A 243,793-nucleotide genomic window follows, 5' to 3' on the forward strand; every position below is an offset into this window, starting at 1 on the left:
GAGCTACTGCGCTTGCCACGATTCGTGGGTTTCCCTGCCCCTGGCTAAGTCCAAGATCCCTGCGCGGTGTAACTGAGCTCATCTCACCCTGCTGTATGGGTCCCTAGTGATCATACTCTGCTTTAAAGATGCCTTGGCAAAGGGCGAAGGGAGCGTGCAGAGGAGAGTTAGCCTAGTAGTTCTAGAAAGGCCTGCTTCTAAGTTTGGCCCTTGGCTAACGTCTGAACATGTGGATTGGGGGAAAGTTCCAGTGTTTCTCTGGATGGCTATGGCAGGGCTTGTTAAGACTTCTTAGGAACATCGGTAATCAGCCTGTTGACAAATCAAAGTGGGAGTCTTGGTTGGGAGACAGAATATGAAGGTAAATTCCTGGAGAACAGGAGCTGGGAGGCATACCCTTCCGTCTTACCAAGAGGAGAGTTATACCCTGGTCTCTAAAGGTGATACCTCAAGCAACAGAAGTTGCAGAATTGTGTTTAAGTGACGAAGAAAAGGAATTGCAACCTAACCAAAATGTGTTTTGTGGAAGCAGGGAGTGGAAGGGGGCAATGGCACCGTGAGGTGTCAGCGGATAGGTGAGCTTGGAAAACAAACCAGGAGCCCCCAATAGGTGTGGCCTCTAAGAAGAGAGAGGAAGTTCATAGGAGCCCCGAGGGAGACGAGTTTTGTTTTGTTTTTTAAGATTTTTATTCATTTATTTGAGAGAGAGCACGAGCCAGAGGGAGATCATGAGCACGGGGAAGAGCGCAGAGGGAGAAGCAGGCTCCCAGCTGAGCCGGGACTCAGTACCAGGACTCTGGGATCATGACCTGAGCCAAAGGCAGATGCTTAATTGATGAGGGACCCAGGTGTCCCGACACCAGTTTATTTCTTTTTTTTTTTTTTTTAAGATTTTATTTATTTATTTGACAGACAGAGATCACAAGTAGGCAGAGAGGCAGACAGAGAGAGAGGAGGAAGCAGGCTCCCTGTTGAGCAGAGAGCCCGATGCAGGACTCGATCCCAGGACCCTGAGATCATGACCTGAGCCGAAGGCAGAGGCTTAACCCACTGAGCCACCCAGGTGCCCACCAGTTTATTTCTTAAAGCCGTTTTAGAGGACAGTGATTGTAGGAGTCACAGTGAGAGTTTCTGGGGCACTGGCAATGTTCTGGATTTGGGTGCTTGTTACCAAGCGTGTTCACTTTGTCAGAATTCATTGAGGTGTGTGTAGTTTCAGAATGTACTTTTAATTTCAATTAAAAACTATTTATTTTGGGGGGTGCCTGGGTGGCTCAAGTCAGCTGAGCGTCCAACTCTTGATTTTGGCTTGGGTCATGATCTCATGGGTGGTGGGGTTGAGCCCCATGTTGGGCTCCGTGATCAGTGGGGAGTCTGCTTGAAGATTCTCTCTCTTCCTCTGCCCCTCCCCACTCATACGCATGTGCTCCCTTTCTTCTCTCTCTCAACTAAATAAATAAATCTGTTTTTAAAGAGATTTATTCTTTTATTGTGGTACACACTACACACAACATAAAATTTACCACTAGGGACTTTTAGTGCATTCACAGTGTTGCACAATCTGTATCTGCTTCCAGAACATTCCTATCACCCTCCAAAAAAATCCCACAACCCTTAGCTGTCACTCTTCCGTTCTCCTGTCCTCCTCCTAGCCTTGGCAACCACTAATCTGCTTTCTGTCTCTGTAGATGTGCCTATTCTGGACCTTTCATGGAAACAGAGTCATGCCCCAGGTGGTTGAGCGTCTGGCTTCCGTCACTTAGCACGATGTCAAAGTTCATCCTTGTTGAAGCAGGTGTCATTTCTCTTCATGGCTCCATATTCCATCAAACACATATACCACATGTTACTTATCTGTCACTCTAAGTTGCTGGGCCGTTTCCCACTTTGTGGCTATTACGAAGAAGGCTGCCGTGGATGATGGTGCACATCTTTCCCTTGGGTGGACACCTCGGAGTGGAATTACTAGGTCATAGTGTAACTCTCATTAACATTTAGGGGCACTGCAAACTGGTTTTCACAGTGGCGGTGCCATTTACATTCCTACCAGAAAGCAGGAGGGCTGCTTTCTTATCCTTCCCAATCTCACCAACGGCTGTTGGCTTCCGTTTTGACTCAAGCCGTTCCAGCTCTCCCGGAACCGATGCTTCATCGTGGTTTTGATTTGCATTTGCCTAATGGCTAAGGACTTTGATTTTTATGTGCTTATTGCCAATTTACATATCTTCTTTGGTGAAATCTCTACGCATATCCTTTGCCTATTTTTAAATTGTATTACTTATCTTTTTATTCTTTATTATTTTATTTATTTATTTATTTAAAAAATTTTATTTATTTATTTGACAGACAGAGATCACAAGTAGGCAGAGAGACAGGCAGAGAGAGAGGAGGAAGCAGGTTCCCCGACGAGCAAAGAGCCCAACGCAGGGCTCGATCCCAAGACCCTGGGATCATGACCCAAGACGAAAGCAGAGGCTTCAACCCACTGAGCTACTCAGGTGCCCCTATTCTTTTTTTTTAAATTCTATTTAATTATGAGAGAGAGAGAGAGAGAAAGCATGAGTGGGGGGAGGGGCAGAGGGAGAGGGTGCGAGAGAAGCAGACCCCCCACTGAGCAAGGATCCTGATGTGGAGCTTGATCCCAGGACCCTGAGATCATGACCTGAGCCGAAGGCAGAGGCTTAACCCACTGAGCCACCCAGGCACCCCGGAAGATTTACTTCTGTGTTCTAGAATCAAGTCCCTTGTCAGATAGATGATTGGGAGTATTTGTTACCATTCTGTGGGTTGTCATTCCACTTTCTTGATGGTGTCATTTGCAGCACAAAAGTTGTAATTTATTTTCCTTTTTAAAAATTTAAATGCAATTAATTAGTATATAACAATTATTGGTGTCAGAGGTAGAAGTCAGTGATTCATCAGTCTTATGTAATACCTAGTGCTTGTGCCCTCCTTAATGTCCATCACCCACTTACCCCATCACCCCACCCCCCTCCTCTTCAGCAACCCTCAGTTTGTTTCCTATGGTTCAGGGTCTCTTACGGTTTGTCTCCCTGTCTGATTTCATCTTGTTTTATTTTTTCTTCTCCTCCCCTATGGTCCTCTGTTTTGTGTCTCAAATTCCCCATATGAGTGAGATCGTATCATTGTCTTTCTCTGACTAACTTATTTCGCTCAGCATAATACCCTCTAGTTCCATCCACATTGTTGCAAATGGCAAGATTTCATTTTTTTTTGATGGCTCAGTGGTATTCCGTGGTGTATATGGACTACATCTTTTTTTTTAAATTTTGTTTATTTGACACACAGAGAGAGAGAGAGATCACAAGTAGGCAGAGAGACAGGCAGAGAGAGAGGAGGAAGCAGGCTCCCTGCCGAGCAGAGAGCCCGATGCGGGGCTCCATCCCAGGACCCTGGGATCATGACCCGAGCCGAAGGCAGAGGCTTAAACCACCGAGCCACCCAGGCGCCCCTGGACTACATCTTCTTTATCCATTCATCTGTCAATGGACATCTGGACTCTTTCCATAGTTTGGCTATCATGGACATTGCTGCTATAAACATTGGGGTGCACGTGCCCCTTCAGATCACTACATTTGTATCTTTGTATCTACCCAGTAGTGCGATTGCTGGGTCATAGGGTAGCTGTATTTTTAACTCTTTGAGGAACCTCCATGCTGTTTTCCAGAGTGGCTGCACCAGCTTGCATTCCCACCAACAGTGTTAGAGGGTTCCCCTTTCTCTGAATCTTCGCCAACATCTGTCGTTTCCTTGTTAACTTTAAAGTTAACTTTTAAGTTAAAGTTAACTTGTTAACTTTAGCCATTTTGACTGGTGTGAGATGGTATCTCATTGTGGTTTTGATTTGTATTTCCCTGATGCCAACCAATTTTAAGCATTTTTTTCATGTATCTGTTGCCATTTGTATGTCTTCTTTGGAGAAATGTCTGTTCATGTCCTCTTCCCATTTCTTGATTGGATTATTTGTTTTTCAGCTGTTGAGTTTGGCAAGTTCTTTATAGACTTTGGATACTAGCCCTTGGTCTGGTATGTCATTTGCAAATATCTTCTCTTATTCTGTTGGTTGTCTTTTACTTTTGACAACTGTCTCCTTTGCTGTGCAAAAGCATTTTATCTTGATGAAGTCCCAATAGTTCATTTTTGCATTTGTTTCCCTTGCCTTTGGAGACGTTTCTAGCAAGAAGTTGCTGTGGCTGAGGTCACAGAGTTTGCTACTTGTGTTCTCTTCTTGGCTTTTTTTTTTTAAAAAGATTTTATTTAAAGAGCACAAGGAGGGGGAGTGGCAGGCAGAGAAGGCAGAGGAAGAAGCAGGCTCTCCACTGGGCAAGGAACTCAATGTGGGACTTGATCCCAGGACCTGGGATCAGGACCTGAGCCGAAGGCAGACGCTTAACCAACTGAGCCACCCAGGTGTCCCTCCTCTAGGATTTTGGTAGATTCCTATTTCACATTTAGGTCTTTCATCCATTTTGAGTCTATTTTTGCATATGGTATAAGGAAATTGTCCATTATCCTTCTTCTGCATGTGGCTGTCCAATTTTCCCAACACCATTTATTGAAGAGACTTTTTTCCATTGGCTAATCTTTCCTGCTTTGTCAAAGATTAGTTGATCATAGAACTGAGGGTCCATTTCTGGGTTCTATATTCCGTTCCACTGATCTATGTGCCTGTTTTTGTGCCAGTGCCATATTGTCTTGATGATTACAGCTTTGCAGTAGAACTTGAAGTCTGGAATTGTGATGCGTCCAGCTTTTTCTTTTTCAACATTCCTTTGGCTATTTGAGGTCTTTTGTGGTTCCATACAATTTTAGGATTATTTGTTCCAGCTCTGTGAAAAAAGTTGATGGTATTTTTATAGGGATTGCATTAACCATATAGATTGCTCTAGGTAGCGTAGACATTTTCACAATTATTTGTTCTTCCAATCCATGAACATGGAATGATTTTCTTTTTTTAATTTTTAATTTTTTATTAACATATAATGTATTATTAGCCCCAGGGGTACAGGTATGTGAATCACCAAGTTTACACACTTCACAGCGCTCACCATAGTACATACCCTCCCCAGCGTCCATAACCCAACCACCCTCTCCCTACCCCCTCTCCCCAGCAACCCTCAGTTTGTTTTGTGAGATTAAGAGTCTCTTGTGGTTTGTCTCTCTCCCGATCCCATCTTGTTTCATTTTTTCCTTCCCTAACCCCCAAGCCCCCCCACATTGCCTCTTAAATTCCTCCCATCAGGGAGATCATATGATAATTGTCTTTCTCTGATTGACTTATTTCACTCAGCATAATACCCTCTAGTTCCATCCATGTCATTGCAAATGGCAAGATTTCATTTCTTTTTATGTCTACATAGTATTCCATTGTATATATATACTACATCTTCTTTATCCATTCATCTGTTGATGGACATCTGGGCTCTTTCCACAGTTTGGCTATCATGGACATTGCGGCTATAAACATTGGGGTGCATGTGCCCCTTCAGATCACTACATTTGTATCTTTAGGGTAAAGACCTAGTAGTGCGATTGCTGGGTTGTAGGGTAGGTCTATTTTCAACTTTTTGAGGAACCTCTGTGCTGTTTTCCAGAGTGGCTACATCAGTTTGCATTCCCACCAACAGAGTAGGAGAGATAGAACAATTTTCTATTTATTGGTGTCTGCTTCAGTTTCTTTCATGAATGTTCTATAGTTCTGAGTACAGATCCTTTGCCTCTTTGGTTAGGTTTATTCCTGGGTGTCTTACAGTTTTGGAGGCAATTGTAAATGGGATCAACTCCTTAATTTCTCTTTCTTCTGTCTCATTGTTAATGTATAGAAATGCAGCTGATTTTTGTGTATTGATTTTATATCCTGACACTTTGCTGAATTCCTGTATGAGTTCTACTGGATGGAGTCTTTTGGGTTTTCCACGTAAAGCATCATGTGATCGGCAAAGAATGAGTCTGACTTCTTCTTTAACTGATTCAGATGTCTTTTATTTCTTGTTGTTGTCTGATTGTTGAAGCTAGGACTTCCAGTACTGTGCTGAACAGCAGTGGTGACAGTGGACATCCCTGTCATATTCCTGACCTTAGGGGAAAAGCTCTCAGTTCTTCCCACTGAAAATGATATTTGCTATGGACGTTTTGTATATGGCTTTTATGATATTGAGGTATGTTCCCTCTATCCCTACACTGTGAAGAGTTTTAATCAAGAAAGGGTGTTGTACTTTGTCAAATGCTTTTTCTGCATCTATTGAGTGGATCATATGGTTCTTGTTCTTTCTTTTATTAATGTAGTGTATCAAATTGATTGAGTTGCGGATGTTGACTCACCCTTGTAGCCCAGGAATAAATCCCACTTGGTCTTGGTGAATAATCCTTTTAATTTACTGCTGGATCCTATTGGCTAGTATTTTGGTGAGAATTTTGGCATCCAGGTTTGTCAGGGATATTGGTCTGTAATTCTCCTTTTTGGTGGGGTCTTTGTCTGTTTTGGGGATCAAAGTAATGCTGACCTCATAGAAAGAGTTTGGAAGTTTTCCTTCCATTTCTGTTTTTGGAAACAGCTTCAGAAGAATAGGTAATAATTTTCTCTAAATATTTGGTAGAATTCCCCTGAGAAGCCATCCAGCCCTGGACTTTTGTTTGTTGGGAGATTTTTGAATACTGCTTCAATTTCCTTGCTGGTTATGGGTCTGTTCAGGTTTTGTATATCTTCCTGTTTTAGTTTTGGTAGTTTATATGTCTCTAGGAATGCATCCATTTCTTCCAGATTGCCTAATTTGTTAGCAGATAGTTGCTCAGAATATGTTCTTATAATTATTTGTATTTCCTCAGTGTTGGTTGCGATATCTCCTCTTTCATTCATGATTCATTTGGGTCCTTTCTCTTCTCTTTTTGATAAGTCTGGCCAGGGGTTTATCAATCTTATTAATTCTTTCAAAGACCTAGCTCCTAGCTTCATTGATCTGTTCTACTGTTGTTTTGGTTTCTATTTCATTGATTTCTGCTCTGATTTTAATATTTCTCTTTTCCTGCTGGGTTTAGGTTTTATTTGCTGTTCTTTCTCCAGTTCCTTTAGCTGTAAGGTTAGGTTGTGTTTTTGAGACCTTTCTCGTTTCTGGAGAAAGGCTTGTATTGCTAATACTTCCCTCTTAGGACCGCCTTTGCTGTATCCCAAAGGCTTTGAACAGTTGTGTTTTCATTCATTTCCATGAATTTAATTCTTTAATTTCCTGGTTGATCCATTCATTCTTTAGTAGGCTGCTCTTTAGTCTCCACATATTTGAATTCTTTCCAAATTTCCTCTTGGGATTGAGTTCCAGTTTCAAAGCATTGTTGTCCAAAAATATGCAGGGGTTGATCCCAGTCCTTTGGTACTAGTTGAGACCTGATTTGTGACCCAGTATGTGATCTATTCTGGAGGATGTTCCATGTGCACTCAAGAAGAATCTGTATTCTCTTACTTTGGGATGGAATACTCTGAATATATCTCTGAAGTCCATCTGGTCTGGTGTGTCATTCAAAGCCCTTGTTTCCTTGTTGAGCTTCTACTTAGATGACTGTCCACTGCAGCAAATGGGGTATTGAAATTATCCTTTACTATTATTGTATTGTTATCAATGTATTTCTTTAATTTTTTTATTAATTGACTTATATAATTGGCTGCTCCCATGTGAGGGGCATAAAATTTACAATTGTTAGATCTTCTTGTTGACTAATTATTTTATAGTGTCCTTCCTCATCTCTTATTACCGTCTTTGGTTTAGAATCTAATTTGCCTGTTATAAGGATTGCTACCCCAGCTGTCTTTTGATGTCCATTAGCATGATTAGTGGTTTTCCACCCCCTCACTTTCAATCTGGAGGTGACTTTGGGTCTCAAATGAGTCTTTTGCAGACAGCATATTGTTGGGTCTTGTTTTTTAATCCACTCTGATATCCTGTGTCTTTTGATTGGGACATTTAACCCACTTACATTCAGAGTAACTACTGAAAGATACAAATTTACTGCCATCGTATTACCTGTAAAATACTTGTTTCTGTATATTGTCTCTGTTGCTTTCTGGTCTTTGTTACTTTTGTCTCTCTTTCTGCTCAATGGGTCCCCTTTTAATATTTCCTTTTTTTCTTTTTTTAAAGATTTTATTTATTTATTTGACAGAGAGAGATCACAAGTAGGCAGAGAGGGAGGCAGAGAGAGAGGAGGAAGCAGGCTCCCCGCGGAGCAGAGAGCCCAATGCAGGGCTCGATCCCAGAACGCTGAGATCATGACCTGAGCCGAAGGTGAAGACTTAACCCACTGAGCCACCCAGGCACCCCTGGATAAATAAAATCTTAAAAAATATCTGCTTTGCTGGAACTTTTCATAAGGAATCTCTAGATCGAACTTTAATTTTTTTAGAAAGATTTTATTTATTTATTAGACGCAGAGAGACACAGCAAGAGAAGGAACACAAGCAGGGGGAGTGGGAGGGGGAGGAGCAGGCTTCCCGCTGAGCAGGGAGCCCGATGCGGAGCTCGATCCCAGGACGCTGGGATCGTGACCTGAGCCGAAGGCAGAGGCTTAACCCACTGAGCCACCCAGGTGCCCCTCTTTTAATATTTCTTATAGGGCTGGTTTGGTGATCACAAATTCTTTTAGTTTCTGTTTGTCCTGGAAGCTTTTTATCTCTCCTTCTATTTTGAATAACATCCTAGCTGGATAAAAGTATTCTTGGCTGCATATTTTTCTCATTTAGCATTCTGAGTATATCATGGCAGTCCTTTCTGGACTGCCAGGTTTCTGTGGATGGGTCTGCTGCTAGTCTGGTTTTCTACCCTTGTAGGTTACAGATCTCATCCCAAGCTGCTTTCAGAATATTCTCTTTGTCTGAGATTTGCTAGTTTCACTATTATATGTTGGGGTGTTGACCTATTTTTATTGATTGTTGGGCAGGGTTCTCTGTGCCTCCTGGACTTGGATGCCTGTTTTCTTCCCCAGAATAGGGAAGTTCTCTGCAATAATTTGCTCCAGTATACTTTCTCCCCATCTATCTCTTTTTCTTCTGGTATCCCAATTATTCTAATACTGTTTCGCTATATAGTTCACTTATCTCTCCAGTTCTCTCCTCGTGATCCAGTAGTTGCTTATCTCTCTTTTTCTCAGCTTCTTTATTCTCCATCATTTGGTTTTCTATACCACTAATTCTCTCTTCTGCCTCATTTATCCTAGCAGTTAGAGCCTCCATTTTTTATTGCATCTCATTAATAGCCTTTTTGGTTTTGACTTGATTAGATTTTAGTTCTTTTATTCTCCAGAAAAGGATTCTCTAGTGTCTTCAATGCTTTTTTCAAGTCCAGCTAATATCTTTATAATCATTATTTTGAATTCTAGTTCTGACATCTTACTTATGTCCATACTGATTGGGTCCCTGGCAGTGAGTACTCCCTCTTGTTCTCTTTTTGGAGGTGAGTTTTTCTGTCTTGTCATTCTGTCCAGAGAAGACTAGATGAATGAGAGAACAAAATACTAAAATGGCAACAATGTCTCCAGAACAATGTACACTAAACAAAGTAGAAGAGACCTGAAACCAAAAAATAAAAATAAAAAGAAATAATAACATAAAAACTAAAATAAAGAAGAGAGAGAGAATATAATCAGACAGGTGAACAGAAAAATAGAGCAATACACTGGATCCTTTGTATATTTTGGCCCGTTTGTTGAAAAACTGGATCCCAAAGTTGTAAAGAAAGAGAAACATACATGTACAAAAATAAAATACAGTGAAAGGATAGAATGTAATTGTAAAAATGAGAATTAAAAGGCAAAATAAAAGAGAAAAAAAGAAAAAAAAAAGAGGAATATAAATAGACAGTTGAACCGAACAGAGCAATACATTATACCCTGAGTGTATTTTGGTTGGTTTGTTAGAAGAAACTACATCTCAGAATTGTAAAGTGAGAATGCACACTTGTATGCATGTGTGTGTGTGTGTGTGTGTGTGTGTATACACACAAAAATGAAATTAAATACAATGAAAGGATAGAATGTAACTGTGAAAATGACAATTAAAAATTTTTTTTAAAAGTTGATGAAATAAGAAATTAGTTGAAAAAGGGAAGAGGGAAAAAAATTAAAATTGAAAGTCCAAAGAATCACGGGGGAGAACCTATGAATTCTATGTGCTGTATTCCCCTAGGGCTGGAGTTTTGCAGTTCTTATTGATCGATGAACTTGGCCTTGGCTGGATATTCTTGCTGATCTTCTGTGGGAGGGGCCTGTTGCACTGGTTCTCAGTTTTGGAGGGCTACCTTTTGAATTTGTGGGTGACTGTGTGTTGGGCTTGACTAAAGATGGGCGCTGTATGATGCTTGGCCAAAGCCTCTAATTGCAAGTTTATATCAATAGCGATAGCTCTTGAGAGAAATACGGCTAAGGAATAAAACCATCAAGAAGCCTTCTTTGTTTAGTGTCTAGCCTTTTTTTTCTTTTTTTTAAAAGATTTTATTTATTTATTTGACAGAGATCACAAGTAGGCAGAGAGGCAGGCAGAGAGAGAGGAGGAAGCAGGCTCCCTGCTGAGCAGAGAGCCCGATGTGGGGCTCGATCCCAGGGCCCTGGGATCATGACCTGAGCCGAAGGCAGAGGCTTTAACCCACTGAGCCACCCAGGCACCCTAGTGTCTAACCTTAACAATATCCTAATTATGAAGAATTGCTGGCAAGTGGGAGAAGACTTGTCTGGGGAATAAGGGTGACCCCAAGTGTGCCCTCTATCCAGTCCTAAGGAAAGCAGAGTCATCCCTTATCTCCGCAAGTCTGCAGTTGACCCCATGGAGTGGGGTACGCTCCGGATTTTACAGAGCAACTTTGTCATCCCAGCCACACGGAATCAGTCAAGGTGATAGCTGAGTTATACAATTGTTGGGGACTCCATCCAGTTTTCCAGCTGTTCAAATAATCATATGCCCATGGGGTCCTGTTGTTATCTCCACAGAGTAACAAGCACAAAGATTGTCCATACATGAGCCATTGTAGCAATTTTCCTGAAGTTTCCCTCAAGCTGTCTAGCTTACGCTAACAACAAACATTCAAAGACAGTCAGAACTAGAATTTGACTTCTGCAAAGCTGTGTTGTTGGAACATAATTTTTCTCAAAATTCACCCTTATTTCCAGAGATAGCCAAATCAAGACTAATTCATTTGTAAAACAAGTCTGGCTTTTAAGGTTTTTTTTTTTTTTTTAAGATTTTATTTATTTATTTGACAGACAAATCACAAGTAGGCAGAGAGGCAGGCAGAGAGAGAAGGAAGCAGGCTCCCCACTGAGCAGAGAGCCCGATATGGGGCTCGATCCCAGGGCCCTGAGTTCATGACCCGAGCTGAAAGCAGAGACTTAACCTGCTGAGCCACCCAGGCACCCCGGCCTAATTATTTAAATAAGCTCAGCAAGAATAGTGATTGGCCACATAGATCCTTTTTTTTTTTTTAAACTAAAATTTTTTCTTAGAGAGAAAGCAGGGGTGGGGGTGGAGGAGCAGAGAGGGAGAGAGAGAATCCCAAGCAGGCTCCATGCCTGGCTCCATCTCACAACTCTGAGATCACGACCTGAGCCAAAATCAAGAGTCTAACATTAAACGGACTGAGCCACCCTAGTGCCCCGACCATACAGGTCCTTTAAACTCTGTTTTTCTGGGGTTGCCTGGGAGGCTCAGTCGGTTAAGCATCTGCCTTCAGCTCTGGTCATGATCCCAGGGTCCTGGGATCGAGCCCCGCATCGGGCTCTCTGCTCAGCGGGGAGCCTGCTTCCCCCTCTGCCCTTCGCCTCTTGCCCCTATTGGGTTCATGCTCTCTCTTTTCTCTCAAATAGATAAATAAAATATATTTTTTTAAGATTTTATTTATTTATTTGACAGACAGAGATCACAAGTAGGCAGAGAGGCAGGCAGAGAGAGAGGAGGAAGCAGGCTCCCCGCGGAGCAGAGAGCCCAATGCAGGGCTCGATCCCAGAACGCTGAGATCATGACCTGAGCCGAAGGTGAAGACTTAACCCACTGAGCCACCCAGGCACCCCTGGATAAATAAAATCTTAAAAAATATCTGCTTTGCTGGAACTTTTCATAAGGAATCTCTAGCTCGAACTTTAATTTTTTTAGAAAGATTTTATTTATTTATTAGACGCAGAGAGACACAGCAAGAGAAGGAACACAAGCAGGGGGAGTGGGAGGGGGAGGAGCAGGCTTCCCGCTGAGCAGGGAGCCCGATGCGGAGCTCGATCCCAGGACGCTGGGATCGTGACCTGAGCCGAAGGCAGATGCTTAATGACCAAGCCACCCAGGCGCCCCTAGATTGAACTTTTAATAGCCTCTTGAGTCTAAAAGTTACTGTACTTATAGATTTGGGCAAATGCCTCTTTTCTAGGTGCCCCAGATGTCCTGAGGTTCCTGCACCGGCCAGGAACTGATGTTCTGTGCTCATCTGGTACAGCTCCTGGGAACTCTATAACCAAAGTTTCAGACCAACATTTCCAATGGGTTTCACTGGCTCCATAAAGTCAACCTTAGTTCCTTAGAGCTGTCTGGCCGTATCTGAGTCTATGCTTGTCTGTCTCAAATATGACATTTCCGTCAAAGCCTTGGCAAAAGAACTAGTGTTTCCAATGGTGTCCTGTTACAAGAACAGATTCTTATTGAACTTATGCAAATAATTGTAACTACCGTGGAAGGAAGAGGAAGAGTACTCACGGAGAGTTTCTGAATTTTTAGAGGGTTCGAATGGGAAGAAAAGTTAAATGTTTCAATTTGTTCACAAAGGGATATTTTATCATGATATTTCTATGTATCATGGATATCTTAAAAGAAAGTTTCCTTCGGGGGCGCCTGGGTGGCTCAGTTGGTTAAGCAGCTGCCTTCATTTGGCTCAGGTCATGATCCTGCAGTCCTGGGATTGAGTCCCACATCGGGCTCCCTGCTTGGCAGGGAGTCTGCTTCTCCCTCTGACCTCTCCCCTCTCTCAAATAAATAAATACAATCTTTAAAAAAAAAAAAAAAGGAAGTTTCCTTAATCTGAAAGAGCAAACATGAGAGAACCAGCAGTGGTTCAAACAAGAGTCATAAAAACTATAATCATCTTCTCTAGTTCATTCGGTCCTACATTTTTTATTTTTGTCCTGTTTGAATGCAGCTTTCCCATAAGTTCTGGAGATTCTTACCCAGTTCAGTTTTATGATCTTAAAGATAGCAAATACCTGTATTTGTCACACACACACAAAAAAGTCCTTTTCATGAATCTCTTTAAAGACAGAACTCATTTTGCGGGAGCCTCAGAACAAGAACTCAGAAACAGGGGCACCTGGGTGGCTCAGTGGGTTAAGCCTCTGCCTTCGGCTCAGGTCATGATCTCAGGGTCCTGGGATTGAGTCCCGCATCGGGTTCTCTGCTCGGCAGGGAGCCTGCTTCCTCCTCTCTCTCTGCCTGCCTCTCTGCCTACTTGTGATCTCTCTCTGTCAAATAAATAAATAAAATCTTTAAAAAAAATCCATTCATTTCAATCTTAATCTGTCCTAACCACTCATAAAATTTTTTTTCTAAAGCTTTTCCTTCACAAACCTTCTACAACTTTCTTTTGGATTCAGATTTTGTCCTATGCCTTTTCAGTCTAACTCACCAGTCTCAATTTAGGACAAACTTACTTTCTTTTTCCCTCAAGAAAACGTATGCTCACTTCTTATACCTTTCTTACATGTCTCCTACTTTCTTACATAAAGAGTTGCTTTCCTTATCATTTCCATCAGTCTTAATTACATTCAGCAGAATTTTAACTCCTAGAAACCTTAGTCTCTACTGAAAATGAAGTAGTATATCAATCGTGAACTATTAGCGCAGGATTCTTAATAATTAATGCTTCTGTATTTTATCTTATTTGGAAGAGACTTAGATATCCAATGAATTCAACCCAATTTATAATTTAACTTAGCAAAACCTCCAAGTTTCAGGTTACCGAAGGTTTTGAAAGCTAACTTAGCAATGACCCATGAGAACTTTAGGAGACAGGCAAAATTAACCATCATTTTTTTAAAGCTTACTTATTTTTAGTATTCTCGACACCCAACGTGGGGTTTGAACTCACAACCCTGAGATCAACAGTCACATGCTCTTCCAAACTGAGCCAGCCAGGTGCACCCCCTCACCCCCATAGAGCATCTTTTTAAAAGAAGTTTTATTTATTTATTTATAAAATGAACCATCATTTTAAGCCATCTTTTTGCTGACAAATTGCGACGGAGATAAGGCGAGGTTATTGGACTTTAGTAAAGCTTGGTTGAATGAAAAGTTTTATAGTTAATGCTGATAACTCTAAAGACATATCTATTTTAGTTACATCAACAAACTTAAATTAGCCTTCATACTCAGTATGTTGCATTAGAGGTCGATCAGTTTGTTCCCCATTGTCAGTTTTTACCTGGGGTACCCGTGGGAAAGTCTAAAGTGGGCGGTGTAAGTGCAGGAGAGCTGCTGGGCCTTCAGGGGGGAGGGAAAGACGATGGGATGGCATAAAAGAGGGATCATCTGGAATGTTCGCAGGACCAGATGGGCCATGAAACCCAGCAAGACACATTCTGCAGTTTTTTTTTGGGGGGGGGGTTGGAGATTTGGGAGACGATGCCATGAAGGCTTGCGTTTGAGACCTCTGACCATTTGAAGTTCTGGCAAAAGAGGTCAACCGGGAAAAAAAAGTATTATAAGCAAGTTCCCTAGAGGGGCCATACCTCTTGATCTGGGATTTTGTAATGAAGCCAGGAAACACGACATAAATAGATGGGACATTTTTCCTCAGGCCTTGGGAGCCAAATTTGTCCCAGTTTTTATTTTTATTTATTTTATTTTATTATTATTTTTAAAAAGATTTTATTTATTTGTCAGAGAAAGAGAGCACAAGCAGGGGGAGCGGCAAACAGAGGGAGAAGCAGACTCCTTGCTGAGCAGGGAGCCCGATGCGGGACTCAATCCCAGGATCCTGGGATCATGATCTGAGCCCAAGGCAGATGCTTAACCATCTGAGCCACCCAGATGTCTCTGTTCCAGTTTTTATTAAAAACACATCCCCGGGGCTCCAGGGTGGCTCTGTGGATTAAGTGTCTGCCTTCTGCTCAGGTCATGATCTCAGGGTCCTGGGATCAAGCCTTGCATGGGGCTCTCTGCTCAGCGGGGAACCTGCTTCCCCCTCTCCCTCTGCCTGCCTCTCTGCCTACTTGTGATCTCTCTCTGTCAAATAAATAAATAAAATCTTGAAAACAAACAAACAAACAAACAAACACATCCCCAGGGCAAGTTCAAAGGAATAGAAGGGAATTGTAGAGACCGGCTGCGGATTCCCAAAGGGGCGTCCCACCAAGGGGAATGGAGCTCGGACCATCAAGATTTCAGGCAGTGTGCCCCTCTCGGTGGAAGGAAGAGAAGTTTGCTGGGACTCCCGGCAGCATTCCGGAGGCATGCCTGTTGTAACACTCCTACAGCTCTCTTAAGAACTTCCTTTAATGTTTTACCTCTAGAGATTTGCTCCTGTCGGTGTTCCCTCCCTCCGGTAACCCGCCCTCCTCTCCCGCCTCCCCCCCCACAACAAAAGATACATGTTAGCTATCGCCTTTCAAACATGCAGCCCACTGATAGACATTTGAAGGGTCTCACGACTAATGCTTTACTAAACTACAAAAGCAACCTTATCTTAACAACAGCTAGCCCTCCAAGGTCTTGGAGACCTTGCTTTTAACATGCATAAATTCCTAAGAGACTTACACTGTCCCCTAACCCCCACTAACTAACAAGTCTATGATCGGTCACTCCTCACAATCCCAGTGCGGCTCTTACTGCCCGCGGGTCCTGTCCCCGTACTGTAACAAAAGCACCTTTCTGCAACCGAAACGTCTCAAGAATTCATTCTTGACCACTTGCTCCTGGCCCTGCATGGCCACTGACCTGAAAAAGAGCCAGATGTTATATGGGGCGACTGGCTCTACTAGGGTGTCCCACCAAGGAGAGGGTCCTGGCGAATGACAGTAGCATTCCTTGTTGGGGCAACAGGGGACGTGTTTTGCCTATAGATCAAGATGGTGGCTGGATCTTCGGGAATAAAGGGAAAGTCGCGGGGGGGGGGTGTTGCCTAGAAGAAGCAAGGAGCAAGGAGGCTGACAGTCCTTCAGCATCGGGAAGGGGGCCCAAAAGACCACACCAGGGAGCCTCCCTAGCCCCAGAGACTTTCAGTTTCTGAGGAATACTAGGGTTAGGCCACCGAAGGGCCAGAAAGAGAAAGGAGAGGGAGGGAAGGATCCCTCTGAAAGGCAGGAGGGGGAATCCCTCCCCCTTTCAGACAAGGGCCATCCGAGGGCTTCCCCTACTGACTTCGGATCCTCGCCGAGGACTAACCAGTTCTCGAAGCAACTGGAGAGATCATCAGTTCTCCAAGGAATCCTAGAAGCCATGCACTGAGGGAAAGTCCTGAGAAATTCCTAGAGAATCTGGGGAGAGTCTTAGGCCAGCAGAGGTTCCCCCAGATGAGCCACCACATTGTGGGGCATCCCAGCTGGGGAAGGCAGAGCAAAGGACACGGAAGTTTATTGGATACACTGCAAGGAGGCGGCGGGCACCAGGGCGAAGGAGACACGGTCTGCCACGAGGTGGTGGTGAGGACCACAGTTAGTTCCGGGGGTGCTGAGGACATATGGGAACGTATGGAATTATCCCTTTTTTGCTACCTGTGCCTGGTTGTAAGTAGCCCAGTGGTTATTAAGGCCTGTGGCTATTTCGAGGCGGGTGGCTTAGTGAGCCTGCTTGCATTCTGGCCCCTGGTGTGATCACTGGGGGCCCTTGTGCCTTGTGCTTTGCTCCCGGTTCCATTGCTCGAGCCTATCGCCTGAACGTGCCCTCGCCAGTTTCCTCCTCTGTAAAGTAGGAATTAAACGAGTACTCCTTCCTAGCGTTGTTATGAGGATCGTCTGATCTGATGTGTGCAGAGTGCCTTGCTGGCTACCTGGCCCACAGTGAGACTCAGTTAACGATTACCGATTATGTTGACTAGTATAAGGAATGTGGGAGGGTCTCAAATGTTAGATTATGGTATTTGGGTTTTATCTCTGAGGCAGCAGGGGAGGGGGGCTTTTTCGAGTTTTATAGCGGCAACATCATTAGGACTTGAAAGGCTCCTCTCTTCAAGGTCAACATAGGGAGGAGGGCTGAGCAGAAAACCCAGCTGTTCCTGGCTGCTGTGCTTGGACTGGATCGGCCCAGTGGCCTATTTGTGAATCTTTATTATATTCAGAGAACATAAATAAACCAAAAGGCTTTAGTTGCATTTTAAAATTGGACCTAAAAACAGCCAAACGGCCCTGTGCTCTGCTTCCTAGAATCAACACAGCTACAGAGCCCCCAAAAGAGAGAATGAGGATTCAAAGGCGCATGGATAGAACTTTTCCTTTCTGCCTCAGGCCCCACAGCCCTGCCAACAAGGGCAGACAGCATTCTGGGAGCAGGTGAGGGCTGGGCAGGGGGCTTGTCTGTTATCCGGTAGCGCAGTGCAGTGGGGTGCTGGGTGTGGCTAGTCATTATCTCTTAGGGCACAGAGCCCACATGCCTGAACTTTGGGGGACAGGGAGCTGTATCACCAATTATCAGTGATGGCCCAGAGTGTCCAAGAGAGTTGCTGGCATGGAATACAGTATCCCTGGGCTCTGGACACCGTGAACTTGGGCCGCTCCCAGATCCTCTCTGATTCTCAGTGTTCCAAGCAGTGCAAATGATGTGGGATGAAGGATGTCTTCTGGGCTTGGCTCTGGGAGCGCTGAGGAATATCCTGGATATTTGCTGCCAGCGTCCATTCCTGCTCTGTGGTTGGAGCATCTCACTTTTCCTCTCAGGAATCATTCCTTCCTCTTCCTGTCCATGCGGTCTGGGGCTAGGCGAGCCGGGACCAGCCAGGGAGAATCCCTGTGATTGCTTCGGGGATTCAGAGAATCCCTGTGATTGCTGGCCAATGATGCCGCTTTGGCGTGGGATCTCTGCTTGAGAAGGAGCCTCTCTCTGAGCTCTGTGTGGTTTAAGCTTATGGAATAGAGCTCTGGGAGCCGACTGCTTCCATGGAGGGAAGAACGTGCCAGTGTATGAAGCCAGCCCAGGGAAGCAGGGAGGGGAAAGAAATAGATTCCTAATATCTGAGCACCTTGTTCCGGGCATGCGTCTGGGTGAGCTAGAATCTTCCCTCTAAAGCTTCAGCTAGTCTGAGTGGCGTTTCCAGCCCAGCAAGAACACCATCCATGAGCACTTACCCAACATCAGCTACCAAGGTGGTGGGGAGCGGGAGCTGTCTGCTCCAGCAACTGCCACTGACATTGTTTCGAGTTTCTGGCACAAGATGATAAAACAAAGTGGCAGACTTTATCAGTTATTATTCTTTAAAAAAATTCTCTACACAGTGCACTGCTGTGGTAAGCACATAGATACCCTGTCCCAGCTCCCCTTGAGGAAGGAAATTTCTGCCCAGGTGCAGGGCAGCCGGCGGCCACGTCGGAGCCGTCAGTGCAGCTGCCGTCATTCTCAAGTCTCGGGTGACAGGTTTTCTGGGCTCCTCTCTGACTTGAGGTTGGGAATGTCGGTTTGGTAAAGACTCAGAACTCCTCTCGGCACAGATCACGGGATGTGAGGGACCTAGGGAAAACTGAGTAGCAACTTAGGGGCCAACCAGGCTACCCTTTGGACAACCAAAGGCTCTTGGAGGGACCTGGTTCCTTACGCGCCCACCCAGGTATCCGAAGAGAAAACCTTCTCCTACTATTTTCTTGGTGGATTCCTCCCCCAGGAGAACGAGTGGGGAAGCCCAGGAGGGTCCCCTGGGCAAGGGACCCCACTCACAGTTCCCTGTTACCGTGAGGAACGGTCTCCTGTTTCTGACTCCTCCTATCCTGGGCACGACTCGGACACCCATCAGACTGGCCACAGCAGCTGTGTGCAGGAATGGCCAAGCAGCGCAAAAGAACTGTAATCTAGGGGATGCCCCCCGACTTTTCGGTCCCATTGGGGCTTATCCCAGGTGGATTTCCCCTCCCTGGGTGTCCCATCTTGTCCCTCCATGTGGCTCTGCCAGACAGAGCAGTTCTACTAAAAGATGATTCGGTGGCTATGCCAGACAGAACGCTTAAAGAAGTCCAGTGTATGCATTGACTTCTAAGGGAGTCTTCGGGGTGGGGAAACCAGGGTCACTCTCTGGAGGTAGAACCAAGCCTGGGTTAAAAGTCAGCTCTCCCAGCACCTCACAGAGAGGACAAGGGCTCTGGCTGTCAGTCGCACGAGTCGCTAGGGCCACACATCAGGAAAAGGTGAGGAGGAACTGAGGTGGGGGGTGCCTTTTCCTCTCTTCCCAAGTCTCCCTGATCAATTATAAGAAATTGAGGTAAGGGACGCCATTCCTTCTCTTCTTGTAGATGGGTAATTCCCCTTCCTGGCATTATAGGCTACAGGAAAAGTATCAGCCCCATAAATCGCCCAATCTTGTTTACTTGGATGCCTTCCTGGTTTTAACTGGACGAAGGCAACTCATTTTCTTTTGTTCTGGGGCATGGCCACTGTACAAGTTGGAGGATGAGATTGGCCACCTGAAGGACTTTGCCTTCCTGGTTTTAACTGGGAAAAAGGTGGCTCATTTTCTTTTGTTCTGATCTCAGCTTTGTAGGATCAATCCCAGCCTCCTGGTGGCTTTCTTCTGGAAACCTCCCCGCCCCGACTCTGGGAGGAACAAAGGAATACCAGATCCACATCAAAACTTGGTAGGCTGGGCTCCTGGGTGGCTCCGTGGGTTAAGGCTCTGCCTTCAGCTCAGGTCATGATCTTAAGATCCTGGGATCGAGCCCCGCATCGGGCTCTCCACTCAGTGGGGAGCCTGCTTCCCCATCTTTCTCTGCCTGCCTACTTGTGATCTCTCTCTCTCTGTCAAATAAATAAATAAAATCTTAAAAAAAAAACTTGATAGGCAAATGGAGTCTGCAGGGGAAATCTCCACTCCTGCCTCTATCCTTCCTAGCATAAGATCTGGTCCCCCTACCGGTCCCACCCTATCTGGGAACCCCTGCTGGTGCTCGAGGGTTTCTCCGTCTCTAAGAACAGGTACAGGTAGTGCTCCAAGGGGGACCAAGGGGAGGGGCTGCTACAAGACCTGAGACAAAGGGGGAACCTCAAAGTTTTCCAAACTTGAGCATAATCGTTCTGTTAAATCAGATCCTCTCTGAAGCAGGAAAATGTGGGATTCTGGCCACTGTTGAAAGATACAGGTGCCAAGGGATGGATGAGCCCATGGGTGGCTTCAGTTTCCAACAGGAGTCCCAGCTGTACTTCCTTAAGACCCCAGTTAGGATCCTAAGGATCTCCTTGGAAATCGGTATCGCCGTCACTCCCAAGCTCGTATCCTAGAGGGACTGAGCGGTCTATGGGGGTTTCTCCCTCATTCATTTCCTGGTTTAATGGGTACAGTTGGAGCCAAATGTGGCTAGTCTCCCTCAGGACGGAGACTTGAAGGATATTCCCAAGCAGCTGCCAAAACTCCCTTTGTTTCAGGGAAATTCCCTGTCTTCTCTGGCCTGACATGGACTGCCTCTTTCCACTTTGGTGGGAAAAAAACCACGGCATCTACTCACCTGTCCTGCGCTCATGAGGTTTAGAGCTGGGAGTGATCCTGTCTTGGTTTGCTGAAGGTCAAAAAGCTCACCTTAAAATGACAGTTAATCTTGTCTGTCTCAAAAGCTTTCATGGGTAATAATGTTAAGAAAGTTTTGTTTGAATGATAAATGGGATTACATCTAGGTCTTTTCCAAAGTGCTAAAGCATTGATAACCGGATATCGGTTTATGCTTTCAAAGGCTGTTTGGGTCTGTCGATAAAATATGGTTAATCTTGTGTGTCTCAAAGTTTTCAAGGTCAATCGTTAAGGTAGCTTTTGAAGTCTCTGGTAGAGGATGTCTGGGTCAGTTGGCAAATAAAACTGTCAACCCAAACTCAGGAACAAAACCCAACAATTTTTCTTTTCTTTTCTTTGCTTTTTTTTAAAAGATTTTATTTATTTATTTGACAGAGAGAGATCACAAGTAGGCAGAGAGGCAGGCAGAGCGAGAGAGGGGGAAGCAGGCTCCCCGCCGAGCAGAGAGCCCGACGCGGGGCTCGATCCCAGGACCCTGAGATCATGACCTGAGCCGAAAGGCAGAGGCTTTAACTCATGGAGCCACCCAGGCACCCCCCAACAATTTTTCTTAAGCGTGAGAGAATCTCATTAAATACACCTCTGTCTCCCCCGCCTGGTTGTCCCTGAGGCCAAGATCATTCTTATTTGGAAAAAAGCTGCAAAAGTTGACGGCTGGCCCTGAGGGGACCCTAGAAGAGCTCTAACGAACTGCTAGTGGGTCTTTCAGTCGGGAGCAAGAGGAGAGAGTGAGGAAGAGAAGCTGAAGTCTGAGGAAGGAAGTCTGAGGCTTGGTTGTGACCTCCCAAGACTCTGGCACAGATGCCATTTCTGTGGCTGCCTGGAGCACTGACGTGAGAAGGCCCCCAGTGGCAAAAACCGAGGCCCTGTAACCCTTGTTGCACGTATGGAGGGAGACACTGGAAATCTGAATGCCCTCGGGGACCTCAGTCTTCGAGGGCTCCGATGGCCAGCGCCCCTGACTGGGACTGCTGGGGCCCAGGAGCCACAGCTAACCCTAGGGAACCCAGCGCCTCCGGTAATTCTGGAAACAGAAGGAAAACCAATTGATTTCCTTCTTGATACCACCTTTTCCGTTCTGCTCTCCGCTCCAGGCCAACTTTTTAACTGGAGTGTTGTCATTAAGGGCGTCACTGGGTGGCCCGTAAGCCAAATTTTCTTCTCGCTTTCTGGGATGCACCTGGGGAGATCTAATTTCTTGGGAAAGAAATTTCTTGGGAGCCCCACACTTCTCTTAATTCCCAGGTCTGGACAACTCAGGCTGAAGTGGGCCGGGCCTTAACAGTGCCCGTTCCCAAACACCTTAAGGGCCCCACAACTTTCTCTGGCTGGAGAAGGTTTTTTGGGTGTAACAGGACACTCGTGGATACTGGGACGTGGAGAAATAGCACGCCCCCTCTGTCGGCTGATGAAGGACACCCAGGCGGCCCGTGTCCATCTGTTCATATGGGATCCAGAGTCAGAAAAAGCTTTTAAAAATCTCAAGAGGAGGGTCGCCTGGGTGGCTCAGTGGGTTAAGCCTCTGCCTTCGGCTCAGGTCATGATCTCAGGGTCCTAGGATCGAGCCCCGTATCAGGTTCTCTGCTTGGCAGGGAGCCTTCTTCCCCCTCTCTTTCTCTGCCTACTTGTGATCTCTGTCTGTCAAATAAATAAATAAAATCTTTTAAAAAAAGAAAAAGAAAGAAAGAAAGAAACCCCAGCGGAAAATCCAGAATGGACTTTATTTTCTGATGGGAGCTCCTTTGTTGAACAGGACACCCGAGAGGCTGGAAGTTTCTTTGAAACAATAGAGAGGAACCCTCTCCCACCTGGGCCAGGCACCCAGTGGGCTGAGCTGAGGGCCCTCGCCGCAGCTGTGGAGTGCAGGAAGGGCGAAACAGTCAATGCTGACTCCGGGTACGCCGTCCTGCCCGTCCATTGTGCCGCGGTACAGTGTGGAGAGAGACGTGTTCTAACTGCTTCAGGTTCTCCTAAAGTATCATCAGGAATCCACACGTTCTATAAGCCGTACACAAACCCCAGAAGTAGCAGGTGTACACTACAAAGGGCACAAAAAAGGAACCAAGGGTTATAGATTGGCTGAGGCTGTAGCAAAATAGTCTGTCGGGTCAGAGAAACCTCTGGTTGCCACCTCCCCTCCCCCCCATCAGGGATGGCTCTGTAACCCAGGAAAGACCCTGCTGTTCAGTTGAGAAAACACAACTGGCCACAGAACAGGGTTATACCCCCGCAGTCAACAGGCAGAGCCGTTAACCCATGAAAGATCCTAAAACCCTACACCAAACCCGCTGTTTAGGTCAAAGATAAAACCCTACAAATGACCCCCAAGCTCTTTACAGGGAGAAATTTAGATAGGACTATTAAAAACATGTTAAAGATGTGTGGAGTTTGCCCAAAGAAGAACCCATTCCCCCATTCACAATTCCCCGGAGGCACACAGCAAATGGGAACTTTCCCCGGGGAAGATCAGCGAATGAACGTCACGCAGGTCTAAAATGCATGGCTACGGTACCTCCTGGTGTGGGTAGATGGTCCCTTCATGCCCTGGACTGAGGCCTTTCCCTGTAAAACCGGAAAAGCTTCGGCAGTGGTAAAGACACTGGTAAATGCCTTGGTCTGGACTCCTCCGGTCCCTGCAGAGTGATAACGGAATCACTATCCCTCTTGGACGGAGCTTCCTAACTCCCAGCCCCCAAATAACCAGCCTGTCCCCTTTCACCCCGGGGGGACCAAGTGCTTGTTCGAGCCAGGCTGGGAAGGCCTGCATACAGCGATTTTAGCCACTCCAGCAGAGTGAAGCCTGGATCCACTGTTCCAGCGTCAAACCCTGGTCCCCAACAGGGCCCAACAGCAAGGAACCCGACTCCCTCTGTAAACCCAGAGAGGACCTTCAACTAGTCTGGAAGCAACAGGACACAGATAAATGTTACTTCCTCTCTTCAAATCATCATCCTTATTGCATTCCTTTCGCCCACCCTGTCCTCACAGTGGGGGAGTTCACTGAAAAATGTTTTATATCTCACAGGACTCCGGGCTATCCTCGGTCTTGTACTCTGCTCTGGGCCTTGCCTCCTAAGTAACCCGCTGTGTATTTTCCAGAATAAAGATCAAACTCCAAATGGTATTTCAGATGGAGCCTTACTTGAAGGTCAAAACCAAACATCTACCGAGGACCCCCTGATAGATTGGGAGGAGAGGACCCCTGACTGTCGCCCCTTCCAAGGCTCCTGACCAGGAGGAGATAGCTGTCATCGGTTGTCGCCCTTTTCCCCTAATAGCAGTTAGGGTTACCTCTTCAGAGGGGGGAATGATGAAGGAGAGTTGGAAAGCAGGCAGGCAGGGACAAGGGGCCCCGCCCTAAGAGGAAACCCCCCTTAGAAGGGTTTTATACTACCTGGAAGGAGCCCTCCTCCCTTTCCCATGATAGATAGGTGACAAAAATCTGATTGGATGACAGGTGCCCGAGGGTTAGTCAGATTAAAACACCCTGCCAACAAGCCCATAAACCCCGCTAGACATAAAAACCCCAGTGGCAACCCCCTTGGGTCCCCGACCTCTCTCTTTGGGTGCTTTGGTGCTATCACTTTGCTATTGCTGACTTTCCTCGGCTGCCCACCGATCTGTCTGGTCTGCCTCTTCACTCCTCAGTGTTCTGGAAGACACTGGCATGACCAAGCACTGTGGGCACTGACGGAGAAGAAATCTTGTAAGAATTTCCAGTGGGGAAGACTGACCGGCAAGTGTGTCTCGAACCACTGGTGGGGCTGGCCAAGGTGGTCTTCTGCCAACCTGCCACTCCTTCTCAGTCTGGTTCCCCCACTTCCTTTCACTGAGGTGAAGCCCTAAAATCTTCTCCTACCCCTGCTTTGTCTCAGCGTCTGCTTCCGGAGAACCTGTCCCGTGATCATGCCCTTGCTGCCTGCACCTCTCCCCCATTGGATTTGCCACTGTCGAGCCCTCCGACCGTGTTATCCTCTCAACTTAATATTATTGCTCATGTTTTACAGATAAGGAAATGGGAACTCAAAAACTTGCCCAAATAATTTATTTTGGTCAGAAAATGCCAAGCCAGGGGGCCCCTAGCTGGCTCCGTCAGTAAAGTACGTGTCAATCCCGGGGTCGTGAGTTTGAGCCCCACGTGGGACATGGAGCCTGCTTAAAAAAAAAAAAAAAAATAAGGTAAGAACAAAGGCAGTAAATGCTCACCTTTCACCACCTCCTAGTTATTTTACCACTTTTTCATTTTACTTGTGATTTTGAGGCGGCTTCTATCATATCTGTGTGATATGTTGGTGCACATGTTGTTCTCAACTCCAAGTTTCAGGGAATGACCTCATAGTGGTAGCTCGAAATTGGCCATGGGGAGTATTTACAGCACAGAATTCAGCAAACGCTGCAGACCAAGGCTGGGTTTGTTTTATTGATTGTCAGGGCAGGAGTGGACAATCTACAGTCCCTGGTCCAAACCTGGCCCACGGTCTATTTTTTTCCCCCTCACTGCCTGTTTTTGTAATAAAGTTTTATTGGCACACAGCGGTACCAGTCCATTTACAAACTGTGTATGGCTGCTTTCACGTTACAACAGCAGAGTTAAATAGCTACAGATACTTTTTTTTAAAGATTTTATTTATTTATTTGACAGAGATCACAAGTAGGCGGAGAGGCAGGCAGAGAGAGAGGAGGAAGCAGGCTCCCTGCTGAGCAGAGAGCCCGATGCGGGGCTTGATCCCAGGACCCCGGGATCACAACCTGAGCCGAAGGCAACGGTTTAACAAAACTCAGCCACCCAGGCGCCCCTAAATTTTTGCAGTTTTAACGTTTTATTTTTAGTAGAATTTAATTTTAGGTGATGCTGGTGTGAAAAAAAAAATCAGTTTGCAAACTTCCGGAAGAATCCATAATGGGCTTTCCTGAGCCCATAGGAGTGGCTCGAGGGCTCTGGTTGCTTGAGGTTAGGGAGTGGGAGGCCTTCATGACTGGGGAGTGGGCAGAGGAGAGCAGTGGCTGGGAGGCCAAGCAAGTGCTCTGGCTTGAGGCCCCGGGACACATCAAAGGGGTTTTCTCTTTCCTTTCAGGTGAAACCATTATTATCACGTCAGTGGCTCCATCATTGCGTAAGCCAGGGGCGAGGTTACTCAAGATTAAACACTGATGCCTTCCAGACTGAACCTGTGTCCTCATCATCCAAAGTCCCCAAGCTTTGAAACATCATCCACCCATCAGGTCAGACGACTGACTCCTTCTCCACAAGGGCATAGGGGAGTTAGCTTTGGCCTATGAGTTGCTGTCAATGCACTGCTTAACCTCTTTGAACCCTCTTTTCCCATTTCTGAATACTGGGGAGAGCTTTGAGTCTCTACTACCTATAGAGATGGGAGTGACTCTGTGTCTAATACTATGCATTTAACTTGACCCTGTAAGGTGGGTATTATTATTATTATACCCATTTTACAGTTCAGGAAACTGAGGCTCAGAGAAGCTAAGCGGTTCATACTAGTAAATGGTAGAGTTGAGATTCATTCCCTTTATTCTCAGTCCCATTTTCTCATTTTTCCTGGCGTGTCCCACAGTTTCTGGAGAACCTTAGGAATTTTACAAATGAAAAGGTTCGGAGAGGTTATTAATCTCCGGATGTCCGGAGAGTGTCATGAAAGAGAGAAGAGCTGCTTGGGGTTGTGGAGTTTTACACTCATGCTTTGTCCAAAAGGACAGTGATTGCTCAGCTCTAGCAGTCGTTACCTGTGGGGACGTGCGCCTAATTTGGCCAGATTTTGTTCAAATGAAGCTAGAAATTTGAATTTGTATGTGAAATCCATTGATGTAAAATTTGTACTTTTTATTAAGATTTTATTTGAGAGAGAGGGGGATTGCATGCATGCAGAGGAGGGCGGGGAGGGGAGAGGGAGAGGGAGAAGCAGGCTCCCTGAGGCCCATGTGAGGCTCGATCCTGGCAGCCTGGGGTCATGACCTGAGCCAAAGGCAGACGCTTAACTGACTGAACCACTAGGTGCCCTGAAAGGCAGTATTCTTATTGAAGATTCCTATAGATAGAAAGATGCAGGGGTGCCTGTGTGGCTCAGATGGTTAAGACTCTGCTTTCGGCTCAGGTCATGATCCCAGAGTCCTGGGATTGAGTCCCGAATCAGGCTTCTTGCTCAGCGGGGAGCCTGCTTCTCCCTCTCCTTCTGCTGCTCCCCCTGCTTGTGCTCTCTCTCTCTCTCTCTCTCTGTCAAATAAACAAATAAAATCTTTTTAAAAAAAGAAAAGGGCAAAAAGCATACAGCTCTCTGAATTTTTATAAACTGAACACACATGTTTAACTAGCCCAGATACATGTTTTATTTTATTCTTTATCACAGAGTTAATGAAAGTTAATTTAGGGGAAAAAAGAGAAGGTTCTCCTAATTAAAAGTAGAAAAAAACAGGGATGCCTGGGTGACTCAGTTGGTTGGGTGCCTGCCTTCGGCTCGGGTCATGATTCCGGGGTCCTGGGATCGAGCCCCAAATCGGGCACCCTGCTTAGCGGAGAGCCTGCTTCTCTCTCTCCCTCTGCGTGCCGCTCTGCTTACTTGTGCTCTCTCTCTATCCCTCTGTCAAATAAATCAATAAATAAATCTTAAAAAAGTAGAAAAAAACAAGGAGAAAAAATAAAATACAGAAGACAAACCCACCCAGTATCCTTTCTCCACAGACTATAAACAACCACCATGACTGATGTGGGCATAACCACTAAGCTACACATTGATGCATTAGATATGTATGGATATGGGTATAGATGGTTATGAGTATAGATATACTTTCCTGTAACAACTTCTTAGACGTGTGCTTTGTAAACACTTTTCATAGCAATAAACACCTCTGTTCATTGTGTATCTATGTGTGTTTCACTGAATGGCTATATCATAATTACTTTAACCAACCCCTAGAAGCAAAATCTTGTCATTCATTAGAAACAGCATTACAGGGACGCCTGGGTGGCTCAGTTGGTTAAGCCGCTGCCTTCGGCTCGGGTCATGATCCCGGGGTCCTGGGATCGAGTCCCACATCAGGCTCCTTGCTCAGCGGGGAGCCTGCTTCTCTCGCTGCCTCTGCCTGCCTCTCTGCCTACTTGTGTGTACTCTCTCTCTGACAAATAAATAAATAAAATCTTTAAAAAAAAAAAAAAAAAGAAACAGCATTACAATAATCTATCTTCCTTAGGTGTGCCGTTTCTTTAATAATTATTTTCTTTGTTAAATTACTTGGAATTCCTATTCATAAATATCCTGTTTTTTTTTCAGTTGTCTTCTCTCCTGCCCCACACTCTGCCCGGTTACTAAATATTAACAATCTCATGTATAGGGCACCCAGGTGGCTCAGTGGGTTAAAGCCTCTGCTTTCAGCTCAGGTCATGATCCCAGGGTCCTGGGATTGAGCCCCGAATCGGGCTCTCTGCTCAGCAGGGAGCCTGCTTCCCCCTCTCTCTCTGCCTGCCTCTCTGCCTACTTGTGATCTCTGTCAAATAAATAAATAAAATCTTTAAAAAAAAAATCTCATGTATAAAATCCCCTGCCTTTCTCCTTCCTTATGCAATCAGTTTTAGTTTCTGGGCTGCCGAAGTGAATATAGAGTTTTTTTTCTCTTAAGTTATGTCTACACCCAACACAGCGCTCAAACTCACACCCCGAGATAAGTCTCGTGCTGTACCGACTGAGCCAGCCAGGGGCCCCTCACCTCTTCCTGCAGTCATATACAAGCAATTACATAGGCATATATGGGAGAATTGACTTCGCTGTATAAAAATAGGACCAGGGGTGCCTGGGTGGCTCAATGGGTTAAGCCTCTGCCTTCGGCTCAGGTCATGATCTCAGGGTCCTGGGATCGAGCCCCGCATCGGGCTCTCCGCTCCGCGGGGAGCCTGTTTCTCCCTCTCTCTCTGCCTGCCTCTCTGCCTACTTGTGATCTCTCTGTCAAATAAATAAATAAAATCTTTTAAAAAAATTTAAAAAAAATAGGACCATACGCTCTGTGGGGTTCTGCGTCTTACTTCCCAAGTGTTTAAATATTGACGACTGTGCTGGATATTCCTTTGCCTCTCCAAGTCTCTTCCCTCCCTGCCCTTCTCTGTATCCCATACTTTCTTGCCCTCAGCTTATCAGAGGCTCTGGCAGGAGGGGAGCGGAGGCAAAGGAAGGGTATTTACTCCAGATGTTTGAGCAGCAGCTGTGTTCCACTGAACACCACACTCCTGCTGGGTGGCTGCACTCTCTCTGGGTCCTGAAACTCTTGTCTCCCCAGACTGGGGGTGGTAACTGACCTCCAGGATTGCCAGTCACAGAAGGTTTCATTATCCCTGATTTGCTCCCTTAAGTTTGCCCATTACTCTAAACAGGCCTTTCATTAAATGTCCCTTAAATAGCCTTCTGAGTGTGCCAGCTGTATCAGTAACTAATTTAAAATTCTTCTTTTTTAAAGGTTTTATTTATTTATTTGACAGACAGAGATCACAAGTAGGCAGAGAGGCAGGCAGAGAGAGAGGGGGAAGCAGGATCCCTGCCCAGCAGAGAGCCCGATGCGGGGCTCGATCCCAGGACTCTGGGATCGTGACCTGAGCCGAAGGCAGAGGCTTTAACCCACTGAACCACCCAGGTGCCCCTAATTTTTAAAATTCTTTAGAACTCTTAGTGAATTGGTGTGTTTGGCTGACTCAGTCAGAAGAGCATGTGACTCTTGATCTCAGGGTCATGAGTTCAAGCCCCATGTTGGGTGTGGAGCCTGCTTTATTTTATTTTGATTAAAAAAAACACCTTTTCTAAAGATTTATTTATTCATCTATTTTAAAGATTTTATTTATTTATTTGACAGAGAGTGAGACGAGTGGGGTGGGGAGGGGCAGAGGGAGAGGGAGAAGCAGGCTCCCCACTGAGTGAGGAGCCCGATTCAGGACTCGATCCCAGGACCCTGGCTGGGATCATCACCTGAGCCGAGGGGGAATGCTCAACTGACTGAGCCTCCCAGGCATCCCAGATTTATTTGTTTATTTTAGAGAGAGAGAAAGAGAGAGAACAAGTCGGGGGAGGGGCAGAGGGAGAGGATGAGAGAGAATCTCAAGCAGACTCCCACTAAGTGGGGAGCCTGACTCAGAGCCTGATCCCATGACCCCGAGATCATGACCCGAGCCGAAAATCAAGAGTCCGATGCCCAACCGACTGAGCCACTTAGGTGCCCCTGGAGCCTCCTTTAAGAAATATATAAAAACTCCTAGTGAACCGTCTCATAACAAACACAACTCACACGATTTGGACCCTGAAGTCCCTCCCCTTGGTTTATCGCTGCAGGACTGAAGGTAATTGACTCGCTCGTTTGTCTGACTCCCAGGAACGGGAGGGGAAAATAATGAAAATGTGCCGTGTCCTGAGGGCAGGCGGGACGAAGTATGACCGACTATGTCTTCCTGAGGCAGATCTAAGCTTCCTGGCGCTATTTCCCAATTCTTTATCTCTTGGTCTTCTTGCCCTGGCGAGCCCAGTGTGGATGTTTGGAAGAGACAAACAATTTAGATTCTGCTTGATTGTGGCAGCTTTCTAGAACAGAGGCTTTGTTGGCTGTCTGTGGCCACTGCAAATAAGATGAACCAGAACAACAGGAATGGGGAAAGAGCACTTTGTTCCCTCAGCATCCTCTGTTAAACACTCACAAACATTTGAAGATAAGCTTCAGCCCACGTACTCTAAGAGTCCTTAGTGCATGGGACATCGGGAAAACATGCATTTACAAAGCCAGGTGGGAAGTGCAGTAAACAGCACCCCTAGCTTTGGGGTGGGTCCGAGAATGATATCCAGGGGAGGACATGTTTGAGCTGGATCTTTGTTTTTAAAGATTTTATATATTTATTTATTTGACAGAGAAAGAGAGAGGTCACAAGTAGGCAGAGAGACAGGCAGAGAGAGAGAGAGGAGGAAGCAGGCTCCCTGCTGAGCAGAGAGCCCGATGCGGGGCTCGATCCCAGGACCCTGAGATCATGACCTGAGCTGAAGGCAGAGGCTTTAACCCACTGAGCCACTCAGGTGCCCCTGAGCTGGATCTTTGAAAGAGGAGCTAGAATCAGCCTGGCTTGAGATGGTGTTTTTGTTTTTATATTTTTATAGATTTATTTATTTACCTAATTGTTACTTTTTTTAAAAGATTTAACTAACTTATGTATTTAAGAGAGAGAGAGAGAGTGCAAGTGTGGGGAGGAGCAGAGAGAGAGAGATAAGCAGACTCTCACACTGACCGTGGAGCCCGACTTGGGGCTCAAACCCAGAATCCTGAGATCATGACCTGAGCTGAAATCAAAAGTGGGTTGCTTAACCCACTGACCCACCCAGATGTTCCCTGAGATGGTGTTCTAGAGAAGGGATGAGCAGGTGCTAAGACCCAGTACTGAGAGAGACTGAACAATAAATGTGCCAGAAACTGCTAGAAGTTCAGTGTGATTAGAAAATAAATTTGTGTATGTGCTTGTGTGTGTGTGGGAGTGTGTGTGTGTGTGTGTTTCCAAAGGCAAGCAGGGATTAGAAGGATCATGAAAGCCAAGAGAAGCACACTGGAAAGCCCTTGAAACCTTTTAAGCAGCAGAGTGACCATGTTACTTTTCGGGGACGTTGTTCTGGCTGTTAATGTGGCGAATGGATGAACCGGGTGACCTGGAAGCTAAGACCACGTCAGAGGCTGCTGCAATCTGGAAAAAGATTGGGGTGTTAGGATGAGAGTGGAGGAGCAGGCAGTGGATCTAGGTTTATAATAATGACAAGATGGACAGAAACATCATATAGTGACTTAAACGATAGCTCTGGCTTCAGGTCAGTGGAAATCTTCCCATACATGCAGCACAAGAGGTATGGGTAGGAATCTTCACTCTACCTCTTTTATTTGGAGAAATTTCAAACCTCAAGAATTGCAACATAGTTTACACAAACATCTATATATCCTTCCCTTACCTGTTGTTACATTTTGGCTTTCCCTCAATGTATCTCTCCCCCTCTCTATCCCCCCACCTCCACCACCTTTATATTTAGGCATGTGTATGGATAGCTTTTTTCCTGAGCCACTTGCAAGTTAGTTGCAGAAATTATGATACTGCATCTCTAAATACTTCAGCATTCATTGCTTTGAATAAGGAGATTCTCTTATATAATTACAATACCATCATTTTACGGAGGAAATTTAACATGCAATACTATAAAGTTCATATTAAACATTAAAACAGTTGTCCCGATAATGTCTTTTATTTATTTTATTTAATTTTTAAAAAAAGATTTTATTTATTTATTTGACAGACAGAGATCACAAGTAGGCAGAGAGGCAGGCAGAGAGAGAGAGAGGAGGAAGCAGGCTCCCCGCTGAGCAGAGAGACCAATGCGGGGCTCAATCCCAGGACCCTGGGATCATAACCTGAGCCAAAGGCAGAGGCTTTGACCCACTGAGCCACCCAGGTGCCCCTTATTTTATTTTATTTTATTTTATTTATTTTTTAAAAGACTTTATTTATTTGACAGAGAGAGATCACAAGTAGGCAGAGAGGCAGGCAGAGAGAGAGATGGGGAAGCAGGCTCCCTGCCGAGCAGAGAGCCCACCTCGGGGCTTGATCCCAGGACCCTGGGAACATGACCCGAGCCGAAGGCAGAGGCTTTAACCCACTGAGCCACCCAGGTGCCCCTATTTAAAAAAAAAAAAAACTTTATTTATTTATGACAGAGAGAGATAGAGAGGGAACACAAGCAGGGGTAGCTGGAGAGGGAGAAGCAGGCTTCCCGTAGAGCAGGGAGACTGATGCGGTGCTCGATCTCAGGACACTGGGATCGTGACCTGAGCCAAAGGCAGATGCTCAATGATTGAGCCACTCAGGCGCCCCTCAATAATGTCCTTTAAAGCTGCTGCTTTTGATTTTTAAAAATTTAAAAATTTCAATTTTTAAAAAAATAATCTCTACACCCAGTGTGGGGCTAGAGCTTACAGCCCCAGGATCAAGAGTCGTATGGTTCTCCAACTGAGCCAGCCAGGCCCCCTGCTGCTTTTTATTTTTAAAAAAATCAAATAACCAATTAGGGATTGTGCGCTGTGTTTAGTTATCATGTCTCTCTCTTTTCTTCCTTTTTTTAAAGGGAGGGTGTCTGTGTTAGAAATGTTAGTTTATTATAAAAAGAAAATTGAGGGGTTAAGCATCTGCATTTGTCTCTGGTCATGCTCTCAGGGTCCTGGGATTGAGCCCCACATTGGGCTCCTTGCTCAGTGGGGAGTCTGGTTCTACCTATCTCTCTGCCTCTCCCCTTGCTTCAGCTCTCTCTCTCAAATAAATAAATAAAATATCTAAAAAAATTAAAAAATAATTGAACAAAATATAGGAGGCCTAATGTAATCAATTTTACTTTTTTTTCTGTGTAAAGATTACTTTTGTAAGTTTTTATTTTGAAAGAATTTCAAGGTTACAGGAAAGTAGCAAAGATAGTAAGGAAGAATGTTAGTATATGTTTCACTCAGAATCAGCAGTCATTTACACTTTATCACATTTACCTTATCATTCTCTTGTCTACAAATATATATTTGTCCTTTTTTCTGAAACATTTGAAAGTAAGTTGCCTCTCTTGCCCCTAAATACCACAGGTGCATTTGCTAAGGACATCGTCTTATCTAACCACTGTACAAAGTATCAAACTTAGGAATTCCCATCACTACTACCCTATCCATATTCAATTTCCCCCAGTTGTCCCAAGAATGTCCTTTATAGTGTTTTTTCTCTTCTTTCTTTCTTTCTTTCTTTCTTTCTTTCTTTCTTTCTTTCTTTTTTTTGAGGAGAACTGGGATTTGATCAAGGATCACACGTTACATTTTTTTTTTTTTTTTAAAGATTTTATTTATTTATTTGACAGACAGAGGTCACAAGTAGGCAGAGAGGCAGGCAGAGAGAGAGGAGAAAGCAGGCTCTCCACGGAGCAGAGAGCCTGATGTGGGGCTCGATCCCAGGACCCTGGGATCATGACCTGAGCCGAAGGCAGAGGCTTTAACCTGCTGAGCCACCCAGGCGCCCCTCACACGTTACATTTAATTGTTGTGTCTGTTTAGTCTTTAAGCTAGGCAATTGCCTAGCTTGTATATGTGTATTTCACAACACTGACCTTTTTTGAGAGTTCAAGCCTGTTGTTTTGAAGAGTGTTCTTTAATTTGGATTTGTGTTTACTTACCGTGATTAGATTTAGGACAAACATGTTTGAATACTCCATAGGTGATGGTGTGTCCTTTTCAGTGCAAAATATTAGTGGGCACATGTTTAGATGTCAAGTTTCATCATTTGGTTAAGCTGGGTTGAAAATTTGGAAGCTTATTCTGTTTAGATGTCAAGTTTCATCATTTCGTTAAGCTGGACTGAAAATTTGGAAGCTTATTCTTCTGTTTGAGCAAGTTGGTTACTGAAAGGGTTTTCTCAGTTGTCAGATGAGGACAATAATAATCCTGGTTTCACAAGGTTGTTGGACTGGTACATGTAAGGCACTTAGAACAGTGTCTGGTGCATTGTAAGTATTTGATAAATTATTATCACTATATATTTTTTAAAGATTTTATTTACTTATTTGACAGACAGAGATCACAAGTAGGCAGAAAGGCAGGCGGGGTGGGGGGGGAAGCAGGCTCCCTGCTGAGCAGAGAGCCCAATGCAGGACTCGATTCTAGGACCCTGAGATCATGACCTGAGCCGAAGGCAGAGGCTTTAGCCCACTGAGCCCACCCAGGCGCCCCTATCATCATTATATTTGGAAAAATTTATAGAGGCCTTCATATGTAAGAGGCACTGAGTCATAACTCAATTCTTTACCTTTTCAGCTCCTGGGGCAGCATATGACATATAGGAGACATTCGATAAATATTTGTTGGCAAAATGATAGTGCTGAGACATATTGCAGCCATTTTATAGGTGAGGAAACAGGCTCAGAGCAGCGAAGTAATTTACCTAAGGTCATGTACGTTGCAGTAAGTGGCAAGAACCAGACTTGAACCTAAGCTTGTAGGGTCTGTAAAATGGGGGATAAAGCGGGGAACCTGGCTGGCTTGGCCAGTGGAGCGTGTGCCTCTTGATCTGGGGGGTTCCAAGTTCCAGCCCCACATTAGGTTTGGAAAGTACTTAAAAACAATAAAATCTTGGAGTGCCTGGGTGGCTCAGTGGGTTGAGCATCTAACTCTTGATATCCGCTCAGGTCCTGACCTCAGGATCCTGAGATAGAGCTCCTCCCCCCCCCCCCAGCCACCACCGCTCCTGGCATGGAGCGTGCTTAGGATTCTCTCTCTCCCCCTCCATCTGCTTCTCCCTACCTCCATAATAATTTTAAAAATACAATCTTTTTTTTTTTTTTTTAATGGGGGGGGGGGTAAGGCATCTGAATGTGTTTTGTTAACTCTGAAAGGCTGGGTAGATGTGAACAGGGGAGCTGGAGCGCCCGGCACGGCGCTCTGGCACAAGCATATGGTGGGCACTCAGTAGATGTCTGCTGAAGGAACGCGGAAAGCAAATGAGTCACAGAGGGACAGATCATCCTGTTCTGGCTGATGAGGGACCTGGAACCCCTGCCTCCCCTGCCTCCCCATCCTGTTCTTCCCTCGTCACCAAAGGATTTGCTCCAGCAGGGTGTGGCTTCCGGCGACCCCGCCCCCCCCCGAAGCCACACCCCTCCCTTCAACGCCGGCTCGCGGGTGGCGAGGAATTTTGGCCCGCGGGCGGAGCCGTAGCCGCAGTCTCCTCGTGCGTCCGCATCCAGGAAGCCGGGAAGCCCGGCGTTCGGGATCCCGCGCGGAGGTACGCAATGTCGGAGGGGGAAAATAGGCAGAGCGAAGGCTCCCCGCAGGCCGGCGTGGTGACTGTCAGCGACGTCCAGGAGCTGATACGGCGCAAGGAGGAGATCGAGGCGCAGATCAAAGCCAATTATGAAGTGCTGGAGAGCGTGAGTGTGGGCTCGGGGCTCCCGGGCGGCCTGCGTCTGAGCTCTCCGCGGTGGATCGCTCCCTGCCTGGGAGGCTCATAGCGGGACAACTGCGGCCCCTGTCGGCAGCAGGCAGGAGGAACTAACGGGATTAACTAAGCAATGGGTGTTGGTATTACCGCGAGCGTTTATGGAGCCCTTACCGCGTGCTGGGCGCTGTTTTAATTGCTTTACATCGGTTAGCTCATTTAACCCTCGCAGCAGCCTTTTGGGGCTGAGGTCTGTCATTCCCTCCATTTTAGGGGTGAGGAAACAGGCGTTACTTAACTTAAACCTGCCTCAGGCCACAGAGCTAATACATTTGCATTGGTAGGGTGATAATCACCACCAGCTTCGGTGTTGAACGTGTACCAAGAAGATCTGTGCTTTGCTAACCCACTTTACGTCAGAACGTCTTAAACTTTCATGTGTTTGGCAAGCACCTGGGGATCTTGTTAAAATTCAGTTTCTGATGAGGACGGGGCGTGCAGGTGCAGATGCTGTGTTTCTAGCAAATTCCCAGCGATGCTGCTGCTGCTGCTCTAAAGACCGAGCTCTGAGTGACAGGTAAGGCTCATTATCGTTACTGCGTAGGGAGGGAACTGAGGCCCAGGGTGAGGCTAACCCCTGTGTAGGGCTGTGGTGGGCCTAGTTCCCAGGTCTGTCTGACTCCAAAACTGGTAGTTTTTCCTAAGCCAATGAGTGTAAAGCCACAAATCAGTTTGCAGAGGGAAAATGGGTAGGTTGGATGAAATGCATTTTAGGTGATGGGAGTAAAATGGAAGCATCAGATGAAGGCCGGGGTACCATTTTACTGGGTGCTGGTTAAATGCCTGAGGGGCGCTGGTTTGCGTGTTATATCATGAAATCCACACAACCACCTGTGAAGTTGGTGTGTTACCCTGAGGCTCAGAAAGGGGAGGTCACTTGCTTGGAGTCACAAAATGAGATTCAGATCTCAGGCCTATTGAATCCAGAACTTGTGTTTTCAAGCATTATGCTAACAATTTTCCGAACTTTATTTTATACCTCAAATAGGATGCTGTATCCATAATACATCCTGTACTGCCGTTCCCTTGGTATTTTTCTTCATGTTGATCCACTTTTTTACTTAAATCAGTTTATCTTTTTTTTTTTTTTAAGATTTTATTTATTTATTTGACAGACAGAAATCACAGGTAGGCAGAGAGGCAGGCATCGAGAGAGGGAGAAGCTGGCTCCTTGCCAAGCAGAGAGCCCAATGTGGGGCTTGATCCCAGGACCCTGAGATCATGACCTGAACCAAAGGCAGAGGCTTAACCTACTGAGCCACCCAGGTGTCCCTAAATAAGTTTATCTTAAATGAAAATTTTATAACTCTACAGCATATGAAAAAACTGGGAATTTTTTCCCCTTAAATATAAGATTAAAAATGCATATCACATTGATATAATATATTCGTTCCTTTTAACTGTTTACCACTGTTGGCTGAAAGCTTTAAGCCTGAAGCCCTGCTCTGTGATTTTTTTTTTTAAAAAGGAGGTAGAGCTAGAACTATAAATCTCTTAGGAAAAAGCCTAGAAGTAAATTTTTGTTACCTTGGATCAGGCAAAACCTTCTTAGATGTGATGACAAAATCACAAGCAACGAAAGAAAAAATAGATCAACAGACTGCAATAGAATTTAAAATGTGTGTCTCAAAAGACACAGTCAAGAGAGGGAAAAGACAGCTCGCCATGTGGGATAGGATATTTGCAGATACCTAACAAGGGATGCAGAAAATACCAAGAGTTCTTCCATCTCCATCCTAAAAAGGCAGATCGCTTGATTTTAAAAATTGGCCAAAGACCTTAACAGACGCCTCGCCAAAGAAGATCTGTAGATGGCAAGTAAGCATATGGAAAGATGCTGCAGGTCACACGTCATCAGAGAAATGCAAATTAAAACAACCGCGAGGTACTACTACATAGGTGTCAGAATGGCCAGTATTCACAATTCCGACTCCAGATGTTGGTGAGAATGTAGAGGAGCTTTTGATTCAGTGCTGGTGGGAACGCAAAAGCAAGGCAGTTTCTGGCCAAGTTAAACACACTCTTACCATACCACCCACAATTGGGTTCCGTGGTATTTACCCAGAGGAGCTGAAAACGTGTCCATACAAAAACCTTCGTGATGGTCACAGCAGCTCTTTTCACAGCTGCCAAAACTTGAAGCCACCGAGATGTCTTTAAGTCGGTGAGCAGATGAGTAAACTGGGGTACCTCTAAACAATAGAATATTATTTCATGCTAAAAATAAATGAGATGTCAGCATGGTTGGTTTCTTCTGGGGCTCTGATGGAGAATCTGTTCATGCCTCCGTCCTAGGTCATCCCTGGCTTACAGTTGGGTAACTCCAGTCTCTGCCCCTGATCACACCGTCTTCTCTGTGTCGTGGATCTCCCTCTCTTCTTCCTTTTTTTTTTTTTTAAGATTTTATTTATTTATTTGATAGGCAGAGATCACAAGTAGGCAGAGAGGCAGGCAGAGAGAGAAGGGGAAGCAGGCTCCCCACTTAAGCAGAGAGCCCGATGCGGGGCTCGATCCCAGGACTCTGGGATCATGACCTGAGCCAAAGGCAGAGGCTTTAACCCACTGAGACACCCAGGCACCCCTCTCCCTCTCTTCTTTGCAAGGGTACCTGTCATTGCATTAAGAGTCCACCCTAGGGGCGCCTGGGTGGTTCAGTGGGTTAAAGCCTCTGCCTTCGGCTCGGGTCATGATCCCAGGGTCCTGGGATCGAGCCCCGCGTCGGGCTCTCTGCTCAGCAGGGAGCCTGCTTCCTCCTCTCTCTGCCTGTCTCTCTGCCTACTTGTGATCTCTGTCTGTCAAATAAATAAATAAAAATCTTTAAAAAAAAAAAAAAGTCCACCCTAAATCCAAGATGATTTTTTTTTTTTTTTAGGATTTTATTTATTTATCACAAGTAGGCAGAGATGCAGGCAGAGAGAGAGGTGAAAGCAGCTCCCCGCTGAGCAGAGAGCCCAACGCGGGGCTCTATCTCACGACCCTGGGATCATGACCCGAGCTGAAGGCAGAGGCCCCAACCCACTGAGCCACCCAGGCGCCCCTAAATCCAAGATGATTTTATCTTGAGAGCCTGAATTACATCTTCAAAGATCCTTTTGTCCCCCCCAAATAAGGTCATATTTACAGGTTCCGGAGGGTTAGGACTTGGGACACATCTTTTGGGGGCCACTATTCACCCCACTCTTGGTGTGCCTTGCACTGTGCTAAGCACTCCACAGGTCAATTCATAATTCTCATGACAGGTGGAGAGGGAGGCGAGTGCCATTATTCCCATTTTATAATTGAGGAAGCTGAGGCTTGGGGAGGGGAAGTCTTAACCAAGGGCACCCAGATGGCACATGGCAGAACAGATTCACATCAAAGTCTGACCGACTGGAAACTCTCTGCCCTCCATCACACGATGCGTTTCATTGCCTTTGTGCACCCTGCTCTGACTTACTTAGGAAAAGACTTTAAAATGTTAAATGCATTGTTTTGAATAGGGAATACACGTCCATGGTCAAAATTCAAAAAGTCTACAAAGGGATAGAAAATGAAAAGTCCCTCTTCCTTCCCTGTCCCTTAGCCACCCAGTTCCTTTCCCCGGAGGCAATTGATATCAGTGTGTCCTTCAAGGGATAAAAACCTCTTTGAAATCCCTTTTAGGTCCCTTTTTACTTTCCGAAAGAACCAAAGTCCTGCCACAGCTGGATGCTCTTTGGGGTTTTCACTCCCCTCCAACTTCCAAGGCCACCAGCCAGGTATCAGCTGCTGTAGGAAGGAGGGTTTGGAGGAGTCCAGGAGGCTGGCCTTGGGGACAGAGCTCCAAAGAGTCTTCAGTTTTATCTGCCCTGTTCTAACTTCAGAAGAGGCAAATGGATTCTTGCATTACTTGTGTCATTAAAAGTCAATAAAAAGCAATAGTGCCCTGCCCAGAGGGTGTTTGCGGGAGCATGTGGGGAAAGTATGTGTCCTGTGCTGTGTGTGTCACATGTGACAGCTTTCGTTCCTGTCCCCCTGATGATGCTGCAAAGAGAAAAAGGTCTTGAGGACTTCGTACCTTTGAAATCTGAAGCATGTTTCTTCCCTCCAGCAAAAAGACGTGGGGATGAACGAGCCGCTGGTGGACTGCGAGGGCTACCCGCGGTCAGACGTGGACCTGTACCAAGTCCGAACCGCGAGGCACAACATCGCCTGTGAGTCGTGGGCGCACACAGCCGAGCCCCTGGCTGGTGGCAAGGGAGACTGAGGCACACGAGTGAAATCTCACTCGTCCATATTCTCTGCTTCCCTCTCTTTCTTCTTCATGGGATGAGCTCACTGTCCCTATCCAGGGATTGAGACCTGAGGAAATGTAGTTGCCTTTGGGGTTCGAAATTGTTGGTTTCAGTGTTCATTTTGTTTTTAAGGACTTGACTTCACTGTGGAAACTTTCCTGAAATGATGATAGAAACCCAAGTCACAAATTGCTTACAGTCCTAATCAATAATCAGTTATGTGTTAGGAAAGACGTTCACCTGGGAAGGTTAGTGACCTGACTGCGGTCACTCACACAGGAGTGTTCCGTTCCTCAGTGCAGACATGTGGAGGTCACCAGTGGGGGGCTGACCATCACATCCCAGGCTCTGCCATCCATGGGACATGTCGTCCATCTTTAGGGTCACCATGTCCATGTGCCAAGCAGGAAGGAAGGGAAGGAAGAAGGTAGAAAGGGCAAAAGGTCCTTTGCCAGCCAGTACCCTCCCTTTAAGGATCTGTCCTGCAGGTCCCACCTCCGCCTTGTGGCACTGATTTCTGCTTTCCCCTCCTAGGCCCCTCTGCCTGCAAGACACACTGGGGAATGTACCCCGTGGTGGGCACATCACTGTCCTAAATAAAGTCATTTATTTGTTTGTAGTTGAGGAACAGGTTGAGAGTAGTGGTGGGGCAGTACATGAGTTTTCTGTTTCTGCTGTCACAAATACCCACAGACTCAGTGGCTTCAGAGATCACAAATTTATTGTCTTAAAATAATCAGATATCCGAATGGGTATCACTGGGCGAAGATGGAAGTGTTGGCAGGTCTGTGTTCCTTCTGGAGGCTCCAGGGAAGAGCCCATGCCTTATCCTCCCCAGCCTCTTGGAGGTGCCCATGTTCCATGGCTCGGAGCCCCTCCCTTCTCCAAAGCTGTACCTCCCGACCTCTGGTCCCCCCCAGCCCTCCTCCTTCTCTCACTCTCTGCCTCCCGCTTTCACTTACGAAGACCCTTGTGATCACAGAGGACCCCCCCACCTCGGTAATCCAGGGTGATCTCGCCAGTCAGGGTCCTGAACTTAACCACATCTGTAAAGCCCCGTGTTGCCCTTGCTAACATACTGGCAGGTTCTGGGGACTAGCACGAGAACACGCGTGGGGCCGTTTTTCACCCCTGCCACGGGTGGGCAAGCGGCAGCCTCTCCCACAGAGTCCTAGTAGAGGGGAATTTATCAGGCACATTTTTCATTTAATGACCCTGGTTTATGTGTCTGAATCTTGATTCCATCCGTAGCCTGTTTTGGTATAAGGCTGAGCTTCTAGAAACACAAGTGACCATAGGAGTGAGGTACCTCTCAAGCTGTCGAACGTTCCTCAGAGCTGCCCTGTGATCCTAGAACAGCTTTTTAAAGCATCACCTTTCCTTGGAAGTTTTGGGAAAAGAAGCAACCTTTTTTTGTATTGAAACAAGTGGAAGATACATAGTAGGGAAAAACCGTGTTAAGACTGGAGGGAAATTTGGGGCTTTTGGCTCAACCCTCAGACTCCCCAGGGCTGTGGCCTGCTTTCCTTGGCATTTAGGATTCTGAGGGAAATTCGAGAAGCAGAGCCTACCATGTGAGAGAGAGTGCTGACTTATTTTTCTTTCCAGATGGTTCCCCTGATGTTCTGGTACCATTTATTAAATAGCCTGTTCTTTTTCCATTAATGTGAAATGCTAGCAGTATTACATAGGAAATTTGCAGACATACTTAGGTTTCTTAGTTTTTTCTATTTTTCTGTTGATCTATCTCTTTGCTAATATCACACTTTAAAAAGACGCTTAACTGACTGAGCTATCCAGGCACCTGTGAGCAATTCTTACTGGTCCTCTTTGAAAAACTATTCTCAGAAGTTGTTTTTGTTTTGTTTTTTAAAAGATTTTATTTATTCATGAGAGAGAGAGAGAGAGAGGCAGAGGGAGAAGCAAGCTCCCCATTGAGCGGGGAACCTGAAGTGGGACTGGATCCTGGGACCCTGGGATCATGACCTGAGCTGAAGGCAGAGGCTTAACCCACTGAGCCACCCAGGCGCCCCTCTTTGTTTTGTTTTTAACTAAGCTCTACACCCAACATGGGGCTCGAACTCACAACCCTAGAGATCAAGAGTCTCGTGCTTTTCCAACAGGGCCAGCCAGGCACCCCAGTTTGCCACATTTTGGATTAGCCATCAGTACTGCAAAAGAGGATTTTACCCCCAAATTTTCTAATTTCCAGCTTTTCTCCTATTACTTCTCCCAGACGGAACATCCCCTGCCGCGTATTAGTGGATTTAGGCATCCATTTTTCCTTCCGGGGCATTAGGAGAAAGGTGAAGTCCTTCTTACACGCAGCTCATGTCACTTGTTTGCGTGGCCAGCGCACTTGCCCCATGTATGCATTTGAGGTGCTGGCTCTGGATTCACTGGGGCGATTTCTTGTTTCTGCGCACCTTTCCGGTCTCAGGTGAGACAGTGCTGCCTTTGGGAAGTCTCCCGTGATCTAGATTGGTGAGGTTGGTCCTGGCTGGCTCGCCCTCAGCGGCAGTCATCGGCAGGTCCAGTAATGACTTGTTCCTGAGTGGCTTCCCTTGCTGGACTGTGAGCGTCGTGGGGGTGGCCCCCTGTCCTGGCCACAGGTTTGTCCTCAGCCTCTAGTCCATTGGCCCGGAGTAAGTGCTTGTTAACTATTCAGCGAACGGATGTGGGAGTCTGGCGTCCTCGGCTGTCTTCCTCGTCCCCTGATGTGGCATTCTCCTCCCAGGCTTGCAGAACGATCACAAGGCCATCATGAAGCAGGTAGAAGAGGCCCTGCACCAGCTGCACGCTCGCGACAAGGAGAAGCAGGCCCGGGACATGGCTGAGGCCCACAAGGAGGCCATGAGCCGAAGCCTGGGCCAGAGCGAGGGCCTCAGCCCCCCGCAGGCCTTCGCCAAAGTGAACAGCGTCAGCCCGGGCTCCCCCGCCAGTACCGCGGTAAGCCAGAACCCCATCCCCTAAATCCATACCTGGAGGGTACGGTGGGTCAGGTAGCCTCGGGTGGGGGTGTGGGGGCCAGACCGTGGACAGACAGACAATGCTGTAGCTGGACTTCACCCACTTATTTAGCAAACACTGACCGAGGCCTGGGGGCGCAGCCCTGTGCTGGGGCCGGGGCTCTGGAGGGGAGTCAGCCCCTGCTGCCCACTAACCTGCTCAGGGAGAGACCCGAGACATGAGGAAGAAGGTGATAAGTATTCCGAGAGAGGGAAAGAGGCTCTCTTCTTGGGCTTACTTCAGCTGGACCCCGTGTCGTACGCATGAGAAGGACAGGAGTATTGCCGCTTACTGAGTCCTTGCTTTGCACCAGCTGTCCTGCCAAGTGAGTTCCAGATCTTACCTGGCATATTTTTAAAAAGTTTTAAACAGCTTTATTGAGAAACCGTTCACATACCATACAGTTTACCCACTTGGAGCGTACAGTTCCGTGGCTGTTAGTGTAGTCCCAGAGCTGGGCAGCCATCACTGCCAACAGTTGAACATTTTCATGATTCTGGAAGGAAACCCTATGCTGGTTAGCCATCAGCCCCCAGTCCTACCTCCCCCCAGTTCATGGCAACCACCAGTCTGCTTTCTGTCTCTGAATTTGCCTATTTTGGATACTTGATCTAAATGGAATCATATATGGCCCTTTATGACTGGCGGTTCCCACTTAGTATCATGCGTTCAGGGTTCATCTGTGAGAGAACATGTATCTCTGTTTCTTTCCTTTTCGTGGCTGAATACTATTCCATCATGTGGATAGATGCCATTGATTTTATCCACGCATCAGTCCATGAACATTTGGTTTCTGTCTTTTGGATCTGATGAGTAATGCGAGTCTGAACATCATGTTCAAGTTTTTATGTGCCTGTGTAGTTAATATTTAATCCCACAGCCACCTCCTGGGGTAAGCACTGATCTTAACCCCATCTTACCCATGAAAAAATCCTCTAAGACCAGAAGTAACTGGGGCCAAGACACGTAGTTCCTCAGCTATGGAACTGGGTCCTAAATCCAGGTCCTGCCCACTGTCTGTAGTGATCACAGGATGGTAAGTTATACTCGAGCTTCATTTTACTTGCTGCTCTGTCTACAGCATCTAGCACAGGGCTGTAGTTGGCCCATGACAGATATTTGTTGAAGGAGTGAGTGAATCCTGATCAGTGTGTTCTTAGAGTGAAAGGGTCACACTAGTCCTAGGTCAGCTTTGTGCCTGTGGCTGCTTGTCTGGGGACCTCTAGGGCGAACTTTTCTAAAGTCCTTTTTTTTTTTTTTTTTTTTAGATTTTATGTATTTTTTAACAGAGAGAGAGAGACAGCGAGAGAGGGAACACAAAAGGGGGAGTGGGGGAGGGAGAAGCAGGCTTCCCGCTGAGCAGGGAACCAGAAGTGGGGCTCGATCCCAGGATCTTGGGATCATGACCTGAGCCAAAGGCAGGCGCCCAGTGACTGAGCCACCCAGGTGCCCCAGATGTGTCTAAATTCTGACCTCTGGGGGTGCCTGGGTGGTTCAGTCATTAAGCTTCTTGAGTTGGCTCAGGTCATGATCCCAGGGTCCTGGGATCAAGGCCCACATGAGGCTCCCTGCTCAGTGGGGAGTCTGCCTCTGCCTCTGCCCTCTGCTCATGCTCTCTCTCTGGCTCACTCTCTTTCAAATAAAAATCTTAAAATTAATTAACTAATTAATTAATTTTGACCCCTGAACAAAAGAGGCTGAAGTGGGGCACCTGGGTGGCTCAGTGGGTTAAAGCTGCTGCCTTCGGCTCAGGTCATGATCCCAGCATCCTGGGATCGAGTCCCGCATCGGGCTCTCTGCTCAGCAGGGAGCCTGCTTCCTCCCTTCTCTCTCTGCCTGCCTCTCTGCCTACTTGTAATCTGTCTGTCAAGTAAATAAATAAAATCTTTAAAAAAAAAAAAAAAAAAGAGGCTGAAGTTGGCCTGCCTCTTTTCGCCCCTGACCCCAGAAAACACCATTTGGCTTTTACTCTGCATTCTTTTTTTTTTTTTTTTTAATTTTATTTATTTATTTGACAGAGATCACAGGTAGGCAGAGAGGCAGGCAGAGACGGAGAGAGGGGGAAGCAGGCTCCCCGCCGAGCAGAAGGCCCGATGCGGGGCTCGATCCCAGGGCCCCAGGATCATGACCTGAGCTGAAGGCAGAGGCTTTAACCTAGAGCCACCCAGGTGCCCCTACCCCACATTCTTTACAGCCTGTACCGCCACCAGCTTTTATCAGACATTGAGCAGATCTGGCCCGCTTTTACTAGATCTGTCCTAGAAGGAACCCGCAGGAGGAGGTGGCCCAGTTACCCGTTGCCGCCTCCCGTGTGAGATAGCTAAATGCCTGACCTCTTTGCTTTGCACCTGCCACTCTTCCTGGTGGAAAACAAGCTCTTGGCCTGGACGTTAAATTGGACATGGAAGGGTAAAGAACACCAGAAGCACATTTAACCTCTACCCTGGTTTTCTATTTTCTCTTTCTTTAGGGTCTGCAAGTGGATGACGAGATTGTGGAGTTTGGCTCTGTGAACACCCAAAACTTCCAGTCTCTGCATAACGTTGGCAGTGTGGTGCAGCACAGTGAGGGGGTGAGTTGGAGGTCACATCTGCTTAGTAACCCTAGAATGGCCCGGGTCCAGGAATTGCCACCGGGGTCTTTGCTGCCTTCAGAGAGAGGTTGCTCAGGCACAGGGCCTTTGCACTTGCTGTTCTCTCTGCCTGGAGAGCTTTTTCTCCCTTCTGTCCATCCCTCATTTTGTACAAATGACACATGGGAGAGGCCTTTGCAGCCACCCTGTATCAATACTCCCACCCTACTTCCCATCCTGCTTTCAGTGTTTCTTGGAGAGCTTTGCATTTTCACATACCTTGCTCTATTGTATTGCTCATAGCACTCTGTTGTAGGAACGGACCCCATCTTGTCCATCCCCTCCCTTGTCAGGGGACGTTTTGGTTATTTTTGATTTTATACTAACACGAACAGTCGTATATCCTTGTTCACATACTACTTCTTGATGTAAATACCAGAAAATAGAATTATAGGCTCTCAGTGTATTAAACACACATATAGTAGGTAATCCAAAAAAGTTTCACTAATTTGTACCCCGACCAACAGTATGTGAGTGCATTATATCATCCATAGTACTCTGTATTGCTGATCTTTTAGCATTTTTGCTGAAATGTCATCTTATTTTAATTTGTATTTTCCTGATTACCAGTGAGATGGAGTATCTTTATTTTATATGTGCATTAATGTTCCTATTTTCATTTCTGTGGATTGTCTGTTTACCTTTTTTCCCATCCTTTTTTCTCTTGGGTTATTTGTCTTTAAAAAAAAAATGCTTTGTAGGAATTTTTTGCATACTCCAGATACGAAACGTTTGCCTGTTTTCATGCTATATATGTTTCTCCCATTAGCTCCTTGTTTTTTAACTTCGTTTATGGCGACTTTGATTACTTGGAAGTGTTGTTGTTGTTGTTGTTGTTGTTGTTTTTAAAGTTACTTAGATAACCATTTTGTTAAATTTGTTAAGATCACAAGGTCTTCCCTGCCGAAACCATGCCTGAGAATTTAAGGAAATACGGGACAGGGATGAGTACGTTAGAATGTGATTCATGTGCAGATGGACAGTTTCTGTCCTTGAAAATACAGTAAGGCTTGGGATTCAAAATGAGTTGCGGTCAGTAGGCTTTTACACAGCATTTCCACCTGATGACCTCCACACATGGCCCAGTAATGTAACTTTAACAGAAGTTATCTTGATCCACATTTTGTCTTTTTGGTTTTTGGGTTTTTTTTTTAGATTTTATTTATTTATTTGACAGAGAGTGAGAGAAAGAACACAAGTAGGGAGAGTGAGAGAGGGAGAAGCAGGCTTCCTGCAGAGATCAGGGAGCCCGATGCAGGACTCGATCCCAGGACCCTGGGATCATGACCTGAGCCGAAGGAAGACGCTTAACTGTCTTGAGCCACCCAGGTGTCCCTATTATTATTATTATTATTATTATTATTTTTAAGATTTTATTTATTTATTTGACAGACAGAGATCACAAGTAGGCAGAGAGGCAGGCAGAGAGAGAGGAGGAAGCAGGCTCCCTGCTGAGCAGAGAGCCCGATGCGGGGCTCGATCCCAGGACTCTGGGACCATGACCTGAGCCAAAGGCAGAGGCTTTAACCCACTGAGCCACCCAGGTGCCCCTGTTATTTTTTTTTTTTTTTTAGAGAGAGAGAGAGAGGCGGTAGAGGGAGAAGGAGAGGAGAGAATCTTTGGCAGGCTCCATGCCCAGTTTGGAACCCAATGTGGGGCTCGATTGCACAACCCTGAGATCATAACTTGAATCAAAATCAAGAGTCGGCTGCTTAACCAACTGAGATAGCCAGGTGCCCCAATCTTTTATTATTTTTTATAACAGTTTCAAGGTATAATTCACGTACTATATAGTTCCCCCATTTAAAGTGCATAGCTTGGCGCACCTGGCTGGCTCATTCGGTGGAGTATGTGACTTTTGATCTCGGGGTTTTGAGTTTGAGCTTCACATTGGGTGTAGAGATTACTACAAAAAAAAAAGTGCATAACTCTGTGGTTTTTAGTATATGCATAGAGCTGTGCATCCATCACCACAATCAATCTTAGAGCATCTTAACACCTTGAAAATCAGCTCCATACCCATTAGCAGTCACTCCCCCTTCCCCCTACCCACCAACCCCTGAAGCACTAGGTTCACCCGTGTTGTAGCAGGCGTGAGTACTTCATCCCTTTCTGTGGCCGAGGAATACCCTGTTGTGTGGACATACATTACTTACCCATTTCATTTATCCATTTGTCAGTTGATGAGTATTGGGTTTGGTTTCACTTTTTGGCTGTTGAGTAATACCCCGTGAACATTCATGTAGAAGACATTGTGCGGATATTTGTTACATATACAGCAACTTAGTAATACCTCATCCGAATTAATTCTGTGAATGGTGTGAGGTAGGGTACCAAAATATTTTTTTCCCCCAGATGGATAGGTGTTGTCCCCAAACCCTTAGTGAATAGTTAATACTTTACCCACTCATTTATATTGCCACCTCTGTTATATAACAAATTTTTATGAGTGGGATTCTTTATTCTTTATGATCCATTGGTCTGTTTGTTCTAAACCTTTCTGGGGTTGCCTAGAACAAATTCATTTGTTCTTTATCAGCTTCTTTTTTTTAAAGAATTTTTTGTTTATTTGAGAGAGAGAGAGTGAGCGAGCATGAGCAGGAGGAGGGAACAGAGGGAGAGGGAGAAGCAGGTTCCCCGGTGAGTGTGGAGCTCAACATGAGGCTTGACCCAGGACCCCGAGATCATGACCTGAGCCGAAGGCAGAGGCTTAAACCCACTGAGCCACCTAGGCACACGTATCAGCATCTTTTAAACCTGTTTCCATGAAGGGTTTAATAGTTGTTCATTGGTGATTAAAAAAAAAAGTCACTGTAAACTTAGAAGCTTAAATTTATTATCTCTCACAGTGCCTGAGGGTTGGATGTCCAGGCATGTTTTAGCTGGGTGGTTCTGGCCTACAGTCGCTTGAGGTTGTAGTCAAGATGTTGGCAGCAGCTGCGGTCATCTGAGGGCTTGACCGAGGTTAGAAAATCTGTTTCCAAGAGCCTCACTCACATGGCTGATGGCACATCAGTTCCTCGTTGCTCGGGCCTCTCTGTAGTGCTCCTGGAGTGTCCCCACAGCATGGCGGCTGCTTCCCCCAGAGTGAGGGTCCCGAAGAGCACAGAGAGGAGGCAGCGGAGCCACCTCTGACCCAGTGTCTGAAGACACACGTTATCACTTCCTCATGCTTCTATTCATTAGAAGTGACTCACCAAGTCCAGCCCACACTCAAAGGTAGGGGAATTAGCCTTTACCTCTTGAAGGAATATCAGAGAATTTATGGGCACTTTCTAGAACCCACCACACAGGGTTTCTGTTTTCTCTCCTTGCTCAGTTACCACTTGCCGGTTTCTGTTGGCTTTTTTCATTCTGGTGCCTTCTCTCATCTTTGCAGTCTCCTTTCACGTGATTTATCTGTCCTGTGGTGGTGTTCCTTCCTTACTGTCGGCTGTCCTGTCATGTTAGTGAGGGTTCTAGATGTAGCTTTCATCTGTTACGTTTACCCAGAGTCTCTCCTGCTTTCTCACTCCTTTTCCCCAGACTTTCCTAGGGTTATGGTTTTCTCAGGTGTCCTGTGCACCTTGCTGCACACGCTTCTAAAGTTTGCAGTTGCCTGGGCTCATTGTTACTGGTTTGTTTTGTAAATATGTCTGTTTTTCTGGAAGAGGTAATACATACACATGTTGAAGACCGAATCAAAGAACGTGTGATGAAAAATCTCTCCTCCAGAGGTAGCCACTTTGCAGCTGTGTGTTGTTCTGGGGTCTGTCTGTTCATATAGCAGCCTATAGGGCTATTGGCTATTTTTATTAGAGTAATTTACCTACAGCAAATTTCACCCTGTATGGCGCACGGTACTGGGAATTTTGACACATGTACATAGTCTGGTAACTGCCACTGTAATGAAGATACAGAACAATTCCATCATCCTCCTCCCCAAAATGGCCTCATATCTGTGGTTCACCCCTCCCCCAGCCCCCACCCCACAATCTGTGCCCTACAGTTGTTTCTTTTCAAGAGTGTCCTATAAATGGAACCACACAGTACGCGTTGCCTTTTAACTCTGGTTTCTTGCACTTGGTGGCGTACATCTGAGATCTCTTCCGTACTGTTGTGTGTGTCTGTTGTTCATGCGTTTTTACTGCTCAGTCGTGCCCCGCTGCGTAGATGAGTGCCAGATGGTTTGCCCATTTACCAGCGCAGGACAGTTAGGTTGTTTCCAGTTTTTGGTGATTAGCGATAACAGTTACTGGTTTGTAGTCTGTCTTTTCTAGTTAAATATATTCTTAAACTTTTCATAGAAGTGTGAGTCCTTTTTTTTTTCTTATTGAGGTATAATTGACATATAACATTATGTTAGTTATGGGTGTACAGCGTAATGATTCAGTATCTGTATATGTTACAAAAACGATCATAGCAATAAGTCTAGTTAACATCCATCATCGTAGTTAAAATTTTTTCTTGTGATGAGAACGTTTAAGGTTTACTCTCTTAGCAACTTTCAAATAGGTAATACAATATTATTAGCTATCACACAGGGCATGGCGACTATGAATCCTTTTTTACAAAAGTAGTTATTGAACATTTTTAAGTAATAGCACCTTTTCTTTTTTTTTCTTTTTAAAGATTTTATTTATTTATTTGACAGACAGAGATCACAAGTAGGCAGAGAGGCAGGCAGAGAGAGGGGGGAGGCAGGCTCCCTGCTAAGCAGAGAGCCTGATGCGGGGCTCGATCCCACGACCCTGAGACCATGACCTGAGCTGAAGGCAGAGGCTTAACCCGCTGAGCCACCCAGGCGCCCCATTAGCACCTTTTCTCAAATGAAATTCCTTGGGGAATTCCAATATATCAAACTGCTGGGGTGGGGAGACCTCACCCCCTCAGGGCCCTAGATCCTCCTGGAACCAGAGTCCAACTTGAGAATCAAGAGTCTGCTTTGTGACTTTAGAAAAATGATACAAAAAACCCCTACCACATTTCTGTTTTTAGATATTTAGGTAGTTTCCAATTTTATGGAAACCTGGACATCAGTCCTCTTGTAGATAAATCTCTATCTTTTGGTAACTTCCCAAAGCTCAGTTTCTGCATCAAATGCGTGTGTTTTCAAAGGAAAAAAGATCTTAAATTTTGAAAAAAGTCATCTTTATTATAAACAACGCATGTTGTATTGAACTGTAGAAAAGAACAGAGGGGGCGCCTGGGTGGCTCAGTGGGTTAAAACCTCTGCCTTTGGCTCAGGTCATGATCCCAGAGTCCTGGGATCAAGCCCCGCATCGGGCTCTCTGCTCAGCGGGAAGCCTGCTTCCTCCTCTCTCTCTCTGCCTGCCTCTCTGCCTACTTGTGATCTCTGTCTGTTAAATAAATAAATAAAATCTTTAAGAGAAAAAAAAAAGAAAAAGAACGGAGTGCGACATGTTATAACATGGATGAGCCTTGAAAGGATTTGTGCCGAGTGAAAGAAGCCAGACCCAAAGGGCTGCGTGTTTTAGAATTTGGTTAATGTGAAGCGTCCAGAACCGTGCAGATCCGTGGAGACGGAACGCAGGTTGGTGGTTGCCCCGGGCTGAGTGGAGGATGGAATGGGGAGTGACTGCTTTTGGCACAGGGGTCTTCTGAAAATGTTCTTCGGTCAGGTGGTGGTTGGTTGTACAAATGTCTGAATATACTAAGCCCCCCTGAATTGTATACTTTAAAATGGATTGGGTTGTATATTGATTATATCTCACATAAATAAAAATCATGCGTTTTTAGTATAAAAGCAGCAGGTAGGGCAATCGTTTTTGAAGAAAGAGGGTCTGTCCCTCCTCTAAGTCCCTTCCCTGCTCTGCTTGAGTACTGGACAACGTGTGGGCACTAGAGTGGGAGCAACACAGAAAAACAGAAGGCCCTTGCCTCGGGAACCCTTTCGTGGGGGAGACAAACATAAATCAAACGTAATTATACACACTCATGAGTGTCATGAAGGGAAAGTTCGAGAAGGCTAGGAGAGCAATGATGAGGCTTAGGATCACCTTCCTGAGGACGTGACCTGTGAGGGTTAGAAGTTGATCAAGGCCTGGGGTTGCCTGGCTGGCTCAGTCGGTAGATCTTGTGACTCTTGATCTTGGGGTTGTGGGTTCGAAACCCATGTTGGGTGTGGAGTTTACTTAAAAAGATAAAATCTTAAAAGAAGTTGATCAAGGCCAGAGACTGGCAGGGAAATGGCAAGAGGAGCCTTCCAGCAGGGTCATGTCCCTGAGGTGGGAGGGCCAGAGAAGATGGTTGGAGCCCAGAGCAAGGAGGAAGGGAGTAGGGAGAGAGGAGGTAGATCTGGGAAGCTGGCAGGGGCCAGACTGCATGAGGCCTTGTGGTCCTATCAAGATTTCATTCTCTTTTCCTGAAGAGCAGGAGAGAGCCATGCACACTTCCAAACTGAGGGTAACAAATGTGGGCGGCTTTGTGTCTCGGAAGGATTTCTCCAGATGTTGGGTAGAGGTAGAGAGCTGATGGAGGGCTGACAGTTTTGGCAGCCTGGTCAAGGGGTGATGGTGGTTTTGGTGTATGGGCTGGAGGTAGAAGGAAGTGGGTAAATTAGACCTTTAGGGTGAAAGTATATGGGCTTTAATATGACTCCTAGCTCATGTCAAGGATGACCTCTGCGTTTCTAGCTTGTCTAGGGATATCATTTCTAGAACCAGAAGCACATCACCGTATCTCTCACACATTTCTTAAGTATGAATGAATATGCCTATAGTGATTTCTCTTTGAAAAGGGAGACAAAGGGGCGCCTGGGTGGCTCAGTGGGTTAAAGCCTCTGCCTTCGGCTCGGGTCGTGATCCCAGGGTCCTGGGATCGAGCCCCGCATCGGGCTTTCTGCTCAGCAGGGAGCCTGCTTCCCTTCCTCTCTCTCTCTCTGCCTGCCTCTCTGCCTACTTGTAATCTCTGTCAAATAAATTAAAAAAAAAAAAAAAAAGAAAAAAAGAAAAGGGAGACAAACAAGACCTACTATCCATAGTGTTCTGGGTCCTCCCCCTAAGATTCCCATGTGGGTATATTTCCATATTCCATTTGTTGGTCCGCCATCTTTTATGTCACCAGCCCTCCGTAGCAGACATTTGGGTTGTGTCCGATTTTTGGCCATCTCCAACAATGGGGTAGTAAATATTCTTGTTTTGTGTGAGGGTTTCTGTCGGAGAGATTTCTGGAAGTGGAATTACTGGATCAGAGGCAATGCACATTTACAGATTTGATAGATGTTGTCAGGTGCCCCCCAGAAAGCTCGGATCAGTTCGTATTTTCTCGAGCAGTGTATGTGAGGGCTTGCTTCTCGACACCTCTCACCTGTGCTCTTGGTCTTCTTCTTTGACCATCTAGGTGAAAAATGGCGTCTTTGTTTTTCTCTCCACACCTTATTTTGTCCAATTTCAGAGATTCCATCGCTAGATGTGCCATAATTTTAAAAATTCTGGTAAAATATACATATCATAAAATTTAACACTCTGTTTCTAAGTGTGCAGTTCTCTGGCATTAAGTACGTTCCTATCCTGCAGCCATCTCCTCCATCCATCGGCAGAACTTTCTCAACTTTCTACACTGAAACTCGGTACCTGTGAAACACTAACTTCCCATTCTCCTCTCCCCAAGCCTCTGGAGATCACTCATCTGTCTTCTGTCTCTGTGAATTTGCTCTCAGTGGGATTTGCACCTACCAGTGGAATCAGACTCTATTTCTCCTTCTGTGGCTGGTGGATTTACGTAGCATACTGTCTTCATGGTCCATCCACATCGTCGTGCGTGTCCGCGTTTCTTAAGGGTGAATGATCTGTCGTCGTGTGAATAGACCACATTTTGTTAATCTGTTCGCCCATTGATGGACGCTTGGTTGGGTTCCATCTCTTGACGATTATGAATAATGCTGCTGTGAACAGGGCTACACAAATACCTGTTCAAGTCCCAGCTTTCAGTTCTTGGGGTGTTTACCAGAAGGTTCAATTGCAGGATTATGTGGGGGCTTCTGGGTGGCACTGTCAGTTAGGCATCTGACTTTTGGTTTTGGCTCAGGTTGTGATCTTCGGGGTCGTGAGATCAGGCCCCGCTTGGGGCTCTGCGCTCAGAGCAGAGTCTGCTTGGGACCTCCTCTGCCCCTCCCCTTGCACGCTCACTCTCTCTCTCAAATAAGTAAGTAAATCTTTGAAAAAAAAATTGCAGGATTATGTGGTCCTTCTATCATCAGTTGTTTTTTTTTTTTTTTTAAGATTTATTTATTTATTTATTTGACAGAGAGAGAGAGAGAGATCACAAGTAGGCAGAGAGGCAGGCAGAGAAAGAGGAGAAGGCAGGCTCCCTGCTGAGCGGAGAGCCCGATGCGGGGCTTGATCCCAGGACCCCGAGATCATGACCCAAGCCGAAGGCAGACGCCCAACCGACTGAGCCACCCAGACGCCCCTATCATCAGTTTTTTGAGGAACAGCCATACCGTTCTCCACAGTGACTGGCTATTTTTCGTTCCCCCCAGCGGGGCGCAAGGGTTCCAGTTTCTCTACATCCTCGCCAACTCTTGTCATTTTCTGTTTTTGGACGGTAGTCATCCTAGTGGGTGTGTAGTGATACCTCGTTGTGGTTTGGATTTGTATTTCTTCAGTGATTAGTGATGTGAAACCTTGTTTCATGTGCTTTTGGCCATTTGTTTATCTTTTTTGGAGAAATGTCTACTTGAGTTTTTTGCTTATTTTTTAATTGGATGGTTTGCTATTGTGAGTTTTAGGAGTTCTTTACATATTCTGGATTTTTTTTTCTTTTAATTTGAGAGAGAGAGACATATCAAGAGAGGGAACACAAGCAGGGGGAGTGGGAGAGGGAGAAACAGGCTTCCCGCTGAGCAAGGAGCCAGATGTGGGGCTCGATCCCAGGATTCCAGGATCATGACCGGAGCCAAAGGCAGCCACTTAAAGACTGAACCACCCAGGTACCCCACATATTCTGGATATTAATCCCTTATTGGATATATGATTTGCCAATATTTTCTCCCATCCTGTGAGCTACTTTTCATTCTGCTGATAGTGGCCTTTGATGCACAGAAGTTCTAGACTTTGATGCACCTTGTTGTAGTTTGTTAAGTTTCCTTCATATGTATTCTGTTTTAATTTTTTTTTTTTTAAGATTTTATTTATTTGACAGATCACAAGTAGGCAGAGAGGCAGGCAGAGAGAGAAGGGAGGAAGCAGGCTCCCTGCTGAGCAGAGAGCCCGATGTGGGGCTCGATCTCAGGATGCTGGGATCATGACCTGAGCCGAAGGCAGCGGCTTTAACCCACTGAGCCACCCAGGCGCCCCTCTGTTTTAATTTTTTACATCAAAGTAATACATACACACGATAAAAATAAAGTAATGGTACAGAAAGACATAAAAGTGTGGTGCCTGGGTGGCTCATTTGGTTAAGCGTCTGCCTTCAGCTCAGGTCATGATCCCAGGGTCCTGGGATTGAGCCCCACGTCAGGCTCCCTGCCCAACTGGGAGTCTGCTTCTCCCTCTCCCTCTGCCGTTTCCTCTGCTGTTCCCCCTGCTTGTACTCTCTCACTTGCTCTCTCTCAAATAAATAAAATCTTCAAAGAAAAAGAGAGAGAGAAAAAAAAAAGATACACATGTCATCCTCTTTCACTCCACAAACTCCCAGTGCTTCTCTCTGCAAGTAACCATTGTTAACAGTTTTTTTGTATTTCTTCCAGAAAGCTTTGTATGCATGAAGCAATTTATATCCCCTTTTAGAAGGTATATTCAGGGGTGCCTGGCTGGGTCAGTTGGTAGAGCATGCACTTCTTGATCTCAGGGTCGAGAGTTCGAGCCCCCCATTGGGCATGGAGCCTTCTTAAAAAAGAATTTTAAAAAAAAATAAAGAAATAAAAAACAAAAAGCAAACAAAAAAGCGTATATTCAAAGGGGTTCATACTTTGCTCGTTTTGTTTTTACTAAAACTGCTTCATTCACTATGGTATATTTGAATAATACCTTATCAAGGGATATTTTGAGTGTTTTCAGGTTTTGAATTTATAAACAGTCCTAGAAGGAACACTTTGTTCATATATCATCTTGTATTTCTGCAAAATGTATCTCATGTTCACCTTTTTAAAGATTTTTTTTGGTGGGGAGACACGTTTGTTCAGGAAGACCCTACCAATTTGTGACCCATCGGCTGCCCCAAGAGTGTTACATCCCCCACACTCTTGACAACTCGGGACTATGTTTAATACAAGCATCCTTACCACTCTGGTGTGAAAAGTCAGTATTTCGGCTTGTTAGTCTGAATCTCTTTGCATACTAAACAGGTGGGCTATAAAATGAGCCTCTTTCCCTTTCAGAAACCCTTGAATGTGACAGTGATCCGCAGAGGGGAGAAACACCAGCTTAGACTTGTCCCGACCCGCTGGGCGGGAAAAGGACTGCTGGGGTAAAGTATCATTTCTGCTCGCTGACAACACCCTGTCAGCTGTCACTTGAGTGCATGTCACCCCTAAAGCTCCGGGGAGGAGGTGGGGCGCCACTGGGAAATAAGGATTTTCCCCAGATCGCCTGATAAGCACCTGCAGTAGCAGTGAGAGCACAGGTATGGAGGCAGAGGGTGCCCTGTTCACTCTGGTTCTCGCCTTACCTGGGCATTTGCTCTAAAAGAATTAAAGAGCACAGGCGAGGGGCGCCTGGGTGGCTCAGTGGGTTAAAGCCTCTGCCTTCGGCTCAGGTGGTGATCTCAGGGTCCTGGGATCGAACCCCGAATTGGGCTCTCTGCTCAGCAGGGAGCCTGCTTCCTCCTCTCTCCCTCTGCCTGCCTCTCTGCCTGCTTGTGATCTCTGTCTGTCAAATAAATAAATAAAATTAAAAAAAAAAAAGCACAGGTGAAACACTTAGGGGGCTCACTGTCTGGTCTTCTGAATGGAGCCACCAAACTTACGTTGTTCCTTTTCTTTTTTTCTTCCAGCTGCAACATTATTCCTTTGCAAAGATGATTGTCCCTGGGGAACGGTAGTAGGAAAAATCTTCCCTTGCCCTGGACATGGGTCTGGTTGGGAATTTCTTCCTTCTCTTCTCTCCCCGAAGCTTAAGGATCTGGAAGAGGCTGGAAGCCTGAACTTCTGGGTGATGGAAACGCCGTGGCCTCCCAGTGTAATCTCTTGGGATTAAGGCATTGTTAACTTGATTTGTGCTTGGCATCTTTTGCAAATTGGGCCATGGCTCTAAACGGGAGTCCTGTGGATTGTGGGCAAGTGGGCGGGAGTTATTCTGGCAAGAGCTGATAGGACTTTATTCTTGTAGGAATTTTTGTCCCCCAAATAAAAGTTTTCAGTGTTGATATGACCATGTTATCACCCCAACTGAATTTCTTTTTTTTTTTTTTTAATTTTTATTTAAACTAAATTCAGTTAACATTTAGTGCCAACTGAATTTCTTTTGAACCTCTCAAACCAAAGCTCAGACAGGAATTAGAACATTCTTATAGGAAGTTGGACAGGGGTGCCTAGCCGGCTCAGTCAGTGGAGCATACAACTCTTGATTTTGGGAGTTGTAGGTTCAGGCCCCAGGTTGGGTGTAGAGTTGACTTAAGAAAAATAAAATCTTGAAAAAAGAAAGAAAGTTAAACAGAACAGGGTCACCTGGCTGGCTCAGTTGGTAGAGCATGCAACTTGGGGCTCTGAATTCAAGCCCCACATAGGGTGTAGAGCTTATTTAAAAAAAAAAAAAAAAAAAAGTTGGGACAGAACAAATGAACAGTGGTGCTGCAGTTAAAGATTTGACCAACAACAACGCTTCAAGAACATCAGCCTTTAATGAATGGGGTTTGCACCACCTGCATTTGCAGTGTGGCATTGCTGCTTGGATACAGAAATTACATCCTCTGGGACCACAACTGCTCCCTTGAAGAGCGGGGGAAAAGGAGGCTCCCCAGGTAACCCACTGTGGTGTCTGCTTCCTCTCCTGTAACCCACCAGAGGGCAGCAAGCTCCCTTTGTTTCTGGAATTTAAAAAAACAACAACCTGATAATTACCCCTTTTTTTTTTTTTCAAATTACCTTCTAAATTGACTTTTTATAATTGAACCTCCTGGTCATCCCCTCAGATCAACAGTAGTTTGTAAACTGCCAAGGTGTGCGTGATCGCTGATGGGAACCAGCAGTGCGTGCAGATCTGACTTCTTGGAAATATGGATTCTTTCTTCCTTCCTTTTATTTTCTTTCACATGGCAACATGGGTTTCAGTGATTCTTAGTGACCCTGTGTTCTACTTTCTCTCTTCACCTTATCACAATGTTTATTCCCCGTTTCTTGCCCACCACTTTTCTGTTTCAGAGGCGGTGTGGCCCATTCTGATGAGCCAGGCCTGGGTTCCTTGGGAATGGATTTGCTTGGGTTGGATACAGAAGCCAGCTTGCCGGACAGGAGTCAGCACTGGGGGGTGCTTCCAGCCCTGGATTCTCGTGCTCAATGGGAAAACCTTCCTGTTGGGTGTGTTCCTCAAAACTACATCCACAGGCATTCCCCCTTGTAGCCCTATATGCTGTGCTTACCAGCATTTGCTGTTTAAATTGTGTGTTCTCTTTCCAAGTGTTTCCCAATCTCTTATAAGCCCTGGATTGTAATAAATACAGCTTGTACCATCCAGTTTGTTCCTTTTTATTTTTCTTTTTTGCGATGTATGGTTATTAATCAACCAGCGTTGGGGCTTGGGGTGGGTGTGGGGGCGGGGAGAGTCATTCACATTCTCCTAAAATGAGAGCACCGGAGTTTTCTGCGACAGTGCCGTTGGCTGGTTTCCCGCAGATCTCCCTTTAGAAACCTCAGGATGGCGGTGTGAGCCGGCTTCTGTGAGATCGCAGCTGAAAGTCACTTTGAAATGATCCTCATAGGTTGAACCCAGCTGGTTTTGCAGACACACGTTGTGATGGGAACAGTAAGATAACTTAGCCTACATGGTGTGTCCTCCCAGCTAGCTGAAATCCTGCGCGGGACAGGTAGTGCCCCGTGAGAAAGTGGGGAGGGTGGATCTGTGCTGTGTCCAGGAGGCGGGGAAATTTAGTTTGCTTTTGATAAAGAGGATTTTACCAAACAGCTCATACTTAGCCTTCAGAAAGTCAGAACTGCAGGGAGCCACCAATGCCGCTTCTCAGACGTCGGCGCCTTGGGAAAAAGTTGGGGCAGGGCGCTGAAGACCGTGGTTGGGACCGGCAAGGCTAATTTCGCCACGGGGGCCCCGGCGGCGCCTCTCCCCCGCGGACCGCCAGGGGGCGCGCCGGCCCGCGCGCGGCAGAGCCTTGGACACGTGACCACCAGCCGGCCCTCCCGCTTTACGGCCGCCGGCCGTGGCGGCGGTTACCTTGGGGACAGGGCTTGGGTGGCAACCGTAGCTAGGGAGCGCGTGGAGGAGAAAGCAGTGGCCGCTGGAGGCTGGGGAGGTGACCGAGGGGTCCAGGCGGCGGGAGGGCCGGGCCTTTGAGGCCGTCGGAGGGCGCACTCTGTGAGTCGGGGGCGGGGGTCCTGGTGTGGGAGGGCCTGGTGCCCCGCGGGGGTGGGGGACGCTCGCCCCACCTGGGAAGGGCCCGGGGCGGCCTCAGAGAGACCAGAGCTGGAGGAAGGAGCCGCGCCCGGGTGTTGTGTCCCCGTCCCCTCCCCCACAGACCCCCACACTTCCCTCCCCTCCCCTGGGCCCCCCGCATCAAGATGCGCCGGCAAAGTTTGCAGTCGGAGCAGGCCCCAGTGCTCAGGGCCCCGGGCTTGCAGTCTTAGCACTGCTTTTTCCACCTGGAGGAACCAAGCATTAGGGAGGTCTGCCTCTTTCTAGCGGTGTGAGCTGATTAAGTCATTTCAACTCGCAGAGCCTCAGACTCCAGTTTGTCGGAAGAAATAAGTGAGAGGCTATGGTAGAAGGCCGTTAAACTTTGCAAACGATTGCTGCCTTTCTCAAGCCCTCTGCGGCAGCTGCACTGAACATTTTACCTAGGTCATCTCAACCCCAGAATGTAGGGTTCTCACTTTTATTCTGCCTGTGAGCGAATATGCACTCTAAGGGTACAGTGACTTGCCCAAGGTCTCAGAGCAAGTGAGTGGTGGAACCAGGATTGGGTGCTAGGAGAGGCTGAGTGCAAAGCCCATGCTTTTAACCGCTAAGCCGCTGCTTCTGCCCTTATTTACATTATTAGAATTGTTGTTGATGCCTGGGTTATCATTTTGCTTGCCTGTGGGAATAGGAATATGTACAAAATGAATTACAGGGCTCTAAAGTTATTCCTGGGAAGATGAGAGGCCCTGGCATCCGTATGCTTCCGATTTGGTACAGGCTTTCCCAGAAGTATGAAATTCTTTTTATTCCTGTGGAAAGGAACCAGAGCTGGTATTGTACCGTCCATTCATATAGGTTCATGCACTGGGAAATTAAAATGGGAAACAGAGTGAATTGCTGATGGTTATGGTCAAAATTTCTCTAAAGGAAACTCCACAAAGAAGAATGTCAGATGCAGGGGAGTTCCCGCGAGAAGAAGCAGAAAAAGATGAAGAAACAGAAGTGGAAGAAGAATATAATCAATATGATAGAGAGGTGGAAAGTATGCAACAGGAATTAAAAGAAGATGACATGTTAGTGCAGAGAAAGCCTCAGCAGGAGGAGGAGGCAGAGGAAGGAGAAGAGAAGGAAGGAGTGGAGGAGAAAGGGGAGGAGGGGGAGGAAGGGGGAAAGGAGGCGGGGGATGAAGAAAGGGAGGAGGAAGAAGGGGAAGAGGGGGAGGAAGTGGAGGAGGAAGAGGAAGGGGAGGAGGAAGGGGAGGAGGGAGGAGTAGAGGAGAAAGGGGAAGAGGGGGAGGAAGGGGGAAAGGAGGCAGGGGATGAAGAAAGGGAGGAGAAAGAAGGGGAAGAGGGGGAGGAAGAGGAAGGGGAGGAGGGAGGAGTAGAGGAGAAAGGGGAGGAGGGGGAGGAAGGGGGAAAGGAGGCAGGGGTTGAAGAAAGGGAGGAGGGGGAGGAGGAAGAAGGGGAAGAGGGGGAGAAAGTGGAGGAGGAAGAGGAAGGGGAGGAGGGAGGAGTAGAGGAGAAAGGGGAAGAGGGGGAGGAAGGGGGAAAGGAGGCAGGGGTTGAAGAAAGGGAGGAGGGGGAGGAGGAAGAAGGGGAAGAGGGGGAGGAAGTGAAGGAGGAAGAGGAAGGAGTGGAGGAGGAGGGGGAGGAAGGGGGAAAGGAGGCGGGGGACGAAGAAAGGGAGGAGGGGGAGGAGGAAGAAAGGGAAGAGGGGGAGGAAGTGGAGGAGGAGGAGGAAGGGGAGGAGGAAGAGGAAGGGGGGGAGGAAGAAGGGGAGGAATGGGAAGAGGAGGAAGAAGAGGAGGAGGAGGAAGAGGGGGAAGAATATGGCCGAGAGGAGGAGGCTGTCAGAGAAGAAACAGAGGAAAAGGCTGGAGAAGGACTGGGGGAGGAGGCTGCCGTTCAGGAAGAAACCACAGCGAAGCCTCAACAAATCACCAAGTCCGCGACCAGTTTGGAGATCGTTACACTGACCGATTCCCAGTCAGGCATGTCAGGAACTTCCCTAGTAAGTAGTAATGTTAAGTCATTCATCTATTCTTTCATTCATTCATTCATTCAGAATCATGGAACGCTTACCATTTGCCAGGCTACGGGGAAAATACAAATAAGATACAGTCCATTCTCTTAAGGAGCTCTAGGGTGTGTAGGGAGGCAGACTGGTACCCGAACACCATGAAACAAGATGCTAAGTGCAGTGATTGAGAGATGCATGGGAGATATTTAAGAAATAAAAATCAAGGACACTTAGCCCAGCTAGGAGGATGGTCAGGGAAGGCCTCCTGGAGGAGGTGTGCAGGGGAGCTGACAGAAAGAGTCCCTAGGGGTTAGTTGGAATGCGCTTGTCTTAGAACAGAGTCAGTGAGATCATAGTAATGTAGGCTGTCCCCCCGAAGGAGAACTCAGCTGTGGTCCAAGGAGAAGTGACTGTGACTCGCCCATCCTTGGAGATGACCAGGGCCACTTAGAAGAATGGTTTTGCTGTGTGGTTCTGCTCGTAGGCCAAGAATAAACCTGGCAGAAACATGATTTGTGTTATTTAAGTACAAAATGTCCCAGGCTCCTTTTTATTTTTTTAAATTATTATTATTTTTTAAGATTTTATTTATTTGACAGAGCGAGAGGGGGCACAAGCAGGGGGAGAGCAGGAGAGGGAGAAGCAGACTCCCCACTGAGGAGGCAGCCCAATGTGGGGCTCACTCCTAGATCCCAGGATCATGACCTGAACCAAAGGCAAACACTTAACCAACTGAGCCCCCCAGGTACCCCCCAGGTGCCCCCCAGGCACCTTTTTGAAACAGTTCATAGTTCCAGTGTGAGGCAAACACTAAGGCTGGCTGAGTAGGGACAGAAAGGAAGGTAAATGAGGGAACCAAGCAGCTCGCGCTGTATTTGGAATCACAATCTTCTTTTATTTCTTTTTTTAAGAGAACCCTTAGTGAGGCAAAGGATGCATTAGAATCAGAGCATTTGGAAACAAATGAGCCTTTAAGAGACTTGAGCTCAAAACTAAAATTTCTTGATTTGGATCAAACCGGTTCTGAGGAGCCAGAGATTAGTTTCCCCGAAACACAGCCCTCAAGCGAGCTTGGGGAGAAAATCGACCGGATGCCCCAGGATGAACCGGGATGGGAAAGGAGAGAGGAAAAAAGATCATCAGACTTAAGTGAGCAACGAGAGGAAGAATTCCAGTCCAAAGCAGAAATGCTGGAGAAATCACTGGTGTCTACCAGCGAGGACATATTGTTTCAAAAGGATGACCGTGCCAACGTGTATCCTTTGGTAAGTGAATGTAACGTGCTTTTTAATTTCCTCTAGTGCTTTAAAAGCATTGTGAAATAAGGGAATTTTATGCATATGGAAGAAAAAATACCACCAGAAATATCCTTTTTGAACTAATAATAGACTCGTATGCTTTAAAGTTCAGTTCAGCGCTCTGGCAGGACATGTGTGACAGGAGCGCCGCATCTGGGCCTGACATCTGGGTCCGACAGTGACAGCGTTGCTCCCCAGACAGGAAATTCCGGACGGGGTTTGTCTGTTGCATACGGTGCCGTTTCTTGTGGGAGGCTCAAGGTCAAAATCTGTCCTCCCCTTCCCCTTCTCTCTCACTTCCTCCTCCTCCTCCTCCATTCCTTTCCCCGTTCCCTCCTCTCCTTGCCTCTTCTGCCTTAGCTGGCTCGATACCTCTTTACAAGCTCCTAAAACTGCACGTTCGGAGATGGACCCGAAAGCAAAAGGTATGGAAAAAGCGAAAGCCACTGAGAAAGGCACCAGGTTGTCCACAGGCATCTGCCTCTGCCGCACAAATATTACCATTTACCAAGAGAAGGACGAGGAGGAGAGTTGTTCCCTTCTTCCTCCATCAGCCACTGAAAATTGCTTCCTGGGATTCACCTCCCTTTTCCCCCGTAGCTTCTGCCTTTGGGAGATTTGTAAGTGATCGAAGGCACGTGAAGTGTTGAATGTCGTTCCTGACACACAGTGAGCACCGGACGGCTGTTCACATCTAGGTGATGGTAGTGGTGGTGATAGCAGGGATGGCAATGATGACGAGGATGATGGCAAACGCCTAGTGGGAGATGCAGACAACTGACAGCCTCCTTTCTGTAGACTGGGTTTCCTTTGAGCAGTGGAGTTCAAGGTCAAAGCTTGGGCTTGCCCAGTCTGAAAGATAGAAAAAGTTTTGGAGCCCCTGTAGGCTTTTGGCTTGTTTAGCCAGCTAATACGACATCTGGTGATATCGCTAATGAGAGCAAGTGTCCTGCGTGCCGGGGGTTTGGGGTCCCCTGTTAGCCTTGGGCTCACGGCAGAACTCAACTCTTCTAGACCACCTCCCTCTGCAAATTTATTTAGCTCCTTGAGGACACCTCCTTTCTGTTCCCGTTCCTGTATTGTTTTTCTTTTCCTTTTTTTTTTTAAGATTTTATTTATTTATTTGACAGAGAGAGATCACAAGTAGGCAGGCAGAGAGAGAGAAAGGAGGAAGCAGGCTCCCCGCTGAGCAGAGAGCCCGATGCGGGGCTCGATCCCAGGACCCTAGGGTCATGACCAGAGCCGAAGGCAGAGGCTTTAACCCACTGAGCCACCCAGGTACCCCAGGCCAAGGGGAGTCTTAAGCAGACTATTCGTGGAGCCCAATGTTGGGCTGGATCCCACAACCCTGAGATCACAACCTGAGCTAAAGCCAAGAGTCAGTTGCTGATCCAACTGTGCCACCCAGGCACCCCTAAAATTTACCATCTTAGCCATTTGGAAGTGTACAGCATCGTAGTAGGTACATTCACACTGTGGTGCAACCAACGCCTGGAACTCATCTCGCGAAACGGAAACTCCCTACCCACTGAACAACTCCCCATTCCCCAGCCCTGCCCCTGGCAACCACCATTCTACTTTCTGTCTCTATGGATCTGACTCCTCTCGGGACCATGTCAGTAGAATCCTACAGTATTTGTCTTTTTCTGACTGGTGGATTTCACTTATGTGATGTCCTCAAGGCCCATCCGCCTTGTAGAATGGCGGATCTCCTTCCTGTGGGAGCCCGAACAACACTCATTTTGCTTATCCATTCATCCGTCATTGGACACTTGGTTTCTGCGAAGTATGCTGCTCTATACATGGGCGTGTGGATGTCTCTTTGAGACCCGGCTTCCTGGTCTTTGAGCTAGGTACCCAGAAGTGTCATTGCCGCATGATACGCTAATTCTGCTTTCAGTGTTTGGGGAGCTCTCCCTGGGGTTTTCCACAGCCGCTGCTCCGTTTCACATTCCCACCGAGAGTGCCCAGTGGTTCCAATTTCTCCACATCCTCGTAAAATTGACCCCTTTAAAGCGTACCATTTATTCCTTTTTAGCATGTCCACAAAGTTGTGCAGCCATCACCACTATCTAATTCCAGAACATTTTCATCCCGCACAAAAGAAATCCGTATCCCAGAGCCGTCACTCCCCACCCACCTTCCCCAGGCCCCCGGCAGCCACTGAGCTCCTTTCCGTCTCTATGGATCGGACTGACCCTGCACTGTGTGTGGCCCCTTTCACTCAGCGTCATGGATTTGAGGGTCCTCTGCACCCTAGCATGCAGATGAGGACGTTCTTAAAGTGATCCCCTTTACTTTGGCCTGATGATGTGAAATCCTTCCCCACCAGAGGCTGTGCCAGGGGTGCCTGGCGTCACAGTTCCGGGCTCGGCGCACTCAGTGTCTTGCTGGTCTTGCCTTTGTCTTCCAGACCATGACTTGGTCTTTCGGATGGAACAGTTCTCTTCCTGTTTACTACATTCGAGATGAAAACCAGCGAGTTCTTCTCTACGTCTGTGCTCACACTGCGGTCATCTACGATGTCTTCAAGAATACTCAGCACCATCTTCAGGTATGCAAGTTTTCGTTGTTGCTTTTTAAGATTTTATTTTTTTATTTGAGAGAGCAAGCGAGAGAGAGCATGAGGGAGAAGCAGACTCCCCTGCTGAGCAGGGAACCTGACGTGGGGCTCGATCCCAGGACCCTGAGATCAAAGCCTTAGCCGAAGGCAAATGCTTAACTGACTGAGCCACCCAGGAGCCCCTGGACATATATTTTAATAAGGACCTTCCTTAAGTCAATGCCTATGTCAAAAACATCACAGAGGGGTTCCCAAAGGCCCAGTCGGTACTCAGGGATCCACACCAAGTGGGTGCAAAATTTGCATCTAGATGTCCAGAGACACACACAAGCCCAGCAAGCAGCCCTTCCTGGAGCTCCGTTGAATGTGCAGCACTGAGCACAGTGCTGATGGGAGGGAGAGGGGGTAGTTTGTGTCTGCACAGCGAGGAAGGAGCAGCAGGCAGAGGGGATGAGAAATAGGGACCATGCCAGGCAGGTGTCCGGACTCCTACAGAGTCAGGTGGCTGGAAGTGGCCTTGACCATTCATCCATCCATCCATTCATTCATTCATTCATTTATTCCATAGGTATTTATCAGAACCTCTTTGTTTCAGATTCTGGGTCTGTAGTCATGAACAAAACAGATCTAGCCCCCCCCCCCATCCATGGAGCTTATAGTCTCATAAATACACAATTACGAATTACAACAAGCACTCCAAAGGAAATGTGGGCTGCTTCAGGAGAGAGATCAGGAGTGAGAGATGGCCCTCCAGTTGGGTGGGCTGGCAAACGTACCCTTTGTGCTGAGATCTGACTGAGGAGAATGAACCAACCAGGGGCAGTTTGGGGAGGAGCAGTCCAGACCCAGGGAGCTCCAGGTTTGCAGGCCTGCCCACGGGGCCCAGAAAGAAGGCTGGTATGACTGACACAGAGTGAGCAAGGGGAGAGAAAGGAGGGAGGAAATGGGCTATTTCCTAGCAGGGAGCACTAGCATCTTGTTTGTTTCCAGAAGGTTCCTGAGTTACTGGGAAAGGATTGGTGGGGGGGGGGGGGGCGGGATGGGAACGAAAGCAGAGAGACCAGCGAAGAGGCTTTTGCTCCAGATCTGCTCAGTGGCCTGAGTGGACACTGTTTAAGGGAGATGAGGCCAGCAGGGCTTCAAGGGGCTGGAGGTGGGGCAGAGCCCCAACATTTATTCCCCACCTGGGTTCAGAGTTGGGCACATGCCTAGATCTGTAGGGAGCCCCTGTCCTTGTGGGGAGTGTGGCTTACCCTTCAGCAGTTTTGAGGGAGAGAAAATCGGAAAACCACCGGCTATGGAGAAATGCCAGGGAAAGGCCGTCGGAGTGGAATTGTCAGCCCGATGAACCTGGAAGGGGAGCTCAGTTCTCTCCGTGGGGCCCCAGCCTCTCCGGCCGTCCTGAATGTTTCAGAGCATTTTCTCTGCATTTCTGCAGGGCCATGCTAACGTGATCTCCTGCCTCTGCATCAGTGAAGACAGGCGGTGGATTGCCACGGCCGACAAAGGGCCCGACTGCCTGATAATCATCTGGGACTCCTTCACAGGGTAGGCGTGGCGCAGGCCTGTTTTTTCCTACTCAGTGTAGCGTATCTGCAACAAATGAGAAATGCCGGTCTGGGCGTGCAGAAGCCGGCGATGGGATGCAGTGAGGGTGAAGCGGGCTGGGGAGGCTGGCCGTCCTGTTGCCTTGAGGCCCGGTCGAGTGACATTACCTTCATGAATTTCCCATTTACAATTCTTGGCTCTTTAGGCCCAGAAACTTGGTTTGGCGGTGTCCCAGAGTAGATGAGGGAGGTTGACGCTAACCCAGAGAACTGAAGTGATTTTCCCCATCTGAAAAAAAAGAGGCTGATTATACCCACTGTTTTAGTTTCCTTGGGCTGCTCTAAGAAATTACCACGCACAGAGGGGCTTCAAATAACAGAAAGTTATTCCCTCACAGTTCACGAGGCTGGAAGTCTGAAATCAGGGTGCCCAAAGGGGTGGTTCCTTCTGGGGCTCTGAGGGAGAACCTGCTCCAGGCCTCTCTCTCAGGCGCTGGTGGTGGCTGGCAGCCCTTGTGTTCCTTGGCTGGTAGACCAACCACTCTAGTCTCTGCCTCTGTCTTCACATGGCGCCGTCCCCTGTGTGTCTCTTTGTGTCTGCTCTTCTATGAGCTCAGCAGTCATTGGTTTTAGGATCCATCCTAACCCGTCCTCCTCTGAGATAACACATGTGCAAGGACCCTATTCCCATATAATGCTCACATCCTGAGGCTCTGGATGGACGTGACTTCTGAGGGGGCCCTCAACACACTGCTCTTACCTTACAGGACTGTCGTGAAGACCCGTAGTGCAGAGCACGTGGCCCACGATAGATGTTCATGTGTGTTTCTTTCTTCATTGCTAGTCCCAGAGGCAGAGTGCAGTGCTAGATTAATGGATAAGATTATAAGGCCCTGGTTGGGTTGTGGGGGGTGGTGACGCGGGGGGTGGATGAGTCCAGTTGGGGACGATTAGGAAGAAGTTGTGTTTAATGCTCTCGGGTGTTCTGGAAAGTTAGGTTGGATGTCCTAAGATATAGGTCCCCCAGGTGACTGGTGACCTCCTAGGGCCCTGTTACTTAATCCTGGTCCTCATCTCACTAGACGTCCCAGTGGCATTTGACACTCTTCATTCCCTTGGCTTCTCTGATACCATGTCCCCTTGGTTTTCACCCGCCTTCTGAGACTCTGCCTCCTCTGGCCCAAGATGGTGAGGCTGCGGTTGGTCCTGTTCTCCAGCCGGGAGGGAGCAGACCTGGGGTTGATGCCACACCGTCTTCATCTCCATAACCACCTCAGAATTCCTCTTTTCATGGATGAGGAAGCTGCTGGAGAGCATTCTACCTGGATGTCCCGGGGATATCTCCTGCTGAAATGTCCCCAAGCCCTGTTGCATCTCCTCCCAGAGGCCTTCTAAGCCCACCTCTGCTGCCCCTGCCCACCCCCCCCCCACTCCCGCCTGGCCAGCCTCTTCCTCTGCAGTTTCACTCTGCAACCCAGCCTCCAGCTTGGTGACTTAGAATACACACATAAAATTGACCATCCCCACAATTTTTAGAAAAGATTTAGTTTTTATTTATTTAAGAGCAAGAGAGTGTGAGTGGGGGATGGGCAGAGGGCAAGGGAGGGAGAATCCTCAAGCAGACTCCTTGCTGTGCAGAGCCCGATGTGTGGCTCGATCCCAGGACCCTGAGATCATGACCTGTGCCGAAGTCAAGAGCCAGACGCTTTACCGACTGAGCCACCCCGGCACCCCATCGTAAAAATAGGATTTTTTTAAAAAAATTTAAAGATTTTATTTATTTATTTGACAGACAGAGATCACAAGTAGGCAGAGAGGCGGGCAGAGAGAGAGAGAAGGAAGCAGGCTCCCCGCTGAGCAGAGAGCCCGATGCAGGGCTCGATCCCAGGACCCTGAGATCACGACCTGAGCCGAAGGCAGAGGCTTAACCCACTGAGCCACCCAAGTCCCCCAAAATATGATTTTTAAATGTCTAATTTGGTGGCATTGATTACATTCACAATGTTGTGCGACCATCGGCACGATTTCCGGAATGTTTTCATCACCCCAAACAGAAACTCTGTGACAGTGAGCTCCCATTCTCCTTCCTCTCGGCCCCTCATCAACTTTCTGTCTCTATAGGTTTGCCTCTCATCATTTTATGTCCGTGAATCGCATGTGGCTTTTTATGTCTGGTTTTTCTCTCAGCATAATGTTTTCGGAGTTCTCCCGTCCTGTAGCATGAGTCAGTGCTTCCTTTGTTTTCAAGATTCTATCGGATGGATGTACCGATTCTGCTTATCTACTCATCTGTTGGTTTTTAATAATTTTTTGTTGTTGTTGTTTTTAATAATCTTTTAATTGAAAGCTAACGTCTCCTCTGGCCACCATCTCCAATCTTCATCCTCTTCCTGGAGGTAGTCAATTTGGTGTGTTTCCTTCCAGAACATTTGCTGTTGTCTTAAATACAGATACACGGACATCAGCATGTAGCATCGCGTGGTTCTTTTTTTTTTTTTTAAGATTTTATTTATTTATTTGACAGAGATCACAAGTAGGCAGAGAGGCAGGCAGAGAGCGGGGGGGAAGCAGGCCCCCTGCCGAGCAGAGAGCCCAATGTGGGGCTCGATCCCAGGACCCTGGGATCATGACCTGAGCCGAAGACAGAGGCTCAGCCCACTGACCACCCAGGTGCCCCCGCGTGGTTCTTCTCCACAGCATTTTGAGTGTGATCTTTTCCCAAAGGCAAAATCTGTTTGTGATACTCCCCTGCTGAACACCCTTCAGAGGCTGCCTCTTGCTGACCCAGCCTGAGTTAGAGGGAAAAACGCATCTTGCATCCTAGTTGCGGGAACTCGTCCCCCAAAAAGTGGAATTCCCCCTCCCCGTGCCCAGCTGTGACCTGTGGCTGTCACATGCTTCTAGCTGCAAGTAGTGGGATATCCGACTTACACATGAGGGAAAGTTGTTCTATCCTGTGACAGAGTCCACAGGCAGGAAGGGTGGGCCCCTCATGGGTGTCTCTTCTCTGAAACTGTTGCCAATATCTCCCCTTCCCCAGGCGCGGCTGGCCCCCTAAAAAGGCTTTATTCTTTGCTTTTTTCTTTTCTTTTTTCTAAGATTTTATTTATTTATTTAACAAAGTAGAGAGCACAAGTAGGCAGAGAGGCAGGCGGGGGGCGGGGGGGGAAACATTCCCCACCGAGCAGAGAGCCTGATGCGGGACTCGATCCCAGGACGCTGGGATCATGACCCGAGCTGAAGGCTTAACTGACTGAGCCACCCAGGCCCCCTCTTTGCTTTTCTCTTGCTCCTAAATCTGTCTCCCCAACTAGACTAGGGGTGACTCTGGCAGTGATTTTTTTTCTTTTTAATTGCAAAGTAAAGTGCATCTGTGGTTAACAATTCAATATGTCAATACGAGTTTTATGATATAGTAAATGATGACTTTGGGACCCAGAAAAGATTACTTGGTTTAAGAATTAATATTCACTTTATTAAAGTTATAAACTAAGAACCATAGTTTTTCCTTAAGCTTTTTATTCAACTTATAAATCTTACTCCTTTTACAAATCTAGCATATTTTTACAATTGCCTTTAAGGGGGTTTTGATTAATGTTAGGCCCCACTCACAAATTTGATTATTAATTCCTTTTAAACATTTTAAAACTGCACTTAGAAATTGAATATATTTGGTTTTATCTCTAAGTTCTTTAGTAGTCTGATTAAAAAATAAACCCTTCACCCATACTTAAGGAATTCTTGTAAATCTAATAAATTAGACATAACTATGGCAAATCTTAAGTTCTCATAAGTATTCTAATATTGTTTATAAACCAGTGTGATTTGAATGTAAAATCACAAGTCTGAATCAACCACGGGCTTTAAATTAGAATCACAAATTTAATCCATCAGAGGCTCTGATATGTTAAATTCTCTTAAGCATCACCCATTCCTAAGAAAAATAAACAGATTCTCTTCCCACCATTATGTTTACAGAACAGGCCCAGCTGACATCACTGGCTCTCTGTTTAAGTCTGGAAAGCCACAGGGATAAGATGCTTTCCCCCACTAAGGACCTCACCGTGTCATTCACAGCAATGGTAGTTTGGGCTGCCTTCTCTCAAATGATTTTGGGGGCTACTTCCCAGGGGGATGAAGTCCTCTCCGGTGACAGAGAACCAGCCAGGTCCTCAGCTGGAGCACAGACTTGGTCCCAGCCATTTGGGGCACTGGAGTGACCTACGAGGCCTGCTGATATTTCCTGTAACAAGGGCTGTGTAATGAAAAACAATGGGGAACCACCAGCCCACGGTCCTGGATTAGGACGTCCTACCACCCAGCTTTTCCTCCCCCATGCACGCACTCACGATCACCCACATCCTTGCTTCTGTTGTGTTTCTCTGGCTCACTTAGATATTTAAATATCTCATTTAATTCTGCATGTGACAAGGTTTTTCCTGCTTCTTAGGGTTCTACAGTCTTGCGAGTGACATGGTATAGAAGTGAATGAGGGAAAAAAAGTGAGTCCTTCTTCACCCAGACACATCTCCAGAGTCATCCTTGTTTAGTTTAGAATCTGTTCCTCTAGACTCTTCCATGCACAGAAATGTGTGCACTCTCTCTCCCTTGTGCAGGATGAAGCTACCCACACTGGTCGGCAATTTGCTTTTTTCTCAAAATTTTGGTCCCCTTCCCACATCGGCCTCATTCTTTTTTTTTTTTTTTTTAAGATTTTATTTATTTATTTGGCAAAGAGAGAGAGCATAGGTAGGCAGAGCGGCAGGCAGAGGGAGAGGGAGAAGCATGCTCTCCACTGAGCAGGGAGCCTGATGTAGGATTCGATCCCAGGACATGAGCTCGAGTCAGCCGCTTAACCAACTGAGCCACCCAGGCGCCCCTGCCTCGTTCCTTTTACAAGTAGCCTAGTTTTTTATTATATGGTTATGTCATAATGTTTTTTTAACAGTTCCCACATCCGTGGGTATTTGTGTTTCGAGATTCTTTGCCATTAAAGCAGTGCCACGATGAACATGAATTTTTATTTATATTTATATATATCTCTGTTTACTTTTATTTTTCTGGGAAAAAGGCTGTAGAAGAGGAATTATTGAGTCCTAGGGTGCGTGCATTTAAAATTTTGACAGGTGCAGCTAAGTTGCTGTCTAGAAAGCCTGTGCTTGTTTTCATTCCCGCTTAGGTGGGAGGGCGCTCCTTTTCCTGAGAGCTGGGTATTGTCCTCGGCATCTTTTTTTCATATTTCCGTCCTTCGTGCCTGGCACGGAATCAGCGCTCAGTAGTGGGTGACAGTAGACTTCATGAAGAGAACAAACGGCATGTTTGCATAATGCTGAGTTAGTTTTATTATTTTTTAAATTGAGGTAAAATTCACATAAGGTAAAATTCGCCGTTGTGAAGCGTGCGATTCAGTGGCATCGAGCGCGTTTGCAGTGTTGTGCCATCGCCGCTTGTATCTAGTTCCAACTGCTGTTTTAAAGTCATCTCTACGCCCAATGTGGGGCTCGAACCCACAACCCCAAAGTCAGGAGTTGCATGCTCCACCACCTGAGCCTGCTGGGTTCGCCTAGTTCCAAAACCCCAAAAGGAAAACCCAAAGCCGTCGGTCATCCTTCCCATTCCCCCTGACAGCCACTGACATGCCAGTCCGTCCCTATGATTTTCTAATTCTGGACTCTTCATATCAATGAGCTCAAACAACGTATGGTCTCTGTGTCAGGCCTCTCTACTTCACGTGATGTTTTTAGGGTCCACCCCTGATACAGCAGGGGTCCGCACTTCCTTCTTTTGTATGGCTGCATCGCAGTCCGTTGTATGGACGGACCACATTTGGTTCCTCCTTAGCTTTTGAAGCGAGTCCCTCCGGGGAGCACGGCAGACCTCCGCAAAGGGGTGTTCCCCGGTCCTGTTTTGCAGCATTCCTGTGCACACAATATTTGACAGCTGCCCAGAAGGCAACGGCATCGAGGCCATAGCCATCACCCGGGACGCCAAATATCTGGCAACCATCTCCGATGCTGAAATCCAGGTACAGAGCACTTGGAGACCACCTCAGCAGGCTGACCGGTCTGTCAAGTGTGGCCCGGTGAGCAGCTCTGCTCGGGCCACGTAGCATCTGTGATGCTCTCAGGGCATGACCGGACCCCATGGCCCCTCGCTGGGGGGTTCTCTCCCTGGGGTTCAGCTCACGGTGTCATGCTCCCGAGCCACAGTTACACGGCTACCACAAGAGGTGTCGGGTTCGTCAGCAGCCTTCAGGAACCTTCTCATTCTCCTCCATCTGCTGTCACTCACAGGAAGTTTGCATCTGGAGGTGGACCTTAGCCGTGGAAACGCCAGCGTGTACCCTCAACCTCCTCAAAGAGTATGGTGTTCAGGTGAGCTCAGTTTGAGTGTGCAAAGCTGTGTCTACAGTCACACCGAGCCCAGGTCCAAACCTACTTTTGGTTTTGCTGGCGTTTGGTTAGAGTACACTAGAGCTTGTAAAAAAACACTGCCGTGTCCTTGATCTCATTTTAATCTTGATGATAGTGAGCAATATTTTTTTGAGCATGTATTATGTGCCAGGTTCTGCTAAGTTTGTTAGAGCAAGCATCTCACGCAGTTTGTGCAAACGTGCTGGGAAGGAGTTCTTTAGTAACACAGTGGACTGCTACTGTCAAGTACTAGGTAATTTGTCTGAAGTCATGGGCCAGCGGCCTTTCCTGTTCTAGACCCATGCTCTTAACTGATCCTGAGACCCAGAAATTATTAGTCTCGGTTTGCTTGAAGCGGCTTGCCAAGGACACCCACCAAGTCTACTCTTCTCTTCTGCGTCGTCGTACTCATCCTTGTACCCTTTGCTCATCACACGCCTGCTCGGTCCCTACGATGCACCAGACACTGTGCAAAGTGCTCACCTGGGTGCAGGACCCAGAGCCCAGTCAGAGGGCCTGGGTGACTGGGCTCAGCCGGGCACACGTCATGCTGCAGCTTCATGTCCATGTCTCTCCTTCTGGCCCCCCACCATCCCTCTAGGTCTCTGCAAAAAATTCCCTCACAGCTTTTATAAGCTGAGCTGATACAGTAGCCACCGGCCATAGCGAGTTTTTCTGTTGCTGTAAGAAACGCTCTGGGACTTTTTAGAGCTCGCTTTGAATCTGTGGATTGCTTTGCGCAGTTGTCCTCTTAACAATCCACGGGCACAGCGGCGCCTGGGTGGTTCGTGGGTTAAAGCCTCTGCCTTTGGCTCAGGTCATGATCTCAGGGTCCTGGGATCGAGCCCCGCATCGGGCTCTCTGCTCGGCGGGGAGCCTGCTTCCCTTCCTCTCTCTCTGCCTGCCTCTCTGCCTACTTGTGATCTCTGTCTGTCAAATAAATAAATAAAATCTTTAAAAAAAACAAAAACAAAAAACAAAGCAATCCACGGGCACAGGCTGTCTTTCCATTCACTGACGTCTTCTCGAGTTTTCTTCAGCAGTGCCGTTTGCAGTGAACAAACTCTCCACCAAAGGTTTATTCCTGGGTCTTTTTATGCTATCATAAGTGGATCGGTGTTCTTAATTTCCTTCGTGGCTTTTCATTGCTAGTCTATAGAAACGCAACTGATTTTTGTGGGATCCTGTGCCATGAGACTTTGCTGATTACATGTGGCTGCTTGGATTTAAGTCAGTTAGAGTGAGATAAAACTACAGATTCATTTCCTCGGTGTCACTACATCTCAAGTACTCCCCAGCCACCTGTGGCCAGTGGCTGCCACGTTTGACAGAACAGATGAGCCAACATCTCAGTCACAGCGGAATGTGCCACGGACAGCACTGCAGGGCCCGAGGTCTGGAAGGGCTCTGCCGTCAGCCTGCTCCGCGCTCCTGCCCGCCCAGCTGGACCGAGCCCTTGGATGTGGCCTTGAGTCACAAAGGGCGAGCGAGCGCTCAGCACGGCCCAGCTTTCTAGTAGGCTGGCTGTTTCGTTTCTAGAGAGAACTGTCTCACACCTTCTCTTCATCCCTCCCCGGCCCTTCCTCTTCCTCTCGGCTGATGACCTGTCTCATTTTGCATTGAGAGAATGGGGGCCATCGGGTACAAACCCTGGCCTGTTCTCACTCCCAGCCTACAACCTGCTTCAGGCTCACCACTGCCTCCTGCCCCTCTGCCTGTAAGAGCGGCCAGTGCCCGAGATGCCACTCCTCTTGGGTGCTCGAGGCCCTCTCCTGCAGCGATCGGCTCTCCCTCCGCTGGGTAGCTATACCCATAGCAGACACACATGCGTTTGTCTCCCCTGTCTCTGGAGGACACCACTGACGGCGCGTCTCCTTCCGGCTCTGGCTACCTGCACCTTTTCACAGTAACATGTCTCCGGGTGCTGTCTATGCGTGCTTTCTGACTTCATCATCTCTCGTGTACTCTTTGGTGCACAAAATATTTGATCTCTTTATATTTTCATTGTTAAAGGAGGCATACATGCAAAATGTGTACATTTAGAGGCACAAAACAAAAGGTACCTGTGTGTTTACTGCCCAGTCAAGAAAGAACATCACCCAAACCCTGGAAGTTCCTTTGTCCTCCTTCCCCAATCCCATCCCCAAGTTAACTAGGGTTAACTAGTTAACTAGTGTCCAGGTTTTGTGTTACACATTCCCTTGCTTTCCTGTATACTTTGTCTAGCAAGTATCTCTCAGTACTTTCCTTTTTTTTTCTTTTTTTCCTGAGAGAGAGAGAGAGAGAGAGAGAGAGAGAGAGAGAGAGAGAACATGAGCAGGGAGGGGCAGACGGAGAGGGAGAGAGAGACTTTCAAGCAGACTCCATGCTGAGTGCAGAGCCTGATGCAGAGCTCGATGTCAGGACCCTGAGATTCTGACCTGAGTCAAAATGAAGAGTCGGGTGCTTAACCAACTGAGCCACCCGGGCCCCCCCTCCCCATTTTTTTAAGTAGGCTCCACAGCCGGCCTGGGGCTGGAGCTCAGGACCCTGAGATCAGGAGCTGCCGGCTCTGCTGGCTGAGCCAGCCGGGCGCCCCTCCCTCAGTACTATCCTATTTTGTTTTACCTGTTTTGTTTGGTGCGTATCTGGAATCATAGTTGCTTCATTTTGTCTGCCCTGTTTCTGAGATTCATCCATTTTGAATACTGAGCTTTAATTCACTAATTTTCACGCCTACCTAGTCTCTTCTTGTCTGAGTATAATATAGCTTGGTTCTCTCTCCTACCGGCGATGAGCATTTTGGCTCTTCTGATCTGTCTTCCCCCTGCCCACGGCTCTACCAAATCTGTGCTTATCACAGTCACTGGCGTTTCCAAGTCAAGCGAGCGCTATTACATCCCCACCAGCACCATTCCCAGTGGGCGTTGAAGACGCCTTCCCTGGGCTCACAACCTTCCCTGGGCTCCTCTGTGGGCTTGTCCTCTTTCACTGCATGCCTTCTAATGCTGGCCGTCCTCAGGGTTGAGTCGTGGGAGCTCCTCTTACGGCGACACCTTCTTCCTGGGTGTCCTCATCCATTCCCGTGACTTTTAAGTCCTGTGCATTCCCAAGATGCACCCGAAATCCTTCCTCCCCTCTCCGTTTCCACTGCCACCACAGCTCCCTGCGTGACTCCAACATCCTTCCGGCTGAGCCGTGTTCACTCTTGTCCTGGTCCTTCCCGCCTTCCTGCAGCAGCCACAGTGACAGTTCTTAACTGAGCCGGACAGATCATATCACTCTCACTTAAAGTCTTTCAGTGACTTCCCTCTGTGATGGGGATCACCCTAAACTCCCCCTCCACCCACCTACCAGCACCTACCCTCCTGTTTATTAATGTCTGTTAGTTTGTATGCCCTGAATTTTACAGAAATGGACTCTTTTTGTGGAGGGCTCTGGCTTCTTTTATTCAATTTAATTTTTGAGATGCATCTATGTATGCAACAATAGTTTATTCCTCTTTATTCCTCTATGTGTCCTTTAAGATGTGAATACTGAGTAGTCATTGAATAGATGTCACAATTTGCTTCTTCACCTGTTAAAAGACATTTGCCCTGTTTCCTGTTTGTGGCTGTTGAAAACAAAGGTGCCTGAACTTTCACGCACAAGTCTTTGTAGGATATATGCTTTCATTTCTCTTGGTAATTATCTTTGTTTCTGAAGGCTATCTGCCCTAACTATAGGGCTGTGGGGTGGTAGTTATTGCCGTACTTTGAAGATATTATTGTCTTTATTTTTTTTAAGATTTTATTTATTTACTTAATAGAGAGAGAGAGAGATATCACAAGTAGGCAGAGAAGCAGGCAGAGAGAGAAGGAAGCAGGGTCCCTGCTGAGCAGAGAGCCTGATGTGGGGCTCGATCCCAGGACCCTGAGATCATGACCTGAGCCAAAAGCAGAGGCTTTAACCCACTGAGCCACCCAGGTGCCCTGATATTATTGTCTTTAGACTTAACACCACTTCTGTTGAGAAGTCAACTATCAATCTTATTGTTCCCTCTTCTGAAAGTTATGTATGTCTTTCCCCTCCTGCCCCATTCTGGCTGCTTTTTAGGTTTTCTGCTGATTGTTAGCAGTTTTTAATGATGTGTCTCTATGTATATGGATATGTTGTTCATTTTTTTAAAAAATCCAAAACTGGGTGCCTGGATGGGTCAGTCAGTGGAGCGTGTGACTCTTGATCTTGGCTTGTGAGTTCGAGCCCCATGTTGGGCATAGAGATTACTCACAAAAAAGGGTAAGTAAATAAAAATTAAAATCTAAAAAAAAAAAAAAACCCAAAACCCAAAACATATCTTCTGGGGTTCTTTGAACTTGGAATATCGTATCTTTCTTCAGTTTTGCAAAATTCTCTGCCACTGCTTCTTTAAACATCACTTTTACCACCTTTTTTTCTTTCCTCTCCTTTTGGTACTCCAATTATACAGACATTGGACCCGTCTTGTCCTATACGTCTCTTATTGTCTATATTGTCTGTTCTTTTGTGTCTTTATCCTTCAGCCCAGATATTTTCTCCTCTAATTTATCTTCCCATTGTACTGACTAGTTATTTCTTTGGCTACATTTAATTTTCTGTTAAATCCTCTTTTGAGGTTTTTTAAATTTTTTTTTTTTTCAGATCTAGAATTTCCGTTTGATTCTTTTTAAAAATAGAGTTACTGCTGAGATTGCCCATCGTGCCCTCTGCTCTCTGGCACATCGTGACCACAGTTATTGTCAAGTCTGCGTGTGGCGGTGCTATGCCTGCATCTCCTGGGGTCTCTTGCTGATGATTGCTCCCCCCTCGGTTGTCAGTCATTTGGAAATGTCTCTTTCATATGCCTGGTTATGTTTCATCAGATGCCCAGTGTCATGCTTTAAAAAGTTTAGGAATAATTTGAGGCTCAGGATGGTACCTTCCTCCAAGGAAGACTCACTTTTGCTTCTTGCTGGCATCTGGCAAAGTTAACGAGATTAACTGATTAATCAAATCACAGATCACAGTGATTTGAGGCTGATTTCCAGCCTTTGTGAGGACTTGTCCATGCATTTGCTTCCAACTGTTCTGCGCAACCCCCCGCCCCCACCGAGGCTGTTGAGCTGTCCTGAAATTACTTCTCAAACCTTGGCACTGGTCCTTCACATTCCTGGAGCAGGCAAGGAGTAGGCGATGGGATGGAGGTGGCAGGAATGGAACTTAAGTCGTGTTTCTAGAAGCTGTCTCCCAGGGCTGCCCCCTGCATCCCTTCACCTCGGGCCGCAGCCACCCCCTCCCACACACATACTCTCGCAGGACATGCATCTCAGTCTGCCCGGGGAGCTCCGTGGTGGTGTGGCTGTTGTTCAGCTTCTGCACTTCGTGGTTTCCTCACTTGCATAGTTACCGCAGGGTTGATTTTTGGGAAGGGAGCCAGGCAGTCCAGGCTATTCACCGTGTTGGCAGGAATCAGAAACTCTTTCCAGTATTTGGCATTCATTCCAAGTTACCTTGTGGCCTTGTCAAATTTAGAAATGTGTATGCAGCAGTTTTTGTCCAAAAGGACACAGAGTAAAGGTTATTAGTGAATATTGTGCTACTTTTGCTTGTTCCGATGAATTATAATAAATAAGACTAAATAAGAAAGGGAACACATTTGAGACCATTAATTTTAACACTCAGTGTTTAAATTCTATTCCTCTTGCTTACAAAATGCTGTTGTCTTTCCTGTTTTATATTCCTACTCAGCTATTTATTATAATATAAATATTATTTATTTTTAACATTTAGCTTAGCCAGAGAGAAACAGAAAATTTATTGTAATGTAATATATTTCCATACTTTATATTTCAGAACTATCTTACTTTTAATCCAACAAATAATAAAGAATTGGTGAGCAACAGTAAAACACAGGCAATATATTATTTGTGGGTAAGTAGAAATATTTTGATTTGTCTTAAATGTAGGGACAAGTATGTGTTCATTTCCTGAGTACAGATGTTTTGGCAATGTAACAGTACAGTATCTACTTAGGAAGCAATAAATATGTAATAAAATGTTTGATTTAATTTTAGCATTTACTTTAGTCTCATTGGAAACTAGTGTATTAAATCAGAAGCAGATAATTTAAATTTCATTTAATTTTTTAAAGTAATGAGGCAAATATTTATTTGAATATATTTAACAGGTTTAAAAATTACAGGGTTTTTCAAGACCTTGGTTTTTACCCCCTTTTAGAAAGGAATTAGCAAACAGATCAGCAATGTATATACTGACATAGGGCAGAATCGTGAGATTAAAACAACATCAAAGTTAAACATAAAATTACCACATGACCCAGCGAATCCTAAATCCAAAAGAATTTAAAAAGGCACTCAGACAAATACAAACATACAAACGTTCATAGCAGCGGTACGATTGTTAGTGACCAAAAGGTAGAAGCAAACCACAGGTCCATCAGCTAGTGAATGCATGAACAAAACGTGGTCCATCCGTACAACGGACTATGATTCGGCCATAAAAGGGAACGAGGCACTGACACCCACTACAACATGAATGAACCCTGTATACATCATGGTAAAGGAAAGAAGCGAGACACAACAAACCATGTGCTGTATGATTCCATTGATGTGAAATGTCCGGAAGAGGAGAATCCATTAAGACAAGTGCAGAATGGTGGTGGTTGGGGCTGGGGGAGGGACATGCATGATGGCTTAATCCACCATGAGGGGGCTTCCTTTTGGGGTGATGAAAATGTCCTGAACCAGATGGAGGGGATGGTGCCCAGCATTGTTAGTGTACTAGATGTCCCTGAATTGTACACTTTAAAATGACTAATGGTTGGAATGCCTGGCTGGCTCCGTCAGTGGAGGACGTGACTCTTGATCTTAGAGTTGTTTGGTGTAGAGATGACTTCAAAATAAAATAGGTCTTTCTTTCTTTATTTATTTATAAGATTTTATTTATTTACTTGACAGAGATCAGAAGTAGTCATAAGAGGCAGAGGGGGAAGCAGGCTCCCCGCTGAGCAGGGAGCCTCTATCCCAGGACTCTGGGACCATGACCTGAGCCCAAGGCAGAGGCTTAACCCACTGAGCCACCCAGGCGCCCCTCAAAATAAAATCTTTATGATTAATTTAACTTAAATTTTAAAAACATTTAAAGCATAAAATCTTTAAAAAATAATAAAATGATTAATGGTTAATGTTACGTTATGTGAATTTTACCTCAATTAAAAATGCAAAACAAAAACACTGATTCAATCACCAATTTTCAGTGCTAGTTGTTTCTTCCGGTACTTATTGTAGCTTTAATGCCATATAAATGTAGCGTTCAGATTTTCATTTACTACCATTTAAAGTCACAATCGTTTGTGGCTTTTTTTTTTTTTTTAACGTACTTGCTTTTCTTTCAGAATGTTTTTAGATGTTCCTTGAGGCAGCAGGTTCTCTTATCTGTAGAGGTTGCAAAGCTCTGACCCTGTTTAGATGCATTTCTTTTGATTTTGTGGTTATAGTAGTTCTTTCTTTTAGAAACCAGGTCTTTTTGTAGTAGTGATTATTTTTTCTGTACCCCTCAGTGTGAAGAGGGAGATCTACTTGTTCACAGTGCCCCACATTTAACAGAAAAAGTGAGTATGCCTCCTGCATTTTTATATGTCAGATGTTGTGGAGAGTAAATATGTGTAAGCTTAGTCACTCTGGGCTACTCTTTGTATGTCTTGATATTACACTGTGGGGAAATGATTTGACATTTTTACTTGGGTCCTTTACCATATTGAATTGTCAGCTGAAAATAATGGAACCATTATTCAAAATAAAATATTATGGAAAAGAAATTTGACTACCCTGAGAAAATACCCAAAAAAGTGATGGCTTTACCAATGTATGTGTGCATATGACAAAGAATGAAAAATTATTTCGGAGTGATATAATAAATAGTTGAATATGAGTGGCTCTTTTTTAGGCCACCCGGTTTTCAGAATAATAAAACATGATCTTGGGTATTTAGACGTTTCAGAGTCAGCAGAAAGGCGGTGCGGCAGGTGTTGGAGGAAACAGGTTATCTTGCCTGCCCGCTCGCCTGGAGCCATCGTCGCATCTGAGGTGGACCTCGGGTCCCGTCTCCTGCCACAATTTCTGCATTTGACACCCATGTAATCTACCCTCAGTGGGCACCTTACGGTGTTTCTTCTGCTTCCTTTCTTCACTCTTAGTACGATTTATAGAAATTTATTTTTAAGAGGGCATGCCAAAAAAAAAAAAAAGTTGAGATAGATGAATACAAAGAGAGATGATTCTGTCCAAACCTCTTTTTCATAAATCAAAGTTATCAAACAATAAAGTCAATTCTCATTATGCATGGCAGTTACATTTCACAAAGTCTCCGCAGACCTCAGCGAATACAAAATCATCGCTCCTAGGAGAAGTACAGGATTAGGTTCCTGCCAGCCTCGGGTCATAACAGTTTCACCAACAGATAGATACATAACCTTGTCTTACGTGTGTTTTCGTTTGAAGACACTGTATTTAATACATAATGTTGATGCATTAGCGCTCACAGCCAGCAGCTCTGGAACGCATGCCTGAATGACGTTTATCTAACTCAGGTATGTTCTCTGGAAGGCACATCACCAGACTGCCTTTCAGTACCGTGTTTGGCGTTAGTTTAAACACTGCCCTCACCAACAAAAAGCACCTCAAAAACATGAACAACGTGGCACTAAGCAGACCCTGGAAAGGACTCTTGTTTACAGTTTGAAAGCTGGAATAAGAAGACAGAGCATGTCCTCACTGGACCTCAGCTAGGGACGTGCGCACAGGGAGAGTCAAATTTTTGCCACTACGGATATGCACACATCTGCAAACAATCATGAAGGGGCCACAGGGGTTGATTTTGGGGTTATAAATAAAATTTTTTAAGATTTTCTTTATTTATTTGACAGAGACAGAGATCACAAGTAGGCAGAGAGGCTGGCAGTTGGGGGGAAGCAGGCTCCCTGCTAAGCAGAGAGTCTGATGTGGGGCTCGATCCCAGGACCCTGAGGTCATGACCTGAGCCAAGGCAGAAGCTTAACCCACTGAGCCACCCAGGTGCCCTATGGGGTTATAAATAAATTTTAGTGAGTAGGTGAGTTTGCAAATACAGAACCCACAAGCCATGAAAATGCCTTGTATGAAAATAAATAAATAAATAAATAAATAAATAAATAAATAAATAAAAGAAAATGCCTTGTATGGAAGCAGATGCCCTCCCTTGACCAGTTATTGTTTTCCTGACCCTCCTGTGTTCAAGGCAGAAGAGGTGAGCCCTAGGGTCTTCTCCGTGTCATTAGAGAAGGGGGCAGCAAACTTGCTGTATCCCGTGACAAATGAAGGCATTTCTTTGATTGATTCATTCACTGGACATTCACTGCGGGGCTCCACTCACCACTCTGGGTTCTTTCTACACTTCGTCTCCAAGACATTGCCTAAGAAAGATGGCCCTCGTGCCTTATTTTATGTAGCACAAATTTCTTGAGGTGTCAGGGGCATGTCTGTGTACAGTACTTAATTTCTACTGATGGGAAAATAGTTTATGGGATAAGTTTATAGTTATAAGACTGGGATAATTATTTTGTGGTATCTTACAACCGGACATGCTTTTGCACAAGACAGAGACATTAGTTTCTTTTATCAGTCTCTGAAACCTCGGTAAGAGAAGTTGAGCAGGTATAAACAAGTGGTTAAACACTTTTTCATTTGCTTTAAGCAAACAGTTTAATGAACCCCGTACACAGCCCTTCACTTGCTCCTAACAAACCTTCAGAGGTTCAGAACGGCCTGTACCATGGCAATCCATGGGGGAGAGATTTCTTAGTGATTGGTTTTTCTAATTTTATCTTTTTCCTACTGTAAATCAATGTAATATTATAAAATAGGCCATATTGACAAATGCTTTGTTTTATATTTATACCAACGTAACTTATAATCTGTCTTCTGAAATGCAGACCTTCAACAAGCTCGTGGGAAAATTTAGCCAGTCAGTCTTTCATTTGAATTTAACACAAATACTTTCCGCAACAATGGAAGGGAAGCTGGTTGTCTGGGACATCCTTCGCCCACCATCGTCTGCCTCCGCCTCTGCGGGCTTCCCTCAAATCAAACCTTGTAAACTGGTTCATTTGCAGAAAGAGGGCATCACTGTGCTCACTACAGTTGATCGGTAATTAACTTAATTAAAAGGTAGCTATCAGTGATTACCAAAGTATATTAAAATCCTTTTGGATGTATACACATATTTTGTATATGCAGAGAATATTTCTGGGGAAATTCCTTATTAACTGGGAATGTTTGGTACCTCTGAGGAAAAGAACAGAGGAGCGGGATCAAGGGTGGGGGTGGCTTCACCTCTTCTTATGATCTCATTTGTACTAATTGGTTTGCTTTTTTAAAAAAATCATGGCCATGTATTACTTTTAAAAAATCCCTTTGTGTTGGTGAAATAAAAACTGTTTTTTTTCCTTCCACACTAATTACAGTCATTTTCACCCTAAATATTACATACTTTAATTTTAAGAAAATAACATATAGCTATATGGTTTTTTCTTTTCTTTTTTTTTAAGATTTTATTTATTTATTTGACAGAGAGATCACAAGTAGGCAGAGAGGCAGGCAGAGAGAAAGAGAGGGAAGCAGGCTCCCTGCCAAGCAGAGAGTCTGATGTGGGGCTCGATCCCAGGACCCTGGGATCACGACCTGAGCTGAAGGCAGAGACTTAAGCCACTGAGCCACCCAGGTGCCCCATATTGTTTTTTCTGATTACAAAATAACACTTACATATTATGAAAAGGTGAAATACAATAGGACTTTAAAAGTTCGCTGACTGGAGAGGCTGTGGGGGCTCAGAGAGTGTCATTAAAAGCCTTAGTCTCGGGACGCCTGGGTGGCTCAGTTGGTTGGGCCGCTGCCTTCGGCTCAGGTCATGATCCCAGAGTCCTGGGATCGAGACCCACATCAGGCTCCTTGCTCAGCAGGGAGCCTGCTTCTCCCTCTGCCTCTGCCTGCCTCTCTGCCTGCTTGTGTGTACTCTCTCTCTCTCTGGCAAATAAATAAAATCTTAAAAAAAAAAAAAAAAGCCTTAGTCTCAGACAGAAAGGGGTTCAATTTCCAGACATATCTCTTCCTTGCTGAACGACTTGGGGCAAGGGACTTAACTTGGCTGAGCCTCCATTTTTCCACCTGCAAAGTGGGCATGAAACACTCTCCCTCAGAGTGATTTTATGAGAATTTTTGTGAGATAAGCCATGTAAAACTCTAGTACCTTGTCTGGCACAGGGGAGCTCTAAATGAAATAGTCGTTATCAGTATGCTTGAGAAGTCCCGACAGGGACAGAGGACTCTGCCTCATGACAGGGACCATGCACATGTGGTTGGAGTCACTGTGCCATCTGCTTTCTAAAAGCCCTGCTTTCCTTTTCATTTCTTTTAATACCCAGAGCAGTGAGGTCCTGGCATGTCTTTACAAAGAGAAATGCAAATTGTCCTCACTCAGGGGTGCGGAAAAGACAGTAGTAGAATTGCAGCTGATGATGAATCAGTCTTTAATTAGTTGGGGGCTAGGGCCCAGTGAAAACCAGGCCTGGGTTCCCCTCTCTCCATGGTAAATAAAACCCAGCCAGGACCAGGGAGCCCACCAAGAATCTTGAAAACACTTGGCCTGTTTTGCAATTTCTTTCCAGCAGAGGGCAGTGAAAGATGTTCTCACCAATTACTCTGCCCACCTGCCTTGCTTATTAATCAGAAACTGCATTTAATCACTTTGCATCTATAAGAGGAAATTTCATCCCCCATCCTGCCCCCCCACCGTGATTAGACTTATGCCAGAAGCTTTAAAAAAAAAAAAAGCCCATTTGGGATGGATCTGAGGACTGGAAATAAAAGCCATTTTGTCACGCGACACTGCCTTTGGCTGTGGCGACTGGACAGGGTTTTATATGGCTCTGACAGCAGTGCCCTCCTGTAAAGCGGCTCGTGTGCTTTTGCCGAGCTGTGCGATTTCAGAGGGCTGGTGGACAGACTCTGGTGTCCTCCGTGGTCTCGTGGTAGAGAATGTCAGTCACCGCCCACTGCCACTGCACGTGGCTGATGTGGGAGGGCGGGGAGAGGAAAGCGAGAGCGTGTGCTTTGCATTGGGTACACCTGGATCCCCACACAGTCTAGCCATGGGGCCTGATGGGGCTGCCGTGTGTAAGTCGGTCTCCGGCGGTATTTGGGACATACTTCTGCTGAAAGATTACTGCTTGCTTCACTGAAATTCTAATTTCATTGGGCGTCCTGCGTTTTTTATTTGTTAAATCTGGCAACCCCGGGCCTTGAGCAAATTTCTCAACTTCTCTGAGCCTTAGTTTCCCAGATGTAAAGCGGAACAACAATAAAATCAGCCTCGTAGGACAGTATTAAAGTGAAATTTTTACAACACCTGGCGTCCGGAGCCGGACACAAAATTAGCTGTTCAGTAGGTGGTACTTGCTACTGTTAGTTCCCAAACAGATGTTTTTCTCCATTTCAGCTATATCGTCACAGGTGATATTAGAGGTAACATTAAGTTCTACGATCGGACCCTGTCCATTGTTAACTGGTACAGCAACTTCAAACTGAGCTCCATAAGGACCCTGTCGTTTTCCAAGACCCCAGCAGCTCCCCCCACCGAAAAATCAAACTATCCTCCCGACTGCACTCTAAAAGGTGACCTTTTTATTGTAAGGTAGGTTGTTAACGAATCTAGTCATTTGAATGGCCAAGAAATGATTGCTGCCCTCTTTGTCGGTCGGCATGCGGTGGAATGTCCACCTTGTTCCCGGGACACGAGACAGAGCGGGATTTCCTCTTCGGTCCTTCTCAGGGCTTGCAGGTGGATCTCTGCAGCTGATTAGAATCACCATTCAGTCATTTTTTAATTTTTTTTAAGATTTTATTTATTTATTTGACAGAGAAAGATCACAAGTAGGCAGAGAGGCAGGCAGAGAGAGAGGAGGAAGCAGGCTCCCTGCTGAGCAGAGAGCCCGACGCGGAACTCCATGCCAGGACCCTGAGATCATGACCCGAGCCGAAGGCAGAGGCTTTAACCCACTGAGCCACCCAGGCGCCCTCAGTCATTTTTTTTAAATGAAGCATTATTTTTGTATTAAGGATCTTTAGCGACTGGGAACTGGAAAGGGCTTTTAACCCTGAGCTGCAGTCTCTGTTGTGTTTGGAGGCCTTTGCTGGAGCTTGGTGTCTTCTCCCGAAGCCGAGTTTGTCCTAGCGCTGCGGTTAAAGGCATTTGATAATTAATAGCCATAACATTTCAAGACTGAATTATCTGAGAGTCTGCTTAATTACCCTTGCAGCATTTGCAGGCACATCTGTATGTGTGCACCAAACTCCATATTTGCATACACAAATGAATATTTGCATGTGCAGATTAGCTAATTGTACAACTGACTGTCCATCTGCATACTTAATGACTCCATTTACATGTAGAAATGTGGGCTTTTTCACTTGCAAATGGAGGCTGTTGGGTATTGGTAGTATATTTTTGGAGACGCTGGGTTAATAATGTCACTAAATTGCAGACGACAGAGGCGTTTCATGTGCAATTAGAAGCAGAATAGCCTCCGTGCCCCATTCGCCACAAACACTGATACTGTTGGGTCCCTTCTTGGCAAACAGGAATCTTATCATTGGAACGTCGGATGCGACAGTGTACCACTTAACGACAGATGGGACCAAACTTGAGAAGTTATTCGTGGAGCCCAAGGATGCCATTTGTGCCATCTCCTGCCACCCGTACCAGCCCCTCATCGCCATTGGCAGTTTCTGTGGGATGATCAAAGTGTGGGATTATGAGAAGAAAAAGTACCTTTTCAGCAGGGTCTTTGAGAAGGGGCTTGGCGTCCAGAGTCTAACCTACAATCCTGAAGGTATTTTCATTATATCGGCCTATCTGGGACTCCAAGTCAAAAACAGACCCAGATGGCTGTGCCCTTGGCTGTGACAGCTTCCAGGAAGTTTACTTCGGCCACACTCCCCCCAGCAGGCTAGATGAGACGCCTTGTCCTGGACCCTGCGGTGCTCTCGGTGCCTAGTTAGTGTCTGAGCGCTCACCCCAGAGCCTCATGCTTTTCCATTTATCTCTCCTGCCAGGGTCCTGGTCTGTCACGTTCATTGCTGTCTTCTCAGCTCCTAGAGCGAGGCCTGGCCTGGAGTCGGTGTTTTTTGAAGGAATGAAGTCCTTTTTCCAGCATTGTTCTCTGGCTTGTGATTTCAGGAGCCCTTCTTGGAGCTGGCTTCACTGAGGGGACAGTTTACATTCTTGATGCAATGTCCTTAGAAAACCAAATCCCAGAGCCTTTCAAATATTCCAGAACCAGTGTGACTCATATCAGCTTCTCCCATGACTCCCAGTACATGGCAACTGCTGTAAGTGTTTCCACTGGGAGCTGTCCAGGGATCTAGCAACCTTGTTTACCACCAAAAGGGAGAGAGGGCTTGGGGGAGGGGGGTAAGGGAGGGGGTGCTAATGGATTCCGGGTTCTTTTGGGGTCATGAACATGCTCTAAAATGGTGGTGGTGAGATCTGTGAATACACTGAAAACCACAGAGTCATACACTTTAAAGGTGTGAACAGTGTGCGGTGTGAACTGTATCTCCACAAGGCCTCTATAGAGAGAGGAGGGACTGTCGCTCGAAACGAGCCTAGGCCTCGGGACTTGCAGGCGGGGATTCTGCCATCCTGACAGCTCATTTCGGTGTGTTGGTTTCTGGACCCCTTCCTCAGCATCCGTTCTTTCATCTTTCTCTTTGATTTTTGACAAGATGACATTCTCATTTATCTCAAAGCACCGTCTTCCCCCGGTGTTTTGGATTCCGTTCCTTCCCTCTATGAATAGGGCTCTTAAGCTCAGTAAAGATTTTCCGAGACCTTTAGCCTCTCCCTTCCTGCCAGCTCTCCTGGTCTGCCATGCGCTCGTCTTGCCTTGATATTGGGTGAGGGGGGAAAAGCCACCGCTGCTTCCCACGTCCCTGCTGCGCCCCACCCCTGCCTGTGTGCCCGGCCTCTACCCTGGTCTGTGTGCTCCAAACCGTCATAGACCTGCCGCCGAGCCTCCGGGCCCCCGCAGCTCCCGAGTCAGGTGTCCCTTTCCCTTCAGGCCGGTCTCGCGCACACTCCCGACTCACTCTCAGCTGTGATACTCACACCTTTTTCATTTTGTGTGGCTGGATACAGAGAAGGGAGGACAAAAGCAAAAAGAGTCGGGGTTTCAGTTTTCCACACAGAAGGAGGTGGGGACCGGAAAGAAGCCCAAGGCCCCAGTGTCAGGCGGATGCTTTCTAACCCCCCCTTACCTTTGTGGGTTATCTACTTTTAACCTTAGTTTTCCCAGCTATAAAATGGGTATGATTTTATTACTTGTTCAGACAGACTAAAATCTACTTTTGGATAAAATATTGTAAAGGCAACATTAGTATGAAAAACATGGTGATGATTTTTAAGTTACAAAACTGAAAAAGGAATAACTTCTGCTCTTTGGCTCCGATTCAGGACATGTATTTTACTGTGGCCGTTTATATGGTGGTAGTCAGAAACGGACACCGGGTCTGGGAATACCTGGCAAGGCTTCGTTCTCATCGCAAAAGCATCCGCAGTCTCCTGTTTGGGGTTCATCTGGATAGCAACGAGCCGAGACTGCTGAGCCTCGGGAGGGACAGGCTCTTGGTGAGATGTTCAATGTCCATTTACCTCACCCCTGTGTTTTATTCTTGTTGTGTCCCTGGCATCTGGCATAGAACTGGGCCCCCAGTCTGGGTCCTTGTTGGAGAAAATGAATGTACAATGAGGTAGCATAAAGCTCTCTGAGTCGACACTTGGTCTCAAGGATGCGCGAAAGCAGTACTCCTTCCAGTAGAAACTACGCTTGGCATTTTGATTTTGGGTCTTGTCCCGGGCTGGTGATCTGCGGTCCCATCCTCTGTTGTGATGCTGAGCAGCGGCCACAGCTCCCCATCAGCCGTGCGACCATGAGGGTGTGCACACTGACCGCCAGCTGCACCCACACAGCCGAGACGTTCTGTCTGTCATGCTCGGTACAGAGTTCAATCAATTACGTGGGGTAGTCAACACTTTATTATAAAACAGCCTTCGTGGTAGGTGAGTTTGCCCAACTGTAGGCTCATGTCAGCGTTCTGAGCACAATTAGGGTGGGCCAGGTTAGGCTGTGGGGGTCGGTAGGGGAGGCATATTAAGTGCATTTTTGTCTATGACCGTTTCAACTTAAAACGGTTTATTGGAACATAACCCCACCACGAGTCAAGGAAGATCTGTATCTGTGCATCTAAACTTTGTTCCTCGCTCCTTCCCTTTCTTCCATTCCCATCTCTCCTTTATTGGCCATCCAGTCATCCATTCATTATGGTCTGGCCACCAAAATCTGCCGATGGATGAAATTCAGCAAGCTACCAATTTATGACTGTCAAGTATAGAGATTAGGTATGAATTTATTCCTACCCTCGAAGAGTTCCCAAGAGAATGGTAAGGGAGACGGTAGGACACAACTGTGAGAGTTCAGGTTTTGGGGTATGTTGGACCTAAATTTGAATTCTCATCCTACCACTTCTTAGCTACGTGACCTTGAGCGGCCCACCGAACCTCTCTGAATCTCTGTTTTCTAACCCATAAAATGGGCACAACAGTATGACTTGGCAGGGGAGTCAGGAGGGTTAAGTGGCATCAAGTTTTTAGAGCAGCTCATTGTCTTTGCTCATAAGGAATGCTTATCAGGGCAGCCTGTTAGGAGTGAGGGTCTAGGTAAGTCTTCTCTTAGGGGGACCAGTGCTCTCCCCCAGAACAGGACTGTTGGCTGCCTTCTTTGGCTCAAGCCTCATGTGTGTCTATCTGGCCTCCTCTGCAGATTGAATATAATCTTCTTAAGAGCTGCAGAGACAACCTGGAGGTCCTGGACATTCACTGCACCGACCAGGGCAACTATCCCACCTGTATGGTCTGGTACCCACCGCTCTCAAAGGAGCTCTTCCTGCTCGTTTGCAACAGCGGCTACAAAGTGAAACTTTTTAATTCTACCACCAAAATGTGCCGGTAAGCGTGAACAGCTCCCTGCTGGTGTGATGCCTCCATCAGTTTCTCCATCCCCATCTTCTTTAAGTCCCAGCTTACAGACCCTCGAGCAGCTTGGCTGCCTTTACTATCCCTCACTACCCAGGGGAGGAAACCGAGGCGCAGAAGAGTTGAGTAAGTCTCACCCAGGGTCACGTGGCTGGGAAGTCGCCAGAGGCAGGATGTGAATCCAGAGCCCTTGCCTCTGAGCCCAGCCCTGCACGGATATGAGGGAGCCAGAGCTCAGGGCCCGAGACCCAGGGAAGGACCCCGCAAAGTCGCTGATGCCTTATAAACTCTCCTATCTTTCCCTCCTGCGCAAAAAACCTATTTTCACTTGAATAGTATCAATTGTGCAATGTTTAAAAAAGATTTTTATTATTTTTTTAAAGTGATCTCTATACCCACTGTGGGGCTCAAACTGAACCCTGAGATCAGGAATCACAGTCTCTCCTCACTGAGCCAACAGGGGCCCCTCATTGTGTGATTTGCCTTAGTCTCGCTTCCTACAGGAGTTTTTAAGTTTACCTGATGGCATTCATGTGTTCACTCAGTGTTTACCCAGCCCCTACCTGAGCCAGGTTCTGTCCGAGGTGCTGAAGGTGGGGATGCCGACAGCCATGTTCCTGCCGCCCCGGGAATTGGCATCTTGGTAGGGGAGTGGAGTTCGTGGGAGAGCCTGGGCTGGAGGTCCACATTTGAGGTCGGGAGCACGTGGTGCTTTAGAGCCATGAGACGAGAGAAGATTCCAGAGGGGACGAGCATATAGAGGAGGGGCCAAAGGACTGAGCCCAGGGCATCCAAAGCTCCTCATCTCCGAGCAGCAGCTCTTCCATCTTGAAGTAGGTCAATGTCTGTGGTTGGCCCTTGTGCTGCGAGGCCCGGGGCTCCCTAGGTTTGCTCCTCGTGACAGATACAGATCATGGTGCGTCACCTCCACACCGGGCTCCGAATTCATCTTCAACAACTCTCCCCCTTCTCAAGTAATATCCCACTGAGGTTCAGAGCAGTGACAGAGCTTGCGCTCAGGATGGGGTGGGACTCAACCCAGGAGCCTAATTCTGACCCTGTCCCCTACTTGGCACTACTGGGCCCAGGTGCAGCCCTGGCCTTGGGCTCCTACTTAGTCAGCCCTAGAGGGCATCCCTTTCTACCTATGGTTTGGCTGCCTCGTGGGTATGGCCAGAAAGAAGAGAGGCTCAGAGGCTGCAGCAACAGGTGAGAACGCATTAGGGACCTCACCTGAGAGAAGGAAGTGAGACGCCAACAGCAGCTGGCCCTGTGCCAGAGGACGGTCACGGTTCTGGTCCTCAAAGGCCAGCATCACCCAAGATCATCATCATCATCTTCTTTTTTAAACATCTGTTTCCAGAAGGATACAAGGAGAAATGATTGAGAAATGCCATGTCATGTGGCAGGCACAGGAGAGAAATTCAGCACCATTTTAAAAAAAATATTCAAACACTGGGAAGGAGACATTTGAAAGAAGTAGGTAGAAAAGGAATTTCAGGAAGATCTCAGAATCTTCATACATCATCTTTAACGGACACAAACTTTTTGGAAATGGAATATCCCATGGATGTGCAAGTCCTGAGTAAATCTTGAGTTCACCGTGCAGGTAGATTGGGGATGCTAACGGTTACTAAGCAAGGACTTCAAGCCACACAGTTTGGAATTTCTGCCACTGACAATCAATTGGAAATTAGCATAAGGGATATTTTCATTTTTATTTTATTTTTAAAAAAGATTTTATTTATTTATTTGAGAGAGACAGAGAGAGCAACAGAGAGCGTGAGCGGGGAAGAGAGGGAGAAGCAGGCTCCGTGCTGAGCAGGGAGCCCGACACAGGGCTCGATCCCAGGACCCTGGGATCATGACCTGAGCCGAAGGTAGACACCAAACAGACTGAGCCACCCAGGTACCCCTTTTTATTTTTATTTTAAAATTTTTTTCATAAAGCATCTTTTTAAAAAATAATTTATCAAAGTGAAATTCAATAACATAAAACATAAAAACTAGCCATTTTAGGTGTGCCTGGGTGGCTCAGTCAATTAGGTGTCTGACTCTTGATTTCAGCTCCAGTCATGATCTTGGGATTGTGGGCTTGAGCCCTGCGTGGGGTTCTTTGCACTCAGTGGGAATCTGCTGAGATTCTCTCTCTCCCTCTCTCTCTGCCCCTCCCCCTCTCACTCAAATAAATAAATGAATAAATCTTTTAAAAAACCTAACCATTTTGAAGTCAACACTTCAGTGGCATTTAATGCATTCACAATGTCATGCAACCATGTATCTATCTAGTTCCAGAACATCCCCATCACCCCAAAGTAAAGCCCTTTGCATAAAGCATCTTTTTTTTTTTAAGATTTTATTTATTTATTTGACACAGAGAGAGAGAGAGATCACAAGTAGGCAGAGAGGCAGGCAGAGAGAGAGGGGGAAGCAGGCTCCCCACTGAGCAGAGAGCCCGATGCGGGGCTTGATCCCAGGACCCTGAGACCATGACCTGAGTTGAAGGCAGAGGCTTAACGCACTGAGCCACCCAGTCGTCCCCATAAAGCATCTTTTAAGTGGTAGGAATACCAAGGCCTCATAACCACAGCTTAATTGGGAAGGAATTGTCTCTTCATGATAAATAAAAAGCAATTTTAAAATGCACTCAAAATATTGAGAACTTGAAAGGCAGTTAGCAGAAAAAAGCCAATAAACCTATGAGCAGATGTTCACTTGGATATCAAAGATGCAGATGAAAACAAAACACCATTTTTCACAAATCAGATTAGTGAAATAAAAATGACTGACAGGGCACAGTGTTGGCAAAGGTATAAGCGGCTGGACACTCCCACTGGCTGTTGGGGGGGACCTGGAAACAAGGGTGTCCTTTTGGAAGAGCGCTTTGTTTCCCTTTGCTAAATCGCATTCTGTCTTTGGATGTCTAGGAATGTAGCCCACAGAAGCCCTGAAGCCCTCACACAGTATGCCGAGACATAAGTAAAAGGATGTCTTGCTCGAAAATACTTTCAAAAATGGAAACAATCCAGATGTCCATTAATAGGGGATTAGTTAAATGATGACTCGTCACTATGCTGAAACACGATGCTGCTTTGAGAAAAAAAAAAAGTGTGCTGTCTGCGTAGTGACATGGAAATAGCTCCCAAGACATAATGTATTTTCCTATAAAATTACGTTCCTATAATCTGTTGACTTTTCACACAAAACTATGTAAGTTAGAATATATAAAGGAAATTCTCAAGTCCCTGGGGACTCAAGGGTGTGGCAATGTGGGGGTCTGGGTAGATTATCAGGTTTTTGCATGTCTAAATGTCTGAAATGGTTTGCAAGGAGTATGTGACATTTTTCAGTCAGAAGCAAAAGATAGTAACTTTACAAAATTGTCAGATACGTTTAACAATACGAGGTGACAATTCCATGGGTCCTCCTATGTGCCAGAAATTGTGAGTGCTTTATATATATTAACCGACTTACTGTTCACACGGTCTCGGGGTAGGCATGTCATTGTCCCTATGTGCTGGTGAGGAACCTGAGGCACCGGGAGGCTGATTTTTAGTTTGACTTTTTTTTCCCTTTTTCTTACTTATGATTTAAATTAAGATTTAATTTACATATCATAAAATTTACCCCTTTTCAGTGACTTTTATCATATTCACCAAGTTGCGCCACCATCACCACTATCTAATTCAAGAGCATTTCCATCACCCCAAAAATAAGCCCCATACCCATTATTAAAATTTTTTAAGGTTTTATTTATTTAGCCCCATACCCATGAGCAGTCAGTCATTCCCCATTCCCTCCCTCCCTTCCCCTACTCCGGCCCCACCTCCGGCAACCGCCAAGCCATGTTCTGTCTCTGTGGATTTGTCTATTCTGGATAGTTCATGTAAGTAGAACCATAGAGCATGTGGCTTTTTGTGTCTGGCTTCGTTCACTTAGCAAGATTCTTCAAAGCTCATCCATGCTATAGTGTGTGTCAGTGTTTCCTTCCTTTTCTACGGCTGGATCATATTTCATGGTATAAACCTACCTTATTTATCCATTCACCTGTTGTCAGACATTTGGGTCGTCTCCGTTCGGGGTTACTGTGAACATTTTTGTGTAGGTTTCCAGGCAGACACCTGCTTCATTTCTCTTGGGCAAAGACCTAGGAGCAGAATGTCCAGGTCACCTGATAACTCTGTTTAACCATTTGAGGAACCGCCAGACTGTTTCCCAAAGCGATGCCACCAGGTATCGTTCCCACCAGCAGTATGTGGTGGTTGCACGTTCTCCACAGCCTTGCCCCTACTGAGGGTCCGAGCTGGGATTCAAACCAGAGTCTGCCCCAGCCGTGCTCTCCCTACCTCTGTCCACTTGGTGATGCTTGGGGGGAGCCCTCAGACATCCTTACTCAGGGTGACCTGCAGCTAGCTGGTGCATGGTCCCTCAGGCAGCCATTTAACATGTCTGACACCTTACCTCAGTCTCCATGTGTATGAACTTGACCGCGGATCACTGACCTGACCGCCCCCTGCCCGTGGCACTCTCACAGCTGGCCCTGGCCCCCTTGCCCAGCTCACTGCCCTCCACCTCCCCGCCCCTGGCCCCTTTACGTTTTCTTCAGTTTTCCAACAACAACCCACTTCCCATGGCCTTGTGCCACCTCTGTTTGCTGCCTGTTGTCTGTCTCTTCCATATTCTCCACCTTTCCAGCTTACCACAGTAGACCCAGCTCGCACGTCTCCCTCCTCAGAGCAGTCTCGGGGCCCTGCACTCGCTCGTTCCTACACCTCTCCCCTCACAGTGCTGCCATGTCTGTCATCTCTTGTCAGGCTGTGAGCTCAGTGGCAGTGACCAAACCTTACTCATGTGTGTGTCCTGAGCCCCTCACATAGAGCCTGGCACAGGAGGGCCTTAAAAAAGACTGCTTAATGGATTTGCACTTCATTTAGTTGGTGCACACGCCTGGGGTGTGTACCGTCCCCGCCAGACACGGGCTGGGCATGGGGGTCCCAGGGCGAAAACATATCTAAACAATGAGGGGCTTATCATATAAGAAGTTTGCAATAGCTGCTGACCTCATACGGGAGAAGATCCAGCTTTCATAGGCTATGAAGTGTACTCAATCTTGTGGGCCCTGATAAAAAGCAAAAAGGATTCATAATTAAGAATTAAACACAGCAGGACGCCTCCGAGGCCTCAGAAGGTGCCTGTGGGAGCCAGGGATCCTGAAGCTCCTGTCTGGGCTGCAGGTAATGTCCCAGAGCCTTGCCTGGGATCAGATTTCTAGCAGAGTCTGAGCTAAAGAAGCCTGACCATTGCCGGGCATGATTCATCAAAGCTGTTTTCACAGACGGTGTTTTGGAAGTCTGTGTGTTGCCCCTGGAGTCAGGTGCATGTATGTGAGGGGTCTGGAGCCAAGGGCGACCCCTCATTCTGATCTCTCGGCCTACCCCTGGGGGAGGGGTGTCTCCCTACACCCCGCCAACGCGTGCCACTTCCTCACCGCGTTTTCCCCGTCCCTTGTTCCTATACGCGTTCTCGAGGCATAATGTTCCCTTCACTCAGCTGTCAAGGAGGAAAGTCAGAGCCTCCACCACGGAAAGCTTTCCTCACAATCAGCCTTTCCCTGGAGCATTTACTGTTTGGAGCTGTTGCCCCTCATTTATGGCGGCTCTGAGCAGCGGCGGAGAGAGAGGTTCTTTGCTGAGTGACAGGACAGGAAATTGGGGATGCAGAACGTGTGCGGTCTCATGAAAGGTAGCTAGTCAGCTCGTTCAGATTTGTGGAATTCCAAAAAAAAGTGCTTCTTTTTCTTCCTTTTTTTTTTTTTTTTCTCATGCAGAAAGACGCTTCTTGGGCCGGTTTTTGGTTCTCCCATTGAGCAGATACAAATCCTCCCAGTGAAAAGCACCTTGGAACTGCAGAAACGCTACATGGTGTTTATTAACAGAGACAAGGTATCAGCCCTCGGCTCTCTGCCTCCCGGAGACGCCTCTGTGTGGTTCGGGTAGCAGTCCGCCCCGACGAGGATCAGACTCCAGGATGCCAGGGGTCATAGCCTAGCTCTGACCTACTTCCTCCCGGTCCACAGTGATCCTGAAAATTGCCATAAACGAGTGAAAATTGGGTCTTAGAAAGCATTTCTGAGCAGTTACTGCATTTTCCGTACTCCCATAAAGACACGGGGTCACCAAAGGATTTTTTTTTCTTTCCGATTTATTAACATGGAAAAATCTCATAAAGACATGCAAACTAGCCACTCTTGGTTCTACGTTTAATAAATAATCTGTTGAAAAGCATAAAATCATAGGATTCCAGAACTATCCTGGAAAACCTTGGATGTCTGACTAGGAAGACCGGTAAGAGTTTCCTTCCTGTGTTGCTACCGCAACCTGGCGTCTCTCTCCTGAGGGACAACCCCACAGGGTGTGTGTGTGTGTGTGTGTGTGTGTGTGTGTAAACCCCCGACCCCATGAAACAGGCTGGCACACACTGAGGTGGTTCTAGACGCGTAAGTCCTTCCAGTAAACTGTACTAGAGGTGATGCGCAGACGTACCAGACCTGAGCCTGGGGCCCAGTCATCTGATTCTGAATTTCCAATGACCTGTTTCTCTCTAGGTTGGACTTCAGATCTTACCAGTTGATGGCAATCCACACAAGACATCTGCCATCATATGCCATCCCAGTGGGGTGGCGGGAATGGCCCTTTCCTATGACGGCTGCTGGGCCTTCACGGCGGGAGGACAGGATCGATCAGTGGTGCAGTGGGAAATCAACTTAAGGTAAGTGACCAGGTGAGAAGCTCGGCCCCACAAGGAAGGGGTCAGCTGTAGACCCCCTGTTTTTAACCAGCCACAGCAGATAGGTGTCGGGCCCTACTTCGGGCCCAGCCTTCGGGTTTTTCCCCCATGACATCTGCCTATATGTGTACGCAGACAGAAGGTTACTGTTCTGCTTCAGGGACCGATGGGGGTTGCAGTGAAGGCGGCGTGACTCCACCTTGTTCACACGCGGCCCCTGAAATACTTCCCGCACTGTCATCTGCAGATTCACGCCAGCTAGAAAGATCTTGCCCAAATCTCCAAAGCCTATGTAACAGCAATGGTATTCCTAGTAACATGTGTTTCCAGTCTGTTCTTCTGACCCACCTGCCCTGGGCTGAGACTCTGCCTTGGGTGAGGCCGGAGAGGTCCAGGCTGGAACACCGCCGAGTACTCGGACTTTGAGGTCAGAGAGACATGGGTTCAGGTGTGGAGCCTCCTTTCTGCCGGCTGTGACACCTAGGACCCGTTTCTGAACATCTCTGCTCGTTAGAGTCCTTGTCTGTGAAATGCGGGGGGGGGGGGGGAGGGGGTAGTAATAGGGACTTTTATAGGATTCTTGTAAGGATTGACTAACGCAGAGCTAGGGGCTCAGTACTTTAGTTTCTCTCTCCTATTTATGAAGGCCTTATTAAAGAGCCTTACTGTAAAAGGGGGCGGGCGCTACAGCAGTCTTCTCGTCTACCCAGATTCACTGAGCTGCCACAGGGCAGAGCCGGTTCCCACCCCTGGGCACCTTTTTCCAGCCCCTGCCTCTCGGAGAGCCTCCTGCCCCGCAGTGTCACACTCAAGAGCTGGGTACCGACAGCTTGGAGGCCCTTTCCCTCCCAAAGAATCCTCCTTCCTTGGATTCATGTGCCAAGTGCACATCTCCCTTATATGGCAGACATCGAAACTTCTTAAACGGGGCCAGGAAGAGCCAGGTAGATCTGCTCTGGGTCCACGCTGGTTTCAGACTGCAGTCGGAGCTCTGACCTTCACCTCTGCCTTCAGCTAAGACAGCAGATTTGGGGAACGTGGGAATTTAGAAGCTGGAGGTGAGCTCGTGCATTGGCACTTCCCGATCATGTGCCCAGAAGGAGCTGCTTGATTCCTTGGCAGCTAGTCTGTCACCTGGGACAGTGGGCGTGAGCGACACCCTGGGGACAGAACAAAATCTCCTCCTTTTCATTTTGTCCTCTTCTCCATAATCATGGTAGAGATTAAAGGGAAAAAAAAAAAAAGACACCCGCTTTCCAATGGCTTTCCTGGGCCTGGCCAGAGTCCAGGCTTCTGAGAATTTCAATTTAATCTGTTGTGGGGACAAAGGATCGTTATAAACTAATTAGCACTTCATTGCTGCTTCTGGTGTCTTAATATGTTCAGTGCTTCACTAATGGGAAGAAATGTAACAACGCTAAACAAGTAAACAAACACAATTCCCTGCTGGTCTACCGACGGGGGAAGTCAGGGCGAAACTAAGACGCTGCGTCCTCTAACGTTCCCATGATTTTCATCCGTGTGCTCTGGGCCAGATACCATCCCTGCAGCACATCGCCCTTCTCCCGGACACACCCCTCCCTCCCTGGCATCTTCTCCTAGGGTTCAGTCCATACATACTCGGCCTTTGCCCCGTCTTTGCTAGCATGCCCCCCCTTCTCCTCCCCTTGTCTGGCACCTATTTTAAAACCCCCCTTTACTTTTGATGCTCAACCTCACACCCACCTCTCGTCCTGCTGCCGTGCTCAGACAAGAGCAGAAAGACCCGATTTAAATACCACCTTTCCTGCCTGCTTGTGGTGTGACCTCAGGCTAGTCCTTTAACTCCTGGGTCTCAGTTTCTCCATCTGTTAAATGGGAATATCATCACCATTTTGAGAGTAGAGGTTACCACCGCTGCTGTTCTCCCCGCCCCTGCGCCTCCTCCCCTGGGGAGCGTTTGTGAACACTTAGCCATGTGTCACAGTACTTGCTTCTTCTCCTGACTGAGCTCATTTCCTGGAAGTACTGTCTGTATGTCTCAGCACACAGTAGGTTTTCTATAAGCATGCTTCCCTTTGTGCCCTAATGATCCCCTTTTTTGTTGCAAGCATTAGAGACCCAGCTTAAGCACAAAGGGGAATTCATGAGACGGTCGTGGGCATCTTTCGGTCCACCCTACGGGAAGAGCCAGAACGGTGTGCTCTCAGCATTCACTCTCTGCCCGGCTCTGCTGTCGGCTTTGTTCTCAGTACAACTAGATTTCATCGCCCAGCACAACCACGGCCACTGACAGTCCTCAGATCCCACAAGCTGTTGCTCACACCACAGAGATAGTGGGTCTCTTTCCCTGGCTTCGGTTGGACCACCCCAGTCCTGTCCCTCTGGCTGTCCCGTGTCTGTTGGCAGTGGCCAGGAAGCAGGAGGTGCAGGACAGTCCTGACCACCGGGGAGCTGTTCCCAGGGCATCTGGGGCTCTTGGGAGTTGTTCCCAGGCACTCCTGGTAGTGACAGGCTCCTCTGCGTCACTCTGGCCTTCACCTGGCCCTATCCCCAAGCCACGTGGCTGAAAGTGGCCTCCCACAGATCCTGGGCAATGCCCAGAGGTCACAGAGGGGGAGCCCTCTCAGCTAGACACCTGCCTCCATGACGAATATAAGAGCCGAGAGAGAGCTGGGGGTGTGGCTGGGCCCTGCTTCAGAGGAGGCCTCGGACCCACCTGGAGAACACACAGCCCCCCAGACGCCAGTGCTGCCTGCTTATGCAGGGCCTGGTAAGAGGACCAAGTCGGTCTTGTGGCTCTTTGAAGAAAGACATCGGTGTATACTGATAGCCCACTCAACAGAGAAGAATAACCCTAACTCCCTCGCACCGAGCCTTCTCTGGGCTGGGCCCTGTGCTGACTGCCTTCCGTGCCTGCCTGATTTCATCTCACAGCCATCCTGGGGGGCAGGGATGACTGGTATCCCCACATGGCATCCCCATGTGTCCAGAACCCAGCTCCTGGGTGTTAAAGGACCCTTCTAGGTACTGTAGTCAGTGGAGAGGCTGGGACTCACACCCGGGCTTTCGGGTTCAACAGCACACCTTAACAGACACTCCTCGCAGGAGAACGGAGGGCTTCGTGTCCGTCCAGCCCTTTATGTGGCTTCAGTCCATTTCCACAACCACCCTGCGAGGCAGACCTGTAATCATTCCCATTCTACAGATGAGGAAACAGAAGCTCAGGGAGGCTGTCACTTGCCCGCGATCATGACACTTGCAGGTGTCAGGGCCAAGGCTCATGCTTGTCCCTTCGACTCCAGATTCTGGATACTTAAACCACTTCGCCGCTGTGGTCTACACTGAAGTGTGTTTTAATAACCCCACAAAGAAGCTAATGGCCTGATTAGCAGAAATCCAGTTAGTGGATTATTACGATGACTTCGTATTACGTGTATTTTGTATGGGGCAAAGTCAGTCTCATACAAAAAGTAGGTTTTCTTACCATTTACAGTGCCTATTTTTAGAAAGCCTGACCCCATGTTAGAGAGCAGAGGGTTATTTTTATCTGACTGGCGTGGGTCCCTGGTGGCCTCCCGAGTTTTTATGGAAGCAATTAGTGTTGGCAATGTACCTGCACTTATCCCGGTTTTTGGCTCCGGCCATATGCAGAGCTCACGTTACGGGCGCAGCTGCTCTGTTGGGGAGGAGTGTGGGTTCAGCACACAGGGGCCCTCCCTCCCTCCCTCAGGAGAGCCGTGCTCCCCAAACACTGCAGACAAATTGCCAGGCGCCTGCCCTGTCATCAGCGAGAGAGTATCACTGTCATTAAGGCGGGTGCCCTGTACCACCAGATTCTGTATGGAGATGGGATTTGTCGTTTTCAGCCTCATTTTCGAGGGAACCTTCCTAACAGGTTTCTAGAGCCCCTAATTGTACGGGCACTGTAATGCCCCACGAGACCCGCGGTGCCAGGCGACGCCTGCTGACCTGCGCTCGCGCCTTCTAACACGGTGTTTCTGTTACTGTTCTAGAGCGCTGGACGCGGCTGTTTCTCTTGGGGGCGAAGACTTGACCCCGTTCTATGGTCTGGTGGCTGGTGGCAGGGAAGGAAAATTCTACAGGGTAATTGTCCTCAGAGTAAACACTTGCTGCTAACATCTAGTTACGTTTGTAAAACAAATGTGCCTGGGGTGAACCTTCTCGCTTTTTTCCCAATCTCTTTCCCCCACTGAGCTCGAAATGTGCTTTCTAGAAAATGCCCTTGGAGTCCTAATGGATGCTTCAGACTGAAGCCAAAATGTGTGTCGTGTTTCCATTTTATTTCCACGCAGGAGCTGGAAGACTATTTTTACTATTCTCAGCTCCGTAGTCAAGGTATTGATACAATGGAGACCAGAGAGGTGTCGGAACACATTTGCCTGTCAGAGATTCCCTTTGTCATGAGAGCAATTGGCTTTTACCCATCGGAAGAGAAGGTAGGTAGAAAGAAAACAAGAGCAGCAGTGGGATCCGTTATTTATGAAAACGACCTCTGGGAACAACAATTATAGGTCAAGCTAAAAATTTAACATCATTCTTACATAAACGGATCAGAAAGAAGGTTCTGGGTGTACCAGACGTGCCCCTTAGAAACAGACTTACCATAAAGATATTCCGGAAAGTCTTATTCCTTACTGGAGTGTGACACAGGTAAGAGCTTGGGTTTTGGAATTAGACAGACGGGCCTGCGCTGAGCTCAAGGAGGCGATGACTGTGAATCATGGGGCGCAGGGCTGGGCGCACAGGGAGAGCTCAGGGAACGGGTGTTGTCGGGGTCATTTTCAGGGCGCAGTTGCTGTCCACCCCAGCCTGTGTGAATGGGGTGCCGCTGGGAGGTGGGCGCTCATGCTGGGCTGTGGGGCTCAGAAGAAGCCGTCAGTCCTCATGACCCTCACAAAACACGCCCCAGCTGCGAGGGGCTCCCAGGGACCAGAAGCACCGCAGGGAAAATGGTCATCCTAGAGACCGTGTGTGATTCACAGTGCACTTGACTGGGTTTTCCTTCATTGTGGGAAGTTTGGAAAAGGTACACAAGTGGAATGAAGAACATAATTACTTATAATCCCACATACACAGACGTAACAGTTACATAAAATTTTAAAAAACGAATGGGTACCATGTTGAATACATTTTTTTATTCTATATTTCCACTTGCTGTTCGAACCATTTTGCATTTATTAATAATTCTTTGAAAACATTTTTAAAAAAGATTATCTATTTATTTGAAAGAGAGCAGAGAAGGAGAGAGAGAGCGAGAGCATGAGTGGGAAGAGGGGCACAGGGAGAAACAGGCTCCCCACCCAATAGGGAGCCTGATGTGGGGCTCAGTCCCAGGACCCTGAGATCATGACCTGTCCCGAAGGCAGATGCTTAACCACCTGAGCCACCTAGGTTCTCCTGAAAACATGATTTTTAAAGGACATATCTTTATTTTTTTTATTAATACATAATATATGATTTGCTTTAGGGGTACAAGTCTGTGAATCATCAGGCTTACACACTTCATAGCGCTCACCATAGCACATACCTTCCCCAATGTCCATCATCCAGCCACCCTATCCCTCCCCCTCAACCCCCCAGCAACCCTCATTTTGTTTCCTGAGATTAAGAGTCTCTTATGGTTTGTCTCCGTCCCGATCCCATCTTGTTTCATTTTATCCCTCCCTATCCCCATGACACCCTGCCCCTCAAGTTCCTCATATCAGAGAGATCATATGATAATTGTGTTTCTCTGATTATTTCCCTAAGCATAATACCCTCTAGTTCCATCCACGTCATCACAAATGGCAAGATTTCATTTCTTTTGGTGGCTGCATAGTATTCCATTGTATATACATACCACATCTTCTTTATCCATCCATCTGTTGATGGACATCTAGGTTCTTTCCATAGTTTGGCTATTGTGGACATTGCTGCTGTAAACATTCGGGTGCACGTGCCCCTTCAGATCACTACATTTGTATCTTTAGGGTAAATACCCAGTAGTGCGATTGCTGGGTCGTAGGGTAGCTCTATTTTCAACTTTTTGAGGAACCTCCATACTGTTTTCCAGAGTGGCTGCGCCAGCTTGCATTCGCACCAACAGTGTAGGAGGGTTCCCCTTTCTCCGCATCCTTGCCAGCATCTGTCATTTCCTGCCTTGTTAATTTTAGCCATTCTGACTGGCGTGAGGTGGTATCTCACTGTGGTTTTGATTTGTATTTCCCTCATGCCAAGTGATGTTGAGCACTTTTTCATGTGTCTGTTGGCCATTTGGATGTCTTCTTTGCCAAAATTTCTGTTCATGTCTTCTGCCCATTTCTTAATTGGATTATTTGTTCTTTGGCTGTTGAGTTTGATAAGTTCTTTTTTTAAAAAAATTTTCAAAGATTTTATTTATTTATTTGAGAGAGAGAGAGAGTGAGAGAGAGCAGGAGGTGGGGGGTCAGAGGGAGGAACAGACTCCCCATGGAGCTGGGAGCCCGATGTGGGACTCGATCCTGGGAATCCGGGATCATGACCTGAGCCAAAGGCAGTCACTTTACCAACTAAGCCACCCAGGTGCCCATGTTTGATAAGTTCTTTATAGATTTTGGATACTAGCCCTTTATCTGATATGTCATTTGCAAATATCATCTCCCATTCTGTCAGTTGTCTTTGGTTTTGTTGACTCTTTCCTTTGCTGTGCAAAAGCTTTTGATCTTGATGAAGTCCCAATAGTTCATTTTTGCCCCTGCTTCCCTTGCCTTTGGCGGACATATCTTAATTTTATAACTTTTTCTGATTTAGAAAGTAGAACTATAAAAAAGAAATAGAAATTCCACAGAGATGATCACTGTTCACATTTTGGTGGACTTCCTTCTATTGTTTTTTTTTTAAGATTTTATTTATTTATTTGACAGAGAGAGATCACAAGTAGGCAGAGAGAGAGAGAGAGAGAGAGAGGAGGAAGCAAGCTCCCTGCCGAGCAGAGAGCCCAATGCAGGAATTGATCCCAGGACCTGAGATCATGACCTGAGCCGAAGGCAGACACTTGAGGACTGAGCCAGCCGGGTGCCCCTCTAGCAGCTTTCAAATAAATATACAATACAGGATTGTTAACTATAGTCATCATGCTGTACATAATATTCTCCAGGACTTTTTCATCTTGTCACTGGAAGTTTGTACCCTGGCAACCACTGTCTGTTTTGTGTTTCTATGAGTTTGGGGTTTCTTTTTTTAGATTCCACATACATGTCTTTCTCGGTCTGACTTACTTCACTTAGTAAAATGCCCTCAAGTTTCATTCATGTTGTCCTAAGGGACAGAATTTCTTTCTTTTTTATGGCTGAATAATATTCCATTATACAGCCAGAAATCACATTTTCTGTATTGATTCCCACCAACAGTGCACAAGGGTCCATTTTCCCCCACATCCTTGCCAGCACTTACCTTTCGTCTTTGAGGATAGCCGTTCCAACAGGTGGGAGGCGATAGCTCATTACAGCTTTGACTTGCATTTCCCCGACGATGAGTAATGTCGAGTACATTTTCACGTTTGAATATCTTTTTTGGAAAAATACTTATTCAGGTCTTTGGCCCAGTTATACATTGGGGTTTTTTGTTTGTTTGTTTGTTTTGCTGTTGGGTTGTGTGAGTTCCCTATATATTTTAGATATCCACCCCTTGTCAGATAATGTGGCTTGCAAATATTTTCTCGCATGCCGTAGGTTACCTTTTCATTTTGCTACTTTCTATGGCTGCGCGGAAGCTTTTCGGTGTGATGTAGATGACGTGCTTTTGACAGGCTGTGTACTTAACTGAACCAGTCCCCAGCTGACAGACACATTGGTTGTCTGAAGTGTTCAGCTGTCTGAGAATGGCTGCGATGAGCATCTCTGGTTCCAGTTTTTGCATACTCCTCTGATTATTTTCCAGTCTCCAAGTCCTAGAAATAGAATTACTGGGTCAGAGAATAGGAACTTCGAGGCTCCGCTGCCAAACAGCTTTCCAAAAATGTCGCATTTTGCAGCCCACCATCAGGCACACAGAAGGCCTGAAACCCAGCTACGCTGTGGTGCCCACGTTGCCGGCTGGGTGCGTTTCAGGGAGGGAAGCTGTGGTCCCCGTTACTTCTCCTGGCGCACCTAGAACCACCTGTTTTCGTGGCCTCTGGGTCTGACTGGAAGGTGACTTTTATTCTCCAAATAGCATCGGGAAAAATGAGCTGTGAGGGCCCAGAGACCCACGCAGAGACTTGAACGAGTGCCTTCCCGCACAGCGGGTTTTCTGAGCTCCTCAAAAGGCCTTTGGACCAATGTACATTTTGTAAAAGTACATGCCCAGAAATGGCAGCGACTATGGCGAAAGTTTGTGCAACCCACATGAAAGTGTTACAGAGAGCTGCACTTCCAAAGCACGTTCCTTCGAACGGCCAGTTCCCAAACCAGCAGACCGCCTCAGAAGTACGAGGGGCACTTACAGGAAGAACAGATTCCCGGGCCCATCCCCGGCAGAGCGGGTCAGACTCTCCAAGCAGGGCGCCTGGGAGTCTGCATTTCCCCCTCCCCGCCTTGGAACACTGGCCCGGTGAGCTGTTTCCCAGGGCCGCTCCTGCTCAAGGAAGGATTAGACAAAGCGAAACAGGATTATTAGTCAGGACCCTCCTTTGGTTACAGGTTACCGAAACCTAACGTAGACTAGTTTTTGGATCGCAGGATTCCAAGTCTAGAGGTAGAGGTAATGCCCAGAATGACCTAGGTTAGGCCCACATACTGCTGACCGGAAGCGTCGTCCCCCCCAGGCCTCTCCTTCCTCCGCGTTGCCTTGCTTCTCAGTAGGTCCCTGGGCCCATGTTCAGCGGGTACAACTCCAGAGCCCCGGTCATTGCCCCCAGCCTCCTCCCGCTGTCCTCGGGGCAGGCGCTCCTCAGGTTGGCCAGGCCTGGACGCTCCCATGAGTCAGAGGCAGGGTCAGCCCCCTTCACCAGGAGGACTCTGGGGCGGCAGGAGTGGGCTCCGAGTGGAATTCTGCAGAGGAAAAAAAAAATGGGTCCACGATTCTGAGGCTTTCGGAGGTTCCTGGACATTGGGAAGTGAGGTGTACACAAGCGGGACGGCATCCCCCAACTGGACTGGTTATGGAAACCTCTTTCTTTTTTCACTTTGGAAATAACTGCTTTCGACTTCTCACCTGGGTTCCCCCTTCCCCCCTCCCCTGCATTTCTCTTCTTTATTGTATCTGTGGTTCGTCTTCTCCTTTTTTTTCCCCACGCATTGATCTTAAGTTAACCCCCATCTTCTCGGGGTGACTGGCTGGCATATCACCTTCCAGAGTGAGGAAGGGGAAACGCATACGTTGGTAGAAGTGCAGGGACCCGGAACCTGGCTGACCTAGCTGACCCCTTGCAAGTCATGTCAGCGAGAGTCTGAGTTCCTGTGACCGTGTCTGTCAGACGAGGCTGGCGACAGCTGGCACCTCCAGCGTTGTTTTGAGGACTGACGGACGTGGGTCCAAGGAGCCCCCCCCCCAACCCCCGTGTCACACAGAGTAGCTACTGATTAGCCCTCTTCTCGCTTTAGTATTTCCTGTCAACACGGCATGTTCTGTTTAAGAGGTTCATGAGACAGCCCCTCTTTTACTTATTTTTAATTTTTTATTTTAGAAAATTCCAAACAGATAAAAGCAGAGAAAATAGTGTAATAAACTGTCGTGTACCCATCAGTCAGCTTCAACAATTATCAGATCCTGTTACATCCAGACCCACCAACTTTCTCTGCACCTTTGGCCTGTTCTGAAGCAGGTGCCGCACACTCTTACTTCACGGGGAGGCCTCTGGAACTGGGGTGTCCCTTACTCCGTCATCTAGCCGGGGAGAGGGTCCCTCTTCCGCCCCTGTAGGTGTCTCAGGTTCACCGTCACACGTGTCCTGCGGGCGGGCATCAGCTGTCTCTCTGGTTCAAGCCGTCCGTGGAGGGAGGCAGCGCCTCCCGCATCAGGTGGCCCCGGGGACGAACCCTGCCTGGAGCCACTTGGCAGCCGCGCGATTGGGTCGCGTCCCGGACTTCTCCAAGTCTCTGTTTCCTCATCTGTGAAGCGGGAGGAGTAGTAGCGCCCACCTCCTGGGACGGGTGGCTGAAGAGTAACCGCGCATCTACTTAGCATAGCCCGCGGCGTGTTAAACGTTTGGAAAATACCATCGAGTATCGTTGTTTTCATCATCGTGTCCTCATCTCTGGACGTGAGCTTGTGAAAGACCTCGGGGCCGGTGCTCCTCTGACTGCGCCGTTCTTTGTTCACAAATTCCTTTCTAAAACCAGTTTCTTAGTTCCTTGACTCATCTGGTGAAGGCACTTTGCATAAGTGACTGAAAGTCCTCAAACTGACGGCAGTTTTCTCATTCAGGATTTTTTTTTAAGGGATTTTTTTCTTTTCTTTTCCTTTCCCCCTTCCTTCCTCCCTCCCTCCCTCTCTTCCTTCCTTCCTTCTTGTAAGCTCTACCCCCAGTGTGGGGCTCAAACTCACAACCCCGAGATCAAGAGGCACATGCTCTACTGGCAGCGAGCCACGCACCCCTCCTTCAGGATCCTTGATTTTCAGCCCTAAGCTCATTTCAATGTGTCGTCCTCTGCAGTCCTGCTTGGCTGGTAAGGGAATTCTCGGTGTTTAGCCTCTGTGACCCTCACTACCCGCCATGTGAGGTGCTACAGACAGATGGCGGGCACAGAGCGACCGGCCTTTAACTGCTTCCTGTGGAAGGAAGCTCGTGCCGTGATTGAAGGTGCTCAGTCAGCCAGTCACTGGCAAAACATACTGAGACCTAAACACCCTCTCCAGGTCTTGCTGATGAGTAAACCGTCCCCAGAAAAAAAAGTCCGTCTGCAGCAAATGTTGCAAAGTGGCATCGAGCCTCAGTTATACACAAAAAGAAGTGGAAATGGCGATTGTATGGTTTCCAATGGCTGTTGGAGCCCTCTCTCCTCAATGTCACAAAGGAGAGTTTCAGTGCCCCCCGGAAGGTCTTCATAAATCCCTTGGCCTCCAGGGTTTCCAGTCCACCTAAATAAACACACTCACTCTTTGGAGATGTTTTCCGAAGGCCCCTGGCCCAGATGTGGCCACATCAGCGTGCAGACCTCACGAGCTGATGAGTCTGTTTCTATCTGAAAATATTTTGGTCTCTTGTTTTCACATTAGATTTATAGGGACTTCCATAAGAACGTTTTCAGGGCTTTGAAACTTTCAAATTCAGGCTTCGTTGTGGTTAATGAAACATTTCCCATTAAGATGCAGCTGTTCCCCCATCCCCGAGAAGCCACAAGAAGGACACAGAGGTAGTAGAAGACCTCAGCACTTGGTTACATAAAAGACATAGTCACAGAGGTTCACACCAGTGCCCCTCCCCCCCCCGCAGGCTATACGTTACTTATATTTCTCTTACGTCAATTTAACTGCCTAGGGGTTTTGAATCTAGTCAGTGTGGTAAATTGAAGCCAAATTACACAAGAATATAACCCTCCCCGAAAATTCCTAACCCCTCCCATCCTTTGCAGAGCCCTGTACTTGCGCATAACACAGCCAAAGTGTGGTCGGGGAGGGCCTGCTCTACTTAACAGATCTTCATTTTTTAAACGAACTATTTGCATGGTTTGTAATGTTATAGAAGGAACCAAAACTTCGGCGTCACGGTTTTCTACAGCTGCGTTCACACAGGACAAAGTTTCGTCTTCTAGCTTCATCATTTTCTTTTCCTGCAGGACTCTAGAGTGCCCTGTTGGGGACTTGCCTGTGCGTCACTCGGGTTCTCTGCTTACTGGTGGCTACATTTCTGTTTTGCTTGCAGAGCAATCATTGTTTAATCCTGATAGGTCTTTGCATTGAATTAACAGTTGTGTCACCACTTAGTTCTATAAATGTGAGCAGAGAGGAGTGTGTCTGGCAAGTGTTCACGTAAGGGACACTCTGCAAATAGTTGGTCAGATGAGTGAGTGAGTGATGGGCTTTGGTCAGATCTGGCACAAAGACAACAAGGGAAGGAGAATCCCTGACATTATTATTTGATTTCAGGGTAATCAGTAGTAGCATTTGATACATTCAGGAACTTAGTTTTATTTAGGAATACTTAGAGAGGAATAAACAATCACTTAACTTTTAAAAAAATTTGTTTGGTAAAGATTTTATTTATATATTTGACAAAGAGAGAAAGAGCACAAGCAGGGGGAGTGGCAGAGGGAGAGGGAGAAGCAGGCTCCCCACGGAGCAGAGAGCCCGATACAGGGCTCGATCCTGGGTCCTTGAGACCATGACCTGGGCCAAAGGCAGAGGCTTTAACCCACTGAACCACCCAGGTGCCCCATGACCAACGTTTTTTGACTCAAAAAGCACGTACAGGGTTTGTGATTAAAGGGAAAAGGGCAAGTCACAAAACCATGTGTAAAGCATGAGCTCATTTCATTAAAAATAATTTAGGTACTCGTACACGCCTAGCAAAACTCTGAAAGACCACGCCCCAAATGCTTAACAACATTGACTTCTGAGGGGTGGGCTTTGGGAGAATTTTTACTTCCTACTTTGTGCACATAAGCCCGTGTCAGCAGGGGCCTCTGGTACCAGCTGGAACCTGGCTCTGGTCCATGAGAGTCAGAGTTTTGGGGCTCCCCTGGGGGCTCCCATGTGTGTGTGCAGACTCTATCTACCCCATGTCTATCCCACGTCATTCCAGACCTGACACTCAGCTCATTCCTCAGTTTCCACAAAAAAACAAAGCCCACTCGTGGAAGACAACTTTCTTGAAAATTTGGGAATCATCAGAAAGAGACACAGAACTAGATTTCCCAGCAATGTACCAGAAACTGCTTTTAGACGTTTCTCCCAGTCCTGCCAGTCACCCTGACAGGGGCTTTCTTGCTGGCCTTCAGCCCATGCACGACTCAGTGCTCTGCTCCCCCTCTGTCCTGGTGCACGCCCAGGAACGCCACGTTCTCCTTGTGTTCGCCACGGCAGTTTGGCTCTCTTAGCTTCTGTGTCCAAACCTGCAACACAAGCCCATCTCGAGGGTCTACAAATGAAAAATTACCCATTAGTAGTTTCTACCCTCCTTAGAAGACAGTTGTGGTTATATGGGGAAGGGGGCTTACAATATACAGTTCTGTAATGTTTTAATTTTTCTTAGCTACAAGCATGTGGCTTGTGTTGCTTTTGTATCTAGAACAAAACCCCGGAAGATAAACAAACAAATCCTCCCAAAGCCGTTTGTGCTAATCTTGTGGCTAAACCATGGTCCCAGCTGGGATGGAGAGCCCGTGGCCAACCAGCGCAGCTTTCCCCATGCAAGGAGGAGAAATCCGAACCAGTGGTCATGGGCACAGTGTCTGCCCTGATCAAGACCCCATGGGAACTGGGAGATTTGCATGTTGAAAAGAAGCCCTCAACATGCTGGGTTTGCTCTGAAACAGAAATGTCAGGATTTCCTTCTGTGGCCCACTGCTCTAGGGAGGACTTCCCGGTCAGCTGAGAGCCCCTATACCAGGGAGCAGTGTGCGCCCCTGCAGAGAGATCAGGGCAAGACAAAACGATTTCCGTTGTTCACACTTTAATGCATTTAAAGAAAGAAATCCTGAAATGCCACACAGCCGCTAAAAAAAGAGTGCAGGGGACGACAATACGATAATAACACCAGCACCACCAGCAACAACCAGGCCCTTCTCTCTGGGACTCTCGCCACACGCCCAGTTTTATGCCGACCCCGCTGGTGTCTAACCCTCCTGGCAGGGAGATGCTCTTATGGTCTCCATTTTACAGATGGGGAAGTGGGGCTTCCCAGGTTCTGTTTCTACACATACGCGTTAGTGTGAACAAGGAAAAAAAAAACCCTAAAAATCGTGATATTGAACGCTGGTTATAGCTGAGGGGTGGGGAATTATAGGGCATTTTATTTTGCTTTATATCTCTTTTCTCTTTATATATCTTTGCTTGAATTTTTTAATAACAAGCATGTACTAATCTTTATTGGTTTTATGATTGTAACAGGATAGGTCATAGTGGTGGTGGAAAACATATTCAAAAAAATATTAGTGTTATTTGCTTTGTTACTTGCCTTTGCCATGACTTGACCTCCCATTATTTTTCTTTCTTTTTGACAACCTTTGCGGAGCTCTATCACGTCCCCTGCAGTTCATGCATTGGAAATGGCTTTTAGTTCACAGAGTTGTGCAGCCATCACCGCTGTCTAATCCCAGAGCATGTTATCACCCTAAAAAGAAACCCCACACCCATTAGCGCATGTAATACGGTGACCCACCAAATACGGTCCCCACTCCCACCTCCCAGCTTCCAGCACCCACCCGTCTCCTTCCTGCCTCCTGCCTGTTCTGGACCTTTCATAGCGATGGCCTTATCCACTATGCGGTCTTTTGTGTCTGGCTTCTCTCACGGGAGAATCACGTTTGCAAGTTTCCTCCGGCTTGTAGCAGGTGTCCACGCTTCCTTCCTCTTTGTAACTGAATAATATTCTGTTCATATTCATATGGATGTGTCGCTTTTTTTCATTCATCGAATGATGGACATTTGGGTGGTTTCCACATTTTGGCTCTTATGAGTAATGCCGCTATGAATATTGGTGTACAAGAGCTGGGTTTTAATTTCTCGTGCCTCCGTATCTAGGGGGTAGAATTGCCATATCAATAACTCCCATGTTCGAGGAACTGCCAGATTGGTCTCTATTTACTATTTCTTGGCTTGAACCAGTTTCTGGGTGCGTGTTTCTGGGTAGCTACAAGGAAGCAGGACTTTGAAGAGCGGGGAGCGCTTGGCTGACAAACCCTCGACTGTGGGTCTGGGACAAGCTGGAGGACTTGACACTTAGATTTTAATATTTTATTTATTTATTTATTTGACAGACCGAGATCACAAGTAGGCAGAGAGGCAGGCAGAGAGAGGAGGGAGCAGGCTTCCCGCTGAGCAGAGAGCCCGATGCGGGGCTCGATCCCAGGACTCTGGGATCATGACCTGAGCCGAAGGCAGAGGCTTTAACCCACTGAGCCACCCAGGCGCCCCGACACTTAGATTTTAAAGCCGTTTCCTGGAGGGAGAGCCTGGAAGCGTTGACCCCGGGGCTCTGATGAGGGCCTGGGGGAAAGTCCTCCTAAGGGGCCCCGGAGTGGGCGGTGCTGTCGTTTCTGGGCCACCCTCTCCGCAGACAGCAGGGAGAGAGCAAGCACGGAGGCCAAGCACCAAGGGCTGGCCTGACCCTGCCACTGGGTCCCGCGGGCGTGGCCCGTCTCGCTCCTGGAGAAAGGCAGCCGCCGTCCAATTATAGTTCCTGGAGGAAACAGGGAGCGGCCGTGAGTCACGGAGCCCAGCATAAATAGCGGAGGTGTCTCCAGATGCGAGTGTGCGGCGGGGCTGCGGGGCCTGGCAGTCTGCTCCCCAGCGCCCTCCTCCCCTGCCCCGGGGCCCCAGGAGAGGGTCCCGGGTGAGGACACGCACGCACGGGGACAGTGGACTCCTCAGCTCCTCGTCTGCTGGGGCTGCGCTAGAGGGCACCCTGGGGCGGGGGACAGGGGGCCTGAGCAGGCGGAGAGTCCTCGCGGCCTGTGCGGCCTGTGCGAGCCCGAGAAACCAGCACAAGAGAAACAGAGGCGCGCCAGCAGCCGGCAGCCTGCTTGTCCACCGAGGGAGGCCCGCGCTCAAGTGTCGCGTGTTCCCCTCTGCCTCACAGGGGGGCTAGAAAGCGCGAGTAGAAAACGGTGCTAAGGCCATCAGTGGCTTCCTGCTGCCATGGGAGTGAATGGCCGAGGCAGAGTAAAACAAGCCTGAGCAAGGGGACCCAGCCCACCAGGACCGGGCCTCCCTTCCCGCTCGGGCTGCACGGCAGGGCCCGCAGAAGCCCAGGCACCGCGTGGCTAAGCCTGGGAAGTTACAAACCAAGCAGCAAGCTGTTAATACTCTGCCCTGACGGGTCTCCCTCTGATTTGGGCTCCTTCAAATTCCGGGGCTCCTTGCGTTTCACTCTTGAATGGGCGGCGTGAGGAGGGCCAGGCCAGTGACGACCGCCTGTCTTCCTGCCCGGCTCCCTCCTTGCCCAGCCTTCAGCCCCGTGGGTGTGGTCGCAGTGCAGGTCCCTCTCGGAGGATGACTTCAGGAGACCTGCAGGCCCTGGAAGTGGGCTTGGGTTATTTGGGGCTGGGGGGGGGGGTTAGTCCTGGGGTTCCGGGTTCCCAGAGCATGGTCTATGATGGAGGGCAGGGCGTCTAGGTGGGCACCTCCTATGGCCCCAAGACTCCTTTGAGGAGGGGGTTAGCCAGAGGGGGCCCCCCTTGCTTGGATACCGTGTCCCTCCCGGAGAACACCTCTCTCTAATGGGGATGGTTTCTTCTCAGGTCTGCGTCTGGAAATGCAGGCCTACCTCCGACTTTCCAAGAGAAGTCTGAAAGCTCGATTTCTTTCTTTCTTTTTTTTTTTTTTTAAGATTTTATTTATTTATTTGATGGAGAGACCACAAGTAGGCAGAGAGGCAGGCAGAGAGAGAGAGGGGGAAGCAGGCTCCCTGGAGAGCAGAGAGCCCGATGCGGGGCTCGATCCCAGGACCCTGGGATCATGACCTGAGCCGAAGGCAGAGGCTTAACCCACTGAGCCACCCAGGCGCCCCTGAAAGCTAGATTTCTGTATGAAACCTCCTAATTCTGGAAGTCCCACACGAACCCTGCCGGTGTGCCTCCTCTGACCTGCCGATAGCACCAAGGTCCTTGGTGCCTCATTGGAATCCCGACCCGCCGGCCGGGTGGCAGGAGGGATAATGCCCCCCCAGAGGGGTCCGTGTCTTAATTCCTGCAACCTGTGAATGCACTACCTCACATAGCAAGAGGATATCACAAGCATGATTAAATTAAGGATCTTGAGATGGGAGATTATCCTGGATAATCTGGCGGACCGGGTGTAATCACAAGGGTCTTTACAAGAGGCAGGCAAGAGGTCAGGGTCAGAGGAGGAGGCATGAGAAGGGAAGGAGACGTCAGAGCTCGTAATGAGGCTGCTGGCTTTGAAGATGGAAGGGCCAAGGAACAGTGGCACCTCTAGAAGCTGCAGGGCAACACAGGCAGATTCTCCACTAGAGCTTCCAGAAAGAACGCAGCCCCACACATACCTTGATGTTGGCCCTTTGCAGACCCATTGCAGACTTCTGACCTTGAGAACTAGGAGACCAGCTTGTGTGCTTGAAGCCGCTCCATTTGTCGTTGGTGGTTCCAACAGGGACAGGAGACACGTGGGAGGGGCTTGGGGGAGCTTCTCACGCAGCCCCCGCTCACCCCCCTCCTCACACGTGCTCCCCCTCGCCTTAGACTGGCTGGATGCTCGCTGGCCGTCCTCCCCACCCACCTCCTCCATGAGGCCTTCCCAGGCCCACCTCGCCGAGGGCTTCTCCAGCCAAGCGCCTGCATTTGGCACCGAAGGTCTGAGAGCCGCTGTATCCAAACAGATTAAGTCACTTGTGCTGGTGCCTGGGCCGCCCTTCTGAGCAGTGATTCTAGGAGGGGAGTCTGGGCTCGGCTGGTGAGGAAAGCCCCCCAGGGGTGCTTTGCGGGCAGCCAGGGCTGAGAACCAAACCGCAGTGACAGACCTTCCTTTTGGTTCACTCTCCGTGTACGTTGTCTCCTCACAGGGCCCAGACCAGGGCTTGGCACCTAGCAGGTGTTTAATAAATATTTGCCGCCTGAGAAGTCCTAGAGTGCAGGGCTGTTCTCATCATAATGAAGTGGCTTGCTTTCCATTCACCTAGCACGAAACCAAATGCTCAGTTACCACTACTAAACTGAACGAAACCAACTAGGGCAGCAAGTGGTTATTTTATCTTATTTTTTTTTAAGATTTTATTTATTTATTTGATACAGAGAGAGAGAGCACAAGATGGGGAGTAGCAGGCAGAAGAGGGAGAAGCAGGCTCCCCACAGAGCAGGCGGAGCCCGTTGCAGGGCTCGATCCCAGGACCCCAGAATCATGACCTGAGCCAAAGGCAGTCGCTTAACCAACTGAGCCACCAAGGTGCCCGCAAGTGGTTATTTTAAAGAAGCCTTTTGTGTATTTTAAGAAAAATTCTCCCATGACCTCCCTTGTGCCTGCGTCCTGTGCTTGGTTTCGTTTCTTTCTTACTTCTCTGGGTCCCTACAACGCGCCTCTCTACTGGACACCCCAAGCCAGGTCCCGATTCTTCTGGGAACTGGTGTCTTCCCTCTGCCCAAGCTCGTTGGTCTAAGACCAGTTGTTCCCAAAGAGGTGCCCCTCCCCACCAAGCCAGCAGCGCTGGCCTCACTGGAGACTTGTTAAAAAAGGCAGACTCTCTGCCCGCCCCCCCAACAACCAGACTCACTGAATCAGAAACTCTGGGGGCGGGACCTGCAGTGTTTTTTTAAATAAGCCCTCCTGATCCTGTTGACCCCCTGACAAAGCTTGAGCACCCCTGATTTGAAGCCGCGCTTCTCAACCCTGGCGGTACATTCAGATCCCAAGGAAAGCTTTTAAAAAATATGACTGCTTATACTCCCCCCCCCACCCCCGATGAATGAAATCAGGATCTCTGGGAAGGGGCCCCAATGTTTAAAGCTGCTCGAGTGAATCAAACGAAACACAGCCTTCGCGGAGGAAGGGCCAGAATGCCGATAAAAGGCCTGGCCGAAGCCAAGCACCGTGGTCCGGGCAGGGCTGCGGGAGCCTCCGCTCCTCCCCAGGCGGCCTCGCCCTGGGGCACAGGGAAGGCTCGCAGCGTTCCATGCTGTCTCCGGGGCTCCTCTCCCAGCGTGAACTTGACATGTGCCGAAGTCTGCCTTTTCAACTCACGCTTGCAAAGGAGGCTCAGGAAAGAGATGTCAAGGGTGCCCTAACTGCCAGCTCGGTGCTTTTCGAGCAGTGATCCTTGATCAGTCGCATGGGAAAAGAGTTAAAGAGGTGAATCACCTGCTCGGTTTGGGCTGAGAACGTTCGCTGAGGTCTTCGGAATACTCTGGATATGAGTAACTCCCGATTTTGAGCTCATTTTTGTTGTTTTTGGTTTAGTCTTCTATTTCCGAATCGAGTTAAATCGTGTATGACGTTTATAATTCGTATTTATCATGTATATTATTTATGTAATTATAAGTCATACATATACTTTATGTAACTATAAATTATAATTTATATAATAAATTACATGTGTCGTAATTAGCAAGGGCATAGACAATATAATAATCCCAAGAATAGTTACCGCCTTTTGAGAGCTAACAGTGTATTAGGCATTAATGTTTAGCACCTTAAATACATTGTTGCAGTAAACTTCAAAACTCCGTTACCCCTTCTTTCAAGATGAGGAAACTGAGAGTCAGTTCAGAAAGAAAGTGGGAAAGTCGGGATTTGAACCTAGGTCTATCATCAACGATCAAACTTTGAGCCCTAGTCTCTACTGCCTCATAGTTAAATGGTAGCACATGTTTATAATACAATTATAATTAATACAGTAAAAAAATCTAAATAATGTTATGCTGGGTAGTGTTTTATATATACATAAAATTATACATAACTTGCAATTGTACATAATATAAACTAAATAAATGTTCTGTATGAAAATGTTACCACTTAAAGTTACTTATGTAGTATCATCTAAAGTTTATTCGTATCTGTAACCAATGATGTTATGTCTAAAGACCATTCCTAGGGGCACCTGCGTGTCTCAGTCTTAAGCATCTGCCTTTGGCTCAGGTCATGATCCCAGGGTCCTGCGATCGAGTTCCGCATCAGGCTCCCTGGTCCACGGGAAGCTTGCTTCTCCCTCTCCCACTCCCTCTGCTTGTGTTCCCTTTCTCGCTGTGTCTTTCTCTGTCAAATAAATAAATAAAATCTTAAAAAAAAAAAAAAAGACCATTCCTCAAATGTTACATTGAAAATAAATGGCTTCTTTGAAAATACTAATCTAAGTACTAATCTAAATACTGATCACTAAAATACAGTGTTTAAGGGGGAAAAAAAACGGGATACAAAATTATGTATATATGTGATGAGAATTTTGCAAAACATATACATATATATTTTGTATGCATGGGAGGGGAATGGAAAGAAAGTACCTCAAATCTTTCACAGAAATTATGGTTGGTTGGTTGGACTGCAAAAGACTTTTATTTTCTTCTTCTTCTTCTTCTTTTTTTTTTTTTAAGATTTTATTTATTTATTTGACAGAGAGAGAGGTCACAAGTAGCAGAGAGGCAGGCAGAGAGAGGGGGGGAAGCAGGCTCCCTGCCAAGCAAGCAGAGAGCCTGATGCAGGGCTCGATCCCAGGACTCTGGGATCATGACCTGAGCCAAAAGCAGAGGCTTAACCCACTGAGCCACCCAGGCGCCCTGTTTTCTTCTTGATACTTGGGGCCAGACCGAGGCACTAGGGTGCCCCAGACCAGCTGATATTTGGTGTAGGTTCAAACGGGTGCTCTTCCAATTTTTGTTTTCTAAAATGTAGTGCACAGGGAAAAATTGGTTACCTATTGATAAATGTTGCATACAAATACAGATTCAGTTCCTGATTTATTCCTACAGACCAAAACTGAGTTCATGTTCAGGGGAAAAAAAAAAAATTTCCCACTTTTCTTTGGCTCTTCTTCTCTCTTTCTGTAAAATTCCAAGCCCCACAATTTATTAGGAAATGTATCAGTTTAAAATGTAAATATTAAAATAAATTACTAATTTTTAGCCCTTTGCCAGACATAACTTGGGTTTCTGAATTTCAGCTGACTGTAGTATGCATGGTACAAAAATAGTGCAGAGAGAGAGGAGGAGGACACTGAGGAGGGGTTTTGTTTGTTTTTATATTTCTCCCTTTCTCTCATTCCGCCGGTTCTCTAAGGAGACCCATTGGAGACCTGCACTAAAGGGCACCGCATTTTCCTTTGAATCCATAGTCCGGTCAGCACCCTTTTCTCATTCTAGAAAACTTGGAAAATGCATAATGAGTTTCCAAATCAGGAAGCGGTCCTCCTTGAATGAATTGGGAAGTGTTCCCTTTTCTTCTGTTTTTGGGGAAGTTTGTGGAGAATTGGTATTTTTTAAGTATTTGGTAGAAGTCATCTGGTCTTTGGCTTTCCTTTGTGGAAAAAAAAATTTTTTTAAGGTTTTTTGTTTTGTTTTGTTTTGTTTAAGCAATCTACACCCAACATGGGGCCCAACTCACAACCCCAAGATCGAGTCGAATCTTCTTCTGACTGAGCCAGCCAGGCACTCCTCTTTGTGGAAGTTTTAATATTACCAATTCAATCTTTTCACTTGTTATAGTGATCTTTTCACTTTTCACAACCTTTTCACTTGTTATAGGTCTATTCAGATTTTCTATTTCTTCTTGAGTCAGTTTTGGTCATTTGTTTCTTTCTAGGAATGTGTCCATTTCATCTAAGTTATCCTGTTGACAGGCTGTTGTTCATACTTTATTTGGTGCAAAAAGGCGGTTTTATTCAAGCACAGAGACAAGACCTGTGGGCAGAAAGAGCTACCCTCCTTTTTATTTCTGAAAAGTTGGTACTGGCATCCCCTCTTTCAGTCCCAATTTTAGTATTTTCAGTCTTTTCTCTTTTTTTTTTTTTTTCTTGGTTATTCTACCTAAAGTTTTATCAATTTTGTTGACCTTTTCAATGAATGGTGGCTTCTTAGGTATTCATTTTTTAATCAAACCCCATAAGTTACATGTAATCTTTTGTATATATAAAATATTGCACATTGAAAGTGGAAAAGAGAGGAAAGAAAACAAGAATCATGGTGCAGTTAATTGAAATTTACTAGGGCCCTTGGTCCTATATTTGAGTTTCACATGGGATTATTTGCTTATTCTTATAATTTCCAAGTTTGTGAGGATTCTGCCTCCTAAATGAAATTAAGCTCTATTTGCCAAAGCAGGGAAGTAGTTGAAACACTATGAGATGGGTAGGTAAGAGATGATAATAAGTAACAGTGCTGATAGGATTGAGAAACTGGCCAGCTATCTTACAGCTGTTAAAAGGCATCACACCCTGGTGGCTTCCAACAACAGACATGTATCCTCCTGTAGGATAAATCCACTTGTCAGCAGGGGCGTGCTCTCTGTGAAATCCTCCCTTCTTCCTCACCTCCTCCAGCCTCTGCTGGCCACCAGCAGCCCTGGGCTTGAAACAGCATCGTTCCACTCCCTGCCTCTGTCATCACATGGCTGTCCCCTCCCTGTGTCTCTCCCCTCTTCTTATAAGGACACCATTCACAATGGATTAAAGGCCCATCCCACCCCAGTATGATCTCATCTTTACTAATTACGGCTGCCATGGCCCTGTTTCTAAATAAAGTCACATTCTGAGCTCCTGGGGGTGAGGACATCAACATCATTTTCTAGGGGGATATAAGCAACCCTCAACAGACAGGTTTTCAGTTAACTATAAACATCTGTCAGTTACTGTCCAATTTTTAGAAATATAGCAAGTTGTCTTTTTTTTTTAAAGATTTTTTTAAAGGTGTCTTTTCTTTTTTTAGAAAAAAGGTGTTATTTATTTATTTGAGAGAGAGAGAGAGTGGGGTAGGGGCGGCGGGGGGGGAGAGGGACAACCAGACTCACTCCTTGCGGAGCACAGGACCCAACACAGGGCTCGAGCTTGTAACCCGGAGATCACAGCCTGAGCCGAAACCAAGAGCTGGACACCCCACCAACCAACCGAGACAGCCACCCAGGCGCCCCCCGAAGTGCCTCTCCTGCTCACCGTGGTCTTTTTATTTTTTTTTTTTTAACCCTCTTCCCTAGATTGAAGATATGTTGAACGAAGTCAGATTTAGTAAATATGTGGACACTGGAGAGCTAATTGACAAAATCAACTTACCAGATTTCTTCCAAGTTTACCTCAATCACAGGCCACCTTTCGGTAACACCATGCGTGGGATCCAGGAGAGCTTTGACATTCTTGGTTTTACCAATTCGAAAGGAAAAAAGGCCATACGAAGAGAAGATTTCCTGAATCTGCTTCTGACAAAAGGTAAATCCATAAATAGGGAGTTTCTTTTTTTTTTTTTTAAGATTTTATTTATTTATTTGTCAGACAGATCCCAAGTAGGCAGAGAGGCAGGCAGAGGGGAGGGGGGAAGCAGGCTCCCTGCTGAGCAGAGAGCCCGATGGGGGGCTCCATCCCAGGACCCTGAGATCGTGACCCGAGCTGAAGGCAGAGGCTTAACCCACTGAGCCACCCAGGCGCCCCAATAGGGAGTTTCTTATCACACCATTGGGCTGTTGCCACTGGAGAGGAGTTGTTTTGGGAGGGGGCGGCAGACCCCCTGGCATCTTTAATCGGGGGGGGGATGTCTGCCTCCCCCCAAAACCATGGTTTCAACCATGATGGATGCTACCTGCTGATCCGTAGAGCTGGCAAACTCAGGGTGATGGGAAGGGTGCCATCCTGGGTCCCTAAGAATGTGATTTATGCCCCAACTTGCTGAACCCCCGTGAGGATCAGTATCCTCACTTGTAAAAGGGGAGCAAAAGGGTGAGCCACCAGTGTCACGGGGCTGCGATGACATTGGGACGCAATGGTGAGGTAAAAGAACGCCAATGTAAAATTTTCCGTTTTTCCCCACTGTTTTCCTCATTATTGTACATGAGGAAGTCAGGTAGGCTTTCTTCCTCTCCGTCAGACTGGTGGTCCCGGCATGAGGGAAGGGGAAATGAAGCTGAGTGCAGCCTTTATCAGAAAGTTGTCTTCTGGGGCGCCTGGGTGACTCAGTGGGTTAAAGCCTCTGCCTTCGGCTCAGGTCACGATCCCAGGGTCCTGGGATCGAGCCCCGCATCGGGCTCTCTGCTCAGCAGGGAGCCTGCTTCCTCCTCTCTCTCTGCCTGCCTCTCTGCCTACTTGTGATCTCTCTCTCTGTGTCAAATAAATAAATAAAATCTTAAAAAAAAAAAAAAGTTGTCTTCTTTCTCCTTACGAACCCAACAACCTTCCCCTTCTGGGAGCACCGTTCTTAACCCCAACATGAGAAAGGATATATGACAGTGACATGGGACCCCGTAGATTGTTTTTGTGTATCAAGAAAAGGAAATCGTGGAGTAATTCTCTTTAAGACCTCGGGACGATGATGCTAAGCTCTGACATGAGGCGTCGTCCCGGAAGCTGAATGGACACTTTTTTCTCTACGATTCTCAGGTGAGCACATGACCGAAGAGGAGATGTCTGACTGCTTTGCTACCCTGTTTGGACTGAACCCTGAGGGGTGGAAATCCGAGCCCGCGGCTTCCTCTGTCAAAGGTACTGCGGCTGGCTCTGCCTGGGCGTGCAGCCGTGGCTCCCCAATTTGTTGGAGACTTAAGTGCATTTATTTCCCCTGACTGGTGCGAGCCTCTATCCTTAATACCGTGCACACAGCAAATTCAGCTGGGGACCCACCATGAATAAGTTAGGAAAGGACCAGCGAGCAGTGGTCGTGTCTGAGAGATGAAAGCCTTTGTTACCATGTGCTGTCCGTCCTCGGTGCCTTCTGCTCTCACATTCCCTTAATTCCACGGACCCGGTCTTCATCTTTTCGGCTGGGGTGCATGAGTCCTGACCACGAGAAGATACAGCCTGGAAGTTGTTTTGCGAGAGGCGTTGTCGGGAAACTTGAGTAGGGACAAGGCAACAAGCAAGCATCAGCCCGGCTTCAAGCCACCAGGGCTTGGAAGTTCCTAAAGCTCGCCCTCCTCTCCCCTCCTGCCAGAGGATGGCCCACCTCCTTCTTTAGTCCACCCAAGGGAGGACAATGGACCTGAAGTTGGGCTTGTGAATTTAAGTGCTGGAGAATCCAGTCTAAACCGCTCTCCTGAGGGGCGCCTGAGGGTTTGGTTGGTGAAGCGTCTGCCTTTGGCTCACGTCATGATCAGGGTCCTGGGGTTGAGTCCTGCTCAGCTGGGAGTCCGCTTCTCCCTCTCCCTCTGCCCCTCCTCCTGCTCATGCTCTCTCTCTGTCTGAAATAAATACATAAAATATATATTTTTAAAGATTTTGTTTATTTATTTGACAGAGATCACAAGTAGGCAGAGAGGCAGGCAGAGAGAGCGGGGCGGTGGGGGGGGAAGCCGGCTCCCCACTGAGCAGAGAGCCTGATGCAGGGTTCCATCCCAGGACCTTGGGATCATGACGTGAGCCCAAGGCAGAGACGTTAACCCACTGAGCCACCCAGGTGCCCGATAAAGTATTTTTTAAAAAATTAAAATAAGCAGTTCTCCCGGGCCTGCGGGGGTGTCTCCACTGCCAAGCCCCAGATGCTGCCTGATTTCCCGTCGTGGTCAGAGCCTGCCACCATTACCAATCGCTCTGCCTCCCTTTTTTCTTTCTTTCTTTCTTTTTTTTTTTCAAACAACCTCGTGAAGACTTCAGATAGCTGGAGGTGGCTTTTTTTTTTTTTTTTAAAGATTTTATTTATTTATTTGACAGTACAAGCAGGGGGAGAGGCAGAGGGAGAGGGAGAAGCAGGCTCCCCACTGAACAGGGAACCCGACGTGGGACTTGATTCCAGGACCCCGAGATCATGACCCAAGCTGAAGGCAGATGCTTAACCTACTGAGCCACCCCGACGCTCCTCCCTCTGCTTTCATTGTTCATTCCCAGTTTCATATTAAACAGGGTTCCTGATCTCAGACAGTTCTAGATTCCAGTATCCTGTGGGTCATTTCCAGCCTCCAAGCTCCCCTCCCCCGTTCCTTGTGTACTTGGGACCTCAGGATGTAATGCTCCCATTGTCACACATAAATCAACCATACCATGTGGTTAAGGCTTTCCAGTGAAGTTCACAGAGATTTGGTAACAGCGCTCCAAACCGTAGAGAAGGGATTTCAGCCAATTTCCACCCAGGGGTTTTTAAGAACTCACAGCCAAACCGTAGCACAAAGCACCTCTCACTTTTGTCTAGTATAGGTTCCTTGTATTTTTGGCAAATGCTTCTAAGTTAGAAACCTAATCATTATGCAAGCATTTGTTTTCTTTTCTTGTTTGGCTAGGTTCAGAAATCTGCCTTGAAGAAGAACTTCCAGACGAAATCACCGCAGAAATATTCACGACGGACATTCTTGGCCTAACCATTTCACAAGATTTCAGACAAGATTCTATGGTCAGTGAAGTTGTAAAGAATGTTTGAAGCACAAAGGACTTTGTGTGTGCGGGGTGTCCCCCCCCCCCCCCGCCAAGAGGCACTGCTTTCCCTGCATTTCCCTGCCCCCACTCTAATCTTTGGAACATTTAGACATTAAAAGCAAATTTCTGTTAAGCAATGGAATTCACAAAGTTGGACATTCCACTGTTTCTGAAATAGGAAAGTGGGTGGAGGCAAGAAACACACTGGCAGCTGGATGTACGTGGTGGCTGGGTCCCCTGGCCCGTCTCTCTGCCTAATGTAAGGCAATGCTACCAGAGCAGAGTTGGAAAGGACCTGGAGGTGGGCTGGTCCTAGTTACACGTGTGGCCCTCGAGGGCCACCTGGACCTTAGACCTCTTGTGGGTCACCCCTACCTGCAGTTTGATTAGGGGAGGGGGGGGGATGCAGGGGTGCTCCGGATTCCTGAGAGGCCCTGCTTCTGGGTTCTCATCAGCAAAACACCTAAGCGGTTGTGTGTGGCCGTTACGGAAGAGCATCACTGGCCATGCTTAGCCTCAGTGGCAACTGCCAGAAAGAATGCAAAAAAGCCCCACTGGGGCCCTGCGTGCTTCTCCTGGGCCAGAAACCACCTGGCCGGCCCCACAGAGGGCAGAACTCACCGACTAGGGTCTGTGAGCCTCCCCCTCCCCCACACCGCCCCCCCCAAACCAGCGGGGGATATTCGCTGCCTCATTTTCCTCTGGGCTTCAAAACACGTAGCAGGCAAAAACAGGGCCCAGTTACCCAGCTCGGGGGATATTTGGGGACATGACTGAGTTTTCAGTGGTGTTTTGACCTTGGGAATAGAGCACCATCATTGTGTAAACAAGTGAAATGATGGTCTTATTTTAGAGATTTGTTACCAGTAATGAGTTCTCACGCAGACCCGTGTGCCAAATGTGATTCTCTACGCATGCTCAGTCCTTCGCACCCACACCGGGTCTGTCCCCGGAGGCCCTGGGGTGGGAGATGACATCTCCGCTCCCCCAAGAGCCCTTCCTCCTCAGGAGCAGAGTCCGTGTGAGAGAAGTAAATGACAGGGGCGCCATCCCCTGTGTGCAGAGTGCTCCCCGCTGCCTGGCATCCACTTGGAGACTTGGCTTCTATGAGTCTTTGGAACATTCTGGAACATAGAACAGAACTGTCTACCCCAAAACAGGTTGTGTCACGGTGACCTTGGGACCGACGGCGTGGGCCGGTTTTCCGTGGCGTCTGCTCATCAAATCGTGGTGCCAGGCTTGGCAATCAGGTTTGCATTTTGTTTTTAAAAAAAAAAACAAACAAAAAAACCCCCAAACAACCAAAAAAAAAAAAAAAGAGAGAGAGAGAGAGAGAGAAGAAAAACCCAACAAGCTTTATGAATCAATTTTGCAGCTGCTAAGGGCTTAGGAGATATATTACCAAGCTGGTTAAAAAGTTCCTAGGGACATTTTAGGGAACAGGAAACTCTCAGATGACTTGTTGTCTTCAAAAAATTACTCAGAATTGGATGCAGTCTGGACACCAAGCAGAGGCTTCTTTCATTAAATTGGGCACGCTCTGATTTTGTTCTTGGTGACTGCATGTTTTGGAATCACTGTCTTAAGCAGCACTGGCCGGTGGCCTGACCCACTGTGGCTGGACCAGTGAGCTGGAGCCATGGTCGCACCGTGCCTGCAATGCTCCCACTGTGCCGAACCAGCTCCCCTGTCTCCAAGTCTCCTCCGGGAGGGGAAGCCAAAATGGGACAGCAGGACTCCTGTCAATAGCATTCCAACCACTCCCAGCCCAGCTTGGCCAGGGGTTTCCCATCCCACCTTCGGAGCCCCCTTCTGCAGTGCTTTTGTTTGGGAATCTCTCAGCTTGTTTGACCAACATGGAGAAGACCTGTGTACCCTTCAGCCCCAGGATGCCCTTGGCCTGCTATCCCCGGCAGGCCCCACCTGCTGACCACACAGATGCTGGAGGCGTAGGAAGTGGTGGGTAGCCTTCCTGCAGAGTGAGCTGAGCCCCCAGACCCTCTGACAGCATGCACGGCCGAGCAGTGACACCAGGAAGGGAGCGAGGAACAGCCAAAGAAGTATAGTCGTCGGGCTTGTCCATCAAGACTTAAGGCCCAAACACTGAAACACTGTGCTGTTCCTTTGGAAGGAGAATACTGTTTCAGATGGGGCCCCCAGCTGCTGATCAACCAAACCATCCTGGTTTGTTGCTTCTAGAGTTCAGGAAACCCCAGGAGCCTCCCTGCCACCCCTCCACCTCGTCCCTCTGCTCCAGACCCCAAGGTTCCTCCCCAGCATGGCGTGTTTCTTCTTTGCCCAGTGTCTGCTCTGGAAACCCATGAGCTTAACCGGGCTCATTCTCTGCTCCTGCCCTTCAGTGGCTCCCCGTGTGCCCGGGGGTGTGGCTCTGAAACCCCGGTTTCCTCCGGGAACAGCTCCTGGCTGTTTGAGAGGATTAAAGGCGAGGGCACAAGTAAAGCGTTACCAGCATAGGCAGAGCTCAAAATAGGGCAGCAGCTATTATTACGGGACACGCCGCACCGAGACCCGGGGAGGCTGCTGATGGACACTGACCTCCTCCGGTTCCAAAGTTTTGGCTTCCTTAGCGCTTGCTCAAATAGGGGTCTCTGCTGGCTCTGACAGTGGGTCCTCGTGGTATCTGTGGAATGACTGGGCAGATGAACTTGGAGCTCTTTCATAGCTGGCTTTGCTTTCAAATGAAGGCGGACGCCAAGTCCTGCCAGGCTCTCTATGTCGAGGTCAGCAGACTTTCTCTATGAAGGTCCAGAGAGCAGATATCGAGCCTCTGCAGGTCAAATGGGCTCTGTCACAACTCCCTGACTTGGCCATTGGAGTAGAAAGGCGACCAAAGACAATGCAGACATGAGTGAGTGTTGCTGCGTTCCAATCCTGTTTACTTGTGCACACTGAAATGGGAATTCACAATCATTTCCATATATCACGGAATTGCCTTCTTTTGATTTTTTTAAAAGATTTTATTTATTTATTGGGGCGCCTGGGTGTCTCAGTGGGTTAAGCGTCTGCCTTCAGCTCAATGATCTCAGGGTCCTGGGATCGAGCGCTGCATTGGGCTCTCTGCTTGGCAGAGAGCCTGCTTCCCCCCCAAGCCCACCGCCTGACTCTCTGCCTACTTGTGATCTCTCTCTCTCTCTCAAATAAATAAATAAATAATCTTTTTAAAAAATCAAATAAAAAAATTTTATTTATTTGACAGAGAGAGATCACAAAGTAGGCAGAGAGGCGGGTGCGGGGGGTGGGGGAAGCAGGCTCCCTGCTGAGCAGAGAGCCCGATGCGGGGCTCAATCCCAGGACCCCGGGATCATGACGAGAGCTGAAGGCAGAGGCTTAACCCACTGAGCCACCCAGGCGCCCCTACCTTCTTTTGATTTTTTTTCAACCATTAAAAAATGTGAAAACCATTCTGAACAATTGCAGACTTCATTTGTCCCTCAGTCTGTAGGCCACTGAACTTCCGAGGCCAGGCTCACTTGTTCCCACAGATCTTTACGAACACACTGCGTCTTTACGACCTGACCAGTGCTCTTCAAACCTGTCAAGGTCGTGACAAGCAAGACAAGACTGAGAGACTGTCACAGACCAGAGGGGACTAGGGAGACATAGTGGAGAAATGGAATCCCAGAACAGATTTCCGGAACAGGAGAAGGACGTTGGGGAAAGCATGCAATCCAGGTGAGGTCTGTAATGTAGTTACCAGCATTGCACCAGTGTTAATTTCTTAGTTTTGATCACAGTATAGTGGTTACTTTGGATATACACACCTGGGAAGCAGGGGGCGCTGCCCCTGGGTACTCTCTCTTCTACCTTTGCAACTCTTCTATGAATCTAAAATTATCTTGGGGCGCCTGGGTGGCTCAGTTGGTTAAGCATCAGACTCTTGATTTTGGCTCAGGTCATGATCTTGGGGTCATGAGATCGAGTCCCGCATCAGCCTCCATGCTCAGTGGGGAGTCTGCTTGAGATTCTTTCTCTCCCTCTCCCCTCTCCCTTCCCCACACTTTCTCTCTCCCTCTAAAATAATAAATAAAAACATATTTTTTAAAATCTAAAATTATCTCAAAATTAAGACTTAAAAAAAAAGAAAGAAATCTGCACCACCTTTCCGACTGAGTCACCCCCAAATTGCTTCCGTGATCTGCCCTGCGCCTCTCCGTTCTCAAGCAAATGCTCCTGAAGCCAGTCGGGGCCGACTGCTTTGGGCTCGCCTCACTTGCCGTCTATCCTCTGTGAACTCGAGCCTCTGCTACGCTTCCAGGCAATGCGGACAAGAAAGGTCTTTTTTCTAAAGATCTGTGTCCTTAAGCCACGGCTCCCTCAACACTGGTGTTTTCAGCCTCAACACGCTCTTTAGGGATTTGGCCAACAGTTCCCCTGCAGGCAGCTGCTTCCAAATTGACTGCAATAAATAGATACAGGGCACTGGGAATCAACAGCAACTTGCCACCCTACTCGTATGTCATAGAACTACCCTCCGGTAGCTTAGCTTGAAGGGAAAAACAAAAAACAAAAGCCAAAAAACAATCCAGGCTCGCCTGGCTGGCTCAGTCAGTAGAGCGTGCAACTCTTGATCTCGGGGTTGAGTCCGACCCCCACACTGGGGGTAGAGATTGCTTAAAAATAAAATCTGAGGGCGCCTGGGTGGCTCAGTGAGTTAAAGCCTCTGCCTTCGGCTCAGGTCATGATCCTAGGGTCCTGGGACCGAGCCCCAAAATCTGAAATGACACCCTGGCTTGATGTGACATTCTTCAATGAGAGTGCGATACAGAGTATAAGGACCGAATGACCTCACAGGACAGTTAATAGCGGGGTCCCTGTGCCCTTTAGCTCGTTACCCTGAGCTCCTGATAGGTGAGGCAGGCCTCTGGCCTTTCTAGGTCACGATGGGTATTTATCAATGCTCAGGTGAGAAGCATCAGGCCCAGGAAGATCACTGGCCACTGCTGGTCCCGCTGTCGTTTTTGGTAGTTTGCAACGACCAGTGGTGTGATGGGGGGAGTTTAACTTCAGGTGCGGCCGCAGAACGGGACGGAACCACCGTGGCCTTCCCAAGTCCTTCATGTTTGCTTGTTCTGTTGATCGGAAGTCACAAACCACACTAGTGCCCACATGGTATTTATTTCTGTATATCTTACTCTTTATTTTTTTTTTAAAGATTTTATTTATTTAACAGACAGAGATCACAAGTAGGCAGAGAAGCAGGCAGAGAGAGGGGGAAGCAGGCTCCCCGCCAAGCAGAGAGCCCGATGCGGGGCTCGATCCCAGGACCCTGAGACCATGACCTGAGCCGAAGGCAGAGGCTTAACCCACTGAGCCACCCAGGCGCCCCTATATCTTACTCTTTAAAGCAAGTGGGGATGCTTTCTTTGGGAGGGGAAGCAGTCCAGTTGTAAGCCGCTAGCACAGACTTCACCAGCACTTGAAACAGGACGGAGGGGTGTGCTGCAAGGGGCGCGTCCCCAGCCAGCCCCACAGCACTCCCGCCCTGGGGTCTGAAGCACCGTGAACATATCGAGCTCAGGCTCCAACACGAGGGAGAGAGGGGGTCGTGACAAATGCAGAGCACACCGTCCTATCGAAGGGGCCGGCTGCTGTCCTGTTTGTTTCTCCTCTGCGAGAGCCTGAGTTCTTCACAGACAGGCTTCGTCCGTCCATTTGTCCATTCATGAGTCCAGCAAATAGTTACTGTGCACTAGCGCTGGGCATGCGGGGGTGAACAAGACAGGCATGGCCATTGTCTTTAGGGAGCTCATGTGAAACAAACCCATAAATATGTCACTGCAAATTGTGCTCGGAGCCTTAAAGAAAAAGCCCAGACCCTATGACACAGAATACCAAGAGGGGAATGTGCTTTACTTAAGATGGTCGGAAAGGGTCTCTCTGAAGACGAGACATAGATGCTGAGAGCCAGTCATGGAAAGAGATAGGGGAGAACATTCCGGATGGAGAGGACAGTGCGCACGAAAGCCAGAAGCATTCAGTGACCATAGAGGGGGTTGTAGGCTCAAGACAACATCCTTAGTGGTCTAGAAGTTTCTTCTGTATGATTCTTCCTCGAGAGTCTGAACAGGAATGTTTTCGTGTGAACAATCAGCAGGAGGAAGGGAGGCGAGCCGGGTCTCCCAAGTGGAAGATCTGGCCGCTTCCGTTTTTTTATATCCAGAGTCTTGGTGTGAGATAGAGGATCCCAGGAAAGACCCTAAGTCACGTGGGGAGCCAGCCCTGAAGCTGACGTGTTCTTTCACGGGACACCAGCCAAAGGTGGAAATGCTTACAGCTGGCTCCTGCTCCATAAGCCTTACGTGCCGAGTTGGCGTCACTCCATCTTCCTCAGTTTCCCAGAGATTTCAGTATCTTAAAAAATGTAACCACAATGCTCTCCATGATCTTGCGCCTTCACGAACAATCATGTTTCATTCTTCCTGGCCCCTTGCTGCTGGGAATTGCCAGAAGGCAGCCTGCTGCGCAGAAGAGCTTCCGCGAAGCACGCCACTCTCCCCTTCCTCGGTGTCCGGCTGGCCCCCTCTTCCTTTTTTTACTTTTTTAGAATAAATGACGGAACGGCAATAACCGGCACCCCACGGATCCTCTTACGAAGTGACCTCAGTGTCAACACGGCGCGGTAAGCCCTGGATACAATGTGGCGCAGAGCCTGGTGCTTGCCCTTAAGAAGGTTACATTGTAATGAGGGAAACACATGTCAATGATAATTACAGTATCTTGTGATACGATGTAGGGGCATCTAGAGCAGATGGGGTGGGAAGGAGGAGGAGATCAGGGTAGGTGGAGAGGAAATTACATAAATGAGGCACTCCAAGCCAATCTGAGGGGTCCCTGGGGTGGTGGCAGGAGAGCAACCCAGAGAAAGCAGTGGTTACATTATGGATGGCCCCATGCACTAAAACAAGGAGGTTAAACTTGAAGATTAAAGGAGAAGTGGGTTGCATTTGCATCTTAGAAGCATAGGACTGGGTGACAGACAAGAAGGGATGGCTGGGAAAAGGGACAACGGCGAGGAGACTATTATAGCAGTTTGGGGAGAAGAAGGGAAGGATTACAATAAGACAAATTCAGGAAAGTATAAGTAAGTGTCAAGACTAAGGGACAGCTTAAATATAGTATCAATCGTGATCTTTGATTTGCAGCAAAAGAAAGTGGCTCAAGTTAGCTTAAGCGGAAAGGGACTTTATTTGAAGACTATCCAGTAACTCACAGAAGCAATGGAAAGGTGGAGAAACGAGTTCTGAAAATGAGCAGGAACCAAAGGCGGCCAGATGCCACGGCCCTGCCACGCTGGGAGCTCAGCGCCTCCAACGCTCTTGGGCTCTCCAGTGGCCACTTCCGCTGTAAGTCATCCTCCCACTGCTCCTCTGCTCCCTCAAAAAATCAAAGTGAAAATCAAAACCCCAGTGAGATGCCACTTCACACCCACTAGGATGGCTAAAATAAAAAAGAAAGAAAAGAACAAGTGTCGGTGAGGATGCGGAGAAGTTGGAACCCTCGTGCACTGCTGATGGGAACAGAAAATGGTGTGGCTGCTGTGGAAAACAGTCTGGCAGTTCCTCAAAATGTTAAACAGGGAGTTACCATATGGCCCAGAAATTCTACTCCTCCGTATATATACAGGCAAGAGAGATGAAAAAACACATCTGCACAAAAACCTGTATGGTAATGCTCATAGTAACTTTGTACGTAAGAGCCAAACGGGGGAAACATCCCAGTGCCCATCAACCAATGACGGAACAACCAAAATGTGGTAAACCCACACAAAGGAATATCGGTCCGCCGTAAAAAGGAATCGAAGTACAACGTGGATGAACCTTGAAAATATGCTAAGAAGCCAGACACAAAAGGACACACATCGTATGATTCCGTTTATGTGAAATGTCCAGAATAGGCAAATCCATAGAGACAGGAAGTAGATCTGCGGTTCGGGGGCGGGGGGAGGGGGCGATGGGAGGGGGAGGAACGACTGTCATTGGGTAGAGGGTTTCTTTTTCAGATGACAAAAATGTTCTAAAAATAATTGTGGTGATGGTTTCACAACTCTGTAAACATACGAAAAGCCACTTTAAAAGGGTGAATTTTATGGTATGCTAATTATATTTCAATAAAGCTATTATTTTAAAAAACCAACTGGCTAAACTATCTGCCATCTGGCTGAGGTTGGGACCCATGCCCAGGACCTAACGCCCTGGCAGAAGAGGGAGACAGGCCCCACTGCTAGCTTCTGTAGTAGGGGGTGGCCTTCACCCTCAAGGGTTCACCCAGAACTGGGACAGATATCCAGATGCCGGGTAGTGTGCAAGAAGGAGGCAGAAGGCGTTTGGGGAGCCTTCTAGGTTCCTGACCAGAGAACTCACCAAGCCTGTTTGTGGACAGGTCTCTGATTTTGCTCCAAGTCACTGGGTCCTGAGCAGACGCCCTGTATTTAATCATTATTGTTAGAAGAGCATCTGGATTACACTGACTCGCCTTTGAATGCATCAGTATTTCAAAGCACTTCATGTCCACTATCTCTTTATTTTTAAATAACCTCCAGTGGCCCAATTTCTGGGCAAGCCAATGGTTGCATGGATGGATAGGCAAATTGCCCATATACTGGAATTTGAGCGGGTGACCATTTTTATAGTTGTAGTTTTAGGCAAGAAAGATGCGGACAGCAGATTACAGTATCTGGCTTGTCAAAAAAAGTTTTTTTTTTTTTCAGGACCTCCCCAGTCTATCATAAGGCCCACATTTCTGGGGAGATGTCCCTCACTTTTGTTTAGGACCCCGTTAAGCTCCAGCAGAGGTATGCTTGTAAGGAAGCTCTGGGTGGAGGAGGGCCAGGTGGACAGCTCTTGCCAATTTCCATAGCGTCAACATTCCCGCCATGCTGATTTCCATCCTCGGGATGGATGTGGAGCCGGGAATCCTGGAGACCACAGCAGGAGAGCAGGGTTCTGGCCAGAACTCTGCTAATTGGCTGCGTGACTTCTGAGGTTTAGAGTCCTTTTCCGAAACAGGAGGGGGGTTTCACACCCTGCAACATACCCTTCGGCTCTTGTCTCGTCTCCGAGAGGGGGAGAGGGAACGTTCTCTTCAGTACTCTTCCTCTGCTAATGGCCTACTCCCCAAACACCAAAGCACCACTGTTTATGAAAACAACTTGCCGCTGCAAGTTGCTAGGTGAGGACCAGGGCTGCCTAGAAGCAGGAGCGGGGCCTGAGCTTCCTCACAACTACATATCACGCTCCAGAGCTGGAAACACCCTCACCACCCCCTTCCCCATTCACAGGGGATTAAGGGTTGAATTTAGCAACCCAGGAAAGAGAGGTAGTTGACCAGGTGTGGTTCATAATGATGAAGGATCCCCAGGTCCTTTATTCAACAAATACTTCCTGGTCTCTAGCACTTACGATGTGCCAAGCACTGTTCTCAGTCCTTGACAAATACTGTGTTTCAATCTCATGATAGCTCCGTAAGGCAGGTGTTCTTTCCATTTTCCCATTTTACAGATGAGGCACGGAGAGGTTAAGACACGAGCCATAACTAAATAACTCACTTCTGTAACCCTATGATCTCTCTTTTAACATCTGGAACAATAACTAACATTCAGAGAGAGCCCAACTAACCAGGGATCCAGACGAACTCTCAAGCTAAAAGCAACTTAAAATGGTAGAAAAAGTATCTGAAAACATTCTAAAAGCCACCACGTGCTGACAAAATAAGAATGAACAGCTGAAATCAAAGGAAAAAGATGAACCCTGAAAGATAATCCAGCAAAGAAGCCCTCTTAACCTGGCAGATATCTGTCAAGTCTAGAATATTTGAACTCTAGCGTGAATGGTTTTTGAGGCAAGAGGCCAGAAATAAAAGTCCAGGTGGGAGATGAGACTTGCCCCACAGTAATTTGGGAGACCCTACTGGTGTGCTGGTAGAGTTTTGCCAGTCAGCTCTGGGTGGGGTTGGGAAGAGGATCCCGATGTATAGCCTTTGCCAATTTCCATAGTGTAAACACTCCTACTACAGTTGATTTCAAACCATCAACATGGGGTCACTGTTGGGAAGTACAGGCCTGTGAGCCAGCTGCTCACATCACTGATTACCCCATCCCGCGCCTCTGGAGGCTACAATAAGGAAACCAGACTAGCTCAGTAAGGCAGCCTGTATTTGCATCACTTGGGTGGTCCAGGGACCCATAAGCCCCGAACTTGGATATAGATAGTCCTGGAAGAGCAGAGTCCTCAGAAGCCTGGCAGAAGCCAATGTAAGTCATCTCTGGAGGAAGGTAACTTCATCCTAGGCCTCAAATTATCTCTATAAATCAATTTAAAAATACAGTGTCCAGCCTGGCCAAAGAGAACCAGGCAGATCACAAGGAAATAGGACACCATGAGCAAAAACTAGGAGAAACTGACCCTCCAATACTTCAAATATTAGAATTATCAGACACAGACTGTAAGACAGCCGTGCTGTTGAGAGAAAGGTTAAAAATATCTGCAGGGGACAGGGAACTATAAAAAGTGACTAGATTTAGAAAGAACATTTGTAGAAAGCTTTATAGTTTAATCAGAGATCATGAACACAAATACCATCAGGGGCCATCTGGTAGTGCAGATGAGTTAAGTGACCTGGTGATACACTGGTGACCTGGAAAGCTTTGTGTGATGGGCACTGGGCTCCTCACCTTCAGCTGATTGTTACCATGTGGCACTGGGGGACCAGCCTACACATCTTCTGCTCTTTCTGGAGAAGCTGGACAGTGGGATTTCTTCTTCTTATGGTAAAATACACATAAAACTGACCACTGTAACCATTTTAAAGTGTACAATTCAGTGGCATTATGTACATTCCCAATGGTATATGGCAATCAGCATTATATAGTTCCAGAACTTTCTCACTACCCCAAAAAGAAACCCCATACCCCTTGGAAGTCACTCCCTATTCCCTGCCCCCACCCCCAGGCCCTGGCAACCACCAATCTGCTTTGTCTCTATGAATGTGCCCAGTCTAGATAGCTCGCGTAGGTGGCATCATACAGTATTTGTCCTTTTGTGACTGGCTTGTTTTGTGTTTTACTTAGCGTGTTGTCAAAGTTCACCCATGTTGTGGCATGTATCAGTACTTCATTCCTTCTTAATACCTGAATAACATTCTATTGTGTGGATATACACATTTATCCATTCGTCAGTTGATATTTGAATTCTTTATATCTTCCTATTTTTTTTTTTTACGGTTGTATTATTTAAGCAATATACCCAGTATAGAGACTCGAACTCACTACCTGGAGATCAAGAGTAGCATGCTCCTCAAAGGGAACCAATCTGGTGTCCCAAGTATTTTCCTATTTTTTTCAGATATATACATATATATACATATATATGTATATATATATTCAGATTTTTTAAAAATTTTATTTACTCATTCATGAGAGACAGAGAGAGAGGAAAAGGCAGATGGAGAAGCAGGCTCCCCGTGGAGCAGGGGGCCCAATGCTGGACTGGATCGCAGGACCCTGGTATCACGACCCAGCCGAAGGCAGATGCTCAACTGACTGAGCCACCCAGGCGCCCCATATATTCAGAAGTTCTTTGTGGTCCTAAGCCATTAGAGGACCAACAGTAGAGACCTCTGTTTTATAACCTGCTGTGACATATTTTCCTATATGATGTTCAGAATGACTCGCTGAGGGACTATCTTATTTTTTGTATCAGGCATCCCATTTCTCCAGTAGCTTTTCTCCCCAAAACCAAAATTTCAGGGGAAACTGCTTGGTTCCAGAATGAGTAGGAGTCTGGGGGTCTAGCTTAAGGCTGTGACCTTGAGTTTCCCTGCAATTAAATTCCCCCCCAGAAAAAGACTGGTGTTGGACTAGTTTATCTCCAAGACACTGGGTTTGCTAACAGGGTCACTCTCACTTGCCCCTAGCCACCATCTGGGCAGGAAGAAGCTCTGGTCAAGTCCGTGTGGTGGCCACCTGGGTTATCCTGATAATTGCAGACTCTTCCACAGAGCTGTCCTGAGGCACGATGGGGAAGAAACCACCTCAAAATGAGTTCTCCTTGTAGGCCACCCAGCCCGTTTCACCTACTAAGGCCATCTGTGGGGTAGCAGCACCTGGTCTGAGCCTGGGACTTCCGGGCAGGAGTAGCTTCAGTTTAAATCGGGCTTTTCTGACAGCAACCCCGGAGGGAAAGGAAGAGCCCCAGTTGAAATGCTGATAGTCCTTGAGCTGTTCCTTCGCAGAAAGCTATTTAATAGGCAAGGCCGAATGTCTCGTGGTCGCCTCGCCCCTGGCCCCTTTCCTCCGATTCTAGTTTTCCAAAAGGACGAGGGAAAGGCAAGCGACGTCCTAGCTCGCGTGTTTGCACAGGGCAGAGGGCCAGCAGAGATCCGTGCTTCCTAACTCTTTCCAAGAGCACCTCGCATCCCGAATCGCCGCCTTCAACTCCGAGAAGTCGGGAGCCCCACAGGAAACTTGCATTATTGCACCCGCTGCCACACACCCGGGGCAGCGGACCAGCCGCCGAGCTGGCTCCCGAGGAATGCGCCCCCTCCACGGCCGGCCGGCCGGCCGCCCCGCCGGCGCCCCCTCCCCGGGGGACCCCGCGCCACCTGCGGCCTCCGAGTGAGTGTCCCCGCGCCCCGCCGCCCCCCACCCCCACCCGCGCGCCGGGAGCCGGTGGTCGCCGGCCGCCCCCACCCCACCCCCCGGGGAGCGGGGGGTCGCGGGCGCCTCGCTGGGCGGGCGGGGGAGGCCCGCGGCGCTGGCCGGCGGCGCCCGGAGGCCGCACTGCTGGCGGCCGCGGCGGCGCTGCTCCCCCTGCTCGGTGCAGCTGGCGCCCGGCGCTTGCGCACTGGGCCCCGGGCGCGCGGCGGCTCCGGCTTTGTGTGTATGTGTGTGAGTGTGTGTGAGTGTGTGAGAGAGTGTGTGTGTGAGTGTGTGAGTGAGTGAGCGGGCGGGCGGGCGCGAGTGTGGCCGCCGCGGAGCGCGAGCAGGACCCGGCGGGCGCGCTCCCCCAGCCTCTCTCTCCCCGCCAGAACCATGTCGGGCAGGTCGGTTCGAGCCGAGACCAGGAGCCGCGCCAAAGATGATATCAAGAGGGTCATGGCGGCTATCGAGAAAGTGCGCAAATGGTAAGCGGAGGCGCCTGCTCGCTCGCTCGCCCGCCCGCCCGGCGCCGCGGCCGCCCCAGACCCCCGGAGCACATACAAAAAGCCGGCGGGCGCCGCGCCGCGGGCCGGCCGCGGGCCCGGGAGTTGGAGCGGCGGGCGGCGCGCGAGCCGGGTCACCTGCGCGAGGCGGGGGCCGCGGCCGCTGCCCAGGTGCGCTCGCGCCTGTCGCCCACCTGGCGCGGTGGCGGCGGCGGCGGCGGCGGCAGCCTGGAGGCGGCGGGGCGCCCCGGGGCCGGGCGGCGGAGCGGCGGGCCGGCCCCGCCGCGGCGCTCGGCTCCCGGGAGGGGGGCTCGGGGCCGGCCCCAGAAGCCATTTCGTTTTGTGCAAGTCACATGAAAGCGGCTTCCCGCGCGCCGGGGCCGCGATGCCGGCGGCGGAGGGGAGAGCGCGAGCTCCATTGTGCAGGCACCGAGCGGGCCGCCGCCGTCTCCGTCTCCTCCCCGCGCGCCCCGGGCGGCGCTGCGCCGGCCCCCGCGCCCCTGCCCGCGCCGGGCCTCCCTCCCGCCTCCCTCCCCGGCTGGCTGGCTGGCTGGCTGGCTGGCTGGCTCGCTCCCCGCCTCCCAGGCCCGGCGCCCTCGAGTCTGCGGAGTTTGCAGAGCGCGAGCCGTTTAAATTTAGCGCTTTGGGCTGCCTGGAGCGAGGGCTCTCGGCGAGGAAGAAAGATGGGGGCGAGCGCGAGGAGGAAGCGCCGGGGCGGCCGCGGGCCCAGGGCGCCCGGCTCCCCCGCCCAGCCCGTCCTGCCCCGCCGGCGCCCGCGCGCGGGGGTCGGCGGGCGAATCTTTTTGGCCAGAAACCGGTCCGCGGCCGAGTCTGCCTTTTCCAAAGCAGCAGCTCGTGTTTGTTTTGCCGAGAGAGCCGTTGTTTTTGTTCTCTGCGCGGGGGAGAGGAGATTCGGGGCCGGCCGTGCGTGTTCTTCGAGCTCACGCTGGAGTCTGTCCGGCGTGGCCTTGTTGTAATTAATAGGACTGAACGCGTTCGCCGCCTCCTCGGGGTCTGGCTCCGAATCGGCCCGCGGGCCAGGCCCCAGGCGCGAGCACATCGCCAGGTTGGGGCAGACTTGTTGAAAACTCCCGGCACCTTGATTTCAACTTTATTATTATTATTATTATTTTTTTTCCCACGGCTTCACCAGGGTCAGGGAGGGAGAGGAGCGGCCGCGACGATCTGGAGTGTCAGCCCCAGCGGGCTCGTCCTGACCCTTTTATTTAAAGACTAAAAAAAAACGGGGCAGGCCCCTGGTGGGGTATGTTTGTGTTTAGGGGAGCTATTTCTTGAGTAACGCCTTGGTCTCTAAAAACCGCTGGGGGTAAGCCTGCAGCCTAGCCGTGTCACAAGTTAGCTGTCCTTTCTGAGTCAAACCCAACAAAAAAAGGCAAGAGGAAAATCAATAAAGTCCACGTGCTCCCCGGCCTCCTATGGAAAGGGCTGTCTGCGGATGGCCGGATGCCCGGCCAAGGGCTGGGTTTGGCTCCAGTGGGACAAAGAATTTTCAGAACCGTGAGAAGGAGAGGCCTTCCAAAGTTGCGATCCGAGTTTTCGGGGCTGTGGGAGCTCTGGGGGGCTGTCCAACTGGAGCCATTTAAAAATGGCAGAAACAGCTGCTGGGCCAAAACACACACAGGAAAACAAGCCCGCAATCCTCTCTCTCGGGTGGGATTCCCAGAGGGAAGGCTGGGGTTGTCCCCTGCCTTAGTGTGGGGGCGAAGAAAGAACCCATGTCTGGGCCCCGAGACCCTTCTGTCAAGGCCTGGAGGTGAGAAACCGGCCAGGGGCAAGCTGCCTTTCTCTGCTCTGAGAGGCGCGGTGGGGCCTGCTGCTTCAGGTTCCCAGCAGGACGGAGGCTGTGGCACCCTGACAGCTGCCTCTCTGAGGCCAGTCTGCCAGCTGCTTTGCAGGGAGGCCAGATGGAGCTATGGGTTCTCTACCCCGGCGGTGGCAGAACAGGCAGCCTGGAGGCCCCCTCCGGCCTGGCCCAGGTTTGGGGGAAGGGTTTTCCTCCCTCCCTGTGTTTTAGGAAACAGGTCATGATAAAGACCTCGGGCTTCAGGATCTCAGGGCTGGCCTTCCAGTTCACTTCCTCGCTGTGACCTTGGGCAAACTGCTGAACTTCGTTCACCATGGCAGTCATGGCTCTGGGGCTGCTTTCTCCCTCCTAGAACAAGATCATGTCCCCAGAAGCACCTGTTCCTGCAAATAGGAGCAGTCACTAAGGGTGTCCTTACTGTAAGGTGGGTGCCATAAAGTGTGTGTTTTGCTGGGTTTTTTTCTCTGCTCCCCCTTTTTAAAAAAGATTTTATTTATATATTTGACAGAGATTACAAGTAGGCAGAGAGGCAGGCAGCGAGACGGGGAAGCAGGCTCCCCGCTGAACAGAGAGCCTGACACAGGGCTCGATCCCAGGACCCCCAGATCATGACCCGAGCCGAAGGCAGAGGCTTAACCCTCTCAGCCACCCAGGCACCCCATTTTCCTGCCCCTTTTAAGCAAAAAAGACTTTGCCTTATTTTCAGGGTTTCCCCAGCTCCCAGAAGTCAGATCTCACTTTCACTGTACTTTTAGAATAGGCCTTCCAGTCAGTCCTTGAGGCTTTGGGTTGTTTATTAACTATGTGGCCACCAACCATGCATTTCACTAGTGGCTGGGACATCAGGTTGCCAGATTTAGCTAATAAAATTACAGGACACCCAGTTAAATTTGAATTTCAGATAAACAGTGGAATAACTTTTTTAAAAACAAGTGATACACATGTATAAATTTTAGTATAAGTATGTCCCATGCAGTATTTGGGACATACTTACACTAAACTGTGACAGATCTGAAATTCAAATTTAATTCAGCATCTTGTATTTTATCCAGAGGACAGAGGTGTCTGGCATACCATTTATCCTGTGGGTCTAGGGTAGTATTTCTTCTTAGCTCTGGAGACCCCTAAAAATCTCCCCTCTGGCAACCCTTCCCTTCCCTCGTCCCCAGAAAAAGCCGTCAGTCAGCTGTGACCACCCCATCCCTAGCCGCCAGCCGTTTTTCCTCCCTTGTCTGCTGTCCCAGCAAGGCAGGCTGGTAGGCTGTGAGGCAGCCACAAGATGGCTGGAAGAAGAACAAAATGGTGGGCCCGTTTTTGGGAAACTGGGCCAGGGTTAGGGGCCCAGTGAGGGTAGAGAAGAGCAGGGGAGGAGGGTCATTGGGTGGGAGACAAAGGCTTGAGCCACAAAGTAGGCTTAGGCCTGGGACCCCTGGGACCCTGGCCTGAAGGGTCCTTCGGTGACTTACTGAAGGAGAGAGGCCTGCTCCCTGGAGAATTCCCACCCGTTCCTGAGGGAGGAGGAAGTTTGACCGTGTTTAGGGCCTCACCCCTTTACGTTGGGGGGTATGCTCTCGCCAGATGTAGGGCAGGTCAAGTGAGCCTGGGCCTAATTAAGACGACCCCAGCCATAGACAAGGCCTCCTCAGGTGTCACGGACTAGCCCTGGGAAGTGAATACAGAATGAGGGTTACATAGTGTCTCTGAGGGAGTCAGTGGGGCCCCCTTGGACGGTGGCCCTAAGATGGTCTCCTTGGCTAGCCCTTGAACCTGGAACCAGGAAAACATTAGAAATTGACCGTGGCCTGGAAAATCTGTGACGGGTGTTTACAGTTTATATGGGAGCCTATGCTGGGGGCGGAGGGGGTGTTGGGGCTTTATTGCTACAGCTAGGACCCCCATTTGCCCTTTGTCCGGGAGCCCAGGTCTGGAGGGGAAGAGAGCGGTGCCTGAGCCTGAGCCTGGCTGGTTACTGGGGGGGGGGGGGAGGGAGGGGCCCTAACAGTGTGCCCTCAGGCCACTTTGGGGGCACAGTGGGGGCTGTGGCCTGCTGGCTGTGGTGAATCTGGGCCCAGTGCCTCCAGTGAGGGGGTGAGTGCTGGGGGCTCTGAGAGAGCCCTGACTCCTCATACATGTGGGCCCCTCATGGCCACGGCATGGCCTTTGTGAGAGTCGTTAAGAATCTGGGTTTTTATGTGGAGTCTTCGTTTTTTCTTCTTAAAGTTTGGCAATTGATTCAGATGTTAAAAAAAACTAATATGCAGACCAGACAAAACATACCTGTGGGCCCCTTGTTTGCCATCCCAGCTGTAAAGTAGTAAGTACGGCTGAATCCCGGCATTAAGGGCCGGGGCGGTGTGTTCTGGGATGATGGGTTTGGGGAACTGGTAGGAACTCTGCCATTTCCCTGAGTCCTTGTGTGTGTTGTTTGCCAGGGAGCTGCCAGCTTGAGGAGACACCCAGAGCCCACCGGTCATGTCTATGAATCCCTTCTTGTCCTCCCTGGTGCTTGCTCTGACTTATTGCCTGTGTCCCAGGGCCTTGTCTCCCTGCGTGGCTGCTGGGCAGAGGTGGGGCTCTCAAGTGCCTTTCCCTATGTCCTAGAGCCCCTCAGTGTCCGGTAGAAATGCAAATGAAGAAAGGTTTCTAATCCTTGGGGTGAACCGGGGGAGACTCAGGCCAAGGGGTCACCAACTGGGACAAAGGGAGGTGCGAGAACCCGGCTGCAGTCCGCCCCTGGGTTGCAGGCCGTCAGCCACTCTGGGAAGCACGTGCAGCTTGAGGCTTCATCTTGGCGCACCTGCTGGCGGCAGAGCCCAGATCCGGCACACTTTCTGCCTTGAGACTTGTCCTGTGTTTTGCAAGTCAATTACTTTTGTTTTTGTTTTTGTTTTTAACACAACGGAAACCTCCGATCTGCTGACCTGCTGGGGCCCTAGCCTGTGGAAGCCGGTTGAGGGATTGTGAGTAGTGAGTGCCTTTGGCCACTTACGTAGGATGCTAGCAATTTGTGTTTCTTTGTCCGGCTTCTGTAACTGATGTGGTCTGTGGAATAATTTCTTAGTTTTTCACAGGGGACAGAGTAGCAGAGAGTGGGCTCTAGGTCAGAGCCCATGTCCAGTCCTCATTCTGCCTTGGACTAGCTGTGTGACCATGAACTAGTCGCATAACCTCTCTGGACCTCTTGTTTCCCACCCATAAAGTGGTGTGACAGTAGGCTTGTTGGGCAGTCTTTGAGCAAGAGGGCTGTATTGTAAAGGAGGCACTTAGCAGATGTTGGCCTTCAGCACACAATGGCTATTACGGTTGTTGCTTTGTCACCAAGGTTGTTCCTTGGAACACCCCTGTCCCTTCCAGGTGCCTTCTGATTATTCAGAATGGAGGTGGGGAAGGACATGGGTACGGGTTGTCCATCCTGCCTCCAAGACGTGGGCGATGGGTGGGTGGTGACTTAGATACATGCCTTCACTTAATTCTTTCTGGGCTAAAAGGGGGCAGGGGTGGGAGTGGGAGAAGCTGCTCCTTAAGCAGTGTGGTGTGGAGACTTTGAATACGGGCCCTGGGGAGGATGGCTTCACCTTCTTTGCCTCGGTTTCCTTATCTGTCAAATGGGGAGGGTGACCGTTCCTGCCACACAAGGTTATAGAATGACTAGAGCAAGTGTGTATGGGAGCTTAGCACATAGAAGACACTAGAAATCGTCCTAAAATACGTAAAAGCCAGACTGTGGCTTCCTCTAGTCGGGAATGTGTAGGACCTGAACAGGCACAGTTTGGGGCATGGAGGTTTCTGTAGGTTGGGTTAGCTGGTTTCGAGTTTGTTTGGGTGCCCCGAACCCCCTGTTGTAAAGGGGTGCCAGGTGGCTGTAACATGTCCCACCAGCCCGTGAAAGCCACCCACCCCTGGAGGGAAGGTGGTCAGGTGCCTGGCAGCTCACAGAGGTGTTCTTGTGACATGTAAATCTCAGTTCTGGAGGAATCCTTGTCACTAAACTCGTTGGGGGCTTCTGGCAGCTCTATCACCTGTCCTAGGTGTGCATCTGGCCCCGACATCCCGCTGTGGGTCCCTTGAATCAAGCAGCCGCGAGAGATCCTTTGTGGTCTCCCATTTCTGAGATGGCAGAGCCTGGTGCCTGGAACTGGGACCCTAGAGCCCAAACTGCTTGGTTTGGATGCCCAGCCTTCCTTCCAGGGGATTCCTCCGGGCCTCGATATTGTCAGGTGCACAGCCTCGGGCTCTCATTCCCAGTGTTAGGGGCAGGAAGGGACATGACCTGACTTGTCGACTGCAGGGGTCCAGGACCAATGTTTGGAGGCTGTGGCAGGAATCTAGGGAATGATGGTGGCTTGGAGAGCAGTGGTGAGGAGGACAGGGTGTTAATTACTATCCTTAATGAAAACCAGTCACCCCGTTTCCTTCTCCTGGCTTGTGATGATCCAGGGGGGATCCCTGGATGCCGTCCCCCCAGGAGCTTAGGCTGGGGTGGGGGTAGGGTCAGGAACAGTGTGCAGATGTGGGTATTAGGAGGGAAGACCGAGAAACACATGCTTGTCTTAGAGCCTGGATGTGGGGTCTCAGAGCATCCTTCTGGGTGGCTGCTGTCCATAGTGTGGGCTGTGCATCCCTGTTGAGGCCTAAGACCACCCTTGGGGCCAAGGCCACTGGACATCCAGGTTTGCCCTTGCCCCCGCCCCTTGCCGGCTGCTCCAAATGGCGTTTGCCTCGGAGAACACTGGGTGGTTACTCATGCTGTTTTCTCCTGCCTTCCTTCCTCTGACCTCAGAGGCCTTGCAGGGAGGACAGGGTGAGCCCCTGGGTGCCCTTGGTGAAGCCCCTTCCCACCCCCGACCCTGAGAAGGAAATGCCCTGCTGACCTAAAGCCCTCTCTGCTGCCCCAGGGGCTGGGGTGGCCCGGTTCGCTGGCTCCGTGGGGTTGGCAGTGGTGTGAGGCGCAAAAGCGGGAGGGCCCTGGGGCCCAGTTCCCTTCATTCAGAGGAATCCTCTTTGATGGCAGCCCCTCTGTCCCCCCAGTCTCGCCAGGCACATCCTTCAAGGAATGGGGAAGCTTTTCCCACATGCTGTCTCCTGTCATCCTCACGGCAGTCCAGAGACTGATGACCCTCTGTGGTCCACCAGATGGGGAGACTGAGGTGTGGGTTGGTGAGTGACGTCCCAGCAGCCCCGCTCCTAGATCTGGAGTGATCCGGAGCTCCTTCCCTCAACCCCAACCTGAGCAGCCCCCGTGTTGGAGCTGTTCCGAGGCAGTATGGCTCGTGTGCCCCACGAGGGGTACACAGGGTTCTACCCCAGAAACACCCTGGTAACGAGCTCTTCCTCATTTACAGGGAGAAGAAGTGGGTGACTGTGGGGGACACATCCCTGCGAATCTACAAGTGGGTCCCTGTGACAGAGCCAAAGGTGGATGATGTGAGTATGTGGGCCAAACGCCTGGGGTGGGGCCAGCCATCCGCGCTCCCTGTAGCACAGGTGGAAGGTGTTGTCCCCCACTGCTCTGGGGCCAACGCCACCTGGGAAGCAGAAGGACCCAGCTGACCCGGGTCCTCCTCCCCACTAATAGTGCAGCCCCAGAGTTTGGCCCTCAGGGAGCTGGGACATGTCCTCTACAAGTCCTCTCTTCTGGGCGGAGAGCCCTAGAGCTTCCCAGTGGGGACATGCCTTAGTGCCGAGCCGTCCCCTCCCTGGGGCCCTGGACACTGCGGTTTGGGTGTAGCAGACACATAGACGAGCAGACCCTCCCCCATCCCTGTTGCACCCCTGCTCCCGAGCCCCTGACCATCTGTCGGGTTGACTCTTTGTCCCCTTTGTACAAGTGAGGACACAGGCTCAGAGAGATAAAGCCACTTCCCCGGAATCACACAGCAGGTGTCGGGTCCGTTTGACTCCAGAGCACGTACTCTCTTTGCTGGTGGAGAGCCTTCCTGTGGCTGGAGCTGCTGGAGACCCCAGAGTGAGAGGGTTTGGTGCTCAGGAACACAGCCCCTGCTGGGATCCTGGGGGTGGGGGGAAAGGGGGCCGTGACCACTAGAGGGAGCTTCAGCAGCCGGGCCTGCTCTCCGGCGGGGACGCGGCTACTGCTGCCCCAGATCGAGGGTAGTGTTTCAACTTCGGGGCTCCTGGGCCAGTTTACCCCCAAAGACCCCAGGGCAGCTCCTCTTATTTCCACTCAGCATCCAGAGCGGTCCCGCCTGCAGACCTTGGCAGGGACTGTCCTGCTCAGAGTGCCTTCCCTGTTCATGCGAGCCAGCCTCTCCCCCAGGAAGATGGCTCAGGCTGAGCTGCTTGGATGGACGGTTCCATTTGCTCCTGGGGGGTTGTGGTCATGATGGGGGGTTTCCGGGGAGCCATAAGGGCAAGGCCAAGCTTCCCCACCGCCACCTTCCATGACCCGTCTCGGGTCTCCAGGCGGGGCCAAGGCTCCATTCTTGACCCAAGCTCAACTCTGGGCAGGTTGGTGCTGGGCGGAGGACGTCTGTTTGTCCCCCTTTCTGGTTCCGGCCTGGGCTCCTGCAGCCGCCAGGGCTGCGTTCCTCCAGGCCCAGAAACCTAGCCCTTTGCGGCGGCTGGAGCTGGCCGCCCTGGAGGGGAGAGCAGAGTGCAGCTGGCTCCTCGAAGACAACTCCCGGCTCTGGCCCCGTCTGTGCCTTGCATATCATTAGGTGTTGTATAAACCGATGGTTGCGTTTGAGAAGACATGGTCCCTGCTCTCAAGGAATTTATAATCTCGTTGGGAAAGATAATTATAGAATAGCATGAAACAGACATCAGGAAAGTGCCAAAATGGATTGCGATCAAGGAGAAAGTGTAATATGTGGGCTGCCGGGAAGGTCAGGGCAGCTGCAGTCCGGGCAAAGAGGTAGAAGACAGGCGCCCCCCCCCATTAACCTGTGACGTCAGACAGGTGACCCCAACTTGCTGGGCCCTAGTTCCTTCCTCTGCACCGTGGAGCAGCATCAGCCAGTTCCTGGGGTTCCTGCAACAGTGTGAAGGCAGCACATCAAATGTGGAGAACTTAACCCAGGGCTGCGGAGCCCACGGTGCTTGGAAAAATGCTAATTTGCCATTGTCTCTGAGCCTCCATGATGTACAATATGGTGTTTCCCCCACCTCCTTTCCCTCTAGGGCTGTGGGCCCCACCCCTGGCTGAGCATCCAATCCCCTGGGAACCGAGGAGAAATGCAGGTCCCTGGGCCCCATCCCAGACATCCGAATTGGAATCTGGTGCCTGTGGCCAGGAATCCGAATTGTGGGGGGTGGGGGGTAGCTTCTCATTTTCCTAAACACCCAATTACAACATGGTTGCACCATTTTTTTTCCCCTTCATAACTCTTGCAAGTTCTTTTCTTTCCTTTTTTTTCCCAAAGATTTTATTTATTTATTTATTTGAGAGAGGGAGAGGGAGAGAAAAAGAGCGAGAGAGCGCAAGCAGGTGGGAGGGGCAGAGGGAGAGGGAGAAGCAGGCTCCCCACTGAGCAGGGAGCCTGGGATTCGGGGCTCCATCCCAGGACCCTGAGACCCATGATCCGAGCTGAAGGCAGATGCTTAACCACTGAGCCACCCGGGCACCCCAGTTTTTTTCTTTTAAATAGGGAAAGCAGGGGCACCTGGGTGGCTCAGTGGGTTAAAGCCTCTGCCTTCGGCTCGGGTCGTGATCCCAGGGTCCTGGGATCGAGCCCCGTGTCGGGCTCTCTGCTCAGCGGGAAGCCTGCTTCCTCCTCTCTCTCTGCCTGCCTCTCTGCCTACTTGTGATCTCTGTCTGTCAAATAGATGAATAAAAATCTTTAAAAACAAACAAATAAATAAATAAGTAAATAAATAAATAAATAAGTAGGGAAAGCAATTTACAAAATTCAAATGTTACTTTAAAAACATTTTTTTTCCAATGAAGACAATGCACATGCCACAAAATTCACTCTTTTAAGGTATACACGTCAGTGTCAGTCTATTCACTGTCCTCTAGCCATCACTGCTGTAATTCTAGAACATTTTTATTACCCCAAAAAGAAAACCTCACACCTGCTAGCAGTCACTGCCCCACCAGCGCCTTGCTCCTGGAATCTACCCATTGGCTCTCCGACTCGAGGTGTCTGTACTCTTCAAATGCTACTTTTTTCAGATACAAATATATATGTACCTATGTATATACATCTTGTAAATCTGCTTCCCGTCCTGTGTGCGCCCCCACGCCTCCCAGCTCCTTTCCCTGGAGATGACCAGCATTTGTTCATCCTTCCAGAGAGCGCCCGCAAACACACATGCGGACAGACACTCAAGTGTCCTTTCTTTTCCGTGAATAGTGGCCTTCCCTTCCCGTGTTCCGCACCTTCCTTCTGTACATCCTGGAGATAACTGAGATGTTCTAATATGCTGATGTTTCTGTAGATCATTCCACATTGGTACACGAACTGCTGTCTTATTCTCTGTAATTACTGCATTACGTTACGTGGCAAGGATGTGCTGTAATTTAACGAGTCTTACCAGCGGACATAGGTCATTTCCAACACGATTCTGTTCCATTTGTAAAAACAAAACAAAAAAACAAATTGAACCATACACAAAAGCATCCTCTTCGCCGTCCCTCCTCCTTGGGATTTCCCTCCTCGACTGGCTTTCCAGTGTGGTGCTGGGAGTCAGCTGACTGGTCTTTGAGAAAGGCAGCCACGGGGCCTGTAGGGAGTGGGAGTGTGTGACCTGTGTCTTCTCTGTCCCTCACCTGGCATCACTGTACCTGTTTGCATGCCTGCTGGTGCTGCTCCCCGACCCACACGGCAGGTTTATGCCCAGCCCCAGAATCCTCCCTTCTGCAGGTGAGGCCCCTAATGGGACATGTTCAAATGCAGGCCAAGGAGAGCCCTCAGGAGACTTGCAGGCTCCAAGGTGAACCGGCTGAGTAAAATATTCCTGTCACCCCCTGGGGGCTCGCTCGCACATGCACACACAAGGTGGTGACTCGGTTTCTGCTCCGTTTTCTCCTCCAGAAGAACAAGAACAAGAAAAAGGGCAAAGATGAGAAGTGTGGCTCCGAGGTGACCACGCCGGAGAACAGCTCCTCCCCGGGAATGATGGACATGCATGGTGAGCTCTCCTGCCAGGCCCTGGGCTGTGGCACAGCACGCGGTTTTTGTTCTCACTAGCAGGTTTGTTCACATTCCAGGCAAGGGTAGGAGGGCTGGGCAGCACCGGGAGGCCTCGGTGCCCAGGGGAAGGCTCAGCGGAGGAGAAGCTGTTCCAGCATAGCAAGCCAAGAAACGTAAACCAAGCCAGAGACATAAAACCAGACCTTAACGAGCCCAGTGACACAACCCTCCGAGTCCAGTGATACAACCCTCGCGGGGGTGACCTGTCAGCCCTTTGTGTGCTCAGGAACATTTTGTGGGTCTACGATGTTTCTCCTTGGCCTGACCTGCCATAAAAATGATGCTGTTTTCCATTTCCTATTTCGCTTTGGCTGCTGGGAAACTCCAGACTGGATTTCCACATCCCGTTAATCACTGTGGAACCCAGGGACCTGACTTCCACAATGACATCCTACCTTCCTTTGCTGTTTTATTTCAAAAGTCCTAACCAGTGTCCCGCTGATGGAATCCAGGCTGGAGGCCTGCCTTAGCCAGTCTGTGGTTTTGACATGGCTCGCACTGAGTTCCCGTTTTACCTTGTTAACGGAGAGGACAGGCACACATCGTAAGGGCATTGGCTTCATGATAGGCATACAAACTCCATACACCCATGTAACTGGCCCAGGTCAAAATGGAAATGTGCCTGGCCATCCCCCGGTTATCTCTCCCCCGCCCCACGAGGAAGACTGCTCCCCGACTTCTGACCTGAGAGAGTCAAACATGAAATTTCTGTAACATTGTTTCCCTTATTTATAAACCAGGATATCTGCATTTCTGCCATACTTTGAGAAATCAGACCTAGAAACTTAGGGAGTGTGTTCTCCTTCAGGCAGCTGCAGCTGCTCCTACGGGAGGCTGTGATCACTCCAGGCTGAGCTGGGAGCCCGACATGGGGCTCGATCCCAGGACCCCAGGACCATGACCCGAGCTGAAGGCAGACACCCAACCAACTGAGCCATGCAGGCGGCCCCCTTCCCATTTCTTGATCCCAGTTTCAATTTTCCTTTTGACCACCCAGGCCTTCTGTACAGCATGGTGTTATTAGATAAATAAGTACATCAAAAAGGAATCTCGGTTTGATCGTGTTTCTGCCCCTCTGGTTCCAGGGCTGTCTTGCTCTGGGGAGGGAGTGCCAGGGAACTTTCCCATTTGCCCAGACGGGCCCATCTGGAAAACTGTCACAGTCTTGCCTATTGCTGGGCCGGCCTCAGAAAGCACGGAGGGGTCTTGCTGATAGCTCACGTGTCAAGAAAGCCCCTCGCTGACCATACAGTTATATTTGAAACATGGAACACAGTTGAACCAGGTATTGGAGCCGAGATGTAATCTGCCCCCACCCCCTGCCCCCGCAGTGCTTAGATCCCCACTCTCTAGGGACCGAGAAGATCCCTGCCTGGCTAACAGGGGAGGGCCTTTTAGAGCAGAGGACGAGATCCCACCTGGGTTCACATCTGTCTCCCTAGGCCACCCCCCACTCCAGCTGTGTGATCCTGGGCTAGTTCCTTAACATGTAACCGTCAGCTCTGGTTTCACTCTGCCCAGCGGGAACGGTAGTGCCCACTTCATAAGGTCCCTGTGAGTATTGCGTAAGAAAACCCCCTCAAAGCCCTTGGCATGTTAGTAGCTGACATTTAAGGAGCTGTCACAATGCACCAAGCATCTTGCTAAGCGCATTTCATGCCTTACCTCATTTCATCCTAAAAACAAGCCCCATTGTGCAGATGAGGAAATGAGGGCTTGGGGAGGTGGCCGCCCCGGGTTAAGAAGCTCGAGGATGCCAGCGCTGGCCCTGAGGTCCTTTGGAGGCCGAATCCAAGTGTGTGGCCGCCGGCCCAGGACCCTCGCTCCTCTTCTCAGTATCCTTACATTTTAGCACATGTGTGCGGCCAAGACGCTCATCCAGCCGCAGGCCACGAATGGCCAGGAGAGACAAGGAAAGATGTGGGCCTGGACAGGATTATCGGGAAGGCTCCCAGTGGGGCAGTGGGCATCTGTAGCCACCTTTTTTGAGTCTTGAGATTCTACCGACGTTGACTCAAATGCCAGGGTCATGTGGTTACCAGGTGACCAGGTTAGGCTCCAGCAACTTACTCGTTAAACATTAGTACTTGTTGTCATTCATTAACATAACTCGGTGCTGGGCCCTGCCTTTTATACACATGCACACATAACTTGGTGTAGGAAGGAAGTTTAGATTTTCTTAAAAGGCAAATCAGGAGAGTGCACTTTTTAAAAAAATTTTTATTTATTTATTTGACAGAGAGATCACAAGTAGGCAGAGACAGGCAGAGAGAGGGGGGAAGCATGCTCCCCGCCGAGCAGAGAGCCTGACGCGGGGCTCGATCCCAGGACCCTGAGATCACGACCTGAGCCGAAGGCAGAGGCTTAACCCACTGAGCCACCCAGGCGCCCCACTTTTTTTTTTTTTTTTAAGTCCCAGAATTCACAAGAGGATCTTCCATGTAACTAGTACACTTAGAATAAGGTGCAGTTTCCCTGGCCAGGACCATGTGACTGCCTGACGCCTCCTTGGCAGATTGAATCTGGATTTGGGCAGAGCCGCTTGAGGAAGGGTTTCTGCTGCTCAGAGCCTCAGTGTCCCCCTCTGGAAACGAAGGAGGTGACAGCACCCACCCGGCAGGTTGTCGGGAGGATGAAGCAGGTGACTGTGGCTGTTTTTGCCCAGGTGCCAGCATGCAGTAGGGCCCAGGACATGTGGGCCTGCTGCTCCGTGTCTCCTCCTCGTTCTCTGTTTCACAAAAGTGGCCTTGGTCCCAGGTGTGCAGCGTGGCCCGGAAAAGCAAGGTGGTGATACTTCTGAAATCGCCACTTGGGTATCTGCAACCTCACATGACTCTCTGTGCCGAAGACGGGGTCCAGCGCTGGGCAGTATGTGCCCCCTGGGCCCCCAGCTCTGCCACCAGCTCAACCACAAAGGCGTGGCTCCAATTACTTCTCTTTTTTTCTCTGTCTTGTGAAAAATCTCGTAATTGAGAGCAGTGGGAAGACTAGTGGGATGAACTTCATACGCCCTGGGTTTTCACTCACATGCCATGTTTTCCTCATCTTTTTTTTTTTTAAATGGCTTAAGTTTTTTAATTAAAATGCAATTTATGTATAAAAACAGTACAGCTCTCGAGTGTTCAGTTCAGGGAATTCTGACAGTTGTAGGCAGCCTGCGCGGAACTGTTTTAAAGTAAGTTTCCCTGCGTTGTGTTTTAAGTCCGCAGCTAAACCCTTCAGCACGTGTCACTAATAAATGACATTTCTATACACCCGCCGTGCTGTTTTCACTCCTAATAAAAGTAACTGTTATTCCCTCGTATCTTCTAAATCCCAGACTATATTCAGATTCCCCGGTTGTTCCAAAATGTCCCTTATAAGCTGCACGTTCAAAATAGAACAGAAATAATTTTCACATGTCCTTAATTTAGCTGTTAATTCTCTTAAATTTCTTTATCATAATATTCCCTGCTTCTCTCTCCCTTCTGCCCTCCCCCCGCTCCTCTTCTTAATGGTTCTGACTTGAAGAGCCTGGGCCGACTGTCCCGTGGAATAGTATCCTACTTTCCGTTCACATGTTCTCTCCCTCTTTTATTTTGTATCAAGTGGAAGGTGGTCTAGACGCTTGATCAGAGCGGTGGGATGTTCTTGGCAATGCTGCCTCATGGACAAATCTGGCTTCTTCACCCAGAATGAGGCCTCCGATGTCCCCTGAAGACTTGAAACGTGGGAGGCCACTGTGTGTTGCTGCTGCCCCCCATCCAGGGCTGAGCCAGCGGGGGGCATTCAGGCAGACTCCCAGAAGCTTTCTCCTTATAAGACCTGTGGAATGGCCCCTGGTGGCTCATCTCCAAGGTCTGGAGGGTGGGGATGTGTCTCCTTCCCTGGGAGAGTGTCCCATGGGGCTGCTGGCAGAGAGGCTTGGGGAGGCTGGGCCCCCAACCCCCCTTCCTCAGTAGCTGTGGGATTTCAGCCTCTGGTTCTCTCTCTAACCCCATGCCCCCCATGCAGATGATAACAGCAACCAGAGCTCCATAGCAGATGCCTCCCCAATCAAACAGGAGAACAGCAGTAACTCAAGCCCTGCTCCAGAACCCAACTCAGCCGTGCCTGGTGAAGGCACTGACGCCAAGGCAGACGAGGCCCAGGCCGACGGGAAGGAGCTTCCTGGGACCGAAGGTATGTGCCCACATGCAATTGACTGACAGGTGTCTGGGAGGTCCTGCACATGCTGACCCCCTAGAAGGTCACAGTAGAAGAAGGATAATGCCTAGACTAGCTCATCTTCTTATGGAGCAATTTAAAAATCCTACAGTCTAGTGTTGGGAAGATAAGTTCCATGGTAAACTATAATAAGAAAGAGGAATGGAGAGTCTTGGTGAATTATGGGGAGTGTTTCCATTTTAAATAGGGCAGCCAGAGAAGGCCTCACTGAGAAGGTGACATTAAAACAGATTAGGCTAAAATTAGGTAAGGGAGCAAACCATATGGAAAAGGGGGAGAAAAGCACTGTGGGGGGAGGGAATGGGCAGTGCAAAGGCCCTGAGGTAGAAGTGCGCTCAGTGGCTAGGGAAGGGCGGATGAGGGGTTCACAAAGTGAGGTGAGGTCAGAGGAGGCCAGACCTTGAGTGTAGGGGGCTCTTACATCACTAAACAGACCCTTGCTTCTGTGCCAAGGGAGGCAGGAACCATTGGGATTGACTGCCATGGTCTGGAGGACTGCTTTGGATGCTGTGATTGAGAACACGTAGTAGGGCTAAGGCTGGTGTGTCTGGGGTGGGAGCAGACGAGGTGGTAAGAAGCAGTCTGGTTGTGGAAGACATATATGCACCAGATCTGTATTGTGTTGGTTTATTTTTATCTATTTTGAGATCTCTGGATTCTCTGGAAAAAGAAAATTTTGAAATGTACAGAAAACGAATAGGGTACTCTCCCATGTATGTCAGCTGAATTTGGCATTTGTTTGTTTGTTTTGCTTTGTCTGTAAATATTTGGGGGGGGGCATTTGAAGGTGACTATAGATCTTACAACATTTCGTCCCTGAACGCGTCAGCACACATCTCTTAAAAATAAGAATATCTTCTTACATCATCACAAGTACCGTCATTACACCTGAGAAGACAGGCCCCTAGTTCTTGTTGGTATCGAGTTGTATTTTGAAGGTTCTGAGGTGGAGGGTGTGTTGGCAGGTGCCACCTGGCCTGAACGGGGACTAAAGGGTGACCCCTAGCATCTGGGGGGATGGCCTTGCCAGCATCTGTGAAGGGAGGAGGAGGAAGAGGCCAGCGGGGTGGGGGATGCCTGCACCCAGCCAGGCTGAGCATGAGGTCGGGCTGCTGGGCCGCTCACCCGGCGGGGATGACGGCTGGCCTGGAGTCCAGGCTTCCCTGTGCTTGGGGAGGGACCGGGTCGGGTCTTCATGGGAGGAAGGCCTCTCTGTGCTGTGGCATCAGCTGGAACCCCAGAGGTCACAGACCAGATCCAGCACGGGGCGTGTGGCTGTGGCCACGGGCCTGGTGCAGTTTTTATTTTTAATTTGAATTGGATGTCAAGACTTTAAAATTAAACAATTGCACTTAAAATAAGATTGATTTCCACCTTGTCTTGAGAAAATCAGAAGATCGGGCAATACCGGCTCTGCTTTTCCAGGGAGCGGCAACCGGTTGAAGCAGAGATGTGGCTGCCCTTCCGGGGAGGGTGAGCGGCTGGCCGTCTGCCGACTGCCGCACTCCCTGCCGCTCCCTGTTGTCCTTCTGACACTGAGGCCCGAGAGTCCTGGCCCCGTGTCACTCCGCGATCACTGTTGCTTTCCTTATTACTCATTTATTTATTTTTTTTAAAGATTTTATTTATTAGTGAGAGAAAGCACAAGCAGGGGGAGCGGCAGGCAGAGGGAGAGGCAGGCTCCCCCCTGAGCAGGTTGGAGGTTGTCTAGGTTGTCTCGATCCCAGGACCCGAGCAGAAGGCAGGCTCTTAACCGACCAAGCCCCTCAGGCGCCCCCTTATTACTCATTTAAAGGAAAAATTACATTGTTTTTTAAACATATTTCTCTATCAAAAGTGGACAAGCAAAAACCTGAGAGGTTGGGGGAATCTGTATTTCTCTGAAGAACAGACTATTCCTTCAGGTTTTTCTTCTTTCCCCTTACCTGGGTCTGAGGCTTGAGCAGCCCCGGTGACGCCTTCACGGCACTGCCTGGCCCTAAAGGGGGCTTTTGCGTTTGTGGGCAGCGCCGTGAGAGACCGTAGGAGAGGAGGGAGGTGCTGGTTGACTTGGGCTTCAAGGCTGAGCAGGGATGGGAGGGGAATGAACAGTGCAGGCACAAAGGACCGGGGGCAGTGCATGGGGACGTGTGGGGAAAGGGGCGAGCCAGCCAGGCGTGAGGGTCACAGGCGCTCAGTGCAGCACCCCCTTTCTGAGCCGGATGCGGAAGGCGGCTCATGTGCCAGGTAGGCCTGGGGGAGGGGCAGGCTGGGGTGTGGGTGACCCCACACATGGGAACAACCCAGGTGTTAGGACACAGACCGGACGGCCCCCCAAGCCAGAGCCTCAAGTGTCCCCCCTCCCCGCCCCCAGAGAACCGCTGTCAAGTGTAGTGCAGCGGTCCTAGAGGTAGTCTGCGCACCTAGAAGGATCTAGATGAGAGTATAACCTCCTTTTTTTAGAATACTTCCCTTAACAGTCACCATGGAGATTTCTCTGTGTTGGGACGTAAGGTTTGTCTCACTCTCTTTACCAGCTTCGTACTCTTCAGGGGCAGGAACGGGTCGTCATGTATTTAAACAGTCCCCACCCTGACGGTCATTTCGGCTTTTTCCATCTTTTCTCCCCACACGTGACCCTGCAGTGAGTCTCGTCCACGCCTCTTTTTATCTGTGCTCAGGTGCGCTGGCGCTGCGGGTGGAGGGACCGTGGGCTTAGTCAGAGGTGCAGGCGTTTGCAGTTGGGGCGGACCCCACCGTTTTCCTCCGGAGACGTGGCGGGCAGAGCTTCTCGGCCTCGGTGCGGCTGGCCTTCGGGGCCGGAGGGTCTCGCCTGTGGGGCCACACTGTGTGTGGCAGGACGTAGAGAGGCCTCCCTGGGTTCTCCCCAGCAGGTGCTGGGAGCGAGCCCCACCCCCGCCCCGGGTGTGACACCAGAAATATATTCGGACGCTACCAAACATTCCTCGGAGGGGCAGAATCGTCGTCCGTGGGGAGCCACTGTAGGAGAAGGTTGGACGAGGGCCCTCTGGGTGAGCGTCCTCTCCTGTCCCCACAGGGGCCCCAGTGCCGTCCTGCTCTTGGGGCTCTGCGGGCAGCAGGTGGTGGAACCAGGGGGCTGGGACCAGGGACAGGACGAGCTGTCACATCTGGGCTGACGCTTGCTAGCCGTGTGGCCTTGGGCTGGTGGCGTCACCTCCTGCGAGCTTTCCTGTTTCCTTATTTATAAAATGAGGCAAACGAAACTTGCCTCCTGCATTGAGTCCCTGAAGGGAGCGGGGCAGGAAGGAAGCAGAAGCGTTCACCCAGGCCTGAGCCCGCCGTGAGCGAGGGGAGGTCACCGCACCTGCCGGGCCAGGTGTGCACACATCCCGGCTCCTTCCCCGTCCTGCATGCTTGCTCCCTCATGGCTCCCGTGTCTTGGGGCTGCATCTCCTTCGCCCTACAGCCAGTTAAAGTACAACTGCAGAAATTGCTTCTTGGGTCGCTGGTTCCAGAACCATTTTGGTAACTATGACCCCCCGCCCCCGTCCCCGCTCTCCTCCCTGCCCCCCTCCACCACCAAAAGCTTTACCGATCCAGGCGGGAACCACACCAGGGTCCTCTTCTGGCGACCCCAGGTCACTGGGCCTGCACAGTTGCACAGCATTGCTCCAGGGAGGGGGTGCCGGCCGCCGTTGGGGGAGGCCCCATGGGAAAGGCGTGAAGGCCTCCCAGGTGGGGCCGTGCAGCCTGCGGGACAGGGTGGGTTAGTCACCAGCTGTTGACCTTGCTTTGAACTTGTTTACTGCTGAGTGAGTTCAGGGAATGACATAATGTCCTAACTCGCTGGACTAAATTTAGGCCCTAGGAAAATAATTTCCCCTGGGTGAGTTCCAGCACCAGCGCTAGGAGAATCAGGCCCCTGCACCGAGCCCTTGCGTGCTCCGTGAGCTTTAAGGCCACTTCCCGCTGAGCTCTCGGGCCGGGCCGGGGGTCAGCATGACTCTCTGGGTGGTTGGCCATGATTTCCGAGCCTCCGTGTCCAGCCTGCAGAGCTCACTGTAGGGCAGAGAAGGGAGGCCAAAGGAGGGCAGAAACAATTCAAAGTTTGCTAAAGCAGACATCCGTTATGAGCTAAAACGTAACGTTAACGTGGATTTCTTCCTTTTTTAAAAAAATTGAGATGAAATTCACCTCTGTCTGGTTCCAAAACATTTCCATCGCCCCCAAAGGAAACTCTGTGCCCATAAACTGTCATTTTCCCCTTTTACCTTCCCCCAAACCCCGGCATCTGCCTGTCTGCTTTCTATCTGTATGGCTTTGCCTGTTCTGGGTGTTTCAGAGAAGTGGGTGTATAGTATGTGGCCTTTTGTGTCTGGCTTCTTTCGCTCGGGATCATGTTTTCGGGGTTCCTCCGCGTGATAGCAGGTGCCGCTCCCTCCTTTCTGTGACTCTGTAATACCGCACTGCGTGGACTGTGCCCGTACCACGTTTTGTCGTTTGATGCATTTGTTAATTTACATTTGGGCTGTTTCCATCTTTTGGCCGTTAGGAATAGTACTGCCGTGAACACTGGTGTACAGTGTTCTGGTGTGAGGACCTGTTTCCCGTTCTTTTGGGTCTCTGCCTGACGGTGGAGGAGCTGGGTTGTACAGGGATTCTGTGTTTAACTTAACCTAATAGAGGCACCTGGCTGGACCGGTCAGTAGACCGTGTGACTCCGGATCTCGGGGTCGTGAGTTGGAACCCCACATACGGGGTGTAGAAATTCCTTAAGTAAATAAACTTTAAAAAGAGTAAAACAAAATATTGAAGAACTGCCGGGTTTATGGGGAGTGTGGTCCTATGTCCTAGGTATAGTTAGTCCCCCCTGGGGTTATTTTGTTCCTTGAGTATTTCCCCTGTCATTCCTTTTCAGTCCTCAGGGCAACTCCACAGGGTGGCTCTTGTCAACTGTGATGACTTGTCGGGCTCCCAGAGGAAACAAGCCAGAGGAGTGACATGAGGCGAACTCGGGTCTGTCTCTAAACCCTAGGTCCTCCCAGGTTGCAGGTTGTAGGCAGAGCCCAGCCCTGGAGAGGGCGGACCCCTGAGCCTCCCTGTGGCAGCAGGAACACCCCGCTCAGGCCCTGGCGGGGTGGTGGGTTTCCGAGCGCTGCCCTTAGGATATCAGGGCTGCTGGGGTTTGGGGAGTCAGAGTATATGTTAAGAGCAGCTCACCTGGGACGGACATGCTGGGAGGTCAGTCTCCTTGGGAGAGGGGGCTCTTACACCTCCTTCCTGCCCTGCTTCCCAGCCCTCTGCTCCCCACTGGCTTCAGGCCATGGGGTGCTGCTGACTTGGTTCCCATCTCTCTGTATTGCTTGCTTGCTTTAAAACTTAAGCCTGGAGATAGATAGATTGATTGATTTTTTTTTTTCTTTTCTGCCTCAGGAACCCCAGAAAGGGAGGCATTCCTGAGTCTTCTAGTGCCCTTTGAAAAAAATCAGGGTGACGGGTGTTGTTGGGGCCTCGAGTGCAAGCAGAGTGGGGCTCCGGGCAAGATGTCACTGCTCCCACCGTGAGCTCTGCGGCTTAGTGCCCAAAATAAGCTTCAGGTACAAACACGGCTGCCTCCTGGCCCACAGCCGCACGGCCTCGTACAGACAGCTGTGGCCCGCGGCCTCCTTCTGCTAGAGGACCGTGCTGGGGAGGGGAGCAGGGAGACCGATGCATAAGAAATGGCCCGACTCACTGGCAAAACAGGATTCATAAATAAGTGATTGCTTGTTGGAAGCCGTGCAGCCATCTTGTCCACTCTTGTGTTTAGAGAATTTTTAAAAGACGTGAAAATTTTTTCCAAAATTCTGTGTGCTCTCTATTTGGGGAGAGCAGAGAATTATATGCATGTAGAGGGGGGAAACATCTGGAGAGATGAAAATAAATCCTCTGAGATGTTAGGAAAATAAATCCTCCGAAATGTTAGTGGGATGGTAGTTGTGGGTGGGGTGAGATAATCAGTGATTCTAACTTTATTTGTTCCTGTGTTTTCTGTTTCCGTGCAATCATCAGTCTTGGCTCTGATGATCAGGAAAATACCCACGTTATTAAGAGAAATGTCTACAAAGGGGCAGTTACCTCTGCGGGCTCTCCAGGTGGAGGACTCGGGGCTCCGGGATGGAAATGGGAGGGGTCAGCAGCCATGATGGTCGGGGTGCGTTGTGCCCACCAGAGGGCGCCAGCCGCACGCGGCACAAAGCGTGGAGCGGTCCCTAAGCTGTCCTGCCTCTCGGGGCACATGGCAGGTAGTGGGTGTGCGGGCAAGGGTTGGGGGCCCCAGGGCTGCTTAAGACAACGCCCGAGAGAGGCTTCCCAAGCGCCCCGGCTCGCTGCAGGCCCGGCAGACCGCCTGGCCACAAAACTCCCCAGTTCCAGGTATTTTTAGTAATGGGTCCATCTGGCTCCACATCTCACGTGTCTGAAAACAGCTTCTGTCATCTCGCTTCCCCTCAGATGCTTCTGACGAGCAGAATTCGCAGTCTTCAGTGGAAAACTCGGTGAACAGTTCAGAGAAAGTAGAGCGGCAGCCATCTGGAGACGCGGGTCTGGCTGCGGAGATGTCGGCAGCCTCTCAGGTACCTCGATCAAGGTCTCAGAGGGGCAGCCAGATCAGCCGGGAGCCCGTTGGGGTGTCGGGGGTACGTCGAAAGGTATTTTGTTATTTTGTTCCGTTGTTTTCCCCTTGGAAGACTGGCGTTCGCCTGCATTCGATGAGCGGGAGCCGTGAGTGTCCCGGGCCCCAGCCCTCAGGGAGCGGGGGGTAGGAAGAGGAGGCGGCCTTTATCCCAGCCTCAGCTTTGTCAGTTTGTCACAAACGTCTTGTCTGCTCTGGTGCCCCAGAGTCAGCTTCCTTCAGCGCAGGGACGATACGTCTTCAGAATCCTGAATGCCAGATAACTCGTCCTTTGGAATTTTGCAACTGACTGCACCACCCCCTTGCTTGGACCCCATTCTGGGTCACCCCCTTCGTCAGCATCTGGTCTGAATCAGTGCAGGAGCAGGTGGCCAGTAGCTAGGAACAAACATCCTGAGTTCGAATCCCAGCTCCTTCACTTGGCATAACCGAGCCTCCCTGTCTGCAGCTGCCAGACTGGGACCCCAGAACTGTCCTGGGGCCAGGGCACATGGGATGAGAGAACGTGGCGAACATATTCGGTGTGGAGCCGGACACGGAATGCCTCAGGTGCCGTGTCTGTGGTTTTTCACCGTCTGCCTTCTGTGCTCACCTAAGATGAGTGGGGACTCCGAGGCATCGAAACTTGAACTAATAAGAGTATAGTCCGGTCCCTCCGGAGAAAGTGACAGGAAGTAGCCGCGGAAAGACTGGAAGGGGCCAGGCTACAGCAGGAGCTGGTCTGCGCTGTGCAGAGCCTTGAGTCAGGCCTCCCCCAGGGGGACGTGCCTCCGGGACTCTAAGGTCTAACTCCCCTTGGCTCTGCAGCCCCCTCCTCCTGCAGAGCACGCCTCCAGAGGCCCAAAGACACGGAAGGAGTGTTGATGGAAGGTGCGTTTGCAGTGGTAGCAACCGGGCCGCAACCTGCCTACGTCTGTTCAAAGGGGACTGCTTAAATTAACCAGGGGTCATGGATCAAACAGACCGGTATGCCGCTGTTATACAGAGTGTGGCTGACCCAGGTACAAGCCGACCAGAAAGAAATAGCCTCCTGATGTGAAATGAGAAAAGTAAGACCTAGAACCTCAGGCACAGCTGGATTCCACTAGATTAAAAATCAGAGCCTCCTGTACAGTGTATAAAACCAGGACATCTGCTGGGGTCTCCTGGCCTCCTGAACTCACTGGACGAAAGGTTAGCTTGAACCTTGGATCCATGCCCTGGGGGCATCTAGTACCCCCTGCCCTGCCCCAGATATCTGAAAGGTATAGGGATCTCCCATTCTCACAGCCCCCCACCTCCAGTCCCATTTTCGGGGGTCCCAGACCTGGAACGGGGCCTCTTCCACTGTTCTCAGGGCACATGGACACAGATACTCATCCACAGAGCTCCTAGGTTTGTGAGCAAGGTGGAAGATACCGTACAGCTGAGCAAGCAACTTGACACTGACATTTAGCCGTTTCTGTGTTTTTAAAAAAAAAAAAAAAAAAAAGCTACCCCAACCTCCCGAGAGGAGCGGAACTCTGGTTCTTCTCCCCTGTTGGACTGTCCTGAGCTCGTAACCCCCTCTTGCTCCTTTTTCCCTTTCTCGTCCACTCCCACGCTCACCCATCCAAGTGCTCTGCAGAACCAGAGATCCTTCTCGCCAACAGGACCCAGCGTCCTCTGAAGGCGCAGTCCCTGCTTTCTCCCGTTGCATCTGTATCGGGCTTCTGTTGCTTTCGGAATGAGAACCAGGGAGAACACAGAAGCGGTTCTTCCGGCCTCCTTGTGACGCCGGCTCTCGGGGTCTGTCATTAGAAACTCCCGCGCAGCTCACATCAGGCCCCGGGGGCTCCCTTAAACGTATGTTGCGCACCCACTGGGGGCCGGGCGCTGTGTCAGAATCTAGGGACCCAGGGTGAGCCGGAGACGGGGTCCCTCCCTGCCCTCATGGGGCTCGCCGTGGGGTGGGGCAGGAAGAGACACAGCCAGGTTTGGCAGCCACAGGCGGGTTACAAGGTCCTAACGCGTGCTGCAGAAGAACCCGGTAGAGCATTCTTCGGGCTGGTGTAGGCAGAGAAACAGGCTAGGAGCGGGAATTTGAAGGTGGAGAAAAAGAGGGCCGTGAAGGCAGGCTTTCTGGGCTGGGTCTGGAGACAGGAGCAAGCCTGAGGAACAAAAGGGAGGCCAGGGTGGCTCGACCTGGAGGACAAGGAAGAGAACAGGCAGGCGAGGCACTGAGGTAGGCGCGGGCTGGGTGCTGGGCCTTCTCAACCTGGTGGGGAGTTGAGATTTTGCTCTGGAGGCGGTGGGAAAGGATCCGCGGGTTTTATGTTCTGCGTCTGATTGCTGTTTTGGGATTTCTCGAACCGTGTGGAAGGCTGGGTCAGGAGACCGCGGAGCAGGGTGCTGCTTTGTCTGGGCAGGTGGTGGTACAGGTGCAGATGGGGTGGGCACGGCTACGGGCGGAGCAGAGGCGGGCGGGCCCAAGGGTCTTTGGAGGTAGAGTTGGTGGGACTTGCTGATAGGTGGGGTGTGGGAGCGGGAGGAGGAAACGAGGCCACTGGGGTACTGTCAGCTTGATCCTGGGCACGTGTGGGGTCAAGACAGACTTGGTGGGGGGCCGGTCGGGGTGGGTAGTCGTCAGCTGGTCTCGGGTGATGGGTCAGGCGGAGATGCCCGTGTGGGAAAGTCGGGGTGCCGGGGTGAGCGCCCGACCTTTCTGGGCCACGGGACTTCAGAATGTGGTCACGGCTAATGGGCTTTTCCGCAGAGTAACACGTGTGTGCGTTCACCAAGTGCTGAGTATTGGGGGAGCCACTGACCACAGGGCAAGGTCGGACTAGGCCTTCGAGCTTGGAGAGGAGAGGTCCCCTCGGAACTCGTGCACAGATGATTACTCTGGCGATGCATGACAGACCGGAAGGCTGACCATGGGGACACCTGCCCGGGGCTGGTGTGGGGAAGGGGCCGGGGGAGCTTAGAGGCACGTGCTTGGAAGAGGGAAGCCACCGTGGCGGGGACAGGCGGGCCCGGGTGACACAGGGCTTGGTGAACGTGGGACACAGGGTCAGAACGGTGAGTCTGAACCACAGAGGCTGGTGCTTCGCTTCCCCCCGGGTCGGCCTTCAGCCTCGCGGCCGGCCTCACCGGCCTTCCTGGCGTGGTAACCCGCATCCTGTCTTCTTCTCCCCCAAGGATTTGGAAGGAGCGCCCCCCTCGAAGAAGATGAAACTGGAGACCTCGCAACAGAACTCTGAAGAGATGTAGGCCCCGCGGTCAGTCCTGCTGTCCACGCGCCACGCGGAGACACCTGCAGGCTGAATCCCAGGACGGCTTCACCTGCGCGGTTCCTCTCGGGCGCGGACAGAACTACAAACTTTCCAAGTTTACCAAGTGCAAATCCAAGAAAACCCAGAACAGCGTAACTTCTCAGACACTGAAGAACTTTTCTGCTGTGAAGCAAAACACTCGGGTGTTGGGGGGACTGTCCTTGGGAAGGCGGGGTCGACCGCTCAGGAGTGTCTGCACACTGTCTCTGAAGCCAAGATTACATTTGTGTTGCTGCTGTATTGTTTTGTGTCCCTCCCCGCCCCAACCTCTCTATTTAACGATATAAGCTATTTGAGGGTCGTACCGATCAGGGAATCGGTCCTTGTCCGGGCTTTTCACTGTTTGCCCGATTCCTTCCGCTTTCTTTTTTTGTGCCTTGTGCCCTTGAGGTGACCTCTGGCATGTTTTCCTGGTTGTTTTGCATCTCCCTTTGCAAAGTGCCCTCGGTTTTGTCCGGGCAGCTGGTGCCACCGTCCTCACACCTCTCTCCTCCCTGACCCGGGACTTCAGCTGGAGCGGAGCAGGCAGGGAGGAGGGGGGCTGGAGGCCTCGAACGAGCAGGACCTCCTTGGCCGCCCGGTTTGCCGGTGTGGGGGTGTTGGGCGTGCCCTGGGCCCTGGGTCCTGGGTCCAAGGTCCGAGGAGTCTCGGATGTCGGAGCGCTGTCCCCAAGGGCTGGCTTCGGGACGTTCTCTCTCACTTCCTCGGGGCATCTGAGGCCGGTGTTTCCAAGCCCACCATGGCCCAGACGGACACACACAACCCTTCGACCGCTCTGACACGTGCACCCTCTACCCCGACCGCACCGCTTTCTCCCACACCTCCGAAGACGAAATGGCTTCTGTGGCTGACTGCAGGACTGTCTCCTTAGGACGCTAAAAGAGCCGAGGGGGCTGGGAGCCGACGGCAGGAAGAGCTGGTGCTGAACTTTCTCTCATAGGATGTTGCCTGGATTTCAAATCCACAGGAACCTGCTACCCTCCGCCTCCCCAGCTCCACTTGGCAATGCTCCCCCCGCCCCAGGGGAGGCAAGACTGCGAAGTGTGCTGACGCTCAGAGCCGACAGTCAGATGGCCTCCTGCTCCCAGGATGCACGGACCGTCCCCACGGGGGAGCTGACCCTGACGATTGGGCCTCAAAGGCCGGAACAAGGCACCAGGGAGCGGAATGCTCTGCGCGCCTCCAGAAGGGGGCGACCGAGGCTCCCTCCTCGCCTCCGTCCTCTGCCTGTGCTGGGACACCTTCCTCTCGCTAAAATGGAGATGCCCCCTTGGGCAAACTGCCTGATCCTTTGGTTCTGAGGCCTGGTTTGCTCTTAATTCCTAGATGGACTCCTCGGACCTTAACCCTTTTCCTGAGCTTTCTTTACTGCACTGGAGTTCCAACTCCCTTTGAGTTGAGTGAGGGGGTGGGCGGGTCGGGGGGAGGGGGTTTGCTTTTGTTTTGTGCTTTGTTTTTTGTTGTTGTTGTTTTGTTTTCGTTTTCGTTTTGCTGATTGGTGCATATCCAGGTACTACCTTCAAGACCTTTGACGTGGGGCTCTCTCTCCTGACCACCATGGAAAGTGTCTGCCAGTTGCTGAGGGTGGGCTCTCCCTTGTTTCTAAGGGAGCCAATCTGTTTCCTGCACTTCAAGAAGAATCAAAATGTTCCTGAATTTCAAATACCTCATGCAAAATGGTCTCCTGAAATAAGGGAAAAAAAAAAACACAAAAAACAAAACACAAACTTTGAAAATCTTAATGTTGAAGTTCGCAATGCCGAAAGGTTTCTGTCTTAAAAAAAAAAAAAAAAGGAAAAAACCCTTATCAGTTTTGCCCCTCAGGCAGTCAGCTCCGTGCAGAACCCCGTTCTGCGTTACCTCTCACATATCTCCAGGCGGCTTTACCTCCAGAGCCTCTAAAGCTAGAGTAACTTTTTTTTTCTTTGCAGCGAAACGCCATTTTGACGAAAGATGAATTTGGATATTTATTTCCTTTCTTTTTGGGAAATGAGAGGTTAGAAGCAAAACAGCTGAAGGAGAATCACATGCATCCACAGACACCACACGGCGGCCAGGCCCCCCCACCCCCCCCCTCCCCTGCATGGGGGTCCCCTTCCGGTTGTGGTGGCCTCTCTGGACAGGCAAGGGGAGTCAACGCCGTTGAGGATGAAGACAACATCTGCGACACCGAGGCTGTCATTTGTTTTTCTCTGAAGTGCCTGAAGGTAGGAAGGGGCCCGGGGCTGGGACCCACCGGGCCCCCGCGCCCCCGCCGCCGCGGCCCTGCACTCATCACTGGCCGGGAAGGCCTTCCACGCGGGACAGTGAGACTGCAAAAATCCAGACGTGCTTCCTTCCCTAACGCAGTCCGCTCCCCGGAGCCACTGTCCCCGCCTGCCCTGCGCCCCTCACCCCCTCCCACCACAGAATCTAAGACCTTTCAGCCGGCCAAGCCAGGGGCGGGGGTCCCCAGCAGATGCCTTCCGCGGCCACCAGGCCCCATGGCCTAAAGGGCTCCCAGGGCAACCTTACTCCCCGCCACCCGTGACGTCGAGGGAGCTACATTCCACAAAGTGCTGGCACTTACACCCGGAACCCGGAAGGCGGTGGACCCGTGTATAGGGTGGTGACCTCCCATTACGAGCGATGTCATGGTTTGGAATGTTCATTATCGCCAAGGACCCGGTTAGAGGTATAAAGACCTTTTTTTCACCGTTACCTAATTTTTTTTTTCTATTACGTTTTGGGTTTTTTGTTTTGTTTTTTGTTGTTGGTTTTTGTTTTGGTTTTGTTTTTTGTTTTTTTTTTTTTTTTGGTGTGTTGTACAGCAGTATAATTTTTCACTTATTTATTCCATCAAGTAGATATGGTTTGTACAATGTACAATGGTTCCATTTCAGAAAATAAAAAAAATTTAAATCATGACCACCACGTGATTCTGTAGCATTATAATAGTAAATGTGATGGATGGTGAGAAGGTCCCGCACCGGTGCTCTGGCCTCTCCTGACCACCTGTGTGGCCCTGACCTTGTGTGGGACACCGAGCTCCTTGCAGGCAGGGACTGTCGAGTCCCACGGTCACATTAGCTACCGTCACGGAGCCCTGGTTGGGTACTCTGGGCAGGTGTTGGAGACCACCCTGTTGAGGTGAGAACACAGCCCGTCGCATAGCTAGGCAGAGCCCTTCTGGAAAGGCCACACCTGCTCCCTGGTCAAGGGCACCAGCTTGCCATGTCCCTGACTTTGGGAGGCTGTGACTCATGGCAGGGGCTCTGAGGGGTCAGCTCAGGGGTGGATTGTAACTTTTTCTTGACTTGTCTTAACTAAGTGACTTGTGGCCAGGCCAGAGCCAGAGCCTTCCCAGGGCCCTTCCCTCTCCCAGCAGCTGGGGCACTTCTCTCCCTCAGCTCAGACTCCCTCCCCGGAGTTGACGACTTTCTTTTTCTCTGGCCTGTTACTGCCTCATCTTCTACCTGAAACCTGAACTTGGCTGAGCCGCCTGCAAGGGGTATGTGTGTTGGGGGGGGGGTGGTTAAGATTATGGTTTAAGCCAGGCCTGCCAAGACTCACCATGTTGACCCACCTGGAGGCAAATGTTCTCTCCTTTGTTTTGTCTGCCTCTCCTACCCACCCCCACTCCTTTTTAACATGTTCTAGTGTTTTTCCCAGGAGTGATTGCACAGCAAAATAAACTCCTGAACTCTGATCGAGAAAGTTCAACTTGACAAAACAGAAATCACAGGAGCCTTGTTTGCTCAACCAAAACTTCAGCTCACGCCCTTTGGCTCCCTCCTTTGATGTCTTCCGTGTGTCTGCATCTCTGTCCTGGAAGAAGGTCCTTCCAGAATTGTCTCTCTGGCTCTACCACCCTGTCTCCAACAACCCCCCCCCCCCCCAAATTATGTTTCTCAGTCATTCTCTCTCTGTCTTGGCTTCTCTATCGCTTTTGGCTTCCTGTCCGTCTGTGGAGCTCTCTGACTTGCTCTCCTATGCCATTAATCTTGTACACGAGCAGTCGTGCCCAAGAGCTGGAAATGTAGGCTTTGCAGGTGTTCCTGTGAGCATCCTGTGTGTGCTGGGCCCTGGGCAGCAGTGACTCAAGCTTGAGCCTTTCCTTCTAGACAAAAAAAAAAAAGAGCCGGTGCCAGGATGGCCAGCACAGTTTGGAATTAGGGGACGTGCATTTCGATGAGGGGTCAGCATCAGGGAGGCTTCTGGGCGGAGGGAGTCCATGCATGGGGCTAAGAAGGTCGTTTTTCCTTGATGCTATGGAGTAGGCAGGAGGCTTCTGCACCAGGGCCCTGCTGGAATAGGGATGGTATTTCCAGGGAATGGCATGGATTGGAAAAAGCCAGACTAGAGGTGAGGCAAAGCAAGCGGGGAACTGGGGCGATAGGCCATGCAGGAGGCCGGGAGGTGACAAAAGGCCGAGTGTTCCCAGGCAATCAGCACTGCAGCCCGGTGGGGTGGAGTCAGGTGGGCTGGAAGAGGCAGGTAGGGAAACTCACGTCCAGGTCTTAGCCCAGACTAAGGCAACGGGGTCATGGAGGTCCACAGTCAAGACCAAGGAGGGATTGCAGACCTTCAAGGCCAAGTCTAACCATCCCCCTTCTCCCGGTGAGGAATGCTTTATTTCTCTCTAGAGGCTCATAGAAGACACCTTGCTCTTTGCCGGTTGCATTCTCCTCTTCTGCCAGTAGGGGTCACTCCTGCCCTCTCAGTCCCAGGGCCAGCCCGGTGTTGCAGGCAGGTACAGCATGGTCCCTCCCCCCACCACGGTTGGTTCAGGGGTGATCACATGGGCCAAGGTTGCCCAGTGAGAGTCAGCTCTGGGATATCTGTGGGAACTGCTGGGAACGGGTCCTCCTAAAGTATTCACTAGGGAATTCCCTAAAGGGCCACCTTTGCTGCAACGTTGGGAGAGCCCTGCTTGAGAATGAAGTGAACACTAGTACAAGTTGAAAGATGGGGAGTTCAAGGGGTGCCTGGGTGGCTCAGTCATTAAGCGTCTGCCTTCAGCTCAGGTGGTGATCCCAGGGTCCTGGGATTGAGCCCCACATTGGGCTCCCTGAGCAGCAGAAAGCCTGCTTCTCCCTCTCCCACTCCCCCTGCTTGTGTTCCCTCTCTCGCTGTGTCTGTCTCTCTGTGTCAAATAAATAAATAGAATCTTAAAAAGGAAGAAAGAAAGAAGGAGAGAGAGAAAGAAAGAGAGAAAAGAAAGGCTTTGGAATTCAGCCTTTCACCAGGCGAGGGCTCAGCAAATCCAGCTGTTTTTTGTAAATAAAGTATTACTGGAACACAGCCATGCGTGTTCGTTTGCACATCATCCTTGGACGCCCTCACAGGACAACAGCAAAGGTGAATGGTTAGCTACAGAGGCTGTATGGTTGGCAGAGTCAGAAATATTTAGTATCTAGCCCTTTATGGGAAAAGTCTGCCAACCCCGGCAGTCAATCACACTTTCCCACGGAAACAAGGTGTAGATAAAAGAACAAGAAAAATAATGCCCTACTATGTGCCCGGCACTAACAAGGCTTTCCTGATGTGTTAATCACCACGTAAAGGTGTAGCTCCTTGAACCTGCGCACACTGAATGCGCCTGCCTAACCGCCCCCCTCTGACTCTCCCAGTCACTACCCCCCAAAGGGCAACCACTCTCCCTACTCCTCTTCGCACAGGTGTGTTTCGCCTGGTTTTGACATTTCTGTTCGTGGAGTCACAGGATGTGCTCCTTTGTATCCACTCAACGCGATGTTTTAACAATACGGTTGCCCATCACTGGAGCCCATTCTTGCTAGAGAAGATGCCCCGGGGTGAAGACAACAAGGTCCTTACCCATTCTCCTGCTGCTGGCCACTTGGTTTGTTTCCAGTTTCCATGGAGTGAGATGACTATGCAAGACAGTGGACCCCCATTACCTCGTCTCAGCCTGGCCTCAACCCTGACAGGGGGACCCCTGTGTAGCCTCATTTGGAAGATGTGCATGCAGGTCTAGAGACTCGTGGCCGGTGTGGAAAGCTTTGGTAACGTGGTGCTTTTGTGGTCCTGGCTCTCTGGCTTCGTTATTAGATTCTGGTTTGAAATCCCACTGTGACTACAAGCTGCAGGATTCCATTTGCACGAACTTTCTAGAAAAAGCAAAACTCTGGTGACTGAAGGTAAAGCCTGGGTTGTCAGAGACCGGGAGCAGCAAGGATGAACGGCAAAAGGGCAGGAGGTGATGGAAATATTCTAACAGTGGATGGCGGGCAGGATCACACAACTGTGTTTCTTGAAAGCTCATCTAGTTCTATGCTTCTAGTGGGTGAAATCATATGGGATGTAAGTTATACCTCAATAAGGCTGTCCCCCCCAAATTCCAAATTCACACTCATCTATTTCTTTGTGCATGCATGCACACGCACGCACGCACACACAGAGCCCCCCCCCCCGCCTCAGTTTCCCTATCTATAAGAGAGAGGTCGCTGCTCAGTAGATGCGTGAGGCCGATTGTGCACACAGTCAAGGGCCGTTTACCCTGGGCCTCTTCGGCTTCCCCCACGATTAGACACAGCCCACCAGTGTGGCCTCTCTCTGCAAAGGCCTGGGTCGGGGGTGGGGGGGGGGTGGGGTGTCTCCCTCCAGAGGTGACATCTGAAGCGATCAGGATCCTGTTTGGCTTTGCTGCATCCGACCTGCAGCCGGCGGGGGCAGGAGAGCCACGCGCGGCGGAAGCACCGGCCCCAAACTGTTTCTCCAAGTAGTCCCCAGAGATGGCCCTTGGCTTCCAGCTTCTGCACTTGTTTATTTTCAAAGGGACGCTGCCAGACCACTAAGCCACCCCTGCCCTTTCATGGTTTGTTTTATGCTAGAGATTTCAGGAAGAGAGAGAGGAGGTAAAGTGACCTGAAACCAAGTCCTCTGCCAGCGAAGAACGGCAGCAGGCCCCAGCTGTTAGATTGCAGGGACATGTGGGGCCAGGATGCCCTCTCGCTGCCTGCCAGCCCCCAGAACGCTGGGACTCCTAATAGTGTGAATGCTCATCGCAAATATTTAACAATCGATGCCGGAACAATTGGACAGCCACCTGTAAACGGAATGAACCTCAGTCCATCCCCTGCGCCCTCCAGCCGGATTCACTCAAGATGGACCGTAGACCAAAAATGTAACTCTAAACATTCTAGAAGGAAACACAGGAGAAAATCTCCGTGACTGAGGTTAGGAAGAGCTGTTGTAAACTTGACCTCAGAGGGCTAACTATGAAAGAAAAAGTTGATAAAACAGGACTTCATCAAAATTCAAAACTTCTGCTCTGCCCAAGACACTGTTATGAGCCAAAAAGATACACTGCAGCCCGGCAGACAGTTTTGGCCAAACATATATCTGATAAAGGACTTGCACCTAGTTCTATATAAAGAACTCTCAAAAGTCAATAATAAGAGAGCAAACACCCCCACCAAGAAGAAGAAAAAGAAAACCTAGCAAAATATCGGCACAGACATTTCATCGAAGAAAATATATGGGAAGCAAATGAGCGCAGGAAAGATGCTGAACATCATGAGTTATTAGGAAATGCAAGTTCAAAGCACAGTGAGATGCCAGTCTACTCCCAGTGGAATGCTGAAAAGACAGACCACACCAAGTGTCAGCGAGGGCGCGGCTCAGCCAGACCCCTCCAATCCCTCCCACACGGCGGGTGGGGAGCTAAAACGGTACAGCCACTTGGAAAATAGTTTGGCAGATTCCTCTAAAGTTTAAACATCAACGTACCATGCAACCCAGAAACCCCGCTCCTACACGTATTAATCTAAGAGAAATTAAGATATCCATAAGCCTGTGCACAAATGTTTATAGTAGCCTTCTTTACATAATTCCCCCAAGCTGGAAACGACTAACGTGGCCTGCAATTGCTGAGTGAGTGAACAAACTGTGGTACACTCATAAAATGAAATCCTACTCAGAAATAAACAGGAAAAGGGGCGCCTGAGTGGCTCAGTCAGTTAAGTGGCAGACGCTTGATTTTGGCTCAGGTCATGATCTCAGGACTCTCGGACTGAGCCCCGTGTTAGGCTCTGCCCTGGGTGGGAAAGCTCTCGAGGATTCTATCTCCTCCTCTGCCCCTCCCCCCACTCAAACTCTCTGTCTCTAAAATAAATAAATAAATCTTTAAAAAAATTTTTAGTTTGTGAGAGAGAGTGAGCAAGAGAGAGAGAGAGAGCACATGAGAAGGGGCAGAGGCAGAGAGAGAAGCAGACTCGCCACTGAGAAGGAAGCCCAAAGTGGGGCTCGATCCCAGGACCAGAATTGTGCCATGACCTCAGCTGCAGGGAGATGCTTAACCAACTGAGCCACCCAGGTGTCCCTAAATAAAACTTTTTTTTTTTTTTTCTTTTAAACAGGAGTGTCTGGGTGGTTCAGTCATTCAGCATCTGCGTTCCACTGGGGTCATGATCCCGGAGTCCCAGGATCGAGCCTTGCATCAGAATCCCCACTCAGCGGGGCGTCTGCTTCTCCCTCTGACCCTCCCCACTCTTGTTCTCTCTCTCAAATAAATATGTAAAATCTTTTTTTTTTTTTTTTCAAAAAGAAAAGAGATAAAGAGGCATGAACTAGAGATACTAAAGAATAGGGAAGAATCTCAGATACGTTATGCTGAAGCAAGAAACCAGACTCAAGGCTACGTACTGAAAGATTCCATTTCGATGGCATTCTGGAAAGAGCAAAACGGCAGGGACAAGAAGCATGTCTGTGGTTGCCAGGGACTGGGGTAGAAGAAAGGGGTCTGAGGGAAGCCTCTGTGTGTTGGGGGCGGGGAGGAGGGTACCGGAAATCTGCCACATATCGACTGCGGTGGTGATTACGAGACAGCATATTTTTGTCAAAATTCATGGAACTGTACCGTAAAGAGAGAGCTTTCCTGCATGTAAATTATACCCCACCCAAACCAAACAAATAATCATAACAAACCAACATGGCACCACATACTAGGTTCCAGGCACTGTTGGAAGTACCTCACACACACACTGACTTACTCAATCCCCACAACAACCCCAGGGAGTGGGCATTAATTATCCTAAATTGTGAAAGCTTTGTCCCCAGAGCTCTCTCACCTTCAATTTCCTCCCCACCTTGGTCTGACCCCGAGCATGCACTTCCTTCTGCAACCCTCACCTCTCCCGGGGCTGTTTTCTTCTTCCCACAGCAGTAGTAGGAGAGATCCCACTAACTTGTTCCCGTGAGAGGCATGCAGCTGATGAAGAGGCATGGCAGGAATTGCAAACTCAAATGCCTACAGGAGCCAGGCAGGTAATGGAAAGAAGCAAAAACCCACCGGGACAATAGGGAGTGGTGGGGACTGTGGGAAATGGGAGCGCCCATGCTGCATCTAAAGGGGACAGTTGCTCTGGAGCTCCAGCTGCTACCAGGTGGAAATGATAAGGGCCCCGTGTTGTCAGACCTTCTGATAGTTCAAGAAAATTCTGACATTCTCACGCTTATATGAAATATCATGATTTTTTTAAACGTCAGCAAATCAGCCAAATTAAGAACAAAAAACTGTTTAGATATGTTTTTATTATTGTATATTAATGGGCCGTTCACCCCCTTCTTTTCTGCCAAAATTGCCCCCACAGTACAAGAAAACAAGAAGCGGGAGCGGCAAATCCATATTTAGGGAAAGAAGGCGACATCGGGAGCCCCAGGCTGCAATATACAGAGTGGAAAGGAGGAGGAGGGATGCAAATGGGCTCTGCAAGGTGGGACAGATCAGACCCCAGTGCTGGAGAGGCAGAATCTAGTGAGAGGCAAGCCATTCCTCTCCTGCAACCCCGGAAAGTCTCAGGAATTGGATGTCTCAGCTACTGCAGAAAGCAGGGGACTAAAACGGGGCTTGGTTGAAAGTCTGTATATGAGGGGCGCCTGGGTGGCTCAGTGGGTTAAAACCTCTGCCTTTGGCTCGGGTCACGATCCCCGGGTCCTGGGATTGAGCCCCACATCGGGCTCTCTGCTCAGCAGGGAGCCTGCTTCCCTCTCTCTCTCTCTCTCTCTGCCTGCCTCTCTGCCTACTTGTGATCTCTGTCTGTCAAATAAATAAGTAAAATCTTAAAAAAAAAAATCTGTGTATGAAACAGACCTCTAGGTTGCCACCCGCATCCTGCTCAGTCTCGGCTGACTGCCCTCTCTCCCTTCCTCTGGAGACAGGGGGTTTAACATCTGGAGAAATTACATCAGAGAGGCTCCAGGCTCCTGGACTGTCGCATGGAGGAGGGCAGGGAAGAAGCCGGAAACTGCGGGCAGAGAGGTCGGCGGTAGTGGACAGATGAACAGTGAGACCACTTCCCCCTCCCCTGGCCTTGTCCCGGACAGTCAGTAGACAGGCTTATCCTTTCCCAGAAAGCGACTGGAGCTCAGAGCAAAGACCACCAGATTGTGACATTCTGGAGTCTCTAACCTAAAAGCTCCCTGGCCACCCACTGACTCGCCGCTTATGAGCCAAGTTCCAGCCACGTGCACTGATCCTGGCGGACATCCTAATGGGCGCCCAGACCTTTGAGGAAAACTTCCCGCATGAAGAGAGAGTTCAAAACAAACTAATGGAAAAAAAAAAAAAAAGAAGAAAAAGAAACAAATAATTCGGGGAGCAAAAGATAATTTCAAATAAACTCGAAGTACTATTCTTGGAGAGATGAGATGGGATTGCATCTATGAAACAGGAACCGATGCCCTCTCTATCAAGAAAGAACACACCAGGGATGCCTGGGTGGCTCAGTTGGTTGAGCAGCTGCCTTCGGCTCAGGTCATGGTCCCATCATCCTGGGATCGAGTCCCACATCGGGTCCCTTGCTCGGCAGGGAGCCTGCTTCTCCCTCTGCCTCTGTCTGCCAGTGCTCGCTCTCTCTCTCTCTCTCTCTCTCTGACAAATAAATAAATAAAATCTTTAAAAAAAAAAAGAAAGAAAGAAAGAACACGCCAAAAATAAGAAAGACCCCTAAGAAAAAAGTTTTAATGTGGCGTAAGTTAAGATTTTGGTAAAATTCCCCAAAAAGTAGGTCAGAGAGACAGAAGTCAGAAAATATAATAAAATTAGAGAATGGATCCAGCGGGTCCAATATCTAATAGAAGTTCCAGAAAGAGAGAACAGGACAAAACGAAATGGAGAAAATAATCAATTACATCATATAAAACAATATTCCTCATATGAGGACATGAACCTTCAGGTTAAAAGCGCCCACAGAGGGGCACCTGGGTGGCTCAACTGGTTGAGCATCCAGCTCTCGGTTTCAGCTCAGGTCATGACCTCATGGGTGTGAGAATGAACAGAGTCAGGGTCCACACTCAGTGCAGAACCTGTGTCAGATTCTTTCCCCCTCTCCTGCTCCTCCCCTGCTCTCATGCTCTGTCTCTCTCTCTAAAATGAATAAGTAAAATCTTAAAAAAATAAAAGAACTGAGTGTGGTACATAAACAATGAGTTTTGGACTGAAAAAACATAAATTTTTTTTTTATTAGCCCGCCAAAAACATAAATTTTTAAAAAAATAAAATAAATAAAAGAGCCCACAGAGTGCCCAACCTCATTAATTTTAAATGGACCCACACCGAGACACCTGATCATGAAATTCAGAACACTAAAAACAGAAGGGCTCCCAGAGAGAAAAACAGGTCATGGGAAAAACAAAACACAGTATGGAAATGGCCTTGGAGGGGTGCCTGTGGCTCAGTCAGTTAAGCGTCTGACTCTTGATTTCAGCTCAGGCCATGATCTCAGGGTTGTGAGATTGAGTCCTGTGTTGAGCTCCATGCTCAGTGGGGAGTCTGCTTGAGATTTTCTCTCTCCTCCCTCTGCCCCTTCCCCAACTCCTTTCATCTTTCTCTCTCTTTCAAATAAATAGATAAATCTTAAACAATCAAACCAAAAAGAATGACATTGGATGTCTCAAAACCAATATCAGAAGCTATAAGATAGCGGAGCAATATCTTCCAAATTCAGAGGACAAATGATTTTCAATCTACATTTTTCTACCCAGACAAACTATTAAACAAACATGAAGATAAAATAAAATCACGTTTAGATATGTAAAACCCCCCAAATTCTGCTTCCAATGACCTTTCTGCAGAGGGTACTAGAGGATATACTCCTGTGAAACAAGAAAGTACACCAGAAAAGACAAAGACAAGGAGTCCAGGAAATACTACATGTGTGTGTTTCTTTTTTTAAAAGGTAGAACTAATATTTTATTGTCACTTATAATCAGAGAGTAGTTGGGTATATAGTCTTAATGCTTGATCTTTCCTTTTCATAAATAAAATAATTATAAGGTTTTTTTAAAAAGATTTTATTTATTTGAGGGAGCAAGAGAGTCAGAGAGAGCAGGAGTGGAGGGGAGGGACAGAGAGAGAAGCAGATACCCCACTGAGCAGGGAGACCAGTATGGGGCTCGATCTCAGGACACTGAGATCACGACCCACGCCAAAGGCAAACACTTAACTGACTGAGTCACCCAGGCTCTCCCCGCACCAAAATTATAAGTTTTAAACAGGCAATGGCTGGTTATGCTTCAGCAAACCTGGTTAGATTAATTCATTCTTTAAGAGTTTCCTTATTAACTCCAGAAAATCCAACCACCATTTGTCCTTTTAAAACAAACAAACAAACAAACCAAAAAAAAAAAAAAACTGGAAAGTTGGCATACATTTGACTCCACATTCTAAAGCAACATCCTGACAGTCATTCCTATCTGCTTCAAAGAATATCACATTGGAATACTTTTCAGAGAAGGAATGAAGAAAGGCTTGATCATTTTGCCAGGTCCACTACATGTGAATGAGAAGTCAACAGCAACAAGTTTATCTCCTGCACCATTCAAGGCTTCCTGAAAAGCATACTTGCTCTCAATCTGCTTCACCATTTTGGTGGCTGGGGTCTGACAAGCAATAGTAAAAACCAGTGAAAGGGGATCCAAAGCATCATACAGAGCATAGGAAATAGCATATTTGACACAAGATCAATGAAGGAAATTTCCAGGATGATAAAGGGAAGTCCCAGGACAATATCGATCCATATTGTTAGGACAAAGGACTTTAGTGGGAAAAATTGAGGCTGATAAGATCTGACAGGGTTGACTCAGTCAAAATTGTATTGAGATATATTGAACAAAACTATTGGATGGTATGGGGAGACTTAAACCATTGGTTCGAAGAAAGTTAAACAAATGGGGAAAAAGTAAGGCAATTGTTAACTCCAGGAAAAACAAAAATTTGAACAATTTTTTATTCAAAGAAACAAGGAAAAGAAATTATAGTGCACAGGGGCGCCTGGGTGGCTCAGTGGGTTAAGTGTTTATTTAACTCTTGGTTTTGGCTCAGATCATGATCCCAGGGTCACAAGAGCAAGTCCCAAGTAGGGCTCTGCACTGGGTGTAGAGCCTGCTTAAGATTCTCTGTCTCCATCTCCCTTTGCCCCTCTCCCCCTACTTGCATGTACATGTGCACATTTGCCCTCTCCCTTCCTCTTAAAAATAAAATAAAAACAAAATAAAATAGAATAAAATAAATAAAATAATATAATTTTGTGGCCAAAATAATAAAAACATTGAATGTGAATTTAACAAAATACAATTTAACTTTATTAGTAAAAAGGGGGAGGAAAGAGGTGTATAACAAAATAAAGTAAAATCATTCTTTTTTTAATAGTTTAATTAAATTAGTTAATTAAATTAGTTAATTAATTAATTATTTGAGACAGATTGAGAGCATGTGTGCAAGCATGAGTGAGAGGGAAGAGCAGAGACAGGGAGAAACAGACTCTCCTCTGAATGGGCAGCCCAACTCCAAGGCTCGATCCCAGGACCCTGGGGTCACCACCTGAGCTGAAGGCAGTTGCTTAACTGACTGAGCCACCCAGGTGTCTCAAGGTCAAATCATTCTAACATAGTAAGTCAACAGATGAAGTCTGAAGTTGGTGATTTTAGAATATATGTGTGTGTGTGTGTGTGTGTGTGTGTGTGTGTGTGTATAGCAAGAGAGGCTTTTTAAAAAAAAATCTGGAGATAAATACTAGAAGTAGTACCTAAAAAATTGAAAAGGATTACCTCTGGGAGGAGGTGGGTAGCACTGTCAGTTAACAAGGGGCATGGCATGTGTGTGGGGGTCAGATAGGGGACTGCTATTTTTTTTTTAAGATTTTATTTATTTATTTGACAGAGATCACAAGTAGGCAGAGAGTCAGGCAGAGAGAGAGCAGGAAGCAGGCTCCCCGCTGAGCAGAGAGCCTGATGCGGGGCTCGATTCCAGGACCCCGAGATCATGACCTGAGCCGAAGGCAGAGGCTTAACCCACTGAGCCACCCAGGCACCCCAAGGGGACTGCTATTTTTAATTATAAGCCTTCTAACATAATTTGTTCTTAAAAGCTCTATTTTTTTACATCTTATTTTTATAAAAATCTTTTAAAGTCATAATTTTAAAATTCAAGTTTAAGTTTTATTTTGTTGCTCTACTCTGTTTCTTGCGTACTCTATTTACTTGAATTTAATTTCTGTTTTGCTGAAGAACAGCCTCCAGTAATTCTTTCAAATATCCTATGGATGAGGGGCGCCTGGGTGGCTCAGTGGGTTAAAGCCTCTGCCTTCCGCTCAGGTCATGATCTCAGGGTCCTGGGCTCTCTGCTCAGCAGGGAACCTGCTTCCCTTCCTCTCTCTCTGCCTGCCTCTCTGCCTACTTGTGATCTCTGTCAAATAAATAAATAAAATCTTTAAAAAAAAAATCCTATGGATGAAAAACCATTCATTTAACCTTTTATACTCCAATACCTACTAAAGTAAAACTGCATACAGTAAAATTCACTCTTTTCAGGCATACATTTCTATGACTTTTGAGAAACTTACACAGTCATATAAACACCACCATAAACAAGAGAGAGTATTTTCAACACCAAAAATAGTTCTCTTGTTCCTTTTTGCATTAGTTTCCTCCCCACAAGCTCCTGGCAACCACTGATCTGGTTTTTCTGTCCCTATCATTTTGCCTTTTACAGATGTCATATAAATAAACGGAATCAAACAGTATTTGGCCCTTTAAGTCTGAATTCTTTCACCTAGCATAATGCTTCTGAGAGCCACCCATGGTGTGGCGTTAATGGAAACCAAAAATATAATTGATCATTACTCATCAGTGCCCTGCACTGCATAGTTCCAGTCACATGCTGGGATTCTGCCTCCTGGCTCCTTCGTGTTTGGGTGAGGCCATGTGATTCATTCCAGGCAATGAGTCGTGTGAGTACGTATCACTCCCAGGCTGGACCATTGAACTGTTAATGTGAGACCCACCTAGCTTTCTCTTCCTTTCCGCCACGGCGGCGACGGGCGACGTTTTGGACGGTGGCTGCTCTGCTAGCCCGAGCCTTCGAGTGACTGCAACCAGCAGAGAGATGTGTGACGGACGCGTAGCCCATAGATAGGTAGCTGGAGCCAAAAAACACACCATGGTGGTTTTCAGTCATTGAGATTTGGGTGTGGTTTGTTATCACAGCACAATCAGCCCATACTGATCCACAGAGAAAGCCTGTGCGTTTAAGCACTGGAACTTTTTCTTTTATTGCCACTGTAATCGTTTCCTCTATTTTTCCCCCTCTCTCTCACTCTCTTCTTTCTTTCTGGAACTATTAGGCAGGTGCTGGAGCTTTTGAATATATCCTCCGCGTCATTTACCTTCTCTTTGTCCTTTTAGAATTTCTAGGAGAAATTCTGTTTTAATTTTTTAGTTTACTACTGTGCTGTCCAGCCATATTCATTTTGCTATCAACTTGGCTCTTCAAAATCACATATTTATTTATTTTCCAAGACCTCTATTTGCTTTTTTTTTTTTTTTAATTTTATTTATTTATTTGACAGACAGAGATCACAGGTAGGCAGAGAGGCAGGCAGAGAGAGGGAGGGAAGCAGGCTCCCTGCAGAGCCGAGAGCCCGATGCAGGGCTCGATCCCAGGACCCTGGGATCACAACCTGAGCCGAAGGCAGAGGCTTTAACCCACTGAGCTACCCAGGCGCCCATCTATTTGCTTTTTTTAACAAAGGAGCTAAAATGAGTTTTTTGCTTGATGGGCACAGAATCTTCCACATTTTTTTTCTAGGGCTATTAATTATTTTTAAAGTCTTCTGTTTGTTCTGTTAACTTCCCCCTTACTTGTCAGTTCTCAGCTAGCTTTCTTCCGGAGTGCTGGCTTTCCTTAAATTCTTGCTGACTGACTTTTGCTGGTCTGTAATACTCTGTATTGGGGAATTCCTATTTGCCTGATTGTTGATTTGATTATAATGGCATGCTTCTAATTTTTCGAGAAGAGATGGCTGTCCTTATGAGGTTCTGTGTTCTTGTGGTTTGCTGGGTCTAGGAGCTCTCTGTCCTTCGTGGGAGTTGTCAGCTCCCCTGGAGAACTGTCCTGCCTGTCCCTCTGTGCATGTGGCTGTTGCTGCTCATTACTCTGCAGGAAGGAAGGTGGGGGCCTCTCAGGCTAGATTCTCTACAATCATTTCCCCATATCCTGGTAAACTGCCCCCAAGGCCTTCTCCTTCTAGCCATTGATTGCTTGTTACGCCCTCCAGATCTCACTCTTGGTAATTCACTGCTTCCTGCCTTTTAAACTGTGTTTTCCTCCAGTCTTGTTTTTTTTTTTTTCCCCCCTCTAATATAGTCTTTAAGAATCGATGGTGTGGATTAAACAAAGCAGGTCTGTGCACCGCATATGGCCCATGGGTTGCCAGTTTGCAACATCAGCCTTTAGAGAGGCTCTGTCCTCCCACGGAATTGATGTTTGCTTTTTTAAATTTAAAAAAAAAATAAAGTATACATCCTCCCACAAGGATGTCTTTTGTGCTAAGAGACCAAAGAGAAATAAAGAGTATACTCAAAAAAAAAAAAAAAAGGTAGACAAGTAAGAAACATTTCTTTTGGAAATTAGAAAATACAGATAAGCATAAAGAAGAAAATAAGAATGACTCTACCCAGAGAGTGTGAACCGGTGTGAACATTATGGTGCATTTTCTGACACACACACAGAAATATATGCTTTGTTAGTATTTGTTTGAAATAGATATCAAACTACTGATAACTTTTTAAAAGTTGGTTTTCCACCCAACATCATATCATGGGCATTTTTCCATGTCAGTAATATTTGCTTCATTTAATAGGTCGTGTTTCCGGGACGCCTGGGTGGCTCAGCCAGTTGAGCCACTCTTGATTTCAGCTCAGGTCGTGATGTCAGGGTTGTGAGATCAAGCCCCCTGTGGGAGCTCTGTGCTTAGCAGGGTGTCTGCTTGAGATTCTCTCTCCTTCTCTCTCTGCGCCCCTGCCCCCCAAATGTAGCATTTTATTCCATTTGGGGCCACAGTATAGTCCATGAATTCCCTCTTGTCAGACATTATGTACTTTTTTTTTTTAAAAGATTTTATTTATTTGTTTGACAGAGATCACAAGTAGGCAGAGAGCCAGGTGGGTGGGAGGGGCAGAAGCAGGCTCCCCACTGAGCAGAGAGCCCGATGTGGGGCTCGATCCCAGGACCTGAGATCATGACCCGAGCCAAAGGCAGAGGCTTAACCCACTGAGCCCCCAAGTGCCCCCGTTATGTTGTTTCTAATTTCCACTCTTGATAAGTGATGTTACAATCTTAGGATCAAATTCTAAAGTGGGATTGTCATCAAATGCAGCTGGGCATTTAAGAGTTTCCCAAGGAGTTGGGGCACCCGGGTGGCTCAGTTGATCAAGTGGATGTCTTTGGCTCAGGTCAGGATCTCAGGGTCCTGGGATGAGCCCTGCATCAGGGTCTCTGCTCAGCGGGGAGCCTGCTTCCCCCTCTCCCTCTGCCTGCTGCCCTGCCTACTTGTGCTCTCTGTCAAATAAATAAACAAACAAATACATAAATAAATCTTAAAAAAAAAAAGTTTCCCAAGGAGAAAAGCCTTCAGATGAAGGATGGCAAGTCAAAGGGTGGCTTTTTAGACATCTGCAACCAGCGTTTGGGGGCGCTGCTTTGGGCAAGGGGTAAGACCTCAAACTTCCACTTGAAGCAGCCAGTCCTTTTGGCCTATCCCTTCTTGGAGACATCTGGGGAAGGAGAGTGCGTGGCCACTAAGAGCCCTTTTTCACTTTCGCTCTGAGCACTCTGCCCTTCTGGAGGCCCTTGTCAGGAGGAGGGCGGGGCAGGGTGCTCAGCGTCCACTCAAATCTGGAAGTGAAACTGGTTTCAAGGCAGAGCACAGAAGCCGAGGAGGACTCTCAACAGATTAGTGGGGGCTCTTGGCCAAGTGCCTCTTTCTGCCTATTGATGCCCTGTCATCCCCCATCTTCCCAACACAGCCCCCAACCCCAGGCTGGCTTTGAGTCCCCGAAACCTTGACAGCTTTCTAGAAGTGTTGACTATTAGGTTGAACCATATGAAATTGCTGTTTCTGTAGGTCCAAAATGTTTGAGTGTTGGCAATTTCTAGGTACCTCCGGTCTGGTTGGTTCCATTGTTTCGGTCTGTAGAACAACTCTTTTTTTTTTTTTTTTAATTTAAGATTTTATTTATTTATTTGACAGATAGAGATCACAAGTAGGCAGAGAGGCAGGCAGAGAGAGAGAGGAGGAAGCAGGCTCCCTGCTGAGCAGAGAGCCTGTTAATGGGGCTCGATCCCTAGACCCTGGGATCATGACTCGAATCGAAGGCAGAGGCTTTAACCCACTGAACCACCCAAGCGCCCTGTGGAACAATTCTTTAGCACTCATTCCGAGCTAGGCACTTTATCATCATTTTTAACTGTCACAATTTTCTGAGACATAGAATTGCTCCATTAGAAAGGGAAGTAAAAGAGCGCCTGGGTGGCTCAGTGGGTTAAGCCGCTGCCTTCGGCTCAGGTCAAGATCTCGGGGTCCTGGGATCGAGCCCCGCATCGGGTTCTCTGCTCAGTGGGGAGCCTGCTTCCCTCTCTCTCTCTCTCTCTACCTGCCTCTCTGCCTACTTGTGATCTCTATCAAATAAAAAAAAAAAATCTTAAAAAAAAAAGAAAGAAAGGAAAGTAAACTATGGCTCAGAATTTCCCCTTTCAGAATTGCCTGGGGGCTGGTTGACCCACCAAATTTAAGACCTGAAAACCCAGTAGTTGGGGTTAAAGGAGCTGGTGGCTCTGCCGCGTACTAATTGCGATGCCCCTCGCAGAGTGCCTTAACTTGGCCCAGCCAGTTTCAACCCCTGTGCATACGGGGTCTCAGTGAGAAGCGTTCTTGATCTTGTTTCCGCGTTAGAAAAATCCCTTTGATATTCAGCGGCTCAGTCTTCTCATCAATAAGATGGAGATCATCAACATCGGGGACCAGCTGCGAGGACACAGTTCCAGGCCCAGCCAGAGAAAGCCGAGTCTGAGAGGGGGAAGGAGCCCCACCTCCACCCACCACGTGGAGCGCCCGCCCCGCCCGCAGCGCGATTCCGGGGAAAGCGGGGCGGGGCGGGCCCGGCACCGTTTGGCCAACGCCTCTCCAAGGCCACGACACTTGCGAGCCGCACCACCTGGCCACCGCCGCCCGTAGCATCCCCCGCACCCGAGAGCGGAGGGGGCGGCGAGGGGCGGCGAGGGGCGGGGCCTCCAGGCGTGGCCTCCGGCGACCTTCCTCCTCGCCCCACCCCCCCGCTTTTTTTGTCCGCCTAGATACGGAAAGGCTCCCCTGCACCTTTAAGAGGCCGACGCGGGCAGCCGATTGGCCGAAACGCGCCGGTGACGTCACACCGGGGCCGGCGCCGAGGCGGCCCCGTCGGCCCGCGCCTTCCCCCTCCCGCTCCGCGGCGCGCTCGCGGACAGTCCGCGCGCGGGCCGTGTCGGGCCGGCGCCCAGTCAGCCTCGCTCGCCCGCGTCGCCCCGAGCCCCGGGGGATGCCCCCAGACGGCACCCGCTATGGCCGCCGACGTCTTCATGTGCTCCCCGCGCCGGCCCCGCAGTCGGGGCCGCCCGGTGCTGCTCAAGCCTCAGGTGCCTGAGGACGACGACGACTCGGACACCGATGAACCGTCCCCGCCACCCGCCTGCGCTTCGGCCACCCCGGCCCGGGCCCACGCGAGCGCCGCGCCGCCGCCGCCGAGGGCCGGGCCGGGCCGCGAGGAGCCTCCGCGCCGCCAGCAGATCATCCACAGCGGCCACTTCATGGTGTCGTCGCCACACCGCGAGCACCCGCCCAAGAAGGGCTACGATTTCGACACGGTCAACAAGCAGACGTGCCAGACCTACAGCTTCGGCAAGACCAGCTCCTGCCACCTGTCCATCGACGCTTCGCTCACCAAACTCTTCGAGTGCATGACCCTGGCCTACAGGTAGGGACCTGACGACCCCCGGCCGGCCCCACCTCTCGAGAGGAGCTTTCTACTTTGACAAAACCGGCGCGGAGGGCTTGACTGCCTGAGGACCCCGGGGCTGCACGCGTTCCCATTGGTTCTTGCCCCTGAGGGAGGGTTTATGGGTCTGGGATCCTGCGTGGAAGCCAAAGGGGTTCTTGTCCCGGCCTCTTCCCCTGCTAGCAGTGCTTGGGTTCTTCCGGCTTCTCGTTCTCCATCCAGGCCCTCCCTTCCAAGGTCCCGAGGCCGCCGATTTGGGGCACGAAAGAGGTGTAAATACTGGCTGCCACTTGTGTTACTCGACTCTCCACCCCTTCCCCCAAACGCTTTGTGTGTTTCCAGCAATATCGGGTAGTAGGTAAGAGCACCTGTCCAGGGCTGGCTTCGGTGCTGGTTCCAGTAGTTAATGGCTGTGTCCAATCTCAGAGCCTGTTTCCTCCTTTATGAAGGGGGGGATGACAGTAGTATCAGCCTCCATTGGCTATTTTGGGGAATGGAACGAGAGAGGTAGTGCTTATTCCAGTGCCTGACACATGGTTAGATGCTCCATAAATGTTGGCTACTTTTCTTATTGTCCCAGCGGAGGGAGGCTGGGTCTCCTCACATCTACTTTATTGGGAGATCCTCTCCCACCTTCGTGGCCACCCTGGGTGCCTCCTAGGTAGACTTTCAGAGCCACAGCTGTTGGAGGTGCAGTCTGCCCCCCTGACAAGTTGGAAGATTCTCTGGTCAGCCGTGAAACACTATATGGAGATGGCATTGTTGAGGGAAGGCTCCCCAGACATCACTCTGACACGTGGATCCAGCTCTGGGCAGAAATCCTTTTTTTTTTTTTTTGGCCCCTAAGTCACAGATATGCCTGGCCCTCATGAGTTAAGTGTCTTTCCGCCCTCTCCTCCTTCCGTGTGCATGTTAGGTATTTGTGCCAGGTGACTTCTGCCTCAGCAAAGAACTTCTCTGGGCTAGCTGCAGTGCAGAGCAGTCCAGTCCTGCACGAAGCTCACGATAGGATCTCTGCTGAGTGGGGGTTATTGCATTGGTAACTGGACTGGCTCTGGCTGTCTCAGGTCTGCAGGCGGCACAGGGAACGTTTCCTAGGAGACTCCAGAAACAGCACAAAGAAAAGTAGGTACGTTCCCCCCATTCCCCGCCCTCTTTTTTTTGGAGAGCCTTTAAACCCTGATATGTCCCAAGTTAAAACATTACACATTTACCTGAAGTTAAAACATGGCTCAGGGTAGCATTCTCCCTCTCTGGAATAAATGATTAGTCAACTTGTTCCTTTGTTATGTTCCTGAAACAACCCTCCCACCCCCACCCCATTTCCTCTCTTGAAGGTTTCCCTGGTGGTTTGTTTGCCACATGGCTGCAGTGGATACCCAGAGCTCTCTTCCCATCCCCCTTGCGTGGCACATTGGTTAGGCTCTGCTCTGTTTCTCTGGTCTTGCCAGTTTGAGCTGGCACTGAGCCTGTGAAGACGTTCTCTCTCTCTCTTTTAATGGTATTGAGATTGCAGCCTTTTGTCCTCTTTTAGCTCTGCTTACTCAGTCTTGAATTCTGAGCACTTCACTGGAATCAAACCCACCTAGATTGTAGCATATGCCACAAGAGCCTTTTCCAACAAAACTATAGGTGAAAGACAGGAATGTGTTTTATTAAGAGGACTGAATCCTTTTCTTTCTTTTAATATAAACTTCTTCGTGTACTGGGAGAGAAAGATGATTAAGTCGCAGGAGGCATGAGTAGAAAGCTCTTACCTAAGCTCTGCTAAAGGAAAAATAAACCAGTCTTCCCTTTGCCCTTTTAGGTTTGGATAACCTAAAGGCTTATTATTAAATAACACCAAAGAATTTTAGTAATGGCATTTTCCCCCCACTTCTTTCAAAAATATCTTGGCAACTGGCCATTGCTCAATTAAGTTTCTTGGTTGCAAAACGCACCCTTACCTTGCTCTTCAAGACCTCCAGCCCCACTGGCTCTTTTGCTTTGCTGTAGTTCCCTGTGCACAAGTCCTGCCACTCTGCAGGTCTCCAGTGGGTATCTGCCTAGTAATTTCTCATGAAGACGCTCTTTGTCTCTCTGTGTGAGGCCGATTTGAATGTCCCTGAATTTAGTTGGCAGTGTGGAGCTGTGGTACAGATTGACAGAGGAATGACTCAAAACCAGTTGTCTGGGCTGTCGCCTCTGGCACGGAAAGCAGCAGGAGAGCAGAAGTGAGTTTCTGACCTCAGCTGTCCTATCATGACCACTAGCTGGCTCTCCCTGAGAAGGAGCCTTGAGATGGGGGCAGGGAGGGAAGCAGATTTGATCTTGGTGGTCTGACTTCCTTTTCCGTGGGGTTCGAGCCTTTACCGCTGTTTTCCAGGTTTTCTCTTTCTCCTTGGGCCTAGAGGAAGGCCAGCAGGGCCTCCTCTTCTGCGTGACTGTTTCTGGCCTAGGCTCTTTCTAACCTCAGCTTCCTGTCTCTTGGTTCTAGCTGCCTAACTCTCCCTGGTACACTCTGTGCCTTTTTTTTTTTTTTTTTTTTTTGGTTTGGTTTCCTGTTGAACTGCTGTCTCCCAGCTGTTTCCAGATGAGGTTCAACAGCTCTTTGGGGGAGGAACTAAGTGCAAGGGAAGTTGTGGCTATTTTTTCCCTAGTCCTGTGAAGTGGTCCAGGGATTCTGAGTATGATCTGTTCCTGAACATGCAAAGTCTTGAACTCCTAAAGGGTCTTTGGCAAGACGGACTTTGGATGAGGGAATAGGGTGTTTGAGAAATGGGGACTATGTGTGAGTGCACCCAGTGGCCCGCCTGGGTGACAGTGCCAGGGGGATTCCAGCTCCATATCTGGCCTTAGCATCCACGTCCTTCCTGCTCTGTGACGCTGAGTAGCCCCACAACAGAACATCTTGATTTGGTCCTACAATGTGTGCTCAATTACTGGGACGTTCTGGAGGGGAAGAAGTTGCCTTTCTCCAAAGCGGAAGTTAGGTGATAGAGGATGGGGGAAGAGCCCAGGGTTTACCTTTTCAAAGCCTTCCTGTCTGCCTCTGTAAAACAGGGAGGATAAAACTGCCCGGCGGCGGGGTGAATGTGAGGATTAACTGATAGAATGTTGTGAATGTGCCTAATACCTGGCAGGCAGGAGGGACTCACAGGCAGAGTGCAGTTCTCTGTCCTGACCCCACTGATGTTTAGGAGGACCGAGATTCCTCATGTATAAGCTGAAGGAAGTAATGGGTCTGACTGGGGTCTTTTAGTGTGGCTTTCAAATGCCTGCTTGACAAATACTAAATAGATGCATTCTTGCTTTGCCCGTGCTTCCCAAGCTCCACAATGGAGCTATGTACTCTAGAACATAGCTCATGGTTCTTGCCCTCTTAGCATTTTAAGGAATGTCACACATGTAAGTCACCCACACAGATTCTGATCACATCTAGTAGATAGTTTTTTTGTGGTTGGTTTTGGTTTCACTTCTCCATCTTTTTATGTAGTTCCTAATAAGAACCTAATAAGAATCCTAGGTATGAATGTCTCTGGAGGGCAAGAGATGGTCTTTCTATGTATTTAGGGATAAGCAGTTCTTTCTGGACAGTGGGTTTCTGCTGAAGTGGATATCTGAGGAGACCTTTTAATTCATACCTGTAAGATAGCATTGGGATACAGATTTCCAAAATCTACTCCTATACATGTATGCTCTGTATAGTAACCTGTGCTCCTGTCCCAAGGTGGGAGTCTCTGCCAGCCTTAAGGAATTGCCAGTATTAAAGGTTTGGAACATGGTATTCTCCAAATTTTAGGTTATCAGTAGAAGTACTTTCTTTCTTTTTTTTTTTTTTTAAAGATTTTTTATTTATTTATTTGTCAGAGAGAGTGAGCACAGGCAGACAGACAGGCAGGCAGAGGCAGAGGGAGAAGCAGGCTCCCTGCTGAGCAAGGAGCCTGATGTGGGACTCGATCCCAGGACGGTGGGATCATGACCTGAGCCGAAGGCAGCCGCTTAACCAACTGAGCCACCCCGGCATCCCAGTAGAAGTACTTTCTAATGCTAGGCATGGTAACTAGTTGTAAACGGGAACCGTGCACACAAATGACTAAATTTACTCTTCTGCGGCATGCCAAGGATAAGCAGGTTTTCTTTCACTCTTTTCTGCATTTGATCATCATATCGGATGTACCGAGGGGCATGCACTGAGGTGGGAACGAGGGCTACAGAGATGAGAAGGACTGTCTCTGTCCTTGAGGAGCTCACAAACTAGGGAGTGGGGGACAGATAAACAGACAGTGGTAGAATAATTAGCAAGGGCTGTGATAAAAAATGTGAGCCAGCTCTTAGGGCTGTACTGAGATTGAGAGTGTGTGTGTATGTGTGTGTGTGTGTGTGTGTGTGTGTTTACGTAATTGCTATCAGTGTGGACAGTTTGCCCTGACATCAGGTTTTAATACTTACCTCCCCTTCCCCATGTTAACTGTCCACAATTATGGACCATATTCCCCAGCAGGAAGCCCCAGGGTTCCTTTTCTCTATCTTCTTCCCTTGAGTAGACTGGAAGCAGATTTCCTTTTCACAGAGAGGCTGATTTGCTAATTGCCATCCTGATGGAAGGGCAGAAAAAGGTGATAATATTGGGAAGAGCCTGGGAAAAGAGATTAGAGGAGAAGATGGAGGGAGTTTATTTGCAAGGTTGGAAGAAGGGACTCATGCTAACCGAGCTCTCCTGTGTTCTGGATTCTCTTTACGTGGTCTTTTTTTTTTTTTTTTTAAGATTTTATTTATTTTTTTGAGAGAGAGAGCGTGCACAAGTGGTGGGGAGGGGCAGAGGGAGAAGCCCACTCCCCTCTGAGCAGTGAGCCTGAGGACAACAGCATGAGGCTCCAGCCCAGGGTCCTGGGATCATGACCTGAGCCGAAGGCAGACACTGAACTAAGCCCCCCAGGCGCCCCTCTCTTTATGTGATCTTAAGCAACTCTCACAATAGCCTTCTCAGGTGGGTGGTGGCTGAGCCCTCATTTTTCATATTAAACAAATATCCCCCTCCCCAAATTTGGAAGTTAATTTGTCCTGTTGCTGAGGTGAAGCAGCTTGTCCAAGGCAAAGTCTGTGGGGCTGAAAAGTTGCCTCTCTCATCTGTTCCACAAAAGCCTGCGGTCCTGTTAGGAGGTGAGAGTGCCAGTCCCTCTAAAGCAAGGCATGGGGAAACCGAGATGGTTTTAGGCTGCTCTGAGCCCTTCCAGGTGCTGCCCTTCCCCACCGATGGACTCCCACCCATCCTTCCAGACTCAGCTCAAGCACTCTTGTCCTACCAAGACTTTGCAAAGGGCGCGTGTGCCACATTGCTCCGTAAATCCGTGATACTGTGGGTTCTGCCCGCTCTTGTTATGTAGACCTGACTTGGCACCATTCGTGCTGTCTTCACCTTTGACTTTCCCACAGGGCCTGACGGTGTCTGGCACATACTAGGTGATTAAGAAATACTTGTGGCATTGAAAAGGGAATCTCAGGGACCTGGAAGCCAACATCATAAACTTGCTCTTGGCAGTCTTGTTTATCTTCACCTGTGCAAAGATAAACACAAACTCTGCCAAAGATAAACACAAACTCTGCGGGGCGGTGCTTCAGAGGACATTGGTGTGGAGTGGGACAGCAGGCTGAGTGTTTCTGTTGGCTGGTATTTGTATTGTGGCCCACATGGACTGTTGGAGTAGATTAATGACACCCCCTCTCCCCCAATATTCATGTGGTAATCCCCAGAACCTGTGACTATGAATCAAGATTGCTAATCAGGTACCTTTAAAATGGAGAGATTAGGGTTGCCTGGGTGGCTCTGTACGTTAAATGTCTGCCTTCGACTCAGGTCATGATCTCAGGGTCCTGGGATCAAGTTCCGCATGAGGCTTCTTGCTCAGCGGGGAGTCTGCTTCTCCCTCTGCCTGCTTTTCCCTCTCTGCTTGTGTTCTCTCTCTCTCTCTGACAAACAAATACATAAAGTCTTTAAAAAAATGAAATGAAGAGATTATTTTGGATTAACTGGGTGGGCCCACTGTAATCACAAAGGTCCTTAAAAACAGGAGAGGAGGGGTGCCTGGGTGGCTCAGTGGGTTAAGCCTCTGCCTTCCGCTCGGGTCGTGATCTCGGGGTCCTGGGATCAAACCTCACATCCGGCTCTCTGCTCAGCGGGGAGCCTGCTTCTCCCTCTCTCTCTCTGCCTGCCTCTCTGCCTACTTGTGATCTCTGTCTGTCAAATAAATAAATAAATAATCTTAAAAAAAAATAGGAGAGGAAATCAGAGAGAAGCAGAGAGAGCAGCAGAAGCCCTGGCCTGATTAGTTGCTGGCCCTGAAGACGGAGGTGGGGCTGTGTGCTAAGGAATGTTGGTGCCTCCAAATGCTGTAAAAGGCAGGAGGACATATTCTCCCCTAATACTTTAGAGGGAACCCAGCCCCGCCGACACCTTGATTTTTAGCCCAGTGAGACCCATGTCAGACTTCTGATCCCCGGAACTATAAGATAAGAAATAGGTGGTATGTTCTAGCGCTCATTTTGGGGTCATTTATTATAGCAGCCTTAGGAAACTAATACAGCCTGGTTTGAAATGTTCCTTGAGGTCATGTTTTTAAGTAACCCAGCTTATATAAAGGCATTTTCAGCTCTTCAACTGCAGGAGAGCATAGCAGCCCACCCTGGAATTCTGTCGAGTTATACAGGATATAATAGGCACCAGTGCAGGGGATCCAGTGATAGGAGGGCCCAGTTATATCAGGAAAAGCCTGTAAAATGGGTCTTACCCTTAGTCCCCAGTACAATTCGAGAACAGGGTATTATAGAGAGTTAACTTTACTTATTTTTAAGGATTCATACGATGATGAAAAAATTCAGCGTGAGCTCCCATTCTCTTGGATACAATATGTGCAGTTCAGACAGCAAATATCTTAGGTGATGTTTTCCATCTTTTGTTGAAATTCTGTTTATAGTTAGAAATCCAGGCCACAGGACTTGCATTTTATTTAGACAGAGCTCTTGGGATCAGGATCAGGGATCAGGGACCTTCTTGTGTGCACCTGTGTAATGGGGGTTGCTTACAAGGATCAGGAAAGGTGCTGGGAATCTTGTGATGATTCCAGGATTCTTAGGACCGCCTGACTTCAGTGCAGACTGGAGCCAAGTTCCAGGCGGCTCTGGGTCCTCGGCACAGGGAGCTTGTCCTTCTTTCCTATTTCACCCCGTGAAGTGACTCGGCTCTTCTCAGGCTCTGCTTTCCTTTGCCGTCTTGCTTAGCCCCCTGCCAGCTGGCTCGCTCACCTGCAGCCTGTTTCTTCTCCGCGTCAAAGCTTCTGCTTAGCGGAGCTTTGGCATCTGCCTGACTGGCGCTTGGCCGTGGCCTGTGTTTCAGATAGAGCCCTTGCTTAGAGCTTCCTGTTACCACCACTGCCCTTTGCCAGTCGCCTAACTAAGCCCCACAGCCTCTAATTAAACTGTTTGAGGGGGAGATTAGTTGTCCCCTCCTTCTCTGAGCAGAACCTCACTGGCCCCAGAGCACCAGTCTGGCTGTGGTCTTTGGGCTGGCTCCTCCTTCCTTCTAGAAGTTATTAATCATGCCTCTGTTGGGTGCTAGGCACAGCTCTAGCCTTGGTGATCCAGTAGTAGATGAGGAGAATCAGTCATCCTCCCTCATGAGTTTATATTCTAGTAAGGCAGATCGGTAAGCGAACCGATGTATGTTGCTAGTGCAGTGGAGAACCTAAAACAAGATGAAGGCAGGAGAGTGCTGCGGGGCTGGGGGAGCGTGGGCAGACACTCTGTCTCCCTGGTCAGAGGAGTCTCCTGAGGAGGTGACATTTTAGGTGGAGCTGAAACCTGAGTTGTGAGTAGGAGCCAGCCACGGGTAGGCCTCCCAGGCAGTAGAAGAGCCCGAGGCGAAGGCCCAAGGTGGAATGAACTTGGCACACTGCGGGGCTAGAAAGGAGGCCAGCGTGGCTAGAATGTTGAGGGCAGGAAGAGTGGTAGGAGATAAGACTCAAGAAGGCAAGGGGCCTTGTTGGCCATGGGGGGACGTTAGGCTCTTGTGCTTGCTGTCCTGGGGGATACGGCTTGTTGAGGCTGCTCTGTGGAGAAGAGTTGATAGGAGGCAAGAGTACCACTTGGGAGGCTGTGGAACCTTTCTCAGACTAGGATGGCAGCCGTGGAGGTGAGGAGAACTGGATGGATTCAAGGTGGGTTTTGAACTTGCCAAGGGATTGGACATGGAGGATTAAAGAGAGACCAGCATCGCCATGACTGGGAGGTTTTGGCTGAGGAAGGCCCAGTCGCCTGCAGGGCAGGACCCTGGTGCGCTCTGCACGGAACTTGTCTGCCGTGGGTGCCCTGTGGCCGGAGCTGGGGGAGGGGCAGCTTCCCCACGAGGAGGCTGTGAGGGGGCTGTCAATGTGGGGGGCCCTTGGGTTGTTCGGCTGCTGAACTACCGCTGAAGCAGTCCTCGCAGAGCCTTGGCCAGTCTCCAGTCCATGTTGTTCCATCTTGCCTCCCAGACCTCCACGTTCCTCTTGAGGGGGCAGCTGCGGATGGGAGGTTTTGGATGTTTGAGCTGGCATTCGGAAGGTAATGTTTTTTTCCTGCGAAATATATGTTATCATATATCCCAAGATATTTTTGCTCAGCTGGGTCTGGCTGTGGTAGAGGAACACTGCCCCATCTTAAATGCTCTAGCGAAACTTCTCTAAATCTAGCATTCCAGAAAAATCGTCTGGAAGGAGGCAGAGTAAACGGGGAGTTCTAGGAAGGCGTCCAAGATCTGGAAAAACAATTCCAGAAACAGGATTTCTTGCCCTTCGCTTTTGAGTCTCAGGAGTGAAGAAAAAGAATCTAACAGCCAAGAGTAAAGCTAAGCGGTAAGAGCTCATAAGGAGACAGCAACGAGGGCCGGTGCCTGGTGGAAGCAGGTTCGGGAGTTTCGGTCGCAGCGGAGCGAGAAACCGTGAGGATTTAGGTAGCGTAGCTTTGCTGTTGAGGAATAGTGTGGGAGTAGGACGGTCTGTTCTGAATGCTAGTTAATAGTTCTTCCTTCTGTGGCTTATGGGCCTAGGAAGGAAGGTGGACTGTTTTGGTTTGTCACCATGAGACAAACTGGGGCATCAAAACAAAAAAAGCTTCTTATGTAAAAAGTAGGGGGATTAACTTAGTTTCTAGATATTTACCCAGTAACCGAGTTTCTGAAAGAACACCCTGAGGAACTTTATCCTGTGCTCACATGGCAGCCGGCCCGTTTGCCAGTGGCTACCTCGTCTTCTGATGGGCAGCAGGGACCTGCCCTGATAGCTTGATACTGAACTTTTTAGAGGAAGTTAATTTATAAATCCCCTTTATTTATTAAAATGAAACACTTTGAAAAAAAATTAAAAAATAAAATGAAACACTTTGAATTCTTCGAACAACATATGATTGTATTGATTTGCTGTTGTGAAAACTCTTTTCTAGTTGAGTAGCAAGCAGGGTCTTTTAAAATGCCTTCTTTGCTCTTTATATTATCAAACAGGTCTTTCTCTGCCTTGAAGCAGGTCTCTTTTAGCCACTTGCACAGACAAGTTTTTGTTGTTATTTTTTAGCAACGTTACTGAAGTATAATTTATATACAATAAAACTCACTCATCTTTTTTTAAAGATTTTTATTTTTGTTTAATTATTAGAAAAAGAGGAGAGAGAGAGTTCGAGGTGGGGGGAGGAACAAAGGGAGAGGGACAGGCAGGCTCCCTGCTAGGCGGGAATCTGAGATGGGCTCAGTCCCATAATGTTGAGATCTTGGCCTGAGCTGATATCAAGAGTCGGACGCCTAGCTGACTGAGCCACCCAGGTGCCCCAAAACACACTTATCTTAAGTATACTGTTCATTGATTTGTTGTTGTGCGGTCATTATCCAAGTCCAGTTCTAGATCTGGATTCCATCACCCCACTGAAATCCTGCCCCTTGATGTTTAATCCCAGTTCCCACTTTAGCCCCAGATGCTCTCTGATGTGCTTTCTGTGTCTCTAGATTTGCGTTTTCTGGACAGTTTCATATAAATGGAACCATTTACATCTGGCTTTTGTCACTTAGCATCCTATTTTCAAGGTTCATCCATGGTGTGTATTTTACTTAAAATAAAATACATGTCTGTATTTTATTCTTTGTGATTGCTGAATAGTATTCTCGGTTTTAACATACCACAATTTATTTATCCATTCATGACAGACATGTTTTTGAAGGAAGCCTAGTACCTCCATCATTTGGGTACTGATTTTCCATTCCCTGCAATAAAATTCTCATACAGATCGAGATGGGAAATTTCTTCTAAGGTGAGAATAGGAACTGGCAGTGCATGTGGTGGGAAGATATTTGGTTTGGATGCTACTGGACGGTGGTGTCACTGGTTGGTAACATACCACAGCCCCTCTAAGTCACTGTGTCTCTAACTGGGGGAAAAAAAGGCAAGGGTTGGGGAAGAGCTTAGGCTAGAACCATGGTTACCAACCTTATTTATCTCCAGTGGACCTGAGGTTTTTCAGAGAGGTTGCCTTAGAAACAATGTGCATTCACCAATAAAAAAGATGAAACTGCCAGTATGTGCAACATGATGAACCTCAGAAACATTGTGCTGAGTGAAATAAGCCTTACTCTGAAGAGTATATATGATTTCATTTATATGAAGTTCTAGAATAGGTGAAACTAAGGTGAAGAAAAATCACACCAGTACCTGCCTCTGAGGGAGGTTGGAGAGGGGACTGACTGGAAAGAGGCACAAGAGAATTTCCTAGGATTGTGGTAATCTTGGTAGGGGATCGTGTATATATTTGTCAGAACTCTTTGAATAAGAACAGTACGCTTAAAATTTGTACATTTTTTTCCTGTAAATCTAACCAAAAGCAACAGGAATCATTGGCAAATATGGAACCCTGGTTGATGTTACGCATGCTGGTATACTAAGGACAAAGTGTACGGATGTCTGTGTCTTACCCTGAAGTGCTTTAAGATAGTGGTGCTCGAGCCTTCTGGCCTCAGGACCCCTTCGTGCTCTTAAATATTGAAAATCCCGAAGAGCTTTTGTTTGTGTGGGTTATATCTGTTGATGTTTACCATATTAGAAATGAAAACTGAAAAAATGTAAAAATATTTGGTGAGCATTAAAAAAAATAATAAACTTAAAAAAAATAATAAACCCATTTGGGTTAACCTAATGGTTAACGGTTTTGTAGAAAATAACGGTTCTCAAGGGGCGCCTGGGTGGCTCAGTGGGTTAAAGCCTCTGCTTTCGGATCAGGTCATGGCCCCAGGGTCCTGGGATCGAGCCCCAAATCGGGCTCTCTGCTCAGCAGGGAGCCTGCTTCCCCCTCTCTCTGCCTTTCTGCCTACTTGTGATCTCTGTCTGTCAAATAAATAAATAAGGTCTTTAAAAAAAAAAAAAAAAGAAAAGAACTGTTCTCTGAAAAAACGAGCCCTTCTCTTTAATGTTTAGCTAATGTTTAGTTGGAAGACAGCTGGATGCTCATATCTACATTCATTTGTTGCAGTATCACATGCCTGGAAAACTTCACTGTATACTCTTGAGAGAATGAGAGTGAAAAAGAAAAGAGCCTCTTAGTATTATTTTGAAAATAGTTTTGATATCATGGACCCCCAGAAGGGCCTCACAGACTCCCAGGGTCTCCAGATCACTTTGAGAACCACTGCTCAAAAATAAATAAGATGGATAGTTGGATAGATCAACTCGTGATAAAGTAAATATATCCAAGTGTTAATTGTAGCATCCAAGTTGTGGGTACACAGGTGTGCAACATATTTTTTTTTCCAGTTTTTCTGTATATTTGAAAATCTTCACATTGTTAGCAAAATGAGAAAAATGCATTTATTTAAAGAATGAGCCCCATGGCTTTATCACAGAATAATAGATATTTTGAACAATATTGAAGACAACCTTTGGAATGAAGTACTGACCTATGCTACAACCAGGAGGAGCCTTGAAACATTATGCTATGAAGCCAGACACAAAGGCCCACCTGTCGCGATCCCATTTATATGAAATGTCCAGATTAGGCAACTCATAAAACAGGAAGTGGAGTAGCGGTTGCCATGGGGATAGAAGAATGGATGGGCCCAGCTAATGGGTGTGGGGTTTCTAAAGGAGTGATGAACATGTTCCAAAATCAGAGAGTGGTAGGGACGCCTGGGTGGCTCAGTTGGTTAAGCGGCTGCCTTCGGCTCAGGTCATGATCCCAGCGTACTGGGATCGAGTCCCACATCGGGCTCCTTGCTCGGCAGGGAGCCTGCTTCTCCCTCTGCCTCTGCCTACCACTCTGTCTGCCTGTGCTCGCTCACTCTCTCTCTCTCTAACAAATAAATAAATAAATAAAATTAAAAAATAAAATAAAATAAAATCAGAGAGTGGTAAAGATTATGCAACCCTGTGAATGTACTAAATACCAACGAACACTTTTTTTTTTTTAAAGATTTTATTTGGGCGCCTGGGTGGCTCAGTGGGTTAAGCCTCTGCCTTCGGCTCAGGTCATGATCCCAGAGTCTGGGATCCAGTCCCGCATTGGGCTCTCTGCTCGGCAGGGAGCCTGCTTCCTCCTCTCTCTCTCTCTCTCTCTGCCTACTTGTGATCTCTCTCTGTCAAATAAATAAATAAAATCTTCTTAAAAAATTAAAAAAAAAAAGATTTTCTTTATTTGAGTGGCGCCTGGGTGGCTCAGTGGGTTAAGCTTCTGCGTTCGGCTCAGGTCATGATCTCAGAGTCCTGGGATCGAGCCCCACATCGGGCTCTCTGCTTGGCGAGGAGCCTGCTTCCCCCTCTCTCTCTCTGCCTGCCTCTCTACCTACTTGTGATCTCTCTCTCTGTCAAGTAAATAAATAAAGTCTTTAAAAAAAAAAAAAGATTTTCTTTATTTGACAGAGAGAGTGAGAGAGGATGAGAGGGAAGAAGGTCAGAGGGAGAAGCAGACTCCCCATGGAGCTGGGAGCCTGATGCAGGACTGGATCCTGGGACTCTGGGATCATGACCTGGGCCAAAGGCAGTCACTTAACCAGTTGAGCCACCCAGGCACCCCACCAATGAACACTTTTAAAGGGAAAATTTTGTGGCATGGAAATTATGTCCCAATAGAACTGTTACTTAAAAATACTTAAAACACTTCAGGTTTTCAACATTATCTTTAGGAGGTCTGACTTGGGAAACTCTCGACTACATGATCTTGAAGATCTTAAATATGTCAGTGTCTAGAAATTTCATAATTTGATATCTCCCCATCTCTTCTGTGTATTGTAAATGAGAGAATGGTTGGGAAAGTGACCTGTCTCTCCTACTTGCCTGATAGCTTGCCAGATCACCCTCTCTGAGGTTATTCTATTAAGCTCTTTTTTCCTCTTAATGTGAGTCAGGGGTTACAAATATTAAATGCCCACAAGGGCCAGGAAGTGACATGAGCCATCTGTGAGGAAAAGAGGACCTTTTCTACTGTGTATTTACCTTCTTATTTTTTTTTAAGATTTTATTTATTTATTTGACATACAGAGATCACAAGCAGGCAGAGAGGCAGGCAGAGAGAGGAGGAAGCAGGCTCCCCGCTGAGCAGAGAGCCCGATGCGGGGCTCGATCCCAGGATCCTGGGATCATGACCTGAGCCGAAGGCAGAGGCTTTAACCCACTGAGCCACCCAGGTGCCCCTATTTACCTTCTTATGATACAGTCATGGTTACAGAGAAATTTTTTATTGTGAAAACTCTTGTAAGCATAAACTGCAGTTGAACTTGGCCTCAGTGACAAATGGAAAGGCAATAGGGAGTGGTGGGGTGTGTGGTGAATTAAAGGATGTTTGTCTGGTCTAAAGGGGGCAGCGGCAGCCATCACTCAGCTTCAGGTGATTCTTGCTATTTGGGAATGTGATCCCACTATTAGAAGATTTGGCATATTTGAAAAGTTGGGAGAAATCTGAATTAATATGTGAACTGTACTCTTATATTTTGCTTCAATTTACATTTTAACGTCTGAGTCCAAGTATTAGTTATTCTGGGGAAATGAGTTTGGGCTAGGTTAAATCTAGTTTAGAAATGAGTCTTGGCCAAAGAGATTAAGGAATGTGTTGTGCTGTTTGGCACAGGTCAGCTTCTGGCACAAGGGAAGTATTTTTAGGTGTACTAACTCTTAATGTGTACCTTCTGCCTTGTGCTGTGTTTAAAGTCACAGGACCGTAATCTTCTGAATATAAAATCTAAGACTGCCTGGTAAATCCCAGAGATATCTATGCACCTAGTAGACAGTTACTCTGAGTTAGGAGGGGCTTGGGCAATTATTTTAAATGATCTTATTTTGGGAGATGGAGGGTCGATTTTCCATTTTGTGAATTTCTTGGACTAGAAGTTACTCTTAGCTGTATAGTCTGTCTCAGACTACACCCCTTAACTTCACCATACTTGACTGGGGTGGGGCTGTTTTCATAGGGGGATTCTGAGGAAAGGGATAATAATTTGATTGAACACAAACAGTTGATTTGATTATAGTTGAAACAAAATTATAACTCTAAGTTAGACTGGGGAGGCCTGTCTCTGGGCTCTTGTTTTAAGGTTTCTAACCTACACATTTAACATATTACATGCCTCTGTGTTTTCCGCCTTAGTTTTAGTGTATGTGTGTTTTGTGTGTGTGTATGTATGTGTGTTTGAGGCAGTTAAGAAAAGAATAGATGTGCCACTTTGGAAGCCTTCACCTAGCACACATATTCTCACATAAAAGTACAGCCTGTGAGCCACCATGGGCATGTTCCTGCTCTCCGATTTCTATCTGTATTTGATCTGATCTATAAAGGGTGTGGGCAATTTAGCTTTATGGTTCTTAAATGCCAGTAACTTCTGCTTCTAAGCCAGAGTGAAATAGAATTTGTATTTCTTAGAGGTGCAGTGCCTCTGCTGACATATGGTCCCTGAAAAGTTGGGGAGTTATTCTTTTAGGCTTAACACCGTAGTTTTTGAAATTTGACTGTATTTCCAGGCCTCCTTCCAGGAAAAAAAATCCCACACCCAGAGATAACTACTGTCAGTTCCCTAGTGTTTATCCTTCCAGACCTTGTGGGGATTTTGTTTGTTTTTCTTTCTTTTTTTTTTTTTTTTGTTGTTGTTTTTTTTGTTTTGTTTTGGTCATGATGAGTGCATTTTTTTTTTCCCACTGAATAGATTACGAATGCCTTCCTAAGCCCTAAAATACTCATCTGCAATGTTTTTTATTGACTGCATGGTATTTCACTGTGTGGATGTACTATTTATTTAATCTCTTGGTTATTGAGAATATTTCATGTTATTTTTGTGTAACTTTAAGGTGTTTCTGAGCCCTTGTTCTATTAATCTCTGTTACCATACTGTAAGTATGGTACTTACTCTGGAAATGTCCCTCTACTGCCTCCTTCTCCATAACAGAAATAACCCTCGACCCTGAGAATCTTTCTGCAGACTCTTGGAAATAGGCGGCAATCAGGATTGCCACATGAGGCACCCACCTGCCTTGTCACACCCTCCCAACCCTCATCCATAAGGTGTGTGTGGAGGGAGGAGGTGAGCAGGTACACAGCAGAAAAGCACCCTTTGTTCTCTGCCCTCTGCTGCTGATAGGAAAGCTCCCCGCATTTTTATGTGCGTCCCTACAGGCTGCAGAAGGGCAGGGAACACGGTGGATGGTGTTTGACACGCCGGTCAGCAGCTTGCACGCCTGAACTGAGGCCTGAGCTTGGATGTCTCTGCTGTGTCCTGCTGGCTGACAGACCCTCAGGCCAAGGGTTTTGTAATGCTGTGAACGGGTGAATGTGGTCCCTTGGCTTCTTGTTCCAGAGGCAGGGAGAGTATTGAGTGTCGTGAAAGGTGGTAATTCCAGTTGTGTAAATCCACACCACATGTGATGGCGAGCTGTGTGGATGCATTTCCTTTGAATTATAAAACAAAATGCTGGTATGACTTGGTTTGTGGAAGGAAGAGCTAATTCAGTTTGCTGGAAAACAATGTAACTAATCTCTGTCACATCAAGTCCGGAGATGCTGACCTCTGGCTTTGGCAGCCTTGCTTGTCAGTCTGATCAGTTGTGGGGTTTCTGTGGTTCCATCTAGCACACCCCTGCACTGCTGGCAGAATGTGCGGTGTGTAGTGGAGGGGCTGGTTGGAGACATGACGACCTTGGTTATGTTTGAAGAATGGCGTTGGTCGTAGGACTCCTTGGCTCAGTGGAGAGGCTGGGCTGCCCCTTGCGGCATCTACAGCCACCCACCACATTCCGGTTCGGGGGTCCAGAGCCTGGCCCCCCAGCCTCCTAGCTGTTTCTCAGGCTGGTCTTCTATTCATTAGACAATTTCTATTTCTATTCTATTTCTATTTCTCTTTAGCTTTGGAATTCATGATGTGTTCCCACCCCCGCCCCAACATGAGAGACCTTGTCAGAAGGCTTTTTCCCATGGAATAAAAGCCTTCTGACAAAAGCAAAGAACCCAGTTATCAGCCTCTGGCCTGTCCTTGGCATTGTCCCTGTGCAGTTCCTGAGAGCCAGCAGGCAGGTGCTGGGGAAACTCACCTGTGGCACGAGGCACAACGTGGTCTCCCATCGTTGCTTCTCCAAGCAGCCTACCAGAGACCTCTTGATTATAGTTGAGCTGGACTGGCCAGTAGGTAGGTAGCCAGCTGCTTTTTGCCCCATAACTTTGTTTGCCTGTCTCTGGTTTTGTGCTTGTTGCTGGCTCCTTGGAGTTATGGGTGTGTTTGAACAGTGCTTGAGGTGATTGCTGTTGGTTGGTAAACATGGATGAAGGGAGCAGGCCTGGGTGTGGTATGAGAAATACTATAATCTGCTGGTTCCCCCACTCTAGCTCCCTCCAGGTTCTTTCCTGCAGAGAGAATTTCTTTCTGTTTACCAACTAGAGGGTCCTGGGCTAGCCGCTTTCAGGCTCTTGTAAAGCTAGGGGCAGCCACCCCAGCTTGGTAGCTCTAATTGAGGTCTTGGGTGTGCTGCCCTCCCAAACTGATTAGAACAGTGACCCAGCAGCACTACAGAAAAACCTGACGTTTCAGCCCTTTGGTCTCTGTTGGCTGGGATCACTGGAAATATATCAGTAAGTGAGACTCAAATATGTCCCGGGAGTTCCAGCTCCTGGGTAGGAGATCCCATGGCAGCAAAACAGCTCCAGTGATGTGTCATCTCTGCATGGCAGCTGGCCTGCCTCTCTCACGTCACATGGGTTGGCTGATGTTGGTTTAAATGTGTACTTTTTCCCCCTTCTTTTTTGTGTGATGTCTTAAAGTCATGGGGACTAGGGGGCAGAAATTAGGAGGGGAGGGCAGGTTTTTCAACTGGCCCTTGTTGGCCGGCTGCAGTCTTCTGACAAAGCTGTCATTGTTTGGAATAAAGCACCAGTTGGTTCAGTTTGAATCAGTTCAGTGCTCTGAAACTGGCTGCTTTTCTTCCACCTCAGCCACGCTCCCCGGGGTGGGGTGGGGGGGGGGAGGAGGACTGGCCAGTCCAGAGGAAAGAACCTGCTTTCCTTTGCCCTCTTGGCTCAGTAGCATCTTAGGCGATTAGTTACCCATTCCAGAATAGACAGCTGCCACCTGGTCAGTGGCCATCCCAGGCCACTCCTGGACCTCAGCTGGGTCACAGACATCATGGCCTTCTGGCGTGGAGCCTCCAGGAATCACGCTGCTTGCCCGTGGCCTCAGCCTCACTTGGCACTCGCCTGCCTCATACAGGAGACCACCTTCTCTGGCCAGGTTCCCCACCTGCTGTCGCTGCAGCCCAGCTGACCTTCATGCCGACCTTTTGGCCTGGCATCTGCCCCTGTCACACATATGATGCTTCAGGCTACAGAGTTAATCTGAAGAGTGAATGATTCCTCTGGCTGGCATCCCAAACACAGTCCCTCCAGCCTGGGAACACAGTCCCTCCAGCAGGAACTCAGTGTTTGGGTTCTTTCTGCTGCTGACTTAAGTGGCACTGGCTTCCACCCCTCGTTCAGTTTCGTATCTGTGTGGTCAGATTAGTCACATCCAGCTGTCTTTGTGGAAATGCCAGCCTCGTGGGTGCGGACAGCAGGAACGCACGTCGGGGTGGAGGTAGCTCACATAAGCAGTGAGAAGATCAGACTCCATTTCCTTACCGAGTCAGGAGCTTAGTTTCCCTGCATATGAACTGGTAGCTATCCAAATCGGTGAGGTTGCAGAGTGGCATTGGAAGAGCTTGGGAAAAATGCAGACCTGGGCCCCGGACAGCCAAGTTGAAGTGCTTTTTTGCAGAGGTGCAAAGGCAGGGGATTAGATGTGGTGGACAGAGCCAGATGGAGGGTAGCACTCAAAAGTGATCGTGCGGCAGCACTCTTGGGTGCCTGTTCCTCTGGAGCTTTGTACTATCACTTTGCTGTCGCTCGATAAGCCTTGCTTTGCTGCCCACAAAAAAATAAAGTGATCTTGTCCACAGGGTTAGTTCTTACTCAGAGCTGATCTTGGGAACCACCCACCTACATGGTGAGATCTGAGGAGCATAGAAGAATGTGTCAGTGGATCTTAATTATTTCTTTATTTTAGTCCTTTGAGTGGCGGTAATGTTGGGTAGCTATTGAAATATGCTGACAAAAATACCTTCGTTGTTTGCCTCTCTTAATGAATAGAGAGCTTCCTTTGGAATAAGCTGGTCTTCCAGATCTCCATGGCCTATTTTGTTAATCATCTCTTTAATAAAATTAGCCATTTAAAAAATTTATTTATTTATTTGACAGAGAGAGAGAGAGATCACAAGTAGGCAGAGAGGCAGGCAGAGAGAGAGAGGGAAGCAGGCTCCCTGTTGAGCAGAGAGCCTGATGTGGGGCTCAGTCCCAGGACCCTGGGATCATGACCCGAGCCGAAGGCAGAGGCTTAACCCACTGAGCCACCCAGGTGCTCTGAAATTAGCCATTTTTAATGAAAAGTGGAAATCTCTCTCAAATACATAGTGGTCTTCACTGCTTTCTTGAATGTATTGAGTATAACTTGATTGTCTAGCCACCTATATCTGAATATTATTTATTATATCCTTATAGCCCCTTCTTGATGTTCTTGCACCATCAAGGTATGTGTGTATATCTGCTTCTCTGCTCAGCCCTCACAGGCTCTCTTATGTGTGGGTTTTCCTATCTCTAGTGATTGTCTCCTCCGGGCTCTTGGCTGCCACTTGTTGTGCAGTGAGTTTGCCACTTACCCTCCCTGTTGATCTAGTGCCTCCCGTTTTCTGTTGGTTTGCATAGCTTGTTAAATTGAGTGTAAAATTAGAGCAATTCACTTAGTGAGGGCTTAGAGACTCTCCTCTGAGTCAAGTGCACAGACATTATCTATCTTGAATTATTTTTACTTCTGTATAACTAAGCTGCAGAGAGTTGTGAGATAATGCTGTACATACAAACTTCTTTTACAGAATAATCTTAAGCCATTATTATCCATTTACATCACTGAAATTTGTTGATATATTAACTTGTGTGTATGATAGAAATTATCTACAAAGAAAAAGAAGAAGAAGAAGAAGAAAGAAAGAAAGAAAAAGAAATCCCAGACCCAAGGTCTCTAAAGTTTTCCTATATTTTCTTCATGAAGTTTTATAGTTTTGGTTCTTAAATGTAGGGCAGTGATCCATTTGGAGTTAATTTTTATCTACTTATGAGGAAAGGATTGAGATCCAGTTTAAATAGTATTGTAATGAATGTTCTTATTATTAGCTCTTCTCATTTCCACTTCTTTAATTATTTTTCAGAATAAATTATTAGAAGTAAAACTAAAAGATAAAAGGGTATTCACACTGAAATCTTTGATATATGTTGTCAGACTTCATTTTAAAAGTTGTACCACTTAGAAAAGACAACTCCTACAATGGGAGAAAATATTTGCAAATCATGTATTTATTTATTTATTTATTAAAGATTTTATTTATTTATTTGACAGAGAGAGAGAGATCACAAGTAGGCAGAGAGGCAGGCAGAGGGGGCGGGAAGCAGGCTCCCTGCTGAGCAGAGAGCCTGATGTGGGGCTCGATCCCAGGATGGTGGTATCATGACCTGAGCTGAAGGCAGAGGCTTTAACCCACTGAGCCACCCAGGCACCCCGGAAATCATGTATTTAACAATGGACGGGTTATATAGAATATATAAAAAACTACAACTCAGAAAGAAAAAGACAACCTAATTAAAAGGTGGGCCAAGGGCTTGAATAGATATTTCTTCAAAGATACGTGGATGACCAATAAACACATGAAAAAATATTCAACACCATTAATCATGAGGGAAATGAAAATCAAAACCACAGAGATGCTGCTTTACATCCACTAGGATGTGACAAGTGCTGGCGAGGATGTGGAGGGGACTAGAAGCCTCTACACTGCTGGTGCGAATGGAAAATGGTGCCACCACTGTGGAAACTGCTCTAGTAGTGCCTTAAAAAGTTAAACATAGACGTACCACTTGCCCCAGAAGTTGGCATTCCTAGGTGTCTACACAAGAGAAATGAAAGCATATGTGTGGACAAAACTTGTTCACAAATGTTCATAGCAGCATTATTTAGAATAGCCCAAAGGTAGAAACAACCCAAATGGCCATCAACAAATAAATAGACAAAATGTGTTGCATCCATATAATAGAATATTGTTCAGCCATGAAAAGGAACTAAATATTTGGTGTCACACAGAAGAACCTCGAGAACATTATGCTAAGTTGAAACCAGTCACAAAACAGCATACTACGTGATTCCACTTATATGAAATGTCTGGAGTGGACACACATGTAGAGATAGAAAGTAGATTAGTAGTTACTTAGGGTTGGGAGGTGATGACTGAGGGGTATGGGATGTCTTTTTGAGGTAATAGGAATGGGAATGTTGTAAAATAATTGAGGTGATAGTTGTGCAACTTTGTTACTAGGCTAAAAACTGTTGAATTGTATACTTTTAAGTGCATGAATTATGTTGTATGTGAATTGCATTCCAATAAAGCTGTTAGTAAAAAAAAAAAAAATTGCACCAGTCAGTATATAAGAGACCCCATTATCCCACATTCTCCCCAACTCTGGGTGTCATTTCTATAATTTGAAAATTTAATTCAGCTCTGTTGGGGTTTAATACGGAGACAATAAAATTCACCCTTTTAAATGTACATTTCAATAGTTTTGACAAATATATACACATGTGTAACCACTATAGCCAAGATATAGAACATTTCCAGCATCTCAGAAGGTTCCTTTGTACTCTTTCCAGGCATTCTTCCCGTCTCCCATCTGCTCTCTCTCTCTGTAGATTAGACTGATTGTTCCTTGTGTTGTGTATAAATGGAATCATACAGTATGTAGTCTTTTGCTTTTTGCTCAGCGTGTTCACCTGTGTTGCTACATATCTCAGTAGTTAATATGCTACTGCTTGGATATACCACAGTTGGCTTTATCCACTCCCCTGTTGGCTTGTCTTCGTTATTGTTTTCAGCTCCATTATGAATGAAGCTGCTATGACTGTTCATATACAAGTCTTGATGTGGACACGTTTTCATTTCTCTTGTGTTAAATGCTGGGTCATAGGTAAGAAGATGTTTCATGTCATAAGAAACTGCCAAATTACTTTCCATAATGGCTGTACGTCTTTAAAAAATCATGTACCATTATTACTGTGCTTTTAAAAATCTTCGGTAATCTGATAGGCAAAAAACAGTATCTCCGGTGTTTTAATATTCATTTCTTTCTTTTTTTTTTTTAAAGACTTTTTTTTTTTTAAAGATTTTATTTATTTATTTTGACAGACAGAGATCACAAGTAGGCAGAGGGGCAGGCAGAGAGAGAGAGAGTAGGAAGCAGGCTCTCCATGGAACAGAGAGCCCGATGCGGGGCTCGATCCTCCCAGGACCCTGGGATCATGACCTGAGCCGAAGGCAGAGGCCCTAACCCACCGAGCCACCCAGGCGCCCCCCTTTAATATTCATTTCTTTGATCTCTAGTGGATGTATTGTTCCCTGAATTTGACCATTTATTTTATATTTGTGAATTTCCTTTTAGTTCTTCTCTTTTGCTTTTTTTTTTTTTTTAAAGATTTTATTTATTTGAGAGAGAGAGCGAGAACAGGAGCAAGGGGAGGTGGCAGAGGAAGAAGCAGACTTCCCACTGAGCAGGGAGCCGGATGTGGGGCTCAGTCCAGGGAGTCTGGGATCCTGACCTGAGCCAAAAGCAGATGCTTAACTGACTAGGCACCCAGGTGCCCCAGGTCTTTCTTTTTCCAGGTTTTTTTTCCCCCCAACATTTTTATTATAAAAAACATTAACAGAGAAAATTTGAAAAATGGTGCAGCCGTCCCCTCCATAGCCACTACCTGCAGTAGATGTTTGTTTAACTTTGGCCATACTTGTTTTATATACCTGTCTCTCTTACTTTCATATGGTTCAGAGAAAAAGTTGGAGACGTCATGACCTTGTATTCCTACAAATAAAGACATTCCCTTTTGTGATCATTATGTCATTTTCATGCCGAAGTGAATAATCCTTCCACCTTTTCCCCTTGGCATTGACTTTTTGAAGTAATGGGTCCAGTTGTACGGAAGAACATCCCACGTTCTGTATTTGTTTTCTTGTTGTGGTGGTTAATTAACATTTCCTCTGTCCCCTGGATTTCCTGTAAACCATGTTGGGCCCAAAAGACTTGATTACATTTAGGTTCAGGATTTTTGGTGGATGTGCTTCACAGACAGTCACATCAAAGGAACATGTCACACATTAATGACGTCCCACATTAATGATGCTAGATTTGATCGTTTGGTTAGGATAACAGCCAGGTCTTTTCATTGTAAAGATAAGTTTTTCTCTCTGCAGTTAGTAAGTAGTTGGGGAGCTTAACCCATCTCGTAGAACTACTTAGTAATGTTCTTCCACGATCTGTCCCTCCATTTGGCACTTACTTCTAACTTGCTTATTGATTTTTTTGTTTAGGAGAGACTTACCCGTTTTTTAAAGTCAAATCGATAATAGAAGACATATCTTTACCAAACTTCCCTTTTCTCAACCCTGCTCTCCCCTTCCTCTTCCTCTCTCTTTTTCTCCCCTCTTTCTCCTTCTGCTTTAGTTCAGAAATGCGTGTGACAAGTTAGCTCTTCCTCCCATTCTGTCATCTTTTTTGAATGATGGATTCAGGAAATTGCGCTGGTCCTCAATGTAGATACAGACTAACTTCTCCATACCTCTTTCTCCTTTATCCCAGGATGTCATTGCTGTGCCCAACCCCATATCACTGACAAGGGGGAGACTTGGATCCTGAGGGCTCCAGATAATATGTTCTTACCTTCAATTCTTTGCTCATCAAAGCGAAGGATGGAAGAGAGAGGGGACCAGAAGCCAGACTGCTAATATTTTGAGAAAGAGCTCTTTATTCCTTCTGCTTGCAACCCTTTTCTCTACATCCTCTTTCCCTGGTTCATTCCTGCCCATCCTTGGGGACCTCAGCTCAGGCATCCTACCTGAGAAAGGCGTCCTGGACCCGCCGATGACGTTGAATGCTCTTGTGTGTGTGTTTCCATACACTGCACATGTGCCTTAGGTCCCTCAAAGCTGTCTTTCCCATTAGCTTGTGACATCCTGATGTTACTGTCACCCAGTTCTCAGTGCAGAGCCTGTCACATCACAGGTTCTTGGTACATGTTGCTGGGATGTTTCCTTTCCTGGCCTGCAGATGACCTCTGCTGCATGGGCTGGATGTGTCTGCTTCCTGGGCATGAAAGCAAGATGGAATCGCAGGCTCTTTTTTTTTTTTTTTTTAAGATTTTATTTATTTATTTATTTGTCAGAGAGAGAGAGAGAGAGAGAGAGAGAGAGAGTGCACAAGCAGGCAGAGTGGCAGGCAGAGGCGGAGAGAGAAGCAGGCTCCCTGCCGAGCAAGAAGCCCAATGCAGGACTCAATCCTAGGACCCTAGGATCATGACCTGAGCCCAAGGCAGCGGCTTAACCGACTGGGCCACCCAGGCATCCCTCACAGGCTCTTTTTGATCAAAAGACACATTTATCTGTACCTTATAAATAATTGAGGAATTAACACTCCTTGGCTACCCCCTCTTTAATTGTGCCAACAGCCTTAAAGCTGGCTTCTCTGCATTCTAGGGTAGTTGTTTCTCACTCAGTACGTTTCTTATTCTTTATTCTTACAGGCCTATAGAATTGTGGACTTGGAGCTGAAACAGGCTTAGCATTAAGCTACACCACCAAGTAGACAGACCGGGGGCTGCCTGCTTTCTCCTGCAGTGCTCAGAACAGCATTCCGCTCTCTAGTCTGAGTGTGGTGGGGTAGGGGATACTGCTGTGAAGTATGCCCCAGAGCGGATGTTGAAGGCGGGGCATCAGCCCCCAGGGGGTACTTCCTTGCTGAGGGAGCTGCTGGGAGGGGGTGTGTGTGTGCCAGTAATGGGAGGCTGTGGAGGGCCCCAACTACAGTTCTTGTTGAAGGGCTATTAGATCTTGGTACTATGTAGACTCCTTTGTGTTGGAGAGTGAACCACTGCTAATAAAGAAGACAGCTGTGTCTGCGTGCAGGCACTGGTGGGATTTGATGGTGTTTCATTGAAGAGCCGCGTATCTAATCTCTAAATGGCAGCTCCCTCCCGCTCTCAAGACCTTTGCTCAACACCCACCCTAACAGTCGTGCTCTCTCTTTGTCCCCTGAGTCCATCTGCTGGGAGGCTTGGCTGCTGTGGCCGGGAAGCCTTCAACTGCTTTATCACAGAGTCAGAGCAGCTCTGAACGTCATGGGGAGTGTCAACTGAACTCAGAAACCCATTGTATTGGCAACCTGTTGTGTTCCAGACGCTGTTAGTCCATCTAAACACCTTACTTCATTTATTTCTTACCAGAGTTCTGTAAAGTAGGTTGGCTTCCCCACCCCCACCCCCCACCCCCCCCCACCCCCGCGAAGAAAGTGAAGTTCAGGAAGGCCAGATGTTCACCCAAGGCTGCACAGTGGGCAGGAAGGTGGGGACACAGTGTCTCTCACTCCTGTGGCCGGCAGGTAACAGGTGGTAATAAAAGAAGGGCTGCTCTTGTTCTGAGAGTCAGCCTGTAGTGGGAGCCACACTGTGTCTCCCCCCGAAGAGGGTGGCCTGGCCTCAGAGTCTTTTGGTAGATGGATTTTTATGATTCATCACTGCGGCCCAGTGGACAGGATCAGATTTCCGTAGTAAAATCTGGGATTTTGACTTAAGAATCAGGTGTTAGGAGCGCCTGGGTGGCTCAGTGGGTTAAGCCTCTGCCTTCGGCCCAGGTCATGATCTCAGGGTCCTGGGATCGAGCCCCGCATCGGGCTCTCTGCTCAGCGGGGAGCTGCTTCTGCCTCTCTCTCTGCCTGCCTCTCTGCCTACTTGTGATCTCTGTCTGTCAAATAAATAAATAAAATCTTTAAAAAAAAAAAAAGAATCAGGTGTTACTCTCTTCCTTGTATCAAGGAAGTGGATTGGGCTCTTACAATGATACGAAGATTCTGAAATTTTACAGATAAAAATCAGTTTAAGTGGTTGGCTTCACGTTTCGTTCAGAGGAGCTTCTCTCCCCACTCTTTTCCTTCTTCTCCTCCTCCCAAATGCACAGCAGTTCCTAGAGACCTGCAGGGAGAGAAAACAGCACCTCCTTGCCATTTGGTTCAGTCTTGCGTACCACAAGCTCCTCCTGCCCACCTCATTTATTGGTTTCGTTTGTGAATATGGAGGGAGAAAAATATCAGCCTTTTAAGGACTTTGGTTTTGAGAACACACATGTCCATCACTTTTTCTTTTGACTTTTTGCCTGCTGGGTAATTTGTTAAATAATTTGTGCCTTAGATACGTGCATTTTGTTTTTGTGTGTTTTCCCAGGAGGCTCAAAGCAGGAGTAAATGAAAGAGAGATAAATTACCCTGACCTTGATTTTTATAGCACTGTAGTAACTAAGGTGTGTTTCTCCTCCCGTGGAACTATAAAGACACACTCTTCTTCTTAAGCATTTGCAGGGCAGTTAAGATGGGAAATACTGGTGCAGCAGGGTTCATACGTATAAAGGTCTGAGGTTAAAACTGGGATTTGCTAATGAACCAAAACCTTATCTTCTACCACTGTTTTCCAGTTTGATTTCATGAATAGCAAATTGTTGCTTTTGACAGAAAGACCAGAGTGAAAATATCATGAAGACAAAAATGTAGGTATTTTGAATGCCAGTGAAGACGAAATATTTACACACGTCTCAGGGGACGGTCAGCAGGAGGGCTGTGTGGTGCCTTTGGGGTGGTGCAGATTTACAGTGTTTCTGAAGTAGACACCAGCCTGAGAGTATCTCGTTTGCCTTCAGTGAGTGAGCCCCCCTCTCCAGCCCACCCCAGACTTCTTACTTGGGTGCCTGACAAGTTGATTAAAATGCATGCATGGGAGGGGAATTAGGAGAGAGAGATTTAGGGTGACAGCTGATTCTCAGTAGCAGATGGAAGGGAGATTGTCTTTAGCAGGCAAAGGTAAAACATTTTATTTTGGAAATTTCTGTTACGTGAGGAGGGCCATACAAAGTTCTCTTGTTTGTGGGTTTTTTTTTTAATTAAGTTTTTATTTTAATTCCGGTATAGTTAACAGAGTGTTGTGTTACTTTCAGGTGTATGACACAGTGATTCAGCACCTCCGTACATCGCCCGGTGCTCATCGGGACAGGTGCCCTCCCTCGTCCCTGTCACCTCGTTCCCCCATTTGCCCATGCCCTCCCCCCTCGTGACCATTAGTTTGTTCTCTACGGTTAAGAGTCTGTTTCTTGGTTTTAGCTCTCTCTATCATTTCCCTTTGCTTGTTTGTTTTGTTTCTTAAATTCCACATAGTGAAATTGTACATATTTGTCTTTCTGACCGACTTACTTCACTTAGCATTCTCCTCTCCAGCTCCAATCATGTCGTTGCATGTGGCCAGATTTCATTCTTTCTCGGGGCTGAATAATAGTCCATTGTGTATATATTCCACGTCTTTCTGCAGTCATCTAGCCGGGGATACCTGGGCTGCTTCTGTGTCTTGGCTGCTGTAAATATTGCTGCTGTAAACATACAGGGGAATGTATCTTTTTGAATTAGTGTTCTTGTATTATCTTTGGGTAAGTACCCAGCGGTGTGACTGCTGGATCGGAGGCTGGTTCTGTTTTCAGCTTCTGAAGCGCGTCCACACTGTCTTGCACCGAGGCTGCACCAGTTTGCATTGACACCAGCCGTGCACCGGGGTTCCTTTTACTCCACATCCTCGCCAACACCTGTGGTTTCTTGTGGTGTTTGTCTGTGCTTTTTATTTTGTTTTGTTTTGGGGTTTTTTGTTTGTTTAAGTTTTTGTTTAAATTGCATTTAACATTCAGTGTGGTACTAGTTTCAGGTGTACAGGATGGTGATGCCGCACTTCGTGCAGCACCCAGGGCTCATCACAAGCACACTTTTTAATCCCCGTCGCCTAGCCACCCGTCCCTCCACCCCCACGTTCCTGCTTTGTAAAAGCCTCCTCCTCAGAGTTACGGCAGGGGGTGTGGTTGTGGTGGGGTGTTACAGACCCTTCTGTTCTTTCTTTTGCTTAATAGTAGCCACTGTTTCCCCGGTACACCCCTACTCTGGGTACCTCTCATTTATGAGCCTCAGGGGCAGCATCTCCCTTTCCGAGGAGGGGTACAGTTCCAAATTGGAGAACTGACAGGAAGTTGGGATAAGCTGACTAAGTTCTCTCTCATCACAAAAAGGGAAACTGAGGCCAGGAGAACTGAATTGGACGGAGATGGTATCCCACTGAAAATCACATGCTGTGTAGCATCAGAACTGACAGTCTTGCTGGGTCCCCACTCCTGATTTGGTTTTGTTCAGTTGGTAACATACTGTTCCTTTTCATCTAGGTGAGGTCTTCATTTTTTTTTTTAAGTTTTTATTTATTTATTTGACAGACAGAGATCACAAGTAGGCAGAGAGGCAGGCAGAGAGAGAGGAGGAAGCAGGCTCCCTGCGGAGCAGAGAGCCCGATGCGAGGCTCGATTCCAGGTTTCTGGGATCATGACCGGAGCTGAAGGCAGAGGCTTTAACCCACTGAGCCACCCAGGCGCCCTAGGTGAGGTCTTTAAAATGAAGCAGATCTAGAAAAGGCTATAATTGTTCATTTATACAGCTGTAAATGGGCGGGGGAGAAGGAAGGTAGGGTGGGGCGACCCACAACCCAAGAACAAATGGATAATAACGCATCTGCGCGAATACCTGGAGTTCCCAGCAAGGAGAGCAGAGTGGAGACGGAAACAGAAGACTCCTTGCAGTTGGGGTCCCTTACGGAGCCCAGAGGAGTGCAGAGTGCAGGAGCCGTGGGGCAAGGCCAGCAGCTGCCCTAGTCTGCAGGGGGGCTCTGTGGGCAGTAGGAACACGCTGGTGCTTTCACTCTGGAGGTCACTCAGCACATACTCGAGAGCCTGTTATGTGGTGGCGCTGTGCTGGGACAAGTCAGGTGTCGGTGAATGGGATAGACACAGCTCCTTCCTCATGGAAATCGCAGTCTATTGTAGAGACAGTCAGCATACGCACCAGTAGGTAATGGCAGATTGCAGCGGGTATAGGGTGTTGGGAGAGGGCTTAGCTAATAATTTACACTGAGAGTGGCCCAGGAGGGCTCCTGTGGGAGGCTAAGATCTGCGAGATGATAGAGTTAGCTGAGTGAGTGAAGTGCTTGTTTATGCCAGGTGTGTGCAGCTGGGGGGCTCTACCTTCCTGAGTATTTAGGGACTCTGTTCTACCTTAAAAAAAAAAAAAAGATTTTATTTATTTATTTGACACAGAGAGAGATCACAAGTAGGCAGAGAGGAAGGCAAGTGAGAGGGGGAAGCAGGCTCTGCTAATGCAGGGAGCCCGATGCAGGGCTCGATCCCAGGACCCTGAGATCATGACCTGAGGCTTAACCCACTGAACCACCCAGGCGCCCCTCCGTTCTACCTTTTAAGCTGTGAGAACCCCTGCAGGAGTTTCAGCCGGGGAGAGGTGTGAGAGAGTTGTTGAGGTCATCCTGGCATGCGGGTAGAGGGGAGGCGAGGGAGAGAGTGTGGGGTGTGGAGGGTTCAGGTCAAGCCCCTCAACTGCGGGAAGGGGGAGGAAAAGCTGGCGAAGGGGAGAGCAGCCCGGCATAGGAGTAGGTTGCCCAGTGGGTGAGGCCTTGGGGATGGGGTAGGGGCAAATGTTGGAAGAAACTCTGTTAGGTGAGGTCTGACAGTGACTGATTTGATAGTGTAGAGGCCGTCTGAGTCCTTGGCAAAAGCAGTTTTGTTGGCTTGTTGAGGCAGAAGCCGGGATCCATCCACAGGATCCGCCTTCCGCTTTCACACCTCACCCTGTAGAAACAGCACCTCCACTCCCTCCACCGTGCTTTTGTTCCACACCACAAGGGCTCCCAACATAGCACATACTTGGTTGTCTGTCTTTCCCCGTGAACATAAGCTCTGTGGACGAGGAATGTTGTTTTGTTTGCTGCTGTATCATTAGCAGCTAGAACAGTGTTAAATAAGTAAATCAGGATAGTGTCAGCAAGAAAGTGGTGTCTCTGCCAAATTAATCTGGCTACAGTATTCAGGCCGTATAGCCCACATGCAACCTGAAAACATTCTCCTTCTCATCATCAACTCATTTCTTTTGTTAAGCACCATTTTACACGGGCATTAGAGTAGGTGCTACATAGAATTAACCTGCTAGCTCTAGCTCCTGCCCCCCAGAAAAGTGGGGATTTGGTAGATGTACCTGTACTGTCACTGCGACCCTTGTTCCTGTCAAAGTCAAGGTTTGGGTTTCAAATTCAGTGGAGAGCAGATTATAGTGGTTTTCTTTAATTGTCAAAGCTGACTTTTAGAAAAGGAGCCAGTGTTTTTAAAGCCTATTTATAGGTCTTGGCTACCTGAAGAGTGTTACCTTATCCTTTGAAATGCATCAGACAGTTTCAGATATCTCTGCCTTTTAAGTGGGTTAGATAGCTGGCTGTGCCTTGAAAACGACTGGGAATGATAATAACAAATTTGTTTCTTGCCGGTCTTCATAGGAAGACTTCATAGGAACTCAGAAACATCTGCTGATCTATTTCTTTTCTTTTTTTTTTTAATTTTATTTGTTTACTTGATAGACAGAGATCACAAGCAGGCAGAGAGGCAGCCAGAGAAAGAGAGAGGAGGAAGCAGGCCCCCCACCCAGCAGAGAGCCCAACATGGGGCTTGATCCCAGGATCCCGGGACCACGACCAGAGCCGAAGGCAGAGGCCTTAACCCACGGAGCCACCCAGGCGCCCCTACTGATCTATTTCTATTACCTCTCTGGTGGACAGTTTCTAGAGTCCTGCCTCCAGGTGTGTCCTCTAGCCGGAGGCCTTTGTTAATTTACTTTCCCTTTAGGCCAGATGTCTGTAACAGGGTGGAATTTTCATCTTTTACATAAAAATCTTAACCGTGGTGAATATTTGAACCTACTAATTACTTTTTTGTCAAAGTAGGTGGATAAAAGTGCTAGGGAAGGGGCACCTGGGTGGTTCAGTCATTGAAGCGTCTGCCCTCACCTCAGGTCATGATCTCAGGGTCCTCTGATCGAGCCCCGTCAGGCTCCCTGCTCAGTGGGAAGTCTGCTTCTCCCTCTCCCTCTGCTTCTCCCCTTGCCTGTATGCGTTCTCTCTCTCTCTCTCTCTCTCTCTCTCTGTCAATCAATCAATCAATCAATCAGTCAGTCTTTTTTAAAAAAGTGCTAGGGAATGGCTGCATTCTTTGAGGGTAGTAACTCCTAGTCCTGATACGGTAGAAGCTTCTGACTTGTGTCAGAGTGTCTGTGGCTTGGCCACTTTGATCAGGGTGAGGGTGGTGGTTACCATACTAGCAACTTGCAGGCCCAGAGTATGCTAAGTTGAATACAGTAAAATGTAGACAGAGTTTGTGTTTGGGTGTGTAACTAATTTTGCTGGTTTAGCTTTCTAAATTTTCTTCTTACATTATTTTAAACCATTAATAGAAATATATGATTAGCGGTGTTGAGTGGCTCAGTCAGGTAAACTGCCTTTGGCTCAGGTCATGATCCCAGGGCTCCCTGCTCACTGGGGAGCCTGCTTCTCCCTTTCCCTCTACTCTTCCTGCCCTGCTTATGCTCTGTCTCTCTCCCCAAAAATAAATAAATAAAATCTTTTTTTTAAAGAAGTATATGATTAGAAATGTGAAAGACGTAGATGAAGTAAATTATAGAATACTAGACAGCTTCAGATTCCTCTGATATTTTAAGTAGGGTAAGTGGCTTGAATAAGTAGCAAAACATGCACAGATCTAGGATGGAGATGACCCAGATGTAATGGTCAGCCCTGCCCACATTAATTTATTTATTAAGTACCACTCTAATCAAAATACCAGATAGTTGTCTTTTGAGATTTGACAAAGTGATTGTAAAGTTGGAACATGGAAGAGTAAATAGGCAAGGATTCTAACATTTTAAAAAAATGATGGGGACCAACCTAAACTAGATAGTAAAGTATATTACAAATTTATGATTATTAAATCAGTGTTATGCTAGCATAGGATTAGACATGAATCAGTGACATGAGGCCCCAGAACAGACCCTAGTGTATATTATAATTTAATATATGTTAATGGAAGTTTCATAAAATAGTTGAGCAAGGTGAGACAATCAGATAGCTAATTGGGGTGAGCTGCGTAAAGAAGTAAATTGATTTTTTCCCCTAGATGAATTAGAGTTAAATGTAAAAAGTGAAACCATTAAAAACACATGCACAAAACACCAAAAGAAATAGGATGTTCAGGAATAGTCCCAAATACATATATAGAACGTAGTATAGGATAAAGATGGTATTTTAATCCCAGCAGGGGAAAGTTAGATTATTTAATAAATAAGTAGGCACCATTGACTAAAGCAGGATCCCGTTAACACATATTACAGCAAAATAAATTCCAGTGGACCCAAGACTTGACTGTAAAATGTGGAGCTGTGAGAGCACTGGAGCTGTGAACTGGAACAGTTTTCACAGTTTGGGCATAGAAAAAGCCTTTTTAAAAGTACGGACAAAAAAGTAAAAACATTAAAGAAAAGACTTTAAAAATTTTGACTACATTAATGAAAAGTTCCTACTAAAAATAACAACAAAAGCCCACGATACATACAGAAAGTAGAGTAGAGCAAAAACCAAAGCAAGGCACACCATAAATGGTCAAGGCCGAGTTAGACCATCAAAGTTATGCCCAATAACTCTGTCGTATGTGTTGCAAACATTCCTAGCACATTAAGAGCTCTCACGCAACATAAAACAAGGAGAAGATAGGTGGATAACTAACATACAAGTTCCAACGGCTAATAAGCATAAAAAGATAATAAGTGGGAACCAAAAAATCAACTGATTTTTTTGCTTGTTAGCTTCACAAACATTAATAATAGCTAATGTAAGTACTGGTTTGGGGAAATAGGCACTAATTACTGCTGTTGGAACTGTAAGTTAGTATAAGCTTTGATTCTTTGTAATAAAATTATAAATATATATATACCGTCCAACTCAGCTTTTGAGTTTCTAGGTATTTATCTCACAGAAACAGTCATATAATTGCACAAAAATGTAAGTAGCAGGATGTTCATCACAGCATTGTTTATAATAGTAAAAAACAGAAACAGTATGTGTCCATTAATAGAAATGAATGTCTGTTTATGAAGAAAAAGTTAAGTAGATTGTGATAAATATATACAGCCAATAAAAATTATATAAAACTATATTTATTGGCATAATAAGATGCCTGTAACATAAATGAAAATGGGTTATAAAATAGAATTAATGATCCAACATATTTAAATATTTTGTTTATTCATATGTGTAAGTATATATATATGAATATATGTATATTACAAGGATTCAAGGACCAACTACAAAGTTAGGGATAATAGTCCACAAGACTGTCCTCACTTCTAACACCAGCTTCTGAATTAGAGGAATTCCCGAAACCATCCTCATGTTGAACAATTCTCTAGAAGGACTCAGGGAACTCACTGAAAACTTAAAGTCTTCATTATGGGCTTATTACAGGGAAAAGCTTCTAATTGAATCAGCCAAGAGAAGGGGTGCATAGGGCAGAGTTGAAGAGGCTTTCAGTGCCACCCTTCTGCTGGCATTACCTCCTTCCCACCCCATTGTGTGACAACGCACATGGAGCTTTGCCAGCCAGGGAAGCTCACCTGAGTCTTTGGTGTTCACGGTTTTTATGGGGCTTGATCACATACTGCCTGTGTGGCCACCTTCTGGTCCCCAGCACCTCCTGGAGATCTGGCTAATACCTTTATTTATTTATTTTTTTTTTTTTAAAGATTTTATTTATTTACTTGACGGACAGAGATCACAAGTAGGCAGAGAGGCAGGAAGAGAGAGGGGGAAGCAGGCTCCCCGCTGAGCAGAGAGCCCGATGCGGGGCTCGATCCCAGGACCCCGGGATCACGACCTGAGCCGAAGGCAGCGGCTTTAACCCACTGAGCCACCCAGGTGCCCCTGGCTAATACCTTTAGTTATCAGTTCCTCTGGAGATTGGAACTGATACCGTGTGGGCCAAAACCCCTATAGTGAATCAGATTGTTAGAGTCTCCTGAGACCAAAGCCCCCAGGCAAACAAAGGTACTCTGGTCAGGCAGGACATTCCAGGGGCAAAGAGGTCACCTCCCAGGAGCCAAGGGCAAAGGCCAGACTCTCTTTGGATAAGGCTATTTCATTTCTTCACTACACAATATTGTCACTAAAATTCAGATAATGGTTATTTCTAGGTAGTGGAATTACAGGGGGCTTTGCTTTTGTTTGTACTATTTTGTGTCGTTTGAATTTTCTTTCAGTGTGGGTATATAATTTAAAATCAATTAGACTGGGGCACCTGGGTGGCTCAGTGGGTTAAAGCCTCTGCCTTCGGCTCAGGTCATGATCTCAGGGTCCTGGGATCGAGCCCCGCATCGGGCTCTCTGCTCAGCTGGGAGTCTGCTTCCTCCTCTCTCTCTGCCTGCCTCTCTGCCTACTTGTGATCTCTGTCAAATAAATTAATAAAATCTTTAAAAATTAAAAAAAAAATTTAAAATCAATTAGACTAAAAAGCTAAAAAAGAGATTAATGGAAACAATCTCATGGGGTAGACGGGCGGGCGGCAAAGCAATAGAAGAAATGATAAAGGAAGACCAGTAGACATGACTGCACACATGTATAATCTACTTACTCGAAGATATGCTATATCAAGAAGTAAAACTCCAAAACTTAAGGGAAACATTTGTAGAAACATCACAAATTAATATTATGGCGTTACCAACATAAAATAGCAAGAGAAAAACAGTCAACATTTTAATGGATAGTGAAAACTGAGGATTTGTAATCTAGTTAACGATCATACTCCGGGTTGTCCCAGTGGCAAGATTGTGCTTACAGCTGCGGAGGATGCTGCCCTGGAGAAGGACTGGGGACTCCTTGTGCTATTTTTGCAACTTCCCGTGAGTCTATAATTATTTCAAAACAAAAAGTTTTTTAGGGGGCGCCTGGCTGGCTCAATGGGTTAAGCCTCTGCCTTCCGCTCAGGTCATGATCTCAGGGTCCTGGGATTAAGCCCCGCATTGGGCTCTCTGCTCAGCAGGGAGCGTGCTTCCCTCTTGACTGCCTGCCTCTCTGCCTACTTGAGATCTCTGTCTCTGTCAAATAAATAAGTAAAATCTTTAAGAAAAAAAAAAGTTTTTAAAAGACAAAGGGCACAGACAGCTCAATACAGTAAGAGAGACATACGGCTAATGCACAGATTTTTTTTTAAGTATTAAAATGTATTCACGAATAATGCAAACTGAAGTGTCATGGCACTTTTTCTTGTTTTAAGTCTGGTCCTGTACCCGGTCCAAAGGAGTCTGAACACCCTGACGAATAAACAGATGGATCTGGCTTTAAATGGTCCCCTGCCCAGCATCCCTGCTCCTGCCTGAAAGTCCAGTTATGGCTAGAATCTGGAAACTCCAGGCTTTAAAACTCAACAACATGCCCCAGAACTGACTGCTGTTCAGCTGCATGCCCCAGCATTGGCTGGTACTCCCTCCGTCCTTTTATAGGTCACCTGTAATTCTCCCGGTGAGGTGGACATCGACACCATTTTATATAGAAGGTGGGGCTTGGACAGCTCATGTCCCTTGTTCGGAAATGGAAACCACTCTCCTTTCCCTGTTGTTTTAGAAGTGGTACAAGCTTGGCGGTGTCTGTCCCCTTATGGAAGGCCAGGACACAGGAGGGATTGCTCCCAACAAGGACACAGGTCACCAGCATTCACAGGGTGGATGAGAGGTCACCATTGCAGCTTCTCTGATTTTGCCTGGTGTCAACTCCTTCAAGTTGCTTTAATTTTTGAAAGTTATAGAAATGATTCCTCCTTGGGTGCCTGGGTGGCTCAGTTGGTTAAGCATCTGCCTTGGGCTCAGGTCATGATCCCAGGGTCTTGGGATTGAGCCCCACATCGGGCTCCCTGTTCAGCGGAGAGTCTGCTTCTCCCTCTGCCTGCTGCTCCCCCTGCTTGTACTCTCTGTCAAATAAATAAAAAAAAATCTTAAAAAAAAAGAAATGATTGCTCCCTGTTTTTTACACAAAACAGGCCTTCACAAACATGCTCACACATGAGGGTAGATGCACACCTAGGCACTAGCACACACATGTACACAAGTGTGCTCTCTCACACACATAGTCACACATGCGGACCACACACCTGTACACACACACCCCCATATACATCACACACCACATACATCAGCACATGTACGCACATGCACACAACACACACTCACTCACCTTGTCAGTAGGACAGACCCGGGACAAGGACCTCAGGAGGGTATGTTCCTGCGTTGCTGTCATTGCCCTCAGAATCTGCTTCTCCAACAGGACTTTCTTTGAATATAAGAAAGTAAAATAGACACCAAGCAACCCCCGAGGAGGATGAATTGCGGGTGCAAGAGGGAGGACCATGTTTAGGCGTGGGAGCAGGGCCTGACCACCTCAGGAGTTTCCTCTGGGAGGAGGCTCTGCTCGGGCAGGAGGCCCAGGGCGGAGGCCCACAACTCAGGCGATTCCGTTAAACACACTGCCCTCCTCCTGCCATGCCTCTTGCTGTGCCTGCTCCCCACGTCTCGGCTCCTCAATGAACCTTTGTCCGTCTGGACCCTGTTAGTTTTGGCTCCTAGCTGCCTGTGGAACCAGGCCCAGATCCCAGGAAAGCCAACAGAGATCGCTCTTTTGAAGAAAGAGAATCCTGGAAGAGAGACCAGTCTGAGCATTATTAATCTACTCATTCATTAAAGAAACCACTTAATAAGCATTATCCTCATATTTGGGTCTAGTTCACAAAATTGACTTGCACATAAATTTTATATCTGTTCATGTGATTAATTGCATTCCCCAATCACCCGAAGCTCTATTATAAGATCTTGAACTGTACCTGGTCTTTTTGCCTTATTTATTTTGAAAAAAAAAAAAAAAAAAAAAAGACCTATTCTTGTATTATATTTCAGCAGTATGAAACCGTCAACAGCGAAAACTAAGTCTCCAACTGAACCCCTTCATTCTCCAATTTAGCTCTCTAAAGGGAAATCACTGTTTCCCTGCTCCCTGTTTCTCCTGCATCTCTCTGAGATCGGCTGACAGGCTGTCTCTTCTCCCTCTTGGTGCAGCCTGTGTGTCTTGTGTGCGTAGCTCCCTGTTACAAATAACACACGGCGGCCACGCCTTCCGTCTTGCCCCTCAGTGTCCTCCTCGCTTCGTATAGCTTGTGGCTCTGCCTGCGTCTGAGCACATAAAATGTGTGCTGTTGTGCAGTTGCCCCATGGTATCCCTCTCTGTGGGTACAACACAGTTTTCAAACCAGTTCCCTTTGATGAGTGTGTAAGTCGTTTCCAGCCTTTGGCTGCCACGTCAGTTTGATGTCTTTCCACCTGTATCTTTATTTATTTATTTGACAGGAGATCACAAGTAGGCAGAGAGGCAGGCAGGGGGGGTGGGGGAACAGGCTTCCTGCCTAGCAGAGAGCCCGACTCGGGGCTTGATCCCTGGACCCTGAGACCATGACCAGAGCCGAAGGCAGAGGCTTAACCCACTGAGCCACCCAGGCGCCCCTCCACGTGTGTCCTTGTGCACATTTGCACGTGAATCAGTTCCTAACAGTGGGATTGTGAGTCAAAGGGATGTGCATTGAAGATGTTGACAGACAGTTGTCTGCTTGCCCCCCCAACAAAGTTGTTTTTGCCCATCATTGTGTCCCCAGGGCCAGCTTACTGATCAGCCCTCTCTCCCCTGCCAGACTGCCGCAGTGTTTGGGAACTGAAACAGAGCAGTTGGTCCACAGCAGCACTATTCGTAACAGCCAAAAGGTGAAGCGACAGATGTCCATCCGCGGGTGCAAGGATAAGCACGTGTGGTCTTTCCCTCCAGTGGGATAGAATTCCGCCGGGAAAAGCAATGAAGGACTAGCCCTTGTTACAACGTGGATGGCCCTTGAAACTAGTGTGCCTAGTGAAAAAAGCCACATGCAAACCACATATTTAATCATTCTGTTTATATGAAGTGTCCAGAAGAAACAAACCAGAGAGACAAAGTAGATTAGTGGTTGCCAGGGCATGGGGAGGAGGAGATGGGGAGTGACTGCTCCATGGGTACATGTTTCCTTTTGGGATGATGAAAACTGTTGTGAACCTAGGTAGCCCCGATGGGCACATAGCATTGCAGATTGCTTAAAGCCACTGAATCGTATGCTTTAAAATGGTTCCGATGGTAAGTTTTATGTTATATATACTTGACCACAATAAAAAAGAGTCAATAAATGGTAGCCAGAATGTTATCTTTATTGTTGATCAGGCTAAGGGTATGGCTTACAGGTGAACCGCAGACTGCCTTTCCAGGCGTCTCAGGCAGTCCTGGATTAGGACAGGCCCCATCCCCCACCCCAGGCTCTGCAGGAGCAGAGCAGGACAAATGGCAGCTTGCTCCCAAGAGGAGAGGCAGGGAAGGGCCTGGACCACCCAGTCCGGTTCCTCCTCCTACACTCACTGCTGACATAACCCATGCTGCTTAGCTGGGTGGGAATAAAGGAGAGGCAAGGCTAGGGATAACTTGCTATTGGGTGTCCAGGAAGCATTCTGAGGAATGGGGAAGAAATATTGCCCCATAACAAGCAAGGATGGTTCAGTGAACAAATGAATGCCCCCCCCCCCACTCTTTTGGGACCTGTAGCGACAGATCCTAGAGCCCTCTGCCTGCTTTTTTTTGGAGAGAATGGTCCGACTGGGAGTTAGGAGCTAATCCTACCTGGGACGGACAGAATACAAAAGTCCCCTCTTGGACCCACCTACCCCCAGTTCTTAATTTCAGCTCCTGTCTGTGTAAAGCTTGAACTTTAATTTCCATTCCAAAGCAGTCTCTTGCCAAACCTCTGAAGAATTCAGTTTGCTAGTCCATCCAACAAGTCTTTTTTCTTTTTTTAAAGATTTATTTATGTATTTGAGTTGGGGGGGGCAGAGGGGGAGAGAGAAGATCTCAGGCAAACTCCCTGCTGAGCATGGAGCCAGCCCCATGCCGGGCTCCATCCATGACCCTGAGCCGAAACCAAGAGTCAGCTACTCAATCAACTGAGCCCCCCCAGACATCCCCCAACCAACAGTTCTGAGAGACCTCTGTTGTACTCTGAATTTCCTGTTTCAGGCGGTGAGCCTGTCTTCTAGGAGAGTGTCCGTGACAGGGCAGCGTGAAGATTTTTCATTATGGAGAAGGTTAACAGTCACTTAGTAGCTCCGTATTTAAAAGCGCCTCTCATGTGCCAGGCACTGTCCTGGGATGAGTCAGCCCTAGACCTTGGCCTTCCCGTAGTTTGGGGAGAATCCGGGGTCATTATTCTGACAGGGAAGCCCATGGAGTATGTAGGAGGGCAGTTTGGGGAGGTGAGGCCAAAAGAGGGCTTTGTTTATTGAGGCGAAGCCAGTGGTCTTAAAAATTTTTGTCGTGTGTTTCTGGTTACTCTTTAAAGAAGGAATGTGGTGGGGCATCTGGGTCGCTCAGTCAGTTGAGCGTCTGGCTCAATTTTGGCTCACGTCGTGATCTCAGGGTTATGAGATCAAGCCCTGATGTTGGGCTCCGTGCTGGGCACCTGCTTAAGATTCTCTCTCCCCCCCTCTCCGTCTGTCCCCTCCCCTCCAAAAGGAAGAAAAGTAGCATACACTTGAGTTAGACCAAGAAGGACTCCATCCGCCGTTTCTGGAGGATGAGTGAAGCTGGGGCAGGGTTGGGGGAGCAGAAGCCTGACTACAAATGCTTTCTGGGGCCACTGCTCTGGAGAGCTCTGCCAAGGGAGCTGCGAGTCCCCTTTTACAAGTGTGTAGAGCAACCCATCCCCAGTGTGTTCCCTGGGAAACTAGACTTTGGGTGCCCCCCATGATAAGGGTCCCAGTCCAGGTTTGGTCTGTGGATGTCTGCATAAGGAATGTCTCCTCTTCCCTCCTTGAAGACTGACGGTGACATCAGCACACCAAAGGCTCTGAGAGGCCCATCAGTGAGGAGACTTAAAGAAATTTATCCCCTCATTTTCCTAAAAATGTGTCTATGGAGTCCTTTTTTCTCTGTAGTACTTTGATATATAGAACTGTTTGTGCTGCTTTTTCAGACCTTGTCTTGAAATTTCTATGGGCCGGGGGTGGTCAGTCACCACAAAAAACATCCTAGACAGTGCTCTTTCACTGTCTCTAGTTTTGTGGGCAGCTTAGGTTTGGGTTTTGGACTCACTTCTTCGTGCTGGTTGAGCACCACCTGTTGACTGTTGAGATATTACAGAAACCTGGGACGATGATGGGACAGCAGTTGTACGTTCTGGATTCCTACGTATTTGTGCTGAGGTTTGACCAAATTTGATGTGAACATCAAGGAAAAGTGAACCGTTTCAGCAAACAAAGAGGAAGAGGAGAACCCCAAACTGCCCCCTGTCCAGTTTGGTTTCTAGCTCGCAGAGTTTGAGCTCCCTCTGTATCTTCCCCTCCTCATTTTACAAAATTGAAGCTGCCGGCGTGATCTGACGTCTTTGAGGAGATGGTCTTACATGCACATCGGCCACTTTTTCTTAACAAAGCAGGGGTGAGAGTTGGTCTGTAGTTAAGCACAACAGTTGGTTCTTACAGAGCACTGCGGGACACCAAAGGTTTTTCTCTTCCCTGGAGTCCTCATTCGCATGGCGCGCGTCCCTTCTGCTTCTGTCATCCTCGGTCATCTGTGTAGCAGCAAACACCCCAGAAGGATTCCACAGAGAGAGTGACCTTTGAATCCTGGCTTCAGCATGAGAAAGCTGTCAATTACAGAAAAAGTGTCTTTTCTCCCTTTAAGGAAATTAAAAAACAGGGAACCACCTGCCTAGCTAGATACCAAGTTGCTGGAAGGTCTTGCAGAAGAGAGGAGAGAGGGTTGGTTTTGCCAAGTTGTGGGACCTAATCTACTCTGCTGTGCGCTCTGCTCTCCAGCCTGGTGTCAAGTGCCCCACATGTGCGCCGCCCCCCCACCACCGCAGGAGCTCTAGACTGGGTGTGTGGTTGCTCACCTCAGGGCCACCACAGGCTTGCAGAAGAGCAGCAGGGGCCACTCCTTGGCTGAGGTTAAGCCCGTTTCCTTATCCTCTAGGTGGTAGCTGAGATGTCACCTCCTCCAGAAAGCCTCCCCTGACTATTCAGGCTGGGTTGGTTATGCAACTCTGTGCTCCCACAGCCCTCTGCTCTTCTTTGTTGACCCTCAGCACAGGGGCGGGGCCTCATGTGCCCCATCTGCTCCTTTCCTCCATTTGTAGCGCTTGTCCCTTGTCAAACGCATGAGTGAGGGTCTCTGCCTTCCAAGCTCTGAGACAAGGCTGCCCTCTGTCCTGGTCTTTGTTCCCTGGTATGGAGGGTAGGCCTGTGGGTGTCACCTTTTTCCTCCCCTGGAGGAGGAAGAGCCACATGACAGTGGAGGCAAGCACAAATAACTTTGCAAGTCAGGTGACGTTAAAACTCAGGCCTTCCGGGGCGCCTGGGTGGCTTAGTGGGTTAGGGCCTCTGCCTTCGGCTCAGGTCATGATCCCAGGGTCCTGGGATTGAGCCCCGCATTGGGCTCTCTGCTCGGCAGGGAGCCTGCTTCCTCCTCTTTCTCTGCCTGCCTCTCTGTGATCTCCATCTGTCAAATAAATAAATAAATAAAATCTTAAAAAAAAAAAAAACTCAGGCTTTTCAGTAATAACTTAAGCCCAGATAGTTGAGATGGTTATGTATAACATATTTTGCAGTAGGGTTTGCCAGTTATATGTGTCTAAGTGTATATGTATATGTACACGATCCTTATCAAAACGCTCAGGAGGAAATGGCATTATCCTGAGTTTACCCAGGAAACTGGGGGTCAGACAAGTTACCTGACTGCAAAGCTGCCTGGTGCACGCGCGATGCTGCAGAGGCTTGAGGCCTAACGGCTGGCTGCTGAGGCTGAGGGTGAGCAGACCGCTTGGAGGTGGCTTAGGAGTACCTTCGGACTGAGCAGAAGTGGCAAAGAAGGTGTCTGACGGGTTGGAAATGTCCAACCCTTTGAGCTGAGACTCTTGCTCTGTCTGTCCCTCAGACTCTGTGAGGGCATCCTGAGGCATTTTCTCTCTGGGACTCCCAGCCTTCTGCCCCGTGTGATCCAAACCCTGGCTCGCTGGGATAGGTGGGAGAGGCACGAGGTCTTTGCCAGGTGCTCAGCCAGGGGCTTTGCTTTTAAGCCAGGTTCTCAGGTTCATATAGGGCTTATGGCTTGGGTGCTGCCTTGGAGACCAGTTGCTGTTCCTCATGAGGTGGTTCTGAGTGGGTTTGCAGAACAGGCAGGGCTGTGGCTCACAGCCAGGTAGAACCACCAGAACCCACTAGGGTATGGACTGAAGATCTTGGCTTGTCCATCTCAAGCCTTCCGAAAAAAGGAGCCCTGTGTCAGCTGCCCAAAGGTGGCTTCTGACACAGCACTTGGCAAACTAGACTGTCTGAGAAGCCCATGCCACTGGGGAGTGCTCCTCGCCTGCAGGTGGCTGGGGTACAAGGGCTCCTTAGCTCATCCAGAGAAGAATTATCCCCAGATCCTGCTATGTGCCATGGTCTGTGCTCGGTGCTTAGGGGGATGACACCTAACGGGTCCTCCCCTCGGTGAGCTGCAGGCTACTACGTGCAGCTGTGGGTGTGGATGCTGCCCTGTGGAGGGTGGCTGAGTGCCGCCTTTGAGTTTGAATGGTGCTCAGGGAACCCTGAAGGAGTCATCAGCAGCCTAGGGGAGGCCAGTGCCAGCACGGAGGAGATGGCGTTGGAGCAGGGGGCAGAAGGAGGGCCGTGAGGAGTGAGGACCATGGGTGCACAGGACTGGAGGCAGGAGAGGGTCCCACAGGCTCGAAGGCCAGTGGGATGGTTTGTGTGCCTGCATTGTAAATGCCTCTTGGGGACTGGTGACAAAGGAGGTGGACCAGGGTAAAGGAGCTTGGCTTTTACTTATTTGCTAGCAGATTTCTTCTTTCTTCTCCCACCCCCTGCTTTATTGGGTTGTAACTGACCTACAACATTGCATAAGCTGAGGTAAGGTGTACAACATGAAGATCTGGTATATTGAAAAATCAAAAGATTTTTTAACTTTTAATTATGGAAAATTTAAAAAACAGGTGAACATTGGCAGACTAAGACAGTGAACCTGTGTGCCATCGTCCCATTCCAGCACCTACCAATGCGTGGCCAGTCCTTTCCCCTTTGTGCACTGCCACCGTCACCACCCCCTCTCCCACCTCCCCTTTCCCTACTGCTTGCACTTTGAAGAAATCCCAAAGTGACTGGTCTCTTCTGTCAAGCCTAGCCTGTCTCTTGTGATGGACTAATCCAGAATGTTGAGGCCTGGAGTGAGTGGGTGGCACTTCTCGATTTCATTTCATTTTCAGAGGAACCACTAATTTTCCCTTCTTTGTCTTACCTTTCAGTGGGAAGCTGGTATCCCCCAAGTGGAAGAATTTCAAGGGCCTGAAGCTCCAGTGGAGAGACAAGATCCGGCTCAATAATGCCATCTGGCGGGCGTGGTACATGCAGTGTGAGTGCTACGCGGGCTTCTGGCAGGAGGGGCCTGCAGGGGCCCCGAGGCCTTGTGGTGGGTGGGACCTCCAGGTTCACATTAGGGCCCAGATCCCACTTTTCAAACACGATGCCTCAAAGGGAAGCCTCTCTTGGGGAGTCTGCAGTGATTGGAAAACCAAGCCAAATCCTAATGAACTAGATACTTCCCAGGTGTCAGGCCCAGGGGGCCCGTCACGTGGTCTGTGTCGTGTAGTTGCCCATAATCTGCAGGAGACAGATGTGTTAGCCCAGTGCTCACAGCATAACGTGCTCACTATTAGGTTAGATGCTTGGGCCCAGGTTGTAAAGGCAGAGGCGGGAGGGCTTAGTTCTTTCTAGGGGAGTTAAGGATGTTGTAGCAGAGGTGACATTTGAAGAGTCAGGGAACAGTTCCTGTTTTCAGCAAGTCGAAGAAGATACAGACCCAGGCCGTGTTTATTCTCCAGCTGGCTTCATGCCAGTAGATCCAATGATCTTTGGGTTGGGGCATGCTTGAGTTACTGACCCATGGGTACTGAACCCTTGACAGATTCTTTTCCTTTATACTCTGAAATCTCATTTTCAAGAGAAAGAGAAGGAAAGAACACTTAGGAGGGTCCCACTCTAAGGGGGATGTGGACAAAGGAGGCAAGGGCTCCTTCAGGGGTCTTGGTCATAGTGATCATGTCTCATCCTTTCTCTGCCTAGATTTGGAGAAGCGCAAGAATCCCGTGTGCCACTTTGTCACTCCACTAGATGGCTCTGTTGAAGTAGATGAGCATCGCAGGCCAGAGGTACTTGACTAATGGCCATCAGTAGCTGGAAAGGATCTGCCCTCATCAGGAGGAAGCAACTCTCCCAGGGCCCGGAGCAGGGGTTGGATTCTGCAGCAGTCGGGGTGGTGTGGGGAGAAGGTCTGGCTGTGCTGCCCCACAACCATGTTGATGTTGTGACAGCCCACAGAGGCTCCCCTCTTCTCAGGCTGGGCTGACCCAGAGCACTCAGGGGTTCTCCCGCTGGGACTTACTCTCCACTGTCCCTTAACACTGGCCTTTCTCTGGAAGTCAAGGGAGAGATCTGGGCTCCTTACAAGGCAGTTATCTTTAACAATTAAAGAATGACCTCAAGATCTTTCTATGTGGAGATGGAAAGATGCTGAAGAAATAGTAAATGGGAAAAAAAAAACAAAACAAAAACAAGTTGTACAACAGTATTTTCGTAACTTTATGTTAATTTTTTAAAAAGCATGTATCTGCGTGATTGTGTGTGTGTAGGAAAAGTCTAGAAGGATACACCGAAATCCTTTATTGGGGGCTGCTTCTGGGGAGGGTGATTTGAGTGAGGTGGATACCCTTTATACCCTCCTGTGTTGTTTTAATGTTATCCTAGCCTGTCTCACTGTTAGGATAAAAGGGGGAACAATTAGAAAGTAAAAGACCCAGTGAAAGACCCTTTTGGTGGTGGGATGTGATCTGGTATTGGACAATATTAAGGAATATCACTTTGTTGGGTCTGGCGATAATACTGTATTGTTCACTGTGAAGATTCTTTACTGTCAGACACATAATGAAGTATTGTTAGGTGAAATTATACGGGCCTTATGATGTGTGGGATTTGCTTTAATATACTCCAGCCATAAACAAAAAGGAGCCTGAAAGTGAGGCGGGCTCTCTGAGGAGGTCGTAACTTCTTTGACACCAGAGCTCTTCAGGCATATCGTGGAAGGGGCTCCCCTGCGTGATGGAAAGTTTGAAGTAGCTGCTCTTGGAAGTCACTTTCCATCTAAAACTTCTGTGATTGGCCATTTGTTTTCACCCTTTGAAGATGCGACAGAGTCTCTTGGATTAGGGCATTTAGGGCTACCCCTGGCTCTTTGTAGGGCTTTTCCAGTGCCTGGGTGGAGTGCCCTTTCCCTCTTCCCGGCCCAAGCACTCTCTGACCCATGCTCCAGTCCAGACCCTTAGGAGCCGTGCTCCCGAAGCCGTACTTCATTATCTGAGGTCATGAAATAAAAGCCCGTCTTTGGGGTGGGACACACTTTGTGAATGAAGTTGTGTGCATGTGGTAGGGTTCTCTGAGTTGGATTGCCCAGGGCTGACTGCCAGCCTTTATTTTCGGGTCAAGTTCTGCCAATCAACCTAGCCCTCTTTTGATTCCGACCCACATCTCTTCACAGGCCATCACCACGGAAGGGAAGTACTGGAAAAGCCGCATTGAGATAGTGATCCGGGAGTATCACAAGTGGAGAACCTACTTCAAGAAAAGGGTATCTGGCTTGGACTCCAAGAACAGCATGTTCAGGAAGCCCCATAGGGGAGGGAGGATCTAAGTCTATGTTCTGACACTGGCCCCCAAGGCTGTGGCTCCGTCGCTGCCCCCGGGGAACCCAGCATTCTAACCCAGCCCAAGTGATGGGCCTGCTTTGGCCAAGTTATCTGTGGTCTCAGTTTCTCCGGCTGTTAGTTACCCCACAAACACTGGTTGAGAATCTCTTCTGTGTCCAGCATGGGCCTGGGAACGGCAGAGAACAGATTCTCTCATGTGCCTCTCAGGGAGACGAGCCCTAGATGCTTCCTGGAGGAGAGGCTGAGGGCCTCATCCCCTCCCAGGACCCTGGGTGACCACCTTGTCTCCCCTTTTCTCCACAGCTACAGCAGCACAAGGATGAGGACCTTTCCAGCCTGGCCCAGGTGAGTGAGCTTAGGGGCCTTGAGGACCCTCACGAGAGCCCTCCTTTGACAAGAAACAGCAATGATGTGGGTGGCCCGACAGTGAAGCCTGCCGCAGGAGGTTGTAGGGACAAAGACTGTCCCTGCAGCTCCAGGAGGGGCCACCTCCCTTCTCGCACGGAGAACATGCAGGCTAAGGAAACAGGCCAGTTCTCCCCGCTCCGCACGCTCCCCTCATCTTTTACAGCAGCCCTTGCGGCTCTGCACAATAGGGTAACATGATGTGATTGGGAATTCTGAGTTCACTAGTGCCCCTCTGATTTTTCCTCCCTCCCCCTGTCCCTGTTGGCGGTAGGATGATGACATGCTTTACTGGCACAAACGTGGGGATGGATGGAAGACCCCAGTCCCCATGGAGGAGGACCCACTGCTGGACACAGACATGCTCATGTCGGAATTCAGCGACACCCTCTTCTCAACCCTTTCCTCACACCAGCCGGTGGCGTGGCCCAACCCCCGGGAAATAGGTAAGCCATCTCTAGATCCTTGACGCCAAACACACAGCTGGCTTCCTTCTCTGCCATCGCCCCCGTAACCTGGCCCCCCAGGGCAGGATTGGCCAACCTTGCTGGCATCTGAGAGCCACATGCACTGAGTGGGTGGGGACTGCAAATGGGCCTTCCTGGGCAGCCGTCAGGTCCATGGTACCCCTGCGAGAAGACTGGGGATTTGGTCTGAAGTAATTTCACATTTCTGACACTGTCCCCTTAGCAGAGGTTTTGTGCTTAGGCCAGCTGACAGGGCCTTTGACTGATGGCGAAGAAAATCAGAAGCATTCCTGGGCACAACCTTTTGCCTGGCCGCAGTCAGGCATCCAGTTAACCCCTCAGGGAAGAGCCCACCAGACTATCAGTTAGAACTGGGGATCTCTGCATCCAGGAGTGTTTGTTCCCTGACACTTTATCTTTCTTAGAAAAATTCTTTCTTTCTTTCCCGCCTTCTGAGGGTGGAGAATAGCCACAAACCCACAAGAAGGTAGAAATTCCTGCCAGCCACCTGCACATTTCCTTGGAAGAATCTGAACAGGGCCAGGAGGATCCAGTCCAGGCCTTTTGTGTTTTCGCAACATTGTCTGAGAAGGCAGAATGATTCCTTTGTCTCCTTTCTGATTCTTACAGCACATCTGGGAAATGCAGACATGATCCAGCCGGGGCTGATTCCTCTGCAGCCCAACCTGGACTTCATGGACACTTTTGAACCCTTCCAGGGTGAGGACATGGTGCAGGAAGAGAGCATGGCCGCCTGGATCTCCCTTTGCCTGGGATAAAGCACACTGGTGTTTCCTTTTCATAGAGGGAACTGTTAGAATGCGCAAGAGGGAGGACTTAGAATTTTTCCAGAAATATATATATATATTTATTTATTTATATTGGTAGTAGTTTCAAGGTCTGGGAAGCTTTTCTGCAGCAGGGTTCTCTCTTAAAGAGAATCACCATTCTCCTGCAGACTAAGAGCCTCAGGTTTGCCCAGGACCGTAAGCAGTTCTCCCTATAGGCAGCAGAGGGCGCTGACAACACAACCGCCTCCCAGCAGTGTCCTGCAGTTAGAACTGGGTTCATAAGAGCTGCTAAACGCCCAGCCTGGGAGTATTTCAGACCCCACGCTAGTTGCCAGCATGAGCGGTTCCACTCAGAGGGCCTCTTTCTGCAGAGTTACCTCAGGGGGGGAATGCCCTCTGGCCATGGCATTCCTCTGGGTAAGATGGGGTTCAGTGCCCGATTTATTTGGATTTTAATTCAAGGATATGATGGGCACATAGAGCTTAAAAGCACCCGATGTTGTCTTTCAGACCTCTTCTCCTCCAGCCGCTCCATTTTTGGTTCCATGCTGCCTGCTCCTGTCTCAGCACCTGCACCAGATCCCAACACTCCACCTACTCAGGTAGAGCAAGCTGGGGAGAGGTGGCCAGGGCTAGGCTAATGAGTAACTGTGCAGTCATAAGCAGAATGCTACAGCTTGCTAGATCTAGTGCTGAACAAACACACACGATGCATAAAAAAGTTATTCTAGCCCTCCTTGAAAGCAGCCATAGATCTCCAAAAGGTAGGTGCTATCTGTAAACATTGGCTCCTGCCTGAGGCTCCACATAACCGGTGTGCAGTGAGCTCTGTTTAACCAGTTAAGAAGGAATTAGCAAAGGAAAACAGGGATCGCTAATAAACAGAAGTTCCATAAAAAGAAATTCCTCTTTTACTTTCTACTTAACAATTAACACAGACTGGCTATCAGCTGCTGGGGCTGCAGAGCTGAGTGAGGCACGGCTCTTTGCCTGCAGGGGCTCTCAGGCTGGTACCCGTATCCAGTTAGACACAGAAACCTGGCCCCATCTTCTTCCATCTGGCTCTGGGAAGAATTTCTTCTATAGACACTGAGATCTTGACAATTGATTCCTTATAGCGTTTCCCTTTTAGGAAGAGGTGACCTCTAGAAGTTGATACGTGAAACTGTCCTGAGGGAACCCCATGAGCAGCTGTGCTCCAGGCTGCCTGTGCTCTGTAACAGAAGATGGCCGGGACTTTGGGGGGACCCCTGCTGGACTCTAGAAACAAGATATTCCCAGGCCCAGAGCCAACTGTGTGCAGACAGTCACTTTGTCTGAGCTCCGTGTTATCATTTAGTCCTTAATGGAAACAAGACCCCTGTGGACGCCTGGAGAGACACAGCTCCATTCCCCCCAGATTGGCAGGAATGGGGACAGGAGCCATCACCTGTCCCTCTGTCGAAAGGTTCTGCTCAGGTGCCCAGCATCCGTTGTTGGACTTTGTGGTGTGTTGTACCAGGAAGTGACAGCAAGTTGTGTGATCCAGCATTTGTCCTCCTTTCCTAGGAGAGCGTCCTGTCAACCACAGCTCTCCCCACCGTGAGCCTCCCTGATGGCCTCATAGCACCTCCTGCGGCCACCGCCCTGGATGCCACAGATAGGGAGGGCTGTGAACGAGCTCCCCGGCCTGGAGACCCCTTTATCCAGCCAACAGACTTCAGTCCCCCTGCACCGCCACTGAATGTCCCTCAGCCTTTCCTGCCCGTGTTCACCATGCCCTTGCTATCTCCCAGCCCTGCCCCAGCGCCTGCTTCTCCTGCCCTGCCTTTAGCCCCACCCCCTGCCCCTGCCTTGAGCCCCCCGGCTCCACCTACCTTCCTGCAGCCGAAGTTTGCTGGAGCCAGCAAGTCGCCCTCCGTCATCACACACACGGCCTCTGCCACCCTCACCCATGATGCATCTGCCACCACCTTCAGCCAGAGCCAGGGCCTTGTCATCACAACCCACCATCCCACACCCTCGGTGTCCCCCTGTGGCCTGGCGCTTCCTCCGGTCACCCGGCCACCAACTGCTGGGCCTCCCCAACCCTGTTTAACATTTGTGCACCCCAAACCTGTCTCTCTGACTGGGGGAAGGCCCAAGCAGCCCCCCAAAATAGTGCCTGCTCCCAAACCAGAGTCTGTGTCCGTGGTGTTGAAGAATGCTTGCATCGCCCCAGGTGAGTCAGGTGGAAGGAAGCCAACGTCTGATCTCCCCGTCCCGGGGGATATTTCCCTGTCTCCAGGGCTTGCAAACCTGTGACACACAACACACACTTGTGAAACGAAAGCGTTCCAGTCTACCACATGTGTGTGATCTAGTCTGTTGTCTACTCTGTGGTGTTCTTTTCAAGTTAGTCTCAACCCAGTTCGAAAAAGCATGGTCCAGGCGATCTCTTTCCTGGGCCTGTAGTCTGTCCTCTTCAAGGAGAAGTTGCAAAACAGATGTCAGATACAAAACCAGTGGTTTTGTCTCTCCGTGGCCTGTGGTGAGAGAGGTGACGTCTGAGCAGCAGGGGAGGGGTCTGTGCTGCTCCTGGGGGCCCCACAGGCCTGGGCTCAGCAGCAGTAGTGTTGGCAGCAGACCCCCACGACTCTGGGCCTCACGGTCACTTCTTGTTCTGGCAGCTGCCTTTTCAGGACAACCACAAGCGGTGATTATGACATCAGGCCCTCTGAAGAGAGAAGGGATGTTGGCTTCTACCGTGTCCCAATCCAATGTGGTCCTCACGCCCGCTGCTATTGCCCGGGTGAGGAGGTCCTAGGCAGACCCTCTGTATCCTTATCACCCCAACATGGCCCTGCTTTTGGGTGGTTCTCACCTGACATGACTGTAGTTGGGGGTGACCTTCCTCTCCTGTGTCACCTCAGGCTCCTGGAGTCACGGAGTTCCACAGTGGCATCCTGGTGACAGACCTTGGCCACACCGCGAGCAGCCAGCCGGCGCCTGTCTCTCGGCTCTTCTCTCCAAGCACAGTGCAAGACGCCCTGGTGAAGGGCGAGCAGGTCCCGGCCCCGGGTTCCAGTGAGTGTGCGCTCCGGTCTGAACGGTTGGGACTTCGTGAGTGAAATGAGCACGCCTGCACCTGGGTCAGGGAGACCTTCCATGGGGTTCCCCAGGATTGGTGCTGGACTGTGCAGTGAGGTCTTAGAAGCCTGCCCGTGGCCCACGCTGGGGAGTGCTCAGCCAGTGGCAGCTCATCCCAGGAGCAGGAAAGGGGCAAGCGTGTGCAGGGCAGGCAGCCAGTGCACTTGGGGAACACCACTCTGACCCCCTTCAGAAAGGCCTGGTTCTGATCGAGAAAAGGGATTGAGGCTGTCAACGCTTTCCAGAAAACGGGAACCACCCAGGCTTGTCTCCACATCAGTGTGGTCATCCCTTAGTTTTCAAGCCCCTCACATCTGTTGAGCCCATTTCCACACCGTGGGTCTTCCATCGGCAGGAGGGTCGGGGGAGAACTGATTGTGCCCAGTGAAGAGCCGTGGAGCCCGGGATAAAGGAGTCGCCCGAGGCTGTGCCCCTGATGGTGGGGTAGAACCAGAACCTAGGCTTCCTCCTCTCAGGTGCCCACTGGGGAGGGAGACCAAAGGTGCCTTGTCTCAAGTAAAAGCTGGGCATGGCCGCTGCTGGAGCTCCATGCTGAACGGTCCGGGAGAGGAGGAGGGCTGGTCTCTGCCTACAGAGATCAGACCGTAGAGGGACTTGTCCGGGGAGGCTGGATGAATAAGGGCCTCCAGCCTGGAAAGCTAAAGACGAAGACTGGTTGGTTACAGGTCAGGCCCGTACGGTGGTGTCAGGGCTCAGGCATTACCCTGACTGCCGAGACGCAGAACACGGGGCACTGGAGCCACGTGGGGAAACTGAGCAGCAAGGCAGGGAGGTAGTCAGCGCCGCAGAAAGGAGTGCCCTGAGGCTCTCTGGGCAGGCGGGCAGGGCAGCCCCAGGCAACTCCAGCGGCCTCCAGGGAGTTGCCAGGGCACGGCTGGCATGGGAGTGGACAAGATTGAAAATACAAGAAAATGTATATGTAGAGTTGAAAGAACAAGAATGAAGAGCTTCGTGTACTGGACACACAGGGTGAGAGCCTCACAGAGGCTGCGGAAACTGCAGGTGGCCTCCAGGTAGCTTGTTAATAGCTTGGATTAGCAGTCAGGGCTCCTCTCAGAACTCTCCGTGCCCCAAGAGCTATAGCTGGCCAAGCTCAGGCCGTATTGCCACCCCACGTCCAGCCAGGACAGCTGGCTTCAACAGGCCTTGTCCACACCTAACAGAACCCTCCTGGGGAGGTTGGCAAGGATTTCTCCAGTTTTTGCTCTGGGGTCACTGGGGGAGGTTCCAGGTGGATTTCCGGGTTTGGGACTTGCGGGGTTTCCCTTCCTTGGTGAGCACTGTCATCTGCTGCGGCCAGCCATGTCCTAAGAGGAGTCTCTGTTCTTCTCAGGTCGAGATGGCGCAAACTCAGGGCAGGCCTCTCCATGTGCTTCAGAGCAGAGCCCCAGTCCCCAGTCTCCCCAGAACAACTGCTCAGGGAAACCTGCAGACCCCAAAAATGTGGCTGCTTTAAAGGTATCACAGGTCTCTCTTGGGTCTCGATTTCCTTGAAGGGATGGGGGTAGGGGCAAGGAGAATATCAAGGGACCGCTGGGGCTGCTGTGTCCCTTACTAGGGACACACGGGAAAGGAGCAGCACAGACCTGGCCGATGTTGCAGCAGGCTGAGGTAGCATCAGGAGCCTGGATGTTTGCTACTTAATCTGGAGATAGGTCGGCGGCTCCTCCGGTTGCCCCACCTGCTAGGCAGCCCTGAGCCCCGGAACCAGCCCCGAACTCTGTAGCATGCGGGAGGTGCCGGCTCGTAAGAGTGCTGATCAGCAGCAGTCATGGCCCTACCGAGGGCCTCCATTCTGCAGGCGGGGTTTTCTAGCACCCTGTCCTGCTCACTGTTGGGAGCCGCAGGTGGGAGGGAGGGGCGGCGGCCCTGTGGGGCACCGTGTGTTACAGCGACTGCCTGATTCTCCAACAGAACCGGCAGATGAAGCATATTTCAGCTGAGCAGAAAAGACGCTTCAACATCAAGATGGGCTTTGACACCCTCAACAGTTTGATCTCTAATAATTCCAAGCTGGTGAGTGGTGTCAGGTGGGCGGGGAGCCTCTGTATTGGCCTCGGCACCTGCTGGACAGGCAGGGTGGCTGCTGTGCTGTGACCCCACCGCCCCTCCCCCAGACCAGCCACGCCATCACGCTGCAGAAGACCGTGGAGTACATCACCAAGCTGCAGCAGGAGCGGAGCCAGATGCAGGAGGAAGCCCGCCGGCTGCGGGAGGAGATCGAAGAGCTCAACGCCACCATCATGTGAGCCTGAGGGCGTGGGGCCTGGGGTTGGTACCTCATCCTCTCGAGTGCATGTCACAGAGGCAGGTGGGTCGTTTGTGGCCTTGTCACCCATAATTGCCTCTCTGTTGTCATGTTTTGGGCTCTTGTCCTCCTCCTCCTGAGGCCTCTCCTCCTGGGCCCACGGTGGCCGGCAGCGCCTGGCCCTGCCCACTTGGAGCGCCGGGGTCCAGCTTCACTGCTGGCTGCTCTGAGTGTCCTCTGATCCTTCCTGTTGTTCCAGCTCCTGCCAGCAGCTGCTCCCTGCCACAGGAGTCCCCGTCACCCGGCACCAATTCGATCACATGAGAGACATGTTTGATGAGTATGTGAAGAGCCGGACCCTGCAGAATTGGAAGTTCTGGATTGTATCTTTGCGTTTTCTTTGCTTCTCCCACCCCACCCTGTGCATTGAAACAGCAGCCCCTACCCACAGTTCCTTTCGAGAAATTCTATATAAATGGTTTTCGTGGAGTTCACCCAACAGGCAGTGTACAGGGGCGTGGCCTGGCCCACGCTGTGAAGTGGGGCTGTCATTGGTGACTGTCCAGGCTTAGGGCTTGCTGGGGAGGTTGAACAGCCCAGCTCTGCTCTCTGCGTGCTTGGAAAATAAAGATGCTTTATTGCAAGGTGCCAGAGCCACCAGCTGAGGCCATCCCGTAGGAAAGAGGTAGGATCTAATCGCACATCCTGGCAACCATCTCAGTCCTTGCAACAACAGGGGCTTGAGTACTGCCGATGGGATAGACGGGAAACCAGGGCTCATAAATGACTAAGTGGCAGTCACGATTTGAAACCAGCTCCCTGCAGGCTGTTGTCTCGCTTGGGCCACTTGGTCTTAGATGCTGTCGTGAGGTACATTCACCAGCGTGCTGGGCTCCGTCCCTGGGGCCAAGACCCATCTGTGCTCAGCCTTCCAGATGTCAGCAGGGCCCCTCTGGGGGACAGCTCCTGCCCTGTCAGTACCCTTCCAGTCACCTCTGTGCCTCATGTGCATGCATGGTGGATTGACTGTGTGTCTTCACCTTGTTGCTGACAGACTGAGGAGACCGCCATTTGGGAGCAGAGCTGACAGCACACACGAGCTCTGTTTCCTCTGCTCTGCCCGGCTCTGGCCCTTATCGTTGATGGAGCGAGGTGGCAGCTGGGGTGAGCCAGGGCCTCTTTGGTAAAATGGCATGTTCCTCATCGTCAGCCTCAGCTTGGGGGACCAGGGGCACCACTGTGGTTCAGATCAGGGAGAAAATGGACCTCATGCCTTTGCAGAGTTGATTGCCCAGGATGGTTTGGGAGACCTACACAGAAAGTGACTGAGAGCCAGCACGTGTATTCATCACAAAAAATAGACGGTCCACCCTGTGGTCTGCTGTGTGCCTCTGCTGTTTTTTTTTTTTCTTTTTAAGATTTTATTCATTTATTTGACAGAGATCACAAGTAGGCAGAGAGGCAGGCAGAGAGAGAGGGGGAAGCAGGCTCCCCGCTGAGCAAAGAGCCCAATTCGGGGCTTGATCCTGGGACCCTGAGATCATGACTTGAGCCAAAGGAGAGGCTTAACCCACTGAGCCACCCAGGCGCCCTGCGCCTCTGCTATTCTGCCACCATCCACAGACTGCTGGCTTTCATGCCGGAGTGCTAGGACCTGTCCCACACCAAGGAAACATCTCTGTCCCCGCCTCTTGTGGTCATTAAGCTGGTGCTCAGAGTTAGATGGAAAGATCTCAGGGGAATGTGAGGGTGCATCTCCCCTAGATCACACTCCCTCGCCGAGTGTCCGCAGTTACTTGCCGCTTCCAGGGGAACTGGTCCCAGGCCAGCCAGTAGCCGGACTTTATTCTCCCACCCCCGGTTCCGTGTTTGCCGGCCCTCCTCCTCGCTTACCTTTTCTTTAACCCACATGCCGTGCAGTTCAGTATCATCATCAAGCCGCTGTTTGAGTCCTTCAAGGGGATGGTGTCCACCAGCAGCCTGGAGGAGCTGCACCGGACGGCGCTGTCCTGGCTGGACCAGCACTGCTCCCTGCCTGTCCTCAGGCCGAGTGAGTCCGGGGCTTGCTGGGACCCTCGAGGATAGTCCCGGGGGGAGGAGGGCCCATGTGGATAGTGCAGATCCAGGCGCCCCGCGGGTAGCCGTGTCGGCACAAGGTGATGCTGTGTGGGAGGCCCCGGCCAGAGATGCCAGCTGCCGGACGGGGGTCCGGCCCCCCATGCCGCTCCTTTGCTTCCTGTCGTCCTTGTGTGTCCGGGCGCTCAGGGCCCCTTGTGCTTACTGAGCACCAGCTGTTCACCAGGCCCCGTCTCCGGTGCTTTCACGTATGTTTTCTGATTTAATTCTTACAACGGACAAGGCTGCGCGCGTATACTGAGGGGATGGAGGTGGACAGACAGGAGGAGCTTGGGATTCCCTGCTCGTCTGCGGGAGAGGAGACAGGGTTCACAGTTATCCTGGGGCTGAGAGGCTTTGCTGGCGTTGGTCCCTCCGTGGTGCTCAGTGCGTCTCCTCCGGTGGCATGAGAATGACCACATGGGTTTGTGCGGGAGACCGCGCATGCTGTCCACTGCGGTGTCCACTTGAAGTGGCCATGGGTGCCGGTGGCCCTGGCCTAACCTGCCCCTTCCTTGCAGCGGTGCTGGGCACCCTCCGGCACCTGAGTACCACCACCTCCGTCCTGACGGACCCGTCCCAGCTGCCGGAGCAGGCAGCACAGGCTGTCACCAGAATCGGCAAGACACCAGGGGAGTCTTAGCAGCACCTCGCGGGCACGCGGCCGCACAAGATGCCACGGAGGCTCTTCCCTGCCCGCAGAGAGGATGCTGCACCCCAGGCCTCTCCTGACGCCGAGCTCAGGGCCCCCCTCCAGCTCCACCGGCCCACTGGGCCCCTCAGAACACTGCGCTCAGGTCTGAAGCAGGTTCGGGTCCTGCCAACAGCGATAGCCCGTCTTTGGGAACCCCTTGCTGTGAACTCTTACTTAGCGACCTCAGTCGTGACCTCCCCTGCCCTCAGGCAACCCAGACAGTGTCCTGTCCTGCTGGTGGCCTAAGCAGGGAGTAGATGGGACAGACGGTCATGGCCGGCTCCCGGGAGCTAGGAAGCATAAGGGTTCCTCTTTGGTTCTGTCCTCGGACGTAGGATGCTGGCTCCGTCAGCCCTGGGCCCTCGGATGGCTCTGAGCGATTCCCTGAGCTGCTCTGACTCTCCTGGGGGGCAGGTGGAAGGCCCCTTCCTTCTTCCCTCAGACTCTGGCCTTTTAAGTAGGTTTGGACAGCTGCTCAGGCTCACGCACGGGAGGCTGCTCCCACCGCGTGGGCCACCAGGGAACCCCAGGCCCCGCGGGCGGAAGCAGTGGACGTGGGCGCATGCGCGGTGAGGAGAGCACAAGCAGTGCAAAGCCGCGGCTCCGGCCTGGAACCCCTCGGGCGGCGCTGCGGGCGGCAGCCACACGTCAGTGTCTTGAGAACCGTGGCGGGGACTCCGGCGGGGCCTCACTGGGCACCACCTCGCCACGTAGACCTTGTTCTCCACCTTCCTCCAAGCCGCAGCCTCGGACGAGCCAGCAGCGTTTGGGGTACGCTCACAGCCCTCAGGGTGTAGCATCCGAGAGGCCAGACTCCACGGTGCCGCCAGCGGGCTGTCATCTTGTCTGGATTGTTCAGCCAGGAGTCCCAAACCATAACAGTTCTCGGACCAAAGATGTCACCACACCCAAAGTCTGTCCCATGTTGTGTTTGGAGGAAGAAACGGAATGTTGCTGGGCAGCGCTCTGAGGCAGCCGCCCTCAGGGCTGTCTAGCATCTCCCATATCAGACGGTGAAGAAGTACACTCCTGTTTGATCAAGGCAGAAGGATAGCTGGGGGCAGCGGGCTGCTTCTGAACGTGGGACTTGCACTTGGAGTGTCCAGGCCCAACCTCTTGCCGTGTCTGCAAGAAGGGGGTGCAGAAGGAAGGCCGGGCGCTCGCTCTTAACACTCAGGAAGCCCAGCCAAGGGTACCTCCTCGTCGAAAGAATGTGCTTTTAAACGTCCTGCTGTGAAGTTCAGAGGGTCCGCGGGCTTTCCACTCAACCTCTGCCAGAGATGGAGCCGGGGCAGTGCCAGGCAGGCCGGAAATCCTGGGGTAGGCTCCGTGGGGGCTACCAAGGGCCACCTCCTGCAACTTGGACCTACTCAGAGGCTCCCGAGGGCTCCTGGAGGCCCGCTGAAGGTGCTCGGGCGGCAGCCATCCCTGCCTCGGCCTCCGTTGATGGAGGATGGAAGGGGTGTCTTCCCCTGACGGCCCGCCGGCTGTGCCACCGTCTCGCTGCAGGTCACCGACCCGTCACCCACTCCCATCTCTGCTTCAGCTCCGTACAAGAGCAGCTTGGCGGCACCCCTCAGCCCCTCCAGAAAATGTGTTTACAAGCCTCCCAGTTCACTCCCCTGAGGGGCGAGCACAAGACGAGGCTGGGCTGATCCTTACTGTCCACTGGGAAGTAGTAAGAGAACTCCTCCTTCACCCCAGGATAAACATGAAGTCGCCCTTCAAAAGGGGAAGACCACCATGGTAAGAACTCACTAGGGTCAGAAGGAAAAACACGAGATGTCCCTAGCTGTGAGGGCTCGTGGGGGGTCATGAGTGCCATCCCTTCCCCAGTTCCTGTGCCTTTGTAAGCCGCGCGGATGGCCGTAGTGCTTGGCCCACCAAGACCTCTCCTAAATTAGTAGCCTTCTCTCCACCCTGTGCTGGGAGTCTTTTTTTTTTTTTCTTTTTTTTAAACTCTGTGGGGTATAAAATTGGCCTCTTGGCTTCTTCGGCCTACCTCTCCTCTTCCTTTTGCTGAATTAATGTTCATGATTCTGTTTTGTTAAATATTTAAGGCTGTTAGGTCACGTGAGACTTTGAAGGGTGTGTGTGTGTTCGTGCGTGCGTCCTGGCAGACTGTTAACTAGATGCATGTTTTTGTTTTGAGACATTTACTTAAATCCGTTTCTCTTGGTGCTCACGGTTACCCTGGCTATAGGGCTGCAAAGCTGTATCCCTTCCCACAGACATGATCATTTCATGTCCCAGAATCATTTATTTTGGAATCTTGCCTGATGAATCTGGCCAGACAGAGGGGCCCAGCGGGGGCACAGGGACAGCGAGACCACCCTGCCAGAGGCCTCCAGGGCCTGCTGACCACAGGGCTGTGCTTTGTTTACACTCGTTTTCACCCCTGCCCCTGCCTCTGCTCCCATAAGAGAAATTTTTAAATGCTGACACTTTGGAGAATAAAAAGAATCAATTTGAAAAGAAAAAAAAAAAAGCTTGCCTGGCACATAAATCTTTGAAAAGCATTTCTGTGAAATCTTTCTGTGCCATCAGCTCCCGTCACACTGCTGCCTGCTCTTTCACGATGAGTGGGAAACAGAGGGACAGGGCAGGTGCCACCATGGGGCTTTCTGAAAGTTGGTGGGCCCGTCCCTCCCATCTCAGGCGGGTTGCACAGCAGCAGTCACCCCTCCAGAAGGGCCCCAGCCCGTGTATCCTGCCTCTGTCCAGCCAGATTTTCTCACATGAGAGCAGCAGTCCCAGCATCAGAAGTTAGAGTTAATGAGGTGCTAATGGGCATCGCTGGTGCTTGTCAGGAGGAAGGACTGGAGGGCAGGGAACCCCCAGCACTGCCCCATTCCTGGAGCCTCTGCAGGAGGAGGGGTGGTCCGTGGTTGTCCATGTGTCCTTGGGCTCCCAGCTTCATCTGCTCCCTGCCCTTGTGACCTGATGGTTGGGCCTGAAGGTTTTCCTGCTCTGGTGATAGAAACTTTGACTCTGAGCAAGCATGGACCCCCAGGGTGGTGCCAACCCCCTTTGTGTCGCCCCAGGTGAAGGGGTGTGGTGGCAAGTGACCAGAGAGGGAGGAGGAGCAGGTTGGTTGTTTCTAGGATTACAAGCTGTCAGTCTGCTGAAGCACTGGCCGGTTGGCGTGGTGCCGGGCTGTCCTCAGTGCCCTCTGCCCCATGCACAGGACCCCCCATGCCGTGGACAGGCTGGCCCGCGCTCTCTCCTCTCTCTGGTGTAAAGTTGCCTTTCCCTGGAGACCTCCTGCCTCCGATTATGCACTTTAGCAGTGATGATAACCCACCCACCGCTCACGGGAATTCAGCTTTGCCAAGTGTTCCCTCAGTTGTGGTCTCATTGGAGGAGAGAGCTGGGATACCCTGGCGTGAGCAACATGGCAGCCACGGGCCGGGGTCAATGCCTCAGTGCCCCGATACCGCGAATGGGTCTTCACCACGTCTGAACATGGACGAAGGGAGAAGAGGGTTAGAGGGTGGAAGAGTTTGGAAGCTCAACACCTGTTTGTAACATTCAGTAGTCTCCGGGGCCTTGACCCTCTCGGATCCAAGGGGCTTCAGGAGCAGGGAGAAGCCTTCGGGCCTACTGTGTACTTCCAACAACTGCCCCATTTTCTTTCCCTTCTGAGGAGTTGGCTTTGCTTGGCTCATCATGCAGGGGGCTGTTTCCTTGTTGGAGTTTGAAAATCAGCCTTTGAGAAAGAAAAGGGAATTTTCATGTTGAATGTTGTGTGTGTGTGTGTGTGTGTGTGTGTACACACGTGCACGTGCTTACACAAGCCCACCTGTGTGTGTGTACTTAATGGAATTTTATTTTTGCGAAATTCCTTCCCTATTATGTAGCAGAATTCACCTCCGTTTCCCAAACTTTTGGTTTCACGGTCAACCCTGGGCATCACTAATTTGAAGAATTCTCTTCTGGGTTTCTGAACAGAGGTGTGCCCCTCCCAAGGCTTGAGACTGCGGAGGGTTTGGGAGAAGCAGATCCATTTCCGTAGAGTTTGTCCCGCAGTTGCAGGGTCTGAAGGGCTCAGCGCGGGGAGACACAGTTCCCAGACCGTGTTTCTCCGGGGGAGCTTGAAGGCAGCCTCTCTCCCCGGCGGCGCCACAGCGCGCTGCTGTTTCTCTGCCGAGTCTTCTCAGGAGGCCCAGGAAAGGAAACTCTGTTCATCTACTTATTTTGTAACATCACGGCTGAGCCACCACGTTCTCTTCCTTTTCCCACTTCCAGTTCATTGTGTAAACGGTCCCTATTTTCTGTTGTGAACCTCGGTCATTGTGTCAGGGCTCCGTTAGGAGACGGTTTCCCCTCGTGGTCCGAACAGCACAATCCGAGGAGAGCCTAGTCCCTCGGAGGCTCCCTCAGGCTGCGCCATCCAGACACCACCCTTCATGCTCCGCGGTCCAGAAGCACGTTTCCACCAGCTGTATTCAACACTACAATGCAGTTTTAAAACTATATTTGCATCCAAAACAATAAAAAGCTGTATTTTTTTGAAAAGCCTGTGATGGTTTTTCTTAAATGCTCCCTGTTGGGCTGTGGAAATGAGGATACCGGGAGATCCGAACACAGCTCAGACTGGCTTACTCATTCTACCCTTGAAAGGGGTGGGGGGTTTCAGCCTGGGGTGAAGGCCTCGGGGGTAAGGAGAGAGGCCCCAGGTGAGTAGGGGGTCCTGAAGAGAAGCTGCTGGAAGAACCCATGACAAAAGCCCCATATCACCGATGCTCGCTGTGAATTCACCAGGGCCTGGTGCTCCAGGCCTTTCCTGGGTGGGTGGAGTTCAGTGGTGCTTGTACAAACTGCCCATGACCTCATCAGAACCCCGGGCAGCCAGCACCTGCCCTGCACACGTGAACAGGGTGGCTGTGAGGTTCCCATAAAATCCTGTCAGAGTGCTCAGTAACCCATGAAGCACTGTGCTTAGGAAGGGTAGGTTCTAGTCAGCATGGCTAACACCGGCCCCAGGGCTGAGTCAAGGTGATGGCCCTTGGAGGCGGTGGTCTCCCTGCTAACTGTGGACCCAGAGCTGTAGGAAAAGGAAGGGAAGTTGACCGACAAAGATGCCCTTTGTTGTGCTGAGAAGATTCTGATGATCTCTGTTTCATTTAGAAGCTTCTCTCTCTTCCATACCATCTTCCTGCACCCACTACCCGTCTCCCCCACTGCAGCTCCTGGTGCTTGGGAGGTGACCCAGTGAGCTGAGTCACACTACCTCCTGCAGGCGGCCTGGCCGCTGCCAGCTTGTCTCACCAAACAACTGCCCAGATCCAGATCTCTGACTGAAATGCCGTGGGTTGGTACACAGGCTCTTGTCTGATCAAACCCGATGCCTCCCCCAAAGAAAAATGTCTCCATGACACAAAGCAAGATTTTGGGTCCTAAGAACAGGAGGCCCTACAAAGAAGCGAGTGATTCACGGACTCCCCGGGAGAGACTTGATTTCCATTGAGCAACCGATGTCGGCTTTGCTCTTTTTAAGTTTTTGAACCCAGCTCCATGTTATGTATGGAATCTTCAAAGATGCTCAGGACATAATTCATAATTCGGAGAAGAAGGTTGAGTTTGGATAGGCCGGGAGTGGGGAGACAGAGCAGAGGGAGCGAGACAAATGTGCTGGAGACTGTCCCCAGGCATCAGGCTCCGGGCTCCTCGGGGATCCCCCGGGTAGTTCTCAACCTGGCAGTGTGGCTCTTCCCTTTTCATAGAGGAAGAAGTCAAAGTAGTTCCAAAGTGTCAAGGCCACACGCCTCAGAAAAGGCTAAAGGATTGGGGGGTTTTGTTTTTGTTTTCTTACTGGTAAACGGTGTCTCCACCCACCATAATGGGAGGATTATCCTTGACCTGTCCTCCTCCCCTCGCACCTCTTCCAACACCACATCTGCTCAAGTTTGTCTTCTGGCTCTCTTCCAGATATGGATATGTGATCCACTTCTCTCCATCACCACTGCTGTCATCACGTAACAGTGTCCCCCTCACTCTGTCTTGCGGTGTCTTGTCACAGTCACTGGGAGCTTGGAAAAGCCCAGGTCCAGTGGTGTCACTCCCATGCTCAGTCCATCCAGGGCCTTCCAGATGAGGGCCAAGCCCTAGTGTCTTTCTCCCGCCCTTCCCACCCCCCGCCATCTCTTGCCCATCTGGCCCCTACTTGCCTTCCCAGCCTCATTTTTGCTCTTTTCTGTTCTCTGAACTACCACGTTTTGTGTGCTGTTCCAGTCTTAGGCTTTTCCAAGGCCTCTTTCCTCTGCCCAAGCCTCTCGCCATCTCCCGGCTCACTCCCATTCTTCCTCCCAGTCCCAATCTTTGGACCTCAGTTCCTCAGAAACCAGCCCTCACGGCCCCCCTGCCCCGATGTACAGGTGCACACACGCACGTGGAGTCAGGCCTCAGAGCACCCCCTGTGTTGCTCAGGACGCCTGTCGTGACGCCTGTCATTGTCATTTGTCTTCCCCACCAGGTACCGAGGCCCGTCAGGACAAGAATGTGGTGCTGATGGTCACTGCCACGCCCAGCCCAGAACCTGTGGGAAGAATTCGGGAGAAGGGAAGGGGGCAACCAGCAGGTGCAGAGGTCAAGCTGGTGCAGATGTTGACCAAGGTTAAGAGGTTGACCCCTGAGAGTCCATGTTTAATATAAAACATCAACTCCAGTGCTCGCTTCGGCAGCACATATACTAAAAACATCAACTCCAGCAATTGAGGTAGTAGATATAAGAACAACCTCTAACTGGCATTTAAAAGCCTTTCATCTTGGATGTGGACGTGATTATTCTCCAGGACCCGTTTCTTTTCTTTTCATATGTCAAGATCTGAATTTAGCCTCGTGTAGGACGATGTGAGGGTGCATGTCCTAAATTTCAGTAAGCGTGCTTTTTTACCTTTTTATTTCGGAAAATCTCCCGCGTACAGAAGTAGAGGGGATAGTACAAGGGGCCCCCACTTAC

General features: G+C 48.7%; 4 protein-coding genes and 1 long non-coding RNA gene across 11 annotated transcripts; 4 read left to right on the forward strand and 1 right to left on the reverse strand.

Annotated features, from left to right (window-relative positions):
* The first annotated feature begins 35,472 nt into the window (after window positions 1-35,472).
* PSMD9 (proteasome 26S subunit, non-ATPase 9) lies at window positions 35,473-58,245 on the forward strand. 3 transcript variants are annotated; one of them, XR_013967880.1, is made up of 7 exons: window positions 35,473-35,674; window positions 39,812-39,914; window positions 42,733-42,944; window positions 45,475-45,576; window positions 55,958-56,046; window positions 56,572-56,756; window positions 57,938-58,245. XR_013967880.1 is itself a non-coding variant. In XM_080822127.1 (7 exons), the coding sequence occupies exons 1-6, from the start codon at window positions 35,537-35,539 to the stop codon at window positions 56,597-56,599; spliced, it is 672 nt and encodes a 223-aa protein (XP_080678253.1). In that variant the 5' UTR covers window positions 35,473-35,536; the 3' UTR covers window positions 56,600-56,615; window positions 57,938-58,245. The 3 variants fall into 3 exon arrangements, 2 of the variants coding, with proteins under 2 accessions (XP_080678253.1, XP_080678252.1); XM_080822127.1 differs by having other exon boundaries at window positions 56,572-56,615; XM_080822126.1 differs by having other exon boundaries at window positions 56,572-58,245.
* A 1,844-nt stretch (window positions 58,246-60,089) lies between these two features.
* CFAP251 (cilia and flagella associated protein 251) lies at window positions 60,090-123,108 on the forward strand (the record flags this gene model as incomplete). The annotated part of the gene is made up of 23 exons (XM_080821639.1): window positions 60,090-60,186; window positions 60,580-60,644; window positions 60,726-61,154; window positions 62,075-62,428; window positions 64,875-65,015; window positions 66,463-66,572; window positions 72,485-72,596; window positions 72,865-72,945; window positions 78,814-78,891; window positions 80,540-80,590; window positions 82,949-83,163; window positions 85,510-85,704; window positions 86,652-86,902; window positions 87,250-87,401; window positions 88,525-88,698; window positions 89,891-90,075; window positions 95,930-96,044; window positions 96,707-96,870; window positions 100,884-100,974; window positions 101,184-101,327; window positions 119,617-119,845; window positions 121,007-121,108; window positions 122,836-123,108. 23 exons carry the CDS (start codon window positions 60,090-60,092, stop codon window positions 122,970-122,972), a joined length of 3,672 nt encoding a protein of 1,223 aa, XP_080677765.1. The 3' UTR covers window positions 122,973-123,108.
* A 12,754-nt stretch (window positions 123,109-135,862) lies between these two features.
* On the forward strand, window positions 135,863-169,764 carry BCL7A (BAF chromatin remodeling complex subunit BCL7A). 5 transcript variants are annotated; one of them, XM_080821070.1, is made up of 6 exons: window positions 135,867-136,108; window positions 143,294-143,375; window positions 146,945-147,041; window positions 151,097-151,264; window positions 157,763-157,947; window positions 169,597-169,764. In XM_080821070.1, the coding sequence occupies exons 1-6, from the start codon at window positions 136,017-136,019 to the stop codon at window positions 169,747-169,749; spliced, it is 777 nt and encodes a 258-aa protein (XP_080677196.1). In that variant the 5' UTR covers window positions 135,867-136,016; the 3' UTR covers window positions 169,750-169,764. The 5 variants fall into 5 exon arrangements, with proteins under 5 accessions (XP_080677197.1, XP_080677196.1, XP_080677198.1 ...); XM_080821072.1 differs by having other exon boundaries at window positions 157,763-157,884; window positions 169,597-169,763; XM_080821073.1 differs by lacking the exon at window positions 169,597-169,764 and adding an exon at window positions 161,103-163,013.
* Window positions 152,924-155,077, reverse strand: LOC308353918. The gene is made up of 3 exons (XR_013967831.1): window positions 154,863-155,077; window positions 154,635-154,730; window positions 152,924-154,134 (listed from the first exon to the last, which is right to left on the reverse strand). It is a non-coding gene; the product is annotated as an uncharacterized lncRNA (long non-coding RNA).
* Window positions 169,765-181,036: 11,272 nt separating the features above from the next.
* Window positions 181,037-241,346, forward strand: MLXIP (MLX interacting protein). The gene is made up of 17 exons (XM_080821075.1): window positions 181,037-181,525; window positions 224,530-224,636; window positions 225,347-225,432; window positions 226,815-226,904; window positions 227,287-227,328; window positions 227,663-227,834; window positions 228,486-228,575; window positions 229,157-229,248; window positions 230,195-230,846; window positions 231,295-231,416; window positions 231,538-231,691; window positions 233,109-233,233; window positions 233,690-233,791; window positions 233,893-234,020; window positions 234,283-234,406; window positions 235,944-236,073; window positions 236,660-241,346. The coding sequence occupies exons 1-17, from the start codon at window positions 181,113-181,115 to the stop codon at window positions 236,779-236,781; spliced, it is 2,751 nt and encodes a 916-aa protein (XP_080677201.1). The 5' UTR covers window positions 181,037-181,112; the 3' UTR covers window positions 236,782-241,346.
* The last annotated feature ends 2,447 nt before the right edge of the window (window positions 241,347-243,793 follow it).

This window comes from Martes martes, assembly GCF_963455335.1.
Source record: "Martes martes genome assembly, chromosome: 13".
Lineage (NCBI taxonomy): Eukaryota > Metazoa > Chordata > Mammalia > Carnivora > Mustelidae > Martes > Martes martes.

Excerpts from the sequence above, each read along its gene's own strand:
- PSMD9 (XM_080822126.1), top strand. The coding sequence starts at position 35,537 with ATGTCGGAGGGGGAAAATAGGCAGAGCGAAGGCTCCCCGCAGGCCGGC. Across the intron at positions 35,675-39,811 it reads ATTATGAAGTGCTGGAGAGC|CAAAAAGACGTGGGGATGAA; the intron begins GTGAGTGTGGGC and ends TCTTCCCTCCAG. Across the intron at positions 45,577-55,957 it reads TGGTGCAGCACAGTGAGGGG|AAACCCTTGAATGTGACAGT; the intron begins GTGAGTTGGAGG and ends TTTCCCTTTCAG.
- BCL7A (XM_080821070.1), top strand. The coding sequence starts at position 136,017 with ATGTCGGGCAGGTCGGTTCGAGCCGAGACCAGGAGCCGCGCCAAAGAT. Across the intron at positions 136,109-143,293 it reads ATCGAGAAAGTGCGCAAATG|GGAGAAGAAGTGGGTGACTG; the intron begins GTAAGCGGAGGC and ends CCTCATTTACAG. Across the intron at positions 143,376-146,944 it reads CAGAGCCAAAGGTGGATGAT|AAGAACAAGAACAAGAAAAA; the intron begins GTGAGTATGTGG and ends TTTCTCCTCCAG.
- MLXIP (XM_080821075.1), top strand. The coding sequence starts at position 181,113 with ATGGCCGCCGACGTCTTCATGTGCTCCCCGCGCCGGCCCCGCAGTCGG. Across the intron at positions 227,329-227,662 it reads ACCTTTCCAGCCTGGCCCAG|GATGATGACATGCTTTACTG; the intron begins GTGAGTGAGCTT and ends TGTTGGCGGTAG. Across the intron at positions 227,835-228,485 it reads GCCCAACCCCCGGGAAATAG|CACATCTGGGAAATGCAGAC; the intron begins GTAAGCCATCTC and ends TGATTCTTACAG.